Here is a 288,358-nt window from a genome sequence, read left to right as displayed (position 1 = left end):
ATCACTTACAACTCAATAGAGTCTACCTTCCTGTATTGTTTCAGCCTGATTGGACCTTGTTTTCACACAAATGAACCCAGAATGATGTGAAATTGTGCTTCGTGCAACATAATTCTGGGTGCCATTTAAAAACCATAAGTGCTAATGTCTCCATTCCTTTTTGTGGTTGTAGGGGCTGTTGATTGGAGTACACTAAAGCAAACCTGATCGCTCTAGGACATTCAGAAGCCAAGTTATAAGCCCACAAATGTGTAACTGGACTACTTCTTTAAATTGACACCAGATCCGGTGACCTTTGGGACATGGTTTGACCCCCTTAGGAAAGTGCTATCATCATGAAACGTTCAGATCACTTACAACTCAATAGATTCTACCTTCCTGTAACGTTTCAGCCGGATTGGACCTTGTTTTCACACAAATTGACCCAGAATGATGTGAAATTGTGCTTCGTGCAACATAATTCTGGGTGCCATTTACAAACGATAAGTGCTAATGACTCCATTCCTTTTTGTGGTTGTAGGGGCTGTTGATTGGAGTACACTAAAACAAACCTGACCTCTCTAGGATATTCATAAGCCAAGTTATAAGCCCACAAAGGTGTAACTGGACTACTTCTTTAAAGTGACACCAGGCCCGGTGACCTTTGGGACATGGTTTGACCCCCTATGGGAATGTGAGATCATCATGAAACGTTCAGATCACTTACAACTCAATAGATTCTACCTTCTTGTAACGTTTCAGCCTGATTGGACCTTGTTTTCACACAAATGGACCCAGAATGATGTGAAATTGTGCTTCGTGCAACATAATTCTGGGTGCCATTTACAAACCATAAGTGCTAATGACTCCATTCCTTTTGTGGTTGTAGGGGCTGTTGATTGGAGTACACTAAAACAATCTTGATCTCTCTAGGACATTCAGAAGCCAAGTTATAAGCCCACAAATGTGTAACTGGACTACTTCTTTAGACACCAGATCCGGTGACCTTTGGGACATGGTTTGACCCCCTTAGGGAAGTGCTATCATCACTAAACGTTCAGATCACTTACAACTTAATATATTCTACCTTCCTGTAATGTTTCAGCCTGATTGGACCTTGTTTTCACACAAATGAACCCAGAATGATGTGAAATTGTGCTTCGTGCAACATAATTCTGGGTGCCATTTACAAACCATAAGTGCTAATGACTCCATTCCTTTTTGTGGTTGTAGGGGCTGTTGATTGGAGTACACTAAAACAAACCTAACCTCTCTAGGACATTCAGAAGCCAAGTTATAAGCCCACAAATGTGTAACTGGACTACTTCTTTAAAGTGACACCAGATCCGGTGACCTTTGGGACATGGTTTGAGCCCCTATAGGAATGTGCGATCATCATGAAACGTTCAGATCACTTACAACTCAATAGATTCTACCTTCTTGTAACGTTTCAGCCTGATTGGACCTTGTTTTCACACAAATGGACCCAGAATGATGTGAAATTGTGCTTCGTGCAACATAATTCTGGGTGCCATTTACAAACCATAAGTGCTTATGACTCCATTCCTTTTTGTGGTTGTAGGGGGTGTTGATTGGAGTACACTAAAACAAACCTGATCTCTTTAGGACATTCAGAAGCTAAGTTATAAGCCCACAAATGTGTAACTGGACTACTTCTTTAAATTGACACCAGATCCGGTGACCTTTGGGACATGGTTTGACCCCCTATAGGAATGTGCGATCATCATGAAACGTTCAGATCACTTACAACTCAATAGATTCTACCTTCTTGTAACGTTTCAGCCTGATTGGACCTTGTTTTCACACAAATGAACCCAGAATGATGTGAAATTGTGCTTCGTGCAACATAATTCTGGGTGCCATTTACAACCCATAAGTGCTAATGACTCCATTCCATTTTGTGGTTGTAGGGGCTGTTGATTGGAGTACACTAAAACAAACCTAACCTCTCTAGGACATTCAGAAGCCAAGTTATAAGCCCACAAATGTGTAACTGGACTACTTCTTTAAATTGACACCAGATCCGGTGACCTTTGGGACATGATTTGACCCCCTTAGGAAAGTGCTATCATCATGAAACGTTCAGATCACTTACAACTCAATAGATTCTACCTTCCTGTAACGTTTCAGCCTGATTGGACCTTGTTTTCACACAAATGACCCCAGAATGATGTGAAATTGTTTTTCGTGCAACATAATTCTGGGTGCCATTTAAAAACCATAAGTGCTAATGACTCCATTCCTTTTTGGGGTAATGGGGGCTGTTAACTGGAGTACTCTAAAACAAACCTGACCTCTTTAGGATATTCAGAAGCCCAGTTATAAGCCCACAAAGGTGTAACTGGACTACTTCTTTAAAGTGACACCAGGCCCGGTGACCTTTGGGACATGGTTTGACCCCCTATAGGAATGTGCGATCATCATGAAACGTTCAAAACACTTACAACTCAATAGATTCTACCTTCTTGTAACGTTTCAGCCTGATTGGACCTTGTTTTCACACAAATGGACCCAGAATGATGTGAAATTGTGCTTTGTGCAACATAATTCTGGGTGCCATTTACAAACCATAAGTGCTAATGACTCCATTCCTTTTTGTGGTTGTAGGGGCTGTTGATTGTAGTACACAAAAACAAACCTGATCTCTCTACGACATTCAGAAGCCAAGTTATAAGCCCACAAATGTGTAACTGGACTACTTCTTTAAATTGACACCAGATCCGGTGACCTTTGGGACATGATTTGACCCCCTTAGGAAAGTGCTATCATCATGAAACGTTCAGATCACTTACAACTCAATATATTCTACCTTCCTGTAACGTTTCAGCCTGATTGGACCTTGTTTTCACACAAATGAACCCAGAATGATGTGAAATTGTGCTTCGTGCAACATAATTCTGGGTGCCATTTACAAACCATAAGTGCTAATGACTCCATTCCTTTTTTTGGTTGTAGGGGCTGTTGAATGGAGTACACTAAATTAAACCTGATCTCTCTAGGACATTCAGAAATCAAGTTATAAGCCCACAAATGTGTAACTGGACTACTTCTTTAAATTGACACCAGATCCGATGACCTTTGGGACATAGTTTGACCTCCTTAGGAAAGTGCTATCCGCATGAAACGTTCAGATCACTTACAACTCAATAGATTCTACCTTTCTGTAACGTTTAAGCCTGATTGGACCTTGTTTTCACACAAATGAACCCAGAATGATGTGAAATTGTGCTTCGTGCAACATAATTCTGGGTGCCATTTAAAAACCATAAGTGCTAATGACTCCATTCCTTTTTGTGGTTGTAGGGGCAGTTGATTGGAGTACATTAAAACAAACCTGATCTCTCTAGGACAGTCAGAAGCCAAGTTATAAGCCCACAAATGTGTAACTGGACTACTTCTTTAAATTGACACCAGATCCGGTGACCTTTGGGACTTGTACGTCGCTTTGGATAAAAGCGTCTGCGAAATGAATAAACATAAACAAAAACATAAACATGGTTTGACCCCCTTAGGAAAGTGCTATCATCATGAAACGTTCAGATCACTTACAACTCAATAGATTCTAACTTCCTGTAACGTTTCAGCCTGTTTGGACCTTGGAGTACATTAAAACAAACCTGATCTCTCTAGGAAATTCAGAAGCCAAGTTATAAGCCCACAAATGTGTAACTGGACAACTTCTTTAAATTGACACCAGATCCAGTGACCTTTGGGACTTGTACGTCGCTTTGGATAAAAGCGCCTGCGAAATGAATAAACATAAACATAAACATAAACATAAACATGGTTTGACCCCCTTAGGAAAGTGCTATCATCATGAAACGTTCAGATCACTTACAAGTCAATAGATTCTACCTTCCTGTAACGTTTCAGCCTGATTGGACCTTGTTTTCACACAAATGGACCCAGAATGATGTGAAATTGTGCTTCGTGCAACATAATTCTGGGTGCCATTTACAAACTATAAGTGCTAATGACTCCATTCCTTTTTGTGGTTTTAGGGGCTGTTGATTGGAGTACACTAAAACAAACCTAACCTCTCTAGGACATTCAGAAGCCAATTATAAGCCCACAAATGTGTAACTGGACTACTTCTTTAAAGTGACACCAGGCCCGCTGACCTTTGGGACATGGTTTGACCCCCTTAGGAAAGTGCTATCATCATGAAACGTTCAGATCACTTACAACTCAATAGATTCTACCTTCCTGTAACGTTTCAGCCTGATTGGACCTTGTTTTCACACAAATGGACCCAGAATGAAGTGAAATTGTGCTTCGTGCAACATAATTCTGGGTGCCATTTACAAACCATAATTGCTAATGACTCCATTCCTTTTTGTGGTTGTAGGGGCTGTTGATTGGAGTACACTAAAACAAACCTGATCTCTCTAGAACATTCAGAAGCCAAGTTATAAGCCCACAAATGTGTAACTGGACTACTTCTTTAAATTGACACCAGATCCGGTGACCTTTGGGACATGGTTTGACCCCCTTAGGAAAGTGCGATCATCATGAAACGTTCAGATCACTTACAACTCAATAGATTCTACCTTCCTGTAACGTTTCAGCCTGATTGGACCTTGTTTTCACACAAATGGACCCAGAATGATGTGAAATTGTGCTTTGTGCAACATAATTCTGGGTGCCATTTACAAACCATAAGTGCTTATGACTCCATTCCTTTTTGTGGTTGTAGGGGGTGTTGATTGGAGTACACTAAAACAAACCTGATCTCTCTAGGACATTCAGAAGCCAAGTTATAAGCCCACAAATGTGTAACTGGACTACTTCTTTAAATTGACACCAGATCCGGTGACCTTTGGGACATGGTTTGACCCCCTATAGGAATGTGCGATCATCATGAAACGTTCAGATCACTTACAACTCAATAGATTCTACCTTCTTGTAACGTTTCAGCCTGATTGGACCTTGTTTTCACACAAATGAACCCAGAATGATGTGAAATTGTGCTTCGTGCAACATAATTCTGGGTGCCATTTACAACCCATAAGTGCTAATGACTCCATTCCATTTTGTGGTTGTAGGGGCTGTTGATTGGAGTACACTAAAACAAACCTAACCTCTCTAGGACATTCAGAAGCCAAGTTATAAGCCCACAAATGTGTAACTGGACTACTTCGTTAAATTGACACCAGATCCGGTGACCTTTGGGACATGATTTGACCCCCTTAGGAAAGTGCTATCATCATGAAACGTTCAGATCACTTACAACTCAATAGATTCTACCTTCCTGTAACGTTTCAGCCTGATTGGACCTTGTTTTCACACAAATGAACCCAGAATGATGTGAAATTGTGCTTCGTGCAACATAATTCTGGGTGCCATTTAAAAACCATAAGTGCTAATGACTCCATTCCTTTTTGTGGTTGTAGGGGGTGTTGATTGGAGTACACTAAAACAAACCTGATCTCTTTAGGACATTCAGAAGCTAAGTTATAAGCCCACAAATGTGTAACTGGACTACTTCTTTAAATTGACACCAGATCCGGTGACCTTTGGGACATGATTTGACCCCCTTAGGAAAGTGCTATCATCATGAAACGTTCAGATCACTTACAACTCAATAGATTCTACCTTCCTGTAACGTTTCAGCCTGATTGGACCTTGTTTTCACACAAATGACCCCAGAATGATGTGAAATTGTTTTTCGTGCAACATAATTCTGGGTGCCATTTAAAAACCATAAGTGCTAATGACTCCATTCCTTTTTGGGGTAATGGGGGCTGTTAACTGGAGTACTCTAAAACAAACCTGACCTCTTTAGGATATTCAGAAGCCCAGTTATAAGCCCACAAAGGTGTAACTGGACTACTTCTTTAAAGTGACACCAGGCCCGGTGACCTTTGGGACATGGTTTGACCCCCTATAGGAATGTGCGATCATCATGAAACGTTCAAAACACTTACAACTCAATAGATTCTACCTTCTTGTAACGTTTCAGCCTGATTGGACCTTGTTTTCACACAAATGGACCCAGAATGATGTGAAATTGTGCTTTGTGCAACATAATTCTGGGTGCCATTTACAAACCATAAGTGCTAATGACTCCATTCCTTTTTGTGGTTGTAGGGGCTGTTGATTGTAGTACACAAAAACAAACCTGATCTCTCTACGACATTCAGAAGCCAAGTTATAAGCCCACAAATGTGTAACTGGACTACTTCTTTAAATTGACACCAGATCCGGTGACCTTTGGGACATGATTTGACCCCCTTAGGAAAGTGCTATCATCATGAAACGTTCAGATCACTTACAACTCAATATATTCTACCTTCCTGTAACGTTTCAGCCTGATTGGACCTTGTTTTCACACAAATGAACCCAGAATGATGTGAAATTGTGCTTCGTGCAACATAATTCTGGGTGCCATTTACAAACCATAAGTGCTAATGACTCCATTCCTTTTTTTGGTTGTAGGGGCTGTTGAATGGAGTACACTAAATTAAACCTGATCTCTCTAGGACATTCAGAAGTCAAGTTATAAGCCCACAAATGTGTAACTGGACTACTTCTTTAAATTGACACCAGATCCGATGACCTTTGGGACATAGTTTGACCTCCTTAGGAAAGTGCTATCCGCATGAAACGTTCAGATCACTTACAACTCAATAGATTCTACCTTTCTGTAACGTTTAAGCCTGATTGGACCTTGTTTTCACACAAATGAACCCAGAATGATGTGAAATTGTGCTTCGTGCAACATAATTCTGGGTGCCATTTAAAAACCATAAGTGCTAATGACTCCATTCCTTTTTGTGGTTGTAGGGGCAGTTGATTGGAGTACATTAAAACAAACCTGATCTCTCTAGGACAGTCAGAAGCCAAGTTATAAGCCCACAAATGTGTAACTGGACTACTTCTTTAAATTGACACCAGATCCGGTGACCTTTGGGACTTGTACGTCGCTTTGGATAAAAGCGTCTGCGAAATGAATAAACATAAACAAAAACATAAACATGGTTTGACCCCCTTAGGAAAGTGCTATCATCATGAAACGTTCAGATCACTTACAACTCAATAGATTCTACCTTCCTGTAACGTTTCAGCCTGTTTGGACCTTGGAGTACATTAAAACAAACCTGATCTCTCTAGGAAATTCAGAAGCCAAGTTATAAGCCCACAAATGTGTAACTGGACAACTTCTTTAAATTGACACCAGATCCAGTGACCTTTGGGACTTGTACGTCGCTTTGGATAAAAGCGCCTGCGAAATGAATAAACATAAACATAAACATAAACATAAACATGGTTTGACCCCCTTAGGAAAGTGCTATCATCATGAAACGTTCAGATCACTTACAAGTCAATAGATTCTACCTTCCTGTAACGTTTCAGCCTGATTGGACCTTGTTTTCACACAAATGGACCCAGAATGATGTGAAATTGTGTTTCGTGCAACATAATTCTGGGTGCCATTTACAAACTATAAGTGCTAATGACTCCATTCCTTTTTGTGGTTTTAGGGGCTGTTGATTGGAGTACACTAAAACAAACCTAACCTCTCTAGGACATTCAGAAGCCAATTATAAGCCCACAAATGTGTAACTGGACTACTTTAAAGTGACACCAGGCCCGCTGACCTTTGGGACATGGTTTGACCCCCTTAGGAAAGTGCTATCATCATGAAACGTTCAGATCACTTACAACTCAATAGATTCTACCTTCCTGTAACGTTTCAGCCTGATTGGACCTTGTTTTCACACAAATGGACCCAGAATGAAGTGAAATTGTGCTTCGTGCAACATAATTCTGGGTGCCATTTACAAACCATAATTGCTAATGACTCCATTCCTTTTTGTGGTTGTAGGGGCTGTTGATTGGAGTACACTAAAACAAACCTGATCTCTCTAGAACATTCAGAAGCCAAGTTATAAGCCCACAAATGTGTAACTGGACTACTTCTTTAAATTGACACCAGATCCGGTGACCTTTGGGACATGGTTTGACCCCCTTAGGAAAGTGCGATCATCATGAAACGTTCAGATCACTTACAACTCAATAGATTCTACCTTCCTGTAACGTTTCAGCCTGATTGGACCTTGTTTTCACACAAATGGACCCAGAATGATGTGAAATTGTGCTTTGTGCAACATAATTCTGGGTGCCATTTACAAACCATAAGTGCTTATGACTCCATTCCTTTTTGTGGTTGTAGGGGGTGTTGATTGGAGTACACTAAAACAAACCTGATCTCTCTAGGACATTCAGAAGCCAAGTTATAAGCCCACAAATGTGTAACTGGACTACTTCTTTAAATTGACACCAGATCCGGTGACCTTTGGGACATGGTTTGACCCCCTATAGGAATGTGCGATCATCATGAAACGTTCAGATCACTTACAACTCAATAGATTCTACCTTCTTGTAACGTTTCAGCCTGATTGGACCTTGTTTTCACACAAATGAACCCAGAATGATGTGAAATTGTGCTTCGTGCAACATAATTCTGGGTGCCATTTACAACCCATAAGTGCTAATGACTCCATTCCATTTTGTGGTTGTAGGGGCTGTTGATTGGAGTACACTAAAACAAACCTAACCTCTCTAGGACATTCAGAAGCCAAGTTATAAGCCCACAAATGTGTAACTGGACTACTTCGTTAAATTGACACCAGATCCGGTGACCTTTGGGACATGATTTGACCCCCTTAGGAAAGTGCTATCATCATGAAACGTTCAGATCACTTACAACTCAATAGATTCTACCTTCCTGTAACGTTTCAGCCTGATTTGACCTTGTTTTCACACAAATGAACCCAGAATGATGTGAAATTGTTTTTCGTGCAACATAATTCTGGGTGCCATTTAAAAACCATAAGTGCTAATGACTCCATTCCTTTTTGGGGTAATGGGGGCTTTTAACTGGAGTACTCTAAAACAAACCTGACCTCTTTAGGATATTCAGAAGCCCAGTTATAAGCCCACAAAGGTGTAACTGGACTACTTCTTTAAAGTGACACCAGGCCCGGTGACCTTTGGGACATGGTTTGACCCCCTATAGGAATGTGCGATCATCATGAAACGTTCAGATCACTTACAACTCAATAGATTCTACCTTCTTGTAACGTTTCAGCCTGATTGGACCTTGTTTTCACACAAATGGACCCAGAATGATGTGAAATTGTGCTTTGTGCAACATAATTCTGGGTGCCATTTACAAACCATAAGTGCTAATGACTCCATTCCTTTTTGTGGTTGTAGGGGCTGTTGATTGTAGTACACAAAAAACAAACCTGATCTCTCTACGACATTCAGAAGCCAAGTTATAAGCCCACAAATGTGTAACTGGACTACTTCTTTAAATTGACACCAGATCCGGTGACATTTGGGACATGATTTGACCCCCTTAGGAAAGTGCTATCATCATGAAACGTTCAGATCACTTACAACTCAATATATTCTACCTTCCTGTAACGTTTCAGCCTGATTGGACCTTGTTTTCACACAAATGGACCCAGAATGAAGTGAAATTGTGCTTCGTGCAACATAATTCTGGGTGCCATTTACAAACCATAATTGCTAATGACTCCATTCCTTTTTGTGGTTGTAGGGGCTGTTGATTGGAGTACACTAAAACAAACCTGATCTCTCTAGAACATTCAGAAGCCAAGTTATAAGCCCACAAATGTGTAACTGGACTACTTCTTTAAATTGACACCAGATCCGGTGACCTTTGGGACATGGTTTGACCCCCTTAGGAAAGTGCGATCATCATGAAACGTTCAGATCACTTACAACTCAATAGATTCTACCTTCCTGTAACGTTTCAGCCTGATTGGACCTTGTTTTCACACAAATGGACCCAGAATGATGTGAAATTGTGCTTTGTGCAACATAATTCTGGGTGCCATTTACAAACCATAAGTGCTTATGACTCCATTCCTTTTTGTGGTTGTAGGGGGTGTTGATTGGAGTACACTAAAACAAACCTGATCTCTCTAGGACATTCAGAAGCCAAGTTATAAGCCCACAAATGTGTAACTGGACTACTTCTTTAAATTGACACCAGATCCGGTGACCTTTGGGACATGGTTTGACCCCCTATAGGAATGTGCGATCATCATGAAACGTTCAGATCACTTACAACTCAATAGATTCTACCTTCTTGTAACGTTTCAGCCTGATTGGACCTTGTTTTCACACAAATGAACCCAGAATGATGTGAAATTGTGCTTCGTGCAACATAATTCTGGGTGCCATTTACAACCCATAAGTGCTAATGACTCCATTCCATTTTGTGGTTGTAGGGGCTGTTGATTGGAGTACACTAAAACAAACCTAACCTCTCTAGGACATTCAGAAGCCAAGTTATAAGCCCACAAATGTGTAACTGGACTACTTCGTTAAATTGACACCAGATCCGGTGACCTTTGGGACATGATTTGACCCCCTTAGGAAAGTGCTATCATCATGAAACGTTCAGATCACTTACAACTCAATAGATTCTACCTTCCTGTAACGTTTCAGCCTGATTTGACCTTGTTTTCACACAAATGAACCCAGAATGATGTGAAATTGTTTTTCGTGCAACATAATTCTGGGTGCCATTTAAAAACCATAAGTGCTAATGACTCCATTCCTTTTTGGGGTAATGGGGGCTGTTAACTGGAGTACTCTAAAACAAACCTGACCTCTTTAGGATATTCAGAAGCCCAGTTATAAGCCCACAAAGGTGTAACTGGACTACTTCTTTAAAGTGACACCAGGCCCGGTGACCTTTGGGACATGGTTTGACCCCCTATAGGAATGTGCGATCATCATGAAACGTTCAGATCACTTACAACTCAATAGATTCTACCTTCTTGTAACGTTTCAGCCTGATTGGACCTTGTTTTCACACAAATGGACCCAGAATGATGTGAAATTGTGCTTTGTGCAACATAATTCTGGGTGCCATTTACAAACCATAAGTGCTAATGACTCCATTCCTTTTTGTGGTTGTAGGGGCTGTTGATTGTAGTACACAAAAAACAAACCTGATCTCTCTACGACATTCAGAAGCCAAGTTATAAGCCCACAAATGTGTAACTGGACTACTTCTTTAAATTGACACCAGATCCGGTGACATTTGGGACATGATTTGACCCCCTTAGGAAAGTGCTATCATCATGAAACGTTCAGATCACTTACAACTCAATATATTCTACCTTCCTGTAACGTTTCAGCCTGATTGGACCTTGTTTTCACACAAATGAACCCAGAATGATGTGAAATTGTGCTTCGTGCAACATAATTCTGGGTGCCATTTACAAACCATAAGTGCTAATGACTCCATTCCTTTTTTTGGTTGTAGGGGCTGTTGAATGGAGTACACTAAATTAAACCTGATCTCTCTAGGACATTCAGAAGCCAAGTTATAAGCCCACAAATGTGTAACTGGACTACTTCTTTAAATTGACACCAGATCCGATGACCTTTGGGACATAGTTTGACCTCCTTAGGAAAGTGCTATCCGCATGAAACGTTCAGATCACTTACAACTCAATAGATTCTACCTTCCTGTAACGTTTCAGCCTGATTGGACCTTGTTTTCACACAAATGAACCCAGAATGATGTGAAATTGTGCTTCGTGCAACATAATTCTGGGTGCCATTTAAAAACCATAAGTGCTAATGACTCCATTCCTTTTTGTGGTTGTAGGGGCAGTTGATTGGAGTACATTAAAACAAACCTGATCTCTCTAGGACAGTCAGAAGCCAAGTTATAAGCCCACAAATGTGTAACTGGACTACTTCTTTAAATTGACACCAGATCCGGTGACCTTTGGGACTTGTACGTCGCTTTGGATAAAAGCGTCTGCGAAATGAATAAACATAAACATAAACATAAACATGGTTTGACCCCCTTAGGAAAGTGCTATCATCATGAAACGTTCAGATCACTTACAACTCAATAGATTCTACCTTCCTGTAACTTTTCAGCCTGTTTGGACCTTGGAGTACATTAAAACAAACCTGATCTCTCTAGGAAATTCAGAAGCCAAGTTATAAGCCCACAAATGTGTAACTGGACTACTTCTTTAAATTGACACCAGATCCGGTGACCTTTGGGACTTGTACGTCGCTTTGGATAAAAGCGCCTGCGAAATGAATAAACATAAACATAAACATAAACATGGTTTGACCCCCTTAGGAAAGTGCTATCATCATGAAACGTTCAGATCACTTACAAGTCAATAGATTCTACCTTCCTGTAACGTTTCAGCCTGATTGGACCTTGTTTTCACACAAATGGACCCAGAATGATGTGAAATTGTGCTTCGTGCAACATATATCTGGGTGCCATTTACAAACTATAAGTGCTAATGACTCCATTCCTTTTTGTGGTTTTAGGGGCTGTTGATTGGAGTACACTAAAACAAACCTAACCTCTCTAGGACATTCAGAAGCCAATTATAAGCCCACAAATGTGTAACTGGACTACTTCTTTAAAGTGACACCAGGCCCGCTGACCTTTGGGACATGGTTTGACCCCCTTAGGAAAGTGCTATCATCATGAAACGTTCAGATCACTTACAACTCAATAGATTCTACCTTCCTGTAACGTTTCAGCCTGATTGGACCTTGTTTTCACACAAATGGACCCAGAATGAAGTGAAATTGTGCTTCGTGCAACATAATTCTGGGTGCCATTTACAAACCATAATTGCTAATGACTCCATTCCTTTTTGTGGTTGTAGGGGCTGTTGATTGGAGTACACTAAAACAAACCTGATCTCTCTAGAACATTCAGAAGCCAAGTTAAAAGCCCACAAATGTGTAACTGGACTACTTCTTTAAATTGACACCAGATCCGGTGACCTTTGGGACATGGTTTGACCCCCTTAGGAAAGTGCTATCATCATGAAACGTTCAGGTCACTTACAACTCAATAGATTCTACCTTCCTGTAACGTTTCAGCCTGATTGGACCTTGTTTTCACACAAATGGACCCAGAATGATGTGAAATTGTGCTTTGTGCAACATAATTCTGGGTGCCATTTACAAACCATAAGTGCTTATGACTCCATTCCTTTTTGTGGTTGTAGGGGCTGTTGATTGGAGTACACTAAAACAAACCTGATCTCTCTAGAACATTCAGAAGCCAAGTTATAAGCCCACAAATGTGTAACTGGACTACTTCTTTAAATTGACACCAGATCCGGTGACCTTTGGGACATGGTTTGACCCCCTATAGGAATGTGCGATCATCATGAAACGGTCACATCACTTACAACTCAATGGATTCTACATTCTTGTAACGTTTCAGCCTGATTGGACCTTGTTTTCACACAAATGAACCCAGAATGATGTGAAATTGTGCTTCGTGCAACATAATTCTGGGTGCCATTTACAAACCATAAGTGCTAATGACTCCATTCCTTTTTGTGGTTGTAGGGGCTGTTGATTGGAGTACACTAAAACAAACCTGATCTCTCTAGGACACTCAGAAGCCAAGTTATAAGCCCACAAATGTGTAACTGGACTACTTCTTTAAATTGACACCAGATCAGGTGACCTTTGGGACATGGTTTGACCCCCTTAGGAATGTGCGATCATCATGAAACGTTCAGATCACTTACAACTCAATAGATTCTACCTTCCTGTAACGTTTCAGCCAGATTGGACCTTGTTTTCACACAAATGAACACAGAATGATGTGAAATTGTGCTTCGTGCAACATAATTCTGGGTGCCATTTACAAACCATAAGTGCTAATGACTCCATTCTTTTTTGTGGTTGTAGGGGCTGTTGATTGGAGTACACTAAAACAAACCTGATCTCTCTAGGACATTCAGAAGCCAAGTTATAAGCCCACAAATGTGTAACTGGACTACTTCTTTAAATTGACACCAGATCCTGTGACCTTTGGGACATGGTTTGACCCCCTTAGGAATGTGCGATCATCATGAAACGTTCAGATCACTTACAACTCAATAGATTCTACCTTCCTGTAACGTTTCAGCCTGATTGGACCTTGTTTTCACACAAATGAACCCAGAATGATGTGAAATTGTGCTTCGTGCAACATAATTCTGGGTGCCATTTAAAAACCATAAGTGCTAATGACTCAATTCTTTTTTGTGGTTGTAGGGGCTGTTGATTGGAGTACACTAAAACAAACCTAATCTCTCTAGGACATTCAGAAGCCAAGTTATAAGCCCACAAATGTGTAACTGGACTACTTCTTTAAATTGACACCAGATCCGGTGACATTTTGGACATGGTTTGACCCCCTTAGGAAAGTGCTATCATCATGAAACGTTCAGATCACTTACAACTCAATAGATTCTACCTTCCTGTAACGTTTCAGCCTGATTGGACCTTGTTTTCACACAAATGAACCCAGAATGATGTGAAATTGTGCTTTGTGCAACATAATTCTGGGTGCCATTTACAAACCATAAGTGCTAATGACTCCATTCCTTTTTGTGATTGTAGGAGCTATTAACTGAAGTACTCTAAAACAAACCTGACCTCTCTAGGACATTCAGAAGAAAAGTTATAAGCCGACAAAGGTGTAACTGGACTACTTCTTTAAAGTGACACCAGGCCCGGTGACCTTTGGGACATGGTTCGACCCCCTATAGGAATGTGCGATCATCTTGAAACGTTCAGATCACTTACAACTCAATAGATTCTACCTTCTTGTAACGTTTCAGCCTGATTGGACCTTGTTTTCACACAAATGGACCCAGAATGATGTGAAATTGTGCTTTGTGCAACATAATTCTGGGTGCCATTTACAAACCATAAGTGCTAATGACTCCATTACTTTTTGTGGTTGTAGGGGCTGTTGATTGGAGTATACTAAAACAAACCTGATCTCTCTAAGACATTCAGAAGCCAAGTTATAAGCCCACAAATGTGTAACTGGACTACTTCTTTAAATTGACACCAGATCCGGTGACCTTTGGGACATGGTTTGACCCCCAATAGGAATGTGCGATCATCATGAAACGTTCAGATCACTTACAACTCAATAGATTCTACCTTCTTGTAACGTTTGAGCCTGATTGGACCTTGTTTTCACACAAATGGACCCAGAATGATGTGAAATTGTGCTTCGTGCAACGTAATTCTGGGTGCCATTTACAAACCATAAGTGCTAATGACTCCCTTCCTTTTTGTGGTTGATTGGAGTACACTAAAACAAACCTTATCTCTCTTGGACATTCAGAAGCCAAGTTATAAGCCCTCAAATGTGTAACTGGACTACTTCTTTAAATTGACACCAGATCCGGTGACCTTTGGGACATGATTTGACCCCCTTAGGAAAGTGCTAACATCATGAAACGTTCAGATCACTTACAACTCAATAGATTCTACCTTCCTGTAACGTTTCAGCCTGATTGGACCTTGTTTTCACACAAATGAACCCAGAATGATGTGAAATTGTGCTTCGTGCAACATAATTCTGGGTGCCATTTAAAAACCATAAGTGCTAATGACTCCATTCCTTTTTGTGGTTGTAGGGGCTGTTGATTGGAGTACATTAAAACAAACCTGATCTCTCTAGGACATTCAGAAGCCAAGTTATAAGCCCACAAATGTGTAACTGGACTACTTCTTTAAATTGACACCAGATCCGGTGACCTTTGGGACATGATTTGACCCCCTTAGGAAAGTGCTATCTTCATGAAACGTTCAGATCACTTACAACTCAATAGATTGTACCTTCTTGTAACGTTTCAGCCTGATTGGACCTTGTTTTCACACAAATGAACCCAGAATGATGTGAAATTGTGCTTCGTGCAACATAATTCTGGGTGCCATTTAAAAACCATAAGTGCTAATGACTCCATTCCTTTTTGGGGTAATGGGGGCTGTTAACTGGAGTACTCTAAAACAAACCTGACCTCTTTAGGATATTCAGAAGCCAAGTTATAAGCCCACAAAGGTGTAACTGGACTACTTTTTTAAAGTGACACCAGGCCCGGTGACCTTTGGGACATGGTTTGACCCCCTATAGGAATGTGCGATCATCATGAAACGTTCAGATCACTTACAACTCAATAGATTCTACCTTCTTGTAACGTTTCAGCCTGATTGGACCTTGTTTTCACACAAATGGACCCCGAATGATGTGAAATTGTGCTTCGTGCAACATAATTCTGGGTGCCATTTACAAACCATAAGTGCTAATGACTCCATTCCTTTTTGTGGTTGTAGGGGCTGTTGATTTTAGTACACTAAAATAAACCTGATCTCTCTAGGACATTCAGAAGCCGAGTTATAAGCCCACAAATGTGTAACTGGACTACTTCTTTAAATTGACACCACATCCGGTGACCTTTGGGACATGATATGACCCCCTTAGGAAAGTGCTATCATCATGAAACGTTTAGATCACTTACAACTCAATATATTCTACCTTCCTGTAACGTTTCAGCCTGATTGGACCTTGTTTTCACACAAATGAACCCAGAATGATGTGAAATTGTGCTTCGTGCAACATAATTCTGGGTGCCATTTACAAACCATAAGTGCTAATGACTCCATTCCCTTTTGTGGTTGTAGGGGCTGTTGATTGGAGTATACTAAAACAAACCTGATCTCTCTAAGACATTCAGAAGCCAAGTTATAAGCCCACAAATGTGTAACTGGACTACTTCTTTAAATTGACACCAGATCCGGTGACCTTTGGGACATGGTTTGACCCCCAATAGGAATGTGCGATCATCATGAAACGTTCAGATCACTTACAACTCAATAGATTCTACCTTCTTGTAACGTTTGAGCCTGATTGGACCTTGTTTTCACACAAATGGACCCAGAATGATGTGAAATTGTGCTTCGTGCAACGTAATTCTGGGTGCCATTTACAAACCATAAGTGCTAATGACTCCCTTCCTTTTTGTGGTTGATTGGAGTACACTAAAACAAACCTTATCTCTCTTGGACATTCAGAAGCCAAGTTATAAGCCCTCAAATGTGTAACTGGACTACTTCTTTAAATTGACACCAGATCCGGTGACCTTTGGGACATGATTTGACCCCCTTAGGAAAGTGCTAACATCATGAAACGTTCGGATCACTTACAACTCAATAGATTCTACCTTCCTGTAACGTTTCAGCCTGATTGGACCTTGTTTTCACACAAATGAACCCAGAATGATGTGAAATTGTGCTTCGTGCAACATAATTCTGGGTGCCATTTAAAAACCATAAGTGCTAATGACTCCATTCCTTTTTGTGGTTGTAGGGGCTGTTGATTGGAGTACATTAAAACAAACCTGATCTCTCTAGGACATTCAGAAGCCAAGTTATAAGCCCACAAATGTGTAACTGGACTACTTCTTTAAATTGACACCAGATCCGGTGACCTTTGGGACATGATTTGACCCCCTTAGGAAAGTGCTATCTTCATGAAACGTTCAGATCACTTACAACTCAATAGATTGTACCTTCTTGTAACGTTTCAGCCTGATTGGACCTTGTTTTCACACAAATGAACCCAGAATGATGTGAAATTGTGCTTCGTGCAACATAATTCTGGGTGCCATTTAAAAACCATAAGTGCTAATGACTCCATTCCTTTTTGGGGTAATGGGGGCTGTTAACTGGAGTACTCTAAAACAAACCTGACCTCTTTAGGATATTCAGAAGCCAAGTTATAAGCCCACAAAGGTGTAACTGGACTACTTTTTTAAAGTGACACCAGGCCCGGTGACCTTTGGGACATGGTTTGACCCCCTATAGGAATGTGCGATCATCATGAAACGTTCAGATCACTTACAACTCAATAGATTCTACCTTCTTGTAACGTTTCAGCCTGATTGGACCTTGTTTTCACACAAATGGACCCCGAATGATGTGAAATTGTGCTTCGTGCAACATAATTCTGGGTGCCATTTACAAACCATAAGTGCTAATGACTCCATTCCTTTTTGTGGTTGTAGGGGCTGTTGATTTTAGTACACTAAAATAAACCTGATCTCTCTAGGACATTCAGAAGCCGAGTTATAAGCCCACAAATGTGTAACTGGACTACTTCTTTAAATTGACACCACATCCGGTGACCTTTGGGACATGATATGACCCCCTTAGGAAAGTGCTATCATCATGAAACGTTTAGATCACTTACAACTCAATATATTCTACCTTCCTGTAACGTTTCAGCCTGATTGGACCTTGTTTTCACACAAATGAACCCAGAATGATGTGAAATTGTGCTTCGTGCAACATAATTCTGGGTGCCATTTACAAACCATAAGTGCTAATGACTCCATTCCCTTTTGTGGTTGTAGGGGCTGTTGATTGGAGTACACTAAATTAAACCTGATCTCTCTAGGACATTCAGAAGCCAAGTTAAAAGCCCACAAATGTGTAACTGGACTACTTCTTTAAATTGACACCAGATCCGGTGACCTTTGGGACATAGTTTGACCTCCTTAGGAAAGTGCTATCTGCATGAAACGTTCAGATCACTTACAACTCAATAGATTCGACCTTCCTGTAACGTTTCAGCCTGATTGGACCTTGTTTTCACACAAATGAACCCAGAATGATGTGAAAGTGTGCTTCGTGCAACATAATTCTGGGTGCCATTTAAAAACCATAAGTGCTAATGACTCCATTCCTCTTTGGGGTAATGGGGGCTGTTAACTGGAGTACTCTAAAACAAACCTGACCTCTCTAGGATATTCAGAAGCCAAGTTATAAGCCCACAAATGTGTAACTGGACTACTTCTTTAAAGTGACACCAGGTCCGGTGACCTTTGGGACATGGTTTGACCCCCTATAGGAATGTGCGATCATCATGAAACGTTCAGATCACTTACAACTCAATAGATTCTACCTTCTTGTAACGTTTCAGCCTGATTGGACCTTGTTTTCACACAAATGGACCCAGAATGAAGTGAAATTGTGCTTCGTGCAACATAATTCTGGGTGCCATTTACAAACCATAAGTGCTAATGACTCCATTCCTTTTTGTGGTTGTAGGGGCTGTTGATTGGAGTACACTAAAACAAACCTGATCTCTCTAGGACATTCAGAAGCCAAGTTATAAGCCCACAAATGTGTAACTGGACTACTTCTTTAAATTGACACCAGATCCGGTGACCTTTTGGTACATGGTTTGACCCCCTTAGGAAAGTGCTATCATCATGAAACGTTCAGATCACTTACAAATCAATAGATTCTATTTTCTTGTAACGTTTCAGCCTGATTGGACCTTGTTTTCACACAAATGGACCCAGAATGATGTGAAATTGTGCTTCATGCAACATAATTCTGGGTGCCATTTACAAACCATAAGTGCTAATGACTCCATTCCTTTTTTTGGTTGTAGGGGCTGTTGATTGGAGTACACTAAAACAAACCTGATCTCTCCAGGACATTCAGAAGCCAAGTTATAAGCCCACAAATGTGTAACTGGACTACTTCTTTAAAGTGACACCAGGCCCGGTGACCTTTGGGACATGGTTTGACCCCCTATAGGAATGTGCGATCATCATGAAACGTTCAGATCACTTACAACTCAATAGATTCTACCTTCTTGTAACGTTTCAGCCTGATTGGACCTTGTTTTCACACAAATGAACCCAGAATGATGTGAAACTGTGCTTCGTGCAACATAATTCTGGGTGCCATTTACAAACCATAAGTGCTAATGACTCCATTCCGTTTTGTGGTTGTAGGGGCTGTTGATTGGAGTACACTAAAACAAACCTGACCGCTCTAGGACATTCAGAAGCCAAGTTATAAGCCCACAAATGTGTAACTGGACTAATTCTTTAAAGTGACACCAGATCCGGTGACCTTTGCGACATGGTTTGACCCCCTTAGGAAAGTGCTATAATCATGAAATGTTCAGATCACTTACAACTCAAAAGATTCTACCTTCCTGTAACCTTTCTGCCTGATTGGACCTTGTTTTCACACAAATGAACCCAGAATGATGTGAAATTGTGCATCGTTTAACATAATTCTGTGTGCCATTTACAAACCATAAGTGCTAATGACTCCATTCCTTTTTGTGGTTGTAGGGGCTGTTGATTGGAGTACATTAAAACAAACCTGATCTCTCTAGGACATTCAGAAGCGAAGTTATAAGCTTACAAAGATGTAACTGGACTACTTCTTTAAAGTGACACCAGGCCTGGTGACCTTTGGGACATGGTTTTACCCCCTATAGGAATGTGCGATCATCTTGAAACGTTCAGATCACTTACAACTCAATAGATTCTACCTTCCTGTAACGTTTCAGCCTGATTGGACCTTGTTTTCACACAAATGGACCCAGAATGATGTGAAATTGAGCTTCGTGCAACATAATTCTGGGTGCCATTTAAGAACCATAAGTGCTAATGACTCCATTCCTTTTTGTGGTTGTGGGGGCTGTTGATTGGAGTACACTAAAACAACCCTGATCTCTCTAGGACATTCAGAAGCCAAGTTATAAGCCCACAAATGTGTAACTGGACTACTTCTTTAAAGTGACACCAGGCCCAGTGACCTTTGGGACATGGTTTGACCCCCTATAGGAAAGTGCTATCATCATGAAACGTTCAGATCACTTACAACTCAATAGATTCTACCTTCCTGTAACGTTTCTGCCTGATTGGACCTTGTTTTCACACAAATGAACCCAGAATGATGTGAAATTTTGCTTCGTGCAACATAATTCTGGGTGCCATTTACAAACCATAAGTGCTAATGACTCCATTCCTTTTTGTGGTTGTAGGGGCTGTTGATTGGAGTACATTAAAACAAACCTGACCTCTCCAGGACATTCAGAAGCCAAGTTATAAGACCACAAATGTGTAACTGGACTACTACTTTAAATTGACACCAGATCCGGTGACATTTGGGACATGGTTTGACCCCCTTAGGAAAGTGCTATCATCATGAAACGTTCAGATCACTTACAACTCAATAGATTCTACCTTTCTGTAACGTTTCAGCCTAATTGGACCTTGTTTTCACACAAATGAACCCAGAATGATGTGAAATTGTGCTTCGTGCAACATAATTCTGGGCGCCATTTAAAAACCATAAGTGCTAATGACTCCATTCCTTTTTGTGGTTGTAGGGGCTGTTGATTGGAGTATACTAAAACAAACCTGATCTCTCTAGGACATTCAGAAGCCAAGTTATAAGCCCACAAATGTGTAACTGGACTACTTCTTTAGACACCAGATCCGGTGACCTTTGGGACATGGTTTGACCCCTTAGGGAAGTGCTATCATCATGAAACCTTCAGATCACTTACATTTTAGTAGATTCTACCTTCCTGTAATGTTTCAGCCTGACTGGACCTTGTTTTCACACAAATGGACCCAGAATGATGTGAAATTGTGCTTCGTGCAACATAATTCTGGGTGCCATTTACAAACCATAAGTGCTAATGACTCCATTCCTTTTTGTGGTTGTAGGGGCTGTTGATTGGAGTACACTAAAACAAACCTGATCGCTCTAGGACATTCAGAAGCCAAGTTATAAGCCCACAAATGTGTAACTGGACTACTTCTTTAAATTGACACCAGATCCGGTGACCTTTGGGACATGGTTTGACCCCCTTAGGAAAGTGCTATCATCATGAAACGTTCAGATCACTTACAACGCAATAGATTCTACCTTCCTGTAACGTTTCAGCCTGATTGGACCTTGTTTTCACACAAATGAACCCAGAATGATGTGAAATTGTGCTTCGTGCAACATAATTCTGGGTGCCATTTAAAAACCATAAGTCTAATGACTCCATTCCTTTTTGTGGTTGTAGGGGCTGTTGATTGGAGTATACTAAAACAAACCTGATCTCTCTAGGACATTCAGAAGCCAAGTTATAAGCCCACAAATTTGTAACTGGACTACTTCTTTAGACACCAGATCCGGTGACCTTTGGGACATGGTTTGACCCCCTTAGGAAAGTGCTATCATCATGAAACGTTCAGATCACTTACAACAATAGATTCTACCTTCCTGTAACGTTTCAGCCTGATTGGACCTTGTTTTCACACAAATGAACCCAGAATGATGTGAAATTGTGCTTTGTGCAACATAATTCTGGGTGCCATTTACAAACCATAAGAGCTAATGACTCCATTCCTTTTTGTGGTTGTAGGGGATGTTGATTGGAGTACACTAAAACAAACCTGATCTCTCTAGGACATTCAGAAGCCAAGTTATAAGCCCACAAATGTGTAACTGGACTACTTCTTTAAATTGACACCAGATCCGGTGACCTTTTGGTACATGGTTTGACCCCCTTAGGAAAGTGCTATCATCATGAAACGTTCAGATCACTTACAAATCAATAGATTCTACTTTCTTGTAACGTTTCAGCCTGATTGGACCTTGTTTTCACACAAATGGACCCAGAATGATGTGAAATTGTGCTTCATGCAACATAATTCTGGGTGCCATTTACAAACCATAAGTGCTAATGACTCCATTCCTTTTTTTGGTTGTAGGGGCTGTTGATTGGAGTACACTAAAACAAACCTGATCTCTCCAGGACATTCAGAAGCCAAGTTATAAGCCCACAAATGTGTAACTGGACTACTTCTTTAAAGTGACACCAGGCCCGGTGACCTTTGGGACATGGTTTGACCCCCTATAGGAAAGTGCTATCATCATGAAACGTTCAGATCACTTACAACTCATCAGATTCTACCTTTCTGTAACGTTTCAGCCTGATTGGACCTTGTTTTCACACAAATGAACCCAGAATGATGTGAAATTGTGCTTCGTGCAACATAATTCTGGGTGCCATTTACAAACCATAAGTGCTAATGACTCCATTCCTTTTTGTGGTTGTAGGGGCTGTTGATTGGAGTATACTAAAACAAACCTGATCTCTCTAGGACATTCAGAAGCCAAGTTATAAGCCCACAAATGTGTAACTGGACTACTTCTTTAGACACCAGATCCGGTGACCTTTGGGACATGGTTTTACCCCCTATAGGAATGTGCGATCATCATGAAACGTTCAGATCACTTACAACTCAATAGATTTTACCTTCTTGTAACGTTTCAGCCTGATTGGACCTTGTTTTCACACAAATGAACCCAGAATGATGTGAAATTGTGCTTTGTGCAACATAATTCTGGGTGCCATTTACAAACCATAAGTGCTAATGACTCCATTCCGTTTTGTGGTTGTAGGGGCTGTTGATTGGAGTACACTAAAACAAACCTGACCGCTCTAGGACATTCAGAAGCCAAGTTATAAGCCCACAAATGTGTAACTGGACTAATTCTTTAAAGTGACACCAGATCCGGTGACCTTTGCGACATGGTTTGACCCCCTTAGGAAAGTGCTATCATCATGAAACGTTCAGATCACTTACAACTCAATAGATTCTACCTTCCTGTAACGTTTCTGCCTGATTGGACCTTGTTTTCACACAAATGAACCAAGAATGATGTGAAATTGTGCTTCGTGCAACATAATTCTGTGTGCCATTTACAAACCATAAGTGCTAATGACTCCATTCCTTTTTGTGGTTGTAGGGGCTGTTGATTGGAGTACATTAAAACAAACCTGATCTCTCTAGGACATTCAGAAGCGAAGTTATAAGCCTGCAAAGATGTAACTGGACTACTTCTTTAAAGTGACACCAGGCCCGGTGACCTTTGGGACATGGTTTTACCCCCTATAGGAATGTGCGATCATCTTGAAACGTTCAGATCACTTACAACTCAATAGATTCTACCTTCCTGTAACGTTTCAGCCTGATTGGACCTTGTTTTCACACAAATGGACCCAGAATGATGTGAAATTGTGCTTCGTGCAACATAATTCTGGGTGCCATTTAAGAACCATAAGTGCTAATGACTCCATTCCTTTTTGTGGTTGTGGGGGCTGTTGATTGGAGTACACTAAAACAACCCTGATCTCTCTAGGACATTCAGAAGCCAAGTTATAAGCCCACAAAGGTGTAACTGGACTACTTCTTTAAAGTGACACCAGGCCCGGTGACCTTTGGGACATGGTTTGACCCCCTATAGGAAAGTGCTATCATCATGAAACGTTCAGATCACTTACAACTCAATAGATTCTACCTTCCAGTAACGTTTCTGCCTGATTGGACCTTGTTTTCACACAAATGAACCCAGAATGATGTGAAATTTTGCTTCGTGCAACATAATTCTGGGTGCCATTTACAAACCATAAGTGCTAATGACTCCATTCCTTTTTGTGGTTGTAGGGGCTGTTGATTGGAGTACATTAAAACAAACCTGACCTCTCCAGGACATTCAGAAGCCAAGTTATAAGCCCACAAATGTGTAACTGGACTACTACTTTAAATTGACACCAGATCCGGTGACATTTGGGACATGGTTTGACCCCATTTGGAAAGTGCTATCATCATGAAACGTTCAGATCACTTACAACTCATCAGATTCTACCTTTCTGTAACGTTTCAGCCTGATTGGACCTTGTTTTTACACAAATGAACCCAGAATGATGTGAAATTGTGCTTCGTGCAACATAATTCTGGGTGCCATTTACAAACCATAAGTCTAATGACTCCATTCCTTTTTGTGGTTGTAGGGGCTGTTGATTGGAGTATACTAAAACAAACCTGATCTCTCTAGGACATTCAGAAGCCAAGTTATAAGCCCACAAATGTGTAACTGGACTACTTCTTTAGACACCAGATCCGGTGACCTTTGGGACATGGTTTGACCCCTTAGGGAAGTGCTATCATCATGAAACCTTCAGATCACTTACATTTTAGTAGATTCTACCTTCCTGTAATGTTTCAGCCTGACTGGACCTTGTTTTCACACAAATGGACCCAGAATGATGTGAAATTGTGCTTCGTGTAACATAATTCTGGGTGCCATTTACAAACCATAAGTGCTAATGACTCCATTCCTTTTTGTGGTTGTAGGGGCTGTTGATTGGAGTACACTAAAACAAACCTGATCTCTCTAGGACATTCAGAAGCCAAGTTATAAGCCCACAAATGTGTAACTGGACTACTTCTTTAAATTGACACCAGATCCGGTGACCTTTGGGACATGGTTTGACCCCCTTAGGAAAGTGCTATCATTATGAAACGTTCAGATCAATTACAACTCAATAGATTCTACCTTCCTGTAACGTTTCAGCCTGATTGGACCTTGTTTTCACACAAATGAACCCAGAATGATGTGAAATTGTGCTTCGTGCAACATAATTCTGGGTGCCATTTAAAAACCATAAGTGCTAATGACTCCATTCCTTTTTGTGGTTGTAGGGGCTGTTGATTGGAGTACACTAAAATAAACCTGATCGCTCTAGGACATTCAGAAGCCAAGTTATAAGCCCAAAAATGTGTAACTGGACTACTTCTTTAAATTGACACCAGATCCGGTGACCTTTGGGACATGGTTTGACCCCCTTAGGAAAGTGCTATCATCATGAAACGTTCAGATCACTTACAACGCAATAGATTCTACCTTCCTATAACGTTTCAGCCTGATTGGACCTTGTTTTCACACAAATGAACCCAGAATGATGTGAAATTGTGCTTCGTGCAACATAATTCTGGGTGCCATTTAAAAACCATAAGTCTAATGACTCCATTCCTTTTTGTGGTTGTAGGGGCTGTTGATTGGAGTATACTAAAACAAACCTGATCTCTCTAGGAAATTCAGAAGCCAAGTTATAAGCCCACAAATTTGTAACTGGACTACTTCTTTAGACACCAGATCCGGTGACCTTTGGGACATGGTTTGACCCCCTTAGGAAAGTGCTATCATCATGAAATGTTCAGATCACTTACAACAATAGATTCTACCTTCCTGTAACGTTTCAGCCTGATTGGACCTTGTTTTCACACAAATGAACCCAGAATGATGTGAAATTGTGCTTTGTGCAACATAATTCTGGGTGCCATTTAAAAACCATAAGTGCTAATGTCTCCATTCCTTTTTGTGGTTCTAGGGGCTGTTGATTGGAGTACAGTAAAACAAACCTGATCTCTCTAGGACATTCGGAAGCCAAGTTATAAGCCCACACACAAAGATGTAACTGGACTACTTCTTTAAAGTGACACTTGGCCCGGTGACCTTTGGGACATGGTTTGACCCCCTATAGGAATGTGCGATCATCTTGAAACGTTCAGATCACTTACAACTCAATAGATTCTACCTTCTTGTAGCGTTTCAGCCGGATTGGACCTTGTTTTCACACAAATTGACCCAGAATCATGCGAAATTGTGCTTAGTGCAGCATAATTCTGGGTGCCATTTAAGAACCATAAGTGCTAATGACTCCATTCCTTTTTGTGGTTGTAGGGGCTGTTGATTGGAGTACACTAAAATAAACCTGATCTCTCTAGGACATTCAGAAGCCAAGTTATAAGCCCACAAATGTGTAACTGGACTACTTCTTTAAATTGACACCAGATCAAACCTGTCCTGTCCTAGAGAGATCAGGTTTGTTTTAATGTACTCCAATCAACAGCCCCTACAACCACAAAAATGAATGGAGTCATTAGCACTTATGGTTTGTAAGTGGCACCCAGAATTATGTTGCACGAAGCACAATTTCACATCATTCTGGGTCAATTTGTGTGAAAACAAGGTCCAATCCGGCTGAAACACTACAAGAAGGTAGAATCTATTGAGTTGTAAGTGATCTGAACGTTTCAAGATGATCACACATTCCTATAGGGGGTCAAACCATGTCCCAAAGGTCACCGGGCCAAGTGTCACTTTAAAGAAGTAGTCCAGTTACACCTTTGTGGGCTTATAACTTGGCTTCTGAATGTCCTAGAGAGGTTAGGTTTGTTTTAGTGTACTCCAATCAACAGCCCCTACAACCACAAAAAGGAATGGAGTCGTTAGTACTTATGGTTTGTAAATGGCACCCAGAATTATTTTGCACGAAGCACAATTTCACATCATTCTGGGTTCATTTGTGTGAAAACAAGGTCCAATCAGGCTGAAACGCTACAAGAAGGTAGAATCTATTGAGTTGTAAGTGATCTGAACGTTTCATGATGATAGCGCTTTCCTAAGGGTGTCAAACCATGTCCCAAAGGTCACCGGATCTGGTGTCAATTTAAAGAAGTAGTCCAGTTACACATTTGTGGGCTTATAACTTGGCTTCTGAATGTCCTAGAGAGATCAGGTTTATTTTAGTGTACTCCAATCAACAGCCCCTACAACCACAAAAAGGAATGGAGTCATTAGCACTTATGGTTCTTAAATGGCACCCAGAATTATGCTGCACTAAGCACAATTTCACATGATTCTGGGTCAATTTGTGTGAAAACAAGGTCCAATCCGGCTGAAACGCTACAAGAAGGTAGAATCTATTGAGTTGTAAGTGATCTGAACGTTTCAAGATGATCGCACATTCCTATAGGGGGTCAAACCATGTCCCAAAGGTCACCGGGCCAAGTGTCACTTTAAAGAAGTAGTCCAGTTACATCTTTGTGTGTGGTCTTATAACTTGGCTTCTGAATGGCCTAGAGAGATCAGGTTTGTTTTAGTGTACTCCAATCAACAGCCCCTACAACCACAAAAAGGAATGGAGACATTAGCACTTATGGTTTTTAAATGGCACCCAGAATTACGTTGCACGAAGCACAATTTCACATCATTCTGGGTTCATTTGTGTGAAAACAAGGTCCAATCAGGCTGAAACGTTACAGGAAGGTAGAATCTATTGTTGTAAGTGATCTGAACGTTTCATGATGATAGCACTTTCCTAAGGGGGTCAAACCATGTCCCAAAGGTCACCGGATCTGGTGTCTAAAGAAGTAGTCCAGTTACAAATTTGTGGGCTTATAACTTGGCTTCTGAATGTCCTAGAGAGATCAGGTTTGTTTTAGTATTCTCCAATCAACAGCCCCTACAACCACAAAAAGGAATGGAGTCATTAGACTTATGGTTTTTAAATGGCACCCAGAATTATGTTGCACGAAGCACAATTTCACATCATTCTGGGTTCATTTGTGTGAAAACAAGGTCCAATCAGGCTGAAACGTTACAGGAAGGTAGAATCTATTGCGTTGTAAGTGATCTGAACGTTTCATGATGATAGCACTTTCCTAAGGGGGTCAAACCATGTCCCAAAGGTCACCGGATCTGGTGTCAATTTAAAGAAGTAGTCCAGTTACACATTTGTGGGCTTATAACTTGGCTTCTGAATGTCCTAGAGCGATCAGGTTTGTTTTAGTGTACTCCAATCAACAGCCCCTACAACCACAAAAAGGAATGGAGTCATTAGCACTTATGGTTTTTAAATGGCACCCAGAATTATGTTGCACGAAGCACAATTTCACATCATTCTGGGTTCATTTGTGTGAAAACAAGGTCCAATCAGGCTGAAACGTTACAGGAAGGTAGAATCTATTGAGTTGTAAGTGATCTGAACGTTTCATGATGATAGCACTTTCCTAAGGGGGTCAAACCATGTCCCAAAGGTCACCGGATCTGGTGTCAATTTAAAGAAGTAGTCCAGTTACACATTTGTGGGCTTATAACTTGGCTTCTGAATGTCCTAGAGAGATCAGGTTTGTTTTAGTGTACTCCAATCAACAGCCCCTACAACCACAAAAAGGAATGGCGTCATTAGCACTTATGGTTTGTAAATGGCACCCAGAATTATGTTGCACGAAGCACAATTTCACATCATTCTGGGTTCATTTGTGTGAAAACAAGGTCCAATCAGGCTGAAACGTTACAGGAAGGTAGAATCTATTGAGTTGTAAGTGATCTGAACGTTTCATGATGATAGCACTTTCCTAAGGGGGTCAAACCATGTCCCAAAGGTCACCGGATCTGGTGTCAATTTAAAGAAGTAGTCCAGTTACACATTTGTGGGCTTATAACTTGGCTTCTGAATGTCCTAGAGAGATCAGGTTTGTTTTAGTGTACTCCAATCAACAGCCCCTACAACCACAAAAAGGAATGGAGTCATTAGCACTTATGGTTTGTAAATGGCACCCAGAATTATGTTGCACGAAGCACAATTTCACATCATTCTGGGTCCATTTGTGTGAAAACAAGGTCCAATCAGGCTGAAACATTACAGGAAGGTAGAATCTATTAAAATGTAAGTGATCTGAAGGTTTCATGATGATAGCACTTTCCTAAGGGGGTCAAACCATGTCCCAAATGTCACCGGATCTGGTGTCAATTTAAAGTAGTAGTCCAGTTACACATTTGTGGGCTTATAACTTGGCTTCTGAATGTCCTGGAGAGGTCAGGTTTGTTTTAATGTACTCCAATCAACAGCCCCTACAACCACAAAAAGGAATGGAGTCATTAGCACTTATGGTTTGTAAATGGCACCCAGAATTATGTTGCACGAAGCAAAATTTCACATCATTCTGTGTTCATTTGTGTGAAAACAAGGTCCAATCAGGCAGAAACCTTACAGGAAGGTAGAATCTATTGAGTTGTAAGTGATCTGAACGTTTCATGATGATAGCACTTTCCTATAGGGGGTCAAACATGTCCCAAAGGTCACCGGGCCTGGTGTCACTTTAAAGATGTAGTCTCGTTACACCTTTGTGGGCTTATAACTTGGCTTCTGAATGTCCTAGAGAGATCAGGGTTGTTTTAATGTACTCCAATCAACAGCCCCCACAACCACAAAAAGGAATGGAGTCATTAGCACTTATGGTTCTTAAATGGCACCCAGAATTATGTTGCACGAAGCACAATTTCACATCATTCTGGGTCCATTTGTGTGAAAACAAGGTCCAATCAGGCTGAAACGTTACAGGAAGGTAGAATCTATTGAGTTGTAAGTGATCTGAACGTTTCAAGATGATCGCACATTCCTATAGGGGGTAAAACCATGTCCCAAAGGTCACCGGGCCTGGTGTCACTTTAAAGAAGTAGTCCAGTTACATCTTTGTAGGCTTATAACTTGGCTTCTGAATGTCCTAGAGAGATCAGGTTTGTTTTAATGTACTCCAATCAACAGCCCCTACAACCACAAAAAGGAATGGAGTCATTAGCACTTATGGTTTGTAAATGGCACACAGAATTATGTTGCACGAAGCACAATTTCACATCATTCTGGGTCCATTTGTGTGAAAACAAGGTCCAATCAGGCTGAAACGTTACAAGAAGGTAGAATCTATTGAGTTGTAAGTGATCTGAACGTTTCATGATGATAGCACTTTCCTAAGGGGGTCAAACCATGTCCCAAAGGTCACCGGATCTGGTGTCAATTTAAAGAAGTAGTCCAGTTACACATTTGTGGGCTTATAACTTGGCTTCTGAATGTCCTAGAGAGGTTAGGTTTGTTTTAGTGTACTCCAATCAACAGCCCCTACAACCACAAAAAGGAATGGAGTCATTAGCACTTATGGTTTGTAAATGGCACCCAGAATTATTTTGCACGAAGCACAATTTCACATCATTCTGGGTTCATTTGTGTGAAAACAAGGTCCAATCAGGCTGAAACGTTACTGGAAGCTAGAATCTATTGAGTTGTAAGTGATCTGAACGTTTCATGATGATAGCGCTTTCCTAAGGGGGTCAAACCATGTCCCAAAGGTCACCGGATCTGGTGTCAATTTAAAGAAGTAGTCCAGTTACACATTTGTGGCCTTATAACTTGGCCTCTGAATGTCCTAGAGAGATCAGGTTTATTTTAGTGTACTCCAATCAACAGCCCCTACAACCACAAAAAGGAATGGAGACATTAGCACTTATGGTTCTTAAATGGCACCCAGAATTATGCTGCACTAAGCACAATTTCACATGATTCTGGGTCAATTTGTGTGAAAACAAGGTCCAATCCGGCTGAAACGCTACAAGAAGGTAGAATCTATTGAGTTGTAAGTGATCTGAACGTTTCAAGATGATCGCACATTCCTATAGGGGGTCAAACCATGTCCCAAAGGTCACCGGGCCAAGTGTCACTTTAAAGAAGTAGTCCAGTTACATCTTTGTGTGTGGGCTTATAACTTGGCTTCTGAATGTCCTAGAGAGATCAGGTTTGTTTTAATGTACTCCAATCAACAGCCCCTAGAACCACAAAAAGGAATGGAGACATTAGCACTTATGGTTTTTAAATGGCACCCAGAATTATGTTGCACGAAGCACAATTTCACATCATTCTGGGTTCATTTGTGTGAAAACAAGGTCCAATCAGGCTGAAACGTTACAGGAAGGTAGAATCTATTGTTGTAAGTGATCTGAACGTTTCATGATGATAGCACTTCCCTAAGGGGGTCAAACCATGTCCCAAAGGTCACCGGATCTGGTGTCTAAAGAAGTAGTCCAGTTACAAATTTGTGGGCTTATAACTTGGCTTCTGAATGTCCTAGAGAGATCAGGTTTGTTTTAGTATACTCCAATCAACAGCCCCTACAACCACAAAAAGGAATGGAGTCATTAGCACTTATGGTTTTTAAATGGCACCCAGAATTATGTTGCACGAAGCACAATTTCACATCATTCTGGGTTCATTTGTGTGAAAACAAGGTCCAATCAGGCTGAAACGTTACAGAAAGGTAGAATCTATTGAGTTGTAAGTGATCTGAACGTTTCATGATGATAGCACTTTCCTAAGGGGGTCAAACCATGTCCCAAATGTCACCGGATCTGGTGTCAATTTAAAGTAGTAGTCCAGTTACACATTTGTGGGCTTATAACTTGGCTTCTGAATGTCCTGGAGAGGTCAGGTTTGTTTTAATGTACTCCAATCAACAGTCCCTACAACCACAAAAAGGAATGGAGTCATTAGCACTTATGGTTTGTAAATGGCACCCAGAATTATGTTGCACGAAGCAAAATTTCACATCATTCTGGGTTCATTTGTGTGAAAACAAGGTCCAATCAGGCAGAAACGTTACAGGAAGGTAGAATCTATTGAGTTGTAAGTGATCTGAACGTTTCAAGATGATCGCACATTCCTATAGGGGGTAAAACCATGTCCCAAAGGTCACCGGGCCTGGTGTCACTTTAAAGAAGTAGTCCAGTTACATCTTTGTAGACTTATAACTTGGCTTCTGAATGTCCTAGAGAGATCAGGTTTGTTTTAATGTACTCCAATCAACAGCCCCTACAACCACAAAAAGGAATGGAGTCATTAGCACTTATGGTTTGTAAATGGCACCCAGAATTATGTTGCACGAAGCACAATTTCACATCATTCTGGGTTCATTTGTGTGAAAACAAGGTCCAATCAGGCAGAAACGTTACAGGAAGGTAGAATCTATTGAGTTGTAAGTGATCTGAACGTTTCATGATGATAGCACTTTCCTAAGGGTGTCAAACCATGTCGCAAAGGTCACCGGATCTGGTGTCACTTTAACCCTTTGATGCATGAATAATGAAATCTTCAACCACGATTTTTTAAACAATTTTTTTCATTCATATTTAGGTGTGAATGAAACAAATTTCAACAAATATCTTTTGTAAAATTTTGTTAATTTACAAATAGTTTATTACATGTCCAACTCAGTGGACAGCGTGCAATCTGAACATGACATATGTTGGCTTGTCTTACTGAAGTACAAACGGAGGGGTTCAAATGCAATAAAGTCTTCAACAGCTGTGCTTAATAGCAAAAATAAATAAATAACAATTTTAAGTACCTGTCCACTGTAGTGACCATTATGCATGAAAGGGTTAGATACTTAGTCCAGTTACACATTTGTGGGCTTATAACTTGGCTTCTGAATGTCCTAGAGCGGTCAGGTTTGTTTTAGTGTACTCCAATCAACAGCCCCTACAACCACAAAAAGGAATGGAGTCATTAGCACTTATGGTTTGTAAATGGCACCCAGAATTATGTTGCACGAAGCACAATTTCACATCATTCTGGGTCCATTTGTGTGAAAACAAGGTCCAATCAGGCTGAAACGTTACAAGAAGGTAGAATCTATTGAGTTGTAAGTGATCTGAACGTTTCATGATGATAGCACTTTCCTAAGGGGGTCAAACCATGTCCCAAAGGTCACCGGATCTGGTGTCAATTTAAAGAAGTAGTCCAGTTACACATTTGTGGGCTTATAACTTGGCTTCTGAATGTCCTAGAGAGATCAGGTTTGTTTTAGTGTACTCCAATCAACAGCCCCTACAACCACAAAAAGGAATGGAGTCATTAGCACTTTTGGTTTGTAAATGGCACCCAGAATTATGTTGCACGAAGCACAATTTCACTTCATTCTGGGTCCATTTGTGTGAAAACAAGGTCCAATCAGGCTGAAACGCTATAAGAAGGTAGAATCTATTGAGTTGTAAGTGATCTGAATGTTTCAAGATGATCACAAATTCCTATAGGGGGTAAAACCATGTCCCAAAGGTCACCGGGCCTGGTGTCACTTTAAAGAAGTAGTCCAGTTACATTTTTGTGGGCTTATAACTTGGCTTCTGAATGTCCTAGAGAGGTTAGGTTTGTTTTAGTGTACTCCAATCAACAGCCCCTACAACCACAAAACGGAATGGAGTCATTAGCACTTATGGTTTATAAATGGCACCCAGAATTATGTTGCACGAAGCACAATTTCACATCATTCTGGGTTCATTTCTGTGAAAACAAGGTCCAATCAGGCTGAAACGTTACAAGAAGGTAGAATCTATTGAGTTGTAAGTGATCTGAACGTTTCATGATGATAGCACTTTCCTAAGGGGGTCAAACCATGTCCCAAAGGTCACCGGATCTGGTGTCAATTTAAAGAAGTAGTCCAGTTACACATTTGTGGGCTTATAACTTGGCTTCTGAATGTCTTAGAGAGATCAGGTTTGTTTTAGTGTACTCCAATCAACAGCCCCTACAACCACAAAAAGGAATGGAGTCATTAGCACTTATGGTTTGTAAATGGCACCCAGAATTATGTTGCACGAAGCACAATTTCACTTCATTCTGGGTCCATTTGTGTGAAAACAAGGTCCAATCAGGCTGAAACGTTACAAGAAGGTAGAATCTATTGAGTTGTAAGTGATCTGAACGTTTCATGATGATCGCACATTCCTATAGGGGGTCAAAGCATGTCCCAAAGGTCACCGGACCTGGTGTCACTTTAAAGAAGTAGTCCAGTTACATATTTGTGGGCTTATAACTTGGCTTCTGAATATCCTAGAGAGGTCAGGTTTGTTTTAGAGTACTCCAGTTAACAGTCCCCATTGCCCCAAAGAGGAATGGAGTCAATTGCACTTATGGTTTTTAAATGGCACCCAGAATTATGTTGCACGAAGCACACTTTCACATCATTCTGGGTTCATTTGTGTGAAAACAAGGTCCAATCAGGCTGAAACGTTACAGGAAGTTAGAATCTATTGAGTTGTAAGTGATCTGAACGTTTCATGATGATAGCACTTTCCTAAGGGGGTCAAACCATGTCCCAAAGGTCACCGGATCTGGTGTCAATTTAAAGAAGTAGTCCAGTTACACATTTGTGGGCTTATAACGTGGCTTCTGAATGTCCTAGAGAGATCAGGTTTGTTTTAGTATACTCCAATCAACAGCCCCTACAACCACAAAACGGAATGGAGTCATTAGCACTTATGGTTTTTAAATGGCACCCAGAATTATGTTGCACGAAGCACAATTTCACATGAATCTGGGTCCATTTGTGTGAAAACAAGGTCCAATCAGGCTGAAACGTTACAGGAACGTAGAATCTATTGAGTTGTAAGTGATCTGAACATTTCATGATGCTAGCACTTTCCTAAGGGGGTCAAACCATGTCCCGAAGGTCACCGGATCTGGTGTCAATTTAAAGAAGTAGTCCAGTTACACATTTGTGGGCTTATAACTTGGCTTCTGAATGTCCTAGAGAGATCAGGTTTATTTTAGTGTACTCCAATCAACAGCCCCTACAACCACAAAAAGGAATGGAGTCATTATCAGTCATTAGTAGTACGTTTGCTAGTTCTACATGCTTCCACGGATCGGGCGTGGGCACGCGCTTGTTTTAGAGGCGTTTTCGTGCAGCCTCTACCCTGCACGACCGCTCGTGGCCACACTAGCTATATTTATCTTTATTTGTTTCACACACACACACACACACACACACACACACACACACACACACACACACACACACACACACACACACACACACACACACACACACACACACACACACACACAGGCCCTTGCGTGCAAACCCCGGTCAGGCCTGCAGTGTACACATCAGAGACATGATGTTCTTTCACAGAACTGAGGTTGTTCATTACTAAATGACTTTTACAGGAATATTGTTATATTCAACAGGTTGATCATAATGATGTGTATTAAACCCACAACCTAGCACTGAGGACAGAGGGACTTTATTTAAATTAGTACTTAATGGAAACGATACATAATGATACATAAGAGCCATGTCATACATTCAGCCTAGGAATAGTAGCATTGTGCACTATTAAAAATATACACATCAATTGCTCGAATCCCATTGTTGCAAAGTAAAACTCTAATAAAACTCTAGTCTGACATCAACAGAGAAGACTTAGTGTATGTACTACAAATACAGCATTAGGATTTCGAGTGGACCGTGCACCTTGTGAACCATCAGAGGCTTATGACGCAACATATCTTCCAGTTGCTATTAGACAAGTTATAATTCTCGACCATTTTTCGGAACTGGTTTCTTGGGTCCGTGAGTAAATGCCAAATGAGATGATAGTCCTTAAGTAAGTTCCTGGCGATCCCATGTCACGCTCTTGCCCATCAGCCGGTGAACGCTGAGACGGAACTCGATGAGAGCGATGTATTTTTTAAGTGCTCCGAATGTATTTCTAACAAGCGTGCGATTCACTTCGTGAGTAAACCGCAGCTGCAGCTGATTCAAACAGTCGAGCCAACTTTCTACATCACAATATGCGTTTTGTAGTTAGTCGAGTTACCTTTTGTGTGGCACATGCACGGGTCGTTAGCGTCCAGCTCCCAGCTTATAGAGTCCTGTATTGACACAGACGTCAATACATCTCGATGTCATGCAACACACAAAGTCTGTCGTATACAGGTGGGTTAACACATGTACGATACCTTTTGTGTGGCGCATGCACGGGTCGTTAGCGTCCAGCTCCCGGCTTATAGAGAGTCCTGTATTGACACAGACGTCAATACATCTCGATGTCAAGCAACACACAAAGTCTGTCGCATACAGGTGGGTTAACACACATGTACGATGTGTGCGATGGCGCGCCCGTTTACAATGGGACACGACGATGATCATTGTTAACCAAACTACTTTAAAGAAGTAGTCCAGTTACACATTTGTGGGCTTATAACTTGGCTTCTGAATGTCCTAGAGCGATCAGGTTTGTTTTAGTGTACTCCAATCAACAGCCCCTACAACCACAAAAAGGAATGGAGTTATTAGCACTTATGGTTTTTAAATGGCACCCAGAATTATGTTGCACGAAGCACAATTTCACATCATTCTGGGTTCATTTGTGTGAAAACAAGGTCCAATCAGGCTGAAACGTTACAGGAAGGTAGAATCTATTGAGTTGTAAGTGATCTGAACGTTTCATGATGATAGCACTTTCCTAAGGGGGTCAAACAATGTCCCAAAGGTCACCGGATCTGGTGTCAATTTAAAGAAGTAGTCCAGTTACACATTTGTGGGCTTATAACTTGGCTTCTGAATGTCCTAGAGATATCAGGTTTGTTTTAGTGTACTCCAATCAACAGCCCCTACAACCACAAAAAGGAATGGAGTCATTAGCACTTATGGTTTGTAAATGGCACCCAGAATTATGTTGCACGAAGCACAATTTCACTTCATTCTGGGTCCATTTGTGTGAAAACAAGGTCCAATCAGGCTGAAACGCTATAAGAAGGTAGAATCTATTGAGTTGTAAGTGATCTGAATGTTTCAAGATGATCACAAATTCCTATAGGGGGTAAAACCATGTCCCAAAGGTCACCGGGCCTGGTGTCACTTTAAAGAAGTAGTCCAGTTACATCTTTGTGGGCTTATAACTTGGCTTCTGAATGTCCTAGAGAGGTTAGGTTTGTTTTAGTGTACTCCAATCAACAGCCCCTACAACCACAAAACGGAATGGAGTCATTAGCACTTATGGTTTGTAAATGGCACCCAGAATTATGTTGCACGAAGCACAATTTCACATCATTCTGGGTTCATTTCTGTGAAAACAAGGTCCAATCAGGCTGAAACGTTACAAGAAGGTAGAATCTATTGAGTTGTAAGTGATCTGAACGTTTCATGATGATAGCACTTTCCTAAGGGGGTCAAACCATGTCCCAAAGGTCACCGGATCTGGTGTCAATTTAAAGAAGTAGTCCAGTTACACATTTGTGGGCTTATAACTTGGCTTCTGAATGTCTTAGAGAGATCAGGTTTGTTTTAGTGTACTCCAATCAACAGCCCCTACAACCACAAAAAGGAATGGAGTCATTAGCACTTATGGTTTGTAAATGGCACCCAGAATTATGTTGCACGAAGCACAATTTCACTTCATTCTGGGTCCATTTGTGTGAAAACAAGGTCCAATCAGGCTGAAACGTTACAAGAAGGTAGAATCTATTGAGTTGTAAGTGATCTGAACGTTTCATGATGATCGCACATTCCTATAGGGGGTCAAAGCATGTCCCAAAGGTCACCGGACCTGGTGTCACTTTAAAGAAGTAGTCCAGTTACACATTTGTGGGCTTATAACTTGGCTTCTGAATATCCTAGAGAGGTCAGGTTTGTTTTAGAGTACTCCAGTTAACAGCCCCCATTACCCCAAAGAGGAATGGAGTCAATTGCACTTATGGTTTTTAAATGGCACCCAGAATTATGTTGCACGAAGCACACTTTCACATCATTCGGGGTTATTTGTGTGAAAACAAGGTCCAATCAGGCTGAAACGTTACAGGAAGTTAGAATCTATTGAGTTGTAAGTGATCTGAACGTTTCATGATGATAGCACTTTCCTAAGGGGGTCAAACCATGTCCCAAAGGTCACCGGATCTGGTGTCAATTTAAAGAAGTAGTCCAGTTACACATTTGTGGGCTTATAACGTGGCTTCTGAATGTCCTAGAGAGATCAGGTTTGTTTTAGTATACTCCAATCAACAGCCCCTACAACCACAAAAAGGAATGGAGTCATTAGCACTTATGGTTTTTAAATGGCACCCAGAATTATGTTGCACGAAGCACAATTTCACATGAATCTGGGTCCATTTGTGTGAAAACAAGGTCCAATCAGGCTGAAACGTTACAGGAACGTAGAATCTATTGAGTTGTAAGTGATCTGAACATTTCATGATGCTAGCACTTTCCTAAGGGGGTCAAACCATGTCCCGAAGGTCACCGGATCTGGTGTCAATTTAAAGAAGTAGTCCAGTTACACATTTGTGGGCTTATAACTTGGCTTCTGAATGTCCTAGAGAGATCAGGTTTATTTTAGTGTACTCCAATCAACAGCCCCTACAACCACAAAAAGGAATGGAGTCATTATCAGTCATTAGTAGTACGTTTGCTAGTTCTACATGCTTCCACGGATCGGGCGTGGGCACGCGCTTGTTTTAGAGGCGTTTTCGTGCAGCCTCTACCCTGCACGACCGCTCGTGGCCACACTAGCTATATTTATCTTTATTTGTTTCACACACACACACACACACACACACACACACACACACACACACACACACACACACACACACACACACACACACACACACACACACACACACACACACACACACACACACACACACAGGCCCTTGCGTGCAAACCCCGGTCAGGCCTGCAGTGTACACATCAGAGACATGATGTTCTTTCACAGAACTGAGGTTGTTCATTACTAAATGACTTTTACAGGAATATTGTTATATTCAACAGGTTGATCATAATGATGTGTATTAAACCCACAACCTAGCACTGAGGACAGAGGGACTTTATTTAAATTAGTACTTAATGGAAACGATACATAATGATACATAAGAGCCATGTCATACATTCAGCCTAGGAATAGTAGCATTGTGCACTATTAAAAATATACACATCAATTGCTCGAATCCCATTGTTGCAAAGTAAAACTCTAATAAAACTCTAGTCTGACATCAACAGAGAAGACTTAGTGTATGTACTACAAATACAGCATTAGGATTTCGAGTGGACCGTGCACCTTGTGAACCATCAGAGGCTTATGACGCAACATATCTTCCAGTTGCTATTAGACAAGTTATAATTCTCGACCATTTTTCGGAACTGGTTTCTTGGGTCCGTGAGTAAATGCCAAATGAGATGATAGTCCTTAAGTAAGTTCCTGGCGATCCCATGTCACGCTCTTGCCCATCAGCCGGTGAACGCTGAGACGGAACTCGATGAGAGCGATGTATTTTTTAAGTGCTCCGAATGTATTTCTAACAAGCGTGCGATTCACTTCGTGAGTAAACCGCAGCTGCAGCTGATTCAAACAGTCGAGCCAACTTTCTACATCACAATATGCGTTTTGTAGTTAGTCGAGTTACCTTTTGTGTGGCACATGCACGGGTCGTTAGCGTCCAGCTCCCAGCTTATAGAGTCCTGTATTGACACAGACGTCAATACATCTCGATGTCATGCAACACACAAAGTCTGTCGTATACAGGTGGGTTAACACATGTACGATACCTTTTGTGTGGCGCATGCACGGGTCGTTAGCGTCCAGCTCCCGGCTTATAGAGAGTCCTGTATTGACACAGACGTCAATACATCTCGATGTCAAGCAACACACAAAGTCTGTCGCATACAGGTGGGTTAACACACATGTACGATGTGTGCGATGGCGCGCCCGTTTACAATGGGACACGACGATGATCATTGTTAACCAAACTACTTTAAAGAAGTAGTCCAGTTACACATTTGTGGGCTTATAACTTGGCTTCTGAATGTCCTAGAGCGATCAGGTTTGTTTTAGTGTACTCCAATCAACAGCCCCTACAACCACAAAAAGGAATGAAGTTATTAGCACTTATGGTTTTTAAATGGCACCCAGAATTATGTTGCACGAAGCACAATTTCACATCATTCTGGGTTCATTTGTGTGAAAACAAGGTCCAATCAGGCTGAAACGTTACAGGAAGGTAGAATCTATTGAGTTGTAAGTGATCTGAACGTTTCATGATGATAGCACTTTCCTAAGGGGGTCAAACAATGTCCCAAAGGTCACCGGATCTGGTGTCAATTTAAAGAAGTAGTCCAGTTACACATTTGTGGGCTTATAACTTGGCTTCTGAATGTCCTAGAGATATCAGGTTTGTTTTAGTGTACTCCAATCAACAGCCCCTACAACCACAAAAAGGAATGGAGTCATTAGCACTTATGGTTTGTAAATGGCACCCAGAATTATGTTGCACGAAGCACAATTTCACATCATTCTGGGTCCATTTGTGTGAAAACGAGGTCCAATCAGGCTGAAACGTTACAGGAAGGTAGAATCTATTGAGTTGTAAGTGATCTGAACGTTTCATGATGATCACACATTCCTATAGGGGGTCAAACCATGTCCCAAAGGTCACCGGATCTGGTGTCAATTTAAAGAAGTAGTCCTGTTACACATTTGTGGGCTTATAACTTGGCTTCTGAATGTTCTAGAGAGATCAGGTTTGTTTTAGTGTACTCCAATCAGCAGCCCCTACAACCACAAAAAGGAATGGAGTCATAAGCACTTATGGTTTGTAAATGGCACCCAGAATTATGTTGCACAAATTTCAATTTCACATCATTCTGGGTCCATTTGTGTGAAAACAAGGTCCAATCAGGCTGAAACGTTACAAGAAGGTAGAATCTATTGAGTTGTAAGTGATCTGAACATTTCAAGATGATCGCACATTCCTATAGGGGGTCAAACCATGTCCCAAAGGTCACCGGGCCTGGTGTCACTTTAAAGAAGTAGTCCAGTTACGCCTTTGTCGGCTTATAACTTTTCTTCTGAATGTCCTAGAGAGGTCAGGTTTGTTTTAGAGTACTTCAATTAATAGCTCCTACAACCACAAAAAGGAATGGAGTCATTAGCACTTATGGTTTGTAAATGGCACCCAGAATTATGTTGCACGAAGCACAATTTCACATCATTCTGGGTCCATTTGTGTGAAAACAAGGTCCAATCAGGCTGAAACGTTACAAGAATGTAGAATCTATTGAGTTGTAAGTGATCTGAACGTTTCATGATGATAGCACTTTCCTAAGGGGGTCAAACCATGTCCCAAAGGTCAGCGGATCTGGTGTCACTTTAAAGAAGTAGTCCAGTTACACATTTGTGGGCTTATAACTTGGCTTCTGAATGTCCTAGAGAGGTCAGGTTTGTTTTAGTGTACTCCAATCAACAGCCCCTACAACCACAAAAAGGAATGGAGTCATTAGCACTTATGGTTTGTAAATGGCACCCAGAATTATGTTGCACGAAGCACAATTTCACATCATTCTGGGTTCATTTGTGTGAAAACAAGGTCCAATCAGGCTGAAACGTTACAGAAAGGTAGAATCCATTGAATTGTAAGTGATCTGAACGTTTCATGATGATAGCACATTCCTATAGGGGGTCAAAACATGTCCCAAAGGTCACCGGATCTGGTGTCAATTTAAAGAAGTAGTCCAGTTACACATTTGTGGGCTTATAACTTGGCTTCTGAATGTCCTAGAGAGATCAGGTTTGTTTTAATGTACTCCAATCAACAGCCCCTACAACCACAAAAAAGGAATGGAGTCATTAGCACTTATGGTTTGTAAATGGCACCCAGAATTATGTTGCACGAAGCACAATTTCACATCATTCTGGGTCCATTTGTGTGAAAACAAGGTCCAATCAGGCTGAAACGTTACAAGAATGTAGAATCTATTGAGTTGTAAGTGATCTGAACGTTTCATGATGATAGCACTTTCCTAAGGGGGTCAAATCATGTCCAAAAGGTCACCGGATCTGGTGTCAATTTAAAGAAGTAGTCCAGTTACACATTTGAGGGCTTATAACTTGGCTTCTGAATGTCCAAGAGAGATCAGGTTTGTTTTAGTGTACTCCAATCAACCACAAAAAGGAAGGGAGTCATTAGCACTTATGGTTTGTAAATGGCACCCAGAATTACGTTGCACGAAGCACAATTTCACATCATTCTGGGTCCATTTGTGTGAAAACAAGGTCCAATCAGGCTCAAACGTTACAAGAAGGTAGAATCTATTGAGTTGTAAGTGATCTGAACGTTTCATGATGATCGCACATTCCTATTGGGGGTCAAACCATGTCCCAAAGGTCACCGGATCTGGTGTCACTTTAAAGAAGTAGTCCAGTTACACATTTGTGGGCTTATAACTTGGCTTCTGAATATCCTAGAGAGGTCAGGTTTGTTTTAGAGTACTCCAATTAACAGCCCCCATTACCCCAAAAAGGAATGGAGTCATTAGCACTTATGGTTTTTAAATGGCACCCAGAATTATGTTGCACGAAGCACAATTTCACATCATTCTGGGTCCATTTGTGTGAAAACAAGGTCCAATCAGGCTGAGACGTTACAGGAAGGTAGAATCTATTGAATTCTAAGTGATCTGAACATTTCATGATGATAGCACATTCCTATAGGGGGTCAAACCATGTCCCAAAGGTCACCGGATCTGGTGTCAATTTAAAGAAGTAGTCCAGTTACACATTTGTGGGCTTATAACTTGGCTTCTGCATGTCTTAGAGAGATCAGGTTTGTTTTAGTATACTCCAATCAACAGCCCCTACAACCACAAAAAGGAATGGAGTCATTAGCACTTATGGTTTGTAAATGACACCCAGAATTATGTTGCACAAAGCACAATTTCACATCATTCTGGGTCCATTTGTGTGAAAACAAGGTCCAATCAGGCTGAAACGTTACAAGAAGGTAGAATCTATTGAGTTGTAAGTGATCTGAACGTTTCAAGATGATCGCACATTCCTATAGGGGGTCAAACCATGTCCCAAAGGTCACCGGGCCTGGTGTCACTTTAAAGAAGTAGTCCAGTTACACCTTTGTCGGCTTATAACTTTTCTTCTGAATGTCCTAGAGAGGTCAGGTTTGTTTTAGAGTACTTCAGTTAATAGCTCCTACAACCACAAAAAGGAATGGAGTCATTAGCACTTATGGTTTGTAAATGGCACCCAGAATTATGTTGCACGAAGCACAATTTCACATCATTCTGGGTTCATTTGTGTGAAAACAAGGTCCAATCAGGCTGAAACGTTACAGGAAGGTAGAATCTACTGAGTTGTAAGTGATCTGAATGTTTCATGATGATCGCATATTCCTATAGGGGGTCAAACCATGTCCCAAAGGTCAACGGATCTGGTGTCAATTTAAAGAAGTAGTCTAGTTACACATTTGTGGGCTTATAACTTGGCTTCTGAATGTTCTAGAGAGATCAGGTTTGTTTTAGTGTACTCCAATCAACAGCCCCTACAACCACAAAAAGGAATGGAGTCATAAGCACTTATGGTTTGTAAATGGCACCCAGAATTATGTTGCACAAATCACAATTTCACATCATTCTGGGTCCATTTGTGTGAAAACAAGGTCCAATCAGGCTGAAACGTTACAAGAAGGTAGAATCTATTGAGTTGTAAGTTATCTGAACATTTCAAGATGATCGCACATTCCTATAGGGGGTCAAACCATGTCCCAATGGCCACCGGGCCTGGTGTCACTTTAAAGAAGTAGTCCAGTTACGCCTTTGTCGGCTTATAACTTTTCTTCTGAATGTCCTAGAGAGGTCAGGTTTGTTTTAGAGTACTTCAATTAATAGCTCCTACAACCACAAAAAGGAATGGAGTCATTAGCACTTATGGTTTGTAAATGGCACCCAGAATTATGTTGCACGAAGCACAATTTCACATCATTCTGGGTCCATTTGTGTGAAAACAAGGTCCAATCAGGCTGAAACGTTACAGGAAGGTAGAAATTATTGAGTTGTAAGTGACATGAACGTTTCAAGATGATCGTATATTCCTATAGAGGGTCAAATCATGTCCCAAAGGTCACCGGGCCTGGTGTCAATTTAAAGAAGTAGTCCAGTTACACATTTGTGGGCTTATAACTTGGCTTCTGAATGTCCTAGAGAGATCAGGTTTGTTTTAGTGTACTCCAATCAACAGCCCCTACAACCACAAAAAGGAATGGAGTCATAAGCACTTATGGTTTGTAAATGGCACCCAGAATTATGTTGCACGAAGCACAATTTCATATCATTCTGGGTCCATTTGTGTGAAAACAAGGTCCAATCAGGCTGAAACGTTACAAGAAGGTATAATCTATTGAGTTGTAAGTGATCTGAACGTTTCATGATGATCGCACATTCCTATAGGGGGTCAAAACATGTCCCAAAGGTCACCGGATCTGGTGTCAATTTAAAGAAGTAGTCCAGTTACACATTTGTGGGCTTATAACTTGGCTTCTGAATGTCCTAGAGAGATCAGGTTTGTTTTAATGTACTCCAATCAACAGCCCCTACAACCACAAAAAAGGAATGGAGTCATTAGCACTTATGGTTTGTAAATGGCACCCAGAATTATATTGCACGAAGCACAATTTCACATCATTCTGGGTCCATTTGTGTGAAAACAAGGTCCAATCAGGCTGAAACGTTACAAGAATGTAGAATCTATTGAGTTGTAAGTGACATATGAACGTTTCAAGATGATCGCACATTCCTATAGAGGGTCAAACCATGTCCCAAAGGTCACCGGGCCTGGTGTCACTTTAAAGAAGTAGTCCAGTTACACATTTGTGGGCTTATAACTTGGCTTCTGAATATCCTAGAGGTCAGGTTTGTTTTAGAGTACTCCAATTAACAGCCCCCATTACCCCAAAAATGAATGGAGTCATTAGCGCTTATGGTTTTTAAATGGCACCCAGAATAATGTTGCACGAAGCACAATTTCACATCATTCTGTGTTCATTTGTGTGAAAACAAGGTCCAATCAGGCTGAAACGTTACAGGAAGGTAGAATCTATAGAGTTGTAAGTGATCTGAACGTTTCATGATGATCGCACATTCCTATAGGGGTCAAACCATGTCCCAAAGGTCACCAGGCCTGGTGTCACTTTAAAGAAGTAGTCCAGTTACACCTTTGTGGGTTTATAACTTGGCTTCTGAATATCCTAAAGAGGTCAGGTTTGTTTTAGAGTACTCCAATTAACAGCCCCCATTATCCCAAAAAGGAATGGAGTCATTAGCACTTATGGTTTTTAAATGACACCCAGAATTATGTTGCACGAAGCACAATTTCACATCATTCTGGGTTCATTTGTGTGAAAACAAGGTCCAATCAGGCTGAAACGTTACAGGAAGGTCGAATCTATTGAGTTGTAAGTGATCTGAACGTTTCAAGATGATCGCACATTCCTATAGGGGGTCAAACCATGTCCCAAAGGTCACCGGGCCTGGTGTCACTTTAAAGAAGTAGTCCAGTTACACCTTTGTCGGCTTATAACTTTTCTTCTGAATGTCCTAGAGAGGTCAGGTTTGTTTTAGAGTACTTCAGTTAATAGCTCCTACAACCACAAAAAGGAATGGAGTCATTAGCACTTATGGTTTGTAAATGGCACCCAGAATTATGTTGCACGAAGCACAATTTCACATCATTCTGGGTTCATTTGTGTGAAAACAAGGTCCAATCAGGCTGAAACGTTACAGGAAGGTAGAATCTATTGAGTTGTAAGTGATCTGAACGTTTCATGATGATCACACATTCCTATAGGGGGTCAAACCATGTCCCAAAGGTCACCGGATCTGGTGTCAATTTAAAGAAGTAGTCCTGTTACACATTTGTGGGCTTATAACTTGGCTTCTGAATGTTCTAGAGAGATCAGGTTTGTTTTAGTGTACTCCAATCAGCAGCCCCTACAACCACAAAAAGGAATGGAGTCATAAGCACTTATGGTTTGTAAATGGCACCCAGAATTATGTTGCACAAATTTCAATTTCACATCATTCTGGGTCCATTTGTGTGAAAACAAGGTCCAATCAGGCTGAAACGTTACAAGAAGGTAGAATCTATTGAGTTGTAAGTGATCTGAACATTTCAAGATGATCGCACATTCCTATAGGGGGTCAAACCATGTCCCAAAGGTCACCGGGCCTGGTGTCACTTTAAAGAAGTAGTCCAGTTACGCCTTTGTCGGCTTATAACTTTTCTTCTGAATGTCCTAGAGAGGTCAGGTTTGTTTTAGAGTACTTCAATTAATAGCTCCTACAACCACAAAAAGGAATGGAGTCATTAGCACTTATGGTTTGTAAATGGCACCCAGAATTATGTTGCACGAAGCACAATTTCACATCATTCTGGGTCCATTTGTGTGAAAACAAGGTCCAATCAGGCTGAAACGTTACAAGAATGTAGAATCTATTGAGTTGTAAGTGATCTGAACGTTTCATGATGATAGCACTTTCCTAAGGGGGTCAAACCATGTCCCAAAGGTCAGCGGATCTGGTGTCACTTTAAAGAAGTAGTCCAGTTACACATTTGTGGGCTTATAACTTGGCTTCTGAATGTCCTAGAGAGGTCAGGTTTGTTTTAGTGTACTCCAATCAACAGCCCCTACAACCACAAAAAGGAATGGAGTCATTAGCACTTATGGTTTGTAAATGGCACCCAGAATTATGTTGCACGAAGCACAATTTCACATCATTCTGGGTTCATTTGTGTGAAAACAAGGTCCAATCAGGCTGAAACGTTACAGAAAGGTAGAATCCATTGAATTGTAAGTGATCTGAACGTTTCATGATGATAGCACATTCCTATAGGGGGTCAAAACATGTCCCAAAGGTCACCGGATCTGGTGTCAATTTAAAGAAGTAGTCCAGTTACACATTTGTGGGCTTATAACTTGGCTTCTGAATGTCCTAGAGAGATCAGGTTTGTTTTAATGTACTCCAATCAACAGCCCCTACAACCACAAAAAAGGAATGGAGTCATTAGCACTTATGGTTTGTAAATGGCACCCAGAATTATGTTGCACGAAGCACAATTTCACATCATTCTGGGTCCATTTGTGTGAAAACAAGGTCCAATCAGGCTGAAACGTTACAAGAATGTAGAATCTATTGAGTTGTAAGTGACATATGAACGTTTCAAGATGATCGCACATTCCTATAGAGGGTCAAACCATGTCCCAAAGGTCACCGGGCCTGGTGTCACTTTAAAGAAGTAGTCCAGTTACACATTTGTGGGCTTATAACTTGGCTTCTGAATATCCTAGAGGTCAGGTTTGTTTTAGAGTACTCCAATTAACAGCCCCCATTACCCCAAAAATGAATGGAGTCATTAGCACTTATGGTTTTTAAATGGCACCCAGAATAATGTTGCACGAAGCACAATTTCACATCATTCTGTGTTCATTTGTGTGAAAACAAGGTCCAATCAGGCTGAAACGTTACAGGAAGGTAGAATCTATAGAGTTGTAAGTGATCTGAACGTTTCATGATGATCGCACATTCCTATAGGGGTCAAACCATGTCCCAAAGGTCACCAGGCCTGGTGTCACTTTAAAGAAGTAGTCCAGTTACACCTTTGTGGGTTTATAACTTGGCTTCTGAATATCCTAAAGAGGTCAGGTTTGTTTTAGAGTACTCCAATTAACAGCCCCCATTATCCCAAAAAGGAATGGAGTCATTAGCACTTATGGTTTTTAAATGACACCCAGAATTATGTTGCACGAAGCACAATTTCACATCATTCTGGGTTCATTTGTGTGAAAACAAGGTCCAATCAGGCTGAAACGTTACAGGAAGGTCGAATCTATTGAGTTGTAAGTGATCTGAACGTTTCAAGATGATCGCACATTCCTATAGGGGGTCAAACCATGTCCCAAAGGTCACCGGGCCTGGTGTCACTTTAAAGAAGTAGTCCAGTTACACCTTTGTCGGCTTATAACTTTTCTTCTGAATGTCCTAGAGAGGTCAGGTTTGTTTTAGAGTACTTCAGTTAATAGCTCCTACAACCACAAAAAGGAATGGAGTCATTAGCACTTATGGTTTGTAAATGGCACCCAGAATTATGTTGCACGAAGCACAATTTCACATCATTCTGGGTTCATTTGTGTGAAAACAAGGTCCAATCAGGCTGAAACGTTACAGGAAGGTAGAATCTATTGAGTTGTAAGTGATCTGAACGTTTCATGATGATCACACATTCCTATAGGGGGTCAAACCATGTCCCAAAGGTCACCGGATCTGGTGTCAATTTAAAGAAGTAGTCCTGTTACACATTTGTGGGCTTATAACTTGGCTTCTGAATGTTCTAGAGAGATCAGGTTTGTTTTAGTGTACTCCAATCAGCAGCCCCTACAACCACAAAAAGGAATGGAGTCATAAGCACTTAGGGTTTGTAAATGGCACCCAGAATTATGTTGCACAAATTTCAATTTCACATCATTCTGGGTCCATTTGTGTGAAAACAAGGTCCAATCAGGCTGAAACGTTACAAGAAGGTAGAATCTATTGAGTTGTAAGTGATCTGAACATTTCAAGATGATCGCACATTCCTATAGGGGGTCAAACCATGTCCCAAAGGTCACCGGGCCTGGTGTCACTTTAAAGAAGTAGTCCAGTTACGCCTTTGTCGGCTTATAACTTTTCTTCTGAATGTCCTAGAGAGGTCAGGTTTGTTTTAGAGTACTTCAATTAATAGCTCCTACAACCACAAAAAGGAATGGAGTCATTAGCACTTATGGTTTGTAAATGGCACCCAGAATTATGTTGCACGAAGCACAATTTCACATCATTCTGGGTCCATTTGTGTGAAAACAAGGTCCAATCAGGCTGAAACGTTACAAGAATGTAGAATCTATTGAGTTGTAAGTGATCTGAACGTTTCATGATGATAGCACTTTCCTAAGGGGGTCAAACCATGTCCCAAAGGTCAGCGGATCTGGTGTCACTTTAAAGAAGTAGTCCAGTTACACATTTGTGGGCTTATAACTTGGCTTCTGAATGTCCTAGAGAGGTCAGGTTTGTTTTAGTGTACTCCAATCAACAGCCCCTACAACCACAAAAAGGAATGGAGTCATTAGCACTTATGGTTTGTAAATGGCACCCAGAATTATGTTGCACGAAGCACAATTTCACATCATTCTGGGTTCATTTGTGTGAAAACAAGGTCCAATCAGGCTGAAACGTTACAGAAAGGTAGAATCCATTGAATTGTAAGTGATCTGAACGTTTCATGATGATAGCACATTCCTATAGGGGGTCAAAACATGTCCCAAAGGTCACCGGATCTGGTGTCAATTTAAAGAAGTAGTCCAGTTACACATTTGTGGGCTTATAACTTGGCTTCTGAATGTCCTAGAGAGATCAGGTTTGTTTTAATGTACTCCAATCAACAGCCCCTACAACCACAAAAAAGGAATGGAGTCATTAGCACTTATGGTTTGTAAATGGCACCCAGAATTATGTTGCACGAAGCACAATTTCACATCATTCTGGGTCCATTTGTGTGAAAACAAGGTCCAATCAGGCTGAAACGTTACAAGAATGTAGAATCTATTGAGTTGTAAGTGACATATGAACGTTTCAAGATGATCGCACATTCCTATAGAGGGTCAAACCATGTCCCAAAGGTCACCGGGCCTGGTGTCACTTTAAAGAAGTAGTCCAGTTACACATTTGTGGGCTTATAACTTGGCTTCTGAATATCCTAGAGAGGTCAGGTTTGTTTTAGAGTACTCCAATTAACAGCCCCCATTACCCCAAAAATGAATGGAGTCATTAGCACTTATGGTTTTTAAATGGCACCCAGAATAATGTTGCACGAAGCACAATTTCACATCATTCTGTGTTCATTTGTGTGAAAACAAGGTCCAATCAGGCTGAAACGTTACAGGAAGGTAGAATCTATAGAGTTGTAAGTGATCTGAACGTTTCATGATGATCGCACATTCCTATAGGGGTCAAACCATGTCCCAAAGGTCACCAGGCCTGGTGTCACTTTAAAGAAGTAGTCCAGTTACACCTTTGTGGGTTTATAACTTGGCTTCTGAATATCCTAAAGAGGTCAGGTTTGTTTTAGAGTACTCCAATTAACAGCCCCCATTATCCCAAAAAGGAATGGAGTCATTAGCACTTATGGTTTTTAAATGACACCCAGAATTATGTTGCACGAAGCACAATTTCACATCATTCTGGGTTCATTTGTGTGAAAACAAGGTCCAATCAGGCTGAAACATTACAGGAAGGTCGAATCTATTGAGTTGTAAGTGATCTGAACGTTTCAAGATGATCGCACATTCCTATAGGGGGTCAAACCATGTCCCAAAGGTCACCGGGCCTGGTGTCACTTTAAAGAAGTAGTCCAGTTACACCTTTGTCGGCTTATAACTTTTCTTCTGAATGTCCTAGAGAGGTCAGGTTTGTTTTAGAGTACTTCAGTTAATAGCTCCTACAACCACAAAAAGGAATGGAGTCATTAGCACTTATGGTTTGTAAATGGCACCCAGAATTATGTTGCACGAAGCACAATTTCACATCATTCTGGGTTCATTTGTGTGAAAACAAGGTCCAATCAGGCTGAAACGTTACAGGAAGGTAGAATCTATTGAGTTGTAAGTGATCTGAACATTTCATGATGATCACACATTCCTATAGGGGGTCAAACCATGTCCCAAAGGTCACCGGATCTGGTGTCAATTTAAATAAGTAGTCCTGTTACACATTTTTGGGCTTATAACTTGGCTTCTGAATGTTCTAGAGAGATCAGGTTTGTTTTAGTGTACTCCAATCAGCAGCCCCTACAACCACAAAAAGGAATGGAGTCATAAGCACTTATGGTTTGTAAATGGCACCCAGAATTATGGTGCACAAATTTCAATTTCACATCATTCTGGGTCCATTTGTGTGAAAACAAGGTCCAATCAGGCTGAAACGTTACAAGAAGGTAGAATCTATTGAGTTGTAAGTGATCTGAACATTTCAAGATGATCGCACATTCCTATAGGGGGTCAAACCATGTCCCAAAGGTCACCGGGCCTGGTGTCACTTTAAAGAAGTAGTCCAGTTACGCCTTTGTCGGCTTATAACTTTTCTTCTGAATGTCCTAGAGAGGTCAGGTTTGTTTTAGAGTACTTCAATTAATAGCTCCTACAACCACAAAAAGGAATGGAGTCATTAGCACTTATGGTTTGTAAATGGCACCCAGAATTATGTTGCACGAAGCACAATTTCACATCATTCTGGGTCCATTTGTGTGAAAACAAGGTCCAATCAGGCTGAAACGTTACAAGAATGTAGAATCTATTGAGTTGTAAGTGACATGAACGTTTCAAGATGATCGCACATTCCTATAGAGGGTCAAATCATGTCCCAAAGGTCACCGGGCCTGGTGTCACTTTAAAGAAGTAGTGCAGTTACACCTTTGTGGTCTTATAACTTGGCTTCCGAATATCCTAGAGAGGTCAGGTTTGTTTTAGAGTACTCCAATTAACAGCCCCCATTACCCCAAAAAGGAATGGAGTCATTAGCACTTATGGTTTTTAAATAGCACCCAGAATTATGTTGCACAAAGCACAATTTCACATCATTCTGTGTTCATTTGTATGAAAACAAGGTCCAATCAGGCTGAAACGTTACAGGAAGGTAGAATCTATTGAGTTGTAAGTGATCTGAACGTTTCATGATGATAGCACTTTCCTAAGGGGGTCAAACCATGTCCCAAAGGTCACCGGATATGGTGTCAATTTAAAGAAGTAGTCCAGTTACACATTTGTGGGCTTATAACTTGGCTTCTGAATGTCCTAGAGAGATCAGGTTTGTTTTAGTGTACTCCAATCAACAGCCCCTACAACCACAAAAAGGAATGGAGTCATAAGCACTTATGGTTTGTAAATGGCACCCAGAATTATGTTGCACGAAGCACAATTTCACATCATTCTGGGTCCATTTGTGTGAAAACAAGGTCCAATCAGGCTGAAACGTTACAAGAAGGTATAATCTATTGAGTTGTAAGTGATCTGAACGTTTCATGATGATCGCACGTTCCTATAGGGGGTCAAACCATTTCCCAAAGGTCACCGGATCTGGTGTCACTTTAAAGAAGTAGTCCAGTTACACATTTGTGGGCTTATAACTTGGCTTCTGAATGTCCTAGAGAGGTCAGGTTTGTTTTAGTGTACTCCATTCAACAGCCCCTACAACCACAAAAAGGAATGGAGTCATTAGCACTTATGGTTTGTAAATGGCACCCAGAATTATGTTGCACGAAGCACAATTTCACATCATTCTGGGTCCATTTGTGTGAAAACAAGGTCCAATCAGGCTGAAACGTTACAGGAAGGTAGAATCTATTGAGTTGTAAGTGACATGAACGTTTCAAGATGATCGTACATTCCTATAGAGGGTCAAATCATGTCCCAAAGGTCACCGGGCCTGGTGTCACTTTAAAGAAGTAGTGCAGTTACACCTTTGTGGTCTTATAACTTGGCTTCTGAATATCCTAGAGAGGTCAGGTTTGTTTTAGAGTACTCCAATTAACAGCCCCCATTACCCCAAAAAGGAATGGAGTCATTAGCACTTATGGTTTTTAAATGGCACCCAGAATTATGTTGCACAAAGCACAATTTCACATCATTCTGTGTTCATTTGTGTGAAAACAAGGTCCAATCAGGCTGAAACGTTACAGGAAGGTAGAATCTATTGAGTTGTAAGTGATCTGAACGTTTCATGATGATAGCACTTTCCTAAGGGGGTCAAACCATGTCCCAAAGGTCACCGGATATGGTGTCAATTTAAAGAAGTAGTCCAGTTACACATTTGTGGGCTTATAACTTGGCTTCTGAATGTCCTAGAGAGATCAGGTTTGTTTTAGTGTACTCCAATCAACAGCCCCTACAACCACAAAAAGGAATGGAGTCATAAGCACTTATGGTTTGTAAATGGCACCCAGAATTATGTTGCATGAAGCACAATTTCACATCATTCTGGGTCCATTTGTGTGAAAACAAGATCCAATCAGGCTGAAACGTTACAAGAAGGTATAATCTATTGAGTTGTAAGTGATCTGAACGTTTCATGATGATCGCACATTCCTATAGGGGGTCAAACCATGTCCCAAAGGTCAGCGGATCTGGTGTCACTTTAAAGAAGTAGTCCAGTTACACATTTGTGGGCTTATAACTTGGCTTCTGAATGTCCTAGAGAGGTCAGGTTTGTTTTAGTGTACTCCAATCAACAGCCCCTACAACCACAAAAAGGAATGGAGTCATTAGCACTTATGGTTTGTAAATGGCACCCAGAATTATGTTGCACGAAGCACAATTTCACATCATTCTGGGTTCATTTGTGTGAAAACAAGGTCCAATCAGGCTGAAACATTACAGAAAGGTAGAATCCATTGAATTGTAAGTGATCTGAACGTTTCATGATGATAGCACATTCCTATAGGGGGTCAAAACATGTCCCAAAGGTCACCGGATCTGGTGTCAATTTAAAGAAGTAGTCCAGTTACACATTTGTGGGCTTATAACTTGGCTTCTGAATGTCCTAGAGAGATCAGGTTTGTTTTAATGTACTCCAATCAACAGCCCCTACAACCACAAAAAAGGAATGGAGTCATTAGCACTTATGGTTTGTAAATGGCACCCAGAATTATATTGCACGAAGCACAATTTCAATCATTCTGGGTCCATTTGTGTGAAAACAAGGTGCAATCAGGCTGAAACGTTACAAGAATGTAGAATCTATTGAGTTGTAAGTGACATATGAACGTTTCAAGATGATCGCACATTCCTATAGAGGGTCAAACCATGTCCCAAAGGTCACCGGGTCTGGTGTCACTTTAAAGAAGTAGTCCAGTTACACATTTGTGGGCTTATAACTTGGCTTCTGAATATCCTAGAGAGGTCAGGTTTGTTTTAGAGTACTCCAATTAACAGCCCCCATTACCCCAAAAATGAATGGAGTCATTAGCACTTATGGTTTTTAAATGGCACCCAGAATAATGTTGCACGAAGCACAATTTCACATCATTCTGGGTTCATTTGTGTGAAAACAAGGTCCAATCAGGCTGAAACGTTACAGGAAGGTAGAATCTATAGAGTTGTAAGTGATCTGAACGTTTCATGATGATCGCACATTCCTATAGGGGGTCAAACCATGTCCCAAAGGTCACCAGGCCTGGTGTCACTTTAAAGAAGTAGTCCAGATCCGGTGACTTTTGGGACATGGTTTGACCCCCTTAGGAAAGTGCTATCATCATGAAACATTCAGATCACTTGCAACTCAATAGATTCTACCTTCCTGTAACGTTTCAGCCTGATTGGACCTTGTTTTCACACAAATGAACCCAGAATGATGTGAAATTGTGCTTCGTGCAACATAATTCTGGGTGCCATTTAAAAACCATAAGTGCTAATGACTCCATTCCTTTTTGGGGTAATGGGGGCTGTTAATTGGAGTACGCTAAAACAAACCTGATCTCTCTAGGACATTCATAAGCCAAGTTATAAGCCCACAAATGTGTAACTGGACTACTTGTTTAAATTGACGCCAGTTCCGGTGACCTTTGGGACATGGTTTGACCCCATTAGGAAAGTGCTATGATTATGAAACGTTCAGATCACTTACAACTCAGTAGATTCTACCTTCCTGTAACGTTTCAGCCTGATTGGACCTTGTTTACACACAAATGAACCCAGAATGATGTGAAATTGTGCTTCGTGCAACATAATTCTGGGTGCCATTTACAAACCATAAGTGCTAATATCTCCATTCCTTTTTGTGGTTGTAGGGGCTGTTGATTGGAGTACATTAAAACAAACCTGATCTCTCTAGGACATTCAGAAGCCATGTTATAAGCCCACAAATGTGTAACTGGACTGCTTCTTTAAATTAACACCAGATCCGGTGACCTTTGGGACATGGTTTGACCCCATTAGGAAAGTGCTATCATCATGAAACGTTCAGATCACTTACAACTCAGTAGATTCTACCTTCCTGTAACGTTTCAGCCTGATTGGACCTTGTTTTCACACAAATGAACCCAGAATGATGTGAAATTGTGCTTCGTGCAACATAATTCTGGGTGCCATTTACAAACCATAAGTGCTAATATCTCCATTCCTTTTTGTGGTTGTAGGCAACTCAATAGATTCTACCTTCTTGTAGCGTTTCAGCCAAATTGGACCTTGTTTTCACACAAATTGACCCAGAATGATGTGAAATTGTGCTTCGTGCAACATAATTCTGGGTGCCATTTACAAACCATAAATGCTAATGACTTCATTCCTTTTAGTGGTAATGGGGGCTGCTAATTGGAGTACTCTAAAACAAACCTGACCTCTCTAGGATATTCAGAAGCCAAGTTATAAGCCCACAAAGGTGTAACTGGACTACTTCTTTAAATTGACACCAGATCCGGTGACCTTTGGGACATAGTTTGATCCCCTTAGGAAAGCGCTATCATCATGAAACGTTCAGATCACTTACAACTAAATAGATTCTACCTTCCTGTAACGTTTCAGCCTGATTGGACCTTGTTTTCACACAAATGAACCCAGAATGATGTGAAATTGTGCTTCGTGCAACATAATTCTGGGTGCCATTTACAAACCATAAATGCTAATGACTCCATTCCTTTTTGTGGTTGTAGGGGCTGTTGATTGGAGTACATTAAAACAAACCTGATCTCTCTAGGACATTCAGAAGCCAAGTTATAAGCCCACGAATGTGTAACTGGACTACTTCTTTAAAGTGACACCAGGCCCGGTGACCTTTGGGACATGGTTTGACCCCCTTAGGAAAGTGCTATCATCATGAAACGTTCAGATCACTTACAACTAAATAGATTCTACCTTCCTGTAACGTTTCAGCCTGATTGGACCTTGTTTTCACACAAATGAACCCAGAATGATGTGAAATTGTGCTTCGTGCAACATAATTCTGGGTGCCATTTACAAACCATAAATGCTAATGACTTCATTCCTTTTAGTGGTAATGGGGGCTGCTAATTGGAGTACTCTAAAACAAACCTGACCTCTCTAGGATATTCAGAAGCCAAGTTATAAGCCCACAAAGGTGTAACTGGACTACTTCTTTAAATTGACACCAGATCCGGTGACCTTTGGGACATGGTTTGACCCCCTTAGGAAAGTGCTATCATCATGAAACGTTCAGATCACTTACAACTCAATAGATTCTACCTTCCTGTAACGTTTCAGCCTGATTGGACCTTGTTTTCACACAAATGGACCCAGAATGATGTGAAATTGTGCTTCGTGCAACATAATTCTGGGTGCCATTTACAAACCATAAGTGCTAATGACTCCATTCCTTTTTGTGGTTGTAGGGGCTGTTGATTGGAGTACACTAAAACAAACCTGATCTCTCTAGGACATTCAGAAGCCAAGTTATAAGCCCACAAATGTGTAACTGGACTAGTTCTTTAAATTGACACCAGATCCGGTGATCTTTGGGACATCGTTTGACCCCCTTAGGAAAGTGCTATCATCATGAAACGTTCAGATCACTTACAACTCAGTAGATTCTACCTTCCTGTAACGTTTCAGCCTGATTGGACCTTGTTTTCACACAAATGAACCCAGAATGATGTGAAATTGTGCTTCGTGCAACATAATTCTGGGTGCCATTTAAAAACCATAAGTGCTAATGACTCCATTCCTTTTTGTGGTTGTAGGGGCTGTTGATTGGAGTACACTAAAACAACCCTGACCTCTCTAGGACATTCAGAAGCCAAGTTATAAGCCCACAAATGTGTAACTGGACTACTTCTTTAAAGTGACACCAGATCCAGTGACCTTTGGGACATGGTTTGACCCCCTTAGGAAAGTGCGATCATCATGAAACGTTCAGATCACTTACAACTCAATAGATTCTAACTTCCTGTATTGTTTCAGCCTGATTGGACCTTGTTTTCACACAAATGAACCCAGAATGATGTGAAATTGTGCTTCGTGCAACATAATTCTGGGTGCCATTTAAAAACCATAAGTGCTAATGTCTCCATTCCTTTTTGTGGTTGTAGGGGCTGTTGATTGGAGTACACTAAAGCAAACCTGATCGCTCTAGGACATTCAGAAGCCAAGTTATATGCCCACAAATGTGTAACTGGACTACTTCTTTAAATTGACACCAGATCCGGTGACCTTTGGGACATGGTTTGACCCCCTTAGGAAAGTGCTATCATCATGAAACGTTCAGATCACTTACAACTCAATAGATTCTACCTTCCTGTAACGTTTCAGCCGGATTGGACCTTGTTTTCACACAAATGAACCCAGAATGATGTGAAATTGTGCTTCGTGCAACATAATTCTGGGTGCCATTTACAAACCATAAATGCTAATGACTCCATTCCTTTTTGTGGTTGTAGGGGCTGTTGATTGGAGTACATTAAAGCAAACCTGATCTCTCTAGGACATTCAGAAGCCAAGTTATAAGTCCACAAATGTGTAACTGGACTACTACTTTAAATTGACACCAGATCCGGTGACCTTTGGGACATGGTTTGACCCCCTTAGGAAAGTGCTATCATCATGAAACGTTCAGATCACTTACAACTCAATAGATTCTACATTCCTGTAACGTTTCAGCCTGATTGGACCTTGTTTTCACACAAATGGACCCAGAATGATGTGAAATTGTGCTTCGTGCAACATAATTCTGGGTGCCATTTACAAACCATAAGTGCTAATGACTCCATTCCTTTTTGTGGTTGTAGGGGCTGTTGATTGGAGTACACTAAAACAAACCTGACCTCTCTAGGACATTCAGAAGCCAAGTTATAAGCCCACAAAGGTGTAACTGGACTACTTCTTTAAAGTGACACCAGGCCCGGTGACCTTTGGGACATGGTTTGACCCCCTATGGGAATGTGAGATCATCATGAAACGTTCAGATCACTTACAACTCAATAGATTCTACCTTCTTGTAACGTTTCAGCCTGATTGGACCTTGTTTTCACACAAATGGACCCAGAATGATGTGAAATTGTGCTTCGTGCAACATAATTCTGGGTGCCATTTACAAACCATAAGTGCTAATGACTCCATTCCTTTTGTGGTTGTAGGGGCTGCTGATTGGAGTACACTAAAACAAACTTGATCTCTCTAGGACATTCAGAAGCCAAGTTATAAGCCCACAAAGGTGTAACTGGACTACTTCTTTAAATTGACACCAGATCCGGTGACCTTTGGGACATGGTTTGATCCCCTTAGGAAAGCGCTATCATCATGAAACGTTCAGATCACTTACAACTAAATAGATTCTACCTTCCTGTAACGTTGCAGCCTGATTGGACCTTGTTTTCACACAAATGAACCCAGAATGATGTGAAATTGTGCTTCGTGCAACATAATTCTGGGTGCCATTTACAAACCATAAGTGCTAATGACTCCATTCCTTTTTGTGGTTGTAGGGGCTGTTGAATGGAGTATACTAAAACAAACCTGATCTCTCTAGGACATTAAGAAGCCAAGTTATAAGCCCACAAAGGTGTAACTGGACTACTTCTTTAAAGTGACACTTGGCCCGGTGACCTTTGGGACATGGTTTGACCCCCTATAGGAATGTGCGATCATCTTGAAACGTTCAGATCACTTACAACTCAATAGATTCTACCTTCTTGTAGCGTTTCAGCCGGATTGGACCTTGTTTTCACACAAATTGACCCAGAATGATGTGAAATTGTGCTTCGTGCAACATAATTCTGGGTGCCATTTACAAACCATAAATGCTAATGACTTCATTCCTTTTAGTGGTATGGGGGGCTGCTAATTGGAGTACTCTAAAACAAACCTGACCTCTCTAGGATATTCAGAAGCCAAGTTATAAGCCCACAAAGGTGTAACTGGACTACTTCTTTAAAGTGACACCAGGCCCGGTGACCTTTGGGACATGGTTTTACCCCCTACAGGAATGTGCGATCATCTTGAAACGTTCAGATCACTTACAACTCAATAGATTCTACCTTCTTGTAGCGTTTCAGCCTGATTGGACCTTGTTTTCACACAAATGGACCCAGAATGATGTGAAATTGTGCTTCGTGCAACATAATTCTGGGTGCCATTTACAAACCATAAGTGCTAATTACTCTATTCCTTTTTGTGGTTGTAGGGGCTGTTGATTGGAGTACACTAAAACAAACCTAACCTCTCTAGGACATTCAGAAGCCAAGTTATAAGCCCACAAAGGTGTAACTGGACTACTTCTTTAAAGTGACACCAGGCCCGGTGACCTTTGGGACATGGTTTTACCCCCTATAGGAATGTGCGATCATCTTGAAACGTTCAGATCACTTACAACTCAATAGATTCTACCTTCTTGTAGCGTTTCAGCCTGATTGGACCTTGTTTTCACACAAATGGACCCAGAATGATGTGAAATTGTGCTTCGTGCAACATAATTCTGGGTGCCATTAACAAACCATTAGTGCTAATAACTCCGTTCCTTTTTGTGGTTGTAGGGGCTGTTGATTGGAGTACACTAAAACAAACCTGATCTCTCTAGGACATTCAGAAGCCAAGTTATAAGCCCACAAATGTGTAACTGGACTACTTCTTTAAATTGACACCAGATCCGGTGATCTTTGGGACATGGTTTAACCCCCTGAGGAAAGTGCTATCATCATGAAACGTTCAGATCACTTACAACTCAGTAGATTCTACCTTCCTGTAACGTTTCAGCCTGATTGGACCTTGTTTTCACACAAATGAACCCAGAATGATGTGAAATTGTGCTTCGTGCAACATAATTCTGGGTGCCATTTAAAAACCATAAGTGCTAATGACTCCATTCCTTTTTGTGGTTGTAGGGGCTGTTGATTGGAGTACACTAAAACAACCCTGACCTCTCTAGGACATTCAGAAGCCAAGTTATAAGCCCACAAATGTGTAACTGGACTACTTCTTTAAAGTGACACCAGATCCGGTGACCTTTGGGACATGGTTTGACCCCCTTAGGAAAGTGCGATCATCATGAAACGTTCAGATCACTTACAACTCAATAGATTCTACCTTCCTGTATTGTTTCAGCCTGATTGGACCTTGTTTTCACACAAATGAACCCAGAATGATGTGAAATTGTGCTTCGTGCAACATAATTCTGGGTGCCATTTAAAAACCATAAGTGCTAATGTCTCCATTCCTTTTTGTGGTTGTAGGGGCTGTTGATTGGAGTACACTAAAGCAAACCTGATCGCTCTAGGACATTCAGAAGCCAAGTTATAAGCCCACAAATGTGTAACTGGACTACTTCTTTAAATTGACACCAGATCCGGTGACCTTTGGGACATGGTTTGACCCCCTTAGGAAAGTGCTATCATCATGAAACGTTCAGATCACTTACAATTCAATAGATTCTACCTTCCTGTAACGTTTCAGCCTGATTGGACCTTGTTTTCACACAAATGGACCCAGAATGATGTGAAATTGTGCTTCGTGCAACTTAATTCTGGGTGCCATTTACAAACCATAAGTGCTAATTACTCCATTCCTTTTTGTGGTTGTAGGGGCTGTTGATTGGAGTACACTAAAACAAACCTAACCTCTCTAGGACATTCAGAAGCCAAGTTATAAGCCCACAAAGGTGTAACTGGACTACTTCTTTAAAGTGACACCAGGCCCGGTGACCTTTGGGACATGGTTTTACCCCCTATAGGAATGTGCGATCATCTTGAAACGTTCAGATCACTTACAACTCAATAGATTCTACCTTCTTGTAGCGTTTCAGCCTGATTGGACCTTGTTTTCACACAAATGGACCCAGAATGATGTGAAATTGTGCTTCGTGCAACATAATTCTGGGTGCCATTTACAAACCATTAGTGCTAATAACTCCATTCCTTTTTGTGGTTGTAGGGGCTGTTGATTGGAGTACACTAAAACAAACCTGATCTCTCTAGGACATTCAGAAGCCAAGTTATAAGCCCACAAATGTGTAACTGGACTACTTCTTTAAATTGACACCAGATCCGGTGATCTTTGGGACATCGTTTAACCCCCTGAGGAAAGTGCTATCATCATGAAACGTTCAGATCACTTACAACTCAGTAGATTCTACCTTCCTGTAACGTTTCAGCCTGATTGGACCTTGTTTTCACACAAATGAACCCAGAATGATGTGAAATTGTGCTTCGTGCAACATAATTCTGGGTGCCATTTAAAAACCATAAGTGCTAATGTCTCCATTCCTTTTTGTGGTTGTAGGGGCTGTTGATTGGAGTACACTAAAGCAAACCTGATCGCTCTAGGACATTCAGAAGCCAAGTTATAAGCCCACAAATGTGTAACTGTACTACTACTTTAAATTGACACCAGATCCGGTGACCTTTGGGACATGGTTTGACCCCCTTAGGAAAGTGCTATCATCATGAAACGTTCAGATCACTTACAACTCAATAGATTCTACCTTCCTGTAACGTTTCAGCCTGATTGGACCTTGTTTTCACACAAATGGACCCAGAATGATGTGAAATTGTGCTTCGTGCAACATAATTCTGGGTGCCATTTACAAACCATAAGTGCTAATGACTCCATTCCTTTTTGTGGTTGTAGGGGCTGTTGATTGGAGTACACTAAAACAAACCTGACCTCTCTAGGACATTCAGAAGCCAAGTTATAAGCCCACAAAGGTGTAACTGGACAACTTCTTTAAAGTGACACCAGGCCCGGTGACCTTTGGGACATGGTTTGACCCCCTATGGGAATGTGAGATCATCATGAAACGTTCAGATCACTTAGAACTCAATAGATTCTACCTTCTTGTAACGTTTCAGCCTGATTGGACCTTGTTTTCACACAAATGGACCCAGAATGATGTGAAATTGTGCTTCGTGCAACATAATTCTGGGTGCCATTTACAAACCATAAGTGCTAATGACTCCATTCATTTTGTGGTTGTAGGGGCTGTTGATTGGAGTACACTAAAACAAACTTGATCTCTCTAGGACATTCAGAAGCCAAGTTATAAGCCCACAAATGTGTAACTGGACTACTTCTTTAGACACCAGATCCGGTGACCTTTGGGACATGGTTTGACCCCCTTAGGGAAGTGCTATCATCATGAAACGTTCAGATCACTTACAACTTAATAGATTCTACCTTCCTGTAATGTTTCAGCCTGATTGGACCTTGTTTTCACACAAATGGACCCAGAATGATGTGAAATTGTGCTTCGTGCAACATAATTCTGGGTGCCATTTACAAACCATAAGTGCTAATGACTCCATTCCTTTTTGTGGTTGTAGGGGCTGTTGATTGGAGTACACTAAAACAAACCTGATCTCTCTAGGACATTCAGAAGCCAAGTTATAAGCCCACAAATGTGTAACTGGACTACTTCTTTAAATTGACATCAGATCCGGTGACCTTTGGGACATGGTTTGACCCCCTTAGGAAAGTGCTATCATCATGAAACGTTCAGATCACTTACAACTCAATAGATTCTACCTTCCTGTAACGTTTCAGCCTGATTGGACCTTGTTTTCACACAAATGAACCCAGAATGATGTGAAATTGTGCTTCGTGCAACATAATTCTGGGTGCCATTTAAAAACCATAAGTGCTAATGACTCCATTCCTTTTTGTGGTTGTAGGGGCTGTTGATTGGAGTACACTAAAACAAACCTAACCTCTCTAGGACATTCAGAAGCCAAGTTATAAGCCCACAAAGGTGTAACTGGACTACTTCTTTAAAGTGACACCAGGCCCGGTGACATTTGGGACATGGTTTGACCCCCTATAGGCATGTGCGATCATCTTGAAACGTTAAGATCACTTACAACTCAATAGATTCTACCTTCCTGTATTGTTTCAGCCTGACTGGACCTTGTTTTTACACAAATGAACCCAGAATGATGTGAAATTGTGCTTCGTGCAACATAATTCTGGGTGCCATTTAAAAACCATAAGTGCTAATGTCTCCATTCCTTTTTGTGGTTGTAGGGGCTGTTGATTGGAGTACACTAAAACAAACCTGATCGCTCTAGGACATTCAGAAGCCAAGGTTTAAGCCCACAAATGTGAAACTGGACTACTTCTTTAAATTGACACCAGATCCGGTGACCTTTGGGACATGGTTTGACCCCCTTAGGAAAGTGCTATCATCATGAAACGTTCAGATCACTTACAACGCAATAGATTCTACCTTCCTGTAACGTTTCAGCCTGATTGGACCTTGTTTTCACACAAATGAACCCAGAATGATGTGAAATTGTGCTTCGTGCAACATAATTCTGGGTGCCATTTAAAAACCATAAGTCTAATGACTCCATTCCTTTTTGTGGTTGTAGGGGCTGTTGACTGGAGTATACTAAAACAAACCTGATCTCTCTAGGACATTCAGAAGCCAAGTTATAAGCCCACAAATTTGTAACTGGACTACTTCTTTAGACACCAGATCCGGTGCCCTTTGGGACATGGTTTGACCCCTTTAGGGAAGTGCTATCATCATGAAACGTTCAGATCACTTACAACTTAATAGATTCTACCTTCCTGTAATGTTTCAGCCTGATTGGACCTTGTTTTAACACAAATGGACCCAGAATGATGTGAAATTGTGCTTCGTGCAACATAATTCTGGGTGATATTTACAAACCATAAGTGCTAATGACTCCATTCCTTTTTGTGGTTGTAGGGGCTGTTGATTGGAGTACACTAAAACAAACCTGACCTCTCTAGGACATTCAGAAGCCAAGTTATAAGCCCACAAATGTGTAACTGGACTACTTCTTTAAATTGACAACAGATCCGGTGACCTTTGGGACATGGTTTGACCCCCTTAGGAAAGGGCTATCATCATGAAACGTTCAGATCACCTACAACTCAATAGATTCTACCTTCCTGTAACGTTTCAGCCTGATTGGACCTTGTTTTCACACAAATGAACCCAGAATGATGTGAAATTGTGCTTCGTGCAACATAATTCTGGGTGCCATTTACAAACCATAAGTGCTAATGACTCCATTCCTTTTTGTGGTTGTAGGGGCTGTTGATTGGAGTACACTAAAACAAACCTGACCTCTCTAGGACATTCAGAAGCCAAGTTATAAGCCCACAAAGGTGTAACTGGACTACTTCTTTAAAGTGACACCAGGCCCGGTGACCTTTGGGACATGGTTTGACCCCCTAGAGGAATGTGCGATCATCATGAAATGTTCAGATCACTTACAACTCAATAGATTCTACCTTCTTGTAACGTTTCAGCCTGATTGGACCTCGTTTTCACACAAATGGACCCAGAATGATGTGAAATTGTGCTTCGTGCAACATAATTCTGGGTGCCATTTACAAACCATAAGTGCTAATGACTCCATTCCTTTTTGTGGTTGTAGGGGCTGTTGATTGGAGTACACTAAAACAAACCTGATATCTCTAGGACATTCAGAAGCCAAGTTATAAGCCCACAAATGTGTAACTGGACTACTTCTTTAAATTGACACCAGATCCGGTGACCTTTGGGACATTGTTTGACCCCCTTAGGAAAGTGCTATCATCATGAAACGTTCAGATCACTTACAACTCAATAGATTCTACCTTCCTGTAACGTTTCAGCCTGATTGGACCTTGTTTTCACACAAATGAACCCAGAATGATGTGAAATTGTGCTTCGTGCAACATAATTCTGGGTGCCATTTAAAAACCATAAGTGCTAATAACTCCATTCCTTTTTGTGGTTGTAGGGGCTGTTGATTGGAGTACACTAAAACAAACCTGATCGCTCTAGGACATTCAGAAGCCAAGTTATAAGCCCACAAATGTGTAACTGGACTACTTCTTTAAAGTAGTTTGGTTAACAATGATCATCGTCGTGTCCCATTGTAAACGGGCGCGCCATCGCACACATCGTACATGTGTGTTAACCCACCTGTATGCGACAGACTTTGTGTGTTGCTTGACATCGAGATGTATTGACGTCTGTGTCAATACAGGACTCTCTATAAGCCGGGAGCTGGACGCTAACGACCCGTGCATGCGCCACACAAAAGGTATCGTACATGTGTTAACCCACCTGTATACGACAGACTTTGTGTGTTGCATGACATCGAGATGTATTGACGTCTGTGTCAATACAGGACTCTATAAGCTGGGAGCTGGACGCTAACGACCCGTGCATGTGCCACACAAAAGGTAACTCGACTAACTACAAAACGCATATTGTGATGTAGAAAGTTGGCTCGACTGTTTGAATCAGCTGCAGCTGCGGTTTACTCACGAAGTGAATCGCACGCTTGTTAGAAATACATTCGGAGCACTTAAAAAATACATCGCTCTCATCGAGTTCCGTCTCAGCGTTCACCGGCTGATGGGCAAGAGCGTGACATGGGATCGCCAGGAACTTACTTAAGGACTATCATCTCATTTGGCATTTACTCACGGACCCAAGAAACCAGTTCCGAAAAATGGTCGAGAATTATAACTTGTCTAATAGCAACTGGAAGATATGTTGTGTCATAAGCCTCTGATGGTTCACAAGGTGCACGGTCCACTCGAAATCCTAATGCTGTATTTGTAGTACATACACTAAGTCTTCTCTGTTGATGTCAGACTAGAGTTTTATTAGAGTTTTACTTTGCAACAATGGGATTCGAGCAATTGATGTGTATATTTTTAATAGTGCACAATGCTTCTATTCCTAGGCTGAATGTATGACATGGCTCTTATGTATCATTATGTATCGTTTCCATTAAGTACTAATTTAAATAAAGTCCCTCTGTCCTCAGTGCTAGGTTGTGGGTTTAATACACATCATTATGATCAACCTGTTGAATATAACAATATTCCTGTAAAAGTCATTTAGTAATGAACAACCTCAGTTCTGTGAAAGAAAATCATGTCTCTGATGTGTACACTGCAGGCCTGACCGGGGTTTGCACGCAAGGGCCTGTGTGTGTGTGTGTGTGTGTGTGTGTGTGTGTGTGTGTGTGTGTGTGTGTGTGTGTGTGTGTGTGTGTGTGTGTGTGTGTGTGTGTGTGTGTGTGTGTGTGTGTGTGTGTGTGTGTGTGTGTGTGTGTGTGTGAAACAAATAAAGATAAATATAGCTAGTGTGGCCACGAGCGGTCGTGCAGGGTAGAGGCTGCACGAAAACGCCTCTAAAACAAGCGCGTGCCCACGCCCGATCCGTGGAAGCATGTAGAACTAGCAAACGTACTACTAATGACTGATAATGACTCCATTCCTTTTTGTGGTTGTAGGGGCTGTTGATTGGAGTACACTAAAATAAACCTGATCTCTCTAGGACATTCAAAAGCCAAGTTATAAGCCCACAAATGTGTAACTGGACTACTTCTTTAAATTGACACCAGATCCGGTGACCTTCGGGACATGGTTTGACCCCCTTAGGAAAGTGCTAGCATCATGAAATGTTCAGATCACTTACAACTCAATAGATTCTACGTTCCTGTAACGTTTCAGCCTGATTGGACCTTGTTTTCACACAAATGGACCCAGATTCATGTGAAATTGTGCTTCCTGCAACATAATTCTGGGTGCCATTTAAAAACCATAAGTGCTAATGACTCCATTCCTTTTTGTGGTTGTAGGGGCTGTTGATTGGAGTATACTAAAACAAACCTGATCTCTCTAGGACATTCAGAAGCCACGTTATAAGCCCACAAATGTGTAACTGGACTACTTCTTTAAATTGACACCAGATCCGGTGACCTTTGGGACATGGTTTGACCCCCTTAGGAAAGTGCTATCATCATGAAACGTTCAGATCACTTACAACTCAATAGATTCTAACTTCCTGTAACGTTTCAGCCTGATTGGACCTTGTTTTCACACAAATAACCCCGAATGATGTGAAAGTGTGCTTCGTGCAACATAATTCTGGGTGCCATTTAAAAACCATAAGTGCAATTGACTCCATTCCTCTTTGGGGTAATGGGGGCTGTTAACTGGAGTACTCTAAAACAAACCTGACCTCTCTAGGATATTCAGAAGCCAAGTTATAAGCCCACAAATGTGTAACTGGACTACTTCTTTAAAGTGACACCAGGTCCGGTGACCTTTGGGACATGCTTTGACCCCCTATAGGAATGTGCGATCATCATGAAACGTTCAGATCACTTACAACTCAATAGATTCTACCTTCTTGTAACGTTTCAGCCTGATTGGACCTTGTTTTCACACAAATGGACCCAGAATGAAGTGAAATTGTGCTTCGTGCAACATAATTCTGGGTGCCATTTACAAACCATAAGTGCTAATGACTCCATTCCTTTTTGTGGTTGTAGGGGCTGTTGATTGGAGTACACTAAAACAAACCTGATCTCTCTAAGACATTCAGAAGCCAAGTTATAAGCCCACAAATGTGTAACTGGACTACTTCTTTAAATTGACACCAGATCCGGTGACCTTTGGGACATGGTTTGACCCCCTTAGGAAAGTGCTATCATCATGAAACGTTCAGATCACTTACAACTCAATAGATTCTACCTTCTTGTAACGTTTCAGCCTGATTGGACCTTGTTTTCACAGAAATGAACCCAGAATGATGTGAAATTGTGCTTCGTGCAACATAATTCTGGGTGCCATTTACAAACCATAAGTGCTAATGACTCCATTCCGTTTTGTGGTTGTAGGGGCTGTTGATTGGAGTACATTAAAACAAACCTGACCTCTCTAGGACATTCAGAAGGCAAGTTATAAGCCCACAAATGTGTAACTGGACTACTTCTTTAAATTGACAACAGATCCGGTGACCTTTGGGACATGGTTTGACCCCCTTAGGAAAGGGCTATCATCATGAAACGTTCAGATCACCTACAACTCAATAGATTCTACCTTCCTGTAACGTTTCAGCCTGATTGGACCTTGTTTTCACACAAATGAACCCAGAATGATGTGAAATTGTGCTTCGTGCAACATAATTCTGGGTGCCATTTACAAACCATAAGTGCTAATGACTCCATTCCTTTTTGTGGTTGTAGGGGCTGTTGATTGGAGTACACTAAAACAAACCTGACCTCTCTAGGACATTCAGAAGCCAAGTTATAAGCCCACAAAGGTGTAACTGGACTACTTCTTTAAAGTGACACCAGGCCCGGTGACCTTTGGGACATGGTTTGACCCCCTATAGGAATGTGCGATCATCATGAAATGTTCAGATCACTTACAACTCAATAGATTCTACCTTCTTGTAACGTTTCAGCCTGATTGGACCTCGTTTTCACACAAATGGACCCAGAATGATGTGAAATTGTGCTTCGTGCAACATAATTCTGGGTGTCATTTAAAAACCATAAGTGCTAATGACTCCATTCCTTTTTGGGATAATGGGGGCTGTTAATTGGAGTACTCTAAAACAAACCTGACCTCTTTAGGATATTCAGAAGCCAAGTTATAAACCCACAAAGGTGTAACTGGACTACTTCTTTAAAGTGACACCAGGCCTGGTGACCTTTGGGACATGGTTTGACCCCTATAGGAATGTGCGATCATCATGAAACGTTCAGATCACTTACAACTCTATAGATTCTACCTTCCTGTAACGTTTCAGCCTGATTGGACCTTGTTTTCACACAAATGAACACAGAATGATGTGAAATTGTGCTTCGTGCAACATTATTCTGGGTGCCATTTAAAAACCATAAGTGCTAATGACTCCATTCATTTTTGGGGTAATGGGGGCTGTTAATTGGAGTACTCTAAAACAAACCTGACCTCTCTAGGATATTCAGAAGCCAAGTTATAAGCCCACAAATGTGTAACTGGACTACTTCTTTAAAGTGACACCAGGCCCGGTGACCTTTGGGACATGGTTTGACCCTCTATAGGAATGTGCGATCATCTTGAAACGTTCATATGTCACTTACAACTCAATAGATTCTACATTCTTGTAACGTTTCAGCCTGATTGGACCTTGTTTTCACACAAATGGACCCAGAATGATGTGAAATTGTGCTTCGTGCAATATAATTCTGGGTGCCATTTACAAACCATAAGTGCTAATGACTCCATTCCTTTTTTGTGGTTGTAGGGGCTGTTGATTGGAGTACATTAAAACAAACCTGATCTCTCTAGGACATTCAGAAGCCAAGTTATAAGCCCACAAATGTGTAACTGGACTACTTCTTTAAATTGACACCAGATCCGGTGACCTTTGGGACATGTTTTGACCCCCTATAGGAATGTGCGATCATCATGAAACGTTCAGATCACTTACAACTCAATAGATTATACCTTCTTGTAACGTTTCAGCCTGATTGGACCTTGTTTTCACACAAATGGACCCAGAATGATATGAAATTGTGCTTCGTGCAACATAATTCTGGGTGCCATTTACAAACCATAAGTGCTTATGACTCCATTCCTTTTTGTGGTTGTAGGGGCTGTTGATTGGAGTACACTAAAACAAACCTGATCTCTCTAGGACATTCAGAAGCCAAGTTATAAGCCCACAAATGTGTAACTGGACTACTTCTTTAAATTGACACCAGGCCCGGTGACCTTTGGGACATGATTTGACCCTCTATAGGAATATACGATCATCTTGAAACGTTCATGTCACTTACAACTCAATAATTTCTACCTTCCTGTAACGTTTCAGCCTGATTGGACCTTGTTTTCACACAAATGGACCCAGAATGATGTGAAATTGTGCTTCGTGCAACATAATTCTGGGTGCCATTTACAAACCATAAGTGCTAATGACTCCATTCCTTTTTGTGGTTGTAGGAGCTATTAATTGAAGTACTCTAAAACAAACCTGACCTCTCTAGGACATTCAGAAGAAAAGTTATAAGCCGACAAAGGCGTAACTGGACTACTTCTTTAAAGTGACACCAGGCCCGGTGGCCTTTGGGACATGGTTTGACCCCCTATAGGAATGTGCGATCATCTTGAAATGTTCAGATCACTTACAACTCAATAGATTCTACCTTCTTGTAACGTTTCAGCCTGATTGGACCTTGTTTTCACACAAATGGACCCAGAATGATGTGAAATTGTGATTTGTGCAACATAATTCTGGGTGCCATTTACAAACCATAAGTGCTTATGACTCCATTCCTTTTTGTGGTTGTAGGGGCTGTTGATTGGAGTACACTAAAACAAACTTGATCTCTCTAGAACATTCAGAAGCCAAGTTATAAGCCCACAAATGTGTAACTAGACTACTTCTTTAAATTGACACCAGATCCGTTGACCTTTGGGACATGGTTTGACCCCCTATAGGAATATGCGATCATCATGAAACATTCAGATCACTTACAACTCAGTAGATTCTACCTTCCTGTAACGTTTCAGCCTGATTGGACCTTGTTTTCACACAAATGAACCCAGAATGATGTGAAATTGTGCTTCGTGCAACATAATTCTGGGTGCCATTTACAAACCATAAGTGCTAATGACTCCATTCCTTTTTGTGGTTGTAGGAGCTATTAACTGAAGTACTCTAAAACAAACCTGACCTCTCTAGGACATTCAGAAGAAAAGTTATAAGCCGACAAAGGTGTAACTGGACTACTTCTTTAAAGTGACACCAGGCCCGGTGACCTTTGGGACATGGTTTGACCCCCTATAGGAATGTGCGATCATCTTGAAACGTTCAGATCACTTACAACTCAATAGATTCTACCTTCTTGTAACGTTTCAGCCTGATTGGACCTTGTTTTCACACAAATGGACCCAGAATGATGTGAAATTGTGCTTTGTGCAACATAATTCTGGGTGTCATTTACAAACCATAAGTGCTAATGACTCCATTCCTTTTTGTGGTTGTAGGGGCTGTTGATTGGAGTATACTAAAACAAACCTGATCTCTCTAAGACATGCAGAAGCCAAGTTATAAGCCCACAAATGTGTAACTGGACTACTTCTTTAAATTGACACCAGATCCGGTGACCTTTGGGACATGGTTTGACCCCCTATAGGAATGTGCTATCATCATGAAATGTTCAGATCACTTAGAATTCAATAGATTCTACCTTCCTGTAACGTCTCAGCCTGATTGGACCTTGTTTTCACACAAATGGACCCAGAATGATGTGAAATTGTGCTTCGTGCAACATAATTCTGGGTGCCATTTAAAAACCATAAGTGCTAATGACTCCATTCCTTTTTGGGGTAATGGGGGCTGTTAATTGGAGTACTCTAAAACAAACCTGACCTCTCTAGGATATTCAGAAGCCAAGTTATAAGCCCACAAATGTGTAACTGGACTACTTCTTTAAAGTGACACCAGATCCGGTGACCTTTGGGACATGGTTTGACCCCCAATAGGAATGTGCGATCATCATGAAACGTTCAGATCACTTACAACTCAATAGATTCTACCTTCTTGTAACGTTTGAGCCTGATTGGACCTTGTTTTCACACAAATGGACCCAGAATGATGTGAAATTGTGCTTCGTGCAACGTAATTCTGGGTGCCATTTACAAACCATAAGTGCTAATGACTCCCTTCCTTTTTGTGGTTGATTGGAGTACACTAAAACAAACCTGATCTCTCTTGGACTTTCAGAAGCCAAGTTATAAGCCCTCAAATGTGTAACTGGACTACTTCTTTAAATTGACACCAGATCCGGTGACCTTTTGGACATGATTTGACCCCCTTAGGAAAGTGCTATCATCATGAAACGTTCAGATCACTTACAACTCAATAGATTCTACCTTCCTGTAACGTTTCAGCCTGATTGGACCTTGTTTTCACACAAATGAACCCAGAATGATGTGAAATTGTGCTTCGTGCAACATAATTCTGGGTGCCATTTAAAAACCATAAGTGCTAATGACTCCATTCCTTTTTGTGGTTGTAGGGGCTGTTGATTGGATTACATTAAAACAAACCTGATCTCTCTAGGACATTCAGAAGCCAAGTTATAAGCCCACAAATGTGTAACTGGACTACTTCTTTAAATTGACACGAGATCCGGTGACCTTTGGGACATTATTTGACCCCCTTAGGAAAGTGCTATCATCATGAAACGTTCAGATCACTTACAACTCAATAGATTCTACCTTCCTGTAACGTTTCAGCCTGATTGGACCTTGTTTTCACACAAATGAACCCAGAATGATGTGAAATTGTGCTTCGTGCAACATAATTCTGGGTGCCATTTAAAAACCATAAGTGCTAATGACTCCATTCCTTTTTGGGGTAATGGGGGCTGTTAACTGGAGTACTCTAAAACAAACCTGACCTCTTTAGGATATTCAGAAGCCAAGTTATAAGCCCACAAAGGTGTAACTGGACTACTTCTTTAAAGTGACACCAGGCCCGGTGACCTTTGGGACATGGTTTGACCCCCTATAGGAATGTGCGATCATCATGAAACGTTCAGATCACTTACAACTCAATAGATTCTACCTTCTTGTAACGTTTCAGCCTGATTGGACCTTGTTTTCCCACAAATGGACCCAGAATGATGTGAAATTGTGCTTCGTGCAACATAATTCTGGGTGCCATTTACAAACCATAAGTGCTAATGACTCCATTCCTTTTTGTGGTTGTAGGGGCTGTTGATTGTAGTACACTAAAACAAACCTGATCTCTCTAGGACATTCAGAAGCCAAGTTATAAGCCCACAAATGTGTAACTGGACTACTTCTTTAAATTGACACCACATCCGGTGACCTTTGGGACATGATTTGACCCCCTTAGGAAAGTGCTATCATCATGAAACGTTCAGATCACTTACAACTCAATATATTCTACCTTCCTGTAACGTTTCAGCCTGATTGGACCTTGTTTTCACACAAATGAACCCAGAATGATGTGAAATTGTGCTTCGTGCAACATAATTCTGGGTGCAATTTAAAAACCATAAGTGCTAATGACTCCATTCCTTTTTGGGATAATGGGGGCTGTTAATTGGAGTACTCTAAAACAAAGCTGACCTCTTTAGGATATTCAGAAGCCAAGTTATAAGCCCACAAAGGTGTAACTGGACTACTTCTTTAAAGTGACACCAGGCCCGGTGACCTTTGGGACATGGTTTGACCCCCTATAGGAATGTGCGATCATCATGAAACGTTCAGATCACTTACAACTCTATAGATTGTACCTTCCTGTAACGTTTCAGCCTGATTGGACCTTGTTTTCACACAAATGAACCCAGAATGATGTGAAATTGTGCTTCGTGCAACATTATTCTGGGTGCCATTTAAAAACCATAAGTGCTAATGACTCCATTCATTTTTTGGGTAATGGGGGCTGTTAATTGGAGTACTCTAAAACAAACCTGACCTCTCTAGGATATTCAGAAGCCAAGTTATAAGCCCACAAATGTGTAACTGGACTACTTCTTTAAAGTGACACCAGGCCCGGTGACCTTTGGGACATGGTTTGACCCTCTATAGGAATGTGCGATCATCTTGAAACGTACATATGTCACTTACAACACAATAAATTCTACATTCTTGTAACGTTTCAGCCTGATTGGACCTTGTTTTCACACAAATGGACCCAGAATGATGTGAAATTGTGCTTCGTGCAATATAATTCTGGGTGCCATTTACAAACCATAAGTGCTTATGACTCCATTCCTTTTTGTGGTTGTAGGGGCTGTTAATTGGAGTACACCTACACAAACCTGATCTCTCTAGGAAAATCAGAAGCCAAGTTATAAGCCCACAAATGTGTAACTGGACTACTTCTTTAAATTGACACCAGATCCGGTGACCTTTGGGACATGGTTTGACCCCCTTAGGAATGTGCGATCATCATGAAACGTTCAGATCACGTACAACTCAATAGATTCTACCTTCCTGTAACGTTTCAGCCTGATTGGACCTTGTTTTCACACAAATGAACCCAGAATGATGTGAAATTGTGCTTCGTCCAACATAATTCTGGGTGCCATTTAACACCATAAGTGCTAATGACTCCATTCCTTTTTGTGGTTGTAGGGGCTGATGATTGGAGTACACTAAAACAAACCTGATCTCTCTAGGACATTCAGAAGCCAAGTTATAAGCCCACAAATGTGTAACTGGACTACTTCTTTAAATTGACACCAGATCCGGTGACATTTGGGACATGGTTTGACCCCCTTAGGAAAGTGCTATCATCATGAAACGTTCAGATCACTTGCAACTCAATAGATTCTACCTTCCTGTAACGTTTCAGCCTGATTGGACCTTGTTTTCACACAAATGAACCCAGAATGATGTGAAATTGTGCTTTGTGCAACATAATTCTGGGTGCCATTTACAAACCATAAGTGCTAATGACTCCATTCCTTTTTGTGGTTGTAGGAGCTATTAATTGAAGTACTCTAAAACAAACCTGACCTCTCTAGGACATTCAGAAGAAAAGTTATAAGCCGACAAAGGTGTAACTGGACTACTTCTTTAAAGTGACACCAGGCCCTGTGACCTTTGGGACACGGTTTGACCCCCTATAGGAATGTGCGATCATCTTGAAACGTTCAGATCACTTACAACTCAATAGATTCTACCTTCTTGTAACGTTTCAGCCTGATTGGACCTTGTTTTCACACAAATGGACCCAGAATGATGTGAAATTGTGCTTTGTGCAACATAATTCTGGGTGCCATTTACAAACCATAAGTGCTAATGACTCCATTCCTTTTTGTGGTTGTAGGGGCTGTTGATTGGAGTATACTAAAACAAACCTGATCTCTCTAAGACATTCAGAAGCCAAGTTATAAGCCCACAAATGTGTAACTGGACTACTTCTTTAAATTGACACCAGATCCGGTGACCTTTGGGACATGGTTTGACCCCCTATAGGAATGTGCTATCATCATGAAATGTTCAGATCACTTACAATTCAATATATTCTACCTTCCTGTAACGTCTCAGCCTGATTGGACCTTGTTTTCACACAAATAGACCCAGAATGATGTGAAATTGTGCTTCGTGCAACATAATTCTGGGTGCCATTTAAAAACCATAAGTGCTAATGACTCCATTCCTTTTTGGGGTAATGGGGGCTGTTAATTGGAGTACTCTAAAACAAACCTGACCTCTCTAGGATATTCAGAAGCCAACTTATAAGCCCACAAATGTGTAACTGGACTACTTCTTTAAAGTGACACCAGATCCGGTGACCTTTGGGACATGGTTTGACCCCCGATAGGAATGTGCGATCATCATGAAACGTTCAGATCACTTACAACTCAATAGATTCTACCTTCTTGTAACGTTTGAGCCTGATTGGACCTTGTTTTCACACAAATGGACCCAGAATGATGTGAAATTGTGCTTCGTGCAACGTAATTCTGGGTGCCATTTACAAACCATAAGTGCTAATGACTCCATTCCTTTTTGGGGTAATGGGGGCTGTTAACTGGAGTACTCTAAAACAAACCTGACCTCTCTAGGATATTCAGAAGCCAAGTTATAAGCCCACAAATGTGTAACTGGACTACTTCTTTAAAGTGACACCAGATCCGGTGACCTTTGGGACATGGTTTGACCCCCAATAGGAATGTGCGATCATCATGAAACGTTCAGATCACTTACAACTCAATAGATTCTACCTTCTTGTAACGTTTGAGCCTGATTGGACCTTGTTTTCACACAAATGGACCCAGAATGATGTGAAATTGTGCTTCGTGCAACGTAATTCTGGGTGCCATTTACAAACCATAAGTGCTAATGACTCCCTTCCTTTTTGTGGTTGATTGGAGTACACTAAAACAAACCTGATCTCTCTTGGACATTCAGAAGCCAAGTTATAAGCCCTCAAATGTGTAACTGGACTACTTCTTTAAATTGACACCAGATCCGGTGACCTTTGGGACATGATTTGACCCCCTTAGGAAAGTGCTATCATCATGAAACGTTCAGATCACTTACAACTCAATAGATTCTACCTTCCTGTAACGTTTCAGCCTGATTGGACCTTGTTTTCACACAAATGAACCCAGAATGATGTGAAATTGTGCTTCGTGCAACATAATTCTGGGTGCCATTTAAAAACCATAAGTGCTAATGACTCCATTCCTTTTTGTGGTTGTAGGGGCTGTTGATTGGATTACATTAAAACAAACCTGATCTCTCTAGGACATTCAGAAGCCAAGTTATAAGCCCACAAATGTGTAACTGGACTACTTCTTTAAATTGACACGAGATCCGGTGACCTTTGGGACATGATTTGACCCCCTTAGGAAAGTGCTATCATCATGAAACGTTCAGAACACATACAACTCAATAGATTCTACCTTCCTGTAACGTTTCAGCCTGATTGGACCTTGTTTTCACACAAATGAACCCAGAATGATGTGAAATTGTGCTTCGTGCAACATAATTCTGGGTGCCATTTAAAAACCATAAGTGCTAATGACTCCATTCCCTTTTGGGGTAATGGGGGCTGTTAACTGGAGTACTCTAAAACAAACCTGACCTCTTTAGGATATTCAGAAGCCAAGTTATAAGCCCACAAAGGTGTAACTGGACTACTTCTTTAAAGTGACACCAGGCCCGGTGACCTTTGGGACATGGTTTGACCCCCTATAGGTATGTGCGATCATCATGAAACGTTCAGATCACTTACAACTCAATAGATTCTACCTTCTTGTAACGTTTCAGCCTGATTGGACCTTGTTTTCCCACAAATGGACCTAGAATGATGTAAAATTGTGCTTCGTGCAACATAATTCTGGGTGCCATTTACAAACCATAAGTGCTAATGACTCCATTCCTTTTTGTGGTTGTAGGGGCTGGTGATTGTAGTATACTAAAACAAACCTGATCTCTCTAAGACATGCAGAAGCCAAGTTATAAGCCCACAAATGTGTAACTGGACTACTTCTTTAAATTGACACCAGATCCGGTGACCTTTGGGACATGGTTTGACCCCCTATAGGAATGTGCTATCATCATGAAACGTTCAGATCACTTAGAATTCAATAGATTCTACCTTCCTGTAACGTCTCAGCCTGATTGGACCTTGTTTTCACACAAATGGACCCAGAATGATGTGAAATTGTGCTTCGTGCAACATAATTCTGGGTGCCATTTAAAAACCATAAGTGCTAATGACTCCATTCCTTTTTGGGGTAATGGGGGCTGTTAATTGGAGTACTCTAAAACAAACCTGACCTCTCTAGGATATTCAGAAGCCAAGTTATAAGCCCACAAATGTGTAACTGGACTACTTCTTTAAAGTGACACCAGATCCGGTGACCTTTGGGACATGGTTTGACCCCCAATAGGAATGTGCGATCATCATGAAACGTTCAGATCACTTACAACTCAATAGATTCTACCTTCTTGTAACGTTTGAGCCTGATTGGACCTTGTTTTCACACAAATGGACCCAGAATGATGTGAAATTGTGCTTCGTGCAACGTAATTCTGGGTGCCATTTACAAACCATAAGTGCTAATGACTCCCTTCCTTTTTGTGGTTGATTGGAGTACACTAAAACAAACCTGATCTCTCTTGGACATTCAGAAGCCAAGTTATAAGCCCTCAAATGTGTAACTGGACTACTTCTTTAAATTGACACCAGATCCGTTGACCTTTTGGACATGATTTGACCCCCTTAGGAAAGTGCTATCATCATGAAACGTTCAGATCACTTACAACTCAATAGATTCTACCTTCCTGTAACGTTTCAGCCTGATTGGACCTTGTTTTCACACAAATGAACCCAGAATGATGTGAAATTGTGCTTCGTGCAACATAATTCTGGGTGCCATTTAAAAACCATAAGTGCTAATGACTCCATTCCTTTTTGTGGTTGTAGGGGCTGTTGATTGGATTACATTAAAACAAACCTGATCTCTCTAGGACATTCAGAAGCCAAGTTATAAGCCCACAAATGTGTAACTGGACTACTTCTTTAAATTGACACGAGATCCGGTGACCTTTGGGACATGATTTGACCCCCTTAGGAAAGTGCTATCATCATGAAACGTTCAGATCACTTACAACTCAATAGATTCTACCTTCCTGTAACGTTTCAGCCTGATTGGACCTTGTTTTCACACAAATGAACCCAGAATGATGTGAAATTGTGCTTCGTGCAACATAATTCTGGGTGCCATTTAAAAACCATAAGTGCTAATGACTCCATTCCTTTTTGGGGTAATGGGGGCTGTTAACTGGAGTACTCTAAAACAAACCTGACCTCTTTAGGATATTCAGAAGCCAAGTTATAAGCCCACAAAGGTGTAACTGGACTACTTCTTTAAAGTGACACCAGGCCCGGTGACCTTTGGGACATGGTTTGACCCCCTATAGGAATGTGCGATCATCATGAAACGTTCAGATCACTTACAACTCAATAGATTCTACCTTCTTGTAACGTTTCAGCCTGATTGGACCTTGTTTTCCCACAAATGGACCCAGAATGATGTGAAATTGTGCTTCGTGCAACATAATTCTGGGTGCCATTTACAAACCATAAGTGCTAATGACTCCATTCCTTTTTGTGGTTGTAGGGGCTGTTGATTGTAGTACACTAAAATAAACCTGATCTCTCTAGGACATTCAGAAGCCAAGTTATAAGCCCACAAATGTGTAACTGGACTACTTCTTTAAATTGACACCACATCCGGTGACCTTTGGGACATGATTTGACCCCCTTAGGAAAGTGCTATCATCATGAAACGTTCAGATCACTTACAACTCAATATATTCTACCTTCCTGTAACGTTTCAGCCTGATTGGACCTTGTTTTCACACAAATTAACCCAGAATGATGTGAAATTGTGCTTCGTGCAACATAATTCTGGGTGCCATTTACAAACCATAAGTGCTAATGACTCCATTCCCTTTTGTGCTTGTAGGGGCTGTTGATTGGAGTACACTAAATTAAACCTGATCTCTCTAGGACATTCAGAAGCCAAGTTATAAGCCCACAAATGTGTAACTGGACTACTTCTTTAAATTGACACCAGATCCGGTGACCTTTGGGACATAGTTTGACCTCCTTAGGAAAGTGCTATCCGCATGAAACGTTCAGATCACTTACAACTCAATAGATTCGACCTTCCTGTAAAGTTTCAGCCTGATTGGACCTTGTTTTCACACAAATGAACCCAGAATGATGTGAAATTGTGCTTCGTGCAACATAATTCTGGGTGCCATTTAAAAACCATAAGTGCTAATGACTCCATTCCTTTTTGGGATAATGGGGGCTGTTAATTGGAGTACTCTAAAACAAAGCTGACCTCTTTAGGATATTCAGAAGCCAAGTTATAAGCCCACAAAGGTGTAACTGGACTACTTCTTTAAAGTGACACCAGGCCCGGTGACCTTTGGGACATGGTTTGACCCCCTATAGGAATGTGCGATCATCATGAAACGTTCAGATCACTTACAACTCTATAGATTCTACCTTCCTGTAACGTTTCAGCCTGATTGGACCTTGTTTTCACACAAATGAACCCAGAATGATGTGAAATTGTGCTTCGTGCAACATTATTCTGGGTGCCATTTAAAAACCATAAGTGCTAATGACTCCATTCATTTTTGGGGTAATGGGGGCTGTTAATTGGAGTACTCTAAAACAAACCTGACCTCTCTAGGATATTCAGAAGCCAAGTTATAAGCCCACAAATGTGTAACTGGACTACTTCTTTAAAGTGACACCAGGCCCGGTGACCTTTGGGACATGGTTTGACCCTCTATAGGAATGTGCGATCATCTTGAAACGTACATATGTCACTTACAACACAATAAATTCTACATTCTTGTAACGTTTCAGCCTGATTGGACCTTGTTTTCACACAAATGGACCCAGAATGATGTGAAATTGTGCTTCGTGCAATATAATTCTGGGTGCCATTTACAAACCATAAGTGCTTATGACTCCATTCCTTTTTGTGGTTGTAGGGGCTGTTGATTGGAGTACACCTAAACAAACCTGATCTCTCTAGGAAAATCAGAAGCCAAGTTATAAGCCCACAAATGTGTAACTGGACTACTTCTTTAAATTGACACCAGATCCGGTGACCTTTGGGACATGGTTTGACCCCCTTAGGAATGTGCGATCATCATGAAACGTTCAGATCACTTACAACTCAATAGATTCTACCTTCCTGTAACGTTTCAGCCTGATTGGACCTTGTTTTCACACAAATGAACCCAGAATGATGTGAAATTGTGCTTCGTCCAACATAATTCTGGGTGCCATTTAACACCATAAGTGCTAATGACTCCATTCCTTTTTGTGGTTGTAGGGGCTGATGATTGGAGTACACTAAAACAAACCTGATCTCTCTAGGACATTCAGAAGCCAAGTTATAAGCCCACAAATGTGTAACTGGACTACTTCTTTAAATTGACACCAGATCCGGTGACATTTGGGACATGGTTTGACCCCCTTAGGAAAGTGCTATCATCATGAAACGTTCAGATCACTTACAACTCAATAGATTCTACCTTCCTGTAACGTTTCAGCCTGATTGGACCTTGTTTTCACACAAATGAACCCAGAATGATGTGAAATTGTGCTTTGTGCAACATAATTCTGGGTGCCATTTACAAACCATAAGTGCTAATGACTCCATTCCTTTTTGTGGTTGTAGGAGCTATTAATTGAAGTACTCTAAAACAAACCTGACCTCTCTAGGACATTCAGAAGAAAAGTTATAAGCCGACAAAGGTGTAACTGGACTACTTCTTTAAAGTGACACCAGGCCCGGTGACCTTTGGGACACGGTTTGACCCCTTATAGGAATGTGCGATCATCTTGAAACGTTCAGATCACTTACAACTCAATAGATTCTACCTTCTTGTAACGTTTCAGCCTGATTGGACCTTGTTTTCACACAAATGGACCCAGAATGATGTGAAATTGTGCTTTGTGCAACATAATTCTGGGTGCCATTTACAAACCATAAGTGCTAATTACTCCATTCCTTTTTGTGGTTGTAGGGGCTGTTGATTGGAGTATACTAAAACAAACCTGATCTCTCTAAGACATTCAGAAGCCAAGTTATAAGCCCACAAATGTGTAACTGGACTACTTCTTTAAATTGACACCAGATCCGGTGACCTTTGGGACATGGTTTGACCCCCTATAGGAATGTGCTATCATCATGAAACGTTCAGATCACTTACAATTCAATATATTCTACCTTCCTGTAACGTCTCAGCCTGATTGGACCTTGTTTTCACACAAATAGACCCAGAATGATGTGAAATTGTGCTTCGTGCAACATAATTCTGGGTGCCATTTAAAAACCATAAGTGCTAATGACTCCATTCCTTTTTGGGGTAATGGGGGCTGTTAATTGGAGTACTCTAAAACAAACCTGACCTCTCTAGGATATTCAGAAGCCAACTTATAAGCCCACAAATGTGTAACTGGACTACTTCTTTAAAGTGACACCAGATCCGGTGACCTTTGGGACATGGTTTGACCCCCGATAGGAATGTGCGATCATCATGAAACGTTCAGATCACTTACAACTCAATAGATTCTACCTTCTTGTAACGTTTGAGCCTGATTGGACCTTGTTTTCACACAAATGGACCCAGAATGATGTGAAATTGTGCTTCGTGCAACGTAATTCTGGGTGCCATTTACAAACCATAAGTGCTAATGACTCCATTCCTTTTTGGGGTAATGGGGGCTGTTAACTGGAGTACTCTAAAACAAACCTGACCTCACTAGGATATTCAGAAGCCAAGTTATAAGCCCACAAATGTGTAACTGGACTACTTCTTTAAAGTGACACCAGATCCGGTGACCTTTGGGACATGGTTTGACCCCCAATAGGAATGTGCGATCATCATGAAACGTTCAGATCACTTACAACTCAATAGATTCTACCTTCTTGTAACGTTTGAGCCTGATTGGACCTTGTTTTCACACAAATGGACCCAGAATGATGTGAAATTGTGCTTCGTGCAACGTAATTCTGGGTGCCATTTACAAACCATAAGTGCTAATGACTCCCTTCCTTTTTGTGGTTGATTGGAGTACACTAAAACAAACCTGATCTCTCTTGGACATTCAGAAGCCAAGTTATAAGCCCTCAAATGTGTAACTGGACTACTTCTTTAAATTAACACCAGATCCGGTCACCTTTGGGACATGATTTGACCCCCTTAGGAAAGTGCTATCATCATGAAACGTTCAGATCACTTACAACTCAATAGATTCTACCTTCCTGTAACGTTTCAGCCTGATTGGACCTTGTTTTCACACAAATGAACCCAGAATGATGTGAAATTGTGCTTCGTGCAACATAATTCTGGGTGCCATTTAGAAACCATAAGTGCTAATGACTCCATTCCTTTTTGTGGTTGTAGGGGCTGTTGATTGGATTACATTAAAACAAACCTGATCTCTCTAGGACATTCAGAAGCCAAGGTATAAGCCCACAAATGTGTAACTGGACTACTTCTTTAAATTGACACGAGATCCGGTGACCTTTGGGACATGATTTGACCCCCTTAGGAAAGTGCTATCATCATGAAACGTTCAGAACACTTACAACTCAATAGCTTCTACCTTCCTGTAACGTTTCAGCCTGATTGGACCTTGTTTTCACACAAATGAACCCAGAATGATGTGAAATTGTGCTTCGTGCAACATAATTCTGGGTGCCATTTAAAAACCATAAGTGCTAATGACTCCATTCCTTTTTGGGGTAATGGGGGCTGTTAACTGGAGTACTCTAAAACAAACCTGACCTCTTTAGGATATTCAGAAGCCAAGTTATAAGCCCACAAAGGTGTAACTGGACTACTTCTTAAAGTGACACCAGGCCCGCTGACCTTTGGGACATGGTTTGACCCCCTATAGGAATGTGCGATCATCATGAAACGTTCAGATCACTTACAACTCAATAGATTCTACCTTCTTGTAACGTTTCAGCCTGATTGGACCTTGTTTTCCCACAAATGGACCCAGAATGATGTAAAATTGTGCTTCGTGCAACATAATTCTGGGTGCCATTTACAAACCATAAGTGCTAATGACTCCATTCCTTTTTGTGGTTGTAGGGGCTGTTGATTGTAGTACACTAAAATAAACCTGATCTCTCTAGGACATTCAGAAGCCAAGTTATAAGCCCACAAATGTGTAACTGGACTACTTCTTTAAATTGACACCACATCCGGTGACATTTGGGACATGATTTGACCCCCTTAGGAAAGTGCTATCATCATGAAACGTTCAGAACACTTACAACTCAATAGATCCTACCTTCCTGTAACGTTTCAGCCTGATTGGACCTTGTTTTCACACAAATGAACCCAGAATGATGTGAAATTGTGCTTCGTGCAACATAATTCTGGGTGCCATTTAAAAACCATAAGTGCTAATGACTCCATTCCTTTTTGGGGTAATGGGGGCTGTTAACTGGAGTACTCTAAAACAAACCTGACCTCTTTAGGATATTCAGAAGCCAAGTTATAAGCCCACAAAGGTGTAACTGGACTACTTCTTAAAGTGACACCAGGCCCGGTGACCTTTGGGACATGGTTTGACCCCCTATAGGAATGTGCGATCATCATGAAACGTTCAGATCACTTACAACTCAATAGATTCTACCTTCTTGTAACGTTTCAGCCTGATTGGACCTTGTTTTCCCACAAATGGACCCAGAATGATGTAAAATTGTGCTTCGTGCAACATAATTCTGGGTGCCATTTACAAACCATAAGTGCTAATGACTCCATTCCTTTTTGTGGTTGTAGGGGCTGTTGATTGTAGTACACTAAAATAAACCTGATCTCTCTAGGACATTCAGAAGCCAAGTTATAAGCCCACAAATGTGTAACTGGACTACTTCTTTAAATTGACACCACATCCGGTGACATTTGGGACATGATTTGACCCCCTTAGGAAAGTGCTATCATCATGAAACGTTCAGATCACTTACAACTCAATATATTCTACCTTCCTGTAACGTTTCAGCCTGATTGGAACTTGTTTTCACACAAATGAACCCAGAATGATGTGAAATTGTGCTTCGTGCAACATAATTCTGGGTGCCATTTACAAACCATAAGTGCTAATGACTCCATTCCCTTTTGTGGTTGTAGGGGCTGTTGACTGGAGTACACTTAATTAAACCTGATCTCTCTAGGACATTCAGAAGCCAAGTTATAAGCCCACAAATGTGTAACTGGACTACTTCTTTAAATTGACACCAGATCCAGTGACCTTTGGGACATAGTTTGACCTCCTTAGGAAAGTGCTATCCGCATTAAACGTTCAGATCACTTACAACTCAATAGATTCGACCTTCCTGTAACGTTTCAGCCTGATTGGACCTTGTTTTCACACAAATGAACCCAGAATGATGTGAAATTGTGCTTCGTGCAACATAATTCTGGGTGCCATTTAAAAACCATAAGTGCTAATGACTCCATTCCTTTTTGGGATAATGGGGGCTGTTAATTGGAGTACTCTAAAACAAACCTGACCTCTTTAGGATATTCAGAAGCCAAGTTATAAGCCCACAAAGGTGTAACTGGACTACTTCTTTAAAGTGACACCAGGCCCGGTGACCTTTGGGACATGGTTTGACCCTCTATAGGAATGTGCGATCATCTTGAAACGTTCATATGTCACTTACAACTCAATAGATTCTACATTCTTGTAACGTTTCAGCCTGATTGGACCTTGTTTTCACACAAATGGACCCAGAATGATGTGAAATTGTGCTTCGTGCAATATAATTCTGGGTGCCATTTACAAACCATAAGTGCTAATGACTCCATTCCTTTTTTGTGGTTGTAGGGGCTGTTGATTGGAGTACATTAAAACAAACCTGATCTCACTAGGACATTCAGAAGCCAAGTTATAAGCCCACAAATGTGTAACTGGACTACTTCTTTAAATTGACACCAGATCCGGTGACCTTTGGGACATGTTTTGACCCCCTATAGGAATGTGCTATCATCATGAAACGTTCAGATCACTTACAATTCAATGGATTCTACCTTTCTGTAACGTTTCAGCCTGATTGGACCTTGTTTTCACACAAATGGACCCAGAATGATGTGAAATTGTGCTTCGTGCAACATAATTCTGGGTGCCATTTACAAACCATAAGTGCTAATGACTCCATTCCTTTTTGTGGTTGTAGGGGCTGTTGATTGGAGTACACTAAAACAAACCTGACCTCTCTAGGACATTCAGAAGCCAAGTTATAAGCCCACAAATGTGTAACTGGACTACTTCTTTAAAGTGACACCAGATCCGGTGACCTTTGGGACATGGTTTGACCCCCTATAGGAATGTGCGATCATCATGAAACGTTCAGATCACTTACAACTCAATAGATTATACCTTCTTGTAACGTTTCAGCCTGATTGGACCTTGTTTTCACAGAAATGGACCCAGAATGATGTGAAATTGTGCTTCGTGCAACATAATTCTGGGTGGCATTTACAAACCATAAGTGCTTATGACTCCATTCCTTTTTGTGGTTGTAGGGGCTGTTGATTGGAGTACACTAAAACAAACCTGATCTCTCTAGGACATTCAGAAGCCAAGTTATAAGCCCACAAATGTGTAACTGGACTACTTCTTTAAAATGACACCATATCCTGTGACCTTTGGGACATGGTTTGACCCCCTTAGGAAAGTGCTATCATCATGAAACGTTCAGATCACTTACAACTCAATAGATTCTACCTTCCTGTAACGTTTCAGCCTGATTGGACCTTGTTTTCACACAAATGAACACAGAATGATGTGAAATTGTGCTTTGTGCAACATAATTCTGGGTGCCATTTAAAAACTATAAGTGCTAATGACTCCATTCCTTTTTGGGGTAATGGGGGCTGTTAATTGGAGTACTCTAAAACAAACCTGACCTCTCTAGGATATTCAGAAGCCAAGTTATAAGCCCACAAAGGTGTAACTGCACAACTTCTTTTAAGTGACACCAGGCCCGGTGACCTTTGGGACATGATTTGACCCTCTATAGGAATGTGCGATCATCTTGAAACGTTCATGTCACTTACAACTCAATAGATTCTACATTCTTGTAACGTTTCAGCCTGATTGGACCTTGTTTTCACACAAATGGACCCAGAATGATGTGAAATTGTGCTTCGTGCAACATAATTCTGGGTGCCATTTACAAACCATAGGTGCTAATGACTCCATTCCTTTTTGTGGTTGTAGGAGCTATTAATTGAAGTACTCTAAAACAAACCTGTCCTCTCTAGGACATTCAGAAGAAAAGTTATAAGCCGACAAAGGCGTAACTGGACTACTTCTTTAAAGTGACACCAGGCCCGGTGACCTTTGGGACATGGTTTGACCCCCTATAGGAATGTGCGATCATCTTGAAACGTTCAGATCACTTACAACTCAATAGATTCTACCTTCTTGTAACGTTTCAGCCTGATTGGACCTTGTTTTCACACAAATGGACCCAGAATGATGTGAAATTGTGATTTGTGCAACATAATTCTGGGTGCCATTTACAAACCATAAGTGCTTATGACTCCATTCCTTTTTGTGGATGTAGGGGCTGTTGATTGGAGTACACTAAAACAAACCTGATCTCTCTAGAACATTCAGAAGCCAAGTTATAAGCCCACAAATGTGTAACTGGACTACTTCTTTAAATTGACACCAGATCCGGAGACCTTTGGGACATGGTTTGACCCCCTATAGGAATGTGCGATCATCATGAAATGGTCAGATCACTTACAACTCAATGGATTCTACCTTCTTGTAACGTTTCAGCCTGATTGGACCTTGTTTTCACACAAATGAACCCAGAATGATGTGAAATTGTGCTTCGTGCAACATAATTCTGGGTGCCATTTACAAACCATAAGTGCTAATGACTCCATTCCTTTTAGTGGTAATGGGGGCTGTTAATTGGAGTACTCTAAAACAAACCTGACCTCTCTAGGATAATCAGAAGCCAAGTTATAAGCCCACAAAGGTGTAACTGGACTACTTCTTTAAATTGACACCAGATCCGGTGACCTTTGGGACATGGTTTGACCCCCTTAGGAATGTGCGATCATCATGAAACGTTCAGATCACTTACAACTCAATAGATTCTACCTTCCTGTAACGTTTCAGCCTGATTGGACCTTGTTTTCACACAAATGAACCCAGAATGATGTGAAATTGTGCTTCGTCCAACATAATTCTGGGTGCCATTTAACACCATAAGTGCTAATGACTCCATTCCTTTTTGTGGTTGTAGGGGCTGTTGATTGGAGTACACTAAAACAAACCTGATCTCTCTAGGACATTCAGAAGCCAAGTTATAAGCCCACAAATGTGTAACTGGACTACTTCTTTAAATTGACACCAGATCCGGTGACATTTGGGACATGGTTTGACCCCCTTAGGAAAGTGCTATCATCATGAAACGTTCAGATCACTTACAACTCAAAAGATTCTACCTTCCTGTAACGTTTCAGCCTGATTGGACCTTGTTTTCACACAAATGAACCCAGAATGATGTGAAATTTTGCTTCGTGCAACATAATTCTGGGTGCCATTTACAAACCATAAGTGCTAATGACTCCATTCCTTTTTGTGGTTGTAGGAGCTATTAATTCAAGTACTCTAAAACAAACCTGACCTCTCTAGGACATTCAGAAGAAAAGTTATAAGCCGACAAAGGTGTAACTGGACTACTTCTTTAAAGTGACACCAGGCCCGTTGACCTTTGGGACACGGTTTGACCCCCTATAGGAATGTGCGATCATCTTGAAACGTTCAGATCACTTACAACTCAATAGATTCTACCTTCTTGTAACGTTTCAGCCTGATTGGACCTTGTTTTCACACAAATGGACCCAGAATGATATGAAATTGTGCTTTGTGCAACATAATTCTGGGTGCCATTTAAAAACCATAAGTGCTAATGACTCCATTCCTTTTTGTGGTTGTAGGGGCTGTTGATTGGAGTATACTAAAACAAACCTGATCTCTCTAAGACATTCAGAAGCCAAGTTATAAGCCCACAAATGTGTAACTGGACTACTTCTTTAAATTGACACCAGATCCGGTGACCTTTGGGACATGGTTTGACCCCCTATAGGAATGTGCTATCATCATGAAACGTTCAGATCATTTACAATTCAATATATTCTACCTTCCTGTAACGTCTCAGCCTGATTGGACCTTGTTTTCACACAAATAGACCCAGAATGATGTGAAATTGTGCTTCGTGCAACATAATTCTGGGTGCCATTTAAAAACCATAAGTGCTAATGACTCCATTCCTTTTTGGGGTAATGGGGGCTGTTAATTGGAGTACTCTAAAACAAACCTGACCTCTCTAGGATATTCAGAAGCCAACTTATAAGCCCACAAATGTGTATCTGGACTACTTCTTTAAAGTGACACCAGATCCGGTGACCTTTGGGACATGGTTTGACCCCCGATAGGAATGTGCGATCATCATGAAACGTTCAGATCACTTACAACTCAATAGATTCTACCTTCTTGTAACGTTTGAGCCTGATTGGACCTTGTTTTCACACAAATGGACCCAGAATGATGTGAAATTGTGCTTCGTGCAACGTAATTCTGGGTGCCATTTACAAACCATAAGTGCTAATGACTCCATTCCTTTTTGGGGTAATGGGGGCTGTTAACTGGAGTACTCTAAAACAAACCTGACCTCTCTAGGATATTCAGAAGCCAAGTTATAAGCCCACAAATGTGTAACTGGACTACTTCTTTAAAGTGACACCAGATCCGGTGACCTTTGGGACATGGTTTGACCCCCAATAGGAATGTGCGATCATCATGAAACGTTCAGATCACTTACAACTCAATAGATTCTACCTTCTTGTAACGTTTGAGCCTGATTGGACCTTGTTTTCACACAAATGGACCCAGAATGATGTGAAATTGTGCTTCGTGCAACGTAATTCTGGGTGCCATTTACAAACCATAAGTGCTAATGACTCCCTTCCTTTTTGTGGTTGATTGGAGTACACTAAAACAAACCTGATCTCTCTTGGACATTCAGAAGCCAAGTTATAAGCCCTCAAATGTGTAACTGGACTACTTCTTTAAATTGACACCAGATCCGGTGACGTTTGGGACATGATTTGACCCCCTTAGGAAAGTGCTATCATCATGAAACGTTCAGATCACTTACAACTCAATAGATTCTACCTTCCTGTAACGTTTCAGCCTGATTGGACCTTGTTTTCACACAAATGAACCCAGAATGATGTGAAATTGTGCTTCGTGCAACATAATTCTGGGTGCCATTTAAAAACCATAAGTGCTAATGACTCCATTCCTTTTTGTGGTTGTAGGGGCTGTTGATTGGATTACATTAAAACAAACCTGATCTCTCTAGGACATTCAGAAGCCAAGTTATAAGCCCACAAATGTGTAACTGGACTACTTCTTTAAATTGACACGAGATCCGGTGACCTTTGGGACATGATTTGACCCCCTTAGGAAAGTGCTATCATCATGAAACATTCAGAACACTTACAACTCAATAGATTCTACCTTCCTGTAACGTTTCAGCCTGATTGGACCTTGTTTTCACACAAATGAACCCAGAATGATGTGAAATTGTGCTTCGTGCAACATAATTCTGGGTGCCATTTAAAAACCATAAGTGCTAATGACTCCATTCCTTTTTGGGGTAATGGGGGCTGTTAACTGGAGTACTCTAAAACAAACCTGACCTCCTTAGGGTATTCAGAAGCCAAGTTATAAGCCCACAAAGGTGTAACTGGACTACTTCTTTAAAGTGACACCAGGCCCGGTGACCTTTGGGACATGGTTTGACCCCCTATAGGAATGTGCGATCATCATGAAACATTCAGATCACTTACAACTCAATAGATTCTACCTTCTTGTAACGTTTCAGCCTGATTGGACCTTGTTTTCCCACAAATGGACCCAGAATGATGTAAAATTGTGCTTCGTGCAACATAATTCTGGGTGCCATTTACAAACCATAAGTGCTAATGACTCCATTCCTTTTTGTGGTTGTAGGGGCTGTTGATTGTAGTACACTAAAATAAACCTGATCTCTCTAGGACATTCAGAAGCCAAGTTATAAGCCCACAAATGTGTAACTGGACTACTTCTTTAAATTGACACCACATCCGGTGACCTTTGGGACATGATTTGACCCCCTTAGGAAAGTGCTATCATCATGAAACGTTCAGATCACTTACAACTCAATATATTCTACCTTCCTGTAACGTTTCAGCCTGATTGGAACTTGTTTACACACAAATGAACCCAGAATGATGTGAAATTGTGCTTCGTGCAACATAATTCTGGGTGCCATTTACAAACCATAAGTGCTAATGACTCCATTCCCTTTTGTGGTTGTAGGGGCTGTTGATTGGAGTACACTTAATTAAACCTGATCTCTCTAGGACATTCAGAAGCCAAGTTATAAGCCCACAAATGTGTAACTGGACTACTTCTTTAAATTGACACCAGATCCGGTGACCTTTGGGACATAGTTTGACCTCCTTAGGAAAGTGCTATCCGCATTAAACGTTCAGATCACTTACAACTCAATAGATTCGACCTTCCTGTAACGTTTCAGCCTGATTGGACCTTGTTTTCACACAAATGAACCCAGAATGATGTGAAATTGTGCTTCGTGCAACATAATTCTGGGTGCCATTTAAAAACCATAAGTGCTAATGACTCCATTCCTTTTTGGGGTAATGGGGGCTGTTAACTGGAGTACTCTAAAACAAACCTGACCTCTTTAGGATATTCAGAAGCCAAGTTATAAGCCCACAAAGGTGTAACTGGACTACTTCTTTAAAGTGACACCAGGCCCGGTGACCTTTGGGACATGGTTTGACCCTCTATAGGAATGTGCGATCATCTTGAAACGTTCATATGTCACTTACAACTCAATAGATTCTACATTCTTGTAACGTTTCAGCCTGATTGGACCTTGTTTTCACACAAATGGACCCAGAATGATGTGAAATTGTGCTTCGTGCAATATAATTCTGGGTGCCATTTACAAACCATAAGTGCTAATGACTCCATTCCTTTTTTGTGGTTGTAGGGGCTGTTGATTGGAGTACATTAAAACAAACCTGATCTCTCTAGGACATTCAGAAGCCAAGTTATAAGCCCACAAATGTGTAACTGGACTACTTCTTTAAATTGACACCAGATCCGGTGACCTTTGGGACATGTTTTGACCCCCTATAGGAATGTGCTATCATCATGAAACGTTCAGATCACTTACAATTCAATGGATTCTACCTTTCTGTAACGTTTCAGCCTGATTGGACCTTGTTTTCACACAAATGGACCCAGAATGATGTGAAATTGTGCTTCGTGCAACATAATTCTGGGTGCCATTTACAAACCATAAGTGCTAATGACTCCATTCCTTTTTGTGGTTGTAGGGGCTGTTGATTGGAGTACACTAAAACAAACCTGACCTCTCTAGGACATTCAGAAGCCAAGTTATAAGCCCACAAATGTGTAACTGGACTACTTCTTTAAAGTGACACCAGATCCGGTGACCTTTGGGACATGGTTTGACCCCCTATAGGAATGTGCGATCATCATGAAACGTTCAGATCACTTACAACTCAATAGATTCTACCTTCTTGTAACGTTTCAGCCTGATTGGACCTTGTTTTCACAGAAATGGACCCAGAATGATGTGAAATTGTGCTTCGTGCAACATAATTCTGGGTGCCATTTACAAACCATAAGTGCTTATGACTCCATTCCTTTTTGTGGTTGTAGGGGCTGTTGATTGGAGTACACTAAAATAAACCTGATCTCTCTAGGACATTCAGAAGCCAAGTTATAAGCCCACAAATGTGTAACTGGACTACTTCTTTAAAATGACACCATATCCCGTGACCTTTGGGACATGGTTTGACCCCCTTAGGAAAGTGCTATCATCATGAAACGTTCAGATCACTTACAACTCAATAGATTCTACCTTCCTGTAACGTTTCAGCCTGATTGGACCTTGTTTTCACACAAATGAACACAGAATGATGTGAAATTGTGCTTTGTGCAACATAATTCTGGGTGCCATTTAAAAACCATAAGTGTTAATGACTCCATTCCTTTTTGGGGTAATGGGGGCTGTTAATTGGAGTACTCTAAAACAAACCTGACCTCTCTAGGATATTCAGAAGCCAAGTTATAAGCCCACAAAGGTGTAACTGCACAACTTCTTTTAAGTGACACCAGGCCCGGTGACCTTTGGGACATGATTTGACCCTCTATAGGAATGTGCGATCATCTTGAAACGTTCATGTCACTTACAACTCAATAGATTCTACATTCTTGTAACGTTTCAGCCTGATTGGACCTTGTTTTCCCACAAATGGACCCAGAATGATGTAAAATTGTGCTTCGTGCAACATAATTCTGGGTGCCATTTACAAACCATAAGTGCTAATGACTCCATTCCTTTTTGGGGTAATGGGGGCTGTTAACTGGAGTACTCTAAAACAAACCTGACCTCCTTAGGGTATTCAGAAGCCAAGTTATAAGCCCACAAAGGTGTAACTGGACTACTTCTTTAAAGTGACACCAGGCCCGGTGACCTTTGGGACATGGTTTGACCCCCTATAGGAATGTGCGATCATCATGAAACGTTCAGATCACTTACAACTCAATAGATTCTACCTTCTTGTAACGTTTCAGCCTGATTGGACCTTGTTTTCCCACAAATGGACCCAGAATGATGTAAAATTGTGCTTCGTGCAACATAATTCTGGGTGCCATTTACAAACCATAAGTGCTAATGACTCCATTCCTTTTTGTGGTTGTAGGGGCTGTTGATTGTAGTACACTAAAATAAACCTGATCTCTCTAGGACATTCAGAAGCCAAGTTATAAGCCCACAAATGTGTAACTGGACTACTTCTTTAAATTGACACCACATCCGGTGACCTTTGGGACATGATTTGACCCCCTTAGGAAAGTGCTATCATCATGAAACGTTCAGATCACTTACAACTCAATATATTCTACCTTCCTGTAACGTTTCAGCCTGATTGGAACTTGTTTTCACACAAATGAACCCAGAATGATGTGAAATTGTGCTTCGTGCACATAATTCTGGGTGCCATTTACAAACCATAAGTGCTAATGACTCCATTCCCTTTTGTGGTTGTAGGGGCTGTTGATTGGAGTACACTTAATTAAACCTGATCTCTCTAGGACATTCAGAAGCCAAGTTATAAGCCCACAAATGTGTAACTGGACTACTTCTTTAAATTGACACCAGATCCGGTGACCTTTGGGACATAGTTTGACCTCCTTAGGAAAGTGCTATCCGCATTAAACGTTCAGATCACTTACAACTCAATAGATTCGACCTTCCTGTAACGTTTCAGCCTGATTGGACCTTGTTTTCACACAAATGAACCCAGAATGATGTGAAATTGTGCTTCGTGCAACATAATTCTGGGTGCCATTTAAAAACCATAAGTGCTAATGACTCCATTCCTTTTTGGGATAATGGGGGCTGTTAATTGGAGTACTCTAAAACAAACCTGACCTCTTTAGGATATTCAGAAGCCAAGTTATAAGCCCACAAAGGTGTAACTGGACTACTTCTTTAAAGTGACACCAGGCCCGGTGACCTTTGGGACATGGTTTGACCCTCTATAGGAATGTGCGATCATCTTGAAACGTTCATATGTCACTTACAACTCAATAGATTCTACATTCTTGTAACGTTTCAGCCTGATTGGACCTTGTTTTCACACAAATGGACCCAGAATGATGTGAAATTGTGCTTCGTGCAATATAATTCTGGGTGCCATTTACAAACCATAAGTGCTAATGACTCCATTCCTTTTTTGTGGTTGTAGGGGCTGTTGATTGGAGTACATTAAAACAAACCTGATCTCTCTAGGACATTCAGAAGCCAAGTTATAAGCCCACAAATGTGTAACTGGACTACTTCTTTAAAGTGACACCAGATCCGGTGACCTTTGGGACATGGTTTGACCCCCTATAGGAATGTGCGATCATCATGAAACGTTCAGATCACTTACAACTCAATAGATTATACCTTCTTGTAACGTTTCAGCCTGATTGGACCTTGTTTTCACAGAAATGGACCCAGAATGATGTGAAATTGTGCTTCGTGCAACATAATTCTGGGTGCCATTTACAAACCATAAGTGCTTATGACTCCATTCCTTTTTGTGGTTGTAGGGGCTGCTGATTGGAGTACACTAAAACAAACCTGATCTCTCTAGAACATTCAGAAGCCAAGTTATAAGCCCACAAATGTGTAACTGGACTACTTCTTTAAATTGACACCAGATCCGGTGACCTTTGGGACATGTTTTGACCCCCTATAGGAATGTGCTATCATCATGAAACGTTCAGATCACTTACAATTCAATGGATTCTACCTTTCTGTAACGTTTCAGCCTGATTGGACCTTGTTTTCACACAAATGGACCCAGAATGATGTGAAATTGTGCTTCGTGCAACATAATTCTGGGTGCCATTTACAAACCATAAGTGCTAATGACTCCATTCCTTTTTGTGGTTGTAGGGGCTGTTGATTGGAGTACACTAAAACAAACCTGACCTCTCTAGGACATTCAGAAGCCAAGTTATAAGCCCACAAATGTGTAACTGGACTACTTCTTTAAAGTGACACCAGATCCGGTGACCTTTGGGACATGGTTTGACCCCCTATAGGAATGTGCGATCATCATGAAACGTTCAGATCACTTACAACTCAATAGATTATACCTTCTTGTAACGTTTCAGCCTGATTGGACCTTGTTTTCACAGAAATGGACCCAGAATGATGTGAAATTGTGCTTCGTGCAACATAATTCTGGGTGCCATTTACAAACCATAAGTGCTTATGACTCCATTCCTTTTTGTGGTTGTAGGGGCTGTTGATTGGAGTACACTAAAACAAACCTGATCTCTCTAGGACATTCAGAAGCCAAGTTATAAGCCCACAAATGTGTAACTGGACTACTTCTTTAAAATGACACCATATCCCGTGACCTTTGGGACATGGTTTGACCCCCTTAGGAAAGTGCTATCATCATGAAACGTTCAGATCACTTACAACTCAATAGATTCTACCTTCCTGTAACGTTTCAGCCTGATTGGACCTTGTTTTCACACAAATGAACACAGAATGATGTGAAATTGTGCTTTGTGCAACATAATTCTGGGTGCCATTTAAAAACCATAAGTGTTAATGACTCCATTCCTTTTTGGGGTAATGGGGGCTGTTAATTGGAGTACTCTAAAACAAACCTGACCTCTCTAGGATATTCAGAAGCCAAGTTATAAGCCCACAAAGGTGTAACTGCACAACTTCTTTTAAGTGACACCAGGCCCGGTGACCTTTGGGACATGATTTGACCCTCTATAGGAATGTGCGATCATCTTGAAACGTTCATGTCACTTACAACTCAATAGATTCTACATTCTTGTAACGTTTCAGCCTGATTGGACCTTGTTTTCCCACAAATGGACCCAGAATGATGTAAAATTGTGCTTCGTGCAACATAATTCTGGGTGCCATTTACAAACCATAAGTGCTAATGACTCCATTCCTTTTTGGGGTAATGGGGGCTGTTAACTGGAGTACTCTAAAACAAACCTGACCTCCTTAGGGTATTCAGAAGCCAAGTTATAAGCCCACAAAGGTGTAACTGGACTACTTCTTTAAAGTGACACCAGGCCCGGTGACCTTTGGGACATGGTTTGACCCCCTATAGGAATGTGCGATCATCATGAAACGTTCAGATCACTTACAACTCAATAGATTCTACCTTCTTGTAACGTTTCAGCCTGATTGGACCTTGTTTTCACACAAATGGACCGAGAATGATGTGAAATTGTGATTTGTGCAACATAATTCTGGGTGCCATTTACAACCCATAAGTGCTTATGACTCCATTCCTTTTTGTGGTTGTAGGGGCTGTTGATTGGAGTACACTAAAACAAACCTGATCTCTCTAGAACATTCAGAAGCCAAGTTATAAGCCCACAAATGTGTAACTGGACTACTTCTTTAAATCGACACCAGATCCGGAGACCTTTGGGACATGGTTTGACCCCCTATAGGAATGTGCGATCATCATGAAATGGTCAGATCACTTACAACTCAATGGATTCTACCTTCTTGTAACGTTTCAGCCTGATTGGACCTTGTTTTCACACAAATGAACCCAGAATGATGTGAAATTGTGCTTCGTGCAACATAATTCTGGGTGCCATTTACAAACCATAAGTGCTAATGACTCCATTCCTTTTAGTGGTAATGGGGGCTGTTAATTGGAGTACTCTAAAACAAACCTGACCTCTCTAGGATAATCAGAAGCCAAGTTATAAGCCCACAAAGGTGTAACTGGACTACTTCTTTAAATTGACACCAGATCCGGTGACCTTTGGGACATGGTTTGACCCCCTTAGGAATGTGCGATCATCATGAAACGTTCAGATCACTTACAACTCAATAGATTCTACCTTCCTGTAACGTTTCAGCCTGATTGGACCTTGTTTTCACACAAATGAACCCAGAATGATGTGAAATTGTGCTTCGTCCAACATAATTCTGGGTGACATTTAACACCATAAGTGCTAATGACTCCATTCATTTTTGTGGTTGTAGGGGCTGTTGATTGGATTACATTAAAACAAACCTGATCTCTCTAGGACATTCAGAAGCCAAGTTATAAGCCCACAAAGGTGTAACTGGACTACTTCTTTAAATTGACACGAGATCCGGTGACCTTTGGGACATGATTTGACCCCCTTAGGAAAGTGCTATCATCATGAAACGTTCAGAACACTTACAACTCAATAGATTCTACCTTCCTGTAACGTTTCAGCCTGATTGGACCTTGTTTTCACACAAATGAACCCAGAATGATGTGAAATTGTGCTTCGTGCAACATAATTCTGGGTGCCATTTAAAAACCATAAGTGCTAATGACTCCATTCCTTTTTGGGGTAATGGGGGCTGTTAACTGGAGTACTCTAAAACAAACCTGACCTCCTTAGGGTATTCAGAAGCCAAGTTATAAGCCCACAAAGGTGTAACTGGACTACTTCTTTAAAGTGACACCAGGCCCGGTGACCTTTGGGACATGGTTTGACCCCCTATAGGAATGTGCGATCATCATGAAACATTCAGATCACTTACAACTCAATAGATTCTACCTTCTTGTAACGTTTCAGCCTGATTGGACCTTGTTTTCCCACAAATGGACCCAGAATGATGTAAAATTGTGCTTCGTGCAACATAATTCTGGGTGCCATTTACAAACCATAAGTGCTAATGACTCCATTCCTTTTTGTGGTTGTAGGGGCTGTTGATTGTAGTACACTAAAATAAACCTGATCTCTCTAGGACATTCAGAAGCCAAGTTATAAGCCCACAAATGTGTAACTGGACTACTTCTTTAAATTGACACCACATCCGGTGACCTTTGGAACATGATTTGACCCCCTTAGGAAAGTGCTATCATCATGAAACGTTCAGATCACTTACAACTCAATATATTCTACCTTCCTGTAACGTTTCAGCCTGATTGGAACTTGTTTTCACACAAATGAACCCAGAATGATGTGAAATTGTGCTTCGTGCAACATAATTCTGGGTGCCATTTACAAACCATAAGTGCTAATGACTCCATTCCCTTTTGTGGTTGTAGGGGCTGTTGATTGGAGTACAATTAATTAAACCTGATCTCTCTAGGACATTCAGAAGCCAAGTTATAAGCCCACAAATGTGTAACTGGACTACTTCTTTAAATTGACACCAGATCCGGTGACCTTTGGGACATAGTTTGACCTCCTTAGGAAAGTGCTATCCGCATTAAACGTTCAGATCACTTACAACTCAATAGATTCGACCTTCCTGTAACGTTTCAGCCTGATTGGACCTTGTTTTCACACAAATGAACCCAGAATGATGTGAAATTGTGCTTCGTGCAACATAATTCTGGGTGCCATTTAAAAACCATAAGTGCTAATGACTCCATTCCTTTTTGGGATAATGGGGGCTGTTAATTGGAGTACTCTAAAACAAACCTGACCTCTTTAGGATATTCAGAAGCCAAGTTATAAGCCCACAAAGGTGTAACTGGACTACTTCTTTAAAGTGACACCAGGCCCGGTGACCTTTGGGACATGGTTTGACCCTCTATAGGAATGTGCGATCATCTTGAAACGTTCATATGTCACTTACAACTCAATAGATTCTACATTCTTGTAACGTTTCAGCCTGATTGGACCTTGTTTTCACACAAATGGACCCAGAATGATGTGAAATTGTGCTTCGTGCAATATAATTCTGGGTGCCATTTACAAACCATAAGTGCTAATGACTCCATTCCTTTTTTGTGGTTGTAGGGGCTGTTGATTGGAGTACATTAAAACAAACCTGATCTCTCTAGGACATTCAGAAGCCAAGTTATAAGCCCACAAATGTGTAACTGGACTACTTCTTTAAATTGACACCAGATCCGGTGACCTTTGGGACATGTTTTGACCCCCTATAGGAATGTGCTATCATCATGAAACGTTCAGATCACTTACAATTCAATGGATTCTACCTTTCTGTAACGTTTCAGCCTGATTGGACCTTGTTTTCACACAAATGGACCCAGAATGATGTGAAATTGTGCTTCGTGCAACATAATTCTGGGTGCCATTTACAAACCATAAGTGCTAATGACTCCATTCCTTTTTGTGGTTGTAGGGGCTGTTGATTGGAGTACACTAAAACAAACCTGACCTCTCTAGGACATTCAGAAGCCAAGTTATAAGCCCACAAATGTGTAACTGGACTACTTCTTTAAAGTGACACCAGATCCGGTGACCTTTGGGACATGGTTTGACCCCCTATAGGAATGTGCGATCATCATGAAACGTTCAGATCACTTACAACTCAATAGATTATACCTTCTTGTAACGTTTCAGCCTGATTGGACCTTGTTTTCACAGAAATGGACCCAGAATGATGTGAAATTGTGCTTCGTGCAACATATTTCTGGGTGCCATTTACAAACCATAAGTGCTTATGACTCCATTCCTTTTTGTGGTTGTAGGGGCTGTTGATTGGAGTACACTAAAACAAACCTGATCTCTCTAGGACATTCAGAAGCCAAGTTATAAGCCCACAAATGTGTAACTGGACTACTTCTTTAAAATGACACCATATCCCGTGACCTTTGGGACATGGTTTGACCCCCTTAGGAAAGTGCTATCATCATGAAACGTTCAGATCACTTACAACTCAATAGATTCTACCTTCCTGTAACGTTTCAGCCTGATTGGACCTTGTTTTCACACAAATGAACACAGAATGATGTGAAATTGTGCTTTGTGCAACATAATTCTGGGTGCCATTTAAAAACCATAAGTGTTAATGACTCCATTCCTTTTTGGGGTAATGGGGGCTGTTAATTGGAGTACTCTAAAACAAACCTGACCTCTCTAGGATATTCAGAAGCCAAGTTATAAGCCCACAAAGGTGTAACTGCACAACTTCTTTTAAGTGACACCAGGCCCGGTGACCTTTGGGACATGATTTGACCCTCTATAGGAATGTGCGATCATCTTGAAACGTTCATGTCACTTACAACTCAATAGATTCTACATTCTTGTAACGTTTCAGCCTGATTGGACCTTGTTTTCCCACAAATGGACCCAGAATGATGTAAAATTGTGCTTCGTGCAACATAATTCTGGGTGCCATTTACAAACCATAAGTGCTAATGACTCCATTCCTTTTTGGGGTAATGGGGGCTGTTAACTGGAGTACTCTAAAACAAACCTGACCTCCTTAGGGTATTCAGAAGCCAAGTTATAAGCCCACAAAGGTGTAACTGGACTACTTCTTTAAAGTGACACCAGGCCCGGTGACCTTTGGGACATGGTTTGACCCCCTATAGGAATGTGCGATCATCATGAAACGTTCAGATCACTTACAACTCAATAGATTCTACCTTCTTGTAACGTTTCAGCCTGATTGGACCTTGTTTTCCCACAAATGGACCCAGAATGATGTAAAATTGTGCTTCGTGCAACATAATTCTGGGTGCCATTTACAAACCATAAGTGCTAATGACTCCATTCCTTTTTGTGGTTGTAGGGGCTGTTGATTGTAGTACACTAAAATAAACCTGATCTCTCTAGGACATTCAGAAGCCAAGTTATAAGCCCACAAATGTGTAACTGGACTACTTCTTTAAATTGACACCACATCCGGTGACCTTTGGGACATGATTTGACCCCCTTAGGAAAGTGCTATCATCATGAAACGTTCAGATCACTTACAACTCAATATATTCTACCTTCCTGTAACGTTTCAGCCTGATTGGAACTTGTTTTCACACAAATGAACCCAGAATGATGTGAAATTGTGCTTCGTGCAACATAATTCTGGGTGCCATTTACAAACCATAAGTGCTAATGACTCCATTCCCTTTTGTGGTTGTAGGGGCTGTTGATTGGAGTACACTTAATTAAACCTGATCTCTCTAGGACATTCAGAAGCCAAGTTATAAGCCCACAAATGTGTAACTGGACTACTTCTTTAAATTGACACCAGATCCGGTGACCTTTGGGACATAGTTTGACCTCCTTAGGAAAGTGCTATCCGCATTAAACGTTCAGATCACTTACAACTCAATAGATTCGACCTTCCTGTAACGTTTCAGCCTGATTGGACCTTGTTTTCACACAAATGAACCCAGAATGATGTGAAATTGTGCTTCGTGCAACATAATTCTGGGTGCCATTTAAAAACCATAAGTGCTAATGACTCCATTCCTTTTTGGGATAATGGGGGCTGTTAATTGGAGTACTCTAAAACAAACCTGACCTCTTTAGGATATTCAGAAGCCAAGTTATAAGCCCACAAAGGTGTAACTGGACTACTTCTTTAAAGTGACACCAGGCCCGGTGACCTTTGGGACATGGTTTGACCCTCTATAGGAATGTGCGATCATCTTGAAACGTTCATATGTCACTTACAACTCAATAGATTCTACATTCTTGTAACGTTTCAGCCTGATTGGACCTTGTTTTCACACAAATGGACCCAGAATGATGTGAAATTGTGCTTCGTGCAATATAATTCTGGGTGCCATTTACAAACCATAAGTGCTAATGACTCCATTCCTTTTTTGTGGTTGTAGGGGCTGTTGATTGGAGTACATTAAAACAAACCTGATCTCTCTAGGACATTCAGAAGCCAAGTTATAAGCCCACAAATGTGTAACTGGACTACTTCTTTAAATTGACACCAGATCCGGTGACCTTTGGGACATGTTTTGACCCCCTATAGGAATGTGCTATCATCATGAAACGTTCAGATCACTTACAATTCAATGGATTCTACCTTTCTGTAACGTTTCAGCCTGATTGGACCTTGTTTTCACACAAATGGACCCAGAATGATGTGAAATTGTGCTTCGTGCAACATAATTCTGGGTGCCATTTACAAACCATAAGTGCTAATGACTCCATTCCTTTTTGTGGTTGTAGGGGCTGTTGATTGGAGTACACTAAAACAAACCTGACCTCTCTAGGACATTCAGAAGCCAAGTTATAAGCCCACAAATGTGTAACTGGACTACTTCTTTAAAGTGACACCAGATCCGGTGACCTTTGGGACATGGTTTGACCCCCTATAGGAATGTGCGATCATCATGAAACGTTCAGATCACTTACAACTCAATAGATTATACCTTCTTGTAACGTTTCAGCCTGATTGGACCTTGTTTTCACAGAAATGGACCCAGAATGATGTGAAATTGTGCTTCGTGCAACATAATTCTGGGTGCCATTTACAAACCATAAGTGCTTATGACTCCATTCCTTTTTGTGGTTGTAGGGGCTGTTGATTGGAGTACACTAAAACAAACCTGATCTCTCTAGGACATTCAGAAGCCAAGTTATAAGCCCACAAATGTGTAACTGGACTACTTCTTTAAAATGACACCATATCCCGTGACCTTTGGGACATGGTTTGACCCCCTTAGGAAAGTGCTATCATCATGAAACGTTCAGATCACTTACAACTCAATAGATTCTACCTTCCTGTAACGTTTCAGCCTGATTGGACCTTGTTTTCACACAAATGAACACAGAATGATGTGAAATTGTGCTTTGTGCAACATAATTCTGGGTGCCATTTAAAAACCATAAGTGTTAATGACTCCATTCCTTTTTGGGGTAATGGGGGCTGTTAATTGAAGTACTCTAAAACAAACCTGACCTCTCTAGGATATTCAGAAGCCAAGTTATAAGCCCACAAAGGTGTAACTGCACAACTTCTTTTAAGTGACACCAGGCCCGGTGACCTTTGGGACATGATTTGACCCTCTATAGGAATGTGCGATCATCTTGAAACGTTCATGTCACTTACAACTCAATAGATTCTACATTCTTGTAACGTTTCAGCCTGATTGGACCTTGTTTTCACACAAATGGACCCAGAATGATGTGAAATTGTGCTTCGTGCAACATAATTCTGGGTGCCATTTACAAACCATAAGTGCTAATGACTCCATTCCTTTTTGTGGTTGTAGGAGCTATTAATTGAAGTACTCTAAAACAAACCTGACCTCTCTAGGACATTCAGAAGAAAAGTTATAAGCCGACAAAGGCGTAACTGGACTACTTCTTTAAAGTGACACCAGGCCCGGTGACCTTTGGGACATGGTTTGACCCCCTATAGGAATGTGCGATCATCTTGAAACGTTCAGATCACTTACAACTCAATAGATTCTACCTTCTTGTAACGTTTCAGCCTGATTGGACCTTGTTTTCACACAAATGGACCGAGAATGATGTGAAATTGTGATTTGTGCAACATAATTCTGGGTGCCATTTACAAACCATAAGTGCTTATGACTCCATTCCTTTTTGTGGTTGTAGGGGCTGTTGATTGGAGTACACTAAAACAAACCTGATCTCTCTAGAACATTCAGAAGCCAAGTTATAAGCCCACAAATGTGTAACTGGACTACTTCTTTAAATCGACACCAGATCCGGAGACCTTTGGGACATGGTTTGACCCCCTATAGGAATGTGCGATCATCATGAAATGGTCAGATCACTTACAACTCAATGGATTCTACCTTCTTGTAACGTTTCAGCCTGATTGGACCTTGTTTTCACACAAATGAACCCAGAATGATGTGAAATTGTGCTTCGTGCAACATAATTCTGGGTGCCATTTACAAACCATAAGTGCTAATGACTCCATTCCTTTTAGTGGTAATGGGGGCTGTTAATTGGAGTACTCTAAAACAAACCTGACCTCTCTAGGATAATCAGAAGCCAAGTTATAAGCCCACAAAGGTGTAACTGGACTACTTCTTTAAATTGACACCAGATCCGGTGACCTTTGGGACATGGTTTGACCCCCTTAGGAATGTGCGATCATCTTGAAACGTTCAGATCACTTACAACTCAATAGATTCTACCTTCTTGTAACGTTTCAGCCTGATTGGACCTTGTTTTCACACAAATGGACCCAGAATGATATGAAATTGTGCTTTGTGCAACATAATTCTGGGTGCCATTTACAAACCATAAGTGCTAATGACTCCATTCCTTTTTGTAGTTGTAGGGGCTGTTGATTGGAGTATACTAAAACAAACCTGATCTCTCTAAGACATTCAGAAGCCAAGTTATAAGCCCACAAATGAGTAACTGGACTACTTCTTTAAATTGACACCAGATCCGGTGAACTTTGGGACATGGTTTGACCCCCGATAGGAATGTGCTATCATCATGAAACGTTCAGATCACTTACAATTCAATAGATTCTACCTTCCTGTAACGTCTCAGCCTGATTGGACCTTGTTTTCACACAAATGGACCCAGAATGATGTGAAATTGTGCTTCGTGCAACATAATTCTGGGTGCCATTTAAAAACCATGAGTGCTAATGACTCCATTCCTTTTTGGGGTAATGGGGGCTGTTAATTGGAGTACTCTAAAACAAACCTGACCTCTCTAGGATATTCAGAAGCCAAGTTATAAGCCCACAAATGTGTAACTGGACTACTTCTTTAAAGTGACACCAGATCCGGTGACCTTTGGGACATGGTTTGACCCCCGATAGGAATGTGCGATCATCATGAAACGTTCAGATCACTTACAACTCAATAGATTCTACCTTCTTGTAACGTTTGAGCCTGATTGGACCTTGTTTTCACACAAATGGACCCAGAATGATGTGAAATTGTGCTTCGTGCAACGTAATTCTGGGTGCCATTTACAAACCATAAGTGCTAATGACTCCATTCCTTTTTGGGTAATGGGGGCTGTTAACTGGAGTACTCTAAAACAAACCTGACCTCTTTAGGATATTCAGAAGCCAAGTTATAAGCCCACAAAGGTGTAACTGGACTACTTCTTTAAAGTGACACCAGGCCCGGTGACCTTTGGGACATGGTTTGACCCCCTATAGGAATGTGCGATCATCATGAAACGTTCAGATCACTTACAACTCAATAGATTCTACCTTCTTGTAACGTTTCAGCCTGATTGGACCTTGTTTTCACACAAATGGACCCAGAATGATGTGAAATTGTGCTTCGTGCAACATAATTCTGGGTGTCATTTACAAACCATAAGTGCTAATGACTCCATTCCTTTTTGTGGTTGTAGGGGCTGTTGATTGTAGTACACTAAAATAAACCTGATCTCTCTAGGACATTCAGAAGCCAAGTTATAAACCCACAAATGTGTAACTGGACTACTACTTTAAATTGACACCAGATCCGGTGACCTTTGGGACATGATTTGACCCCCTTAGGAAAGTGCTATCATCATGAAACGTTCAGATCACTTACAACTCAACAGATTCTACCTTCCTGTAACGTTTCAGCCTGATTGGACCTTGTTTTCACACAAATGAACCCAGAATGATGTGAAATTGTGCTTCGTGCAACATAATTCTGGGTGCCATTTACAAACCATAAGTGCTAATGACTCCATTCCCTTTTGTGGTTGTAGGGGCTGTTGATTGGAGTACACTAAATTAAACCTGATCTCTCTAGGACATTCAAAAGCCAAGTTATAAGCCCACAAATGTGTAACTGGACTACTTCTTTAAATTGACACCAGATCCGGTGACCTTTGGGACATAGTTTGACCTCCTTAGGAAAGTGCTATCCGCATGAAACGTTCAGATCACTTACAACTCAATAGATTCTACCTTCCTGTAACGTTTCAGCCTGATTGGACCTTGTTTTCACACAAACGAACCCAGAATGATGTGAAATTGTGCTTCGTGCAACATAATTCTGGGCACCATTTAAAAACCATAAGTGATAATGACTCCATTCCTTTTTGGGATAATGGGGGCTGTTAATTGGAGTACTCTAAAACAAACCTGACCTCTTTAGGATATTCAGAAGCCAAGTTATAAGCCCACAAATGTGTAACTGGACTACTTCTTTAAAGTGACACCAGGCCCGGTGACCTTTGGGACATGGTTTGACCCCCTATGGGAATGTGAGATCATCATGAAACGTTCAGATCACTTACAACTCTATAGATTCTACCTTCCTGTAACGTTTCAGCCTGATTGGACCTTGTTTTCACACAAATGAACCCAGAATGATGTGAAATTGTGCTTCGTGCAACATTATTCTGGGTGCCATTTAAAAACCATAAGTGCTAATGACTCCATTCATTTTTGGGGTAATGGGGGCTGTTAATTGGAGTACTCTAAAACAAACCTGACCTCTCTAGGATATTCAGAAGCCAAGTTATAAGCCCACAAATGTGTAACTGGACTACTTCTTTAAAGTGACACCAGGCCCGGTGACCTTTGGGACATGGTTTGACCCTCTATAGGAATGTGCGATCATCTTGAAACGTTCATATGTCACTTACAACTCAATAGATTCTACATTCTTGTAACGTTTTAGCCTGATTGGACCTTGTTTTCACACAAAAGGACCCAGAATGATGTGAAATTGTGCTTCGTGCAACGTAATTCTGGGTGCCATTTACAAACCATAAGTGCTAATGACTCCATTCCTTTTTGTGGTTGTAGGGGCTGTTGATTGGAGTACACTAAAACAAACCTGACCTCTCTAGGACATTCAGAAGCCAAGTTATAAGCCCACAAATGTGTAACTGGACTACTTCTTTAAAGTGACACCAGATCCGGTGACCTTTGGGACATGGTTTGACCCCCTATAGGAATGTGCGATCATCATGAAACGTTCAGATCACTTACAACTCAATAGATTATACCTTCTTGTAACGTTTCAGCCTGATTGGACCTTGTTTTCACAGAAATGGACCCAGAATGATGTGAAATTGTGCTTCGTGCAACATAATTCTGGGTGCCATTTACAAACCATAAGTGCTTATGACTCCATTCCTTTTTGTGGTTGTAGGGGCTGTTGATTGGAGTACACTAAAACAAACCTGATCTCTCTAGGACATTCAGAAGCCAAGTTATAAGCCCACAAATGTGTAACTGGACTACTTCTTTAAAATGACACCATATCCCGTGACCTTTGGGACATGGTTTGACCCCCTTAGGAAAGTGCTATCATCATGAAACGTTCAGATCACTTACAACTCAATAGATTCTACCTTCCTGTAACGTTTCAGCCTGATTGGACCTTGTTTTCACACAAATGAACACAGAATGATGTGAAATTGTGCTTCGTGCAACATAATTCTGGGTGCCATTTAAAAACCATAAGTGTTAATGACTCCATTCCTTTTTGGGGTAATGGGGGCTGTTAATTGAAGTACTCTAAAACAAACCTGACCTCTCTAGGATATTCAGAAGCCAAGTTATAAGCCCACAAAGGTGTAACTGCACAACTTCTTTTAAGTGACACCAGGCCCGGTGACCTTTGGGACATGATTTGACCCTCTATAGGAATGTGCGATCATCTTGAAACGTTCATGTCACTTACAACTCAATAGATTCTACATTCTTGTAACGTTTCAGCCTGATTGGACCTTGTTTTCACACAAATGGACCCAGAATGATGTGAAATTGTGCTTCGTGCAACATAATTCTGGGTGCCATTTACAAACCATAAGTGCTAATGACTCCATTCCTTTTTGTGGTTGTAGGAGCTATTAATTGAAGTACTCTAAAACAAACCTGACCTCTCTAGGACATTCAGAAGAAAAGTTATAAGCCGACAAAGGCGTAACTGGACTACTTCTTTAAAGTGACACCAGGCCCGGTGACCTTTGGGACATGGTTTGACCCCCTATAGGAATGTGCGATCATCTTGAAACGTTCAGATCACTTACAACTCAATAGATTCTACCTTCTTGTAACGTTTCAGCCTGATTGGACCTTGTTTTCACACAAATGGACCGAGAATGATGTGAAATTGTGATTTGTGCAACATAATTCTGGGTGCCATTTACAAACCATAAGTGCTTATGACTCCATTCCTTTTTGTGGTTGTAGGGGCTGTTGATTGGAGTACACTAAAACAAACCTGATCTCTCTAGAACATTCAGAAGCCAAGTTATAAGCCCACAAATGTGTAACTGGACTACTTCTTTAAATCGACACCAGATCCGGAGACCTTTGGGACATGGTTTGACCCCCTATAGGAATGTGCGATCATCATGAAATGGTCAGATCACTTACAACTCAATGGATTCTACCTTCTTGTAACGTTTCAGCCTGATTGGACCTTGTTTTCACACAAATGAACCCAGAATGATGTGAAATTGTGCTTCGTGCAACATAATTCTGGGTGCCATTTACAAACCATAAGTGCTAATGACTCCATTCCTTTTAGTGGTAATGGGGGCTGTTAATTGGAGTACTCTAAAACAAACCTGACCTCTCTAGGATAATCAGAAGCCAAGTTATAAGCCCACAAAGGTGTAACTGGACTACTTCTTTAAATTGACACCAGATCCGGTGACCTTTGGGACATGGTTTGACCCCCTTAGGAATGTGCGATCATCTTGAAACGTTCAGATCACTTACAACTCAATAGATTCTACCTTCTTGTAACGTTTCAGCCTGATTGGACCTTGTTTTCACACAAATGGACCCAGAATGATATGAAATTGTGCTTTGTGCAACATAATTCTGGGTGCCATTTACAAACCATAAGTGCTAATGACTCCATTCCTTTTTGTAGTTGTAGGGGCTGTTGATTGGAGTATACTAAAACAAACCTGATCTCTCTAAGACATTCAGAAGCCAAGTTATAAGCCCACAAATGAGTAACTGGACTACTTCTTTAAATTGACACCAGATCCGGTGAACTTTGGGACATGGTTTGACCCCCGATAGGAATGTGCTATCATCATGAAACGTTCAGATCACTTACAATTCAATAGATTCTACCTTCCTGTAACGTCTCAGCCTGATTGGACCTTGTTTTCACACAAATGGACCCAGAATGATGTGAAATTGTGCTTCGTGCAACATAATTCTGGGTGCCATTTAAAAACCATGAGTGCTAATGACTCCATTCCTTTTTGGGGTAATGGGGGCTGTTAATTGGAGTACTCTAAAACAAACCTGACCTCTCTAGGATATTCAGAAGCCAAGTTATAAGCCCACAAATGTGTAACTGGACTACTTCTTTAAAGTGACACCAGATCCGGTGACCTTTGGGACATGGTTTGACCCCCGATAGGAATGTGCGATCATCATGAAACGTTCAGATCACTTACAACTCAATAGATTCTACCTTCTTGTAACGTTTGAGCCTGATTGGACCTTGTTTTCACACAAATGGACCCAGAATGATGTGAAATTGTGCTTCGTGCAACGTAATTCTGGGTGCCATTTACAAACCATAAGTGCTAATGACTCCATTCCTTTTTGGGTAATGGGGGCTGTTAACTGGAGTACTCTAAAACAAACCTGACCTCTTTAGGATATTCAGAAGCCAAGTTATAAGCCCACAAAGGTGTAACTGGACTACTTCTTTAAAGTGACACCAGGCCCGGTGACCTTTGGGACATGGTTTGACCCCCTATAGGAATGTGCGATCATCATGAAACGTTCAGATCACTTACAACTCAATAGATTCTACCTTCTTGTAACGTTTCAGCCTGATTGGACCTTGTTTTCACACAAATGGACCCAGAATGATGTGAAATTGTGCTTCGTGCAACATAATTCTGGGTGTCATTTACAAACCATAAGTGCTAATGACTCCATTCCTTTTTGTGGTTGTAGGGGCTGTTGATCGTAGTACACTAAAATAAACCTGATCTCTCTAGGACATTCAGAAGCCAAGTTATAAACCCACAAATGTGTAACTGGACTACTACTTTAAATTGACACCAGATCCGGTGACCTTTGGGACATGATTTGACCCCCTTAGGAAAGTGCTATCATCATGAAACGTTCAGATCACTTACAACTCAACAGATTCTACCTTCCTGTAACGTTTCAGCCTGATTGGACCTTGTTTTCACACAAATGAACCCAGAATGATGTGAAATTGTGCTTCGTGCAACATAATTCTGGGTGCCATTTACAAACCATAAGTGCTAATGACTCCATTCCCTTTTGTGGTTGTAGGGGCTGTTGATTGGAGTACACTAAATTAAACCTGATCTCTCTAGGACATTCAAAAGCCAAGTTATAAGCCCACAAATGTGTAACTGGACTACTTCTTTAAATTGACACCAGATCCGGTGACCTTTGGGACATAGTTTGACCTCCTTAGGAAAGTGCTATCCGCATGAAACGTTCAGATCACTTACAACTCAATAGATTCTACCTTCCTGTAACGTTTCAGCCTGATTGGACCTTGTTTTCACACAAATGAACCCAGAATGATGTGAAATTGTGCTTCGTGCAACATAATTCTGGGCACCATTTAAAAACCATAAGTGATAATGACTCCATTCCTTTTTGGGATAATGGGGGCTGTTAATTGGAGTACTCTAAAACAAACCTGACCTCTTTAGGATATTCAGAAGCCAAGTTATAAGCCCACAAATGTGTAACTGGACTACTTCTTTAAAGTGACACCAGGCCCGGTGACCTTTGGGACATGGTTTGACCCCCTATGGGAATGTGAGATCATCATGAAACGTTCAGATCACTTACAACTCTATAGATTCTACCTTCCTGTAACGTTTCAGCCTGATTGGACCTTGTTTTCACACAAATGAACCCAGAATGATGTGAAATTGTGCTTCGTGCAACATTATTCTGGGTGCCATTTAAAAACCATAAGTGCTAATGACTCCATTCATTTTTGGGGTAATGGGGGCTGTTAATTGGAGTACTCTAAAACAAACCTGACCTCTCTAGGATATTCAGAAGCCAAGTTATAAGCCCACAAATGTGTAACTGGACTACTTCTTTAAAGTGACACCAGGCCCGGTGACCTTTGGGACATGGTTTGACCCTCTATAGGAATGTGCGATCATCTTGAAACGTTCATATGTCACTTACAACTCAATAGATTCTACATTCTTGTAACGTTTTAGCCTGATTGGACCTTGTTTTCACACAAAAGGACCCAGAATGATGTGAAATTGTGCTTCGTGCAACGTAATTCTGGGTGCCATTTACAAACCATAAGTGCTAATGACTCCATTCCTTTTTGGGGTAATGGGGGCTGTTAACTGGAGTACTCTAAAACAAACCTGACCTCTTTAGGATATTCAGAAGCCAAGTTATAAGCCCACAAAGGTGTAACTGGACTACTTCTTTAAAGTGACACCAGGCCCGGTGACCTTTGGGACATGGTTTGACCCCATATAGGAATGTGCGATCATCATGAAACGTTCAGATCACTTACAACTCAATAGATTCTACCTTCTTGTAACGTTTCAGCCTGATTGGACCTTGTTTTCACACAAATGGACCCAGAATGATGTGAAATTGTGCTTCGTGCAACATAATTCTGGGTGCCATTTACAAACCATAAAGGCAAATGACTCCATTCCTTTTTGTGGTTGTAGGGGCTGTTGATTGTAGTACACTAAAATAAACCTGATCTCTCTAGGACATTCAGAAGCCAAGTTATAAGCCCACAAATGTGTAACTGGACTACTTCTTTAAATTGACACCAGATCCGGTGACCTTTGGGACATGATTTGACCCCCTTAAGAAAGTGCTATCATCATGAAACGTTCAGATCACTTACAACTCAATATATTCTACGTTCCTGTAACGTTTCAGCCTGATTGGACCTTGTTTTCACACAAATGAACCCAGAATGATGTGAAATTGTGCTTCGTGCAACATAATTCTGGGTGCCATTTACAAACCATAAGTGCTAATGACTCCATTCCCTTTTGTGGTTGTAGGGGCTGTTGATTGGAGTACACTAAATTAAACCTGATCTCTCTAGGACATTCAGAAGCCAAGTTATAAGCCCACAAATGTGTAACTGGACTACTTCTTTAAATTGACACCAGATCCGGTGACCTTTGGGACATAGTTTGATCTCCTTAGGAAAGTGCTATCCGCATGAAACGTTCAGATCACTTACAACTCAATAGATTCTACCTTCCTGTAACGTTTCAGCCTGATTGGACCTTGTTTTCACACAAATGAACCCAGAATGATGTGAAATTGTGCTTCGTGCAACATAATTCTGGGTGCCATTTAAAAACCATAAGTGCTAATGACTCCATTCCTTTTTGGGATAATGGGGGCTGTTAATTGGAGTACTCTAAAACAAACCTGACCTCTTTAGGATATTCAGAAGCCAAGTTATAAGCCCACAAATGTGTAACTGGACTACTTCTTTAAAGTGACACCAGGCCCGGTGACCTTTGGGACATGGTTTGACCCCCTATAGGAATGTGCGATCATCATGAAACGTTCAGATCACTTACAACTCTATAGATTCTACTTCCTGTAACGTTTCAGCCTGATTGGACCTTGTTTTCACACAAATGAACCCAGAATGATGTGAAATTGTGCTTCGTGCAACATTATTCTGGGTGCCATTTAAAAACCATAAGTGCTAATGACTCCATTCATTTTTGGGGTAATGGGGGCTGTTAATTGGAGTACTCTAAAACAAACCTGACCTCTCTAGGATATTCAGAAGCCAAGTTATAAGCCCACAAATGTGTAACTGGACTACTTCTTTAAAGTGACACCAGGCCCGGTGACCTTTGGGACATGGTTTGACCCTCTATAGGAATGTGCGATCATCTTGAAACGTTCATATGTCACTTACAACTCAATAGATTCTACATTCTTGTAACGTTTCAGCCTGATTGGACCTTGTTTTCACACAAAAGGACCCAGAATGATGTGAAATTGTGCTTCGTGCAACGTAATTCTAGGTGCCATTTACAAACCATAAGTGCTAATGACTCCATTCCTTTTTTGGGGTAATGGGGGCTGTTAACTGGAGTACTCTAAAACAAACCTGACCTCTTTAGGATATTCAGAAGCCAAATTATAAGCCCACAAAGGTGTAACTGGACTAGTTCTTTAAAGTGACACCAGGCCCGGTGACCTTTGGGACATGGTTTGACCCCCTATAGGAATGTGCGATCATCATGAAACGTTCAGATCACTTACAACTCAATAGATTCTACCTTCTTGTAACGTTTCAGCCTGATTGGACCTTGCTTTCACACAAATGGACCCAGAATGATGTGAAATTGTGCTTCGTGCAACATAATTCTGGGTGCCATTTACAAACCATAAGTGCTAATGACTCCATTCCTTTTTGTGGTTGTAGGGGCTGTTGATTGTAGTACACTAAAATAAACCTGATCTCTCTAGGACATTCAGAAGCCAAGTTATAAGCCCACAAATGTGTAACTGGACTACTTCTTTAAATTGACACCAGATCCGGTGACCTTTGGGACATGATTTGACCCCCTTAGGAAAGTGCTATCATCATGAAACGTTCAGATCACTTACAACTCAATATATTCTACCTTCCTGTAACGTTTCAGCCTGATTGGACCTTGTTTTCACACAAATGAACCCAGAATGATGTGAAATTGTGCTTCGTGCAACATTATTCTGGGTGCAATTTACAAACCATAAGTGCTAATGACTCCATTCCCTTTTGTGGTTGTAGGGGCTGTTGATTGGAGTACACTAAATTAAACCTGATCTCTCTAAGACATTCAGAAGCCAAGTTATAAGCCCACAAATGTGTAACTGGACTACTTCTTTAAATTGACACCAGATCCGGTGACCTTTGGGACATAATTTGACCTCCTTAGGAAAGTGCTATCCGCATTAAACGTTCAGATCACTTACAACTCAATAGATTCTACCTTCCTGTAACGTTTCAGCCTGATTGGACCTTGTTTTCACACAAATGAACCCAGAATGATGTGAAATTGTGCTTCGTGCAACATAATTCTGGGTGCCATTTAAAAACCATAAGTGCTAATGACTCCATTCCTTTTTGGGATAATGGGGGCTGTTAATTGGAGTACTCTAAAACAAACCTGACCTCTTTAGGATATTCAGAAGCCAAGTTATAAGCCCACAAATGTGTAACTGGACTACTTCTTTAAAGTGACACCAGGCCCGGTGACCTTTGGGACATGGTTTGACCCCCTATTGGAATGTGCGATCATCATGAAACGTTCAGATCACTTACAACTCTATAGATTCTACCTTCCTGTAACGTTTCAGCCTGATTGGACCTTGTTTTCACACAAATGAACCCAGAATGATGTGAAATTGTGCTTCGTGCAACATTATTCTGGGTGCCATTTAAAAACCATAAGTGCTAATGACTCCATTCATTTTTTGGGTAATGGGGGCTGTTAATTGGAGTACTCTAAAACAAACCTGACCTCTCTAGGATATTCAGAAGCCAAGTTATATGCCCACAAATGTGTAACTGGACTACTTCTTTAAAGTGACACCAGGCCCGGTAACCTTTGGGACATGGTTTGACCCCCTATAGCAATATGCGATCATCATGAAACGTTCAGATCACTTACAACTCTATAGATTCTACCTTCCTGTAACGTTTCAGCCTGATTGGACCTTGTTTTCACACAAATGAACCCAGAATGATGTGAAATTGTGCTTCGTGCAACATTATTCTGGGTGCCATTTAAAAACCATAAGTGCTAATGACTCCATTCATTTTTGGGGTAATGGGGGCTGTTAATTGGAGTACTCTAAAACAAACCTGACCTCTCTAGGATATTCAGAAGCCAAGTTATAAGCCCACAAATGTGTAACTGGACTACTTCTTTAAAGTGACACCAGGCCCGGTGACCTTTGGGACATGGTTTGACCCTCTATAGGAATGTGCGATCATCTTGAAACGTTCATATGTCACTTACAACTCAATAGATTCTACATTCTTGTAACGTTTTAGCCTGATTGGACCTTGTTTTCACACAAAAGGACCCAGAATGATGTGAAATTGTGCTTCGTGCAACGTAATTCTGGGTGCCATTTACAAACCATAAGTGCTAATGACTCCATTCCTTTTTGGGGTAATGGGGGCTGTTAACTGGAGTACTCTAAAACAAACCTGACCTCTTTAGGATATTCAGAAGCCAAGTTATAAGCCCACAAAGGTGTAACTGGACTACTTCTTTAAAGTGACACCAGGCCCGGTGACCTTTGGGACATGGTTTGACCCCATATAGGAATGTGCGATCATCATGAAACGTTCAGATCACTTACAACTCAATAGATTCTACCTTCTTGTAACGTTTCAGCCTGATTGGACCTTGTTTTCACACAAATGGACCCAGAATGATGTGAAATTGTGCTTCGTGCAACATAATTCTGGGTGCCATTTACAAACCATAAAGGCAAATGACTCCATTCCTTTTTGTGGTTGTAGGGGCTGTTGATTGTAGTACACTAAAATAAACCTGATCTCTCTAGGACATTCAGAAGCCAAGTTATAAGCCCACAAATGTGTAACTGGACTACTTCTTTAAATTGACACCAGATCCGGTGACCTTTGGGACATGATTTGACCCCCTTAAGAAAGTGCTATCATCATGAAACGTTCAGATCACTTACAACTCAATATATTCTACGTTCCTGTAACGTTTCAGCCTGATTGGACCTTGTTTTCACACAAATGAACCCAGAATGATGTGAAATTGTGCTTCGTGCAACATAATTCTGGGTGCCATTTACAAACCATAAGTGCTAATGACTCCATTCCCTTTTGTGGTTGTAGGGGCTGTTGATTGGAGTACACTAAATTAAACCTGATCTCTCTAGGACATTCAGAAGCCAAGTTATAAGCCCACAAATGTGTAACTGGACTACTTCTTTAAATTGACACCAGATCCGGTGACCTTTGGGACATAGTTTGATCTCCTTAGGAAAGTGCTATCCGCATGAAACGTTCAGATCACTTACAACTCAATAGATTATACCTTCCTGTAACGTTTCAGCCTGATTGGACCTTGTTTTCACACAAATGAACCCAGAATGATGTGAAATTGTGCTTCGTGCAACATAATTCTGGGTGCCATTTAAAAACCATAAGTGCTAATGACTCCATTCCTTTTTGGGATAATGGGGGCTGTTAATTGGAGTACTCTAAAACAAACCTGACCTCTTTAGGATATTCAGAAGCCAAGTTATAAGCCCACAAATGTGTAACTGGACTACTTCTTTAAAGTGACACCAGGCCCGGTGACCTTTGGGACATGGTTTGACCCCCTATAGGAATGTGCGATCATCATGAAACGTTCAGATCACTTACAACTCTATAGATTCTACTTCCTGTAACGTTTCAGCCTGATTGGACCTTGTTTTCACACAAATGAACCCAGAATGATGTGAAATTGTGCTTCGTGCAACATTATTCTGGGTGCCATTTAAAAACCATAAGTGCTAATGACTCCATTCATTTTTGGGGTAATGGGGGCTGTTAATTGGAGTACTCTAAAACAAACCTGACCTCTCTAGGATATTCAGAAGCCAAGTTATAAGCCCACAAATGTGTAACTGGACTACTTCTTTAAAGTGACACCAGGCCCGGTGACCTTTGGGACATGGTTTGACCCTCTATAGGAATGTGCGATCATCTTGAAACGTTCATATGTCACTTACAACTCAATAGATTCTACATTCTTGTAACGTTTCAGCCTGATTGGACCTTGTTTTCACACAAAAGGACCCAGAATGATGTGAAATTGTGCTTCGTGCAACGTAATTCTAGGTGCCATTTACAAACCATAAGTGCTAATGACTCCATTCCTTTTTTGGGGTAATGGGGGCTGTTAACTGGAGTACTCTAAAACAAACCTGACCTCTTTAGGATATTCAGAAGCCAAATTATAAGCCCACAAAGGTGTAACTGGACTAGTTCTTTAAAGTGACACCAGGCCCGGTGACCTTTGGGACATGGTTTGACCCCCTATAGGAATGTGCGATCATCATGAAACGTTCAGATCACTTACAACTCAATAGATTCTACCTTCTTGTAACGTTTCAGCCTGATTGGACCTTGCTTTCACACAAATGGACCCAGAATGATGTGAAATTGTGCTTCGTGCAACATAATTCTGGGTGCCATTTACAAACCATAAGTGCTAATGACTCCATTCCTTTTTGTGGTTGTAGGGGCTGTTGATTGTAGTACACTAAAATAAACCTGATCTCTCTAGGACATTCAGAAGCCAAGTTATAAGCCCACAAATGTGTAACTGGACTACTTCTTTAAATTGACACCAGATCCGGTGACCTTTGGGACATGATTTGACCCCCTTAGGAAAGTGCTATCATCATGAAACGTTCAGATCACTTACAACTCAATATATTCTACCTTCCTGTAACGTTTCAGCCTGATTGGACCTTGTTTTCACACAAATGAACCCAGAATGATGTGAAATTGTGCTTCGTGCAACATTATTCTGGGTGCAATTTACAAACCATAAGTGCTAATGACTCCATTCCCTTTTGTGGTTGTAGGGGCTGTTGATTGGAGTACACTAAATTAAACCTGATCTCTCTAAGACATTCAGAAGCCAAGTTATAAGCCCACAAATGTGTAACTGGACTACTTCTTTAAATTGACACCAGATCCGGTGACCTTTGGGACATAGTTTGACCTCCTTAGGAAAGTGCTATCCGCATTAAACGTTCAGATCACTTACAACTCAATAGATTCTACCTTCCTGTAACGTTTCAGCCTGATTGGACCTTGTTTTCACACAAATGAACCCAGAATGATGTGAAATTGTGCTTCGTGCAACATAATTCTGGGTGCCATTTAAAAACCATAAGTGCTAATGACTCCATTCCTTTTTGGGATAATGGGGGCTGTTAATTGGAGTACTCTAAAACAAACCTGACCTCTTTAGGATATTCAGAAGCCAAGTTATAAGCCCACAAATGTGTAACTGGACTACTTCTTTAAAGTGACACCAGGCCCGGTGACCTTTGGGACATGGTTTGACCCCCTATTGGAATGTGCGATCATCATGAAACGTTCAGATCACTTACAACTCTATAGATTCTACCTTCCTGTAACGTTTCAGCCTGATTGGACCTTGTTTTCACACAAATGAACCCAGAATGATGTGAAATTGTGCTTCGTGCAACATTATTCTGGGTGCCATTTAAAAACCATAAGTGCTAATGACTCCATTCATTTTTTGGGTAATGGGGGCTGTTAATTGGAGTACTCTAAAACAAACCTGACCTCTCTAGGATATTCAGAAGCCAAGTTATATGCCCACAAATGTGTAACTGGACTACTTCTTTAAAGTGACACCAGGCCCGGTGACCTTTGGGACATGGTTTGACCCCCTATAGCAATATGCGATCATCATGAAACGTTCAGATCACTTACAACTCTATAGATTCTACCTTCCTGTAACGTTTCAGCCTGATTGGACCTTGTTTTCACACAAATGAACCCAGAATGATGTGAAATTGTGCTTCGTGCAACATTATTCTGGGTGCCATTTAAAAACCATAAGTGCTAATGACTCCATTCATTTTTGGGGTAATGGGGGCTGTTAATTGGAGTACTCTAAAACAAACCTGACCTCTCTAGGATATTCAGAAGCCAAGTTATAAGCCCACAAATGTTTAACTGGACTACTTCTTTAAAGTGACACCAGGCCCGGTGACCTTTGGGACATGGTTTGACCCTCTATAGGAATGTGCGATCATCTTGAAACGTTCATATGTCACTTACAACTCAATAGATTCTACATTCTTGTAACGTTTCAGCCTGATTTGACCTTGTTTTCACACAAAAGGACCCAGAATGATGTGAAATTGTGCTTCGTGCAACGTAATTCTGGGTGCCATTTACAAACCATAAGTGCTAATGACTCCATTCCTTTTTGGGGTAATGGGGGCTTTTAACTGGAGTACTCTAAAACAAACCTGACCTCTTTAGGATATTCAGAAGCCAAGTTATAAGCCCACAAAGGTGTAACTGGACTACTTCTTTAAAGTGACACCAGGCCCGGTGACCTTTGGGACATGGTTTGACCCCCTATAGGAATGTGCGATCATCATGAAACGTTCAGATCACTTACAACTCAATAGATTCTACCTTCTTGTAACGTTTCAGCCTGATTGGACCTTGTTTTCACACAAATGGACCCAGAATGATGTGAAATTGTGCTTCGTGCAACATAATTCTGGGTGCCATTTACAAACCATAAGTGCTAATGACTCCATTCCTTTTTGTGGTTGTAGGGGCTGTTGATTGTAGTACACTAAAATAAACCTGATCTCTCTAGGACATTCAGAAGCCAAGTTATAAGCCCACAAATGTGTAACTGGACTACTTCTTTAAATTGACACCAGATCCGGTGACCTTTGGGACATGATTTGACCCCATTAGGAAAGTGCTATCATCATGAAACGTTCAGATCACTTACAACTCAATATATTCTACCTTCCTGTAACGTTTCAGCCTGATTGGACCTTGTTTTCACACAAATGAACCCAGAATGATGTGAAATTGTGCTTCGTGCAAGATAATTCTGGGTGCCATTTACAAACCATAAGTGCTAATGACTCCATTCCCTTTTGTGGTTGTAGGGGCTGTTGATTGGAGTACACTAAATTAAACCTGATCTCTCTAGGACATTCAGAAGCCACGTTATAAGCCCACAAATGTGTAACTGGACTACTTCTTTAAATTGACACCAGATCCGGTGACCTTTGGGACATAGTTTGACCTCCTTAGGAAAGTGCTATCCGCATGAAACGTTCAGATCACTTACAACTCAATAGATTCTACCTTCATGTAACGTTTCAGCCTGATTGGACCTTGTTTTCACACAAATGAACCCAGAATGATGTGAAATTGTGCTTCGTGCAACATAATTCTGGGTGCCATTTAAAAACCATAAGTGCTAATGACTCCATTCCTTTTTGGGATAATGGGGGCTGTTAATTGGAGTACTCTAAAACAAACCTGACCTCTTTAGCATATTCAGAAGCCAAGTTATAAGCCCACAAATGTGTAACTGGACTACTTCTTTAAAGTGACACCAGGCCCGGTGACCTTTGGGACATGGTTTGACCCCCTATAGGAATGTGCGATCATCATGAAACGTTCAGATCACTTACAACTCTATAGATTCTACCTTCCTGTAACGTTTCAGCCTGATTGGACCTTGTTTTCACACAAATGAACCCAGAATGATGTGAAATTGTGCTTCGTGCAACATTATTCTGGGTGCCATTTAAAAACCATAAGTGCTAATGACTCCATTCATTTTTGGGGTAATGGGGGCTGTTAACTGGAGTACTCTAAAACAAACCTGACCTCTCTAGGATATTCAGAAGCCAAGTTATAAGCCCACAAATGTGTAACTGGACTACTTCTTTAAAGTGACACCAGGCCCGGTGACCTTTGGGACATGGTTTGACCCTCTATAGGAATGTGCAATCATCTTGAAACGTTCATATGTCACTTACAACTCAATAGATTCTACATTCTTGTAACGTTTCAGCCTGATTGGACCTTGTTTTCACACAAATGGACCCAGAATGATGTGAAATTGTGCTTCGTGCAACGTAATTCTGGGTGCCATTTACAAACCATAAGTGCTAATGACTCCATTCCTTTTTTGTGGTTGTAGGGGCTGTTGTTTCGAGTACATTAAAACAAACCTGATCTCTCTAGGACATTCAGAAGCCAAGTTATAAGCCCACAAATGTGTAACTGGACTACTTTAAATTGACACCAGATCCGGTGACCTTTGGGACATGTTTTGACCCCCTATAGGAATGTGCTATCATCATGAAATGTTCAGATCACTTACAATTCAATAGATTCTACCTTTCTGTAACGTTTCAGCCTGATTGGACCTTGTTTTCACACAAATGGACCCAGAATGATGTGAAATTGTGCTTCGTGCAACATAATTCTGGATGCCATTTACAAACCATAAGTGCTTATGACTCCATTCCTTTTTGTGGTTGTAGGGGCTGTTGATTGGAGTACACTAAAACAAACCTGATCTCTCTAGGACATTCAGAAGCCAAGTTATAAGCCCACAAATGTGTAACTGGACTACTTCTTTAAATTGACACCAGATCCGGTGACCTTTGGGACATGGTTTGACCCCCTATTGGAATGTGCGATCATCATGAAACGTTCAGATCACTTACAACTCAATATATTCTACGTTCCTGTAACGTTTCAGCCTGATTGGACCTTGTTTTCACACAAATGAACCCAGAATGATGTGAAATTGTGCTTCGTGCAACATAATTCTGGGTGCCATTTACAAACCATAAGTGCTAATGACTCCATTCCCTTTTGTGGTTGTAGGGGCTGTTGATTGGAGTACACTAAATTAAACCTGATCTCTCTAGGACATTCAGAAGCCAAGTTATAAGCCCACAAATGTGTAACTGGACTACTTCTTTAAATTGACACCAGATCCGGTGACCTTTGGGACATAGTTTGATCTCCTTAGGAAAGTGCTATCCGCATGAAACGTTCAGATCACTTACAACTCAATAGATTCTACCTTCCTGTAACGTTTCAGCCTGATTGGACCTTGTTTTCACACAAATGAACCCAGAATGATGTGAAATTGTGCTTCGTGCAACATAATTCTGGGTGCCATTTAAAAACCATAAGTGCTAATGACTCCATTCCTTTTTGGGATAATGGGGGCTGTTAATTGGAGTACTCTAAAACAAACCTGACCTCTTTAGGATATTCAGAAGCCAAGTTATAAGCCCACAAATGTGTAACTGGACTACTTCTTTAAAGTGACACCAGGCCCGGTGACCTTTGGGACATGGTTTGACCCCCTATAGGAATGTGCGATCATCTTGAAACGTTCATATGTCACTTACAACTCAATAGATTCTACATTCTTGTAACGTTTCAGCCTGATTTGACCTTGTTTTCACACAAAAGGACCCAGAATGATGTGAAATTGTGCTTCGTGCAACGTAATTCTGGTTGCCATTTACAAACCATAAGTGCTAATGACTCCATTCCTTTTTGGGGTAATGGGGGCTTTTAACTGGAGTACTCTAAAACAAACCTGACCTCTTTAGGATATTCAGAAGCCAAGTTATAAGCCCACAAAGGTGTAACTGGACTACTTCTTTAAAGTGACACCAGGCCCGGTGACCTTTGGGACATGGTTTGACCCCCTATAGGAATGTGCGATCATCATGAAACGTTCAGATCACTTACAACTCAATAGATTCTACCTTCTTGTAACGTTTCAGCCTGATTGGACCTTGTTTTCACACAAATGGACCCAGAATGATGTGAAATTGTGCTTCGTGCAACATAATTCTGGGTGCCATTTACAAACCATAAGTGCTAATGACTCCATTCCTTTTTGTGGTTGTAGGGGCTGTTGATTGTAGTACACTAAAATAAACCTGATCTCTCTAGGACATTCAGAAGCCAAGTTATAAGCCCACAAATGTGTAACTGGACTACTTCTTTAAATTGACACCAGATCCGGTGACCTTTGGGACATGATTTGACCCCCTTAGGAAAGTGCTATCATCATGAAATGTTCAGATCACTTACAACTCAATATATTCTACCTTCCTGTAACGTTTCAGCCTGATTGGACCTTGTTTTCACACAAATGAACCCAGAATGATGTGAAATTGTGCTTCGTGCAACATAATTCTGGGTGCCATTTAAAAACCATAAGTGCTAATGACTCCATTCCTTTTTGGGATAATGGGGGCTGTTAATTGGAGTACTCTAAAACAAACCTGACCTCTTTAGCATATTCAGAAGCCAAGTTATAAGCCCACAAATGTGTAACTGGACTACTTCTTTAAAGTGACACCAGGCCCGGTGACCTTTGGGACATGGTTTGACCCCCTATAGGAATGTGCGATCATCATGAAACGTTCAGATCACTTACAACTCTATAGATTCTACCTTCCTGTAACGTTTCAGCCTGATTGGACCTTGTTTTCACACAAATGAACCCAGAATGATGTGAAATTGTGCTTCGTGCAACATTATTCTGGGTGCCATTTAAAAACCATAAGTGCTAATGACTCCATTCATTTTTGGGGTAATGGGGGCTGTTAACTGGAGTACTCTAAAACAAACCTGACCTCTCTAGGATATTCAGAAGCCAAGTTATAAGCCCACAAATGTGTAACTGGACTACTTCTTTAAAGTGACACCAGGCCCGGTGACCTTTGGGACATGGTTTGACCCTCTATAGGAATGTGCAATCATCTTGAAACGTTCATATGTCACTGACAACTCAATAGATTCTACATTCTTGTAACGTTTCAGCCTGATTGGACCTTGTTTTCACACAAATGGACCCAGAATGATGTGAAATTGTGCTTCGTGCAACGTAATTCTGGGTGCCATTTACAAACCATAAGTGCTAATGACTCCATTCCTTTTTTGTGGTTGTAGGGGCTGTTGTTTGGAGTACATTAAAACAAACCTGATCTCTCTAGGACATTCAGAAGCCAAGTTATAAGCCCACAAATGTGTAACTGGACTACTTTAAATTGACACCAGATCCGGTGACCTTTGGGACATGTTTTGACCCCCTATAGGAATGTGCTATCATCATGAAATGTTCAGATCACTTACAATTCAATAGATTCTACCTTTCTGTAACGTTTCAGCCTGATTGGACCTTGTTTTCACACAAATGGACCCAGAATGATGTGAAATTGTGCTTCGTGCAACATAATTCTGGGTGCCATTTACAAACCATAAGTGCTAATGACTCCATTCCTTTTTGTGGTTGTAGGGACTGTTGATTGGAGTACACTAAAACAAACCTGACCTCTCTAGGACATTCAGAAGCCAAGTTATAAGCCCACAAATGTGTAACTGGACTACTTCTTTAAAGTGACACCAGATCCGGTGACCTTTGGGACATGGTTTGACCCCCTATAGGAATGTGCGATCATCATGAAACGTTCAGATCACTTACAACTCAATAGATTATACCTTCTTGTAACGTTTCAGCCTGATTGGACCTTGTTTTCACACAAATGGACCCAGAATGATGTGAAATTGTGCTTCGTGCAACATAATTCTGGGTGCCATTTACAAACCATAAGTGCTTATGACTCCATTCCTTTTTGTGGTTGTAGGGGCTGTTGATTGGAGTACACTAAAACAAACCTAATCTCTCTAGGACATTCAGAAGCCAAGTTATAAGCCCACAAATGTGTAACTGGACTACTTCTTTAAATTGACACCAGATCCGGTGACCTTTGGGACATGGTTTGACCCCCTATTGGAATGTGCGATCATCATGAAACGTTCAGATCACTTACAACTCAATGGATTCTACCTTCTTGTAACGTTTCAGCCTGATTGGACCTTGTTTTCACACAAATTAACCCAGAATGATGTGAAATTGTGCTTCGTGCAACATAATTCTGGGTGCCATTTAAAAACCATAAGTGCTAATGACTCCATTCCTTTTTGGGATAATGGGGGCTGTTAATTGGAGTACTCTAAAACAAACCTGACCTCTTTAGGATATTCAGAAGCCAAGTTATAAGCCCACAAATGTGTAACTGGACTACTTCTTTAAAGTGACACCAGGCCCAGTGACCTTTGGGACATGGTTTGACCCCCTATAGGAATGTGCGATCATCATGAAACGTTCAGATCACTTACAACTCTATAGATTCTACCTTCCTGTAACGTTTCAGCCTGATTGGACCTTGTTTTCACACAAATGAACCCAGAATGATGTGAAATTGTGCTTCGTGCAACATTATTCTGGGTGCCATTTAAAAACCATAAGTGCTAATGACTCCATTCATTTTTGGGGTAATGGGGGCTGTTAATTGGAGTACTCTAAAACAAACCTGACCTCTCTAGGATATTCAGAAGCCAACTTATAAGCCCACAAATGTGTAACTGGACTACTTCTTTAAAGTGACACCAGGCCCGGTGACCTTTGGGACATGGTTTGACCCTCTATAGGAATGTGCGATCATCTTGAAACGTTCATATGTCACTTACAACTCAAGAGATTCTACATTCTTGTAACGTTTCAGCCTGATTGGACCTTGTTTTCACACAAAAGGACCCAGAATGATGTGAAATTGTGCTTCGTGCAACGTAATTCTGGGTGCCATTTACAAACCATAAGTGCTAATGACTCCATTCCTTTTTGGGGTAATGGGGGCTGTTAACTGGAGTACTCTAAAACAAACCTGACCTCTTTAGGATATTCAGAAGCCAAGTTATAAGCCCACAAAGGTGTAACTGGACTACTTCTTTAACGTGACACCAGGCCCGGTGACCTTTGGGACATGGTTTGACCCCATATAGGAATGTGCGATCATCATGAAACGTTCAGATCACTTACAACTCAATAGATTCTACCTTCTTGTAACGTTTCAGCCTGATTGGACCTTGTTTTGACACAAATGGACCCAGAATGATGTGAAATTGTGCTTCGTGCAACATAATTCTGGGTGCCATTTACAAACCATAAGTGCTAATGACTCCATTCCCTTTTGTGGTTGTAGGGGCTGTTGATTGGAGTACACTAAATTAAACCTGATCTCTCTAGGACATTCAGAAGCCAAGTTATAAGCCCACAAATGTGTAACTGGACTACTTCTTTAAATTGACACCAGATCCGGTGACCTTTGGGACATAGTTTGACCTCCTTAGGAAAGTGCTATCCGCATGAAACGTTCAGATCACTTACAACTCAATAGATTCTACCTTCCTGTAACGTTTCAGCCTGATTGGACCTTGTTTTCACACAAATGAACCCAGAATGATGTGAAATTGTGCTTCGTGCAACATAATTCTGGGTGCCATTTAAAAACCATAAGTGCTAATGACTCCATTCCTTTTTGGGATAATGGGGGCTGTTAATTGGAGTACTCTAAAACAAACCTGACCTCTTTAGGATATTCAGAAGCCAAGTTATAAGCCCACAAATGTGTAACTGGACTACTTCTTTAAAGTGACACCAGGCCCGGTGACCTTTGGGACATGGTTTGACCCCCTATAGGAATGTGCGATCATCATGAAACGTTCAGATCACTTACAACTCTATAGATTCTACTTCCTGTAACGTTTCAGCCTGATTGGACCTTGTTTTCACACAAATGAACGCAGAATGATGTGAAATTGTGCTTCGTGCAACATTATTCTGGGTGCCATTTAAAAACCATAAGTGCTAATGACTCCATTCATTTTTGGGGTAATGGGGGCTGTTAATTGGAGTACTCTAAAACAAACCTGACCTCTCTAGGATATTCAGAAGCCAAGTTATAAGCCCACAAATGTGTAACTGGACTACTTCTTTAAAGTGACACCAGGCCCGGTGACCTTTGGGACATGGTTTGACCCTCTATAGGAATGTGCGATCATCTTGAAACGTTTATATGTCACTTACAACTCAATAGATTCTACATTCTTGTAACGTTTCAGCCTGATTGGACCTTGTTTTCACACAAAAGGACCCAGAATGATGTGAAATTGTGCTTCGTGCAACGTAATTCTGGGTGCCATTTACAAACCATAAGTGCTAATGACTCCATTCCTTTTTGGGGTAATGGGGGCTGTTAACTGGAGTACTCTAAAACAAACCTGAACTCTTTAGGATATTCAGAAGCCAAGTTATAAGCCCACAAAGGTGTAACTGGACTACTTCTTTAAAGTCACACCAGGCCCGGTGACCTTTGGGACATGGTTTGACCCCCTATAGGAATGTGCGATCATCATGAAACGTTCAGATCACTTACAACTCAATAGATTATACCTTCTTGTAACGTTTCAGCCTGATTGGTACTTGTTTTCACACAAATGGACCCAGAATGATGTGAAATTGTGCTTCGTGCAACATAATTCTGGGTGCCATTTACAAACCATAAGTGCTAATGACTCCATTCCTTTTTGTGGTTGTAGGGGCTGTTGATTGAAGTACACTAAAATAAACCTGATCTCTCTAGGACATTCAGAAGCCAAGTTATAAGCCCACAAATGTGTAAATGGACTACTTCTTTAAATTGACACCAGATCCGGTGACCTTTGGGACATGATTTGACCCCCTTAGGAAAGTGCTATCATCATGAAACGTTCAGATCACTTACAACTCAATATATTCTACCTTCCTGTAACGTTTCAGCCTGATTGGACCTTGTTTTCACACAAATGAACCCAGAATGATGTGAAATTGTGCTTCGTGCAACATAATTATGGGTGCCATTTACAAACCATAAGTGCTAATGACTCCATTCCCTTTTGTGGTTGTAGGGGCTGTTGATTGGAGTACACTAAATTAAACCTGATCTCTCTAGGACATTCAGAAGCCAAGTTATAAGCCCACAAATGTGTAACTGGACTACTTCTTTAAATTGACACCAGATCCGGTGACCTTTGGGACATAGTTTGACCTCCTTAGGAAAGTGCTATCCGCATGAAACGTTCAGATCACTTACAACTCAATAGATTCTACCTTCCTGTAACGTTTCAGCCTGATTGGACCTTGTTTTCACACAAATGAACCCAGAATGATGTGAAATTGTGCTTCGTGCAACATAATTCTGGGTGCCATTTAAAAACCATAAGTGCTAATGACTCCATTCCTTTTTGGGATAATGGGGGCTGTTAATTGGAGTACTCTAAAACAAACCTGACCTCTTTAGGATATTCATAAGGCAAGTTATAAGCCCACAAATGTGTAACTGGACTACTTCTTTAAAGTGACACCAGGCCCGGTGACCTTTGGGACATGGTATGACCCCCTATAGGAATGTGCGATCATCATGAAACGTTCAGATCACTTACAACTCTATAGATTCTACCTTCCTGTAACGTTTCAGCCTGATTGGACCTTGTTTTCACACAAATGAACCCAGAATGATGTGAAATTGTGCTTCGTGCAACATTATTCTGGGTGCCATTTAAAAACCATAAGTGCTAATGACTCCATTCATTTTTGGGGTAATGGGGGCTGTTAATTGGAGTACTCTAAAACAAACCTGACCTCTCTAGGATATTCAGAAGCCAAGTTATACGCCCACAAATGTGTAACTGGACTACTTCTTTAAAGTGACACCAGGCCCGGTGACCTTTGGGACATGGTTTGACCCTCTATAGGAATGTGCAATCATCTTGAAACGTTCATATGTCACTTACAACTCAATAGATTCTACATTCTTGTAACGTTTCAGCCTGATTGGACCTTGTTTTCACACAAATGGACCCAGAATGATGTGAAATTGTGCTTCGTGCAACGTAATTCTGGGTGCCATTTACAAACCATAAGTGCTAATGACTCCATTCCTTTTTTGTGGTTGTAGGGGCTGTTGTTTGGAGTACATTAAAACAAACCTGATCTCTCTAGGACATTCAGAAGCCAAGTTATAAGCCCACAAATGTGTAACTGGACTACTTTAAATTGACACCAGATCCGGTGACCTTTGGGACATGTTTTGACCCCCTATAGGAATGTGCTATCATCATGAAACGTTCAGATCACTTACAATTCAATAGATTCTACCTTTCTGTAACGTTTCAGCCTGATTGGACCTTGTTTTCACACAAATGGACCCAGAATGATGTGAAATTGTGCTTCGTGCAACATAATTCTGGGTGCCATTTACAAACCATAAGTGCTAATGACTCCATTCCGTTTTGTGGTTGTAGGGACTGTTGATTGGAGTGCACTAAAACAAACCTGACCTCTCTAGGACATTCAGAAGCCAAGTTATAAGCCCACAAATGTGTAACTGGACTACTTCTTTAAAGTGACACCAGATCCGGTGACCTTTGGGACATGGTTTGACCCCCTATAGGAATGTGCGATCATCATGAAACGTTCAGATCACTTACAACTCAATAGATTATACATTCTTGTAACGTTTCAGCCTGATTGGACCTTGTTTTCACACAAATGGACCCAGAATGATGTGAAATTGTGCTTCGTGCAACATAATTCTGGGTGCCATTTACAAACCATAAGTGCTTATGACTCCATTCCTTTTTGTGGTTGTAGGGGCTGTTGATTGGAGTACACTAAAACAAACCTGATCTCTCTAGGACATTCAGAAGCCAAGTTATAAGCCCACAAATGTGTAACTGGACTACTTCTTTAAATTGACACCAGATCCGGTGACCTTTGGGACATGGTTTGACCCCCTATTGGAATGTGCGATCATCATGAAACGTTCAGATCACTTACAACTCAATGGATTCTACCTTCTTGTAACGTTTCAGCCTGATTGGACCTTGTTTTCACACAAATTAACCCAGAATGATGTGAAATTGTGCTTCGTGCAACATAATTCTGGGTGCCATTTAAAACCATAAGTGCTAATGACTCCATTCCTTTTTGGGATAATGGGGGCTGTTAATTGGAGTACTCTAAAACAAACCTGACCTCTTTAGGATATTCAGAAGCCAAGTTATAAGCCCACAAATGTGTAACTGGACTACTTCTTTAAAGTGACACCAGGCCCAGTGACCTTTGGGACATGGTTTGACCCCCTATACGAATGTGCGATCATCATGAAACGCTCAGATCACTTACAACTCTATAGATTCTACCTTCCTGTAACGTTTCAGCCTGATTGGACCTTGTTTTCACACAAATGAACCCAGAATGATGTGAAATTGTGCTTCGTGCAACATTATTCTGGGTGCCATTTAAAAACCATAAGTGCTAATGACTCCATTCATTTTTGGGGTAATGGGGGCTGTTAATTGGAGTACTCTAAAACAAACCTGACCTCTCGAGGATATTCAGAAGCCAAGTTATACGCCCACAAATGTGTAACTGGACTACTTCTTTAAAGTGACACCAGGCCCGGTGACCTTTGGGACATGGTTTGACCCTCTATAGGAATGTGCAATCATCTTGAAACGTTCATATGTCACTTACAACTCAATAGATTCTACATTCTTGTAACGTTTCAGCCTGATTGGACCTTGTTTTCACACAAATGGACCCAGAATGATGTGAAATTGTGCTTCGTGCAACGTAATTCTGGGTGCCATTTACAAACCATAAGTGCTAATGACTCCATTCCTTTTTGGAGTAATGGGGGCTGTTCACTGGAGTACTCTAAAACAAACCTGACCTCTTTAGGATATTCAGAAGCCAAGTTATAAGCCCACAAAGGTGTAACTGGACTACTTCTTTAACGTGACACCAGGCCCGGTGACCTTTGGGACATGGTTTGACCCCATATAGGAATGTGCGATCATCATGAAACGTTCAGATCACTTACAACTCAATAGATTCTACCTTCTTGTAACGTTTCAGCCTGATTGGACCTTGTTTTCACACAAATGGACCCAGAATGATGTGAAATTGTGCTTCGTGCAACATAATTCTGGGTGCCATTTACAAACCATAAGTGCTAATGACTCCATTCCTTTTTGTGGTTGTAGGGGCTGTTGATTGTAGTACACTAAAATAAACCTGATCTCTCTAGGACATTCAGAAGCCAAGTTATAAGCCCACAAATGTGTAACTGGACTACTTCTATAAATTGACACCAGATCCGGTGACCTTTGGGACATAATTTGACCCCCTTAGGAAAGTGCTATCATCATGAAACGTTCAGATCACTTACAACTCAATATATTCTACCTTCCTGTAACGTTTCAGCCTGATTGGACCTTGTTTTCACACAAATGAACCCAGAATGATGTGAAATTGTGCTTCGTGCAACATAATTCTGGGTGCCATTTACAAACCATAAGTGCTAATGACTCCATTCCCTTTTGTGGTTGTAGGGGCTGTTGATTGGAGTACACTAAATTAAACCTGATCTCTCTAGGACATTCAGAAGCCAAGTTATAAGCCCACAAATGTGTAACTGGACTACTTCTTTAAATTGACACCAGATCCGGTGACCTTTGGGACATAGTTTGACCTCCTTAGGAAAGTGCTATCCGCATGAAATGTTCAGATCAGTTACAACTCAATAGATTCTACCTTCCTGTAACGTTTCAGCCTGATTGGACCTTGTTTTCACACAAATGAACCCAGAATGATGTGAAATTGTGCTTCGTGCAACATAATTCTGGGTGCCATTTAAAAACCATAAGTGCTAATGACTCCATTCCTTTTTGGGATAATGGGGGCTGTTAATTGGAGTACTCTAAAACAAACCTGACCTCTTTAGGATATTCAGAAGCCAAGTTATAAGCCCACAAATGTGTAACTGGACTACTTCTTTAAAGTGACACCAGGCCCGGTGACCTTTGGGACATGGTTTGACCCCCTATAGGAATGTGCGATCATCATGAAACGTTCAGATCACTTACAACTCTATAGATTCTACTTCCTGTAACGTTTCAGCCTGATTGGACCTTGTTTTCACACAAATGAACCCAGAATGATGTGAAATTGTGCTTCGTGCAACATTATTCTGGGTGCCATTTAAAAACCATAAGTGCTAATGACTCCATTCATTTTTGGGGTAATGGGGGCTGTTAATTGGAGTACTCTAAAACAAACCTGACCTCTCTAGGATATTCAGAAGCCAAGTTATAAGCCCACAAATGTGTAACTGGACTACTTCTTTAAAGTGACACCAGGCCCGGTGACCTTTGGGACATGGTTTGACCCTCTATAGGAATGTGCGATCATCTTGAAACGTTTATATGTCACTTACAACTCAATAGATTCTACATTCTTGTAACGTGTCAGCCTGATTGGACCTTGTTTTCACACAAAAGGACCCAGAATGATGTGAAATTGTGCTTCGTGCAACGTAATTCTGGGTGCCATTTACAAACCATAAGTGCTAATGACTCCATTCCTTTTCGGGGTAATGGGGGCTGTTAACTGGAGTACTCTAAAACAAACCTGACCTCTTTAGGATATTCAGAAGCCAAGTTATAAGCCCACAAACGTGTAACTGGACTACTTCTTTAAAGTGACACCAGGCCCGGTGACCTTTGGGACATGGTTTGACCCCCTATAGGAATGTGCGATCATCATGAAACGTTCAGATCACTTACAACTCAATAGATTATACCTTCTTGTAACGTTTCAGCCTGATTGGTACTTGTTTTCACACAAATGGACCCAGAATGATGTGAAATTGTGCTTCGTGCAACATAATTCTGGGTGCCATTTACAAACCATAAGTGCTAATGACTCCATTCCTTTTTGTGGTTGTAGGGGCTGTTGATTGTAGTACACTAAAATAAACCTGATCTCTCTAGGACATTCAGAAGCCAAGTTATAAGCCCACAAATGTGTAACTGGACTACTTTAAATTGACACCAGATCCGGTGACCTTTGGGACATGATTTGACCCCCTTAGGAAAGTGCTATCATCATGAAACGTTCAGATCACTTACAACTCAATATATTCTACCTTCCTGTAACGTTTCAGCCTGATTGGACCTTGTTTTCACACAAATGAACCCAGAATGATGTGAAATTGTGCTTCGTGCAACATTATTCTGGGTGCCATTTAAAAACCATAAGTGCTAATGACTCCATTCATTTTTGGGGTAATGGGGGCTGTTAATTGGAGTACTCTAAAACAAACCTGACCTCTCTATGATATTCAGAAGCCAAGTTATAAGCCCACAAATGTGTAACTGGACTACTTCTTTAAAGTGACACAAGGCCCGGTGACCTTTGGGACATGGTTTGACCCCCTATAGGAATGTGCGATCATCTTGAAACGTTCATATGTCACTTACAACTCAATAGATTCTACATTCTTGTAACGTTTCAGCCTGATTGGACCTTGTTTTCACACAAAAGGACCCAGAATGATGTGAAATTGTGCTTCGTGCAACGTAATTCTGGGTGCCATTTACAAACCATAAGTGCTAATGACTCCATTCCTTTTTGGGGTAATGGGGGCTGTTAACTGGAGTACTCTAAAACAAACCTGACCTCTTTAGGATATTCAGAAGCCAAGTTATAAGCCCACAAATGTGTAACTGGACTACTTCTTTAAATTGACACCAGATCCGGTGACCTTTGGGACATAGTTTGACCTCCTTAGGAAAGTGCTATCCGCATGAAACGTTCAGATCACTTACAACTCAATAGATTCTACCTTCCTGTAACATTTCAGCCTGATTGGACCGTGTTTTCACACAAATGAACCCAGAATGATGTGAAATTGTGCTTCGTGCAACATAATTCTGGGTGCCATTTAAAAACCATAAGTGCTAATGACTCCATTCCTTTTTGGGATAATGGGGGCTGTTAATTGGAGTACTCTAAAACAAACCTGACCTCTTTAGGATATTCAGAAGCCAAGTTATAAGCCCACAAATGTGTAACTGGACCACTTCTTTAAAGTGACACCAGGCCCGGTGACCTTTGGGACATGGTTTGACCCCCTATAGGAATGTGCGATCATCATGAAACGTTCAGATCACTTACAACTCTATAGATTCTACCTTTCTGTAACATTTCAGCCTGATTGGACCTTGTTTTCACACAAATGAACCCAGAATGATGTGAAATTGTGCTTCGTGCAACATTATTCTGGGTGCCATTTAAAAACTATAAGTGCTAATGACTCCATTCATTTTTGGGGTAATGGGGGCTGTTAATTGCAGTACTCTAAAACAAACCTGACCTCTCTAGGATATTCAGAAGCCAAGTTATAAGCCCACAAATGTGTAACTGGACTACTTCTTTAAAGTGACACCAGGCCCGGTGACCTTTGGGACATGGTTTGACCCTCTATAGGAATGTGCAATCATCTTGAAACGTTCATATGTCACTTACAACTCAATAGATTCTACATTCTTGTAACGTTTCAGCCTGATTGGACCTTGTTTTCACACAAATGGACCCAGAATGATGTGAAATTGTGCTTCGTGCAACGTAATTCTGGGTGCCATTTACAAACCATAAGTGCTAATGACTCCATTCCTTTTTTGTGGTTGTAGGGGCTGTTGATTGGAGTACATTAAAACAAACCTGATCTCTCTAGGACATTCAGAAGCCAAGTTATAAGCCCACAAATGTGTAACTGGACTACTTCAAATTGACACCAGATCCGGTGACCTTTGGGACATGTTTTGACCCCCTATAGGAATGTGCTATCATCATGAAACGTTCATATCACTTACAATTCAATAGATTCTACCTTTCTGTAACGTTTCAGCCTGATTGGACCTTGTTTTCACACAAATGGACCCAGAATGATGTGAAATTGTGCTTCGTGCAACATAATTCTGGGTGCCATTTACAAACCATAAGTGCTAATGACTCCATTCCTTTTTGTGGTTGTAGGGGCTGTTGATTGGAGTACACTAAAACAAACCTGACCTCTCTAGGACATTCAGAAGCCAAGTTATAAGCCCACAAATGTGTAACTGGACTACTTCTTTAAAGTGACACCAGATCCGGTGACCTTTGGGACATGGTTTGACCCCCTATAGGAATGTGCGATCATCATGAAACATTCAGATCACTTACAACTCAATAGATTATACCTTCTTGTAACGTTTCAGCCTGATTGGACCTTGTTTTCACACAAATGGACCCAGAATGATGTGAAATTGTGCTTCGTACGACATAATTCTGGGTGCCATTTACAAACCATAAGTGCTTATGACTCCATTCCTTTTTGTGGTTGTAGGGGCTGTTGATTGGAGTACACTAAAACAAACCTGATCTCTCTAGGACATTCAGAAGCCAAGTTATAAGCCCACAAATGTGTAACTGGACTACTTCTTTAAATTGACACCAGATCCGGTGACCTTTGGGACATGGTTTGACCCCCTATTGGAATGTGCGATCATCATGAAACGTTCAGATCACTTACAACTCAATAGATTCTACCTTCCTGTAACGTTTCAGCCTGATTGGACCTTGTTTTCACACAAATGGACCCAGAATGATGTGAAATTGTGCTTCGTGCAACATAATTCTGGGTGCCATTTAAAAACCATAAGTGCTAATGACTCCATTCCTTTTTGGGATAATGGGGGCTGTTAATTGGAGTACTCTAAAACAAACCTGACCTCTTTAGGATATTCAGAAGCCAAGTTATAAGCCCACAAATGTGTAACTGGACTACTTCTTTAAAGTGACACCAGGCCCGGTGACCTTTGGGACATGGTTTGACCCCCTATAGGAATGTGCGATCATCATGAAACGTTCAGATCACTTACAACTCTATAGATTCTACTTCCTGTAACGTTTCAGCCTGATTGGACCTTGTTTTCACACAAATGAACCCAGAATGATGTGAAATTGTGCTTCGTGCAACATTATTCTGGGTGCCATTTAAAAACCATAAGTGCTAATGACTCCATTCATTTTTGGGGTAATGGGGGCTGTTAATTGGAGTACTCTAAAACAAACCTGACCTCTCTAGGATATTCAGAAGCCAAGTTATAAGCCCACAAATGTGTAACTGGACTACTTCTTTAAAGTGACACCAGGCCCGGTGACCTTTGGGACATGGTTTGACCCTCTATAGGAATGTGCGATCATCTTGAAACGTTTATATGTCACTTACAACTCAATAGATTCTACATTCTTGTAACGTTTCAGCCTGATTGGACCTTGTTTTCACACAAATGAAACCAGAATGATGTGAAATTGTGCTTCGTGCAACGTAATTCTGGGTGCCATTTACAAACCATAAGTGCTAATGACTCCATTCCTTTTTGGGGTAATGGGGGCTGTTAACTGGAGTACTCTAAAACAAACCTGACCTCTTTAGGATATTCAGAAGCCAAGTTATAAGCCCACAAAGGTGTAACTGGACTACTTCTTTAAAGTGACACCAGGCCCGGTGACCTTTGGGACATGGTTTGACCCCCTATAGGAATGTGCGATCATCATGAAACGTTCAGATCACTTACAACTCAATAGATTATACCTTCTTGTAACGTTTCAGCCTGATTGGTACTTGTTTTCACACAAATGGACCCAGAATGATGTGAAATTGTGTTTCGTGCAACATAATTCTGGGTGCCATTTACAAACCATAAGTGCTAATGACTCCATTCCTTTTTGTGGTTGTAGGGGCTGTTGATTGTAGTACACTAAAATAAACCTGATCTCTCTAGGACATTCAGAAGCCAAGTTATAAGCCCACAAATGTGTAACTGGACTACTTCTTTAAATTGACACCAGATCCGGTGACCTTTGGGACATGATATGACCCCCTTAGGAAAGTGCTATCATCATGAAACGTTCAGATCACTTACAACTCAATATATTCTACCTTCCTGTAACGTTTCAGCCTGATTGGACCTTGTTTTCACACAAATGAACCCAGAATGATGTGAAATTGTGCTTCGTGCAACATTATTCTGGGTGCCATTTACAAACCATAAGTGCTAATGACTCCATTCCCTTTTGTGGTTGTAGGGGCTGTTGATTGGAGTACACTAAATTAAACATGATCTCTCTAGGACATTCAGAAGCCAAGTTATAAGCCCACAAATGTGTAACTGGACTACTTCTTTAAATTGACACCAGATCCGGTGACCTTTGGGACATAGTTTGACCTCCTTAGGAAAGTGCTATCCGCATGAAACGTTCAGATCACATACAACTCAATAGATTCTACCTTCCTGTAACGTTTCAGCCTGATTGGACCTTGTTTTCACACAAATGAACCCAGAATGATGTGAAATTGTGCTTCGTGCAACATAATCCTGGGTGCCATTTAAAAACCATAAGTGCTAATGACTCCATTCCTTTTTGGGATAATGGGGGCTGTTAATTGGAGTACTCTAAAACAAACCTGACCTCTTTAGGATATTCAGAAGCCAAGTTATAAGCCCACAAATGTGTAACTGGACTACTTCTTTAAAGTGACACCAGGCCCGGTGACCTTTGGGACATGGTTTGACCCCCTATAGGAATGTGCGATCATCATGAAACGTTCAGATCACTTACAACTCTATAGATTCTACCTTCCTGTAACGTTTCAGCCTGATTGGACCTTGTTTTCACACAAATGAACCCAGAATGATGTGAAATTGTGCTTCGTGCAACATTATTCTGGGTGCCATTTAAAAACCATAAGTGCTAATGACTCCATTCATTTTTGGGGTAATGGGGGCTGTTAATTGGAGTACTCTAAAACAAACCTGACCTCTCTAGGATATTCAGAAGCCAAGTTATAAGCCCACAAATGTGTAACTGGACTACTTCTTTAAAGTGACACCAGGCCCGGTGACCTTTGGGACATGGTTTGACCCTCTATAGGAATGTGCGATCATCTTGAAACGTTCATATGTCACTTACAACTCAATAGATTCTACATTCTTGTAACGTTTCAGCCTGATTGGACCTTGTTTTCACACAAAAGGACCCAGAATGATGTGAAATTGTGCTTCGTGCAACGTAATTCTGGGTGCCATTTACAAACCATAAGTGCTAATGACTCCATTCCTTTTTGGGGTAATGGGGGCTGTTAACTGGAGTACTCTAAAACAAACCTGACCTCTTTAGGATATTCAGAAGCCAAGTTATAAGCCCACAAATGTGTAACTGGACTACTTCTTTAAATTGACACCAGATCCGGTGACCTTTGGGACATAGTTTGACCTCCTTAGGAAAGTGCTATCCGCATGAAACGTTCAGATCACTTACAACTCAATAGATTCTACCTTCCTGTAACGTTTCAGCCTGATTGGACCGTGTTTTCACACAAATGAACCCAGAATGATGTGAAATTGTGCTTCGTGCAACATAATTCTGGGTGCCATTTACAAACCATAAGTGCTAATGACTCCATTCCTTTTTTGTGGTTGTAGGGGCTGTTGATTGGAGTACATTAAAACAAACCTGATCTCTCTAGGACATTCAGAAGCAAAGTTATAAGCCCACAAATGTGTAACTGGACTACTTCAAATTGACACCAGATCCGGTGACCTTTGGGACATGTTTTGACCCCCTATAGGAATGTGCTATCATCATGAAACGTTCATATCACTTACAATTCAATAGATTCTACCTTTCTGTAACGTTTCAGCCTGATTGGACCTTGTTTTCACACAAATGGACCCAGAATGATGTGAAATTGTGCTTCGTGCAACATAATTCTGGGTGCCATTTACAAACCATAAGTGCTAATGACTCCATTCCTTTTTGTGGTTGTAGGGGCTGTTGATTGGAGTACACTAAAACAAACCTGACCTCTCTAGGACATTCAGAAGCCAAGTTATAAGCCCACAAATGTGTAACTGGACTACTTCTTTAAAGTGACACCAGATCCGGTGACCTTTGGGACATGGTTTGACCCCCTATAGGAATGTGCGATCATCATGAAACATTCAGATCTCTTACAACTCAATAGATTATACCTTCTTGTAACGTTTCAGCCTGATTGGACCTTGTTTTCACACAAATGGACCCAGAATGATGTGAAATTGTGCTTCGTGCAACATAATTCTGGGTGCCATTTACAAACCATAAGTGCTTATGACTCCATTCCTTTTTGTGGTTGTAGGGGCTGTTGATTGGAGTACACTAAAACAAACCTGATCTCTCTAGGACATTCAGAAGCCAAGTTATAAGCCCACAAATGTGTAACTGGACTACTTCTTTAAATTGACACCAGATCCGGTGACCTTTGGGACATGGTTTGACCCCCTATTGGAATGTGCGATCATCATGAAACGTTCAGATCACTTACAACTCAATAGATTCTACCTTCCTGTAACGTTTCAGCCTGATTGGACCTTGTTTTCACACAAATGGACCCAGAATGATGTGAAATTGTGCTTCGTGCAACATAATTCTGGGTGCCATTTAAAAACCATAAGTGCTAATGACTCCATTCCTTTTTGGGATAATGGGGGCTGTTAATTGGAGTACTCTAAAACAAACCTGACCTTTTTAGGATATTCAGAAGCCAAGTTATAAGCCCACAAATGTGTAACTGGACTACTTCTTTAAAGTGACACCAGGCCCGGTGACCTTTGGGACATGGTTTGACCCCCTATAGGAATGTGCGATCATCATGAAACGTTCAGATCACTTACAACTCTATAGATTCTACTTCCTGTAACGTTTCAGCCTCATTGGACCTTGTTTTCACACAAATGAACCCAGAATGATGTGAAATTGTGCTTCGTGCAACATTATTCTGGGTGCCATTTAAAAACCATAAGTGCTAATGACTCCATTCATTTTTGCGGTAATGGGGGCTGTTAATTGGAGTACTCTAAAACAAACCTGACCTCTCTAGGATATTCAGAAGCCAAGTTATAAGCCCACAAATGTGTAACTGGACTACTTCTTTAAAGTGACACCAGGCCCGGTGACCTTTGGGACATGGTTTGACCCTCTATAGGAATGTGCGATCATCTTGAAACGTTTATATGTCACTTACAACTCAATAGATTCTACATTCTTGTAACGTTTCAGCCTGATTGGACCTTGTTTTCACACAAAAGGACCCAGAATGATGTGAAATTGTGCTTCGTGCAACGTAATTCTGGGTGCCATTTACAAACCATAAGTGCTAATGACTCCATTCCTTTTTGGGGTAATGGGGGCTGTTAACTGGAGTACTCTAAAACAAACCTGACCTCTTTAGGATATTCAGAAGCCAAGTTATAAGCCCACAAAGGTGTAACTGGACTACTTCTTTAAAGTGACACCAGGCCCGGTGACCTTTGGGACATGGTTTGACCCCCTATAGGAATGTGCGATCATCATGAAACGTTCAGATCACTTACAACTCAATAGATTATACCTTCTTGTAACGTTTCAGCCTGATTGGTACTTGTTTTCACACAAATGGACCCAGAATGATGTGAAATTGTGCTTCGTGCAACATAATTCTGGGTGCCATTTACAAACCATAAGTGCTAATGACTCCATTCCTTTTTGTGGTTGTAGGGGCTGTTGATTGTAGTACACTAAAATAAACCTGATCTCTCTAGGACATTCAGAAGCCAAGTTATAAGCCCACAAATGTGTAACTGGACTACTTCTTTAAATTGACACCAGATCCGGTGACCTTTGGGACATGATTTGACCCCCTTAGGAAAGTGCTATCATCATGAAACGTTCAGATCACTTACAACTCAATATATTCTACCTTCCTGTAACGTTTCAGCCTGATTGGACCTTGTTTTCACACAAATGAACCCAGAATGATGTGAAATTGTGCTTCGTGCAACATTATTCTGGGTGCCATTTACAAACCATAAGTGCTAATGACTCCATTCCCTTTTGTGGTTGTAGGGGCTATTGATTGGAGTACACTAAATTAAACCTGATCTCTCTAGGACATTCAGAAGCCAAGTTATAAGCCCACAAATGTGTAACTGGACTACTTCTTTAAATTGACACCAGATCCGGTGACCTTTGGGACATAGTTTGACCTCCTTAGGAAAGTGCTATCCGCATGAAACGTTCAGATCACTTACAACTCAATAGATTCTACCTTCCTGTAACGTTTCAGCCTGATTGGACCTTGTTTTCACACAAATGAACCCAGAATGATGTGAAATTGTGCTTCGTGCAACATAATTCTGGGTGCCATTTAAAAACCATAAGTGCTAATGACTCCATTCCTTTTTGGGATAATGGGGGCTGTTAATTGGAGTACTCTAAAACAAACCTGACCTCTTTAGGATATTCAGAAGCCAAGTTATAAGCCCACAAATGTGTAACTGGACTACTTCTTTAAAGTGACACCAGGCCCGGTGACCTTTGGGACATGGTTTGACCCCCTATAGGAATGTGCGATCATCATGAAACGTTCAGATCACTTACAACTCTATAGATTCTACCTTCCTGTAACGTTTCAGCCTGATTGGACCTTGTTTTCACACAAATGAACCCAGAATGATGTGAAATTGTGCTTCGTGCAACATTATTCTGGGTGCCATTTAAAAACCATAAGTGCTAATGACTCCATTCATTTTTGGGGTAATGGGGGCTGTTAATTGGAGTACTCTAAAACAAACCTGACCCCTCTAGGATATTCAGAAGCCAAGTTATAAGCCCACAAATGTGTAACTGGACTACTTCTTTAAAGTGACACCAGGCCCGGTGACCTTTGGGACATGGTTTGACCCTCTATAGGAATGTGCGATCATCTTGAAACGTTCATATGTCACTTACAACTCAATAGATTCTACATTCTTGTAACGTTTCAGCCTGATTGGACCTTGTTTTCACACAAAAGGACCCAGAATGATGTGAAATTGTGCTTCGTGCAACGTAATTCTGGGTGCCATTTACAAACCATAAGTGCTAATGACTCCATTCCTTTTTGGGGTAATGGGGGCTGTTAACTGGAGTACTCTAAAACAAACCTGACCTCTTTAGGATATTCAGAAGCCAAGTTATAAGCCCACAAATGTGTAACTGGACTACTTCTTTAAATTGACACCAGATCCGGTGACCTTTGGGACATAGTTTGACCTCCTTAGGAAAGTGCTATCCGCATGAAACGTTCAGATCACTTACAACTCAATAGATTCTACCTTCCTGTAACGTTTCAGCCTGATTGGACCGTGTTTTCACACAAATGAACCCAGAATGATGTGAAATTGTGCTTCGTGCAACATAATTCTGGGTGCCATTTAAAAACCATAAGTGCTAATGACTCCATTCCTTTTTGGGATAATGGGGGCTGTTAATTGGAGTACTCTAAAACAAACCTGACCTCTCTAGGATATTAAGAAGCCAAGTTATAAGCCCACAAATGTGTAACTGGACTACTTCTTTAAAGTGACACCAGGCCCGGTGACCTTTGGGACATGGTTTGACCCTCTATAGGAATGTGCAATCATCTTGAAACGTTCATATGTCACTTACAACTCAATAGATTCTACATTCTTGTAACGTTTCAGCCTGATTGGACCTTGTTTTCACACAAATGGACCCAGAATGATGTGAAATTGTGCTTCGTGCAACGTAATTCTGGGTGCCATTTACAAACCATAAGTGCTAATGACTCCATTCCTTTTTTGTGGTTGTAGGGGCTGTTGATTGGAGTACATTAAAACAAACCTGATCTCTCTAGGACATTCAGAAGCCAAGTTATAAGCCCACAAATGTGTAACTGGACTACTTCAAATTGACACCAGATCCGGTGACCTTTGGGACATGTTTTGACCCCCTATAGGAATGTGCTATCATCATGAAACGTTCAGATCACTTACAATTCAATAGATTCTACCTTTCTGTAACGTTTCAGCCTGATTGGACCTTGTTTTCACACAAATGGACCCAGAATGATGTGAAATTGTGCTTCGTGCAACATAATTCTGGGTGCCATTTACAAACCATAAGTGCTAATGACTCCATTCCTTTTTGTGGTTGTAGGGGCTGTTGATTGGAGTACGCTAAAACAACCCTGACCTCTCTAGGACATTCAGAAGCCAAGTTATAAGCCCACAAATGTGTAACTGGACTACTTCTTTAAAGTGACACCAGATCCGGTGACCTTTGGGACATGGTTTGGCCCCCTATAGGAATGTGCGATCATCATGAAACGTTCAGATCACTTACAACTCAATAGATTATACCTTCTTGTAACGTTTCAGCCTGATTGGACCTTGTTTTCACACAAATGGACCCAGAATGATGTGAAATTGTGCTTCGTGCAACATAATTCTGGGTGCCATTTACAAACCTTAAGTGCTAATGACTCCATTCCTTTTTGTGATTGTAGGGGCTGTTGATTGGAGTACACTAAAACAAACCTGATCTCTCTAGGACATTCAGAAGCCAAGTTATAAGCCCACAAATGTGTAACTGGACTACTTCTTTAAATTGACACCAGATCCGGTGACCTTTGGGACATGGTTTGACCCCCTTAGTAATGTGCGATCATCATGAAACGTTCAGATCACTTACAACTCAATAGATTCTACCTTCCTGTAACGTTTCAGCCTGATTGGACCTTGTTTTCACACAAATGAACCCAGGATGATGTGAAATTGTGCTTCGTGCAACATAATTCTGGGTGCCATTTAAAAACCATAAGTGCTAATGACTCCATTCCTTTTTGTGGTTGTAGGGGCTGTTGATTGGAGTACACTAAAACAAACCTGATCTCTCTAGGACATTCAGAAGCCAAGTTATAAGCCCACAAATGTGTAACTGGACTACTTCTTTAAAGTGACACCAGATCCGGTGACCTTTGGGACATGGTTTGACCCCCAATAGGAATGTGCGATCATCATGAAACGTTCAGATCCCTTACAACTCAATAGATTCTACCTTCTTGTAACGTTTGAGCCTGATTGGACCTTGTTTTCACACAAATGGACCCAGAATGATGTGAAATTGTGCTTCGTGCAACGTAATTCTGGGTGCCATTTACAAACCATAAGTGCTAATGACTCCATTCCTTTTTGTGGTTGTAGGGGCTGTTGATTGGAGTACTCTGAAACAAACCTGATCACTCTAGGACATTCAGAAGCCAAGTTATGAGCCCAGAAATGTGTAACTGGACTACTTTAAATTGACACCAGATCCGGTGACCTTTGGGACATGGTTTGACCCCTTATAGGAAAGTGCTATCATCATGAAACGTTCAGATCACTTACAACTCAATAGATTCTACCTTCCTGTAACGTTTCAGCCTGATTGGACCTTGTTTTCACACAAATGAAACCAGAATGATGTGAAATTGTGCTTCGTGCAACATAATTCTGGGTGCCATTTACAAACCATAAGTGCTAATGACTCCATTCCTTTTTGTGGTTGTAGGGGTTGTTGATTGGAGTACACTAAAACAAACCTGATCTCTCTAGGACATTCAGAAGCCAAGTTATAAGCCCACAAAGGTGTAACTGGACTACTTCTTTAAAGTGACACCAGATCCGGTGACCTTTGGGACATGGTTTGACCCCCTATAGGAATGTGCGATCATCATGAAACGTTCAGATCACTTACAACTCAATAGATTCTACCTTCTTGTAACGTTTCAGCCTGATTGGACCTTGTTTTCACACAAATGGACCCAAATTGATGTGAAATTGTGCTTCGTGCAACATAATTCTGGGTGCCATTTACAAACCATAAGTGCTAATGACTCCATTCCTTTTTGTGGTTGTAGGGGCTGTTGATTGAAGTACACTAAAACAAGCCTGACCTCTCTAGGACATTTACAAGCCAAGTTATAAGCCCACAAAGGTGTAACTGGACTACTTCTTTAAAGTGACAACAGGCCCGGTGACCTTTGGGACATGGTTTGACCCCCTATAGGAATGTGCGATCATCATGAAACGTTCAGATCACTTACAACTCAATAGATTCTACCTTCTTAAAACATTTCAGCCTGATTGGACCTTGTTTTCACACAAATTACCCCGGAATGATGTGAAATTGTGCTTCGTGCAACATAATTCTGGGTGCCATTTACAAACCATAAGTGCTAATGACTCCATTCCTTTTTGTGGTTGTAGGGGCTGTTGATTGGAGTACACTAAAACAAACCTGATCTCTCTAGGACATTCAGAAGCCAAGTTATAAGCCCACAAATGTGTAACTGGACTACTTCTTTAAATTGACACCAGATCCGGTGTCCTTTGGGACATGGTTTGACACCCTTAGGAATGTGCGATCATCATGAAACGTTCAGATCACTTACAACTCAATAGATTCTACCTTCCTGTAACGTTTCAGCCTGATTGGACCTTGTTTTCACACAAATGAACCCAGAATGATGTGAAATTGTGCTTCGTGCAACATAATTCTGGGTGCCATTTAAAAACCATAAGTGCTAATGACTCCATTCCTTTTTGTGGTTGTAGGGGCTGTTGATTGGAGTACACTAAAACAAACCTGATCTCTCTAGGACATTCAGAAGCCAAGTTATAAGCCCACAAATGTGTAACTGGACTACTTCTTTAAAGTGACACCAGATCCGGTGACCTTTGGGACATGGTTTGACCCCCAATAGGAATGTGCGATCATCATGAAATGTTCAGATCACTTACAACTCAATAGATTCTACCTTCTTGTAACGTTTGAGCCTGATTGGACCTTGTTTTCACACAAATGGACCCAGAATGATGTGAAATTGTGCTTCGTGCAACGTAATTCTGGGTGCCATTTACAAACCATAAGTGCTAATGACTCCATTCCTTTTTGTGGTTGTAGGGGCTGTTGATTGGAGTACTCTGAAACAAACCTGATCACTCTAGGACATTCAGAAGCCAAGTTATGAGCCCAGAAATGTGTAACTGGACTACTTTAAATTGACACCAGATCCGGTGACCTTTGGGACATGGTTTGACCCCCTTAGGAAAGTGCTATCATCATGAAATGTTCAGATCACTTACAACTCAATAGATTCTACCTTCCTGTAACGTTTCAGCCTGATTGGACCTTGTTTTCACACAAATGAAACCAGAATGATGTGAAATTGTGCTTCGTGCAACATAATTCTGGGTGCCATTTACAAACCATAAGTGCTAATGACTCCATTCCTTTTTGTGGTTGTAGGGGCTGTTGACTGGAGTACACTAAAACAAACCTGATCTCTCTAGGACATTCAGAAGCCAAGTTATATGCCCACAAAGGTGTAACTGGACTACTTCTTTAAAGTGACACCAGGCCCGGTGACCTTTGGGACATGGTTTGACCCCCTATAGGAATGTGCGATCATCATGAAACGTTCAGATCACTTACAACTCTATAGATTCTACCTTCCTGTAACGTTTCAGCCTGATTGGACCTTGTTTTCACACAAATGAACCCAGAATGATGTGAAATTGTGCTTCGTGCAACATTATTCTGGGTGCCATTTAAAAACCATAAGTGCTAATGACTCCATTCATTTTTGGGGTAATGGGGGCTGTTAATTGGAGTACTCTAAAACAAACCTGACCTCTCTAGGATATTCAGAAGCCAAGTTATAAGTCCACAAATGTGTAACTGGACTACTTCTTTAAAGTGACACCAGGCCCGGTGACCTTTGGGACATGGTTTGACCCTCTATAGGAATGTGCGATCATCTTGAAACGTTCATATGTCACTTACAACTCAATAGATTCTACATTCTTGTAACGTTTCAGCCTGATTGGACCTTGTTTTCACACAAATGGACCCAGAATGATGTGAAATTGTGCTTCGTGCAAGGTAATTCTGGGTGCCATTTACAAACCATAAGTGCTAATGACTCCATTCCTTTTTTGTGGTTGTAGGGGCTGTTGATTGGAGTACATTAAAACAAACCTGATCTCTCTAGGCCATTCAGAAGCCAAGTTATAAGCCCACAAATGTGTAACTGGACTACTTTAAATTGACACCAGATCCGGTGACCTTTGGGACATGTTTTGACCCCCTATAGGAATGTGCTATCATCATGAAACGTTCAGATCACTTACAACTCAATAGATTATACCTTCTTGTAACGTTTCAGCCTGATTGGACCTTGTTTTCACACAAATTACCCCGGAATGATGTGAAATTGTGCTTCGTGCAACATAATTCTGGGTGCCATTTACAAACCATATGTGCTAATGACTCCATTCCTTTTTGTGGTTGTAGGGGCTGTTGATTGGAGTACACTAAAACAAACCTGATCTCTCTAGGACATTCAGAAGCCAAGTTATAAGCCCACAAATGTGTAACTGGACTACTTCTTTAAATTGACACCAGATCCGGTGTCCTTTGGGACATGGTTTGACACCCTTAGGAATGTGCGATCATCATGAAACGTTCAGATCACTTACAACTCAATAGATTCTACCTTCCTGTAACGTTTCAGCCTGATTGGACCTTGTTTTCACACAAATGAACCCAGAATGATGTGAAATTGTGCTTCGTGCAACATAATTCTGGGTGCCATTTAAAAACCATAAGTGCTAATGACTCCATTCCTTTTTGTGGTTGTAGGGGCTGTTGATTGGAGTACACTAAAACAAACCTGATCTCTCTAGGACATTCAGAAGCCAAGTTATAAGCCCACAAATGTGTAACTGGACTACTTCTTTAAAGTGACACCAGATCCGGTGACCTTTGGGACATGGTTTGACCCCCAATAGGAATGTGCGATCATCATGAAACGTTCAGATCACTTACAACTCAATAGATTCTACCTTCTTGTAACGTTTGAGCCTGATTGGACCTTGTTTTCACACAAATGGACCCAGAATGATGTGAAATTGTGCTTCATGCAACGTAATTCTGGGTGCCATTTACAAACCATAAGTGCTAATGACTCCATTCCTTTTTGTGGTTGTAGGGGCTGTTGATTGGAGTACTCTGAAACAAACCTGATCACTCTAGGACATTCAGAAGCCAAGTTATGAGCCCAGAAATGTGTAACTGGACTACTTTAAATTGACACCAGATCCGGTGACCTTTGGGACATGGTTTGACCCCCTATAGGAAAGTGCTATCATCATGAAACGTTCAGATCCCTTACAACTCAATAGATTCTACCTTCCTGTAACGTTTCAGCCTGATTGGACCTTGTTTTCACACAAATCGACCCAGAATGATGTGAAATTGTGCTTCGTGCAACATAATTCTGGGTGCCATTTACAAACCATAAGTGCTAATGACTCCATTCCTTTTTGTGGTTGTAGGGACTGTTGATTGGAGTACACTAAAACAGACTTGACCTCTCTAGGACATTCAGAAGCCAAGTTATAAGCCCACAAATGTGTAACTGGACTACTTCTTTAAAGTGACACCAGATCCGGTGACCTTTGGGACATGGTTTGACCCCCTATAGGAATGTGCGATCATCATGAAACGTTCAGATCACTTACAACTCAATAGATTCTACCTTCTTGTAACGTTTCAGCCTGATTGGACCTTGTTTTCACACAAATGGACCCAGAATGATGTGAAATTGTGCTTCGTGCAACATAATTCTGGGTGCCATTTACAAACCATAAGTGCTTATGACTCCATCACTTTTTGTGGTTGTAGGGGCTGTTGATTGGAGTACACTAAAACAAACCTGATCTCTCTAGGACATTCAGAAGCCAAGTTATAAGCCCACAAATGTGTAACTGGACTACTTCTTTAAATTGACACCAGATCCGGTGACCTTTGGGACATGGTTTGACCCCCTATTGGAATGTGCGATCATCATGAAACGTTCAGATCACTTACAACTCAATGGATTCTACCTTCTTGTAACGTTTCAGCCTGATTGGACCTTGTTTTCACACAAATTAACCCAGAATGATGTGAAATTGTGCTTCGTGCAACATAATTCTGGGTGCCATTTAAAAACCATAAGTGCTAATGACTCCATTCCTTTTTGGGATAATGGGGGCTGTTAATTGGAGTACTCTAAAACAAACCTGACCTCTTTAGGATATTCAGAAGCCAAGTTATAAGCCCACAAATGTGTAACTGGACTACTTCTTTAAAGTGACACCAGGCCCAGTGACCTTTGGGACATGGTTTGACCCCCTATAGGAATGTGCGATCATCATGAAACGTTCAGATCACTTACAACTCTATAGATTCTACCTTCCTGTAATGTTTCAGCCTTATTGGACCTTGTTTTCACACAAATGAACCCAGAATGATGTGAAATTGTGCTTCGTGCAACGTAATTCTGGGTGCCATTTACAAACCATAAGTGCTAATGACTCCATTCCTTTTTGGGGTAATGGGGGCTGTTAACTGGAGTACTCTAAAACAAACCTGACCTCTTTAGGATATTCAGAAGCCAAGTTATAAGCCCACAAAGGTGTAACTGGACTACTTCTTTAACGTGACACCAGGCCCGGTGACCTTTGGGACATGGTTTGACCCCCTTAGGAAAGTGCTATCATCATGAAACGTTCAGATCACTTACAACTCAATATATTCTACCTTCCTGTAACGTTTCAGCCTGATTGGACCTTGTTTTCACACAAATGAACCCAGAATGATGTGAAATTGTGCTTCGTGCAACATTATTCTGGGTGCCATTTACAAACCATAAGTGCTAATGACTCCATTCCCTTTTGTGGTTGTAGGGGCTGTTGATTGGAGTACACTAAATTAAACCTGATCTCTCTAGGACATTCAGAAGCCAAGTTATAAGCCCACAAATGTGTAACTGGACTACTTCTTTAAATTGACACCAGATCCGGTGACCTTTGGGACATAGTTTGACCTCCTTAGGAAAGTGCTATCCGCATGAAACGTTCAGATCACTTACAACTCAATAGATTCTACCTTCCTGTAACGTTTCAGCCTGATTGGACCTTGTTTTCACACAAATGAAACCAGAATGATGTGAAATTGTGCTTCGTGCAACATAATTCTGGGTGCCATTTACAAACCATAAGTGCTAATGACTCCATTCCTTTTTGTGGTTGTAGGGGCTGTTGACTGGAGTACACTAAAACAAACCTGATCTCTCTAGGACATTCAGAAGCCAAGTTATATGCCCACAAAGGTGTAACTGGACTACTTCTTTAAAGTGACACCAGGCCCGGTGACCTTTGGGACATGGTTTGACCCCCTATAGGAATGTGCGATCATCATGAAACGTTCAGATCACTTACAACTCTATAGATTCTACCTTCCTGTAACGTTTCAGCCTGATTGGACCTTGTTTTCACACAATTGAACCCAGAATGATGTGAAATTGTGCTTCGTGCAACATTATTCTGGGTGCCATTTAAAAACCATAAGTGCTAATGACTCCATTCATTTTTGGGGTAATGGGGGCTGTTAATTGGAGTACTCTAAAACAAACCTGACCTCTCTAGGATATTCAGAAGCCAAGTTATAAGTCCACAAATGTGTAACTGGACTACTTCTTTAAAGTGACACCAGGCCCAGTGACCTTTGGGACATGGTTTGACCCTCTATAGGAATGTGCGATCATCTTGAAACGTTCATATGTCACTTACAACTCAATAGATTCTACATTCTTGTAACGTTTCAGCCTGATTGGACCTTGTTTTCACACAAATGGACCCAGAATGATGTGAAATTGTGCTTCGTGCAAGGTAATTCTGGCTGCCATTTACAAACCATAAGTGCTAATGACTCCATTCCTTTTTTGTGGTTGTAGGGGCTGTTGATTGGAGTACATTAAAACAAACCTGATCTCTCTAGGCCATTCAGAAGCCAAGTTATAAGCCCACAAATGTGTAACTGGACTACTTTAAATTGACACCAGATCCGGTGACCTTTGGGACATGTTTTGACCCCCTATAGGAATGTGCTATCATCATGAAACGTTCAGATCACTTACAACTCAATAGATTATACCTTCTTGTAACGTTTCAGCCTGATTGGACCTTGTTTTCACACAAATGGACCCAGAATGATGTGAAATTGTGCTTCGTGCAACATAATTCTGGGTGCCATTTACAAACCATAAGTGCTTATGACTCCATTCCTTTTTGTGGTTGTAGGGGCTGTTGATTGGAGTACACTAAAACAAACCTGATCTCTCTAGGACATTCAGAAGCCAAGTTATAAGCCCACAAATGTGTAACTGGACTACTTCTTTAAATTGACACCAGATCCGGTGACCTTTGGGACATGGTTTGACCCCCTATTGGAATGTGCGATCATCATGAAACTTTCAGATCACTTACAACTCAATGGATTCTACCTTCTTGTAACGTTTCAGCCTGATTGGACCTTGTTTTCACACAAATTACCCCGGAATGATGTGAAATTGTGCTTCGTGCAACATAATTCTGGGTGCCATTTACAAACCATAAGTGCTAATGACTCCATTCCTTTTTGTGGTTGTAGGGGCTGTTGATTGGAGTACACTAAAACAAACCTGATCTCTCTAGGACATTCAGAAGCCAAGTTATGAGCCCAGAAATGTGTAACTGGACTACTTTAAATTGACACCAGATCCGGTGACCTTTGGGACATGGTTTGACCCCCTATAGGAAAGTGCTATCATCATGAAACGTTCAGATCACTTACAACTCAATAGATTCTACCTTCCTGTAACGTTTCAGCCTGATTGGACCTTGTTTTCACACAAATGGACCCAGAATGATGTGAAATTGTGCTTCGTGCAACATAATTCTGGGTGCCATTTACAAACCATAAGTGCTAATGACTCCATTCCTTTTTGTGGTTGTAGGGACTGTTGATTGGAGTACACTAAAACAAACCTGACCTCTCTAGGACATTCAGAAGCCAAGTTATAAGCCCACAAATGTGTAACTGGACTACTTCTTTAAAGTGACACCAGATCCGGTGACCTTTGGGACATGGTTTGACCCCCTATAGGAATGTGCGATCATCATGAAACGTTCAGATCACTTACAACTCAATAGATTATACCTTCTTGTAACGTTTCAGCCTGATTGGACCTTGTTTTCACACAAATGGACCCAGAATGATGTGAAATTGTGCTTCGTGCAACATAATTCTGGGTGCCATTTACAAACCATAAGTGCTTATGACTCCATTCCTTTTTGTGGTTGTAGGGGCTGTTGATTGGAGTACACTAAAACAAACCTGATCTCTCTAGGACATTCAGAAGCCAAGTTATAAGCCCACAAATGTGTAACTGGACTACTTCTTTAAATTGACACCAGATCCGGTGACCTTTGGGACATGGTTTGACCCCCTATTGGAATGTGCGATCATCATGAAACGTTCAGATCACTTACAACTCAATGGATTCTACCTTCTTGTAACGTTTCAGCCTGATTGGACCTTGTTTTCACACAAATTAACCCAGAATGATGTGAAATTGTGCTTCGTGCAACATAATTCTGGGTGCCATTTAAAAACCATAAGTGCTAATGACTCCATTCCTTTTGGGATAATGGGGGCTGTTAATTGGAGTACTCTAAAACAAACCTGACCTCTTTAGGATATTCAGAAGCCAAGTTATAAGCCCACAAATGTGTAACTGGACTACTTCTTTAAAGTGATACCAGGCCCAGTGACCTTTGGGACATGGTTTGACCCCCTATAGGAATGTGCGATCATCATGAAACGTTCAGATCACTTACAACTCTATAGATTCTACCTTCCTGTAACGTTTCAGCCTGATTGGACCTTGTTTTCACACAAATGAACCCAGAATGATGTGAAATTGTGCTTCGTGCAACATTATTCTGGGTGCCATTTAAAAACCATAAGTGCTAATGACTCCATTCATTTTTGGGGTAATGGGGGCTGTTAATTGGAGTACTCTAAAACAAACCTGACCTCTCTAGGATATTCAGAAGCCGACTTATAAGCCCACAAATGTGTAACTGGACTACTTCTTTAAAGTGACACCAGGCCCGGTGACCTTTGGGACATGGTTTGACCCTCTATAGGAATGTGCGATCATCTTGAAACGTTCATATGTCACTTACAACTCAATAGATTCTACATTCTTGTAACGTTTCAGCCTGATTGGACCTTGTTTTCACACAAAAGGACCCAGAATGATGTGAAATTGTGCTTCGTGCAACGTAATTCTGGGTGCCATTTACAAACCATAAGTGCTAATGACTCCATTCCTTTTTGGGGTAATGGGGGCTGTTAACTGGAGTACTCTAAAACAAACCTGACCTCTTTAGGATATTCAGAAGCCAAGTTATAAGTCCACAAATGTGTAACTGGACTACTTTTTTAAAGTGACACCAGGCCCGGTGACCTTTGGGACATGGTTTGACCCTCTATAGGAATGTGCGATCATCTTGAAACGTTCATATGTCACTTACAACTCAATAGATTCTACATTCTTGTAACGTTTCAGCCTGATTGGACCTTGTTTTCACACAAATGGACCCAGAATGATGTGAAATTGTGCTTCGTGCAAGGTAATTCTGGGTGCCATTTACAAACCATAAGTGCTAATGACTCCATTCCTTTTTTGTGGTTGTAGGGGCTGTTGATTGGAGTACATTAAAACAAACCTGATCTCTCTAGGCCATTCAGAAGCCAAGTTATAAGCCCACAAATGTGTAACTGGACTACTTTAAATTGACACCAGATCCGGTGACCTTTGGGACATGTTTTGACCCCCTATAGGAATGTGCTATCATCATGAAACGTTCAGATCACTTACAACTCAATAGATTATACCTTCTTGTAACGTTTCAGCCTGATTGGACCTTGTTTTCACACAAATGGACCCAGAATGATGTGAAATTGTGCTTCGTGCAACAGAATTCTGGGTGCCATTTACAAACCATAAGTGCTTATGACTCCATTCCTTTTTGTGGTTGTAGGGGCTGTTGATTGGAGTACACTAAAACAAACCTGATCTCTCTAGGACATTCAGAAGCCAAGTTATAAGCCCACAAATGTGTAACTGGACTACTTCTTTAAATTGACACCAGATCCGGTGACCTTTGGGACATGGTTTGACCCCCTATTGGAATGTGCGATCATCATGAAACGTTCAGATCACTTACAACTCAATGGATTCTACCTTCTTGTAACGTTTCAGCCTGATTGGACCTTGTTTTCACACAAATTACCCCGGAATGATGTGAAATTGTGCTTCGTGCAACATAATTCTGGGTGCCATTTACAAACCATAAGTGCTAATGACTCCATTCCTTTTTGTGGTTGTAGGGGCTGTTGATTGGAGTACACTAAAACAAACCTGATCTCTCTAGGACATTCAGAAGCCAAGTTATAAGCCCACAAATGTGTAACTGGACTACTTCTTTAAATTGACACCAGATCCGGTTTCTTTTGGGACATGGTTTGACCCCCTTAGGAATGTGCAATCATCATGAAACGTTCAGATCACTTACAACTCAATAGATTCTACCTTCCTGTAACGTTTCAGCCTGATTGGACCTTGTTTTCACACAAATGAACCCAGAATGATGTGAAATTGTGCTTCGTGCAACATAATTCTGGGTGCCATTTAAAAACCATAAGTGCTAATGACTCCATTCCTTTTTGTGGTTGTAGGGGCTGTTGATTGGAGTACACTAAAACAAACCTGATATCTCTAGGACATTCAGAAGCCAAGTTATAAGCCCACAAATGTGTAACTGGACTACTTCTTTAAAGTGACACCAGATCCGGTGACCTTTGGGACATGGTTTGACCCCCAATAGGAATGTGCGATCATCATGAATAGTTCAGATCACTTACAACTCAATAGATTCTACCTTCTTGTAACGTTTGAGCCTGATTGGACCTTGTTTTCACACAAATGGACCCAGAATGATGTGAAATTGTGCTTCGTGCAACGTAATTCTGGGTGCCATTTACAAACCATAAGTGCTAATGACTCCATTCCTTTTTATTGTTGTAGGGGCTGTTGATTGGAGTACTCTGAAACAAACCTGATCACTCTAGGACATTCAGAAGCCAAGTTATGAGCCCAGAAATGTGTAACTGGACTACTTTAAATTGACACCAGATCCGGTGACCTTTGGGACATGGTTTGACCCCCTTAGGAAAGTGCTATCATCATGAAACGTTCAGATCACTTACAACTCAATAGATCCTACCGTTCTGTAACGTTTCAGCCCTATTGGACCTTGTTTTCACACAAATGAACCCAGAATTATGTGAAATTGTGCTTTGTGCAACATAATTCTGGGTGCCATTTACAAACCATAAGTGCTAATGACTCCATTCCTTTTTGTGGTTGTAGGGGCTGTTGATTGGAGTACACTAAAACAAGCCTGACCTCTCTAGGACATTCACAAGCCAAGTTATAAGCCCACAAAGGTGTAACTGGACTACTTCTTTAAAGTGACACCAGGCCCGGTGACCTTTGGGACATGGTTTGACCCCCTATAGGAATGTGCGATCATCATGAAACGTTCAGATCACTTACAACTCAATAGATTATACCTTCTTGTAACGTTTCAGCCTGATTGGACCTTGTTTTCACACAAATGGACCCAGAATGATGTGAAATTGTGCTTCGTGCAACATAATTCTGGGTGCCATTTACAAACCATAAGTGCTAATGACTCCATTCCTTTTTGTGGTTGTAGGGTCTGTTGATTGGAGTACACTAAAACAAGCCTGACCTCTCTAGGACATTCAGGAGCCAAGTTATAAGCCCACAAAGGTGTAACTGGACTACTTCTTTAAAGTGACACCAGGCCCGGTGACCTTTGGGACATGGTTTGACCCCCTATAGGAATGTGCGATCATCATGAAACGTTCAGATCACTTACAACTCAATAGATCCTACCGTTCTGTAACGTTTCAGCCCTATTGGACCTTGTTTTCACACAAATGAACCCAGAATGATGTGAAATTGTGCTTTGTGCAACATAATTCTGGGTGCCATTTACAAACCATAAGTGCTAATGACTCCATTCCTTTTTGTGGTTGTAGGGGCTGTTGATTGGAGTACTCTGAAACAAACCTGATCACTCTAGGACATTCAGAATCCAAGTTATGAGCCCAGAATTGTGTAACTGGACTACTTTAAATTGACACCAGATCCAGTGACCTTTGGGACATGGTTTGACCCCCTTAGGAAAGTGCTATCATCATGAAACGTTCAGATCACTTACAACTCAATAGATTCTACCTTCCTGTAACGTTTCACCCTGATTGGACCTTGTTTTCACACAAATGAAACCAGAATGATGTGAAATTGTGCATCGTGCAACATAATTCTGGGTGCCATTTACAAACCATAAGTGCTAATGACTCCATTCCTTTTTGTGGTTGTAGGGGCTGTTGATTGGAGTACACTAAAACAAACCTGATCTCTCTAGGACATTCAGAAGCCAAGTTATAAGCCCACAAAGGTGTAACTGGACTACTCCTTTAAAGTGACACCAGATCCGGTGACCTTTGGGACATGGTTTGACCCCCTTAAGAAAGTGCTATCATCATGAAACGTTCAGATCACTTACAACTCAATAGATTCTACCTTCCTGTAACGTTTCAGCCTGATTGGACCTTGTTTTCACACAAATGAACCCAGAATGATGTGAAATTGTGCTTCGTGCAACATAATTCTGGGTGCAATTTAAAAACCATAAGTGCTAACGACTCCATTCCTTTTTGGGGTAATGGGGGCTGTTGATTGGAGTACACTAAAACAAACCTGACTTCTCTAGGACATTCAGAAGCCAAGTTATAAGCCCACAAATGTGTAACTGGACTACTTCTTTAAATTGACACCAGATCTGGTGACATTTGGGACATGGTTTGACCCCCTTAGGAAAGTGCAATCAACATGAAACGTTCAGATCACTTACAACTCAATAGATTCTACCTTCCTGTAACGTTTCAGCCTGATTGGACCTTGTTTTCACACAAATGAACCCAGAATGATGTGAAATTGTGCTTCGTGCAACATAATTCTGGGTGCCATTTAAAACCGATAAGTGCTAATGACTCCATTCCTTTTTGTGGTTGTAGGGGCTGTTGATTGGAGTACACTAAAAAAAACCTGATCTCTCTAGGACATTCAGAAGCCAAGTTATAAGCCCACAAATGTGTAACTGGACTACTTTAAATTGACACCAGATCTGGTGACCTTTGGGACATGGTTTGACCCCCTTAGGAAAGTGCTATCGTCATGAAACGTTCAGATCACTTACAACTCAATAGATTCTACCTTCCTGTAACGTTTCAGCCTGATTGGACCTTGTTTTCACACAAATGAACCCAGAATGATGTGAAATTGTGCTTCGTGCAACATAATTCTGGGTGCCATTTAAAAACCATAAGTGCTAATGACTCCATTCATTTTTGGGGTAATGGGGGCTGTTAATTGGAGTACTCTAAACCAAACCTGACCTCTCTAGGATATTCAGAAGCCAAGTTATAAGCCCACAAATGTGTAACTGGACTACTTCTTTAAAGTGACACCAGGCCCGGTGACCTTTGGGACATGGTTTGACCCCCTATAGGAATGTGCGATCATCATGAAACGTTCAGATCACTTACAACTCAATAGATTATACCTTCTTGTAACGTATCAGCCTGATTGGACCTTGTTTTCACACAAATGGACCCAGAATGATGTGAAATTGTGCTTCGTGCAACATAATTCTGGGTGCCATTTACAAACCATAAGTGCTTATGACTCCATTCCTTTTTGTGGTTGTAGGGGCTGTTGATTGGAGTACACTAAAACAAACCTGATCTCTCTAGGACATTCAGAAGCCAAGTTATAAGCCCACAAATGTGTAACTGGACTACTTCTTTAAATTGACACCAGATCCGGTGACCTTTGGGACATGGTTTGACCCCCTTATGAAAGTGCTATCATCATGAAACGTTCAGATCACTTACAACTCAATAGATTCTACCTTCCTGTAACGTTTCACCCTGATTGGACCTTGTTTTCACACAAATGAAACCAGAATGATGTGAAATTGTGCTTCGTGCAACATAATTCTGGGTGCCATTTACAAACCATAAGTGCTAATGACTCCATTCCTTTTTGTGGTTGTAGGGGCTGTTGATTGGAGTACACTAAAACAAACCTGATCTCTCTAGGACATTCAGAAGCCAAGTTATAAGCCCACAAATGTGTAACTGGACTACTTCTTTAAAGTGACACCAGATCCTGTGACCTTTGGGACATGGTTTGACCCCCTTAGGAAAGTGCTATCATCATGAAACGTTCAGATCACTTACAACTCAATAGATTCTACCTTCCTGTAACGTTTCAGCCTGATTGGACCTTGTTTTCACACAAATGAACCCAGAATGATGTGAAAATGTGCTTCGTGCAACATAATTCTGGGTGCAATTTAAAAACCATAAGTGCTAACGACTCCATTCCTTTTTGGGGTAATGGGGGCTGTTGATTGGAGTACACTAAAACAAACCTGACTTCACTAGGACATTCAGAAGCCAAGTTATAAGCCCACAAATGTGTAACTGGACTACTTCTTTAAATTGACACCAGATCTGGTGACCTTTGGGACATGGTTTGACCCCCTTAGGAAAGTGCAATCAACATGAAACATTCAGATCACTTACAACTCAATAGATTCTACCTTCCTGTAACGTTTCAGCCTGATTGGACCTTGTTTTCACACAAATGAACCCAGAATGATGTGAAATTGTGCTTCGTGCAACATAATTCTGGGTGCCATTTAAAACCGATAAGTGCTAATGACTCCATTCCTTTTTGTGGTTGTAGGGGCTGTTGATTGGAGTACACTAAAAAAAACCTGATCTCTCTAGGACATTCAGAAGCCAAGTTATAAGCCCACAAATGTGCAACTGGACTACTTTAAATTGACACCAGATCTGGTGACCTTTGGGACATGGTTTGACCCCCTTAGGAAAGTGCTATCGTCATGAAACGTTCAGATCACTTACAACTCAATACATTCTACCTTCCTGTAACGTTTCAGCCTGATTGGACCTTGTTTTCACACAAATGAACCCAGAATGATGTGAAATTGTGCTTCGTGCAACATAATTCTGGGTGCCATTGAAAAACCATAAGTGCTAATGACTCCATTCATTTTTGGGGTAATGGGGGCTGTTAATTGGAGTACTCTAAAACAAACCTGACCTCTCTAGGACATTCAGAAGCCAAGTTATAAGCCCACAAATGTGTAACTGGACTACTTCTTTAAATTGACACCAGATCTGGTGACATTTGGGACATGGTTTGACCCCCTTAGGAAAGTGCAATCAACATGAAACGTTCAGATCACTTACAACTCAATAGATTCTACCTTCCTGTAACGTTTCAGCCTGATTGGACCTTGTTTTCACACAAATGAACCCAGAACTATGTGAAATTGTGCTTCGTGCAACATAATTCTGGGTGCCATTTAAAACCGATAAGTGCTAATGACTCCATTCCTTTTTGTGGTTGTAGGGGCTGTTGATTGGAGTACACTAAAAAAAACCTGATCTCTCTAGGACATTCAGAAGCCAAGTTATAAGCCCACAAATGTGTAACTGGACTACTTTAAATTGACACCAGATCTGGTGACCTTTGGGACATGGTTTGACCCCCTTAGGAAAGTGCTATCGTCATGAAACGTTCAGATCACTTACAACTCAATAGATTCTACCTTCCTGTAACGTTTCAGCCTGATTGGACCTTGTTTTCACACAAATGAACCCAGAATGATGTGAAATTGTGTTTCGTGCAACATAATTCTGGGTGCCATTTAAAAACCATAAGTGCTAATGACTCCATTCATTTTCGGGGTAATGGGGGCTGTTAATTGGAGTACTCTAAACCAAACCTGACCTCTCTAGGATATTCAGAAGCCAAGTTATAAGCCCACAAATGTGTAACTGGACTACTTCTTTAAAGTGACACCAGGCCCGGTGACCTTTGGGACATGGTTTGACCCTCTATAGGAATGTGCGATCATCTTGAAACGTTCATATGTCACTTACAAATCAACAGATTCTACATTCTTGTAACGTTTCAGCCTGATTGGACCTTGTTTTCACACAAATGGACCAAGAATGATGTGAAATTGTGCTTCGTGCAACGTAATTCTGGGTGCCATTTACAAACCATAAGTGCTAATGACTCCATTCCTTTTTTGTGGTTGTAGGGGCTGTTGATTGGAGTACATTAAAACAAACCTGATCTCTCTAGGACATTCAGAAGCCAAGTTATAAGCCCACAAATGTGTAACTAGACTACTTTAAATTGACACCAGATCCGGTGACCTTTGGGACATGTTTTGACCCCCTATAGGAATGTGCTATCATAATAAAACGTTCAGATCACTTACAATTCAATAGATTCTACCTTTCTGTAACGTTTCAGCCTGATTGGACCTTGTTTTCACACAAATGGACCCAGAATGATGTGAAATTGTGCTTCGTGCAACATAATTCTGGGTGCAATTTAAAAACCATAAGTGCTAATGACTCCATTCCTTTTTGTGGTTGTAGGGGCTGTTGATTGGAGTACACTAAAACAAACCTGATCTCTCTAGGACATTCAGAAGCCAAGTTATAAGCCCACAAATGTGTAACTGGACTACTTCTTTAAAGTGACACCAGATCCGGTGACCTTTGGGACATGGTTTGACCCCCAATAGGAATGTGCGATCATCATGAAACGTTCAGATCACTTACAACTCAATAGATTCTACCTTCTTGTAACGTTTGAGCCTGATTGGACCTTGTTTTCACACAAATGAACCCAGAATGATGTGAAATTGTGCTTCGTGCAACGTAATTCTGGGTGCCATTTACAAACCATAAGTGCTAATGACTCCATTCCTTTTTGTGGTTGTAGGGGCTGTTGATTGGAGTACTCTGAAACAAACCTGATCACTCTAGGACATTCAGAAGCCAAGTTATGAGCCCAGAAATGTGTAACTGGACTACTTTAAATTGACACCAGATCCGGTGACCTTTGGGACATGGTTTGACCCCCTTAGGAAAGTGCTATCATCATGAAACGTTCAGATCACTTACAACTCAATAGATTCTACCTTCCTGTAACGTTTCACCCTGATTGGACCTTGTTTTCACACAAATGAAACCAGAATGATGTGAAATTGTGCTTCGTGCAACATAATTCTGGGTGCCATTTACAAACCATAAGTGCTAATGACTCCATTCCTTTTTGTGGTTGTAGGGGCTGTTGATTGGAGTACACTAAAACAAACCTGATCTCTCTAGGACATTCAGAAGCCAAGTTATAAGCCCACAAAGGTGTAACTGGACTACTCCTTTAAAGTGACACCAGATCCTGTGACCTTTGGGACATGGTTTGACCCCCTTAGGAAAGTACTATCATCATGAAACGTTCAGATCACTTACAACTCAATTGATTCTACCTTCCTGTAACGTTTCAGCCTGATTGGACCTTGTTTTCACACAAATGAACCCAGAATGATGTGAAATTGTGCTTCGTGCAACATAATTCTGGGTGCAATTTAAAAACCATAAGTGCTAACGACTCCATTCCTTTTTGGGGTAATGGGGGCTGTTGATTGGAGTACACTAAAACAAACCTGACTTCACTAGGACATTCAGAAGCCAAGTTATAAGCCCACAAATGTGTAACTGGACTACTTCTTTAAATTGACACCAGATCTGGTGACCTTTGGGACATGGTTTGACCCCCTTAGGAAAGTGCAATCAACATGAAACGTTCAGATCACTTACAACTCAATAGATTCTACCTTCCTGTAATATTTCAGCCTGATTGGACCTTGTTTTCACACAAATGAACCCAGAATGATGTGAAATTGTGCTTCGTGCAACATAATTCTGGGTGCCATTTAAAACCGATAAGTGCTAATGACTCCATTCCTTTTTGTGGTTGTAGGGGCTGTTGATTGGAGTACACTAAAAAAAACCTGATCTCTCTAGGACATTCAGAAGCCAAGTTATAAGCCCACAAATGTGCAACTGGACTACTTTAAATTGACACCAGATCTGGTGACCTTTGGGACATGGTTTGACCCCCTTAGGAAAGTGCTATCGTCATGAAACGTTCAGATCACTTACAACTCAATAGATTCTACCTTCCTGTAACGTTTCAGCCTGATTGGACCTTGTTTTCACACAAATGAACCCAGAATGATGTGAAATTGTGCTTCGTGCAACATAATTCTGGGTGCCATTGAAAAACCATAAGTGCTAATGACTCCATTCATTTTTGGGGTAATGGGGGCTGTTAATTGGAGTACTCTAAAACAAACCTGACCTCTCTAGGATATTCAGAAGCCAAGTTATAAGCCCACAAATGTGTAACTGGACTACTTCTTTAAAGTGACACCAGGCCCGGTGACCTTTGAGACATGGTTTGACCCTCTATAGGAATGTGCGATCATCTTGAAACATTCATATGTCACTTACAACTCAATAGATTCTACATTCTTGTAACGTTTCAGCCTGATTGGACCTTGTTTTCACACAAATGGACCCAGAATGATGTGAAATTGTGCTTCGTGCAACGTAATTCTGGGTGCCATTTACAAACCATAAGTGCTAATGACTCCATTCCTTTTTTGTGGTTGTAGGGGCTGTTGATTGGAGTACATTAAAACAAACCTGATCTCTCTAGGACATTCAGAAGCCAAGTTATAAGCCCACAAATGTGTAACTGGACTACTTTAAATTGACACCAGATCCGGTGACCTTTGGGACATGTTTTGACCCCCTATAGGAATGTGCTATCATCATGAAACGTTCAGATCACTTACAATTCAATAGATTCTACCTTTCTGTAACGTTTCAGCCTGATTGGACCTTGTTTTCACACAAATGGACCCAGAATGATGTGAAATTGTGCTTCGTGCATCATAATTCTGGGTGCCATTTACAAACCATAAGTGCTAATGACTCCATTCCTTTTTTTGGTTGTAGGGGCTGTTGATTGGAGTACACTAAAACAAACCTGACCTCTCTAGGACATTCAGAAGCCAAGTTATAAGCCCACAAATGTGTAACTGGACTACTTCTTTAAAGTGACACCAGATCTGGTGACCTTTGGGACATGGTTTGACCCCCTATAGGAATGTGCGATCATCATGAAATGTTCAGATCACTTACAACTCAATAGATTATACCTTCTTGTAACGTTTCAGCCTGATTGGACCTTGTTTTCACACAAATGGACCCAGAATGATGTGAAATTGTGCTTCATGCAACATAATTCTGGGTGCCATTTACAAACCATAAGTGCTTATGACTCCATTCCTTTTTGTGGTTGTAGGGGCTGTTGATTGGAGTACACTAAAACAAACCTGATCTCTCTAGGACATTCAGAAGCCAAGTTGTAAGCCCACAAATGTGTAACTGGACTACTTCTTTAAATTGACACCAGAGCCGGTGACCTTTGGGACATGGTTTGACCCCCTATTGGAATGTGCGATCATCATGAAACGTTCAGATCACTTACAACTCAATGGATTCTACCTTCTTGTAACGTTTCAGCCTGATTGGACCTTGTTTTCACACAAATTAACCCAGAATGATGTGAAATTGTGCTTCGTGCAACATAATTCTGGGTGCCATTTACAAACCATAAGTGCTAATGACTCCATTCCTTTTTGTGGTTGTAGGGGCTGTTGATTGGAGTACACTAAAACAAACCTGATCTCTCTAGGACATTCAGAAGCCAAGTTATAAGCCCACAAATGTGTAACTGGACTACTTCTTTAAATTGACACCAGATCCGGTGACCTTTGGGACATGGTTTGACCCCCTTAGGAATGTGCGATCATCATGAAACGTTAAGATCACTTACAACTCAATAGATTCTACATTCCTGTAACGTTTCAGCCTGATTGGACCTTGTTTTCACACAAATGAACCCAGAATGATGTGAAATTGTGCTTCGTGCAACATAATTCTGGGTGCCATTTAAAAACCATAAGTGCTAATGACTCCATTCCTTTTTGTGGTTGTAGGGGCTGTTGATTGGAGTACACTAAAACAAACCTGATCTCTCTAGGACATTCAGAAGCCAAGTTATAAGCCCACAAATGTGTAACTGGACTACTTCTTTAAAGTGACACCAGATCCGGTGACCTTTGGGACATGGTTTGACCCCCAATAGGAATGTGCGATCATCATGAAACGTTCAGATCACTTACAACTCAATAGATTCTACCTTCTTGTAACGTTTGAGCCCGATTGGACCTTGTTTTCACACAAATGAACCCAGAATGATGTGAAATTGTGCTTCGTGCAACGTAATTCTGGGTGCCATTTACAAACCATAAGTGCTAATGACTCCATTCCTTTTTGTGGTTGTAGGGACTGTTGATTGGAGTACTCTGAAACAAACCTGATCACTCTAGGACATTCAGAAGCCAAGTTATGAGCCCAGAAATGTGTAACTGGACTACTTTAAATTGACACCAGATCCGGTGACCTTTGGGACATGGTTTGACCCCCTATAGGAAAGTGCTATCATCATGAAACGTTCAGATCACTTACAACTCAACAGATTCTACCTTCCTGTAACGTTTCAGCCTGATTGGACCTTGTTTTCACACAAATGAAACCAGAATGATGTGAAATTGTGCTTCGTGCAACATAATTCTGGGTGCCATTTACAAACCATAAGTGCTAATGACTCCATTCCTTTTTGTGGTTGTAGGGGCTGTTGATTGGAGTACACTAAAACAAGCCTGACCTCTCTAGGACATTCAGGAGCCAAGTTATAAGCCCACAAAGGTGTAACTGGACTACTTCTTTAAAGTGACACCAGGCCCGGTGACCTTTGGGACATGGTTTGACCCCCAATAGGAATGTGCGATCATCATGAAACGTTCAGATCACTTACAACTCAATAGATCCTACCTTTCTGTAACGTTTCAGCCTGATTGGACCTTGTTTTCACACAAATGAACCCAGAATGATGTGAAATTGTGCTTTGTGCAACATAATTCTGGGTGCCATTTACAAACCATAAGTGCTAATGACTCCATTCCTTTTTGTGGTTGTAGGGGCTGTTGATTGGAGTACTCTGAAACAAACCTGATCACTCTAGGACATTCAGAAGCCAAGTTATGAGCCCAGAAATGTGTAACTGGACTACTTTAAATTGACACCAGATCCGGTGACCTTTGGGACATGGTTTGACCCCCTTAGGAAAGTGCTATCATCATGAAACGTTCAGATCACTTACAACTCAATAGATTCTACCTTCCTGTAACGTTTCAGCCTGATTGGACCTTGTTTTCACACAAATGAACCCAGAATGATGTGAAATTGTGCTTCGTGCAACATAATTCTGGGTGCCATTTAAAACCGATAAGTGCTAATGACTCCATTCCTTTTTGTGGTTGTAGGGGCTGTTGATTGGAGTACACTAAAAAAAACCTGATCTCTCTAGGACATTCAGAAGCCAAGTTATAAGCCCACAAATGTGCAACTGGACTACTTTAAATTGACACCAGATCTGGTGACCTTTGGGACATGGTTTGACCCCCTTAGGAAAGTGCTATCGTCATGAAACGTTCAGATCACTTACAACTCAATACATTCTACCTTCCTGTAACGTTTCAGCCTGATTGGACCTTGTTTTCACACAAATGAACCCAGAATGATGTGAAATTGTGCTTCGTGCAACATAATTCTGGGTGCCATTGAAAAACCATAAGTGCTAATGACTCCATTCATTTTTGGGGTAATGGGGGCTGTTAATTGGAGTACTCTAAAACAAACCTGACCTCTCTAGGACATTCAGAAGCCAAGTTATAAGCCCACAAATGTGTAACTGGACTACTTCTTTAAATTGACACCAGATCTGGTGACATTTGGGACATGGTTTGACCCCCTTAGGAAAGTGCAATCAACATGAAACGTTCAGATCACTTACAACTCAATAGATTCTACCTTCCTGTAACGTTTCAGCCTGATTGGACCTTGTTTTCACACAAATGAACCCAGAACTATGTGAAATTGTGCTTCGTGCAACATAATTCTGGGTGCCATTTAAAACCGATAAGTGCTAATGACTCCATTCCTTTTTGTGCTTGTAGGGGCTGTTGATTGGAGTACACTAAAAAAAACCTGATCTCTCTAGGACATTCAGAAGCCAAGTTATAAGCCCACAAATGTGTAACTGGACTACTTTAAATTGACACCAGATCTGGTGACCTTTGGGACATGGTTTGACCCCCTTAGGAAAGTGCTATCGTCATGAAACGTTCAGATCACTTACAACTCAATAGATTCTACCTTCCTGTAACGTTTCAGCCTGATTGGACCTTGTTTTCACACAAATGAACCCAGAATGATGTGAAATTGTGTTTCGTGCAACATAATTCTGGGTGCCATTTAAAAACCATAAGTGCTAATGACTCCATTCATTTTCGGGGTAATGGGGGCTGTTAATTGGAGTACTCTAAACCAAACCTGACCTCTCTAGGATATTCAGAAGCCAAGTTATAAGCCCACAAATGTGTAACTGGACTACTTCTTTAAAGTGACACCAGGCCCGGTGACCTTTGGGACATGGTTTGACCCTCTATAGGAATGTGCGATCATCTTGAAACGTTCATATGTCACTTACAAATCAACAGATTCTACATTCTTGTAACGTTTCAGCCTGATTGGACCTTGTTTTCACACAAATGGACCAAGAATGATGTGAAATTGTGCTTCGTGCAACGTAATTCTGGGTGCCATTTACAAACCATAAGTGCTAATGACTCCATTCCTTTTTTGTGGTTGTAGGGGCTGTTGATTGGAGTACATTAAAACAAACCTGATCTCTCTAGGACATTCAGAAGCCAAGTTATAAGCCCACAAATGTGTAACTAGACTACTTTAAATTGACACCAGATCCGGTGACCTTTGGGACATGTTTTGACCCCCTATAGGAATGTGCTATCATAATGAAACGTTCAGATCACTTACAATTCAATAGATTCTACCTTTCTGTAACGTTTCAGCCTGATTGGACCTTGTTTTCACACAAATGGACCCAGAATGATGTGAAATTGTGCTTCGTGCAACATAATTCTGGGTGCAATTTAAAAACCATAAGTGCTAATGACTCCATTCCTTTTTGTGGTTGTAGGGGCTGTTGATTGGAGTACACTAAAACAAACCTGATCTCTCTAGGACATTCAGAAGCCAAGTTATAAGCCCACAAATGTGTAACTGGACTACTTCTTTAAAGTGACACCAGATCCGGTGACCTTTGGGACATGGTTTGACCCCCAATAGGAATGTGCGATCATCATGAAACGTTCAGATCACTTACAACTCAATAGATTCTACCTTCTTGTAACGTTTGAGCCTGATTGGACCTTGTTTTCACACAAATGAACCCAGAATGATGTGAAATTGTGCTTCGTGCAACGTAATTCTGGGTGCCATTTACAAACCATAAGTGCTAATGACTCCATTCCTTTTTGTGGTTGTAGGGGCTGTTGATTGGAGTACTCTGAAACAAACCTGATCACTCTAGGACATTCAGAAGCCAAGTTATGAGCCCAGAAATGTGTAACTGGACTACTTTAAATTGACACCAGATCCGGTGACCTTTGGGACATGGTTTGACCCCCTTAGGAAAGTGCTATCATCATGAAACGTTCAGATCACTTACAACTCAATAGATTCTACCTTCCTGTAACGTTTCACCATGATTGGACCTTGTTTTCACACAAATGAAACCAGAATGATGTGAAATTGTGCTTCGTGCAACATAATTCTGGGTGCCATTTACAAACCATAAGTGCTAATGACTCCATTCCTTTTTGTGGTTGTAGGGGCTGTTGATTGGAGTACACTAAAACAAACCTGATCTCTCTAGGACATTCAGAAGCCAAGTTATAAGCCCACAAAGGTGTAACTGGACTACTCCTTTAAAGTGACACCCGATCCTGTGACCTTTGGGACATGGTTTGACCCCCTTAGGAAAGTGCTATCATCATGAAACGTTCAGATCACTTACAACTCAATAGATTCTACCTTCCTGTAACGTTTCAGCCTGATTGGACCTTGTTTTCACACAAATGAACCCAGAATGATGTGAAATTGTGCTTCGTGCAACATAATTCTGGGTGCAATTTAAAAACCATAAGTGCTAACGACTCCATTCCTTTTTGGGGTAATGGGGGCTGTTGATTGGAGTACACTAAAACAAACCTGACTTCACTAGGACATTCAGAAGCCAAGTTATAAGCCCACAAATGTGTAACTGGACTACTTCTTTAAATTGACACCAGATCTGGTGACCTTTGGGACATGGTTTGACCCCCTTAGGAAAGTGCAATCAACATGAAACGTTCAGATCACTTACAACTCAATAGATTCTACCTTCCTGTAATATTTCAGCCTGATTGGACCTTGTTTTCACACAAATGAACCCAGAATGATGTGAAATTGTGCTTCGTGCAACATAATTCTGGGTGCCATTTAAAACCGATAAGTGCTAATGACTCCATTCCTTTTTGTGGTTGTAGGGGCTGTTGATTGGAGTACACTAAAAAAAACCTGATCTCTCTAGGACATTCAGAAGCCAAGTTATAAGCCCACAAATGTGCAACTGGACTACTTTAAATTGACACCAGATCTGGTGACCTTTGGGACATGGTTTGACCCCCTTAGGAAAGTGCTATCGTCATGAAACGTTCAGATCACTTACAACTCAATAGATTCTACCTTCCTGTAACGTTTCAGCCTGATTGGACCTTGTTTTCACACAAATGAACCCAGAATGATGTGAAATTGTGCTTCGTGCAACATAATTCTGGGTGCCATTGAAAAACCATAAGTGCTAATGACTCCATTCATTTTTGGGGTAATGGGGGCTGTTAATTGGAGTACTCTAAAACAAACCTGACCTCTCTAGGATATTCAGAAGCCAAGTTATAAGCCCACAAATGTGTAACTGGACTACTTCTTTAAAGTGACACCAGGCCCGGTGACCTTTGAGACATGGTTTGACCCTCTATAGGAATGTGCGATCATCTTGAAACATTCATATGTCACTTACAACTCAATAGATTCTACATTCTTGTAACGTTTCAGCCTGATTGGACCTTGTTTTCACACAAATGGACCCAGAATGATGTGAAATTGTGCTTCGTGCAACGTAATTCTGGGTGCCATTTACAAACCATAAGTGCTAATGACTCCATTCCTTTTTTGTGGTTGTAGGGGCTGTTGATTGGAGTACATTAAAACAAACCTGATCTCTCTAGGACATTCAGAAGCCAAGTTATAAGCCCACAAATGTGTAACTGGACTACTTTAAATTGACACCAGATCCGGTGACCTTTGGGACATGTTTTGACCCCCTATAGGAATGTGCTATCATCATGAAACGTTCAGATCACTTACAATTCAATAGATTCTACCTTTCTGTAACGTTTCAGCCTGATTGGACCTTGTTTTCACACAAATGGACCCAGAATGATGTGAAATTGTGCTTCGTGCATCATAATTCTGGGTGCCATTTACAAACCATAAGTGCTAATGACTCCATTCCTTTTTTTGGTTGTAGGGGCTGTTGATTGGAGTACACTAAAACAAACCTGACCTCTCTAGGACATTCAGAAGCCAAGTTATAAGCCCACAAATGTGTAACTGGACTACTTCTTTAAAGTGACACCAGATCTGGTGACCTTTGGGACATGGTTTGACCCCCTATAGGAATGTGCGATCATCATGAAATGTTCAGATCACTTACAACTCAATAGATTATACCTTCTTGTAACGTTTCAGCCTGATTGGACCTTGTTTTCACACAAATGGACCCAGAATGATGTGAAATTGTGCTTCATGCAACATAATTCTGGGTGCCATTTACAAACCATAAGTGCTTATGACTCCATTCCTTTTTGTGGTTGTAGGGGCTGTTGATTGGAGTACACTAAAACAAACCTGATCTCTCTAGGACATTCAGAAGCCAAGTTATAAGCCCACAAATGTGTAACTGGACTACTTCTTTAAATTGACACCAGAGCCGGTGACCTTTGGGACATGGTTTGACCCCCTATTGGAATGTGCGATCATCATGAAACGTTCAGATCACTTACAACTCAATGGATTCTACCTTCTTGTAACGTTTCAGCCTGATTGGACCTTGTTTTCACACAAATTAACCCAGAATGATGTGAAATTGTGCTTCGTGCAACATAATTCTGGGTGCCATTTACAAACCATAAGTGCTAATGACTCCATTCCTTTTTGTGGTTGTAGGGGCTGTTGATTGGAGTACACTAAAACAAACCTGATCTCTCTAGGACATTCAGAAGCCAAGTTATAAGCCCACAAATGTGTAACTGGACTACTTCTTTAAATTGACACCAGATCCGGTGACCTTTGGGACATGGTTTGACCCCCTTAGGAATGTGCGATCATCATGAAACGTTAAGATCACTTACAACTCAATAGATTCTACATTCCTGTAACGTTTCAGCCTGATTGGACCTTGTTTTCACACAAATGAACCCAGAATGATGTGAAATTGTGCTTCGTGCAACATAATTCTGGGTGCCATTTAAAAACCATAAGTGCTAATGACTCCATTCCTTTTTGTGGTTGTAGGGGCTGTTGATTGCAGTACACTAAAACAAACCTGATCTCTCTAGGACATTCAGAAGCCAAGTTATAAGCCCACAAATGTGTAACTGGACTACTTCTTTAAAGTGACACCAGATCCGGTGACCTTTGGGACATGGTTTGACCCCCAATAGGAATGTGCGATCATCATGAAACGTTCAGATCACTTACAACTCAATAGATTCTACCTTCTTGTAACGTTTGAGCCCGATTGGACCTTGTTTTCACACAAATGAACCCAGAATGATGTGAAATTGTGCTTCGTGCAACGTAATTCTGGGTGCCATTTACAAACCATAAGTGCTAATGACTCCATTCCTTTTTGTGGTTGTAGGGACTGTTGATTGGAGTACTCTGAAACAAACCTGATCACTCTAGGACATTCAGAAGCCAAGTTATGAGCCCAGAAATGTGTAACTGGACTACTTTAAATTGACACCAGATCCGGTGACCTTTGGGACATGGTTTGACCCCCTATAGGAAAGTGCTATCATCATGAAACGTTCAGATCACTTACAACTCAACAGATTCTACCTTCCTGTAACGTTTCAGCCTGATTGGACCTTGTTTTCACACAAATGAAACCAGAATGATGTGAAATTGTGCTTCGTGCAACATAATTCTGGGTGCCATTTACAAACCATAAGAGCTAATGACTCCATTCCTTTTTGTGGTTGTAGGGGTTGTTGATTGGAGTACACTAAAACAAACCTGATCTCTCTAGGACATTCAGAAGCCAAGTTATAAGCCCACAAAGGTGTAACTGGACTACTTCTTTAAAGTGACACCAGATCCGGTGACCTTTGGGACATGGTTTGACCCCCTATAGGAATGTGCGATCATCATGAAACGTTCAGATCACTTACAACTCAATAGATTCTACCTTCCTGTAACGTTTCAGCCCGATTGGACCTTGTTTTCACACAAATGAACCCAGAATGATGTGAAATTGTGCTTCGTGCAACATAATTCTGGGTGCAATTTAAAAACCATAAGTGCTAATGACTCCATTCCTTTTTGTGGTTGTAGGGGCTGTTGATTGGAGTACACTAAAACAAACCTGACCTCTCTAGGACATTCAGAAGCCAAGTTATAAGCCCACAAATGTGTAACTGGACTACTTCTTTAAAGTGACACCAGATCTGGTGACCTTTGGGACATGGTTTGACCCCCTATAGGAATGTGCGATCATCATGAAACGTTCAGATCACTTACAACTCAATAGATTATACCTTCTTGTAACGTTTCAGCCTGATTGGACCTTGTTTTCACACAAATGGACCCAGAATGATGTGAAATTGTGCTTCATGCAACATAATTCTGGGTGCCATTTACAAACCATAAGTGCTTATGACTCCATTCCTTTTTGTGGTTGTAGGGGCTGTTGATTGGAGTACACTAAAACAAACCTGATCTCTCTAGGACATTCAGAAGCCAAGTTATAAGCCCACAAATGTGTAACTGGACGACTTCTTTAAATTGACACCAGAGCCGGTGACCTTTGGGACATGGTTTGACCCCCTATTGGAATGTGCGATCATCATGAAACGTTCAGATCACTTACAACTCAATGGAATCTACCTTCTTGTAACGTTTCAGCCTGATTGGACCTTGTTTTCACACAAATTAACCCAGAATGATGTGAAATTGTGCTTCGTGCAACATAATTCTGGGTGCCATTTACAAACCATAAGTGCTAATGACTCCATTCCTTTTTGTGGTTGTAGGGGCTGTTGATTGGAGTACACTAAAACAAACCTGATCTCTCTAGGACATTCAGAAGCCAAGTTATAAGCCCACAAATGTGTAACTGGACTACTTCTTTAAATTGACACCAGATCCGGTGACCTTTGGGACATGGTTTGACCCCCTTAGGAATGTGCGATCATCATGAAACGTTCAGATCACTTACAACTCAATAGATTATACCTTCCTGTAACGTTTCAGCCTGATTGGACCTTGTTTTCACACAAATGAACCCAGAATGATGTGAAATTGTGCTTCGTGCAACATAATTCTGGGTGCAATTTAAAAACCATAAGTGCTAATGACTCCATTCCTTTTTGTGGTTGTAGGGGCTGTTGATTGGAGTACACTAAAACAAACCTGATCTCTCTAGGACATTCAGAAGCCAAGTTATAAGCCCACAAATGTGTAACTGGACTACTTCTTTAAAGTGACACCAGATCCGGTGACCTTTGGGACATGGTTTGACCCCCAATAGGAATGTGCGATCATCATGAAACGTTCAGATCACTTACAACTCAATAGATTCTACCTTCTTGTAACGTTTGAGCCTGATTGGACCTTGTTTTCACACAAATGAACCCAGAATGATGTGAAATTGTGCTTCGTGCAACGTAATTCTGGGTGCCATTTACAAACCATAAGTGCTAATGACTCCATTCCTTTTTGTGGTTGTAGGGGCTGTTGATTGGAGTACTCTGAAACAAACCTGATCACTCTAGGACATTCAGAAGCCAAGTTATGAGCCCAGAAATGTGTAACTGGACTACTTTAAATTGACACCAGATCCGGTGACCTTTGGGACATGGTTTGACCCCCTTAGGAAAGTGCTATCATCATGAAACGTTCAGATCACTTACAACTCAATAGATTCTACCTTCCTGTAACGTTTCACCATGATTGGACCTTGTTTTCACACAAATGAAACCAGAATGATGTGAAATTGTGCTTCGTGCAACATAATTCTGGGTGCCATTTACAAACCATAAGTGCTAATGACTCCATTCCTTTTTGTGGTTGTAGGGGCTGTTGATTGGAGTACACTAAAACAAACCTGATCTCTCTAGGACATTCAGAAGCCAAGTTATAAGCCCACAAAGGTGTAACTGGACTACTCCTTTAAAGTGACACCCGATCCTGTGACCTTTGGGACATGGTTTGACCCCCTTAGGAAAGTGCTATCATCATGAAACGTTCAGATCACTTACAACTCAATAGATTCTACCTTCCTGTAACGTTTCAGCCTGATTGGACCTTGTTTTCACACAAATGAACCCAGAATGATGTGAAATTGTGCTTCGTGCAACATAATTCTGGGTGCAATTTAAAAACCATAAGTGCTAACGACTCCATTCCTTTTTGGGGTAATGGGGGCTGTTGATTGGAGTACACTAAAACAAACCTGACTTCACTAGGACATTCAGAAGCCAAGTTATAAGCCCACAAATGTGTAACTGGACTACTTCTTTAAATTGACACCAGATCTGGTGACCTTTGGGACATGGTTTGACCCCCTTAGGAAAGTGCAATCAACATGAAACGTTCAGATCACTTACAACTCAATAGATTCTACCTTCCTGTAATATTTCAGCCTGATTGGACCTTGTTTTCACACAAATGAACCCAGAATGATGTGAAATTGTGCTTCGTGCAACATAATTCTGGGTGCCATTTAAAACCGATAAGTGCTAATGACTCCATTCCTTTTTGTGGTTGTAGGGGCTGTTGATTGGAGTACACTAAAAAAACCTGATCTCTCTAGGACATTCAGAAGCCAAGTTATAAGCCCACAAATGTGCAACTGGACTACTTTAAATTGACACCAGATCTGGTGACCTTTGGGACATGGTTTGACCCCCTTAGGAAAGTGCTATCGTCATGAAACGTTCAGATCACTTACAACTCAATAGATTCTACCTTCCTGTAACGTTTCAGCCTGATTGGACCTTGTTTTCACACAAATGAACCCAGAATGATGTGAAATTGTGCTTCGTGCAACATAATTCTGGGTGCCATTGAAAAACCATAAGTGCTAATGACTCCATTCATTTTTGGGGTAATGGGGGCTGTTAATTGGAGTACTCTAAAACAAACCTGACCTCTCTAGGATATTCAGAAGCCAAGTTATAAGCCCACAAATGTGTAACTGGACTACTTCTTTAAAGTGACACCAGGCCCGGTGACCTTTGAGACATGGTTTGACCCTCTATAGGAATGTGCGATCATCTTGAAACATTCATATGTCACTTACAACTCAATAGATTCTACATTCTTGTAACGTTTCAGCCTGATTGGACCTTGTTTTCACACAAATGGACCCAGAATGATGTGAAATTGTGCTTCGTGCAACGTAATTCTGGGTGCCATTTACAAACCATAAGTGCTAATGACTCCATTCCTTTTTTGTGGTTGTAGGGGCTGTTGATTGGAGTACATTAAAACAAACCTGATCTCTCTAGGACATTCAGAAGCCAAGTTATAAGCCCACAAATGTGTAACTGGACTACTTTAAATTGACACCAGATCCGGTGACCTTTGGGACATGTTTTGACCCCCTATAGGAATGTGCTATCATCATGAAACGTTCAGATCACTTACAATTCAATAGATTCTACCTTTCTGTAACGTTTCAGCCTGATTGGACCTTGTTTTCACACAAATGGACCCAGAATGATGTGAAATTGTGCTTCGTGCATCATAATTCTGGGTGCCATTTACAAACCATAAGTGCTAATGACTCCATTCCTTTTTTTGGTTGTAGGGGCTGTTGATTGGAGTACACTAAAACAAACCTGACCTCTCTAGGACATTCAGAAGCCAAGTTATAAGCCCACAAATGTGTAACTGGACTACTTCTTTAAAGTGACACCAGATCTGGTGACCTTTGGGACATGGTTTGACCCCCTATAGGAATGTGCGATCATCATGAAATGTTCAGATCACTTACAACTCAATAGATTATACCTTCTTGTAACGTTTCAGCCTGATTGGACCTTGTTTTCACACAAATGGACCCAGAATGATGTGAAATTGTGCTTCATGCAACATAATTCTGGGTGCCATTTACAAACCATAAGTGCTTATGACTCCATTCCTTTTTGTGGTTGTAGGGGCTGTTGATTGGAGTACACTAAAACAAACCTGATCTCTCTAGGACATTCAGAAGCCAAGTTATAAGCCCACAAATGTGTAACTGGACTACTTCTTTAAATTGACACCAGAGCCGGTGACCTTTGGGACATGGTTTGACCCCCTATTGGAATGTGCGATCATCATGAAACGTTCAGATCACTTACAACTCAATGGATTCTACCTTCTTGTAACGTTTCAGCCTGATTGGACCTTGTTTTCACACAAATTAACCCAGAATGATGTGAAATTGTGCTTCGTGCAACATAATTCTGGGTGCCATTTACAAACCATAAGTGCTAATGACTCCATTCCTTTTTGTGGTTGTAGGGGCTGTTGATTGGAGTACACTAAAACAAACCTGATCTCTCTAGGACATTCAGAAGCCAAGTTATAAGCCCACAAATGTGTAACTGGACTACTTCTTTAAATTGACACCAGATCCGGTGACCTTTGGGACATGGTTTGACCCCCTTAGGAATGTGCGATCATCATGAAACGTTAAGATCACTTACAACTCAATAGATTCTACATTCCTGTAACGTTTCAGCCTGATTGGACCTTGTTTTCACACAAATGAACCCAGAATGATGTGAAATTGTGCTTCGTGCAACATAATTCTGGGTGCCATTTAAAAACCATAAGTGCTAATGACTCCATTCCTTTTTGTGGTTGTAGGGGCTGTTGATTGCAGTACACTAAAACAAACCTGATCTCTCTAGGACATTCAGAAGCCAAGTTATAAGCCCACAAATGTGTAACTGGACTACTTCTTTAAAGTGACACCAGATCCGGTGACCTTTGGGACATGGTTTGACCCCCAATAGGAATGTGCGATCATCATGAAACGTTCAGATCACTTACAACTCAATAGATTCTACCTTCTTGTAACGTTTGAGCCCGATTGGACCTTGTTTTCACACAAATGAACCCAGAATGATGTGAAATTGTGCTTCGTGCAACGTAATTCTGGGTGCCATTTACAAACCATAAGTGCTAATGACTCCATTCCTTTTTGTGGTTGTAGGGACTGTTGATTGGAGTACTCTGAAACAAACCTGATCACTCTAGGACATTCAGAAGCCAAGTTATGAGCCCAGAAATGTGTAACTGGACTACTTTAAATTGACACCAGATCCGGTGACCTTTGGGACATGGTTTGACCCCCTTAGGAAAGTGCTATCATCATGAAACGTTCAGATCACTTACAACTCAATAGATTCTACCTTCCTGTAACGTTTCAGCCTGAATGGACCTTGTTTTCACACAAATGAAACCAGAATGATGTGAAATTGTGCTTCGTGCAACATAATTCTGGGTGCCATTTACAAACCATAAGTGCTAATGACTCCATTCCTTTTTGTGGTTGTAGGGGCTGTTGATTGGAGTACACTAAAACAAACCTGATCTCTCTAGGACATTCAGAAGCCAAGTTATAAGCCCACAAAGGTGTAACTGGACTACTTCTTTAAAGTGACACCAGATCCGGTGACCTTTGGGACATGGTTTGACCCCCTTAGGAAAGTGCTATCATCATGAAACGTTCAGATCACTTACAACTCAATAGATTCTACCTTCCTGTAACGTTTCAGCCCGATTGGACCTTGTTTTCACACAAATGAACCCAGAATGATGTGAAATTGTGCTTCGTGCAACATAATTCTGGGTGCAATTTAAAAACCATAAGTGCTAATGACTCCATTCCTTTTTGTGGTTGTAGGGGCTGTTGATTGGAGTACACTAAAACAAACCTGACCTCTCTAGGACATTCAGAAGCCAAGTTATAAGCCCACAAATGTGTAACTGGACTACTTCTTTAAAGTGACACCAGATCTGGTGACCTTTGGGACATGGTTTGACCCCCTATAGGAATGTGCGATCATCATGAAACGTTCAGATCACTTACAACTCAATAGATTATACCTTCTTGTAACGTTTCAGCCTGATTGGACCTTGTTTTCACACAAATGGACCCAGAATGATGTGAAATTGTGCTTCATGCAACATAATTCTGGGTGCCATTTACAAACCATAAGTGCTTATGACTCCATTCCTTTTTGTGGTTGTAGGGGCTGTTGATTGGAGTACACTAAAACAAACCTGATCTCTCTAGGACATTCAGAAGCCAAGTTATAAGCCCACAAATGTGTAACTGGACGACTTCTTTAAATTGACACCAGAGCCGGTGACCTTTGGGACATGGTTTGACCCCCTATTGGAATGTGCGATCATCATGAAACGTTCAGATCACTTACAACTCAATGGAATCTACCTTCTTGTAACGTTTCAGCCTGATTGGACCTTGTTTTCACACAAATTAACCCAGAATGATGTGAAATTGTGCTTCGTGCAACATAATTCTGGGTGCCATTTACAAACCATAAGTGCTAATGACTCCATTCCTTTTTGTGGTTGTAGGGGCTGTTGATTGGAGTACACTAAAACAAACCTGATCTCTCTAGGACATTCAGAAGCCAAGTTATAAGCCCACAAATGTGTAACTGGACTACTTCTTTAAATTGACACCAGATCCGGTGACCTTTGGGACATGGTTTGACCCCCTTAGGAATGTGCGATCATCATGAAACGTTCAGATCACTTACAACTCAATAGATTATACCTTCCTGTAACGTTTCAGCCTGATTGGACCTTGTTTTCACACAAATGAACCCAGAATGATGTGAAATTGTGCTTCGTGCAACATAATTCTGGGTGCCATTTAAAAACCATAAGTGCTAATGACTCCATTCCTTTTTGTGGTTGTAGGGGCTGTTGATTGGAGTACACTAAAACAAACCTGATCTCTCTAGGACATTCAGAAGCCAAGTTATAAGCCCACAAATGTGTAACTGGACTACTTCTTTAAAGTGACACCAGATCCGGTGACCTTTGGGACATGGTTTGACCCCCAATAGGAATGTGCGATCATCATGAAACGTTCAGATCACTTACAACTCAATAGATTCTACCTTCTTGTAACGTTTGAGCCTGATTGGACCTTGTTTTCACACAAATTAACCCAGAATGATGTGAAATTGTGCTTCGTGCAACGTAATTCTGGGTGCCATTTACAAACCATAAGTGCTAATGACTCCATTCCTTTTTGTGGTTGTAGGGACTGTTGATTGGAGTACTCTGAAACAAACCTGATCACTCTAGGACATTCAGAAGCCAAGTTATGAGCCCAGAAATGTGTAACTGGACTACTTTAAATTGACACCAGATCCGGTGACCTTTGGGACATGGTTTGACCCCCTATAGGAAAGTGCTATCATCATGAAACGTTCAGATCACTTACAGCTCAACAGATTCTACCTTCCTGTAACGTTTCAGCCTGATTGGACCTTGTTTTCACACAAATGAAACCAGAATGATGTGAAATTGTGCTTCGTGCAACATAATTCTGGGTGCCATTTACAAACCATAAGAGCTAATGACTCCATTCCTGTTTGTGGTTGTAGGGGTTGTTGATTGGAGTACACTAAAACTAACCTGATCTCTCTAGGACATTCAGAAGCCAAGTTATAAGCCCACAAAGGTGTAACTGGACTACTTCTTTAAAGTGACACCAGATCCGGTGACCTTTGGGACATGGTTTGACCCCCTATAGGAATGTGCGATCATCATGAAACGTTCAGATCACTTACAACTCAATAGATTCTACCTTCTTGTAACGTTTCAGCCTGATTGGACCTTGTTTTCACACAAATGGACCCAGAATGATGTGAAATTGTGCTTCGTGCAAGATAATTCTGGGTGCCATTTACAAACCATAAGTGCTAATGACTCCATTCCTTTTTGTGGTTGTAGGGGCTGTTGATTGGAGTACACTAAAACAAGCCTGACCTCTCTAGGACATTCAGGAGCCAAGTTATAAGCCCACAAAGGTGTAACTGGACTACTTCTTTAAAGTGACACCAGGCCCGGTGACCTTTGGGACATGGTTTGACCCCCTATAGGAATGTGCGATCATCATGAAACGTTCAGATCACTTACAACTCAATAGATCCTACCTTTCTGTAACGTTTCAGCCTGATTGGACCTTGTTTTCACACAAATGAACCCAGAATGATGTGAAATTGTGCTTTGTGCAACATAATTCTGGGTGCCATTTACAAACCATAAGTGCTAATGACTCCATTCCTTTTTGTGGTTGTAGGGGCTGTTGATTGGAGTACTCTGAAACAAACCTGATCACTCTAGGACATTCAGAAGCCAAGTTATGAGCCCAGAAATGTGTAACTGGACTACTTTAAATTGACACCAGATCCGGTGACCTTTGGGACATGGTTTGACCCCCTATAGGAAAGTGCTATCATCATGAAACGTTCAGATCACTTACAACTCAACAGATTCTACCTTCCTGTAACGTTTCAGCCTGATTGGACCTTGTTTTCACACAAATGAAACCAGAATGATGTGAAATTGTGCTTCGTGCAACAAAATTCTGGGTGCCATTTACAAACCATAAGTGCTAATGACTCCATTCCTTTTTGTGGTTGTAGGGGCTGTTGATTGGAGTACACTAAAACAAACCTGATCTCTCTAGGACATTCAGAAGCCAAGTTATAAGCCCACAAAGGTGTAACTGGACTACTTCTTTAAAGTGACACCAGATCCGGTGACCTTTGGGACATGGTTTGACCCCCTTAGGAAAGTGCTATCATCATGAAACGTTCAGATCACTTACAACTCAATAGATTCTACCTTCCTGTAACGTTTCAGCCCGATTGGACCTTGTTTTCACACAAATGAACCCAGAATGATGTGAAATTGTGCTTCGTGCAACATAATTCTGGGTGCAATTTAAAAACCATAAGTGCTAATGACTCCATTCCTTTTTGGGGTAATGGGGGCTGTTGATTGGAGTACACTAAAACAAACCTGACTTCTCTAGGACATTCAGAAGCCAAGTTATAAGCCCACAAATGTGTAACTGGACTACTTCTTTAAATTGACACCAGATCTGGTGACCTTTGGGACATGGTTTGACCCCCTTAGGAAAGTGCAATCAACATGAAACGTTCAGATCACTTACAACTCAATAGATTCTACCTTCCTGTAACGTTTCAGCCTGATTGGACCTTGTTTTCACACAAATGAACCCAGAATGATGTGATATTGTGCTTCGTGCAACATAATTCTGGGTGCCATTTAAAACCGATAAGTGCTAATGACTCCATTCCTTTTTGTGGTTGTAGGGGCTGTTGATTGGAGTACACTAAAAAAAACCTGATCTCTCTAGGACATTCAGAAGCCAAGTTATAAGCCCACAAATGTGTAACTGGACTACTTTAAATTGACACCAGATCTGGTGAACTTTGGGACATGGTTTGACCCCCTTAGGAAAGTGCTAACGTCATGAAACGTTCAGATCACTTACAACTCAATAGATTCTACCTTCCTGTAACGTTTCAGCCTGATTGGACCTTGTTTTCACACAAATGAACCCAGAATGATGTGAAATTGTGCTTCGTGCAACATCATTCTGGGTGCCATTTAAAAACCATAAGTGCTAATGACTCCATTCCTATTTGGGGTAATGGGGGCTGTTAATTGGAGTACTCTAAAACAAACCTGACCTCTCTAGGATATTCAGAAGCCAAGTTATAATCCCACAAATGTGTAACTGGACTACTTCTTTAAAAAGACACCAGGCCCGGTGACCTTTGGGACATGGTTTGATACCCTATAGGAATGTGCGATCATCATGAAACGTTCAGATCACTTACAACTCAATAGATTCTACCTTCCTGTAACGTTTCAGCCTGATTGCACCTTGTTTTCACACAAATGAAACCAGAATGATGTGAAATTGTGCTTTGTGCAACATAATTCTGGGTGCCATTTAAAACCGATAAGTGCTAATGACTCCATTCCTTTTTGTGGATGTAGGGGCTGTTGATTGGAGTACACTAAAACAAACCTGATCTCTCTAGGACATTCAGAAGCCAAGTTATAAGCCCACAAATGTGTAACTGGACTACTTTAAATTGACACTAGATGCGGTGACCTTTGGGACAAGGTTTGACCCCTTTAGGAAAGCGCTATCGTCATGAAACGTTCAGATCACTTACAACTCAATAGATTCTACCTTTCTGTAACGTTTCAGCCTGATTGGACCTTGTTTACACACAAATGAACCCAGAAAATGTGAAATTGTGCTTCGTGCAACATAATTCTGGGTGCAATTTAAAAACCATAAGTGCTAACGACTCCATTCCTTTTTGGGGTAATGGGGGCTGTTGATTGGAGTACACTAAAACAAACCTGACTTCACTAGGACATTCAGAAGCCAAGTTATAAGCCCACAAATGTGTAACTGGACTATTTCTTTAAAGTGACACCAGGCCCGGTGACCTTTGAGACATGGTTTGACCCTCTATAGGAATGTGCTATCATCTTGAAACATTCATATGTCAATTACAACTCAATAGATTCTACATTCTTGTAACGTTTCAGCCTGATTGGACCTTGTTTTCACACAAATGGACCCAGAATGATGTGAAATTGTGCTTCATGCAACATAATTCTGGGTGCCATTTACAAACCATAAGTGCTTATGACTCCATTCCTTTTTGTGGTTGTAGGGGCTGTTGATTGGAGTACACTAAAACAAACCTGATCTCTCTAGGAGATTCAGAAGCCAAGTTATAAGCCCACAAATGTGTAACTGGACTACTTCTTTAAATTGACACCAGAGCCGGTGACCTTTGGGACATGGTTTGACCCCCTATTGGAATGTGCGATCATCATGAAACGTTCAGATCACTTACAACTCAATGGATTCTACCTTCTTGTAACGTTTCAGCCTGATTGGACCTTGTTTTCACACAAATTAACCCAGAATGATGTGAAATTGTGCTTCGTGCAACATAATTCTGGGTGCCATTTACAAACCATAAGTGCTAATGACTCCATTCCTTTTTGTGGTTGTAGGGGCTGTTGATTGGAGTACTCTGAAACAAACCTGATCACTCTAGGACATTCAGAAGCCAAGTTATGAGCCCAGAAATGTGTAACTGGACTACTTTAAATTGACACCAGATCCGGTGACCTTTGGGACATGGTTTGACCCCCTATAGGAAAGTGCTATCATCATGAAACGTTCAGATCACTTACAACTCAACAGATTCTACCTTCCTGTAACGTTTCAGCCCGATTGGACCTTGTTTTCACACAAATGAAACCAGAATGATGTGAAATTGTGCTTCGTGCAACATAATTCTGGGTGCCATTTACAAACCATAAGTGCTAATGACTCCATTCCTTTTTGTGGTTGTAGGGGTTGTTGATTGGAGTACACTAAAACAAACCTGATCTCTCTAGGACATTCAGAAGCCAAGTTATAAGCCCACAAAGGTGTAACTGGACTACTTCTTTAAAGTGACACCAGATCCGGTGACCTTTGGGACATGGTTTGACCCCCTATAGGAATGTGCGATCATCATGAAACGTTCAGATCACTTACAACTCAATAGATTCTACCTTCTTGTAACGTTTCAGCCTGATTGGACCTTGTTTTCACACAAATGGACCCAGAATGATGTGAAATTGTGCTTCGTGCAACATAATTCTGGGTGCCATTTACAAACCATAAGTGCTAATGACTCCATTCCTTTTTGTGGTTGTAGGGGCTGTTGATTGGAGTACACTAAAACAAGCCTGACCTCTCTAGGACATTCAGGAGCCAAGTTATAAGCCCACAAAGGTGTAACTGGACTACTTCTTTAAAGTGACACCAGGCCCGGTGACCTTTGGGACATGGTTTGACCCCCTATAGGAATGTGTGATCATCATGAAACGTTCAGATCACTTACAACTCAATAGATCCTACCTTTCTGTAACGTTTCAGCCCTATTGGACCTTGTTTTCACACAAATGAACCCAGAATGATGTGAAATTGTGCTTTGTGCAACATAATTCTGGGTGCCATTTACAAACCATAAGTGCTAATGACTCCATTCCTTTTTGTGGTTGTAGGGGCTGTTGATTGGAGTACTCTTATACAAACCTGATCACTCTAGGACATTCAGAAGCCAAGTTATGAGCCCACAAAGGTGTAACTGGACTACTTCTTTAAAGTGACACCAGATCCGGTGACCTTTGGGACATGGTTTGACCCCCTATAGGAATGTGCGATCATCATGAAACGTTCAGATCACTTACAACTCAATAGATTCTACCTTCCTGTAAAGTTTCAGCCTGATTGGACCTTGTTTTCACACAAATGAACCCAGAATGATGTGATATTGTGCTTCGTGCAACATAATTCTGGGTGCAATTTAAAAACCATAAGTGCTAACGACTCCATTCCTTTTTGGGGTACTGTGGGCTGTTGATTGGAGTACACTAAAACAAACCTGACTTCTCTAGGACATTCAGAAGCCAAGTTATAAGCCCACAAATGTGTAACTGGACTACTTCTTTAAATTGACACCAGATCTGGTGACCTTTGGGACATGGTTTGACCCCCTTAGGAAAGTGCAATCAACATGAAACGTTCAGATAACTTACAACTCAATAGATTCTACCTTCCTGTAACGTTTCAGCCTGATTGGACCTTGTTTTCACACAAATGAACCCAGAATGATGTGATATTGTGCTTCGTGCAACATAATTCTGGGTGCCATTTAAAATAGATAAGTGCTAATGACTCCATTCCTTTTTGTGGTTGTAGGGGCTGTTGATTGGAGTACACTAAAAAAACCTGATCTCTCTAGGACATTCAGAAGCCAAGTTATAAGCCCACAAATGTGTAACTGGACTACTTTAAATTGACACCAGATCTGGTGAACTTTGGGACATGGTTTGACCCCCTTAGGAAAGTGCTATCGTCATGAAACGTTCAGATCACTTACAACTCAATAGATTCTACCTTCCTGTAACGTTTCAGCCTGATTGGACCTTGTTTTCACACAAATGAACCCAGAATGATGTGAAATTGTGCTTCGTGCAACATCATTCTGGGTGCCATTTAAAAACCATAAGTGCTAATGACTCCATTCCTATTTGGGGTAATGGGGGCTGTTAATTGGAGTACTCTAAAACAAACCTGACCTCTCTAGGATATTCAGAAGCCAAGTTATAATCCCACAAATGTGTAAACGGACTACTTCTTTAAAAAGACACCAGGCCCGGTGACCTTTGGGACATGGTTTGATACCCTATAGGAATGTGCGATCATCATGAAACGTTCAGATCACTTACAACTCAATAGATTCTACCTTCCTGTAATGTTTCAGCCTGATTGCACCTTGTTTTCACACAAATGAAACCAGAATGATGTGAAATTGTGCTTTGTGCAACATAATTCTGGGTGCCATTTAAAACCGATAAGTGCTAATGACTCCATTCCTTTTTGTGGATGTAGGGGCTGTTGATTGGAGTACACTAAAACAAACCTGATCTCTCTAGGACATTCAGAAGCCAAGTTATAAGCCCACAAATGTGTAACTGGACTACTTTAAATTGACACTAGATGCGGTGACCTTTGGGACAAGGTTTGACCCCCTTAGGAAAGCGCTATCGTCATGAAACGTTCAGATCACTTACAACTCAATAGATTCTACCTTTCTGTAACGTTTCAGCCTGATTGGACCTTGTTTTCACACAAATGGACCCAGAATGATGTGAAATTGTGCTTCGTGCAACATAATTCTGGGTGCCATTTAAAACCCATAAGTGCTAATGACTCCATTCCTGTTTGTGGTTGTAGGGGCTGTTGATTGGAGTACACTAAAACAAACCTGATCTCTCTAGGACATTCAGAAGCCAAGTTATAAGCCCACAAATGTGTAACTGGACTACTTTAATTGACACCAGATCCGGTGACCTTTGGGACATGGTTAGACCCCCTTAGGAAAGTGCTATCGTCATGAAACGTTCAGATCACTTACAACTCAATAGATTCTACCTTCCTGTAACGTTTCAGCCTGATTGGACCTTGTTTTCACACAAATGAACCCAGAATGATGTGAAATTGTGCTTCGTGCAACATAATTCTGGGTGCCATTTAAAAACCATAAGCGCTAACGACTCCATTCCTTTTTGGGGTAATGGGGGCTGTTAATTGTAGTACTCTAAATTAAACCTGACCTCTCTAGGATATTCAGAAGCCAAGTTATAAGCCCACAAAGGTGTAACTGCACTACTTCTTTAAAGTGACATCAGGTCCGGTGACCATTGAGACATGGTTTGACCCCCTATAGGAATGTGCGATCATCATGAAACGTTCAGATCACTTACAACTCAATAGATTCTACCTTCTGTAACGTTTCAGCTTGAATGGACCTTGTTTTCACACAAATGAACCCAGAATGATGTGAAATTGTGCTTTGTGCAACATAATTCTGGGTGCCATTTACAAACCATAAGTGCTAATGACTCCATTCCTTTTTGTGGTTGTAGGGGCTGTTGATTGGAGTACTCTGAAACAAACCTGATCACTCTAGGACATTCAGAAGCCAAGTTATGAGCCTAGAAATGTGAAACTGGACTACTTTAAATTGACACGAGATCCGGTGACCTTTGGGACATGGTTTGACCCCCTTAGGAAATTGCTATCATCATGAAACGTTCAGATCACTTACAACTCAATCGATTCTACCTTCCTCTAACGTTTCAGCCTGATTGGACCTTGTTTTCACACAAATGAAACCAGAATGATGTGAAATTGTGCTTCGTGCAACATAATTCTGGATGCCATTTACAAACCATAAGTGCTAATGACTCCATTCCTTTTTGTGGTTGTAGGGGCTGTTGATTGGAGTACACTAAAACAAACCTGATCTCTGTAGGACATTCAGAAGCCAAGTTATAAGCCCACAAAGGTGTAACTGGACTACTTCTTTAAAGTGACACCAGATCCGGTGACCTTTGGGACATGGTTTGACCCCCTATAGGAATGTGCGATCATCATGAAACGTTCAGATCACTTACAACTCAATAGATTCTACCTTCTTGTAACGTTTCAGCCTGATTGGACCTTGTTTTCACACAAATGGACCCAGATTGATGTGAAATTGTGCTTCGTGCAACATAATTCTAGGTGCCATTTACAAACCATAAGTGCTAATGACTCCATTCCTTTTTGTGGTTGTAGGGGCTGTTGATTGGAGTACACTAAAACAAGCCTGACCTCTCTAGGACATTCACAAGCCATGTTATAAGCCCACAAAGGTGTAACTGGACTACTTCTTTAAAGTGACACCAGGCCCGGTGACCTTTGGGACATGGTTTGACCCCCTATAGGAATGTGCGATCATCATGAAACAATCAGTTCACTTACAACTCAATAGATTCTACCTTCTTGTAACGTTTCAGCCTGATTGGACCTTGTTTTCACACAAATGGACCCAGAATGATGTGCAATTGTGCTTCGTGCAACATAATTCTGGGTGCCATTTACAAACCATAAGTGCTAATGACTCCATTCCTTTTTGTGGTTGTAGGGGCTGTTGATTGGAGTACACTAAAACAAGCCTGACCTCTCTAGCACATTCAGGAGCCAAATTATAAGCCCACAAAGGTGTAACTGGACTACTTCTTTAAAGTGACACCAGGCCCGGTGACCTTTAGGACATGGTTTGACCCCCTATAGGAATGTGCGATCATCATGAAACGTTCAGATCACTTACAACTCAATAGATCCTACGTTTCTGTAACGTTTCAGCCCTATTGGACCTTGTTTTCACACAAATGAACCCAGAATGATGTGAAATTGTGCTTTGTGCAACATAATTCTGGGTGCCATTTACAAACCATAAGTGCTAATGACTCCATTCCTTTTTGTGGTTGTAGGGACTGTTGATTGGAGTACTCTGAAACAAACCTGATCACTCTAGGGCATTCAGAAGCCGAGTTATGAGCCCAGAAATGTGTAACTGGACTACTTTAAATTGACACCAGATCCGGTGACCTTTGGGACTTGGTTTGACCCCCTTAGGAAAGTGCTATCATCATGAAACGTTCAGATCACTTACAACTCAATAGATTCTACCTTCCTGTAACGTTTCAGCCTGATTGCACCTTGTTTTCACACAAATGAAACCAGAATGATGTGAAATTGTGCTTCGTGCAACATAATTCTGGGTGCCATTTACAAACCATAAGTGCTAATGACTCCATTCCTTTTTGTGGTTGTAGGGGCTGTTGATTGGAGTACACTAAAACAAACCTGATCTCTCTAGGACATTCAGAAGCCAAGTTATAAGCCCAAAAAGGTGTAACTGGACTACTTCTTTAAAGTGACACCAGATCCGGTGACGTTTGGGACATGGTTTGACCCCCTATAGGAATGTGCGATCATCATGAAACGTTCAGATCACTTACAACTCAATAGATTCTACCTTCTTGTAACGTTTCAGCCTGATTGGAACTTGTTTTCACACAAATGGACCCAGAATGATGTGAAATTGTGCTTCTTGCAACATAATTCTGGGTGCCATTTACAAACCATAAGTGCTAATGACTCCATTCCTTTTTGTGGTTGTAGAGGCTGTTGATTGGAGTACACTAAAACAAGCCTGACCTCTCTAGGACATTCACAAGCCAAGTTATAAGCCCACAAAGGTGTAACTGGACTACTTCTTTAAAGTGACAACCGGCCCGGTGACCTTTGGGACATGGTTTGACCCCCTATAGGAATGTGCGATCATCATGAAATGTTCAGATCACTTACAACTCAATAGATTCTACCTTCTTGTAACGTTTCAGCCTGATTGGAACTTGTTTTCACACAAATGGACCCAGAATGATGTGAAATTGTGCTTCTTGCAACATAATTCTGGGTGCCATTTACAAACCATAAGTGCTAATGACTCCATTCCTTTTTGTGGTTGTAGAGGCTGTTGATTGGAGTACACTAAAACAAGCCTGACCTCTCTAGGACATTCAGAAGCCAAGTTATAAGCCCACAAAGGTGTAACTGGACTACTTCTTTAAAGTGACAACCGGCCCGGTGACCTTTGGGACATGGTTTGACCCCCTATAGGAATGTGCGATCATCATGAAACGTTCAGATCACTTACAACTCAATAGATTCTACCTTCTTGTAACGTTTCAGCCTGATTGGACCTTGTTTTCACACAAATGGACCCAGAATGATGTGAAATTGTGCTTCGTGCAACATAATTCTGGGTGCCATTTACAAACCATAAGTGCTAATGACTCCATTCCTTTTTGTGGTTGTAGGGGCTGTTGATTGGAGTACACTAAAACAAGCCTGACCTCTCTAGGACATTCAGGAGCCAAGTTATAAGCCCACAAAGGTGTAACTGGACTACTTCTTTAAAGTGACACCAGGCCCGGTTACCTTGGGACATGGTTTGACCCCCTATAGGAATGTGCGATCATCATGAAACGTTCAGATCACTTACAACTCAATAGATTCTACCTTCTTGTAACGTTTCAGCCTGATTGGACCTTGTTTTCACACAATTGGACCCAGAATGATGTGAAATTGTGCTTCGTGCAACATAATTCTGGGTGCCATTTAAAACCATAAGTGCTAATGACTCCATTCCTTTTTATGGTTGTAGGGGCTGTTGATTGGAGTACACTAAAACAAACCTGACTTCTCTAGGACATTCAGAAGCCAAGTTATAAGCCCACAAATGTGTAACTGGACTACTTTAAATTGACACCAGATCCGGTGACCTTTGGGACATGGTTTGACCCCCTTAGGAAAGCGCTATCGTCAAGAAACGTTCAGATCACTTACAACTCAATAGATTATACCTTTCTGTAACGTTTCAGCCTGATTGGACCTTGTTTTCACACAAATGAACCCAGAATGATGTGAAATTGTGCTTTGTGCAACATAATTCTGGGTGCCATTTAAAACCATAAGTGCTAATGACTCCAGTCCTGTTTGTGGTTGTAGGGGCTGTTGATTGGAGTACACTAAAACAAACCTGATCTCTCTAGGACATTCAGAAGCCAAGTTATAAGCCCACAAATGTGTAACTGGACTACTTCTTTAAAAAGACATCAGGTCCGGTGACCTTTGAGACATGGTTTGACCCCCTATAGGAATGTGAGATCATCATGAAACGTTCAGATCACTTACAACTCAATAGATTCTACCTTCTTGTAACGTTTCAGCCTGAATGGACCTTGTTTTCACACAAATGAACCCAGAATGATGTGAAATTGTGCTTTGTGCAACATAATTCTGGGTGCCATTTACAAACCATAAGTGCTAATGACTCCATTCCTTTTTGTGGTTGTAGGGGCTGTTGATTGGAGTACTCTGAAACAAACCTGATCACTCTAGGACATTCAGAAGCCAAGTTATGAGCCCAGAAATGTGTAACTGGACTACTTTAAATTGACACCAGATCCGGTGACCTTTGGGACATGGTTTGACCCCCTTAGGAAAGGGCTATCATCATGAAACGTTCAGATCACTTACAACTCAATAGATTCTACCTTCCTGTAACGTTTCAGCCTGATTGGACCTTGTTTTCACACAAATGAACCCAGAATGATGTGATATTGTGCTTCGTGCAACATAATTCTGGGTGCAATTTAAAAACCATAAGTGCTAACGACTCCATTCCTTTTTGGGGTAATGGGGGCTGTTGATTGGAGTACACTAAAACAAACCTGACTTCACTAGGACATTCAGAAGCCAAGTTATAAGCCCACAAATGTGTAACTGGACTACTTCTTTAAAGTGACACCAGGCCCGGTGACCTTTGAGACATGGTTTGACCCTCTATAGGAATGTGCTATCATCTTGAAACATTCATATGTCAATTACAACTCAATAGATTCTACATTCTTGTAACGTTTCAGCCTGATTGGACCTTGTTTTCACACAAATGGACCCAGAATGATGTGAAATTGTGCTTCATGCAACATAATTCTGGGTGCCATTTACAAACCATAAGTGCTTATGACTCCATTCCTTTTTGTGGTTGTAGGGGCTGTTGATTGGAGTACACTAAAACAAACCTGATCTCTCTAGGACATTCAGAAGCCAAGTTATAAGCCCACAAATGTGTAACTGGACTACTTCTTTAAATTGACACCAGAGCCGGTGACCTTTGGGACATGGTTTGACCCCCTATTGGAATGTGCGATCATCATGAAACGTTCAGATCACTTACAACTCAATGGATTCTACCTTCTTGTAACGTTTCAGCCTGATTGGACCTTGTTTTCACACAAATTAACCCAGAATGATGTGAAATTGTGCTTCGTGCAACATAATTCTGGGTGCCATTTACAAACCATAAGTGCTAATGACTCCATTCCTTTTTGTGGTTGTAGGGGCTGTTGATTGGAGTACACTAAAACAAACCTGATCTCTCTAGGACATTCAGAAGCCAAGTTATAAGCCCACAAATGTGTAACTGGACTACTTCTTTAAATTGACACCAGATCCGGTGACCTTTGGGACATGGTTTGACCCCCTTAGGAATGTGCGATCATCACGAAACGTTCAGATCACTTACAACTCAATAGATTCTACCTTCCTGTAACGTTTCAGCCTGATTGGACCTTGTTTTCACACAAATGAACCCAGAATGATGTGAAATTGTGCTTCGTGCAATGTAAATCTGGGTGCCATTTACAAACCATAAGTGCTAATGACTCCATTCCTTTTTGTGGTTGTAGGGGCTGTTGATTGGAGTACTCTGAAACAAACCTGATCACTCTAGGACATTCAGAAGCCAAGTTATGAGCCCAGAAATGTGTAACTGGACTACTTTAAATTGACACCAGATCCGGTGACCTTTGGGACATGGTTTGACCCCCTATAGGAAAGTGCTATCATCATGAAACGTTCAGATCACTTACAACTCAACAGATTCTACCTTCCTGTAACGTTTCAGCCCGATTGGACCTTGTTTTCACACAAATGAAACCAGAATGATGTGAAATTGTGCTTCGTGCAACATAATTCTGGGTGCCATTTACAAACCATAAGTGCTAATGACTCCATTCCTTTTTGTGGTTGTAGGGGTTGTTGATTGGAGTACACTAAAACAAACCTGATCTCTCTAGGACATTCAGAAGCCAAGTTATAAGCCCACAAAGGTGTAACTGGACTACTTCTTTAAAGTGACACCAGATCCGGTGACCTTTGGGACATGGTTTGACCCCCTATAGGAATGTGCGATCATCATGAAACGTTCAGATCACTTACAACTCAATAGATTCTACCTTCTTGTAACGTTTCAGCCTGATTGGACCTTGTTTTCACACAAATGGACCCAGAATGATGTGAAATTGTGCTTCTTGCAACATAATTCTGGGTGCCATTTACAAACCATAAGTGCTAATGACTCCATTCCTTTTTGTGGTTGTAGGGGCTGTTGATTGGAGTACACTAAAACAAGCCTGACCTCTCTAGGACATTCAGGAGCCAAGTTATAAGCCCACAAAGGTGTAACTGGACTACTTCTTTAAAGTGACACCAGGCCCGGTGACCTTTGGGACATGGTTTGACCCCCTATAGGAATGTGCGATCATCATGAAACGTTCAGATCACTTACAACTCAATAGATCCTACCTTTCTGTAACGTTTCAGCCCTATTGGACCTTGTTTTCACACAAATGAACCCAGAATGATGTGAAATTGTGCTTTGTGCAACATAATTCTGGGTGCCATTTACAAACCATAAGTGCTAATGACTCCATTCCTTTTTGTGGTTGTAGGGGCTGTTGATTGGAGTACTCTTATACAAACCTGATCACTCTAGGACATTCAGAAGCCAAGTTATGAGCCCAGAAATGTGTAACTGGACTACTTTAAATTGACACCAGATCCGGTGACCTTTGGGACATGGTTTGACCCCCTTAGGAAAGTGCTATCATCATGAAACGTTCAGATCACTTACAACTCAATAGATTCTACCTTCCTGTAACGTTTCAGCCTGATTGGACCTTGTTTTCACACAAATGAACCCAGAATGATGTGAAATTGTGCTTCGTGCAACATAATTCTGGGTGCAATTTAAAAACCATAAGTGCTAACGACTCCATTCCTTTTTGGGGTACTGTGGGCTGTTGATTGGAGTACACTAAAACAAACCTGACTTCTCTAGGACATTCAGAAGCCAAGTTATAAGCCCACAAATGTGTAACTCGACTACTTCTTTAAATTGACACCAGATCTGGTGACCTTTGGGACATGGTTTGACCCCCTTAGGAAAGTGCAATCAACATGAAACGTTCAGATAACTTACAACTCAATAGATTCTACCTTCCTGTAACGTTTCAGCCTGATTGGACCTTGTTTTCACACAAATGAACCCAGAATGATGTGATATTGTGCTTCGTGCAACATAATTCTGGGTGCCATTTAAAACAGATAAGTGCTAATGACTCCATTCCTTTTTGTGGTTGTAGGGGCTGTTGATTGGAGTACACTAAAAAAAACCTGATCTCTCTAGGACATTCAGAAGCCAAGTTATAAGCCCACAAATGTGTAACTGGACTACTTTAAATTGACACCAGATCTGGTGAACTTTGGGACATGGTTTGACACCCTTAGGAAAGTGCTATCGTCATGAAACGTTCAGATCACTTACAACTCAATAGATTCTACCTTCCTGTAACGTTTCAGCCTGATTGGACCTTGTTTTCACACAAATGAACCCAGAATGATGTGAAATTGTGCTTCGTGCAACATCATTCTGGGTGCCATTTAAAAACCATAAGTGCTAATGACTCCATTCCTATTTGGGGTAATGGGGGCTGTTAATTGGAGTACTCTAAAACAAACCTGACCTCTCTAGGATATTCAGAAGCCAAGTTATAATCCCACAAATGTGTAACTGGACTACTTCTTTAAAAAGACACCAGGCCCGGTGACCTTTGGGACATGGTTTGATACCCTATAGGAATGTGCGATCATCATGAAACGTTCAGATCACTTACAACTCAATAGATTCTACCTTCCTGTAACGTTTCAGCCTGATTGCACCTTGTTTTCACACAAATGAAACCAGAATGATGTGAAATTGTGCTTTGTGCAACATAATTCTGGGTGCCATTTAAAACCGATAAGTGCTAATGACTCCATTCCTTTTTGTGGATGTAGGGGCTGTTGATTGGAGTACACTAAAACAAACCTGATCTCTCTAGGACATTCAGAAGCCAAGTTATAAGCCCACAAATGTGTAACTGGACTACTTTAAATTGACACTAGATGCGGTGACCTTTGGGACAAGGTTTGACCCCCTTAGGAAAGCGCTATCGTCATGAAACGTTCAGATCACTTACAACTCAATAGATTCTACCTTTCTGTAACGTTTCAGCCTGATTGGACCTTGTTTTCACACAAATGGACCCAGAATGATGTGAAATTGTGCTTCGTGCAACATAATTCTGGGTGCCATTTAAAACCCATAAGTGCTAATGACTCCATTCCTGTTTGTGGTTGTAGGGGCTGTTGATTGGAGTACACTAAAACAAACCTGATCTCTCTAGGACATTCAGAAGCCAAGTTATAAGCCCACAAATGTGTAACTGGACTACTTTAATTGACACCAGATCCGGTGACCTTTGGGACATGGTTAGACCCCCTTAGGAAAGTGCTATCGTCATGAAACGTTCAGATCACTTACAACTCAATAGATTCTACCTTCCTGTAACGTTTCAGCCTGATTGGACCTTGTTTTCACACAAATGAACCCAGAATGATGTGAAATTGTGCTTCGTGCAACATAATTCTGGGTGCCATTTAAAAACCATAAGCGCTAACGACTCCATTCCTTTTTGGGGTAATGGGGGCTGTTAATTGGAGTACTCTAAATTAAACCTGACCTCTCTAGGATATTCAGAAGCCAAGTTATAAGCCCACAAAGGTGTAACTGCACTACTTCTTTAAAGTGACATCAGGTCTGGTGACCATTGAGACATGGTTTGACCCCCTATAGGAATGTGCGATCATCATGAAACGTTCAGATCACTTACAACTCAATAGATTCTACCTTCTGTAACGTTTCAGCTTGAATGGACCTTGTTTTCACACAAATGAACCCAGAATGATGTGAAATTGTGCTTTGTGCAACATAATTCTGGGTGCCATTTACAAACCATAAGTGCTAATGACTCCATTCCTTTTTGTGGTTGTAGGGGCTGTTGATTGGAGTACTCTGAAACAAACCTGATCACTCTAGGACATTCAGAAGCCAAGTTATGAGCCTAGAAATGTGAAACTGGACTACTTTAAATTGACACGAGATCCGGTGACCTTTGGGAAATGGTTTGACCCCCTTAGGAAATTGCTATCATCATGAAACGTTCAGATCACTTACAACTCAATCGATTCTACCTTCCTGTAACGTTTCAGCCTGATTGGACCTTGTTTTCACACAAATGAAACCAGAATGATGTGAAATTGTGCTTCGTGCAACATAATTCTGGATGCCATTTACAAACCATAAGTGCTAATGACTCCATTCCTTTTTGTGGTTGTAGGGGCTGTTGATTGGAGTACACTAAAACAAACCTGATCTCTGTAGGACATTCAGAAGCCAAGTTATAAGCCCACAAAGGTGTAACTGGACTACTTCTTTAAAGTGACACCAGATCCGGTGACCTTTGGGACATGGTTTGACCCCCTATAGGAATGTGCGATCATCATGAAACGTTCAGATCACTTACAACTCAATAGATTCTACCTTCTTGTAACGTTTCAGCCTGATTGGACCTTGTTTTCACACAAATGGACCCAGATTGATGTGAAATTGTGCTTCGTGCAACATAATTCTAGGTGCCATTTACAAACCATAAGTGCTAATGACTCCATTCCTTTTTGTGGTTGTAGGGGCTGTTGATTGGAGTACACTAAAACAAGCCTGACCTCTCTAGGACATTCACAAGCCATGTTATAAGCCCACAAAGGTGTAACTGGACTACTTCTTTAAAGTGACACCAGGCCCGGTGACCTTTGGGACATGGTTTGACCCCCTATAGGAATGTGCGATCATCATGAAACAATCAGTTCACTTACAACTCAATAGATTCTACCTTCTTGTAACGTTTCAGCCTGATTGGACCTTGTTTTCACACAAATGGACCCAGAATGATGTGCAATTGTGCTTCGTGCAACATAATTCTGGGTGCCATTTACAAACCATAAGTGCTAATGACTCCATTCCTTTTTGTGGTTGTAGGGGCTGTTGATTGGAGTACACTAAAACAAGCCTGACCTCTCTAGCACATTCAGGAGCCAAATTATAAGCCCACAAAGGTGTAACTGGACTACTTCTTTAAAGTGACACCAGGCCCGGTGACCTTTAGGACATGGTTTGACCCCCTATAGGAATGTGCGATCATCATGAAACGTTCAGATCACTTACAACTCAATAGATCCTACGTTTCTGTAACGTTTCAGCCCTATTGGACCTTGTTTTCACACAAATGAACCCAGAATGATGTGAAATTGTGCTTTGTGCAACATAATTCTGGGTGCCATTTACAAACCATAAGTGCTAATGACTCCATTCCTTTTTGTGGTTGTAGGGACTGTTGATTGGAGTACTCTGAAACAAACCTGATCACTCTAGGGCATTCAGAAGCCGAGTTATGAGCCCAGAAATGTGTAACTGGACTACTTTAAATTGACACCAGATCCGGTGACCTTTGGGACTTGGTTTGACCCCCTTAGGAAAGTGCTATCATCATGAAACGTTCAGATCACTTACAACTCAATAGATTCTACCTTCCTGTAACGTTTCAGCCTGATTGCACCTTGTTTTCACACAAATGAAACCAGAATGATGTGAAATTGTGCTTCGTGCAACATAATTCTGGGTGCCATTTACAAACCATAAGTGCTAATGACTCCATTCCTTTTTGTGGTTGTAGGGGCTGTTGATTGGAGTACACTAAAACAAACCTGATCTCTCTAGGACATTCAGAAGCCAAGTTATAAGCCCAAAAAGGTGTAACTGGACTACTTCTTTAAAGTGACACCAGATCCGGTGACGTTTGGGACATGGTTTGACCCCCTATAGGAATGTGCGATCATCATGAAACGTTCAGATCACTTACAACTCAATAGATTCTACCTTCTTGTAACGTTTCAGCCTGATTGGAACTTGTTTTCACACAAATGGACCCAGAATGATGTGAAATTGTGCTTCTTGCAACATAATTCTGGGTGCCATTTACAAACCATAAGTGCTAATGACTCCATTCCTTTTTGTGGTTGTAGAGGCTGTTGATTGGAGTACACTAAAACAAGCCTGACCTCTCTAGGACATTCACAAGCCAAGTTATAAGCCCACAAAGGTGTAACTGGACTACTTCTTTAAAGTGACAACCGGCCCGGTGACCTTTGGGACATGGTTTGACCCCCTATAGGAATGTGCGATCATCATGAAATGTTCAGATCACTTACAACTCAATAGATTCTACCTTCTTGTAACGTTTCAGCCTGATTGGAACTTGTTTTCACACAAATGGACCCAGAATGATGTGAAATTGTGCTTCTTGCAACATAATTCTGGGTGCCATTTACAAACCATAAGTGCTAATGACTCCATTCCTTTTTGTGGTTGTAGAGGCTGTTGATTGGAGTACACTAAAACAAGCCTGACCTCTCTAGGACATTCAGAAGCCAAGTTATAAGCCCACAAAGGTGTAACTGGACTACTTCTTTAAAGTGACAACCGGCCCGGTGACCTTTGGGACATGGTTTGACCCCCTATAGGAATGTGCGATCATCATGAAACGTTCAGATCACTTACAACTCAATAGATTCTACCTTCTTGTAACTTTTCAGCCTGATTGGACCTTGTTTTCACACAAATGGACCCAGAATGATGTGAAATTGTGCTTCGTGCAACATAATTCTGGGTGCCATTTACAAACCATAAGTGCTAATGACTCCATTCCTTTTTGTGGTTGTAGGGGCTGTTGATTGGAGTACACTAAAACAAGCCTGACCTCTCTAGGACATTCAGGAGCCAAGTTATAAGCCCACAAAGGTGTAACTGGACTACTTCTTTAAAGTGACACCAGGCCCGGTTACCTTGGGACATGGTTTGACCCCCTATAGGAATGTGCGATCATCATGAAACGTTCAGATCACTTACAACTCAATAGATTCTACCTTCTTGTAACGTTTCAGCCTGATTGGACCTTGTTTTCACACAATTGGACCCAGAATGATGTGAAATTGTGCTTCGTGCAACATAATTCTGGGTGCCATTTAAAACCATAAGTGCTAATGACTCCATTCCTTTTTATGGTTGTAGGGGCTGTTGATTGGAGTACACTAAAACAAACCTGACTTCTCTAGGACATTCAGAAGCCAAGTTATAAGCCCACAAATGTGTAACTGGACTACTTTAAATTGACACCAGATCCGGTGACCTTTGGGACATGGTTTGACCCCCTTAGGAAAGCGCTATCGTCAAGAAACGTTCAGATCACTTACAACTCAATAGATTATACCTTTCTGTAACGTTTCAGCCTGATTGGACCTTGTTTTCACACAAATGAACCCAGAATGATGTGAAATTGTGCTTTGTGCAACATAATTCTGGGTGCCATTTAAAACCATAAGTGCTAATGACTCCAGTCCTGTTTGTGGTTGTAGGGGCTGTTGATTGGAGTACACTAAAACAAACCTGATCTCTCTAGGACATTCAGAAGCCAAGTTATAAGCCCACAAATGTGTAACTGGACTACTTCTTTAAAAAGACATCAGGTCCGGTGACCTTTGAGACATGGTTTGACCCCCTATAGGAATGTGCGATCATCATGAAACGTTCAGATCACTTACAACTCAATAGATTCTACCTTCTTGTAACGTTTCAGCCTGAATGGATCTTGTTTTCACACAAATGAACCCAGAATGATGTGAAATTGTGCTTTGTGCAACATAATTCTGGGTGCCATTTACAAACCATAAGTGCTAATGACTCCATTCCTTTTTGTGGTTGTAGGGGCTGTTGATTGGAGTACTCTGAAACAAACCTGATCACTCTAGGACATTCAGAAGCCAAGTTATGAGCCCAGAAATGTGTAACTGGACTACTTTAAATTGACACCAGATCCGGTGACCTTTGGGACATGGTTTGACCCCCTTAGGAAAGGGCTATCATCATGAAACGTTCAGATCACTTACAACTCAATAGATTCTACCTTCCTGTAACGTTTCAGCCTGATTGGACCTTGTTTTCACACAAATGAACCCAGAATGATGTGATATTGTGCTTCGTGCAACATAATTCTGGGTGCCATTTAAAACCGATAAGTGTTAATGACTCCATTCCTTTTTGTGGTTGTAGGGGCTGTTGATTGGAGTACACTAAAAAAACCTGATCTCTCTAGGACATTCAGAAGCCAAGTTATAAGCCCACAAATGTGTAACTGGACTACTTTAAATTGACACCAGATCTGGTGACCTTTGGGACATGGTTTGACCCCCTTAGGAAAGTGCTATCGTCATGAAACGTTCAGATCACTTACAACTCAATAGATTCTACCTTCCTGTAACGTTTCAGCCTGATTGGACCTTGTTTTCACACAAATGAACCCAGAATGATGTGAAATTGTGCTTCGTGCAACATAATTCTGGGTGCCATTTAAAAACCATAAGTGCTAACGACTCCATTCCTTTTTGGGGTAATGGGGGCTGTTAATTGGAGTACTCTAAATTTAACCTGACCTCTCTAGGATATTCAGAAGCCAAGTTATAAGCCCACAAAGGTGTAACTGCACTACTTCTTTAAAGTGACATCAGGTCCGGTGACCTTTGAGAAATGGTTTGACCCCCTATAGGAATGTGCGATCATCATGAAACGTTCAGATCACTTACAACTCAATAGATTCTACCTTCTTGTAACGTTTCAGCTTGAATGGACCTTGTTTTCACACAAATTAACCCAGAATGATGTGAAATTGTGCTTTGTGCAACATAATTCTGGGTGCCATTTACAAACCATAAGTGCTAATGACTCCATTCCTTTTTGTGGTTGTAGGGGCTGTTGATTGGAGTACTCTGAAACAAACCTGATCACTCTAGGACATTCAGAAGCCAAGTTATGAGCCCAGAAATGTGTAACTGGACTACTTTAAATTGACAACAGATCCGGTGACCTTTGGGACATGGTTTGACCCCCTTAGGAAATTGCTATCATCATGAAACGTTCAGATCACTTACAACTCAATAGATTCTACCTTCCTGTAACGTTTCAGCCTGATTGGACCTTGTTTTCACACAAATGAAACCAGAATGATGTGAAATTGTGCTTCGTGCAACATAATTCTGGATGCCATTTACAAACCATAAGTGCTAATGACTCCATTCCTTTTTGTGGTTGTAGGGGCTGTTGATTGGAGTACACTAAAACAAACCTGACCTCTCTAGGACATTCAGAAGCCAAGTTATAAGCCCACAAATGTGTAACTGGACTACTTCTTTAAAGTGACACCAGGCCCGGTGACCTTTGGGACATGGTTTGACCCCCTATAGGAATGTGCGATCATCATGAAACGTTCAGATCACTTACAACTCAATAGATTCTACCTTCTTGTAACGTTTCAGCCTGATTGGACCTTGTTTTCACACAAATGGACCCAGATTGATGTGAAATTGTGCTTCGTGCAACATAATTCTAGGTGCCATTTACAAACCATAAGTGCTAATGACTCCATTCCTTTTTGTGGTTGTAGGGGCTGTTGATTGGAGTACACTAAAACAAGCCTGACCTCTCTAGGACATTCACAAGCCATGTTATAAGCCCACAAAGGTGTAACTGGACTACTTCTTTAAAGTGACACCAGGCCCGGTTACCTTGGGACATGGTTTGACCCCCTATAGGAATGTGCGATCATCATGAAACGTTCAGATCACTTACAACTCAATAGATTCTACCTTCTTGTAACGTTTCAGCCTGATTGGACCTTGTTTTCACACAATTGGACCCAGAATGATGTGAAATTGTGCTTCGTGCAACATAATTCTGGGTGCCATTTAAAACCATAAGTGCTAATGACTCCATTCCTTTTTATGGTTGTAGGGGCTGTTGATTGGAGTACACTAAAACAAACCTGACTTCTCTAGGACATTCAGAAGCCAAGTTATAAGCCCACAAATGTGTAACTGGACTACTTTAAATTGACACCAGATCCGGTGACCTTTGGGACATGGTTTGACCCCCTTAGGAAAGCGCTATCGTCAAGAAACGTTCAGATCACTTACAACTCAATAGATTATACCTTTCTGTAACGTTTCAGCCTGATTGGACCTTGTTTTCACACAAATGGACCCAGATTGATGTGAAATTGTGCTTCGTGCAACATAATTCTAGGTGCCATTTACAAACCATAAGTGCTAATGACTCCATTCCTTTTTGTGGTTGTAGGGGCTGTTGATTGGAGTACACTAAAACAAGCCTGACCTCTCTAGGACATTCACAAGCCATGTTATAAGCCCACAAAGGTGTAACTGGACTACTTCTTTAAAGTGACACCAGGCCCGGTTACCTTGGGACATGGTTTGACCCCCTATAGGAATGTGCGATCATCATGAAACGTTCAGATCACTTACAACTCAATAGATTCTACCTTCTTGTAACGTTTCAGCCTGATTGGACCTTGTTTTCACACAATTGGACCCAGAATGATGTGAAATTGTGCTTCGTGCAACATAATTCTGGGTGCCATTTAAAACCATAAGTGCTAATGACTCCATTCCTTTTTATGGTTGTAGGGGCTGTTGATTGGAGTACACTAAAACAAACCTGACTTCTCTAGGACATTCAGAAGCCAAGTTATAAGCCCACAAATGTGTAACTGGACTACTTTAAATTGACACCAGATCCGGTGACCTTTGGGACATGGTTTGACCCCCTTAGGAAAGCGCTATCGTCAAGAAACGTTCAGATCACTTACAACTCAATAGATTATACCTTTCTGTAACGTTTCAGCCTGATTGGACCTTGTTTTCACACAAATGAACCCAGAATGATGTGAAATTGTGCTTTGTGCAACATAATTCTGGGTGCCATTTAAAACCATAAGTGCTAATGACTCCAGTCCTGTTTGTGGTTGTAGGGGCTGTTGATTGGAGTACACTAAAACAAACCTGATCTCTCTAGGACATTCAGAAGCCAAGTTATAAGCCCACAAATGTGTAACTGGACTACTTCTTTAAAAAGACATCAGGTCCGGTGACCTTTGAGACATGGTTTGACCCCCTATAGGAATGTGCGATCATCATGAAACGTTCAGATCACTTACAACTCAATAGATTCTACCTTCTTGTAACGTTTCAGCCTGAATGGACCTTGTTTTCACACAAATGAACCCAGAATGATGTGAAATTGTGCTTTGTGCAACATAATTCTGGGTGCCATTTACAAACCATAAGTGCTAATGACTCCATTCCTTTTTGTGGTTGTAGGGGCTGTTGATTGGAGTACTCTGAAACAAACCTGATCACTCTAGGACATTCAGAAGCCAAGTTATGAGCCCAGAAATGTGTAACTGGACTACTTTAAATTGACACCAGATCCGGTGACCTTTGGGACATGGTTTGACCCCCTTAGGAAAGGGCTATCATCATGAAACGTTCAGATCACTTACAACTCAATAGATTCTACCTTCCTGTAACGTTTCAGCCTGATTGGACCTTGTTTTCACACAAATGAACCCAGAATGATGTGATATTGTGCTTCGTGCAACATAATTCTGGGTGCCATTTAAAACCGATAAGTGCTAATGACTCCATTCCTTTTTGTGGTTGTAGGGGCTGTTGATTGGAGTACACTAAAAAAACCTGATCTCTCTAGGACATTCAGAAGCCAAGTTATAAGCCCACAAATGTGTAACTGGACTACTTTAAATTGACACCAGATCTGGTGACCTTTGGGACATGGTTTGACCCCCTTAGGAAAGTGCTATCGTCATGAAACGTTCAGATCACTTACAACTCAATAGATTCTACCTTCCTGTAACGTTTCAGCCTGATTGGACCTTGTTTTCACACAAGTGAACCCAGAATGATGTGAAATTGTGCTTCGTGCAACATAATTCTGGGTGCCATTTAAAAACCATAAGTGCTAACGACTCCATTCCTTTTTGGGGTAATGGGGGCTGTTAATTGGAGTACTCTAAATTTAACCTGACCTCTCTAGGATATTCAGAAGCCAAGTTATAAGCCCACAAAGGTGTAACTGCACTACTTCTTTAAAGTGACATCAGGTCCGGTGACCTTTGAGACATGGTTTGACCCCCTATAGGAATGTGCGATCATCATGAAACGTTCAGATCACTTACAACTCAATAGATTCTACCTTCTTGTAACGTTTCAGCTTGAATGGACCTTGTTTTCACACAAATTAACCCAGAATGATGTGAAATTGTGCTTTGTGCAACATAATTCTGGGTGCCATTTACAAACCATAAGTGCTAATGACTCCATTCCTTTTTGTGGTTGTAGGGGCTGTTGATTGGAGTACTCTGAAACAAACCTGATCACTCTAGGACATTCAGAAGCCAAGTTATGACCCCAGAAATGTGTAACTGGACTACTTTAAATTGACAACAGATCCGGTGACCTTTGGGACATGGTTTGACCCCCTTAGGAAATTGCTATCATCATGAAACGTTCAGATCACTTACAACTCAATAGATTCTACCTTCCTGTAACGTTTCAGCCTGATTGGACCTTGTTTTCACACAAATGAAACCAGAATGATGTGAAATTGTGCTTCGTGCAACATAATTCTGGATGCCATTTACAAACCATAAGTGCTAATGACTCCATTCCTTTTTGTGGTTGTAGGGGCTGTTGATTGGAGTACACTAAAACAAACCTGACCTCTCTAGGACATTCAGAAGCCAAGTTATAAGCCCACAAATGTGTAACTGGACTACTTCTTTAAAGTGACACCAGGCCCGGTGACCTTTGGGACATGGTTTGACCCCCTATAGGAATGTGCGATCATCATGAAACGTTCAGATCACTTACAACTCAATAGATTCTACCTTCTTGTAACGTTTCAGCCTGATTGGACCTTGTTTTCACACAAATGGACCTAGATTGATGTGAAATTGTGCTTCGTGCAACATAATTCTAGGTGCCATTTACAAACCATAAGTGCTAATGACTCCATTCCTTTTTGTGGTTGTAGGGGCTGTTGATTGGAGTACACTCAAACAAGCCTGACCTCTCTAGGACATTCACAAGCCATGTTATAAGCCCACAAAGGTGTAACTGGACTACTTCTTTAAAGTGACACCAGGCCCGGTGACCTTTGGGACATGGTTTGACCCCCTATAGGAATGTGCGATCATCATGAAACGTTCAGATCATTTACAACTCAATAGATCCTACGTTTCTGTAACGTTTCAGCCCTATTGGACCTTGTTTTCACACAAATGAACCCAGAATGATGTGAAATTGTGCTTCGTGCAACATAATTCTGGGTGCCATTTAAAAACCATAAGTGCTAATGACTCCATTCCTATTTGGGGTAATGGGGGCTGTTAATTGGAGTACTCTAAAACAAACCTGACCTCTCTAGGATATTCAGAAGCCAAGTTATAATCCCACAAATGTGTAACTGGACTACTTCTTTAAAAAGACACCAGGCCCGGTGACCTTTGGGACATGGTTTGATACCCTATAGGAATGTGCGATCATCATGAAACGTTCAGATCACTTACAACTCAATAGATTCTACCTTCCTGTAACGTTTCAGCCTGATTGCACCTTGTTTTCACACAAATGAAACCAGAATGATGTGAAATTGTGCTTTGTGCAACATAATTCTGGGTGCCATTTAAAACCGATAAGTGCTAATGACTCCATTCCTTTTTGTGGTTGTAGGGGCTGTTGATTGGAGTACACTAAAACAAACCTGATCTCTCTAGGACATTCAGAAGCCAAGTTATAAGCCCACAAATGTGTAACTGGACTACTTTAAATTGACACTAGATGCGGTGACCTTTGGGACAAGTTTGACCCCCTTAGGAAAGTGCTATCGTCATGAAACGTTCAGATCACTTACAACTCAATAGATTCTACCTTTCTGTAACGTTTCAGCCTGATTGGACCTTGTTTTCACACAAATGGACCCAGAATGATGTGAAATTGTGCTTCGTGCAACATAATTCTGGGTGGCATTTAAAACCCATAAGTGCTAATGACTCCATTCCTGTTTGTGGTTGTAGGGGCTGTTGATTGGAGTACACTAAAACAAACCTGATCTCTCTAGGACATTCAGAAGCCAAGTTATAAGCCCACAAATGTGTAACTGGACTACTTTAAATTGACACCAGATCCGGTGACCTTTGGGACATGGTTTGACCCCCTTAGGAAAGTGCTATCGTCATGAAACGTTCAGATCACTTACAACTCAATAGATTCTACCTTCCTGTAACGTTTCAGCCTGATTGGACCTTGTTTTCACACAAATGAACCCAGAATGATGTGAAATTGTGCTTCGTGCAACATAATTCTGGGTGCCATTTAGAAACCATAAGTGCTAACGACTCCATTCCTTTTTGGGGTAGTGGGGGCTGTTAATTGGAGTACTCTAAATTTAACCTGACCTCTCTAGGATATTCAGAAGCCAAGTTATAAGCCCACAAAGGTGTAACTGCACTACTTCTTTAAAGTGACATCAGGTCCGGTGACCTTTGAGACATGGTTTGACCCCCTATAGGAATGTGCGATCATCATGAAACGTTCAGATCACTTACAACTCAATAGATTCTACCTTCTTGTAACGTTTCAGCTTGAATGGACCTTGTTTTCACACAAATTAACCCAGAATGATGTGAAATTGTGCTTTGTGCAACATAATTCTGGGTGCCATTTACAAACCATAAGTGCTAATGACTCCATTCCTTTTTGTGGTTGTAGGGGCTGTTGATTGGAGTACACTAAAACAAACCTGACCTCTCTAGGACATTCAGAAGCCAAGTTATAAGCCCACAAATGTGTAACTGGACTACTTCTTTAAATTGACACCAGATCCGGTGACCTTTGGGACATGGTTTGACCCCCTTAGGAAATTGCTATCATCATGAAACGTTCAGATCACTTACAACTCAATAGATTCTACCTTCCTGTAACGTTTCAGCCTGATTGGACCTTGTTTTCACACAAATGAAACCAGAATGATGTGAAATTGTGCTTCGTGCAACATAATTCTGGATGCCATTTACAAACCATAAGTGCTAATGACTCCATTCCTTTTTGTGGTTGTAGGGGCTGTTGATTGGAGTACACTAAAACAAACCTGACCTCTCTAGGACATTCAGAAGCCAAGTTATAAGCCCACAAATGTGTAACTGGACTACTTCTTTAAAGTGACACCAGGCCCGGTGACCTTTGGGACATGGTTTGACCCCCTATAGGAATGTGCGATCATCATGAAACGTTCAGATCACTTACAACTCAATAGATTCTACCTTCTTGTAACGTTTCAGCCTGATTGGACCTTGTTTTCACACAAATGGACCCAGATTGATGTGAAATTGTGCTTCGTGCAACATAATTCTAGGTGCCATTTACAAACCATAAGTGCTAATGACTCCATTCCTTTTTGTGGTTGTAGGGGCTGTTGATTGGAGTACACTAAAACAAGCCTGACCTCTCTAGGACATTCACAAGCCATGTTATAAGCCCACAAAGGTGTAACTGGACTACTTCTTTAAAGTGACACCAGGCCCGGTGACCTTTGGGACATGGTTTGACCCCCTATAGGAATGTGCGATCATCATGAAACGTTCAGATCACTTACAACTCAATAGATCCTACGTTTCTGTAACGTTTCAGCCCTATTGGACCTTGTTTTCACACAAATGAACCCAGAATGATGTGAAATTGTGCTTCGTGCAACATAATTCTGGGTGCCATTTAAAACCATAAGTGCTAATGACTCCATTCCTTTTTATGGTTGTAGGGGCTGTTTATTGGAGTACACTAAAACAAACCTGACTTCTCTAGGACATTCAGAAGCCAAGTTATAAGCCCACAAATGTGTAACTGGACTACTTTAAATTGACACCAGATCCGGTGACCTTTGGGACATGGTTTGACCCCCTTAGGAAAGCGCTATCGTCATGAAACGTTCAGATCACTTACAACTCAATAGATTATACCTTTCTGTAACGTTTCAGCCTGATTGGACCTTGTTTTCACACAAATGAACCCAGAATGATGTGAAATTGTGCTTTGTGGGACATAATTCTGGGTGCCATTTAAAACCCATAAGTGCTAATGACTCCAGTCCTGTTTGTGGTTGTAGGGGCTGTTGATTGGAGTACACTAAAACAAACCTGATCTCTCTAGGACATTCAGAAGCCAAGTTATAAGCCCACAAATGTGTAACTGGACAACTTCTTTAAAAAGACATCAGGTCCGGTGACCTTTGAGACATGGTTTGACCCCCTATAGGAATGTACGATCATCATGAAACGTTCAGATCACTTACAACTCAATAGATTCTACCTTCTTGTAACGTTTCAGCCTGAATGGACCTTGTTTTCACACAAATGAACCCAGAATGATGTGAAATTGTGCTTTGTGCAACATAATTCTGGGTGCCATTTACAAACCATAAGTGCTAATGACTCCATTCCTTTTTGTGGTTGTAGGGGCTGTTGATTGGAGTACTCTGAAACAAACCTGATCACTCTAGGACATTCAGAAGCCAAGTTATGAGCCCAGAAATGTGTAACTGGACGACTTTAAATTGACACCAGATCCGGTGACCTTTGGGACATGGTTTGACCCCCTTAGGAAAGGGCTATCATCATGAAACGTTCAGATCACTTACAACTCAATAGATTCTACCTTCCTGTAAAGTTTCAGCCTGATTGGACCTTGTTTTAACACAAATGAACCCAGAATGATGTGATATTGTGCTTCGTGCAACATAATTCTGGGTGCCATTTAAAACTGATAAGTGCTAATGACTCCATTCCTTTTTGTGGTTGTAGGGGCTGTTGATTGGAGTACACTAAAAAAACCTGATCTCTCTAGGACATTCAGAAGCCAAGTTATAAGCCCACAAATGTGTAACTGGACTACTTTAAATTGACACCAGATCTGGTGACCTTTGGGACATGGTTTGACCCCCTTAGGAAAGTGCTATCGTCATGAAACGTTCAGATCACTTACAACTCAATAGATTCTACCTTCCTGTAACGTTTCAGCCTGATTGGACCTTGTTTTCAAACAAATGAACCCAGAATGATGTGAAATTGTGCTTCGTGCAACATAATTCTGGGTGCCATTTAAAAACCATAAGTGCTAATGACTCCATTCCTTTTTGTGGTTGTAGGGGCTGTTGATTGGAGTACACTAAAACAAACCTGATCTCTCTAGGACATTCAGAAGCCAAGTTATAAGCCCACAAATGTGTAACTGGAGCACTTCTTTAAATTGACACCAGATCCGGTGACCTTTGGGACATGGTTTGACCCCCTTAGGAAAGTGCTATCATCATGAAACGTTTAGATCACTTACAACTCAATAGATTCTAACTTCCTGTAATGTTTCCGCCTGATTGGACCTTGTTTTCACACAAATGAACCCAGAATGATGTGAAATTGTGCTTCGTGCAACATAATTCTGGGTGCCATTTACAAACCATAAGCGCTAATGACTCCATTTCTATTTGGGGTAATGGGGGCTGTTAAGTTGAGTACTCTAAAACAAACCTGACCTCTCTAGAATATTCAGAAGCCAAGTTATAATCCCACAAGTGTGTAACTGGACTACTTTAAAGTGACACCAGGCCCGGTGACCTTTAGGACATGGTTTGACCCCCTATAGGAATGTGCAATCATCATGAAACGTTCAGATCACTTACAACTCAATAGATTCTACCTTCTTGTAATGTTTCAGCCTGATTGGACCTTGTTTTCACACAAATGGACCCAGAATGATGTGAAATTGTCCTTCGTGCAACATAATTCTGGGTGCCATTTACAAACCATAAGTGCTAATGACTCCATTCCTTTTTGTGGTTGTCGGGGCTGTTGATTGGAGTACACTAAAACAAACCTGATCTCTCTAGGGCATTCAGAAGCCAAGTTATAAGCCAACAAATGTGTAACTGGACTACTTCTTTAAATTGACACCAGATCCGGGGACCTTTGGGACATGGTTTGATCCCCTATAGGAATGTGCTATCATCATGAAACGTTCAGATCACTTACAACTCAATAGATTCTACCTTCCTGTAACGTTTCAGCCTGATTGGACCTTGTTTTCACACAAATAGACCCAGAATGATGTGAAATTGTGCTTCCTGCAACATAATTCTGGGTGCCATTTACAAACCATAAGTGCTAATGACTCCATTCCTTTTTGTGGTTGTAGGGGCTGTTGATTGGAGTACACTAAAACTAACCTGACCTCTCTAGGACATTCAGAAGCCAAGTTATAAGCCCACAAAGGTGTAACTGGACTACTTCTTTAAAGTGACACCAGGCCCGGTGACCTTTGGGACATGGTTTGACCCCCTATAGGAATAAGCGATCATCATGAATCGTTCAGATCACTTACAACTCAATAGATTCTACCTTCTTGTAACGTTTCAGCCTGATTGGACCTTGTTTTCACACAAATGGACCCAGAATGATGTGAAATTGTGCTTCGTGCAACATAATTCTGGGTGCCATTAACAAACCATAAGTGCTAATGACTCCATTCCTTTGTGTGGTTGTAGGGGCTGTTGATTGGAGTACACTAAAATAAACCTGATCTCTCTAGGACATTCAGAAGCCAAGTTATAAGCCCACAAATGTGTAACTGGACCACTTCTTTAAATTGACACCAGATCCGGTGACCTTTGGGACATGGTTTGACCCCCTTAGGAAAGTGCTATCATCATGAAACGTTCAGATCCCTTACAACTCAATAGATTCTACCTTCCTGTAACGTTTCCATAAGATTGGACCTTGTTTTCACACAAATGAACGCAGAATGATGTAAATTGTGCTTCGTGCAACATAATTCTGGGTGCCATTTACAAACCATAAGTGCTAATGACTCCATTCCTTTTTGTGGTTGTAGGGGCTGTTGATTGGAGTACACTAAAACAAACCTGATCGCTCTAGGACATTCAGAAGCCAAGTTATAATCCCACAAATGTGTAACTGGACTACTTCTTTAAAAAGACACCAGGCCCGGTGACCTTTGGGACATGGTTTGATACCCTATAGGAATGTGCGATCATCATGAAACGTTCAGATCACTTACAACTCAATAGATTCTACCTTCCTGTAACGTTTCAGCCTGATTGCACCTTGTTTTCACACAAATGAAACCAGAATGATGTGAAATTGTGCTTTGTGCAACATAATTCTGGGTGCCATTTAAAACCGATAAGTGCTAATGACTCCATTCCTTTTTGTGCTTGTAGGGGCTGTTGATTGGAGTACACTAAAACAAACCTGATCTCTCTAGGACATTCAGAAGCCAAGTTATAAGCCCACAAATGTGTAACTGGACTACTTTAAATTTACACTAGATGCTGTGACCTTTGGGACAAGGTTTGACCCCCTTAGGAAAGCGCTATCGTCATGAAACGTTCAGATCACTTACAACTCAATAGATTCTACCTTCTTGTAACGTTTCAGCTTGAATGGACCTTGTTTTCACACAAATTAACCCAGAATGATGTGAAATTGTGCTTTGTGCAACATAATTCTGGGTGCCATTTACAAACCATAAGTGCTAATGACTCCATTCCTTTTTGTGGTTGTAGGGGCTGTTGATTGGAGTACTCTGAAACAAACCTGATCACTCTAGGACATTCAGAAGCCAAGTTATGAGCCCAGAAATGTGTAACTGGACTACTTTAAATGGACAACAGATCCGGTGACCTTTGGGACATGGTTTGACCCCCTTAGGAAATTGCTATCATCATGAAACGTTCAGATCACTTACAACTCAATAGATTCTACCTTCCTGTAACGTTTCAGCCTGATTGGACCTTGTTTTCACACAAATGAAACCAGAATGATGTGAAATTGTGTTTCGTGCAACATAATTCTGGGTGCCATTTACAAACCATAAGTGCTAATGACTCCATTCCTTTTTGTGGTTGTAGGGGCTGTTGATTGGAGTACACTAAAACAAACCTGACCTCTCTAGGACATTCAGAAGCCAAGTTATAAGCCCACAAATCTGTAACTGGACTACTTCTTTAAAGTGACACCAGGCCCGGTGACCTTTGGGACATGGTTTGACCCCCTATAGGAATGTGCGATCATCATGAAACGTTCAGATCACTTACAACTCAATAGATTCTACCTTCTTGTAACGTTTCAGCCTGATTGGACCATGTTTTCACACAAATGGACCCAGATTGATGTGAAATTGTGCTTCGTGCAACATAATTCTGGGTGCCATTTAAGACCACAAGTGCTAATGACTCCATTCCTTTTTATGGTTGTAGGGGCTGTTGATTGGAGTACACTAAAACAAACCTGACTTCTCTAGGACATTCAGAAGCCAAGTTATAAGCCCACAAATGTGTAACTGGACTACTTTAAATTGACACCAGATCCGGTGACCTTTGGGACATGGTTTGACCCCCTTAGGAAAGCGCTATCGTCATGAAACGTTCAGATCACTTACAACTCAATAGATTATACCTTTCTGTAACGTTTCAGCCTGATTGGACCTTGTTTTCACACAAATGAACCCAGAATGATGTGAAATTGTGCTTTGTGGGACATAATTCTGGGTGCCATTTAAAACCCATAAGTGCTAATGACTCCAGTCCTGTTTGTGGTTGTAGGGGCTGTTGATTGGAGTACACTAAAACAAACCTGATCTCTCTAGGACATTCAGAAGCCAAGTTATAAGCCCACAAATGTGTAACTGGACTACTTCTTTAAAAAGACATCAGGTTCGGTGACCTTTGAGACATGGTTTGACCCCCTATAGGAATGTACGATCATCATGAAACGTTCAGATCACTTACAACTCAATAGATTCTACCTTCTTGTAACGTTTCAGCCTGAATGGACCTTGTTTTCACACAAATGAACCCAGAATGATGTGAAATTGTGCTTTGTGCAACATAATTCTGGGTGCCATTTACAAACCATAAGTGCTAATGACTCCATTCCTTTTTGTGGTTGTAGGGGCTGTTGATTGGAGTACTCTGAAACAAACCTGACCTCTCTAGGACATTCACAAGCCATGTTATAAGCCCACAAAGGTGTAACTGGACTACTTCTTTAAAGTGACACCAGGCCCGGTGACCTTTGGGACATGGTTTGACCCCCTATAGGAATGTGCGATCATCATGAAACGTTCAGATCACTTACAACTCAATAGATCCTACGTTTCTGTAACGTGTCAGCCCTATTGGACCTTGTTTTCACACAAATGAACCCAGAATGATGTGAATTTGTGCTTCGTGCAACATAATTCTGGGTGCCATTTAAAACCATAAGTGCTAATGACTCCATTCCTTTTTATGGTTGTAGGGGCTGTTGATTGGAGTACACTAAAACAAACCTGACTTCTCTAGGACATTCAGAAGCCAAGTTATAAGCCCACAAATGTGTAACTGGACTACTTTAAATTGACACCAGATCCGGTGACCTTTGGGACATGGTTTGACCCCCTTAGGAAAGCGCTATCGTCATGAAACGTTCAGATCACTTACAACTCAATAGATTATACCTTTCTGTAACGTTTCAGCCTGATTGGACCTTGTTTTCACACAAATGAACCCAGAATGATGTGAAATTGTGCTTTGTGGGACATAATTCTGGGTGCCATTTAAAACCCATAAGTGCTAATGACTCCAGTCCTGTTTGTGGTTGTAGGGGCTGTTGATTGGAGTACACTAAAACAAACCTGATCTCTCTAGGACATTCAGAAGCCAAGTTATAAGCCCACAAATGTGTAACTGGACAACTTCTTTAAAAAGACATCAGGTCCGGTGACCTTTGAGACATGGTTTGACCCCCTATAGGAATGTACGATCATCATGAAACGTTCAGATCACTTACAACTCAATAGATTCTACCTTCTTGTAACGTTTCAGCCTGAATGGACCTTGTTTTCACACAAATGAACCCAGAATGATGTGAAATTGTGCTTTGTGCAACATAATTCTGGGTGCCATTTACAAACCATAAGTGCTAATGACTCCATTCCTTTTTGTGGTTGTAGGGGCTGTTGATTGGAGTACTCTGAAACAAACCTGATCACTCTAGGACATTCAGAAGCCAAGTTATGAGCCCAGAAATGTGTAACTGGACGACTTTAAATTGACACCAGATCCGGTGACCTTTGGGACATGGTTTGACCCCCTTAGGAAAGGGCTATCATCATGAAACGTTCAGATCACTTACAACTCAATAGATTCTACCTTCCTGTAAAGTTTCAGCCTGATTGGACCTTGTTTTCACACAAATGAACCCAGAATGATGTGATATTGTGCTTCGTGCAACATAATTCTGGGTGCCATTTAAAACTGATAAGTGCTAATGACTCCATTCCTTTTTGTGGTTGTAGGGGCTGTTGATTGGAGTACACTAAAAAAAAACTGATCTCTCTAGGACATTCAGAAGCCAAGTTATAAGCCCACAAATGTGTAACTGGACTACTTTAAATTGACACCAGATCTGGTGACCTTTGGGACATGGTTTGACCCCCTTAGGAAAGTGCTATCGTCATGAAACGTTCAGATCACTTACAACTCAATAGATTCTACCTTCCTGTAACGTTTCAGCCTGATTGGACCTTGTTTTCAAACAAATGAACCCAGAATGATGTGAAATTGTGCTTCGTGCAACATAATTCTGGGTGCCATTTAAAAACCATAAGTGCTAATGACTCCATTCCTATTTGGGGTAAAGGGGGATGTTAATTGGAGTACTCTAAAACAAACCTGACCTCTCTAGGATATTCAGAAGCCAAGTTATAATCCCACAAATGTGTAACTGGACTACTTCTTTAAAAAGACACCAGGCCCGGTGACCTTTGGGACATGGTTTGATACCCTATAGGAATGTGCGATCATCATGAAACGTTCAGATCACTTACAACTCAATAGATTCTACCTTCCTGTAACGTTTCAGCCTGATTGGACCTTGTTTTCACACAAATGAAACCAGAATGATGTGAAATTGTGCTTTGTGCAACATAATTCTGGGTGCCATTTAAAACCGATAAGTGCTAATGACTCCATTCCTTTTTGTGCTTGTAGGGGCTGTTGATTGGAGTACACTAAAACAAACCTGATCTCTCTAGGACATTCAGAAGCCAAGTTATAAGCCCACAAATGTGTAACTGGACTACTTTAAATTTACACTAGATGCTGTGACCTTTGGGACAAGGTTTGACCCCCTTAGGAAAGCGCTATCGTCATGAAACGTTCAGATCACTTACAACTCAATAGATTCTACCTTCTTGTAACGTTTCAGCTTGAATGGACCTTGTTTTCACACAAATTAACCCAGAATGATGTGAAATTGTGCTTTGTGCAACATAATTCTGGGTGCCATTTACAAACCATAAGTGCTAATGACTCCATTCCTTTTTGTGGTTGTAGGGGCTGTTGATTGGAGTACTCTGAAACAAACCTGATCACTCTAGGACATTCAGAAGCCAAGTTATGAGCCCAGAAATGTGTAACTGGACTACTTTAAATTGACAACAGATCCGGTGACCTTTGGGACATGGTTTGACCCCCTTAGGAAATTGCTATCATCATGAAACGTTCAGATCACTTACAACTCAATAGATTCTACCTTCCTGTAACGTTTCAGCCTGATTGGACCTTGTTTTCACACAAATGAAACCAGAATGATGTGAAATTGTGCTTCGTGCAACATAATTCTGGATGCCATTTACAAACCATAAGTGCTAATGACTCCATTCCTTTTTGTGGTTGTAGGGGCTGTTGATTGGAGTACACTAAAACAAACCTGACCTCTCTAGGACATTCAGAAGCCAAGTTATAAGCCCACAAATGTGTAACTGGACTACTTCTTTAAAGTGACACCAGGCCCGGTGACCTTTGGGACATGGTTTGACCACCTATAGGAATGTGCGATCATCATGAAACGTTCAGATCACTTACAACTCAATAGATTCTACCTTCTTGTAACGTTTCAGCCTGATTGGACCTTGTTTTCACACAAATGGACCCAGATTGATGTGAAATTGTGCTTCGTGCAACATAATTCTAGGTGCCATTTACAAGCCATAAGTGCTAATGACTCCATTCCTTTTTGTGGTTGTAGGGGCTGTTGATTGGAGTACACTAAAACAAGCCTGACCTCTCTAGGACATTCACAAGCCATGTTATAAGCCCACAAAGGTGTAACTGGACTACTTCTTTAAAGTGACACCAGGCCCGGTGACCTTTGGGACATGGTTTGACCCCCTATAGGAATGTGCGATCATCATGAAACGTTCAGATCACTTACAACTCAATAGATCCTACGTTTCTGTAACGTTTCAGCCCTATTGGACCTTGTTTTCACACAAATGAACCCAGAATGATGTGAAATTGTGCTTCGTGCAACATAATTCTGGGTGCCATTTAAAACCACAAGTGCTAATGACTCCATTCCTTTTTATGGTTGTAGGGGCTGTTGATTGGAGTACACTAAAACAAACCTGACTTCTCTAGGACATTCAGAAGCCAAGTTATAAGCCCACAAATGTGTAACTGGACTACTTTAAATTGACACCAGATCCGGTGACCTTTGGGACATGGTTTGACCCCCTTAGGAAAGCGCTATCGTCATGAAACGTTCAGATCACTTACAACTCAATAGATTATACCTTTCTGTAACGTTTCAGCCTGATTGGACCTTGTTTTCACACAAATGAACCCAGAATGATGTGAAATTGTGCTTTGTGGGACATAATTCTGGGTGCCATTTAAAACCCATAAGTGCTAATGACTCCAGTCCTGTTTGTGGTTGTAGGGGCTGTTGATTGGAGTACACTAAAACAAACCTGATCTCTCTAGGACATTCAGAAGCCAAGTTATAAGCCCACAAATGTGTAACTGGACTACTTCTTTAAAAAGACATCAGGTCCGGTGACCTTTGAGACATGGTTTGACCCCCTATAGGAATGTACGATCATCATGAAACGTTCAGATCACTTACAACTCAATAGATTCTACCTTCTTGTAACGTTTCAGCCTGAATGGACCTTGTTTTCACACAAATGAACCCAGAATGATGTGAAATTGTGCTTTGTGCAACATAATTCTGGGTGCCATTTACAAACCATAAGTGCTAATGACTCCATTCCTTTTTGTGGTTGTAGGGGCTGTTGATTGGAGTACTCTGAAACAAACCTGATCACTCTAGGACATTCAGAAGCCAAGTTATGAGCCCAGAAATGTGTAACTGGACGACTTTAAATTGACACCAGATCCGGTGACCTTTGGGACATGGTTTGACCCCCTTAGGAAAGGGCTATCATCATGAAACGTTCAGATCACTTACAACTCAATAGATTCTACCTTCCTGTAAAGTTTCAGCCTGATTGGACCTTGTTTTCACACAAATGAACCCAGAATGATGTGATATTGTGCTTCGTGCAACATAATTCTGGGTGCCATTTAAAACTGATAAGTGCTAATGACTCCATTCCTTTTTGTGGTTGTAGGGACTGTTGATTGGAGTACACTAAAAAAACCTGATCTCTCTAGGACATTCAGAAGCCAAGTTATAAGCCCACAAATGTGTAACTGGACTACTTTAAATTGACACCAGATCTGGTGACCTTTGGGACATGGTTTGACCCCCTTAGGAAAGTGCTATCGTCATGAAACGTTCAGATCACTTACAACTCAATAGATTCTACCTTCCTGTAACGTTTCAGCCTGATTGGACCTTGTTTTCACACAAATGAACCCAGAATGATGTGAAATTGTGCTTCGTGCAACATAATTCTGGGTGCCATTTAAAAACCATAAGTGCTAATGACTCCATTCCTATTTGGGGTAATGGGGGCTGTTAATTGGAGTACTCTAAAACAAACCTGACCTCTCTAGGACATTCACAAGCCATGTTATAAGCCCACAAAGGTGTAACTGGACTACTTCTTTAAAGTGACACCAGGCCCGGTGACCTTTGGGACATGGTTTGACCCCCTATAGGAATGTGCGATCATCATGAAACATTCAGATTACTTACAACTCAATAGATCCTACGTTTCTGTAACGTTTCAGCCCTATTGGACCTTGTTTTCACACAAATGAACCCAGAATGATGTGAAATTGTGCTTTGTGCAACATAATTCTGGGTGCCATTTACAAACCATAAGTGCTAATGACTCCATTCCTTTTTGTGGTTGTAGGGACTGTTGATTGGAGTACTCTGAAACAAACCTGATCACTCTAGGACATTCAGAAGCCGAGTTATGAGCCCAGAAATGTGTAACTGGACTACTTTAAATTGACACCAGATCCGGTGACCTTTGGGACATGGTTTGACCCCCTTAGGAAAGTGCTATCATCATGAAACGTTCAGATCACTTACAACTCAATAGATTCTACCTTCCTGTAACTTTTCAGCCTGATTGGACCTTGTTTTCACACAAATGAAACCAGAATGATGTGAAATTGTGCTTCGTGCAACATAATTCTGGGTGCCATTTACAAACCATAAGTGCTAATGACTCCATTCCTTTTTGTGGTTGTAGGGGCTGTTGATTGGAGTACACTAAAACAATCCTGATCTCTCTAGGACATTCAGAAGCCAAGTTATAAGCCCAAAAAGGTGTAACTGGACTACTTATTTAAAGTGACACCAGATCCGGTGACGTTTGGGACATGGTTTGACCCCCTATAGGAATGTGCGATCATCATGAAACGTTCAGATCACTTACAACTCAATAGATTCTACCTTCTTGTAACGTTTCAGCCTGATTGGACCTTGTTTTCACACAAATGGACCCAGAATGATGTGAAATTGTGCTTCTTGCAACATAATTCTGGGTGCCATTTACAAACCATAAGTGCTAATGACTCCATTCCTTTTTGTGGATGTAGGGACTGTTGATTGGAGTACACTAAAACAAACCTGATCTCTCTAGGACATTCAGAAGCCAAGTTATAAGCCCACAAATGTGTAACTGGACTACTTCTTTAAATTGACACCAGATCCGGTGACCTTTGGGACATGGTTTTACCCCCTTAGGAAAGGGCTATCATCATGAAACGTTCAGATCACTTACAACTCAATAGATTCTACCTTCCTGTAACGTTTCAGCCTGATTGGACCTTGTTTTCACACAAATGAACCCAGAATGATGTGAAATTGTGCTTCGTGCAACATAATTCTGGGTGCCATTTAAAAACCATAAGTGCTAATGACTCCATTCCTTTTTGTGGTTGTAGGGGCTGTTGATTGGAGTACACTAAAATAAACCTGATCTCTCTAGGACATTCAGAAGCCAAGTTATAAGCCCACAAATGTGTAACTGGACTACTTCTTTAAAGTGACACCAGGCCCGGTGACCTTTGGGACATGGTTTGACCCCCTATAGGAATATGCGATCATCATGAAACGTTCAGATCACTTACAACTCAATAGATTCTACCTTCTTGTAACGTTTCAGCCTGATTGGACCTTGTTTTCACACAAATGGACCCAGAATGATGTGAAATTGTGCTTTGTGCAACCTAATTCTTGGTGCCATTTACAAACCATAAGTGCTAATGACTCCATTCCTTTTTGGGGTAATGGGGGCTGTTAATTGGAGTACTCTAAATTAAACCTGACCTCTCTAGGATATTCAGAAGCCAAGTTATCAGCCCACAAAGGTGTAACTGCACTACTTCTTTAAATTGACACCAGGCCCGGTGACCTTGGGACATGGTTTGACCCCCTATAGGAATGTGCGATCATCATGAAACGTTCAGATCACTTACAACTCAATAGATTCTACCTTCTTGTAACGTTTCAGCCTGATTGGACCTTGTTTTCACACAATTGGACCCAGAATGATGTGAAATTGTGCTTTGTGCAACATAATTCTGGGTGCCATTTAAAACCATAAGTGCTAATGACTCCATTCCTTTTTATGGTTGTAGGGGCTGTTGATTGGAGTACACTAAAACAAACCTGACTTCTCTTGGACATTCAGAAGCCAAGTTATAAGCCCACAAATGTGTAACTGGACTACTTTAAATTGACACCAGATCCGGTGACCTTTGGGACATGGTTTGACCCCCTTAGGAAAGCGCTATCGTCATGAAACGTTCAGATCACTTACAACTCAATAGATTATACCTTTCTGTAACGTTTCAGCCTGATTGGACCTTGTTTTCACACAAATGAACCCAGAATGATGTGAAATTGTGCTTTGTGCAACATAATTCTGGGTGCCATTTAAAACCCATAAGTGCTAATGACTCCAGTCCTTTTTGTGGTTGTAGGGGCTGTTGATTGGAGTACTCTGAAACAAACCTGATCACTCTAGGACATTCAGAAGCCAAGTTATGAGCCCAGAAATGTGTAACTGGACTACTTTAAATTGACACCAGATCCGGTGACCTTTGGGACATGGTTTGACCCCCTTAGGAAAGGGCTATCATCATGAAACGTTCAGATCACTTACAACTCAATAGATTCTACCTTCCTGGAACGTTTCAGCCTGATTGGACCTTGTTTTCACACAAATGAAACCAGAATGATGTGAAATTGTGCTTCGTGCAACATAATTCTGGGTGCCATTTACAAACCATAAGTGCTAATGACTCTATTCCTTTTTGTGGTTGTAGGGGCTGTTGATTGGGGTACACTAAAACAAACCTGATCTCTCTAGGACAATCAGAAGCCAAGTTATAAGCCCACAAAGGTGTAACTGGACTACTTCTTTAAAGTGACACCAGATCCGGTGACCTTTGGGACATGGTTTGACCCCCTATAGGAATGTGCGATCATCATGAAACGTTCAGATCACTTACAACTCAATAGATTCTACCTTCTTGTAACGTTTCAGCCTGATTTGACCTTGTTTTCACACAAATGAACCCAGAATGATGTGAAAATGTGCTTTGTGCAACATAATTCTGGTTGCCATTTACAAACCATAAGTGCTAATGACTCCATTCCTTTTTGTGGTTGTAGGGGCTGTTGATTGGAGTACACTAAAACAAACCTGATCTCTCTAGGACATTCAGAAGCCAAGTTATAAGCCCACAAATGTGTAACTGGACCACTTCTTTAAATTGACACCAGATCCGGTGACCTTTGGGACATGGTTTGACCCCCTTAGGAAAGTGCTATCATCATGAAACGTTCAGATCACTTACAACTCAATAGATTCTACCTTCCTGTAACGTTTCAGCCTGATTGGACCTTGTTTTCACACAAATGAACCCAGAATGATGTGAAATTGTGCTTTGTGCAACATAATTCTGGGTGCCATTTAAAAACCATAAGTGCTAATGACTCCATTCCTATTTGGGGTAATGGGGGCTGATAATTGGAGTACTCTAAAATAAACCTGACCTCTCTAGGACATTCAGAAGCCAAGTTATAAGCCCACAAAGGTGTAACTTGACTACTTCTTTAAAGTCACACCAGGCCCGGTGACCTTTGGGACATGGTTTTACCCCCTATAGGAATGTGCGATCATCATGAAACATCCAGATCACTTACAACTCAATAGATTCTACCTTCTTGTAATGTTTCAGCCTGATTGGACCTTGTTTTCACACAAATGGACCCAGAATGATGTGAAATTGTGTTTCGTGCAACATATTTCTGGGTGCCATTTACAAACCATAAGTGCTAATGACTCCATTCCTTTTTGTGGTTGTAGAAGCTGTTGATTGGAGTACACTAAAACAAACCTGACCTCTCTAGAACATTCAGAAGCCAAGTTATAAGCCCACAAATGTGTAACTGGACTACTTCTTTAAATTGACACCAGATCCGGTGACCTTTGGGACATGGTTTGACCCCCTATAGGAATGTGCTATCATCATGAAACGTTCAGCTCACTTACAACTCAATAGATTCTACTTTCCTGTAACGTTTCAGCCTGATTGGACCTTGTTTTCACACAAATGGACCCAGAATGATGTGAAATTGTGCTTCCTGCAACATAATTCTGGGTGCCATTTACAAACCATAAGTGCTAATGACTCCATTCCTTTTTGTGGTTGTAGGGGCTGTTGATTGGAGTACACTAAAACAAACCTGACCCCTCTAGGACATTCAGAAGCCAAGTTATAAGCCCACAAAGGTGTAACTGGACTTATTCTTTAAAGTGACACCAGGCCCGGTGACCTTTGGGACATGGTTTGACCCCCTATAGGAATGTGCGATCATCATGAAACGTTCAGATCACTTACAACTCAACAGATTCTACCTTCTTGTAACGTTTCAGCCTGATTGGACCTTGTTTTCACACAAATGGACCCAGAATGATGTGAAATTGTGCTTCGTGCAACATAATTCTGGGTGCCATTTACAAACCATAAGTGCAAATGACTCCATTCCTTTTTGTGGTTGTAGGGGCTGTTGATTGGAGTACACTAAAACAAACCTGATCTCTCTAGGACATTCAGAAACCAAGTTATAAGCCCACAAATGTGTAACTGGACTACTTTAAATTGACACCAGATCCGGTGACCTTTGGGACATGGTTTGACCCCCTTAGGAAAACGCTATCGTCATGAAACGTTCAGATCACTTACAACTCAATAGATTCTACCTTTCTGTAACGTTTCAGCCTGATTGGACCTTGTTTTCACACAAATGGACCCAGAATGATGTGAAATTGTGCTTCGTGCAACATAATTCTGGGTGCCATTTAAAACCCATAAGTGCTAATGACTCCATTCCTGTTTGTGGTTGTAGGGGCTGTTGATTGGAATACACTAAAACAAACCTGATCTCTCTAGGACATTCAGAAGCCAAGTTATAAGCCCACAAATGTGTAACTGGACTACTTTAAATTGACACCAGATCCGGTGACCTTTGGGACATGGTTTGACCCCCTATAGGAATGTGCGATCATCATGAAACGTTCAGATCACTTACAACTCAATAGATTCTACCTTCTTGTAACGTTTCAGCCTGATTGGACCTTGTTTTCACACAAATGGACCCAGAATGATGTGAAATTGTGCTTCGTGCAACATAATTCTGGGTGCCATTTACAAACAATAAGTGCTAATGACTCCATTCCTTTTTGTGGTTGTAGGGGCTGTTGATTGGAGTACACTAAAACAAGCCTGACCTCTCTAGGACATTCAGAAACCAAGTTATGAGCCCAGAAATGTGTAACTGGACTACTTTAAATTGACACCAGATCCGGTGACCTTTGGGACATGGTTTGACCCCCTTAGGAAAACGCTATCGTCATGAAACGTTCAGATCACTTACAACTCAATAGATTCTACCTTTCTGTAACGTTTCAGCCTGATTGGACCTTGTTTTCACACAAATGGACCCAGAATGATGTGAAATTGTGCTTCGTGCAACATAATTCTGGGTGCCATTTAAAACCCATAAGTGCTAATGACTCCATTCCTGTTTGTGGTTGTAGGGGCTGTTGATTGGAATACACTAAAACAAACCTGATCTCTCTAGGACATTCAGAAGCCAAGTTATAAGCCCACAAATGTGTAACTGGACTACTTTAAATTGACACCAGATCCGGTGACCTTTGGGACATGGTTTGACCCCCTATAGGAATGTGCGATCATCATGAAACGTTCAGATCACTTACAACTCAATAGATTCTACCTTCTTGTAACGTTTCAGCCTGATTGGACCTTGTTTTCACACAAATGGACCCAGAATGATGTGAAATTGTGCTTCGTGCAACATAATTCTGGGTGCCATTTACAAACCATAAGTGCTAATGACTCCATTCCTTTTTGTGGTTGTAGGGGCTGTTGATTGGAGTACACTAAAACAAGCCTGACCTCTCTAGGACATTCAGGAGCCAAGTTATAAGCCCACAAAGGTGTAACTGGACTACTTCTTTAAATTGACACCAGGCCCGGTGACCTTTGGGACATGGTTTGACCCCCTATAGGAATGTGCGATCATCATGAAACGTTCAGATCACTTACAACTCAATAGATCCTACCTTTCTGTAACGTTTTAGCCTGATTGGACCTTGTTTTCACACAAATGGACCCAGAATGATGTGAAATTGTGCTTCGTGCAACATAATTCTGGGTGCCATTTAAAACCATAAGTGCTAATGACTCCATTCCTTTTTGTGGTTGTAGGGGCTGTTGATTGGAGTACACTAAAACAAACCTGACTTCTCTAGGACATTCAGAAGCCAAGTTATAAGCCCACAAATGTGTAACTGGACTACTTCTTTAAATTGACACCAGATCTGGTGACCTTTGGGACATGGTTTGACCCCCTTAGGAAAGTTCAATCAACATGAAACGTTCAGATCACTTACAACTCAATAGATTCTACCTTTCTGTAACTTTTCAGCCTGATTGGACCTTGTTTTCACACAAATGAACCCAGAATGACGTGAAATTGTGCTTCGTGCAACATAATTCTGGGTGCCATTTAAAACCGATAAGTGCTAATGATTCCATTCCTATTTGGGGTAATGGGGGCTGTTAATTGGAGTACTCTAAAACAAACCTGACCTCTAGGATATTCAGAAGCCAAGTTATAATCCCACAAATGTGTAACTGGACTACTTCTTTAAAAAGACACCTGGCCCGGTGACCTTTGGGACATGGTTTGATACCCTATAGGAATGTGCGATCATCTTGAAACGTTCAGATCACTTACAACTCAATAGATTCTACCTTCCTGTAACGTTTCAGCCTGATTGCACCTTGTTTTCACACAAATGAAACCAGAATGATGTGAAATTGTGCTTTGTGCAACATAATTCTGGGTGCCATTTAAAACCGATAAGTGCTAATGACTCCATTCCTTTTTGTGGTTGTAGGGGCTGTTGATTGGAGTACACTAAAACAAACCTGATCTCTCTAGGACATTCAGAAGCCAAGTTATAAGCCCACAAATGTGTAACTGGACTACTTTAAATTGACACCAGATCCGGTGACCTTTGGGACATGGTTTGACCCCCTTAGGAAAGCGCTATCGTCATGAAACGTTCAGATCACTTACACCTCAATAGATTCTACCTTTCTGTAACGTTTCAGCCTGATTGGACCTTGTTTTCACACAAATGGACCCAGAATGATGTGAAATTGTGCTTCGTGCAACATAATTCTGGGTGCCATTTAAAACCCATAAGTGCTAATGACTCCATTACTGTTTGTGGTTGGAGGGGCTGTTGATTGGAGTACACTAAAACAAACCTGATCTCTCTAGGACATTCAGAAGCCAAGTTATAAGCCCACAAATGTGTAACTGGACTACTTTAAATTGACACCAGATCCGGTGACCTTTGGGACATGGTTTGACCCCCTTAGGAAAGTGCTATCATCATGAAACGTTTAGATCACTTACAACTCAATAGATTCTATCTTCCTGTAATGTTTCAGCCTGATTGGACCTTGTTTTCACACAAATGAACCCAGAATGATGTGAAATTGTGATTCGTGCAACATAATTCTGGGTGCCATTTAAAAACCATAAGTGCTAATGATTCCATTCCTATTTGGGGTAATGGGGGCTGTTAATTGGAGTACTCTAAAACAAACCTGACCTCTAGGATATTCAGAAGCCAAGTTATAATCCCACAAATGTGTAACTGGACTACTTCTTTAAAAAGACACCAGGCCCGGTGACCTTTGGGACATGGTTTGATACCCTATAGGAATGTGCGATCATCATGAAACGTTCAGATCACTTACAACTCAATAGATTCTACCTTCCTCTAACGTTTCAGCCTGATTGCACCTTGTTTTCACACAAATGAAACCAGAATGATGTGAAATTGTGCTTTGTGCAACATAATTCTAGGTGCCATTTAAAACCGATAAGTGCTAAGAACTCCATTCCTTTTTGTGGTTGTAGGGGCTGTTGATTGGAGTACACTAAAACAAACCTGATCTCTCTAGGACATTCAGAAGCCAAGTTATAAGCCCACAAATGTGTAACTGGACTACTTTAAATTGACACCAGATCCGGTGACCTTTGGGACATGGTTTGACCCCCTTAGGAAAGCGCTATCGTCATGAAACGTTCAGATCACTTACACCTCAATAGATTCTACCTTTCTGTAACGTTTCAGCCTGATTGGACCTTGTTTTCACACAAATGGACCCAGAATGATGTGAAATTGTGCTTCGTGCAACATAATTATGGGTGCCATTTACAAACCATAAGCGCTAATGACTCCATTCCTATTTGGGGTAATGGGGGCTGTTAATTGGAGTACTCTAAAACAAACCTGACCTCTCTAGGACATTCAGAAGCCAAGTTATAAGCCCACAAAGGTGTAACTGGACTACTTCTTTAAAGTGACACCAGGCCCGGTGACCTTTGGGACATGGTTTGACCCCCTATAGGAATGTGCGATCATCATAAAACGTTCAGATCACTTACAACTCAATAGATTCTACCTTCCTGTAACGTTTCAGCCTGATTGGACCTTGTTTTCACACAAATGAAACCAGAATGATGTGAAATTGTGCTTCGTGCAACATAATTCTGGGTGCCATTTAAAAACCATAAGTGCTAATGACTCCATTCCTATTTGGGGTAATGGGGGCTGTTAATTGGAGTACTCTAAAACAAACCTGACCTCTAGGATATTCAGAAGCCAAGTTATAATCCCACAAATGTGTAACTGGACTACTTATTTAAAAAGACACCAGGCCCGGTGACCTTTGGGACATGGTTTGATACCCTATAGGAATGTGCGATCATCATGAAACGTTCAGATCACTTACAACTCAATAGATTCTACCTTCCTGTAACGTTTCAGCCTGATTGCACCTTGTTTTCACACACATGAAACCAGAATGATGTGAAATTGTGCTTTGTGCAACATAATTCTGGGTGCCATTTAAAACCGATAAGTGCTAATGACTCCATTCCTTTTTGTGGTTGTAGGGGCTGTTGATTGGAGTACACTAAAACAAACCTGATCTCTCTAGGACATTCAGAAGCCAAGTTATAAGCCCACAAATGTGTAACTGGACTACTTCTTTAAATTGACACCAGATCCGGTGACCTTTGGGACATGGTTTGACCCCCTATAGGAATCTGCTATCATCATGAAACGTTCAGCTCACTTACAACTCAATAGATTCTACCTTCCTGTAACGTTTCAGCCTGATTGGACCTTGTTTTCACACAAATGGACCCAGAATGATGTGAAATTGTGCTTCCTGCAACATAATTCTGGGTGCCATTTACAAACCATAAGTGCTAATGACTCCATTCCTTTTTGTGGTTGTAGGGGCTGTTGATTGGAGTACACTAAAACAAACCTGACCCCTCTAGGACATTCAGAAGCCAAGTTATAAGCCCACAAAGGTGTAACTGGACTTATTCTTTAAAGTGACACCAGGCCCGGTGACCTTTGGGACATGTTTTGACCCCCTATAGAAATGTGCGATCATCATGAAACGTTCAGATCACTTACAACTCAACAGATTCTACCTTCTTGTAACATTTCAGCCTGACTGGACCTTGTTTTCACACAAATGGACCCAGAATGATGTGAAATTGTGCTTCGTGCAACATAATTCTGGGTGCCATTTACAAACCATAAGTGCAAATGACTCCATTCCTTTTTGTGGTTGTAGGGGCTGTTGATTGGAGTACACTTAAACAAACCTGATCTCTCTAGGACATTCAGAAGCCAAGTTATAAGCCCACAAATGTGTAACTGGACCACTTCTTTAAATTGACACCAGATCCGGTGACCTTTGGGACATGGTTTGACCCCCTTAGGAAAGTGCTATCATCATGAAACGTTTAGATCACTTACAACTCAATAGATTCTAACTTCCTGTAATGTTTCCGCCTGATTCGATCTTGTTTTCACACAAATGAACCCAGAATGATGTGAAATTGTGCTTCGTGCAACATAATTCTGGGTGCCATTTACAAACCATAAGCGCTAATGACTCCATTCCTATTTGGGGTAATAGGGGCTGTTAATTGGAGTACTCTAAAACAACCCTGACCTCTCTAGAATATTCAGAAGCCAAGTTATAATCCCACAAATGTGTAACTGGACTACTTTAAAGTGACACCAGGCCCGGTGACCTTTAGGACATGGTTTACCCCCTATAGGAATGTGCAATCATCATGAAACGTTCAGATCACTTACAACTCAATAGATTCTACCTTCTTGTAATGTTTCAGCCTGATTGGACCTTGTTTTCACACAAATGGACCCTGAATGATGTGAAATTGTCCTTCGTGCAACATAATTCTGGGTGCCATTTACAAACCATAAGTGCTAATGACTCCATTCCTTTTTGTGGTTGTAGGGGCTGTTGATTGGAGTACACTAAAACAAACCTGATCTCTCTAGGACATTCAGAAGCAAAGTTATAAGCCCACAAATGTGTAACTGGACTACTTCTTTAAATTGACACCAGATCCGGTGACCTTTGGGACATGGTTTGACCCCCTATAGGAATGTGCTATCATCATGAAACGTTCAGATCACTTACAACTCAATAGATTCTACCTTCCTGTAACGTTTCAGCCTGATTGGACCTTGTTTTCACACAAATGGACCCAGAATGATGTGAAATTGTGCTTCCTGCAACATAATTCTGGGTGCCATTTACAAACCATAAGTGCTAATGACTAGATTCCTTTTTGTGGTTGTAGGGGCTGTTGATTGGAGTACACTAAAACTGACCTGACCTCTCTAGGACATTCAGAAGCCAAGTTATAAGCCCACAAAGGTGTAACTGGACTACTTCTTTAAAGTGACACCAGGCCCGGTAACCTTTGGGACATGGTTTGACCCCCTATAGGAATGTGCGATCATCATGAAACGTTCAGATCACTTACAACTCAATAGATTCTACCTTCCTGTAACGTTTCAGCCTGATTGGACCTTGTTTTCACACAAATGAACCCAGAATGATGTGAAATTGTGCTTTGTGCAACATAATTCTGGGTGCCATTTAAAAACCATAAGTGCTAATGACTCCATTCCTATTTGGGGTAATGGGGGCTGATAATTGGAGTACTCTAAAATAAACCTGACCTCTCTAGGACATTCAGAAGCCAAGTTATAAGCCCACAAAGGTGTAACTTGACTACTTCTTTAAAGTCACACCAGGTCCGGTGACCTTTGGGACATGGTTTTACCCCCTATAGGAATGTGCGATCATCATGAAACATCCAGATCACTTACAACTCAATAGATTCTACCTTCTTGTAATGTCTCAGCCTGATTGGACCTTGTTTTCACACAAATGGACCCAGAATGATGTGAAATTGTGTTTCGTGCAACATATTTCTGGGTGCCATTTACAAACCATAAGTGCTAATGACTCCATTCCTTTTTGTGGTTGTAGAAGCTGTTGATTGGAGTACACTAAAACAAACCTGACCTCTCTAGAACATTCAGAAGCCAAGTTATAAGCCCACAAATGTGTAACTGGACTACTTCTTTAAATTGACACCAGATCCGGTGACCTTTGGGACATGGTTTGACCCCCTATAGGAATGTGCTATCATCATGAAACGTTCAGCTCACTTACAACTCAATAGATTCTACCTTCCTGTAACGTTTCAGCCTGATTGGACCTTGTTTTCACACAAATGGACCCAGAATGATGTGAAATTGTGCTTCCTGCAACATAATTCTGGGTGCCATTTACAAACCATAAGTGCTAATGACTCCATTCCTTTTTGTGGTTGTAGGGGCTGTTGATTGGAGTACACTAAAACAAACCTGACCCCTCTAGGACATTCAGAAGCCAAGTTATAAGCCCACAAAGGTGTAACTGGACTTATTCTTTAAAGTGACACCAGGCCCGGTGACCTTTGGGACATGGTTTGACCCCCTATAGGAATGTGCGATCATCATGAAACGTTCAGATCACTTACAACTCAACAGATTCTACCTTCTTGTAACGTTTCAGCCTGATTGGACCTTGTTTTCACACAAATGGACCCAGAATGATGTGAAATTGTGCTTCGTGCAACATAATTCTGGGTGCCATTTACAAACCATAAGTGCAAATGACTCCATTCCTTTTTGTGGTTGTAGGGGCTGTTGATTGGAGTACACTAAAACAAACCTGATCTCTCTAGGACATTCAGAAACCAAGTTATAAGCCCACAAATGTGTAACTGGACTACTTTAAATTGACACCAGATCCGGTGACCTTTGGGACATGGTTTGACCCCCTTAGGAAAACGCTATCGTCATGAAACGTTCAGATCACTTACAACTCAATAGATTCTACCTTTCTGTAACGTTTCAGCCTGATTGGACCTTGTTTTCACACAAATGGACCCAGAATGATGTGAAATTGTGCTTCGTGCAACATAATTCTGGGTGCCATTTAAAACCCATAAGTGCTAATGACTCCATTCCTGTTTGTGGTTGTAGGGGCTGTTGATTGGAATACACTAAAACAAACCTGATCTCTCTAGGACATTCAGAAGCCAAGTTATAAGCCCACAAATGTGTAACTGGACTACTTTAAATTGACACCAGATCCGGTGACCTTTGGGACATGGTTTGACCCCCTATAGGAATGTGCGATCATCATGAAACGTTCAGATCACTTACAACTCAATAGATTCTACCTTCTTGTAACGTTTCAGCCTGATTGGACCTTGTTTTCACACAAATGGACCCAGAATGATGTGAAATTGTGCTTCGTGCAACATAATTCTGGGTGCCATTTACAAACCATAAGTGCTAATGACTCCATTCCTTTTTGTGGTTGTAGGGGCTGTTGATTGGAGTACACTAAAACAAGCCTGACCTCTCTAGGACATTCAGGAGCCAAGTTATAAGCCCACAAAGGTGTAACTGGACTACTTCTTTAAATTGACACCAGGCCCGGTGACCTTTGGGACATGGTTTGACCCCCTATAGGAATGTGCGATCATCATGAAACGTTCAGATCACTTACAACTCAATAGATCCTACCTTTCTGTAACGTTTTAGCCTGATTGGACCTTGTTTTCACACAAATGGACCCAGAATGATGTGAAATTGTGCTTCGTGCAACATAATTCTGGGTGCCATTTAAAACCATAAGTGCTAATGACTCCATTCCTTTTTGTGGTTGTAGGGGCTGTTGATTGGAGTACACTAAAACAAACCTGACTTCTCTAGGACATTCAGAAGCCAAGTTATAAGCCCACAAATGTGTAACTGGACTACTTCTTTAAATTGACACCAGATCTGGTGACCTTTGGGACATGGTTTGACCCCCTTAGGAAAGTTCAATCAACATGAAACGTTCAGATCACTTACAACTCAATAGATTCTACCTTTCTGTAACTTTTCAGCCTGATTGGACCTTGTTTTCACACAAATGAACCCAGAATGACGTGAAATTGTGCTTCGTGCAACATAATTCTGGGTGCCATTTAAAACCGATAAGTGCTAATGATTCCATTCCTATTTGGGGTAATGGGGGCTGTTAATTGGAGTACTCTAAAACAAACCTGACCTCTAGGATATTCAGAAGCCAAGTTATAATCCCACAAATGTGTAACTGGACTACTTTTTTAAAAAGACACCTGGCCCGGTGACCTTTGGGACATGGTTTGATACCCTATAGGAATGTGCGATCATCTTGAAACGTTCAGATCACTTACAACTCAATAGATTCTACCTTCCTGTAACGTTTCAGCCTGATTGCACCTTGTTTTCACACAAATGAAACCAGAATGATGTGAAATTGTGCTTTGTGCAACATAATTCTGGGTGCCATTTAAAACCGATAAGTGCTAATGACTCCATTCCTTTTTGTGGTTGTAGGGGCTGTTGATTGGAGTACACTAAAACAAACCTGATCTCTCTAGGACATTCAGAAGCCAAGTTATAAGCCCACAAATGTGTAACTGGACTACTTTAAATTGACACCAGATCCGGTGACCTTTGGGACATGGTTTGACCCCCTTAGGAAAGCGCTATCGTCATGAAACGTTCAGATCACTTACACCTCAATAGATTCTACCTTTCTGTAACGTTTCAGCCTGATTGGACCTTGTTTTCACACAAATGGACCCAGAATGATGTGAAATTGTGCTTCGTGCAACATAATTCTGGGTGCCATTTAAAACCCATAAGTGCTAATGACTCCATTACTGTTTGTGGTTGGAGGGGCTGTTGATTGGAGTACACTAAAACAAACCTGATCTCTCTAGGACATTCAGAAGCCAAGTTATAAGCCCACAAATGTGTAACTGGACTACTTTAAATTGACACCAGATCCGGTGACCTTTGGGACATGGTTTGACCCCCTTAGGAAAGTGCTATCATCATGAAACGTTTAGATCACTTACAACTCAATAGATTCTAACTTCCTGTAATGTTTCCTCCTGATTGGATCTTGTTTTCACACAAATGAACCCAGAATTATGTGAAATTGTGCTTCGTGCAACATAATTCTGGGTGCCATTTACAAACCATAAGCGCTAATGACTCCATTCCTATTTGGGGTAATGGGGGCTGTTAATTGGAGTACTCTAAAACAAACCTGACCTCTCTAGGACATTCAGAAGCCAAGTTATAAGCCCACAAAGGTGTAACTGGACTACTTCTTTAAAGTGACACCAGGCCCGGTGACCTTTGGGACATGGTTTGACCCCCTATAGGAATGTGCGATCATCATGAAACGTTCAGATCACTTACAACTCAATAGATTCTACCTTCCTGTAACGTTTCAGCCTGATTGGACCTTGTTTTCACACAAATGAAACCAGAATGATGTGAAATTGTGCTTCGTGCAACATAACTCTGGGTGCCATTTAAAAACCATAAGTGCTAATGACTCCATTCCTATTTGGGGTAATGGGGGCTGTTAATTGGAGTACTCTAAAACAAACCTGACCTCTAGGATATTCAGAAGCCAAGTTATAATCCCACAAATGTGTAACTGGACTACTTCTTTAAAAAGACACCAGGCCCGGTGACCTTTGGGACATGGTTTGATACCCTATAGGAATGTGCGATCATCATGAAACGTTCAGATCACTTACAACTCAATAGATTCTACCTTCCTGTAACGTTTCAGCCTGATTGCACCTTGTTTTCACACACATGAAACCAGAATGATGTGAAATTGTGCTTTGTGCAACATAATTCTGGGTGCCATTTAAAACCGATAAGTGCTAATGACTCCATTCCTTTTTGTGGTTGTAGGGGCTGTTGATTGGAGTACACTAAAACAAACCTGATCTCTCTAGGACATTCAGAAGCCAAGTTATAAGCCCACAAATGTGTAACTGGACTACTTTAAATTGACACCAGATCCGGTGACCTTTGGGACATGGTTTGACCCCCTTAAAAAAGCGCTATCGTCATGAAACGTTCAGATCACTTACACCTCAATAGATTCTACCTTTCTGTAACGTTTCAGCCTGATTGGACCTTGTTTTCACACAAATGGACCCAGAATGATGTGAAATTGTGCTTCGTGCAACATAATTCTGGGTGCCATTTAAAACCCATAAGTGCTAATGACTCCATTCCTGTTTGTGGTTGTAGGGGCTGTTGATTGGAGTACACTAAAACAAACCTGATCTCTCTAGGACATTCAGAAGCCAAGTTATAAGCCCACAAATGTGTAACTGGACTACTTTAAATTGACACCAGATCCGGTGACCTTTGGGACATGGTTTGACCCCCTTAGGAAAGTGCTATCATCATGAAACGTTTAGATCACTTACAACTCAATAGATTCTAACTTCCTGTAATGTTTCCGCCTGATTGGATCTTGTTTTCACACAAATGAACCCAGAATTATGTGAAATTGTGCTTCGTACAACATAATTCTGGGTGCCATTTACAAACCATAAGCGCTAATGACTCCATTCCTATTTGGGGTAATGGGGGCTGTTAATTGGAGTACTCTAAAACAAACCTGACCTCTCTAGGACATTCAGAAGCCAAGTTATGAGCCCACAAAGGTGTAACTGGACTACTTCTTTAAAGTGACACCAGGCCTGGTGACCTTTGGGACATGGTTTGACCCCCTATAGGAATGTGCGATCATCATGAAACGTTCAGATCACTTACAACTCAATAGATTCTACCTTCCTGTAACGTTTCAGCCTGATTGGACCTTGTTTTCACACAAATGAACCCAGAATGATGTGAAATTGTGCTTCGTGCAACATAATTCTGGGTGCCATTTAAAACCGATAAGTGCTAATGACTCCATTCCTTTTTGTGGTTGTAGGGGCTGTTGATTGGAGTACACTAAAACAAACCTGATCTCTCTAGGACATTCAGAAGCCAAGTTATAAGCCCACAAATGTGTAACTGGACTACTTTAAATTGACACCAGATCCGGTGACCTTTGGGACATGGTTTGACCCCCTTAGGAAAGCGCTATCATCATGAAACGTTCAGATCACTTACAACTCAATAGATTCTACCTTTCTGTAACGTTTCAGCCTGATTGGACCTTGTTTTCACACAAATGGACCCAGAATGATGTGAAATTGTGCTTCGTGCCACATAATTCTGGGTGCCATTTACAAACCATAAGTGCTAATGACTCCATTCCTTTTTGTGGTTGTAGGGGCTGTTGATTGGAGTACACTAAAACAAGCCTGACCTCTCTAGGACATTCAGGAGCCAAGTTATAAGCCCACAAAGGTGTAACTGGACTACTTCTTTAAATTGACACCAGGCCCGGTAACCTTTGGGACATGGTTTGACCCCCTATAGGAATGTGCGATCATCATGAAACGTTCAGATCACTTACAACTCAATAGATCCTACCTTTCTGTAACGTTTCAGCCTGATTGGACCTTGTTTTCACACAAATGAACCCAGAATGAAGTGAAATTGTGCTTTGTGCAACATAATTCTGGGTGCCATTTACAAACCATAAGTGCTAATGACTCCATTCCTTTTTGTGGTTGTAGGGGCTGTTGATTGGAGTACTCTGAAACAAACCTGATCACTCTAGGACATTCAGAAGCCAAGTTATGAGCCCAGAAATGTGTAACTGGACTACTTTAAATTGACACTAGATCCGGTGACCTTTGGGACATGGTTTGACCCCCTTAGAAAAGTGCTATCATCATGAAACGTTCAGATCACTTACAACTCAATAGATTCTACCTTCCTGTAACGTTTCAGCCTGATTGGACCTTGTTTTCACGCAAATGAAACCAGAATGATGTGAAATTGTGCTTCGTGCAGCATAATTCTGGGTGCCATTTACAAACCATAAGTGCTAATGACTCCATTCCTTTTTGTGGTTGTAGGGGCTGTTGATTGGAGTACACTAAAACAAACCTGATCTCTCTAGGACATTCAGAAGCCAAGTTATAAGCCCACAAATGTGTAACTGGACTACTTTAAAGTGACACCAGATCCGGTGACCTTTGGGACATGCTTTGACCCCCTTAGGAAAGTGCTATCGTCATGAAACGTTCAGATCACTCACAACTCAATAGATTCTTCCTTCCTGTAACGTTTCAGCCTGATTGGACCTTGTTTTCACGCAAATGAACCCAGAATGATGTGAAATTGTGCTTCGTGCAACATAATTCTGGGTGCCATTTAAAAACCATAAGTGCTAACGACTCCATTCCTTTTTGGGGTAATGGGGGCTGTTAACTGGAGTACTCTAAAACAAAGCTGACCTCTCTAGGATATTCATAAGCCAAGTTATAATCCCACAAATGTGTAATTGGACTACTTCTTTAAAGTGACACCAGGCCCGGTGACCTTTGGGACATGGTTTGATACCCTATAGGAATGTGTGATCATCATGAAACGTTCAGATCCCTTACAACTCAATAGATTCTACCTTCTTGTAACGTTTCAGCCTGATTGGACCTTGTTTTCACACAAATGGACCCAGAATGATGTGAAATTGTGCTTCGTGCAACATAATTCTGGGTGCCATATAAAACCATAAGTGCTAATGACTCCATTCCTTTTTGTGGTTGTAGGGGCTGTTGATTGGAGTACACTAAAACAAACCTGACTTCTCTCGGACATTCAGAAGCCAAGTTATAAGCCCACAAATGTGTAACTGGACTACTTCCTTAAATTGACACCAGATCTGGTGACCTTTGGGACATGGTTTGACCCCCTTAGGAAAGTTCAATCAACATGAAACGTTCAGATCACTTACAACTCAATAGATTCTACCTTTCTGTAACTTTTCAGCCTGATTGGACCTTGTTTTCACACAAATGAACCCAGAATGACGTGAAATTGTGCTTCGTGCAACATAATTCTGGGTGCCATTTAAAACCGATAAGTGCTAATGACTCCATTCCTTTTTGTGGTTGTAGGGGCTGTTGATTGGAGTACACTAAAAAAACCTGATCTCTCTAGGACATTCAGAAGCCAAGTTATAAGCCCACAAATGTGTAACTAGACTACTTTAAATTGACACCAGATCTGGTGACCTTTGGGACATGGTTTGACCCCCTTAGGAAAGTGCTATCGTCATGAAAGGTTCAGATCACTTACAACTCAATAGATTCTATCTTCCTGTAATGTTTCAGCCTGATTGGGCCTTGTTTTCACACAAATGAACCCAGAATGATGTGAAATTGTGATTCGTGCAACATAATTCTGGGTGCCATTTAAAAACCATAAGTGCTAATGATTCCATTCCTATTTGGGGTAATGGGGGCTGTTAATTGGAGTACTCTAAAACAAACCTGACCTCTAGGATATTCAGAAGCCAAGTTATAATCCCACAAATGTGTAACTGGACTACTTCTTTAAAAAGACACCAGGCCCGGTGACCTTTGGGACATGGTTTGATACCCTATAGGAATGTGCGATCATCATGAAACGTTCAGATCACTTACAACTCAATAGATTCTACCTTCCTCTAACGTTTCAGCCTGATTGCACCTTGTTTTCACACAAATGAAACCAGAATGATGTGAAATTGTGCTTTGTGCAACATAATTCTAGGTGCCATTTAAAACCGATAAGTGCTAAGAACTCCATTCCTTTTTGTGGTTGTAGGGGCTGTTGATTGGAGTACACTAAAACAAACCTGATCTCTCTAGGACATTCAGAAGCCAAGTTATAAGCCCACAAATGTGTAACTGGACTACTTTAAATTGACACCAGATCCGGTGACCTTTGGGACATGGTTTGACCCCCTTAGGAAAGCGCTATCGTCATGAAACGTTCAGATCACTTACACCTCAATAGATTGTACCTTTCTGTAACGTTTCAGCCTGATTGGACCTTGTTTTCACACAAATGGACCCAGAATGATGTGAAATTGTGCTTCGTGCAACATTATTCTGGGTGCCATTTACAAACCATAAGCGCTAATGACTCCATTCCTATTTGGGGTAATGGGGGCTGTTAATTGGAGTACTCTAAAACAAACCTGACCTCTCTAGGACATTCAGAAGCCAAGTTATAAGCCCACAAAGGTGTAACTGGACTACTTCTTTAAAGTGACACCAGGCCCGGTGACCTTTGGGACATGGTTTGACCCCCTATAGGAATGTGCGATCATCATAAAACGTTCAGATCACTTACAACTCAATAGATTCTACCTTCCTGTAACGTTTCAGCCTGATTGGACCTTGTTTTCACACAAATGAAACCAGAATGATGTGATATTGTGCTTCGTGCAACATAATTCTGGGTGCCATTTAAAAACCATAAGTGCTAATGACTCCATTCCTATTTGGGGTAATGGGGGCTGTTAATTGGAGTACTCTAAAACAAACCTGACCTCTAGGATATTCAGAAGCCAAGTTATAATCCCACAAATGTGTAACTGGACTACTTATTTAAAAAGACACCAGGCCCGGTGACCTTTGGGACATGGTTTGATACCCTATAGGAATGTGCGATCATCATGAAACGTTCAGATCACTTACAACTCAATAGATTCTACCTTCCTGTAACGTTTCAGCCTGACTGCACCTTGTTTTCACACACATGAAACCAGAATGATGTGAAATTGTGCTTTGTGCAACATAATTCTGGGTGCCATTTAAAACCGATAAGTGCTAATGACTCCATTCCTTTTTGTGGTTGTAGGGGCTGTTGATTGGAGTACACTAAAACAAACCTGATCTCTCTAGGACATTCAGAAGCCAAGTTATAAGCCCACAAATGTGTAACTGGACTACTTCTTTAAATTGACACCAGATCCGGTGACCTTTGGGACATGGTTTGACCCCCTATAGGAATCTGCTATCATCATGAAACGTTCAGCTCACTTACAACTCAATAGATTCTACCTTCCTGTAACGTTTCAGCCTGATTGGACCTTGTTTTCACACAAATGGACCCAGAATGATGTGAAATTGTGCTTCCTGCAACATAATTCTGGGTGCCATTTACAAACCATAAGTGCTAATGACTCCATTCCTTTTTGTGGTTGTAGGGGCTGTTGATTGGAGTACACTAAAACAAACCTGACCCCTCTAGGACATTCAGAAGCCAAGTTATAAGCCCACAAAGGTGTAACTGGACTTATTCTTTAAAGTGACACCAGGCCCGGTGACCTTTGGGACATGTTTTGACCCCCTATAGAAATGTGCGATCATCATGAAACGTTCAGATCACTTACAACTCAACAGATTCTACCTTCTTGTAACATTTCAGCCTGACTGGACCTTGTTTTCACACAAATGGACCCAGAATGATGTGAAATTGTGCTTCGTGCAACATAATTCTGGGTGCCATTTACAAACCATAAGTGCAAATGACTCCATTCCTTTTTGTGGTTGTAGGGGCTGTTGATTGGAGTACACTTAAACAAACCTGATCTCTCTAGGACATTCAGAAGCCAAGTTATAAGCCCACAAATGTGTAACTGGACCACTTCTTTAAATTGACACCAGATCCGGTGACCTTTGGGACATGGTTTGACCCCCTTAGGAAAGTGCTATCATCATGAAACGTTTAGATCACTTACAACTCAATAGATTCTAACTTCCTGTAATGTTTCCGCCTGATTGGATCTTGTTTTCACACAAATGAACCCAGAATGATGTGAAATTGTGCTTCGTGCAACATAATTCTGGGTGCCATTTACAAACCATAAGCGCTAATGACTCCATTCCTATTTGGGGTAATGGGGGCTGTTAATTGGAGTACTCTAAAACAACCCTGACCTCTCTAGAATATTCAGAAGCCTAGTTATAATCCCACAAATGTGTAACTGGACTACTTTAAAGTGACACCAGGCCCGGTGACCTTTAGGACATGGTTTACCCCCTATAGGAATGTGCAATCATCATGAAACGTTCAGATCACTTACAACTCAATAGATTCTACCTTCTTGTAATGTTTCAGCCTGATTGGACCTTGTTTTCACACAAATGGACCCTGAATGATGTGAAATTGTCCTTCGTGCAACATAATTCTGGGTGCCATTTACAAACCATAAGTGCTAATGACTCCATTCCTTTTTGTGGTTGTAGGGGCTGTTGATTGGAGTACACTAAAACAAACCTGATCTCTCTAGGACATTCAGAAGCAAAGTTATAAGCCCACAAATGTGTAACTGGACTACTTCTTTAAATTGACACCAGATCCGGTGACCTTTGGGACATGGTTTGACCCCCTATAGGAATGTGCTATCATCATGAAACGTTCAGATCACTTACAACTCAATAGATTCTACCTTCCTGTAACGTTTCAGCCTGATTGGACCTTGTTTTCACACAAATGGACCCAGAATGATGTGAAATTGTGCTTCCTGCAACATAATTCTGGGTGCCATTTACAAACCATAAGTGCTAATGACTAGATTCCTTTTTGTGGTTGTAGGGGCTGTTGATTGGAGTACACTAAAACTGACCTGACCTCTCTAGGACATTCAGAAGCCAAGTTATAAGCCCACAAAGGTGTAACTGGACTACTTCTTTAAAGTGACACCAGGCCCGGTAACCTTTGGGACATGGTTTGACCCCCTATAGGAATGTGCGATCATCATGAAACGTTCAGATCACTTACAACTCAATAGATTCTACCTTCCTGTAACGTTTCAGCCTGATTGGACCTTGTTTTCACACAAATGAACCCAGAATGATGTGAAATTGTGCTTCGTGCAACATAATTCTGGGTGCCATTTAAAACCATAAGTGCTAATGACTCCATTCCTTTTTGTGGTTGTAGGGGCTGTTGATTGGAGTACACTAAAACAAACCTGATCTCTCTAAGACATTCAGAAGCCAAGTTATAAGCCCACAAATGTGTAACTGGACCACTTCCTTAAATTGACACCAGATCCGGTCACCTTTGGGACATGGTTTGACCCCCATAGGAAAGTGCTATCATCATGAAACGTTCAGATCACTTACAACTCAATAGATTCTACCTTCCTGTAACGTTTCAGCCTGATTGGAGCTTGTTTTCACACAAATGAACCCAGAATGATGTGAAATTGTGCTTCGTGCAACATAATTCTGGGTGCAATTTAACAACCATAAGTGCTAATGACTCCATTCCTATTTGGGGTAATGGGGCTGTTAATTGGAGTACTCTAAAACAAACCTGACCTCTCTAGGATATTCAGAAGCCAAGTTATAATCCCACAAATGTGTAACTGGACTACTTCTTTAAAAAGACACCAGGCCCGGTGACCTTTGGGACATGGTTTGATACCCTATAGGAATGTGCGATCATCATGAAACGTTCAGATCACTTACAACTCAATAGATTCTACCTTCCTGTAACGTTTCAGCCTGATTGCACCTTGTTTTCACACAAATGAAACCAGAATGATGTGAAATTGTGCTTTGTGCAACATAATTCTGGGTGCCATTTAAAACCGATAAGTGCTAATGACTCCATTCCTTTTTGTGGTTGTAGGGGCTGTTGATTGGAGTACACTAAAACAAACCTGATCTCTCTAGGACATTCAGAAGCCAAGTTATAAGCCCACAAATGTGTAACTGGACTACTTTAAATTGACACCAGATCCGGTGACCTTTGGGACATGGTTTGACCCCCTTAGGAAAACGCTATCGTCATGAAACGTTCAGATCACTTACAACTCAATAGATTCTACCTTTCTGTAACGTTTCAGCCTGATTGGACCTTGTTTTCACACAAATGGACCCGGAATGATGTGAAATTGTGCTTCGTGCAACATAATTCTGGGTGCCATTTAAAACCCATAAGTGCTAATGACTCCATTCCTGTTTGTGGTTGTAGGGGCTGTTGATTGGAATACATTAAAACAAACCTGATCTCTCTAGGACATTCAGAAGCCAAGTTATAAGCCCACAAATGTGTAACTGGACTACTTTAAATTGACACCAGATCCGGTGACCTTTGGGACATGGTTTGACCCCCTATAGGAATGTGCGATCATCATGAAACGTTCAGATCACTTACAACTCAATAGATTCTACCTTCTTGTAACGTTTCAGCCTGATTGGACCTTGTTTTCACACAAATTGACCCAGAATGATGTGAAATTGTGCTTTGTGCAACATAATTCTGGGTGCCATTTACAAACCATAAGTGCTAATGACTCCATTCCTTTTTGTGGTTGTAGGGGCTGTTGATTGGAGTACACTAAAACAAGCCTGACCTCTCTAGGACATTCAGGAGCCAGGTTATAAGCCCACAAAGGTGTAACTGGACTACTTCTTTAAATTGACACCAGGCCCGGTGACCTTTGGGACATGGTTTGACCCCCTATAGGAATGTGCGATCATCATGAAACGTTCAGATCACTTACAGCTCAATAGATCCTACCTTTCTGTAACGTTTTAGCCTGATTGGACCTTGTTTTCACACAAATGAACCCAGAACGAAGTGAAATTGTGCTTTGTGCAACATAATTCTGGGTGCCATTTACAAACCATAAGTGCTAATGACTCCATTCCTTTTTGTGGTTGTAGGGGCTGTTGATTGGAGTACTCTGAAACAAACCTGATCACTCTAGGACATTCAGAAGCCAAGTTATGAGCCCAGAAATGTGTAACTGGACTACTTTAAATTGACACCAGATCCGGTGACCTTTGGGACATGGTTTGACCCCCTTAGGAAAGTGCTATCATCATGAAACGTTCAGATCACTTACAACTCAATAGATTCTACCTTCCTGTAACGTTTCAGCCTGATTGGACCTTGTTTTCACACAAATGAAACCAGAATGATGTGAAATTGTGCTTCGTGCAGCATAATTCTGGGTGCCATTTACAAACCATAAGTGCTAATGACTCCATTCCTTTTTGTGGTTGTAGGGGCTGTTGACTGGAGTACACTAAAACAAACCTGATCTCTCTAGGACATTCAGAAGCCAAGTTATAAGCCCACAAAGGTGTAACTGGACTACTTCTTTAAAGTGACACCAGATCTGGTGACCTTTGGGACATGCTTTGACCCCCTTAGGAAAGTACTATCGTCATGAAACGTTCAGATCACTCACAACTCAATAGATTCTACCTTCCTGTAACGTTTCAGCCTGATTGGACCTTGTTTTCACACAAATGAACCCAGAATGATGTGAAATTGTGATTCGTGCAACATAATTCTGGGTGCCATTTAAAAACCATAAGTGCTAATGACTCCATTCCTATTTGGGGTAATGGGGGCTGTTAATTGGAGTACTCTAAAAAAAACCTGACCTCTAGGATATTCAGAAGCCAAGTTATAATCCCACAAATGTGTAACTGGACTACTTCTTTAAAAAGACACCAGGCCCGGTGACCTTTGGGACATGGTTTGATACCCTATAGGAATGTGCGATCATCATGAAACGTTCAGATCACTTACAACTCAATAGATTCTACCTTCCTGTAACGTTTCAGCCTGATTGCACCTTGTTTTCACACAAATGAAACCAGAATGATGTGAAATTGTGCTTTGTGCAACATAATTCTGGGTGCCATTTAAAACCGATAAGTGCTAATGACTCCATTCCTTTTTGTGGTTGTAGGGGCTGTTGATTGGAGTACACTAAAACAAACCTGATCTCTCTAGGACATTCAGAAGCCAAGTTATAAGCCCACAAATGTGTAACTGGACTACTTTAAATTGACACCAGATCCGGTGACCTTTGGGACATGGTTTGACCCCCTTAGGAAAGCGCTATCGTCTTGAAACGTTCAGATCACTTACACCTCAATAGATTCTACCTTTCTGTAACGTTTCAGCCTGATTGGACCTTGTTTTCACACAAATGGACCCAGAATGATGTGAAATTGTGCTTCGTGCAACATAATTCTGGGTGCCATTTAAAACCCATAAGTGCTAATGACTCCATTCCTGTTTGTGGTTGTAGGGGCTGTTGATTGGAGTACACTAAAACAAACCTGATCTCTCTAGGACATTCAGAAGCCAAGTTATAAGCCCACAAATGTGTAACTGAACTACTTTAAATTGACACCAGATCCGGTGACCTTTGGGACATGGTTTGACCCCCTTAGGAAAGTGCTATCATCATGAAACGTTTAGATCACTTACAACTCAATAGATTCTAACTTCCTGTAATGTTTCCCCCTGATTGGATCTTGTTTTCACACAAATGAACCCAGAATTATGTGAAATTGTGCTTCGTGCAACATAATTCTGGGTGCCATTTACAAACCATAAGCGCTAATGACTCCATTCCTATTTGGTGTAATGGGGGCTGTTAATTGGAGTACTCTAAAACAAACCTGACCTCTCTAGGACATTCAGAAGCCAAGTTATAAGCCCACAAAGGTGTAACTGGACTACTTCTTTAAAGTGACACCAGGCCCGGTGACCTTTGGGACATGGTTTGACCCCCTATAGGAATGTGCGATCATCATGAAACGTTCAGATCACTTACAACTCAATAGATCCTACCTTCCTGTAACGTTTCAGCCTGATTGGACCTTGTTTTCACACAAATGAACCCAGAATGATGTGAAATTGTGCTTTGTGCAACATAATTCTGGGTGCCATTTAAAACCCATAAGTGCTAATGACTCCATTCCTGTTTCTGGTTGTAGGGGCTGTTGATTGGAGTACACTAAAACAAACCTGATCTCTCTAGGACATTCAGAAGCCAAGTTATAAGCCCACAAATGTGTAACTGGACTACTTTAAATTGACACCAGATCCGGTGACCTTTGGGACATGGTTTGACCCCCTTAGGAAAGTGCTATCATCATGAAACGTTTAGATCACTTACAACTCAATAGATTCTAACTTCCTGTAATGTTTCCGCCTGATTGGATCTTGTTTTCACACAAATGAACCCAGAATTATGTGAAATTGTGCTTCGTGCAACATAATTCTGGGTGCCATTTACAAACCATAAGCGCTAATGACTCCATTCCTATTTGGGGTAATGGGGGCTGTTAATTGGAGTACTCTAAAACAAACCTGACCTCTCTAGGACATTCAGAAGCCAAGTTATAAGCCCACAAAGGTGTAACTGGACTACTTCTTTAAAGTGACACCAGGCCCGGTGACCTTTGGGACATGGTTTGACCCCCTATAGGAATGTGCGATCATCATGAAACGTTCAGATCACTTACAACTCAATAGATTCTACCTTCCTGTAACGTTTCAGCCTGATTGGACCTTGTTTTCACACAAATGGACCCAGAATGATGTGAAATTGTGCTTCGTGCAACATAATTCTGGGTGCCATTTAAAACCCATAAGTGCTAATGACTCCATTCCTGTTTGTGGTTGTAGGGGCTGTTGATTGGAGTACACTAAAACAAACCTGATCTCTCTAGGACATTCAGAAGCCAAGTTATAAGCCCACAAATGTGTAACTGAACTACTTTAAATTGACACCAGATCCGGTGACCTTTGGGACATGGTTTGACCCCCTTAGGAAAGTGCTATCATCATGAAACGTTTAGATCACTTACAACTCAATAGATTCTAACTTCCTGTAATGTTTCCCCCTGATTGGATCTTGTTTTCACACAAATGAACCCAGAATTATGTGAAATTGTGCTTCGTGCAACATAATTCTGGGTGCCATTTACAAACCATAAGCGCTAATGACTCCATTCCTATTTGGTGTAATGGGGGCTGTTAATTGGAGTACTCTAAAACAAACCTGACCTCTCTAGGACATTCAGAAGCCAAGTTATAAGCCCACAAAGGTGTAACTGGACTACTTCTTTAAAGTGACACCAGGCCCGGTGACCTTTGGGACATGGTTTGACCCCCTATAGGAATGTGCGATCATCATGAAACGTTCAGATCACTTACAACTCAATAGATCCTACCTTCCTGTAACGTTTCAGCCTGATTGGACCTTGTTTTCACACAAATGAACCCAGAATGATGTGAAATTGTGCTTTGTGCAACATAATTCTGGGTGCCATTTAAAACCCATAAGTGCTAATGACTCCATTCCTGTTTCTGGTTGTAGGGGCTGTTGATTGGAGTACACTAAAACAAACCTGATCTCTCTAGGACATTCAGAAGCCAAGTTATAAGCCCACAAATGTGTAACTGGACTACTTTAAATTGACACCAGATCCGGTGACCTTTGGGACATGGTTTGACCCCCTTAGGAAAGTGCTATCATCATGAAACGTTTAGATCACTTACAACTCAATAGATTCTAACTTCCTGTAATGTTTCCGCCTGATTGGATCTTGTTTTCACACAAATGAACCCAGAATTATGTGAAATTGTGCTTCGTGCAACATAATTCTGGGTGCCATTTACAAACCATAAGCGCTAATGACTCCATTCCTATTTGGGGTAATGGGGGCTGTTAATTGGAGTACTCTAAAACAAACCTGACCTCTCTAGGACATTCAGAAGCCAAGTTATAAGCCCACAAAGGTGTAACTGGACTACTTCTTTAAAGTGACACCAGGCCCGGTGACCTTTGGGACATGGTTTGACCCCCTATAGGAATGTGCGATCATCATGAAACGTTCAGATCACTTACAACTCAATAGATTCTACCTTCCTGTAACGTTTCAGCCTGATTGGACCTTGTTTTCACACAAATGAACCCAGAATGATGTGAAATGCTGCTTCGTGCAACATAATTCTGGCTGCCATTTAAAAACCATAAGTGCTAATGACTCCATTCCTATTTGGGGTAATGGGGGCTGTTAATTGGAGTACTCTAAAACAAACCTGACCTCTAGGATATTCAGAAGCCAAGTTATAATCCCACAAATGTGTAACTGGACTACTTCTTTAAAAAGACACCAGGCCCGGTGACCTTTGGGACATGGTTTGATACCTTATAGGAATGTGCGATCATCATGAAACGTTCAGATCACTTACAACTCAATAGATTCTACCTTCCTGTAACGTTTCAGCCTGATTGCACCTTGTTTTCACACACATGAAACCAGAATGATGTGAAATTGTGCTTTGTGCAACATAATTCTGGGTGCCATTTAAAACCGATAAGTGCTAATGACTCCATTCCTTTTTGCGGTTGTAGGGGCTGTTGATTGGAGTACACTAAAACAAACCTGATCTCTCTAGGACATTCAGAAGCCAAGTTATAAGCCCACAAATGTGTAACTGGACTACTTTAAATTGACACCAGATCCGGTGACCTTTGGGACATGGTTTGACCCCCTTAAAAAAGCGCTATCATCATGAAACGTTCAGATCACTTACACCTCAATAGATTCTACCTTTCTGTAACGTTTGAACCTGATTGGACCTTGTTTTCACACAAATGGACCCAGAATGATGTGAAATTGTGCTTCGTGCAACATAATTCTGGGTGCCATTTAAAACCCATAAGTGCTAATGACTCCATTCCTGTTTGTGGTTGTAGGGGCTGTTGATTGGAGTACACTAAAACAAACCTGATCTCTCTAGGACATTCAGAAGCCAAGTTATAAGCCCACAAATGTGTAAATGGACTACTTTAAATTGACACCAGATCCGGTGACCTTTGGGACATGGTTTGACCCCCTTAGGAAAGTGCTATCATCATGAAACGTTTAGATCACTTACAACTCAATAGATTCTAACTTCCTGTAATGTTTCCGCCTGATTGGATCTTGTTTTCACACAAATGAACCCAGAATTATGTGAAATTGTGCTTCGTGCAACATAATTCTGGGTGCCATTTACAAACCATAAGCGCTAATGACTCCATTCCTATTTGGGGTAATGGGGGCTGTTAATTGGAGTACTCTAAAACAAACCTGACCTCTCTAGGACATTCAGAAGCCAAGTTATAAGCCCACAAAGGTGTAACTGGACTACTTCTTTAAAGTGACACCAGGCCCGGTGACCTTTGGGACATGGTTTGACCCCCTATAGGAATGTGCGATCATCATGAAACGTTCAGATCACTTACAACTCAATAGATTCTACCTTCCTGTAACTTTTCAGCCTGATTGGACCTTGTTTTCACACAAATGAACCCAGAATGATGTGAAATTGTGCTTCGTGCAACATAATTCTGGGTGCCATTTACAAACCATAAGTGCTAATGACTCCATTCCTTTTTGTGGTTGTAGGGGCTGTTGATTGGAGTACACTAAAACAAACCTGATCTCTCTAGGACATTCAGAAGCCAAGTTATAAGCCCACAAATGTGTAACTGGACCACTTCCTTAAAATGACACCAGATCCGGTGACCTTTGGGACATGGTTTGACCCCCTTAGGAAAGTGCTATCATCATGAAACGTTCAGATCACTTACAACTCAATAGATTCTACCTTCCTGTAACGTTTCAGCCTGATTGGACCTTGTTTTCACACAAATGAACCCAGAATGATGTGAAATTGTGCTTCGTGCAACATAATTCTGGGTGCCATTTAAAAACCATAAGTGCTAATGACTCCATTCCTATTTGGGGTAATGGGGACTGTTAATTGGAGTACTCTAAAACAAACCTGACCTCTAGGATATTCAGAAGCCAAGTTATAATCCCACAAATGTGTAACTGGACTACTTCTTTAAAAAGACACCAGGCCCGGTGACCTTTGGGACATGGTTTGATACCCTATAGGAATGTGCGATCATCATGAAACGTTCAGATCACTTACAACTCAATAGATTCTACCTTCCTGTAACGTTTCAGCCTGATTGGACCTTGTTTTCACACAAATGGACCCAGAATGATGTGAAATTGTGCTTCGTGCAACATAATTCTGGGTGCCATTTAAAACCCATAAGTGCTAATGACTCCATTCCTGTTTGTGGTTGTAGGGGCTGTTGATTGGAGTACACTAAAACAAACCTGATCTCTCTAGGACATTCAGAAGCCAAGTTATAAGCCCACAAATGTGTAACTGGACTACTTTAAATTGACACCAGATCCGGTGACCTTTGGGACATGGTTTGACCCCCTTAGGAAAGTGCTATCATCATGAAATGTTTAGATCACTTACAACTCAATTGATTCTAACTTCCTGTAATGTTTCCGCCTGATTGGATCTTGTTTTCACACAAATGAACCCAGAATTATGTGAAATTGTGCTTCGTGCAACATAATTCTGGGTGCCATTTACAAACCATAAGCGCTAATGACTCCATTCCTATTTGGGGTAATGGGGGCTGTTAATTGGAGTACTCTAAAACAAACCTGACCTCTCAAGGACATTCAGAAGCCAAGTTATAAGCCCACAAAGGTGTAACTGGACTACTTCTTTAAAGTGACACCAGGCCCGGTGACCTTTGGGACATGGTTTGACCCCCTATAGGAATGTGCGATCATCATGAAACGTTCAGATCACTTACAACTCAATAGATTCTACCTTCCTGTAACGTTTCAGCCTGATTGGACCTTGTTTTCACACAAATGAACCCAGAATGATGTGAAATTGTGCTTCGTGCAACATAATTCTGAGTGCCATTTAAAAACCATAAGTGCTAATGACTCCATTCCTATTTGGGGTAATGGGGGCTGTTAATTGGAGTACTCTAAAACAAACCTGACCTCTCAAGGACATTCAGAAGCCAAGTTATAATCCCACAAATGTGTAACTGGACTACTTCTTTAAAAAGACACCAGGCCCGGTGACCTTTGGGACATGGTTTGATACCCTATAGGAATGTGCGATCATCATGAAACGTTCAGATCACTTACAACTCAATAGATTCTACCTTCCTGTTACGTTTCAGCCTGATTGGACCTTGTTTTCACACACATGAAACCAGAATGATGTGAAATTGTGCTTTGTGCAACATAATTCTGGGTGCCATTTAAAACCGATAAGTGCTAATGACTCCATTCCTTTTTGTGGTTGTAGGGGCTGTTGATTGGAGTACACTAAAACAAACCTGATCTCTCTAGGACATTCAGAAGCCAAGTTATAAGCCCACAAATGTGTAACTGGACTACTTTAAATTGACACCAGATCCGGTGACCTTTGGGACATGGTTTGACCCCCTTAGGTAAGCGCTATCGTCATGAAACGTTCAGATCACGTACACCTCAATAGAGTCTACCTTTCTGTAACGTTTCAACCTGATTGGACCTTGTTTTCACACAAATGGACCCAGAATGATGTGAAATTGTGCTTCGTGCAACATAATTCTGGGTGCCATTTAAAACCCATAAGTGCTAATGACTCCATTCCTGTTTGTGGTTGTAGGGGCTGTTGATTGGAGTACACTAAAACAAACCTGATCTCTCTAGGACATTCAGAAGCCAAGTTATAAGCCCACAAATGTGTAACTGGACAACTTTAAATTGACACCAGATCCGGTGACCTTTGGGACATGGTTTGACCCCCTTAGGAAAGTGCTATCATCATGAAACGTTTAGATCACTTACAACTCAATAGATTCTAACTTCCTGTAATGTTTCCGCCTGATTGGATCTTGTTTTCACACAAATGAACCCAGAATTATGTGAAATTGTGCTTCGTGCAACATAATTCTGGGTGCCATTTACAAACCATTAGCGCTAATGACTCCATTCCTATTTGGGGTAATGGGGGCTGTTAATTGGAGTACTCTAAAACAAACCCGACCTCTCTAGGACATTCAGAAGCCAAGTTATAAGCCCACAAAGGTGTAACTGGACTACTTCTTTAAAGTGACACCAGGCCCGGTGACCTTTGGGACATGGTTTGACCCCCTATAGGAATGTGCGATCATCATGAAACGTTCAGATCACTTACAACTCAATAGATTCTACCTTCCTGTAACGTTTCAGCCTGATTGGACCTTGTTTTCACACAAATGAACCCAGAATGATGTGAAATTGTGCTTCGTGCAACATAATTCTGGGTGCCATTTACAAACCATAAGTGCTAATGACTCCATTCCTTTTTGTGGTTGTAGGGGCTGTTGATTGGAGTACACTAAAACAAACCTGATCTCTCTAGGACATTCAGAAGCCAAGTTATAAGCCCACAAATTTGTAACTGGACCACTTCCTTAAATTGACACCAGATCCGGTGACCTTTGGGACATGGTTTGACCCCCTTAGGAAAGTGCTATCATCATGAAACGTTCAGATCACTTACAACTCAATAGATTCTACCTTCCTGTAACGTTTCAGCCTGATTGGACCTTGATTTCACACAAATGAACCCAGAATGATGTGAAATTGTGCTTCGTGCAACATAATTCTGGGTGCAATTTAAAAACCATAAGTGCTAATGACTCCATTCCTATTTGGGGTAATGGGGGCTGTTAATTGGAGTACTCTAAAACAAACCTGACCTCTCTAGGATATTCAGAAGCCAAGTTATAATCCCACAAATGTGTAACTGGACTACTTCTTTAAAAATACACCAGGCCCGGTGACCTTTGGGACATGGTTTGATACCCTATAGGAATGTGCGATCATCATGAAACGTTCAGATCACTTACAACTCAATAGATTCTACCTTCCTGTAACGTTTCAGCCTGATTGCACCTTGTTTTCACACAAATGAAACCAGAATGATGTGAAATTGTGCTTTGTGCAACATAATTCTGGGTGCCATTTAAAACCGATAAGTGCTAATGACTCCATTCCTTTTTGTGGTTGTAGGGGCTGTTGATTGGAGTACACTAAAACAAACCTGATCTCTCTAGGACATTCAGAAGCCAAGTTATAAGCCCACAAATGTGTAACTGGACTACTTTAAATTGACACCAGATCCGGTGACCTTTGGGACATGGTTTGACCCCCTTAGGAAAGTGCTATCGTCATGAAACGTTCAGATCACTTACAACTCAATAGATTCTACCTTTCTGTAACGTTTCAGCCTGATTGGACCTTGTTTTCACACAAATGGACCCAGAATGATGTGAAATTGTGCTTCGTGCAACATAATTCTGGGTGCCATTTAAAACCCATAAGTGCTAATGACTCCATTCCTGTTTGTGGTTGTAGGGGCTGTTGATTGGAGTACACTAAAACAAACCTGACCTCTCTAGGATATTCAGAAGCCAAGTTATAAGCCCACAAAGGTGTAACTGCACTACTTCTTTAAAGTGACATCAGGTCCGGTGACCTTTGAGACATGGTTTGACCCCCTATAGGAATGTGTGATCATCATGAAACGTTCAGATCACTTACAACTCAATAGATTCTACCTTCTTGTAACGTTTCAGCCTGAATGGACCTTGTTTTCACACAAATGAACCCAGAATGATGTGAAATTGTGCTTTGTGCAACATAATTCTGGGTGCCATTTACAAACCATAAGAGCTAATGACTCCATTCCTTTTTGTGGTTGTAGGGGCTGTTGATTGGAGTACTCTGAAACAAACCTGATCACTCTAGGACATTCAGAAGCCAAATTATGAGCCCAGAAATGTGTAACTGGACTACTTTAAATTGACACCAGATCCGGTGACCTTTGGGACATGGTTTGACCCCCTTAGAAAAGTGCTATCATCATGAAATGTTCAGATCACTTACAACTCAATAGATTCTACCTTCCTGTAACGTTTCAGCCTGATTGGACCTTGTTTTCACACAAATGAAACCAGAATGATGTGAAATTGTGCTTCGTGCAACATAATTCTGGGTGCCATTTAAAAACCATAAGAGCTAATGACTCCATTCCTTTTTGTGGTTGTAGGGGCTGTTGATTGGAGTACTCTGAAACAAACCTGATCACTCTAGGACATTCAGAAGCCAAATTATGAGCCCAGAAATGTGTAACTGGACTACTTTAAATTGACACCAGATCCGGTGACCTTTGGGACATGGTTTGACCCCCTTAGAAAAGTGCTATCATCATGAAACGTTTAGATCACTTACAACTCAATAGATTCTAACTTCCTGTAATGTTTCCGCCTGATTGGATCTTGTTTTCACACAAATGAACCCAGAATTATGTGAAATTGTGCTTCGTGCAACATAATTCTGGGTGCCATTTACAAACCATAAGCGCTAATGACTCCATTCCTATTTGGGGTAATGGGGGCTGTTAATTGGAGTACTCTAAAACAAACCTGACCTCTCTAGGACATTCAGAAGCCAAGTTATAAGCCCACAAAGGTGTAACTGGACTACTTCTTTAAAGTGACACCAGGCCCGGTGACCTTTGGGACATGGTTTGACCCCCTATAGGAATGTGCGATCATCATGAAACGTTCAGATCACTTACAACTCAATAGATTCTACCTTCCTGTAACTTTTCAGCCTGATTGGACCTTGTTTTCACACAAATGAACCCAGAATGATGTGAAATTGTGCTTCGTGCAACATAATTCTGGGTGCCATTTACAAACCATAAGTGCTAATGACTCCATTCCTTTTTGTGGTTGTAGGGGCTGTTGATTGGAGTACACTAAAACAAACCTGATCTCTCTAGGACATTCAGAAGCCAAGTTATAAGCCCACAAATGTGTAACTGGACCACTTCCTTAAAATGACACCAGATCCGGTGACCTTTGGGACATGGTTTGACCCCCTTAGGAAAGTGCTATCATCATGAAACGTTCAGATCACTTACAACTCAATAGATTCTACCTTCCTGTAACGTTTCAGCCTGATTGGACCTTGTTTTCACACAAATGAACCCAGAATGATGTGAAATTGTGCTTCGTGCAACATAATTCTGGGTGCCATTTAAAAACCATAAGTGCTAATGACTCCATTCCTATTTGGGGTAATGGGGACTGTTAATTGGAGTACTCTAAAACAAACCTGACCTCTAGGATATTCAGAAGCCAAGTTATAATCCCACAAATGTGTAACTGGACTACTTCTTTAAAAAGACACCAGGCCCGGTGACCTTTGGGACATGGTTTGATACCCTATAGGAATGTGCGATCATCATGAAACGTTCAGATCACTTACAACTCAATAGATTCTACCTTCCTGTAACGTTTCAGCCTGATTGGACCTTGTTTTCACACAAATGGACCCAGAATGATGTGAAATTGTGCTTCGTGCAACATAATTCTGGGTGCCATTTAAAACCCATAAGTGCTAATGACTCCATTCCTGTTTGTGGTTGTAGGGGCTGTTGATTGGAGTACACTAAAACAAACCTGATCTCTCTAGGACATTCAGAAGCCAAGTTATAAGCCCACAAATGTGTAACTGGACTACTTTAAATTGACACCAGATCCGGTGACCTTTGGGACATGGTTTGACCCCCTTAGGAAAGTGCTATCATCATGAAATGTTTAGATCACTTACAACTCAATTGATTCTAACTTCCTGTAATGTTTCCGCCTGATTGGATCTTGTTTTCACACAAATGAACCCAGAATTATGTGAAATTGTGCTTCGTGCAACATAATTCTGGGTGCCATTTACAAACCATAAGCGCTAATGACTCCATTCCTATTTGGGGTAATGGGGGCTGTTAATTGGAGTACTCTAAAACAAACCTGACCTCTCAAGGACATTCAGAAGCCAAGTTATAAGCCCACAAAGGTGTAACTGGACTACTTCTTTAAAGTGACACCAGGCCCGGTGACCTTTGGGACATGGTTTGACCCCCTATAGGAATGTGCGATCATCATGAAACGTTCAGATCACTTACAACTCAATAGATTCTACCTTCCTGTAACGTTTCAGCCTGATTGGACCTTGTTTTCACACAAATGAACCCAGAATGATGTGAAATTGTGCTTCGTGCAACATAATTCTGAGTGCCATTTAAAAACCATAAGTGCTAATGACTCCATTCCTATTTGGGGTAATGGGGGCTGTTAATTGGAGTACTCTAAAACAAACCTGACCTCTCAAGGACATTCAGAAGCCAAGTTATAATCCCACAAATGTGTAACTGGACTACTTCTTTAAAAAGACACCAGGCCCGGTGACCTTTGGGACATGGTTTGATACCCTATAGGAATGTGCGATCATCATGAAACGTTCAGATCACTTACAACTCAATAGATTCTACCTTCCTGTAACGTTTCAGCCTGATTGGACCTTGTTTTCACACACATGAAACCAGAATGATGTGAAATTGTGCTTTGTGCAACATAATTCTGGGTGCCATTTAAAACCGATAAGTGCTAATGACTCCATTCCTTTTTGTGGTTGTAGGGGCTGTTGATTGGAGTACACTAAAACAAACCTGATCTCTCTAGGACATTCAGAAGCCAAGTTATAAGCCCACAAATGTGTAACTGGACTACTTTAAATTGACACCAGATCTGGTGACCTTTGGGACATGGTTTGACCCCCTTAGGTAAGCGCTATCGTCATGAAACGTTCAGATCACGTACACCTCAATAGAGTCTACCTTTCTGTAACGTTTCAACCTGATTGGACCTTGTTTTCACACAAATGGACCCAGAATGATGTGAAATTGTGCTTCGTGCAACATAATTCTGGGTGCCATTTAAAACCCATAAGTGCTAATGACTCCATTCCTGTTTGTGGTTGTAGGGGCTGTTGATTGGAGTACACTAAAACAAACCTGATCTCTCTAGGACATTCAGAAGCCAAGTTATAAGCCCACAAATGTGTAACTGGACAACTTTAAATTGACACCAGATCCGGTGACCTTTGGGACATGGTTTGACCCCCTTAGGAAAGTGCTATCATCATGAAACGTTTAGATCACTTACAACTCAATAGATTCTAACTTCCTGTAATGTTTCCGCCTGATTGGATCTTGTTTTCACACAAATGAACCCAGAATTATGTGAAATTGTGCTTCGTGCAACATAATTCTGGGTGCCATTTACAAACCATTAGCGCTAATGACTCCATTCCTATTTGGGGTAATGGGGGCTGTTAATTGGAGTACTCTAAAACAAACCCGACCTCTCTAGGACATTCAGAAGCCAAGTTATAAGCCCACAAAGGTGTAACTGGACTACTTCTTTAAAGTGACACCAGGCCCGGTGACCTTTGGGACATGGTTTGACCCCCTATAGGAATGTGCGATCATCATGAAACGTTCAGATCACTTACAACTCAATAGATTCTACCTTCCTGTAACGTTTCAGCCTGATTGGACCTTGTTTTCACACAAATGAACCCAGAATGATGTGAAATTGTGCTTCGTGCAACATAATTCTGGGTGCCATTTACAAACCATAAGTGCTAATGACTCCATTCCTTTTTGTGGTTGTAGGGGCTGTTGATTGGAGTACACTAAAACAAACCTGATCTCTCTAGGACATTCAGAAGCCAAGTTATAAGCCCACAAATTTGTAACTGGACCACTTCCTTAAATTGACACCAGATCCGGTGACCTTTGGGACATGGTTTGACCCCCTTAGGAAAGTGCTATCATCATGAAACGTTCAGATCACTTACAACTCAATAGATTCTACCTTCCTGTAACGTTTCAGCCTGATTGGACCTTGATTTCACACAAATGAACCCAGAATGATGTGAAATTGTGCTTCGTGCAACATAATTCTGGGTGCAATTTAAAAACCATAAGTGCTAATGACTCCATTCCTATTTGGGGTAATGGGGGCTGTTAATTGGAGTACTCTAAAACAAACCTGACCTCTCTAGGATATTCAGAAGCCAAGTTATAATCCCACAAATGTGTAACTGGACTACTTCTTTAAAAATACACCAGGCCCGGTGACCTTTGGGACATGGTTTGATACCCTATAGGAATGTGCGATCATCATGAAACGTTCAGATCACTTACAACTCAATAGATTCTACCTTCCTGTAACGTTTCAGCCTGATTGCACCTTGTTTTCACACAAATGAAACCAGAATGATGTGAAATTGTGCTTTGTGCAACATAATTCTGGGTGCCATTTAAAACCGATAAGTGCTAATGACTCCATTCCTTTTTGTGGTTGTAGGGGCTGTTGATTGGAGTACACTAAAACAAACCTGATCTCTCTAGGACATTCAGAAGCCAAGTTATAAGCCCACAAATGTGTAACTGGACTACTTTAAATTGACACCAGATCCGGTGACCTTTGGGACATGGTTTGACCCCCTTAGGAAAGTGCTATCGTCATGAAACGTTCAGATCACTTACAACTCAATAGATTCTACCTTTCTGTAACGTTTCAGCCTGATTGGACCTTGTTTTCACACAAATGGACCCAGAATGATGTGAAATTGTGCTTCGTGCAACATAATTCTGGGTGCCATTTAAAACCCATAAGTGCTAATGACTCCATTCCTGTTTGTGGTTGTAGGGGCTGTTGATTGGAGTACACTAAAACAAACCTGACCTCTCTAGGATATTCAGAAGCCAAGTTATAAGCCCACAAAGGTGTAACTGCACTACTTCTTTAAAGTGACATCAGGTCCGGTGACCTTTGAGACATGGTTTGACCCCCTATAGGAATGTGTGATCATCATGAAACGTTCAGATCACTTACAACTCAATAGATTCTACCTTCTTGTAACGTTTCAGCCTGAATGGACCTTGTTTTCACACAAATGAACCCAGAATGATGTGAAATTGTGCTTTGTGCAACATAATTCTGGGTGCCATTTACAAACCATAAGAGCTAATGACTCCATTCCTTTTTGTGGTTGTAGGGGCTGTTGATTGGAGTACTCTGAAACAAACCTGATCACTCTAGGACATTCAGAAGCCAAATTATGAGCCCAGAAATGTGTAACTGGACTACTTTAAAATGACACCAGATCCGGTGACCTTTGGGACATGGTTTGACCCCCTTAGAAAAGTGCTATCATCATGAAATGTTCAGATCACTTACAACTCAATAGATTCTACCTTCCTGTAACGTTTCAGCCTGATTGGACCTTGTTTTCACACAAATGAAACCAGAATGATGTGAAATTGTGCTTCGTGCAACATAATTCTGGGTGCCATTTAAAAACCATAAGTGCTAATGACTCCATTCCTTTTTGTGGTTGTAGGGGCTGTTGATTGGAGTACACTAAAACAAGCCTGACCTCTCTAGGACATTCACAAGCCAAGTTATAAGCCGACAAAGGTGTAACTGGACTACTTCTTTAAAGTGACACCAGGCCCGGTGACCTTTGGGACATGGTTTGACCCCCTATAGGAATGTGCGATCATCAAGAAACGTTCAGATCACTTACAACTCAATAGATCCTACCTTTCTGTAACGTTTCAGCCTGATTGGACCTTGTTTTCACACAAATGAACCCAGAAAATGTGAAATTGTGCTTTGTGCAACATAATTCTGGGTGCCATTTACAAACCATAAGTGCTAATGACTCCATTCCTTTTTGTGGTTGTAGGGGCTGTTGATTGGAGTACTCTGAAACAAACCTGATCACTCTAGGACATTCAGAAGCCAAGTTATGAGCCCAGAAATGTGTAACTGGACTACTTTAAATTGACACCAGATCCGGTGACCTTTGGGACATGGTTTGACCCCCTTAGGAAAGTGCTATCATCATGAAACGTTCAGATCACTTACAACTCAATAGATTCTACCTTCATGTAACGTTTCAGCCTGATTGGACCTTGTTTTCACACAAATGAAACCAGAATGATGTGAAATTGTGCTTCGTGCAGCATAATTCTGGGTGCCATTTACAAACCATAAGTGCTAATGACTCCATTCCTTTTTGTGGTTGTATTGGCTGTTGATTGGAGTACACTAAAACAAACCTGATCTCTCTAGGACATTCAGAAGCCAAGTTATAAGCCCACAAAGGTGTAACTGGACTACTTCTTTAAAGTGACACCAGATCCGGTGACCTTTGGGACATGGTTTGACCCCCTTAGGAAAGTGCTATCGTCATGAAACGTTCAGATCACTCACTACTCAATAGATTCTACCTTCCTGTAACGTTTCAGCCTGATTGGACCTTGTTTTCACACAAATGAACCCAGAATGATGTGAAATTGTGCTTCGTGCAACATAATTCTGGGTGCCATTTAAAAACCATAAGTGCTAACGACTCCATTCCTTTTTGGGGTAATGGGGGCTTTTAATTGGAGTACTCTAAAACAAACCTGACCTCTCTAGGATAATCATAAGCCAAGTTATAATCCCACAAATGTGTAACTGGACTACTTCTTTAAAGTGACACCAGGCCCGGTGACCTTTGGGACATGGTTTGATACCCTATAGGAATGTGTGATCATCATGAAACGTTCAGATCCCTTACAACTCAATAGATTCTACCTTCTTGTAACGTTTCAGCCTGATTGGACCTTGTTTTCACACAAATGGACCCAGAATGATGTGAAATTGTGCTTCGTGCAACATAATTCTGGGTGCCATTTAAAACCATAAGTGCTAATGACTCCATTCCTTTTTCTGGTTGTAGGGGCTGTTGATTGGAGTACGCTAAAACAAACCTGACTTCTCTAGGACATTCAGAAGCCAAGTTATAAGCCCACAAATGTGTAACTGGACTACTTCTTTAAATTGACACCAGATCTGGTGACCTTTGGGACATGGTTTGACCCCCTTAGGAAAGTGCAATCAACATGAAACGTTCAGATCACTTACAACTCAATAGATTCTACCTTTCTGTAACGTTTCAGCCTGATTGGACCTTGTTTTCACACAAATGAACCCAGAATGACGTGAAATTGTGCTTCGTGCAACATAATTCTGGGTGCCATTTAAAACCGATAAGTGCTAATGACTCCATTCCTTTTTGTGGTTGTAGGGGCTGTTGATTGAAGTACACTAAAAAAACCTGATCTCTCTAGGACATTCAGAAGCCACGTTATAAGCCCACAAATGTGTAACTGGACTACTTTAAATTGACACCAGATCTGGTGACCTTTGGGACATGGTTTGACCCCCTTAGGAAAGTGCTATCGTCATGAAACGTTCAGATCACTTACAACTCAATAGATTCTACCTTCCTGTAACGTTTCAGCCTGATTGGACCTTGTTTTCACACAAATGAACCCAGAATGATGTGAAATTGTGATTCGTGCAACATAATTCTGGGTGCCATTTAAAAACCATAAGTGCTAATGACTCCATTCCTATTTGGGGTAATGGGGGCTGTTAATTGGAGTACTCTAAAACAAACCTGACCTCTAGGATATTCAGAAGCCAAGTTATAATCCCACAAATGTGTAACTGGACTACTTCTTTAAAAAGACACCAGGCCCGGTGACCTTTGGGACATGGTTTGATACCCTATAGGAATGTGCGATCATCATGAAACGTTCAGATCACTTACAACTCAATAGATTCTACCTTCCTGTAACGTTTCAGCCTGATTGCACCTTGTTTTCACACAAATGAAACCAGAATGATGTGAAATTGTGCTTTGTGCAACATAATTCTGGGTGCCATTTAAAACCTATAAGTGCTAATGACTCCATTCCTTTTTGTGGTTGTAGGGGCTGTTGATTGGAGTACACTAAAACAAACCTGATCTCTCTAGGACATTCAGAAGCCAAGTTATAAGCCCACAAATGTGTAACTGGACTACTTTAAATTGACACCAGATCCGGTGACCTTTGGGACATGGTTTGACCCCCTTAGGAAAGCGCTATCATCATGAAACGTTCAGATCACTTACAACTCAATAGATTCTACCTTTCTGTAACGTTTCAGCCTGATTGGACCTTGTTTTCACACAAATGGACCCAGAATGATGTGAAATTGTGCTTCGTGCAACATAATTCTGGGTGCCATTTAAAACCCATAAGTGCTAATGACTCCATTCCTGTTTGTGGTGGTAGGGGCTGTTGATTGGAGTACACTAAAACAAACCTGATCTCTCTAGGACATTCAGAAGCCAAGTTATAAGCCCACAAATGTGTAACTGGACTACTTTAAATTGACACCAGATCCGGTGACCTTTGGGACATGGTTTGACCCCTTTAGGAAAGTGCTATCGTCATGAAACGTTCAGATCACTTACAACTCAATAGATTCTACCTTCCTGTAACGTTTCAGCCTGATTGGACCTTGTTTTCACACAAATGAACCCAGAATGATGTGAAATTGTGCTTCGTGCAACATAATTCTGGATGCCATTTAAAAACCATAAGTGCTAATGACTCCATTCCTTTTTGGGGTAATGGGGGCTGTTAATTGGAGTACTCTAAATTAAACCTGACCTCTCTAGGATATTTAGAAGCCAAGTTATAAGCCCACAAAGGTGTAACTGCACTACTTCTTTAAAGTGACATCAGGTCCGGTGACCTTTGAGACATGGTTTGACCCCCTATAGGAATGTGCGATCATCATGAAACGTTCAGATCACTTACAACTCAATAGATTCTACCTTCGTGTAACGTTTCAGCCTGATTGGACCTTGTTTTCACACAAATGAAACCAGAATGATGTGAAATTGTGCTTCGTGCAACATAATTCTGGGTGCCATTTACAAACCATAAGTGCTAATGACTCCATTCCTTTTTGTGGTTGTAGGGGCTGTTGATTGGAGTACACTAAAACAAACCTGATCTCTCTAGGACATTCAGAAGCCAAGTTATAAGCCCACAAAGGTGTAACTGGACTACTTCTTTAAAGTGACACCAGATCCGGTGACCTTTGGGACATGGTTTGACCCCCTATAGGAATGTGCGATCATCATGAAACGTTCAGATCACTTACAACTCAATAGATTCTACTTTCTTGTAACGTTTCAGCCTGATTGGACCTTGTTTTCACACAAATGGACCCAGATTGATGTGAAATTGTGCTTCGTGCAACATAATTCTGGGTGCCATTTACAAACCATAAGTGCTAATGACTCCATTCCTTTTTGTGGTTGTAGGGGCTGTTGATTGGAGTACACTAAAACAAGCCTGACCTCTCTAGGACATTCACAACCCAGGTTATAAGCCCACAAAGGTGTAACTGGACTACTTCTTTAAAGTGACACCTGGCCCGGTGACCTTTGGGACATGGTTTGACCCCCTATAGGAATGTGCGATCATCATGAAACGTTCAGATCACTTACAACTCAATAGATTCTACCTTCTTGTAATGTTTCAGCCTGATTGGACCTTGTTTTCACACAAATGGACCCAGAATGATGTGAAATTGTGCTTCGTGCAACATAATTCTGGGTGCCATTTAAAACCATAAGTGCTAATGACTCCATTCCTTTTTGTGGTTGTAGGGGCTGTTGATTGGAGTACACTAAAACAAACCTGGCATCTCTAGGACATTCAGAAGCCAAGTTATAAGCCCACAAATGTGTAACCGGACTACTTCTTTAAATTGACACCAGATCTGGTGACCTTTGGGACATGGTTTGACCCCTTAGGAAAGTGCAATCAACATGAAACGTTCAGATCACTTACATCTCAATAGATTCTACCTTTCTGTAACGTTTCAGCCTGATTGGACCTTGTTTTCACACAAATGAACCCAGAATGACGTGAAATTGTGCTTCGTGCAACATAATTCTGGGTGCCATTTAAAACCGATAAGTGCTAATGACTCCATTCCTTTTTGTGGTTGTAGGGGCTGTTGATTGGAGTACACTAAAAAAAACCTGATCTCTCTAGGACATTCAGAAGCCAAGTTATAAGCCCACAAACGTGTAACTGGACTACTTTAAATTGACACCAGATCTGGAGACCTTTGGGACATGGTTTGACCCCCGTAGGAAAGTGCTATCGTCATGAAACGTTCAGATCACTTACAACTCAATAGATTCTACCTTCTTGTAACGTTTCAGCCTGATTGGACCTTGTTTTCACACAAATGAACCCAGAATGATGTGAAATTGTGCTTCGTGCAACATAATTCTGGGTGCCATTTAAAAACCATAAGTGCTAATGACTCCATTCCTATTTGGGGTAATGGGGGCTGTTAATTGGAGTACTCTAAAAAAAACCTGACCTCTAGGATATTCAGAAGCCAAGTTATAATCCCACAAATACGAGTACGAGCAAGATGGCGCCCATGACCGGCTGCGTGTCTGCTCAGCTCCCAACCTTTTTTGTTTTTCTATTGTATTCTTGTATTTTTTCCATATGCAGTGCCGATTCTCTGCTGGTGTATGATCGGGACTTCCTGCTCTCGATCCGCTCTAGAATGGATGATTTTCAGAACTCTAATGCGGGACACCTTTTTCCACCGCCGCTGGAGACTGACGCGAACCCAGCTGCAGAGCCTGTGTTGCTCCACGCTTTCCCACCGCCGCTGGAGACTGACGTTAGCCCAGCTTCCGGGCTTGTGCTGCCCGTCGGTTTACCGCTGCCCCGGAGACCGTGGAAAAAGAAGCGGGGGAAACGAGGCGGCTTCTTTGTTCAGCTCCGAAGGATCCGGCGTGGCGAAGCCATATCGGAGCGCTGCTCCGTGACTGTGATGTCCCGGATCCATCGGTATCTCAATCGAGTCGAGCTGATCTCGCTGCTACCGGGAGGACATGGAGCTGAATGTTACATGGATGTGTCTGAGGTGTGGATGACCGGCCAGTTGGGAGCTCACGGAGCTGAGAGCTGCGCGAGTGCGTGGGATGTGGGGATGATTCTCCAGCTGGGTGCTCACGGAGCCAAGCGCTGTATGCGTGCTTCGGAACCGAGGATGATCCGGCGGCCGACCGCTGCTGACCAGCTTGCGGCACACAATCGGGGGAGATGTGGAGATCACCTAATCACATCAGATTACTGTGTATGGGGAAAGGAGCGGTGCTTTCGGAGTTCCCCTGATGCTCGAGGTGGGTGCTTGGTGCCTGTTGTTTCTATGGGTTCCACCGGGTTGCCCTCCCGCTCTCGTTTTCGCCGCTCTCGTTTTGGACGGCACAATCAGCGGGGAATAAATCTGGCCAACCTACAGTATATTGCAAGATTCGATGGAGCCGGACTTTCTCTTCCATCGGGAAAGCAGTCGACTCGCTTTGCACTGATCAACGCCAGATCGGTTGGAAATAAAACTTTTATTCTGAAGGAATTCTTCCTGAACAATAGCTTGTCTGTTCTATGCGCCACTGAATCATGGTTAACCCCTGGAGATTCAGCTGCTATTGTTGAAATGTTACCTCCTGGATGCTCCTTCATTAACATTCCAAGAGCACAGCGCCGGGGCGGAGGTCTATTGACTATATTCAAATCAGATCTTGTCTGCACACCGATTACCCATCAATCAACTCCATTGTCTTTTGAATTAAGTTTGTTTGAATTGGGACGTTCCCCTCCATTGTTATGTGCACTCATGTACCGTCCACCACCCTATAACAAGGATTTTCTTAATGAATTTGCAAACTTCCTGGCAGACGTCTCCTGCAGATATGGAAAAATACTCTTGCTGGGTGATTTTAATATTCATGTCTGCTGTCCTGACAAACCTTTGGTAAAGGATTTCTTAGATCTTATTGACTCATTTAGCATGTCCCAACGTGTTAATGGACCCACTCATGGTCATACACACACACTAGACCTGATTTTTTGTCATGGGCTGCAAATTAGTGATCTTGGCATTCTACCTGCAACTTTTTCTGATCACTCACCAGTTGTGTTTAATATGAACTTAGACTCTGCCTCTCGTGTTGAGTGTTTCCGTCCCAGCTTCTCTCGAACAATCAGACCCAATACTGCTGCACATTTTGCTGCTATTCTTGCTTTGAATTCAGCTCCATTTCAATCTACTGATGAATTTACTGTTGTTGAGGGATTACTTCATGCGCTTGATTCATCCTGTCTGGCTGCTTTGGATATTGTCGCTCCATTAAAATCAAGGCGAAATACATCCCGACCTGACCCATGGCTGAACGAGCAAACTCGTTCCATGAGACAACATGCCAGAAGACTGGAACGTAAATGGATAAAAGACAGGCTTACTGTATCCTTTGAATCCATGAGAGAGGCGTGGTCTCAGTATCGAAGAGCAGTCAGAGGCGCAAGAAATCGATTTTTTGCAAGCATCGTAACGGCTAATTCTAATAATCAAGGTGTGTTATATAAAACTATGAATGCAGTGCTTTCACCAGTTACAAAACTATTTTCCTCTGCGTCTGCTGACTTGTGTAACCAAATCCTGCAGTTTTTCTTAAATAAGATTAGTGTAATCAGAGCTCAGATTCACCAAACCAACCATGTTCCTGATTCAGTCATTCCCCCTCATGTGCAACTTCAAAGCTTTCAGCCCATCTCTCTGCCCTATCTAGAAAAAACTGTTGCTGCCATGAAACCGTCTGGCTCCCCAGAAGATGTTATCCCATCTCGTCTCCTGAAAGAGGTTTTTCCTTTCATTAGCCATAATGTGCTAGACATCTTAAATAGTAGCTTGACATTGGCTGAAGTTCCTTCTGCCTTTAAACACGCCGTTCTTCAGCCAATCTTGAAAAAACCTGGTCTCGACCCCACTGATTACTCTAATCTCCGACCAATTTCCAAATTACCATTTTTATCTAAGGTCCTTGAGAAAATAGTGTATGAACAGATGCTGACACATCTAAATGACAATCAGGTAATGGACATTTTTCAGTCTGGTTTCAGAAAACAGCACAGCACTGAAACTGCTCATGTTCGGGTGTTTAATGACATTTTTCTCGCTTTAGATTCAGGTTTCCATGTGGTTCTGCTACTTTTGGATCTATCAGCAGCATTTGACACGATCGATCATAACATCTTGATCACCAGACTTCAGACTTGGGCTGGCATTTCTGGTTCAGCCCTAGATTGGTTCAGGTCGTACTTTTATAACAGGTCTGCTAGAGTCATGTTGGATGGCTGTTCATCCGAGTCACAACCACTCCGTTGGGGTGTCCCACAAGGTTCAATACTCGGCCCGTTACTATTTAACCTCTATATACTGCCCTTAGGAGCCATTTTCAGAAGGCACGCTGTCTCATACCATCTTTACGCTGATGACTGTCAGATCTACTTTTCATTCAAGCCAACTCAATCAATGCAAGTTCTGTCTGATTGTATCGATAATGTTAAGCTTTGGCTTGCTGATAACTTCCTCCATCTGAATGACTCCAAAACAGAAGTAATCGTTTTTAATCCTCACAGCATCCCGGCTACTCATCAACCTGACCTCAACTATCTCTCACCTAATGTCTCCACTGTAATTTCCAACCTTGGAGTTAAAATAGACCAGGCTCTGAAGATGGATGCTCAGGTCAATAACACAGTTAAATCATGTTTTTACCACCTCAGGCGTATCTCTAAACTTAAGCACATCCTGAGTGTCCGTCTTCTCAAATCAGTAGTCCACACTTTCATCACTTCACAGCTGGATTACTCCAACTCCTGCTTATACAGCATCAGTAAAGCAGCTCAATCTAGACTTCAGCTAGTCCAGAATTCAGCAGCTAGGTTCCTGACTGGAGTTGACAGAAGACAGCACATTACACCAATTCTAAAATCTCTCCACTGGTTGCCCGTTCATCTCAGGATCAATTTCAAAATCATGCTTCTCACTTATAAATCCCTGAACAGTCAAGCTCCTCCATATCTGTGTCAACTCGTCCATTACTACAATCCGCCTCGTGCTCTCAGGTCTGAAGATAAGCTCCTCCTAGCTCTTCCAAACGCACGTCTGAAAAGCCGTGGAGAAAGGGCTTTCTCTGTCTGTGCTCCCAAGCTGTGGAATGCATTACCACTACTAGTGAGGCAGGCACCAACAATTAACATTTTTAAATCTCGCATGAAAACTCACTACTTCAACCTTGCATATAATACATAGTCATGGACCACTTTCGACATCTGCATTCTTTCTACAATAGAATGCACTATAATTAACATCTGTATTACTGTGGTTCTTTCATATGTTTTTATCTGTTGTTTCACATTCCTTTTGTGTTTTTAGTGTTTTATGACTGTTAGTTCTAGTATTTTCCTGTTTTCATTTTTTCTTATAAACTATGCTTTAAATGTCATTCTGTACGTGTTAATTAACTGTAATCTTTTAATGTACAGCGCCTTGTCTGGTTGTAATGCCATGTTGAATGCGCTTTATAAATAAAATGGTATGGTATGGTATGGTAAATGTGTAACTGGACTACTTCTTTAAAAAGACACCAGGCCCGTTGACCTTTGGGACATGGTTTGATACCCTATAGGAATGTGCGATCATCATGAAACGTTCAGATCACTTACAACTCAATAGATTCTACCTTCCTGTAACGTTTCAGCCTGATTGGACCTTGTTTTCACACAAATGGACCCAGAATGATGTGAAATTGTGCTTCGTGCAACATAATTCTGGGTGCCATTTAAAACCCATAAGTGCTAATGACTCAATTCCTGTTTGTGGTTGTAGGGGCTGTTGATTGGAGTACACTAAAACAAACCTGATCTCTCTAGGACATTCAGAAGCCAAGTTATAAGCCCACAAATGTGTAACTGGACTACTTTAAATTGACACCAGATCCGGTGACCTTTGGGACATGGTTTGACCCCCTTAGGAAAGTGCTATTGTCATGAAACGTTCAGATAACTTACAACTCAATAGATTCTACCTTCCTGTAACGTTTCAGCCTGATTGGACCTTATTTTCACACAAATGAACCCAGAATGATGTGAAATTGTGCTTCGTGCAACATAATTCTGGGTGCCATTTAAAAACCATAAGTGCTAACGACTCCATTCCTTTTTGGGGTAATGGGGGCTGTTAATTGGAGTACTCTAAATTAAACTTGACCTCTCTAGGATATTCAGAAGCCAAGTTATAAGCCCACAAAGGTATAACTGCACTACTTCTTTAAAGTGACATCAGGTCCGGTGACCTTTGAGACATGGTTTGACCCCCTATAGGAATGTGCGATCATCATGAAACGTTCAGATCACTTACAACTCAATAGATTCTTCCTTCCTGTAATGTTTCAGCCTGATTGGACCTTGTTTTCACACAAATGAAACCAGAATGATGTGAAATTGTGCTTTGTGCAACATAATTCTGGGTGCCATTTACAAACCATAAGTGCTAATGACTCCATTCCTTTTTGTGGTTGTAGGGGCTGTTGATTGGAGTTCTCTGAAACAAACCTGATCACTCTAGGACATTCAGAAGCCAAGTTATGAGCCCAGAAATGGGTAACTGGACTACTTTAAATTGACACCAGATCCGGTGACCTTTGGGACATGGTTTGACCCCCTTAGGAAAGTGCTATCATCATGAAACGTTCAGATCACTTACAACTCAATAGATTCTACCTTCCTGTAACGTTTCAGCCTGATTGGACCTTGTTTTCACACAAATGAAACCAGAATGATGTGAAATTGTGCTTCGTGCAGCATAATTTTGGGTGCCATTTACAAACCATAAGTGCTAATGTTTCCATTCCTTTTTGTGGTTGTAGGGGCTGTTGATTGGAGTAAACTAAAACAAACCTGATCTCTCTAGGACATTCAGAAGCCAAGTTATAAGCCCACAAAGGTGTAACTGGACTACTTCTTTAAAGTGACACCAGATCCGGTGACCTTTGGGACATGGTTTGACCCCCTTAGGAAAGTGCTATCGTCATGAAACGTTCAGATCACTTACAACTCAATAGATTCTACCTTCCTGTAACGTTTCAGCCTGATTGGACCTTGTTTTCACACAAATGAACCCAGAATGATGTGAAATTGTGCTTCGTGCAACATAATTCTGGGTGCCATTTAAAAACCATAAGTGCTAACGACTCCATTCCTTTTTGGGGTAATGGGGGCTGTTAATTGGAGTACTCTAAAACAAACCTGATCTCTCTAGGATATTCATAAGCCAAGTTATAATCCCACAAATGTGTAACTGGACTACTTCTTTAAAGTGACACCAGGCCCGGTGACCTGTGGGAAATGGTTTGATACCCTATAGGAATGTGTGATCATCATGAAACGTTCAGATCCCTTACAACTCAATAGATTCTACCTTCTTGTAACGTTTCAGCCTGATTGGACCTTGTTTTCACACAAATGGACCCAGAATGATGTGAAATTGTGCTTCGTGCAACATAATTCTGGGTGCCATTTAAAACCATAAGTGCTAATGACTCCATTCCTTTTTGTGGTTGTAGGGGCTGTTGATTGGAGTACACTAAAACAAACCTGACTTCTCTAGGACATTCAGAAGCCAAGTTATAAGCCCACAAATGTGTAACTGGACTACTTCTTTAAATTGACACCAGATCTGGTGACCTTTGGGACATGGTTTGACCCCCTTAGGAAAGTGCAATCAACATGAAACGTTCAGATCACTTACAACTCAATAGATTCTACCTTCCTGTAACGTTTCAGCCTGATTGGACCTTGTTTTCACACAAATGAACCCAGAATGATGTGAAATTGTGATTCGTGCAACATAATTCTGGGTGCCATTTAAAAACCATAAGTGCTAATGACTCCATTCCTATTTGGGGTAATGGGGGCTGTTAATTGGAGTACTCTAAAACAAACCTGACCTCTAGGATATTCAGAAGCCAAGTTATAATCCCACAAATGTGTAACTGGACTACTTCTTTAAAAAGACACCAGCCCCGGTGACCTTTGGGACATGGTTTGATACCCTATAGGAATGTGCGATCATCATGAAACGTTCAGATCACTTACAACTTAATTGATTCTACCTTCCTGTAACGTTTCAGCCTGATTGCACCTTGTTTTCACACAAATGAAACCAGAATGATGTGAAATTGTGCTTTGTGCAACATAATTCTGGGTGCCATTTAAAACCGATAAGTGCTAATGACTCCATTCCTTTTTGTGGTTGTAGGGGCTGTTGATTGGAGTACACTAAAACAAACCTGATCTCTCTAGGACATTCAGAAGCCAAGTTATAAGCCCACAAATGTGTAACTGGACTACTTTAAATTGACACCAGATCCGGTGACCTTTGGGACATGGTTTGACCCCCTTAGGAAAGCGCTATCGTCATGAAACGTTCAGATCACTTACAACTCAATAGATTCTACCTTTCTGTAACGTTTCAGCCTGATTGGACCTTGTTTTCACACAAATGGACCCAGAATGATGTGAAATTGTGCTTCGTGCAACATAATTCTGGGTGCCATTTAAAACCCATAAGTGCTAATGACTCCATTCCTGTTTGTGGTTGTAGGGGCTGTTGATTGGAGTACACTAAAACAAACCTGATCTCTCTAGGACATTCAGAAGCCAAGTTATGAGCCCACAAATGTGTAACTGGACTACTTTAAATTGACACCAGATCCGGTGACCTTTGGGACCTGGTTTGACCCCCTTAGGAAAGCGCTATCGTCATGAAACGTTCAGATCACTTACAACTCAATAGATTCTACCTTCCTGTAACGTTTCAGCCTGATTGGACCTTGTTTTCACACAAATGAACCCAGAATGATGTGAAATTGTGCTTCGTGCAACATAATTCTGGGTGCCATTTAAAAACCATAAGTGCTAACAACGCCATTCCTTTTTGGGGTAATGGGGGCTGTTAATTGGAGTACTCTAAATTAAACCTGACCTCTAGTGGATATTCAGAAGCCAAGTTATAAGCCCACAAAGGTGTAACTGCACTACTTCTTTAAAGTGACATCAGGTCCGGTGACCTTTGAGACATGGTTTGACCCCCTATAGGAATGTGCGATCATCATGAAACGTTCAGATCACTTACAACTCAATAGATTCTACCTTCCTGTAACGTTTCAGCCTGATTGGACCTTGTTTTCACACAAATGAAACCAGAATGATGTGAAATTGTGCTTCGTGCAACATAATTCTGGGTGCCATTTACAAACCATAAGTGCTAATGACTCCATTCCTTTTTGTGGTTGTAGGGGCTGTTGATTGGAGTACACTAAAACAAACCTGATCTCTCTAGGACATTCAGAAGCCAAGTTATAAGCCCACAAATGTGTAACTGGACTACTTCTTTAAAGTGACACCAGATCCGGTGACCTTTGGGACATGGTTTGACCCCCTATAGGAATGTGCGATCATCATGAAACGTTCAGATCACTTACAACTCAATAGATTCTACCTTCTTGTAACGTTTCAGCCTGATTGGACCTTGTTTTCACACAAATGGACCCAGATTGATGTGAAATTGTGCTTCGTGCAACATAATTCTGGGTGCCATTTAAAACCATAAGTGCTAATGACTCCATTCCTTTTTGTGGTTGTAGGGGCTGTTGATTGGAGTTCTCTGAAACAAACCTGATCTCTCTAGGACATTCAGAAGCCAAGTTATAAGCCCAAAAAGGTGTAACTGCACTACTTCTTTAAAGTGACATCAGGTCCGGTGACCTTTGAGACATGGTTTGACCCCCTATAGGAATGTGCGATCATCATGAAACGTTCAGATCACTTACAACTCAATAGATTCTTCCTTCCTGTAATGTTTCAGCCTGATTGGACCTTGTTTTCACACAAATGAAACCAGAATGATGTGAAATTGTGCTTTGTGCAACATGATTCTGGGTGCCATTTACAAACCATAAGTGCTAATGACTCCATTCCTTTTTGTGGTTGTAGGGGCTGTTGATTGGAGTACTCTGAAACAAACCTGATCACTCTAGGACATTCAGAAGCCCAGTTATGAGCCCAGAAATGTGTAACTGGACTACTTTAAATTGACACCAGATCCGGTGACCTTTGGGACATGGTTTGACCCCCTTAGGAAAGTGCTATCATCATGAAACGTTCAGATCACTTACAACTCAATAGATTCTACCTTCCTGTAACGTTTCAGCCTGATTGGACCTTGTTTTCACACAAATGAAACCAGAATGATGTGAAATTGTGCTTCGTGCAGCATAATTTTGGGTGCCATTTACAAACCATAAGTGCTAATGTTTCCATTCCTTTTTGTGGTTGTAGGGGCTGTTGATTGGAGTAAACTAAAACAAACCTGATCTCTCTAGGACATTCAGAAGCCAAGTTATAAGCCCACAAAGGTGTAACTGGACTACTTCTTTAAAGTGACACCAGATCCGGTGACCTTTGGGACATGGTTTGACCCCCTTAGGAAAGTGCTATCGTCATGAAACGTTCAGATCACTTACAACTCAATAGATTCTACCTTCCTGTAACGTTTCAGCCTGATTGGACCTTGTTTTCACACAAATGAACCCAGAATGATGTGAAAGTGTGCTTCGTGCAACATAATTCTGGGTGCCATTTAAAAACCATAAGTGCTAATGACTCCATTCCTTTTTGGGGTAATGGGGGCTGTTAATTGGAGTACTCTAAAACAAACCTGACCTCTCTAGGATATTCATAAGCCAAGTTATAATCCCACAAATGTGTAACTGGACTACTTCTTTAAAGTGACACCAGGCCCGGTGACCTGTGGGACATGGTTTGATACCCTATAGGAATGTGTGATCATCATGAAACGTTCAGATCCCTTACAACTCAATAGATTCTACCTTCTTGTAACGTTTCAGCCTGATTGGACCTTGTTTTCACACAAATGGACCCAGAATGATGTGAAATTGTGCTTCGTGCAACATAATTCTGGGTGCCATTTAAAACCATAAGTGCTAATGACTCCATTCCTTTTTGTGGTTGTAGGGGCTGTTGATTGGAGTACACTAAAACAAACCTGACTTCTCTAGGACATTCAGAAGCCAAGTTATAAGCCCACAAATGTGTAACTGGACTACTTCTTTAAATTGACACCAGATCTGGTGACCTTTGGGACATGGTTTGACCCCCTTAGGAAAGTGCAATCAACATGAAACGTTCAGATCACTTACAACTCAATAGATTCTACCTTCCTGTAACGTTTCAGCCTGATTGGACCTTGTTTTCACACAAATGAACCCAGAATGATGTGAAATTGTGATTCGTGCAACATAATTCTGGGTGCCATTTAAAAACCATAAGTGCTAATGACTCCATTCCTATTTGGGGTAATGGGGGCTGTTAATTGGAGTACTCTAAAACAAACCTGACCTCTACGATATTCAGAAGCCAAGTTATAATCCCACAAATGTGTAACTGGACTACTTCTTTTAAAAGACACCAGGCCCGGTGACCTTTGGGACATGGTTTGATACCCTATAGGAATGTGCGATCATCATGAAACGTTCAGATCACTTACAACTTAATTGATTCTACCTTCCTGTAACGTTTCAGCCTGATTGCACCTTGTTTTCACACAAATGAAACCAGAATGATGTGAAATTGTGCTTTGTGCAACATAATTCTGGGTGCCATTTAAAACCGATAAGTGCTAATGACTCCATTCCTTTTTGTGGTTGTAGGGGCTGTTGATTGGAGTACACTAAAACAAACCTGATCTCTCTAGGACATTCAGAAGCCAAGTTATAAGCCCACAAATGTGTAACTGGACTACTTTAAATTGACACCAGATCCGGTGACCTTTGGGACATGGTTTGACCCCCTTAGGAAAGCGCTATCGTCATGAAACGTTCAGATCACTTACAACTCAATAGATTCTACCTTTCTGTAACGTTTCAGCCTGATTGGACCTTGTTTTCACACAAATGGACCCAGAATGATGTGAAATTGTGCTTCGTGCAACATAATTCTGGGTGCCATTTAAAACCCATAAGTGCTAATGACTCCATTCCTGTTTGTGGTTGTAGGGGCTGTTGATTGGAGTACACTAAAACAAACCTGATCTCTCTAGGACATTCAGAAGCCAAGTTATAAGCCCACAAATGTGTAACTGGACTACTTTAAATTGACACCAGATCCGGTGACCTTTGGGACCTGGTTTGACCCCCTTAGTAAAGCGCTATCGTCATGAAACGTTCAGATCACTTACAACTCAATAGATTCTACCTTCCTGTAACGTTTCAGCCTGATTGGACCTTGTTTTCACACAAATGAACCCAGAATGATGTGAAATTGTGCTTCGTGCAACATAATTCTGGGTGCGATTTAAAAACCATAAGTGCTAACAACTCCATTCCTTTTTGGGGTAATGGGGGCTGTTAATTGGAGTACTCTAAATTAAACCTGACCTCTAGTGGATATTCAGAAGCCAAGTTATAAGCCCACAAAGGTGTAACTGCACTACTTCTTTAAAGTGACACCAGATCCGGTGACCTTTGGGACATGGTTTGACCCCCTTAGGAAAGTGCGATCATCATGAAACGTTCAGATCACTTACAACTCAATAGATTCTACCTTCCTGTAACGTTTCAGCCTGATTGGACCTTGTTTTCACACAAATGAAACCAGAATGATGTGAAATTGTGCTTCGTGCAACATAATTCTGGGTGCCATTTACAAACCATAAGTGCTAATGACTCCATTCCTTTTTGTGGTTGTAGGGGCTGTTGATTGGAGTACACTAAAACAAACCTGATCTCTCTAGGACATTCAGAAGCCAAGTTATAAGCCCACAAAGGTGTAACTGGACTACTTCTTTAAAGTGACACCAGATCCGGTGACCTTTGGGACATGGTTTGACCCCCTATAGGAATGTGCGATCATCATGAAACGTTCAGATCACTTACAACTCAATAGATTCTACCTTCTTGTAACGTTTCAGCCTGATTGGACCTTGTTTTCTCACAAATGGACCCAGATTGATGTGAAATTGTGCTTCGTGCAACATAATTCTGGGTGCCATTTAAAACCATAAGTGCTAATGACTCCATTCCTTTTTGTGGTTGTAGGGGCTGTTGATTGGAGTTCTCTGAAACAAACCTGATCTCTCTAGGACATTCAGAAGCCAAGTTATAAGCCCAAAAAGGTGTAACTGGACTACTTCTTTAAAGTGACACCAGATCTGGTGACCTTTGGGACATGGTTTGACCCCCTATAGGAATGTGCGATCATCATGAAACGTTCAGATCACTTACAACTCAATAGATTCTACCTTCTTGTAACGTTTCAGCCTGATTGGACCTTGTTTTCACACAAATGGACCCAGAATGATGTGAAATTGTGCTTCTTGCAACATAATTCTGGGTGCCATTTACAAACCATAAGTGCTAATGACTCCATTCCTTTTCGTGGTTGTAGGGGCTGTTGATTGGAGTACACTAAAACAAGCCTGACCTCTCTAGGACATTCACAAGCCAAGTTATAAGCCCACAAAGGTGTAACTGGACTACTTCTTTAAAGTGACACCAGGCCCGGTGACCTTTGGGACATGGTTTGACCCCCTAAAGGAATATGCGATCATCATGAAACGTTCAGATCACTTACAACTCAATAGATTCTACCTTCTTGTAACGTTTCAGCCTGATTGGACCTTGTTTTCACACAAATGGACCCAGAATGATGTGAAATTGTGCTTCGTGCAACATAATTCTGGGTGCCATTTACAAACCATAAGTGCTAATGACTCCATTCCTTTTTGTGGTTGTAGGGGCTGTTGATTGGAGTACACTAAAACAAGCCTGACCTCTCTAGGACATTCAGGAGCCAAGTTATAAGCCCACAAAGGTGTAACTGGACTACTTCTTTAAAGTGACACCAGGCCCGGTGACCTTTGGGACATGGTTTGACCCCCTATAGGAATGTGCGATCATCATGAAACGTTCAGATCACTTACAACTCAATAGATCCTACCTTTCTGTAACGTTTCAGCCCTATTGGACCTTGTTTTCACACAAATGAACCCAGAATGATGTGAAATTGTGCTTCGTGCAACATAATTCTGGGTGCCATTTAAAAACCATAAGTGCTAATGACTCCATTCCTTTTTGTGGATGTAGGGACTGTTGATTGGAGTACAGTAAAACAAACCTGATCTCTCTAGGACATTCAGAAGCCAAGTTATAAGCCCACAAATGTGTAACTGGACTACTTCTTTAAATTGACACCAGATCCGGTGTACTTTGGGACATGGTTTTACCCCCTTAGGAAAGTGCTATCATCATGAAACGTTCAGATCACTTACAACTCAATAGATTCTACCTTCCTGTAACGTTTCAGCCTGATTTGACCTTGTTTTCACACAAATGAACCCAGAATGATGTGAAATTGTGCTTCGTGCAACATAATTCTGGGTGCCATTTAAAAACCATAAGTGCTAATGACTCCATTCCTTTTTGTGGATGTAGGGGCTGTTGATTGGAGTACACTAAAATAAACCTGATCTCTCTAGGATATTCAGAAGCCAAGTTATAAGCCCGCAAATGTGTAACTGGACTACTTCTTTAAAGTGACACCAGGCCCGGTGACCTTTGGGACATGGTTTGACCCCCTATAGGAATATGCAATCATCATGAAACGTTCAGATCACTTACAACTCAATAGATTCTACCTTCTTGTAACGTTTCAGCCTGATTGGACCTTGTTTTCACACAAATGAACCCAGAAAGATGTGAAATTGTGCTTTGTGCAACCTAATTCTTGGTGCCATTTACAAACCATACGTGCTAATGACTCCATTCCTTTTTGGGGTAATGGGGGCTGTTAATTGGAGTACTCTAAATTAAACCTGACCTCTCTAGGATATTCAGAAGCCAAGTTATAAGCCCACAAAGGTGTAACTGCACTACTTCTTTAAAGTGACACCAGGCCCGGTGACCTTGGGACATGGTTTGACCCCCTATAGGAATGTGCGATCATCATGAAACGTTCAGATCACTTACAACTCAATAGATTCTACCTTCTTGTAACGTTTCAGCCTGATTGGACCTTGTTTTCACACAAATGGACCCAGAATGATGTGAAATTGTGCTTCTTGCAACATAATTCTGGGTGCCATTTACAAACCATAAGTGCTAATGACTCCATTCCTTTTCGTGGTTGTAGGGGCTGTTGATTGGAGTACACTAAAACAAGCCTGACCTCTCTAGGACATTCACAAGCCAAGTTATAAGCCCACAAAGGTGTAACTGGACTACTTCTTTAAAGTGACACCAGGCCCGGTGACCTTTGGGACATGGTTTGACCCCCTAAAGGAATATGCGATCATCATGAAACGTTCAGATCACTTACAACTCAATAGATTCTACCTTCTTGTAACGTTTCAGCCTGATTGGACCTTGTTTTCACACAAATGGACCCAGAATGATGTGAAATTGTGCTTCGTGCAACATAATTCTGGGAGCCATTTACAAACCATAAGTGCTAATGACTCCATTCCTTTTTGTGGTTGTAGGGGCTGTTGATTGGAGTACACTAAAACAAGCCTGACCTCTCTAGGACATTCAGGAGCCAAGTTATAAGCCCACAAAGGTGTAACTGGACTACTTCTTTAAAGTGACACCAGGCCCGGTGACCTTTGGGACATGGTTTGACCCCCTATAGGAATGTGCGATCATCATGAAACGTTCAGATCACTTACAACTCAATAGATCCTACCTTTCTGTAACGTTTCAGCCCTATTGGACCTTGTTTTCACACAAATGAACCCAGAATGATGTGAAATTGTGCTTCGTGCAACATAATTCTGGGTGCCATTTAAAAACCATAAGTGCTAATGACTCCATTCCTTTTTGTGGATGTAGGGACTGTTGATTGGAGTACAGTAAAACAAACCTGATCTCTCTAGGACATTCAGAAGCCAAGTTATAAGCCCACAAATGTGTAACTGGACTACTTTAAATTGACACCAGATCCGGTGACCTTTGGGACATGGTTTTACCCCCTTAGGAAAGTGCTATCATCATGAAACGTTCAGATCACTTACAACTCAATAGATTCTACCTTCCTGTAACGTTTCAGCCTGATTTGACCTTGTTTTCACACAAATGAACCCAGAATGATGTGAAATTGTGCTTCGTGCAACATAATTCTGGGTGCCATTTAAAAACCATAAGTGCTAATGACTCCATTCCTTTTTGTGGATGTAGGGGCTGTTGATTGGAGTACACTAAAATAAACCTGATCTCTCTAGGATATTCAGAAGCCAAGTTATAAGCCCGCAAATGTGTAACTGGACTACTTCTTTAAAGTGACACCAGGCCCGGTGACCTTTGGGACATGGTTTGACCCCCTATAGGAATATGCAATCATCATGAAACGTTCAGATCACTTACAACTCAATAGATTCTACCTTCTTGTAACGTTTCAGCCTGATTGGACCTTGTTTTCACACAAATGAACCCAGAAAGATGTGAAATTGTGCTTTGTGCAACCTAATTCTTGGTGCCATTTACAAACCATACGTGCTAATGACTCCATTCCTTTTTGGGGTAATGGGGGCTGTTAATTGGAGTACTCTAAATTAAACCTGACCTCTCTAGGATATTCAGAAGCCAAGTTATAAGCCCACAAAGGTGTAACTGCACTACTTCTTTAAAGTGACACCAGGCCCGGTGACCTTGGGACATGGTTTGACCCCCTATAGGAATGTGCGATCATCATGAAACGTTCAGATAACTTACAACTCAATAGATTCTACCTTCTTGTAACGTTTCAGCCTGATTGGACCTTGTTTTCACACAAATGGACCCAGAATGATGTGAAATTGTGCTTCGTGCAACATAATTCTGGGTGCCATTTAAAACCATAAGTGCTAATGACTCCATTCCTTTTTGTGGTTGTAGGGGCTGTTGATTGGAGTACACTAAAACAAACCTGACTTCTCTAGGACATTCAGAAGCCAAGTTATAAACCCACAAATGTGTAACTGGACTACTTTAAATTGACACCAGATCCGGTGACCTTTGGGACATGGTTTGACCCCCTTAGGAAAGCGCTATCGTCATGAAACGTTCAGATCACTTACAACTCAATAGATTATACCTTTCTGTAACGTTTCAGCCTGATTGGACCTTTTTTCACACAAATGAACCCAGAATGATGTGAAATTGTGCTTTGTGCAACATAATTCTGGGTGCCATTTAAAACCCATAAGTGCTAATGACTCCAGTCCTGTTTGTGGTTGTAGGGGCTGTTGATTGGAGTACACTAAAACAAACCTGATCTCTCTAGGACATTCAGAAGCCAAGTTATAAGCCCACAAATGTGTAACTGGACTACTTTAAATTGACACCAGATCCGGTGACCTTTGGGACATGGTTTGACCCCCTTAGGAAAGTGCTATCATCATGAAACGTTCAGATCACTTACAACTCAATAGATTCTTCCTTCCTGTAACGTTTCAGCCTGATTGGACATTGTTTTCACACAAATGAACCCAGAATGATGTGAAATTGTGCTTTGTGCAACATAATTCTGGGTGCCATTTAAAAACCATAAGTGCTAACGACTCCATTCCTTTTTGGGGTAATGGGGGCTGTTAATTGGAGTACTCTAAAACAAACCTGACCTCTCTAGGATATTCATAAGCCAAGTTTTAATCCCACAAATGTGTAACTGGACTACTTCTTTAAAAAGACACCAGGCCCGGTGACCTTTGGGACATGGTTTGATACCCTATAGGAATGTGCGATCATCATGAAACGTTCAGATCCCTTACAACTCAATAGATTCTACCTTTCTGTAACGTTTCAGCCCTATTGGACCTTGTTTTCACACAAATGAACCCAGAATGATGTGAAATTGTGCTTCGTGCAACATAATTCTGGGTGCCATTTAAAAACCATAAGTGCTAATGACTCCATTCCTTTTTGTGGATGTAGGGACTGTTGATTGGAGTACACTAAAACAAACCTGATCTCTCTAGGACATTCAGAAGCCAAGTTATAAGTCCACAAATGTGTAACTGGACTACTTCTTTAAATCGACACCAGATCCGGTGACCTTTGGGACATGATTTTACCCCCTTAGGAAAGTGCTATCATCATGAAACGTGCAGATCACTTACAACTCAATAGATTCTACCTTCCTGTAACGTTTCAGCCTGATTGGACCTTGTTTTCACACAAATGAACCCAGAATGATGTGAAATTGTGCTTCGTGCAACATAATTCTGGGTGCCATTTAAAAACCATAAGTGCTAATGACTCCATTCCTTTTTGTGGTTGTAGGGGCTGTTGATTGGAGTACACTAAAATAAACCTGATCTCTCTAGGACATTCAGAAGCCAAGTTATAAGACCACAAATGTGTAACTGGACTACTTCTTTAAAGTGACACCAGGCCCGGTGACCTTTGGGACATGGTTTGACCCCCTATAGGAATATGCGATCATCATGAAACGTTCAGATCACTTACAACTCAATAGATTCTACCTTCTTGTAACGTTTCAGCCTGATTGGACCTTGTTTTCACACAAATGGACCCAGAATGATGTGAAATTGTGCTTTGTGCAACCTAATTCTTGGTGCCATTTACAAACCATAAGTGCTATCGACTCCATTCCTTTTTGGGGTAATGGGGGCTGTTAATTGGAGTACTCTAAAACAAACCTGACCTCTCTAGGATATTCATAAGCCAAGTTATAATCCCACAAATGTGTAACTGGACTACTTCTTTAAAGTGACACCAGGCCCGGTGACCTTTGGGACATGGTTTGATACCCTATAGGAATGTGCGATCATCATGAAACGTTCAGATCCCTTACAACTCAATAGATTCTACCTTCTTGTAACGTTTCAGCCTGATTGGACCTTGTTTTCACACAAATGGACCCAGAATGATGTGAAATTGTGCTTCGTGCAACATAATTCTGGGTGCCATTTACAAACCATAAGTGCTAATGACTCCATTCCTTTTTGTGGTTGTAGGGGCTGTTGATTGGAGTACACTAAAACAAGCTTGACCTCTGTAGGACATTCAGGAGCCAAGTTATAAGCCCACAAATGTGTAACTGGACTACTTCTTTAAAGTGACACCAGGCCCGGTGACCTTTGGGACATGGTTTGACCCCCTATAGGAAAGTGCGATCATCATGAAACGTTCAGATCACTTACAACTCAATAGATCCTACCTTTCTGTAACGTTTCAGCCCTATTGGACCTTGTTTTCACACAAATGAACCCAGAATGATGTGAAATTGTGCTTTGTGCAACATAATTCTGGGTGCCATTTACAAACCATAAGTGCTAATGACTCCATTCCTTTTTGTGGTTGTAGGGGCTGTTGATTGGAGTACTCTGAAACAAACCTGATCACTCTAGGACATTCAGAAGCCAAGTTATGAGCCCAGAAATGTGTAACTGGACTACTTTAAATTGACACCAAATCCGGTGACCTTTGGGACATGGTTTGAACCCCTTAGGAAAGTGCTATCATCATGAAACGTTCAGATCACTTAAAACTCAATAGATTCTACCTTCCTGTAACGTTTCAGCCTGATTGGACCTTGTTTTCACACAAATGAAACCAGAATGTTGTGAAATTGTGCTTCGTGCAACATAATTCTGGGTGCCATTTACAAACCATAAGTGCTAATGACTCCATTCCTTTTTGTGGTTGTAGGGGCTGTTGATTGGAGTACACTAAAACAAACCTGATCTCTCTAGGACATTCAGAAGCCAAGTTATAAGCCCAAAAAGGTGTAACTGGACTACTTCTTTAAAGTGACACCAGATCCGGTGACCTTTGGGACATGGTTTGACCCCCTATAGGAATGTGCGATCATCATGAAACGTTCAGATCACTTACAACTCAATAGATTCTACCTTCTTGTAACGTTTCAGCCTGATTGGACCTTGTTTTCACACAAATGGACCCAGAATGATGTGAAATTGTGCTTCTTGCAACATAATTCTGGGTGCCATTTACAAACCATAAGTGCTAATGACTCCATTCCTTTTTGTGGTTGTAGGGGCTGTTGATTGGAGTACACTAAAACAAGCCTGACCTCTCTAGGACATTCACAAGCCAAGTTATAAGCCCACAAAGGTGTAACTGGACTACTTCTTTAAAGTGACACCAGGCCCGGTGACCTTTGGGACATGGTTTGACCCCCTATAGGAATGTGCGATCATCATGAAACGTTCAGATCACTTACAACTCAATAGATTCTACCTTCTTGTAACGTTTCAGCCTGATTGGACCTTGTTTTCACACAAATGGACCCAGAATGATGTGAAATTGTGCTTCGTGCAACATAATTCTGGGTGCCATTTACAAACCATAAGTGCTAATGACTCCATTCCTTTTTGTGGTTGTAGGGGCTGTTGATTAGAGTACACTAAAACAAGCCTGACCTCTCTAGGACATTCAGGAGCCAAGTTATAAGCCCACAAAGGTGTAACTGGACTACTTCTTTAAAGTGACACCAGGCCCGGTGACCTTTGGGACATGGTTTGACCCCCTATAGGAATGTGCGATCATCATGAAACGTTCAGATCACTTACAACTCAATAGATCCTACCTTTCTGTAACGTTTCAGCCCTATTGGACCTTGTTTTCACACAAATGAACCCAGAATGATGTGAAATTGTGCTTCGTGCAACATAATTCTGGGTGCCATTTAAAAACCATAAGTGCTAATGACTCCATTCCTTTTTGTGGATGTAGGGACTGTTGATTGGAGTACACTAAAACAAACCTGATCTCTCTAGGACATTCAGAAGCCAAGTTATAAGCCCACAAATGTGTAACTGGACTACTTCTTTAAATCGACACCAGATCCGGTGATCTTTGGGACATGATTTTACCCCCTTAGGAAAGTGCTATCATCATGAAACGTTCAGATCACTTACAACTCAATAGATTCTACCTTCCTGTAACGTTTCAGCCTGATTGGACCTTGTTTTCCCACAAATGAACCCAGAATGATGTGAAATTGTGCTTCGTGCAACATAATTCTGGGTGCCATTTAAAAACCATAAGTGCTAATGACTCCATTCCTTTTTGTGGTTGTAGGGGCTGTTGATTGGAGTACACTAAAATAAACCTGATCTCTCTAGGACATTCAGAAGCCAAGTTATAAGACCACAAATGTGTAACTGGACTACTTCTTTAAAGTGACACCAGGCCCGGTGACCTTTGGGACATGGTTTGACCCCCTATAGGAATATGCGATCATCATGAAACGTTCAGATCACTTACAACTCAATAGATTCTACCTTCTTGTAACGTTTCAGCCTGATTGGACCTTGTTTTCACACAAATGGACCCAGAATGATGTGAAATTGTGCTTTGTGCAACCTAATTCTTGGTGGCATTTACAAACCATAAGTGCTAATGACTCCATTCCTTTTTGGGGTAATGGGGGCTGTTAATTGGAATACTCTAAATTAAACCTGACCTCTCTAGGATATTCAGAAGCCAAGTTATAAGCCCACAAAGGTGTAACTGCACTACTTCTTTAAAGTGACACCAGGCCCGGTGACCTTGGGACATGGTTTGACCCCCTATAGGAATGTGCGATCATCATGAAACGTTCAGATCACTTACAACTCAATAGATTCTACCTTCTTGTAACGTTTCAGCCTGATTGGACCTTGTTTTCACACAAATGGACCCAGAATGAAGTGAAATTGTGCTTCGTGCAACATAATTCTGGGTGCCATTTAAAACCATAAGTGCTAATGACTCCATTCCTTTTTGTGGTTGTAGGGGCTGTTGATTGGAGTACACTAAAACAAACCTGACTTCTCTAGGACATTCAGAAGCCAAGTTATAAGCCCACAAATGTGTAACTGGTCTACTTTAAATTGAAACCAGATCCGGTGACCTTTGGGACATGGTTTGACCCCCTTAGGAAAGTGCTATCATCATGAAACGTTCAGATCACTTACAACTCAATAGATTCTACCTTCCTGTAACGTTTCAGCCTGATTGGACCTTGTTTTCACACAAATGAAACCAGAATGATGTGAAATTGTGCTTCGTGCAACATAATTCTGGGTGCCATTTAAAAACCATAAGTGCTAACGACTCCATTCCTTTTTGGGGTAATGGGGGCTGTTAATTGGAGTACTCTAAAACAAACCTGACCTCTCTAGGATATTCATAAGCCAAGTTATAATCCCACAAATGTGTAACTGGACTACTTCTTTAAAGTGACACCAGGCCCGGTGACCTTTGGGACATGGTTTGATACCCTATAGGAATGTGCGATCATCATGAAACGTTCAGATCCCTTACAACTCAATAGATTCTACCTTCTTGTAACGTTTCAGCCTGATTGGACCTTGTTTTCACACAAATGGACCCAGAATGATGTGAAATTGTGCTTCGTGCAACATAATTCTGGGTGCCATTTACAAACCATAAGTGCTAATGACTCCATTCCTTTTTGTGGTTGTAGGGGCTGTTGATTGGAGTACACTAAAACAAGCCTGACCTCTGTAGGACATTCAGGAGCCAAGTTATAAGCCCACAAATGTGTAACTGGACTACTTCTTTAAAGTGACACCAGGCCCGGTGACCTTTGGGACATGGTTTGACCCCCTATAGGAATGTGCGATCATCATGAAACGTTCAGATCACTTACAACTCAATAGATCCTACCTTTCTGTAACGTTTCAGCCCTATTGGACCTTGTTTTCACACAAATGAACCCAGAATGATGTGAAATTGTGCTTTGTGCAACATAATTCTGGGTGCCATTTACAAACCATAAGTGCTAATGACTCCATTCCTTTTTGTGGTTGTAGGGGCTGTTGATTGGAGTACTCTGAAACAAACCTGATCACTCTAGGACATTCAGAAGCCAAGTTATGAGCCCAGAAATGTGTAACTGGACTACTTTAAATTGACACCAGATCCGGTGACCTTTGGGACATGGTTTGACCCCCTTAGGAAAGTGCTATCATCATGAAACGTTCAGATCACTTAGAACTCAATAGATTCTACCTTCCTGTAACGTTTCAGCCTGATTGGACCTTGTTTTCACACAAATGAAACCAGAATGTTGTGAAATTGTGCTTCGTGCAACATAATTCTGGGTGCCATTTACAAACCATAAGTGCTAATGACTCCATTCCTTTTTGTGGTTGTAGGGGCTGTTGATTGGAGTACACTAAAACAAACCTGATCTCTCTAGGACATTCAGAAGCCAAGTTATAAGCCCAAAAAGGTGTAACTGGACTACTTCTTTAAAGTGACACCAGATCCGGTGACCTTTGGGACATGGTTTGACCCCCTATAGGAATGTGCGATCATCATGAAACGTTCAGATCACTTACAACTCAATAGATTCTACCTTCTTGTAACGTTTCAGCCTGATTGGACCTTGTTTTCACACAAATGGACCCAGAATGATGTGAAATTGTGCTTCTTGCAACATAATTCTGGGTGCCATTTACAAACCATAAGTGCTAATGACTCCATTCCTTTTTGTGGTTGTAGGGGCTGTTGATTGGAGTACACTAAAACAAGCCTGACCTCTCTAGGACATTCACAAGCCAAGTTATAAGCCCACAAAGGTGTAACTGGACTACTTCTTTAAAGTGACACCAGGCCCGGTGACCTTTGGGACATGGTTTGACCCCCTATAGGAATGTGCGATCATCATGAAACGTTCAGATCACTTACAACTCAATAGATTCTACCTTCTTGTAACGTTTCAGCCTGATTGGACCTTGTTTTCACACAAATGGACCCAGAATGATGTGAAATTGTGCTTCGTGCAACATAATTCTGGGTGCCATTTACAAACCATAAGTGCTAATGACTCCATTCCTTTTTGTGGTTGTAGGGGCTGTTGATTAGAGTACACTAAAACAAGCCTGACCTCTCTAGGACATTCAGGAGCCAAGTTATAAGCCCACAAAGGTGTAACTGGACTACTTCTTTAAAGTGACACCAGGCCCGGTGACCTTTGGGACATGGTTTGACCCCCTATAGGAATGTGCGATCATCATGAAACGTTCAGATCACTTACAACTCAATAGATCCTACCTTTCTGTAACGTTTCAGCCCTATTGGACCTTGTTTTCACACAAATGAACCCAGAATGATGTGAAATTGTGCTTCGTGCAACATAATTCTGGGTGCCATTTAAAAACCATAAGTGCTAATGACTCCATTCCTTTTTGTGGATGTAGGGACTGTTGATTGGAGTACACTAAAACAAACCTGATCTCTCTAGGACATTCAGAAGCCAAGTTATAAGCCCACAAATGTGTAACTGGACTACTTCTTTAAATCGACACCAGATCCGGTGATCTTTGGGACATGATTTTACCCCCTTAGGAAAGTGCTATCATCATGAAACGTTCAGATCACTTACAACTCAATAGATTCTACCTTCCTGTAACGTTTCAGCCTGATTGGACCTTGTTTTCACACAAATGAACCCAGAATGATGTGAAATTGTGCTTCGTGCAACATAATTCTGGGTGCCATTTAAAAACCATAAGTGCTAATGACTCCATTCCTTTTTGTGGTTGTAGGGGCTGTTGATTGGAGTACACTAAAATAAACCTGATCTCTCTAGGACATTCAGAAGCCAAGTTTTAAGACCACAAATGTGTAACTGGACTACTTCTTTAAAGTGACACCAGGCCCGGTGACCTTTGGGACATGGTTTGACCCCCTATAGGAATATGCGATCATCATGAAACGTTCAGATCACTTACAACTCAATAGATTCTACCTTCTTGTAACGTTTCAGCCTGATTGGACCTTGTTTTCACACAAATGGACCCAGAATGATGTGAAATTGTGCTTTGTGCAACCTAATTCTTGGTGCCATTTACAAACCATAAGTGCTAATGACTCCATTCCTTTTTGGGGTAATGGGGGCTGTTAATTGGAATACTCTAAATTAAACCTGACCTCTCTAGGATATTCAGAAGCCAAGTTATAAGCCCACAAAGGTGTAACTGCACTACTTCTTTAAAGTGACACCAGGCCCGGTGACCTTGGGACATGGTTTGACCCCCTATAGGAATGTGCGATCATCATGAAACGTTCAGATCACTTACAACTCAATAGATTCTACCTTCTTGTAACGTTTCAGCCTGATTGGACCTTGTTTTCACACAAATGGACCCAGAATGATGTGAAATTGTGCTTCTTGCAACATAATTCTGGGTGCCATTTACAAACCATAAGTGCTAATGACTCCATTCCTTTTTGTGGTTGTAGGGGCTGTTGATTGGAGTACACTCAAACAAGCCTGACCTCTCTAGGACATTCACAAGCCAAGTTATAAGCCCACAAATGTGTAACTGGACTACTTCTTTAAAGTGACACCAGGCCCGGTGGCCTTTGGGACATGGTTTGACCCCCTATAGGAATGTGCGATCATCATGAAACGTTCAGATCACTTACAACTCAATAGATTCTACCTTCTTGTAACGTTTCAGCCTGATTGGACCTTGTTTTCACACAAATGGACCCAGAATGATGTGAAATTGTGCTTCGTGCAACATAATTCTGGGTGCCATTTACAAACCATAAGTGCTAATGACTCCATTCCTTTTTGTGGTTGTAGGGGCTGTTGATTAGAGTACACTAAAACAAGCCTGACCTCTCTAGGACATTCAGGAGCCAAGTTATAAGCCCACAAAGGTGTAACTGGACTACTTCTTTAAAGTGACACCAGGCCCGGTGACCTTTGGGACATGGTTTGACCCCCTATAGGAATGTGCGATCATCATGAAACGTTCAGATCACTTACAACTCAATAGATCCTACCTTTCTGTAACGTTTCAGCCCTATTGGACCTTGTTTTCACACAAATGAACCCAGAATGATGTGAAATTGTGCTTCGTGCAACATAATTCTGGGTGCCATTTAAAAACCATAAGTGCTAATGACTCCATTCCTTTTTGTGGATGTAGGGACTGTTGATTGGAGTACACTAAAACAAACCTGATCTCTCTAGGACATTCAGAAGCCAAGTTATAAGCCCACAAATGTGTAACTGGACTACTTCTTTAAATCGACACCAGATCCGGTGATCTTTGGGACATGATTTTACCCCCTTAGGAAAGTGCTATCATCATGAAACGTTCAGATCACTTACAACTCAATAGATTCTACCTTCCTGTAACGTTTCAGCCTGATTGGACCTTGTTTTCACACAAATGAACCCAGAATGATGTGAAATTGTGCTTCGTGCAACATAATTCTGGGTGCCATTTAAAAACCATAAGTGCTAATGACTCCATTCCTTTTTGTGGTTGTAGGGGCTGTTGATTGGAGTACACTAAAATAAACCTGATCTCTCTAGGACATTCAGAAGCCAAGTTATAAGACCACAAATGTGTAACTGGACTACTTCTTTAAAGTGACACCAGGCCCGGTGACCTTTGGGACATGGTTTGACCCCCTATAGGAATATGCGATCATCATGAAACGTTCAGATCACTTACAACTCAATAGATTCTACCTTCTTGTAACGTTTCAGCCTGATTGGACCTTGTTTTCACACAAATGGACCCAGAATGATGTGAAATTGTGCTTTGTGCAACCTAATTCTTGGTGCCATTTACAAACCATAAGTGCTAATGACTCCATTCCTTTTTGGGGTAATGGGGGCTGTTAATTGGAATACTCTAAATTAAACCTGACCTCTCTAGGATATTCAGAAGCCAAGTTATAAGCCCACAAAGGTGTAACTGCACTACTTCTTTAAAGTGACACCAGGCCCGGTGACCTTGGGACATGGTTTGACCCCCTATAGGAATGTGCGATCATCATGAAACGTTCAGATCACTTACAACTCAATAGATTCTACCTTCTTGTAACGTTTCAGCCTGATTGGACCTTGTTTTCACACAAATGGACCCAGAATGAAGTGAAATTGTGCTTCGTTCAACATAATTCTGGGTGCCATTTAAAACCATAAGTGCTAATGACTCCATTCATTTTTGTGGTTGTAGGGGCTGTTGATTGGAGTACACTAAAACAAACCTGACTTCTCTAGGACATTCAGAAGCCAAGTTATAAGCCCACAAATGTGTAACTGGTCTACTTTAAATTGAAACCAGATCCGGTGACCTTTGGGACATGGTTTGACCCCCTTAGGAAAGTGCTATCATCATGAAACGTTCAGATCACTTACAACTCAATAGATTCTACCTTCCTGTAACGTTTCAGCCTGATTGGACCTTGTTTTCACACAAATGAAACCAGAATGATGTGAAATTGTGCTTCGTGCAACATAATTCTGGGTGCCATTTACAAACCATAAGTGCTAATGACTCCATTCCTTTTTGTGGTTGTAGGGGCTGTTGATTGGAGTACACTAAAACAAACCTGATCTCTCTAGGACATTCAGAAGCCAAGTTATAAGCCCAAAAAGGTGTAACTGGACTACTTCTTTAAAGTGACACCAGATCCGGTGACCTTTGGGACATGGTTTGACCCCCTATAGGAATGTGCGATCATCATGAAACGTTCAGATCACTTACAACTCAATAGATTCTACCTTCTTGTAACGTTTCAGCCCTATTGGACCTTGTTTTCACACAAATGAACCCAGAATGATGTGAAATTGTGCTTCGTGCAACATAATTCTGGGTGCCATTTAAAAACCATAAGTGCTAATGACTCCATTCCTTTTTGTGGATGTAGGGACTGTTGATTGGAGTACACTAAAACAAACCTGATCTCTCTAGGACATTCAGAAGCCAAGTTATAAGCCCACAAATGTGTAACTGGACTACTTCTTTAAATCGACACCAGATCCGGTGATCTTTGGGACATGATTTTACCCCCTTAGGAAAGTGCTATCATCATGAAACGTTCAGATCACTTACAACTCAATAGATTCTACCTTCCTGTAACGTTTCAGCCTGATTGGACCTTGTTTTCACACAAATCAACCCAGAATGATGTGAAATTGTGCTTCGTGCAACATAATTCTGGGTGCCATTTAAAAACCATAAGTGCTAATGACTCCATTCCTTTTTGTGGTTGTAGGGGCTGTTGATTGGAGTACACTAAAATAAACCTGATCTCTCTAGGACATTCAGAAGCCAAGTTATAAGACCACAAATGTGTAACTGGACTACTTCTTTAAAGTGACACCAGGCCCGGTGACCTTTGGGACATGGTTTGACCCCCTATAGGAATGTGCGTTCATCATGAAACGTTCAGATCACTTACAACTCAATAGATTCTACCTTCTTGTAACGTTTCAGCCTGATTGGACCTTGTTTTCACACAAATGGACCCAGAATGATGTGAAATTGTGCTTTGTGCAACCTAATTCTTGGTGCCATTTACAAACCATAAGTGCTAATGACTCCATTCCTTTTTGGGGTAATGGGGGCTGTTAACTGGAATACTCTAAATTAAACCTGACCTCTCTAGGATATTCAGAAGCCAAGTTATAAGCCCACAAAGGTGTAACTGCACTACTTCTTTAAAGTGACACCAGGCCCGGTGACCTTGGGACATGGTTTGACCCCCTATAGGAATGTGCGATCATCATGAAATGTTCAGATCAATTACAACTCAATAGATTCTACCTTCTTGTAACGTTTCAGCCTGATTGGACCTTGTTTTCACACAAATGGACCCAGAATGAAGTGAAATTGTGCTTCGTGCAACATAATTCTGGGTGCCATTTAAAACCATAAGTGCTAATGACTCCATTCCTTTTTGTGGTTGTAGGGGCTGTTGATTGGAGTACACTAAATCAAACCTGACTTCTCTAGGACATTCAGAAGCCAAGTTATAAGCCCACAAATGTGTAACTGGTCTACTTTAAATTGAAACCAGATCCGGTGACCTTTGGGACATGGTTTGACCCCCTTGGGAAAGTGCTATCATCATGAAACGTTCAGATCACTTACAACTCAATAGATTCTACCTTCCTGTATCGTTTCAGCCTGATTGGACCTTGTTTTCACACAAATGAAACCAGAATGATGTGAAATTGTGCTTCGTGCAACATAATTCTGGGTGCCATTTACAAACCATAAGTGCTAATGACTCCATTCCTTTTTGTGGTTGTAGGGGCTGTTGATTGGAGTACACTAAAACAAACCTGATCTCTCTAGGACATTCAGAAGCCAAGTTATAAGCCCAAAAAGGTGTAACTGGACTACTTCTTTAAAGTGACACCAGATCCGGTGACCTTTGGGACATGGTTTGACCCCCTATAGGAATGTGCGATCATCATGAAACGTTCAGATCACTTACAACTCAATAGATTCTACCTTCTTGTAACGTTTCAGCCCTATTGGACCTTGTTTTCACACAAATGAACCCAGAATGATGTGAAATTGTGCTTCGTGCAACATAATTCTGGGTGCCATTTAAAAACCATAAGTGCTAATGACTCCATTCCTTTTTGTGGATGTAGGGACTGTTGATTGGAGTACACTAAAACAAACCTGATCTCTCTAGGACATTCAGAAGCCAAGTTATAAGCCCACAAATGTGTAACTGGACTACTTCTTTAAATCGACACCAGATCCGGTGATCTTTGGGACATGATATTACCCCCTTAGGAAAGTGCTATCATCATGAAACGTTCAGATCACTTACAACTCAATAGATTCTACCTTCCTGTAACGTTTCAGCCTGATTGGACCTTGTTTTCACACAAATCAACCCAGAATGATGTGAAATTGTGCTTCGTGCAACATAATTCTGGGTGCCATTTAAAAACCATAAGTGCTAATGACTCCATTCCTTTTTGTGGTTGTAGGGGCTGTTGATTGGAGTACACTAAAATAAACCTGATCTCTCTAGGACATTCAGAAGCCAAGTTATAAGACCACAAATGTGTAACTGGACTACTTCTTTAAAGTGACACCAGGCCCGGTGACCTTTGGGACATGGTTTGACCCCCTATAGGAATGTGCGTTCATCATGAAACGTTCAGATCACTTACAACTCAATAGATTCTACCTTCTTGTAACGTTTCAGCCTGATTGGACCTTGTTTTCACACAAATGGACCCAGAATGATGTGAAATTGTGCTTTGTGCAACCTAATTCTTGGTGCCATTTACAAACCATAAGTGCTAATGACTCCATTCCTTTTTGGGGTAATGGGGGCTGTTAATTGGAATACTCTAAATTAAACCTGACCTCTCTAGGATATTCAGAAGCCAAGTTATAAGCCCACAAAGGTGTAACTGCACTACTTCTTTAAAGTGACACCAGGCCCGGTGACCTTGGGACATGGTTTGACCCCCTATAGGAATGTGCGATCATCATGAAACGTTCAGATCACTTACAACTCAATAGATTCTACCTTCTTGTAACGTTTCAGCCTGATTGGACCTTGTTTTCACACAAATGGACCCAGAATGAAGTGAAATTGTGCTTCGTGCAACATAATTCTGGGTGCCATTTAAAACCATAAGTGCTAATGACTCCATTCCTTTTTGTGGTTGTAGGGGCTGTTGATTGGAGTACACTAAATCAAACCTGACTTCTCTAGGACATTCAGAAGCCAAGTTATAAGCCCACAAGTGTGTAACTGGTCTACTTTAAATTGAAACCAGATCCGGTGACCTTTGGGACATGGTTTGACCCCCTTGGGAAAGTGCTATCATCATGAAACGTTCAGATCACTTACAACTCAATAGATTCTACCTTCCTGTAACGTTTCAGCCTGATTGGACCTTGTTTTCACACAAATGAAACCAGAATGATGTGAAATTGTGCTTCGTGCAACATAATTCTGGGTGCCATTTACAAACCATAAGTGCTAATGACTCCATTCCTTTTTGTGGTTGTAGGGGCTGTTGATTGGAGTACACTAAAACAAACCTGATCTCTCTAGGACATTCAGATGCCAAGTTATAAGCCCAAAAAGGTGTAACTGGACTACTTCTTTAAAGTGACACTTGGCCCGGTGACCTTTGGGACATGGTTTGACCCCCTATAGGAATGTGCGATCATCATGAAACGTTCAGATCACTTACAACTCAATAGATTCTACCTTCTTGTAAC

This window comes from Nothobranchius furzeri, chromosome 16 (genome assembly GCF_043380555.1).
Source record: "Nothobranchius furzeri strain GRZ-AD chromosome 16, NfurGRZ-RIMD1, whole genome shotgun sequence".
In the NCBI taxonomy this organism is placed as follows: domain Eukaryota; kingdom Metazoa; phylum Chordata; class Actinopteri; order Cyprinodontiformes; family Nothobranchiidae; genus Nothobranchius; species Nothobranchius furzeri.
The sequence above is the reverse complement of the archived record's forward strand: the minus strand, read 5'-3'. Positions refer to the sequence as shown.